This window comes from Thermobia domestica, chromosome 10, assembly GCF_964235325.1.
Source record: "Thermobia domestica chromosome 10, izTheDome1.hap1.1, whole genome shotgun sequence".
Lineage (NCBI taxonomy): Eukaryota > Metazoa > Arthropoda > Insecta > Zygentoma > Lepismatidae > Thermobia > Thermobia domestica.
The window spans coordinates 87,397,338-87,675,598 of NC_137463.1; the positions used below are offsets into that span (position 1 = coordinate 87,397,338).

General features: G+C 35.6%; 3 protein-coding genes across 4 annotated transcripts in view; 2 read left to right on the top strand and 1 right to left on the bottom strand.

Annotated features, from left to right (window-relative positions):
• Positions 1 to 3,597, top strand: part of LOC145661535 (uncharacterized) — a 13,120-nt gene extending 9,523 nt beyond the window's left edge. Inside the window, exon 2 of the mRNA XM_081726857.1 lies at positions 3,566 to 3,597. Within this exon, the coding sequence (XP_081582983.1) occupies positions 3,566 to 3,597 (32 nt within the window). The remainder of the gene's footprint in view (positions 1 to 3,565) is intronic.
• A 103,145-nt stretch (positions 3,598 to 106,742) lies between these two features.
• Positions 106,743 to 239,460, bottom strand: LOC145662528 (NADH-ubiquinone oxidoreductase 49 kDa subunit-like). Of its 2 annotated transcripts, none has more exons than XM_081728190.1 (10): positions 239,375 to 239,460; positions 204,888 to 205,113; positions 157,932 to 158,133; positions 147,389 to 147,576; positions 141,518 to 141,681; positions 127,041 to 127,160; positions 122,640 to 122,769; positions 120,697 to 120,793; positions 115,816 to 115,956; positions 106,743 to 106,942 (listed from the first exon to the last, which is right to left on the bottom strand). In XM_081728190.1, the coding sequence occupies exons 1-10, from the start codon at positions 239,431 to 239,433 to the stop codon at positions 106,905 to 106,907; spliced, it is 1,365 nt and encodes a 454-aa protein (XP_081584316.1). In that variant the 5' UTR covers positions 239,434 to 239,460; the 3' UTR covers positions 106,743 to 106,904. The 2 variants fall into 2 exon arrangements, with proteins under 2 accessions (XP_081584316.1, XP_081584315.1); XM_081728189.1 differs by lacking the exon at positions 239,375 to 239,460 and adding an exon at positions 218,595 to 218,795.
• An 18,842-nt stretch (positions 239,461 to 258,302) lies between these two features.
• LOC145661536 (uncharacterized) lies at positions 258,303 to 259,748 on the top strand. Its single transcript, XM_081726858.1, has one exon. The coding sequence runs from the start codon at positions 258,303 to 258,305 to the stop codon at positions 259,746 to 259,748; it is 1,446 nt and encodes a 481-aa protein (XP_081582984.1).
• The last annotated feature ends 18,513 nt before the right edge of the window (positions 259,749 to 278,261 follow it).

Here is a 278,261-nt window from a genome sequence, read left to right on the forward strand (position 1 = left end):
ATGTGTATATTACGTAAAAAATATATATATAATATCTTGGTGATATATAGAATTCAATGTTAATCCTCTTTAGTGGAGTGATCTTTGTCTGTCGTAATATATCAGAAAGAAGTTAAGTAAATAAATAAATCCAATTATCGGATTTGCATATGTAGTGCTTCGTAGAACTCCCTTGTTTCTAGCGCTGTATAGTAACGTTCTGCAATTGGTCATGCTCCCTCGTATATATTGTTTACAAGTGCATAGTTTAAGTTAGATTAAATTAGCTGCAAACTGACCGTACCCCTGAATTACATTTTAAAAAAGCATTGGAAGATAACATAAATATTACTCAGTGCTACTCTACAATAGTTTCTCATAAGGCCACACACAAGGAACATCCACGAAAGGTGTCGTTCTCCAATACGATAACCCCTTGACCAGAGACCACAAATTGGCGCCAAAAACTGAGGCTTTTATTGACTAATTCCATGGGGAAGCACTGTCATATCTGCTGCATACTCTTGACTTGGCTCAGAGTGATTCCCATATTTAAGTTCTCTTCAACAGCATCTCAAATGATAATGTTTAACTTGGATGACAAGATGAACCAGGTAGCTCTTTAATACCTCAGGGACCAGTCAATGTAATTCGTTGCCGAAACATAAAATCTCCTAGTAAGATCGTAGAAAGCTTTGTTGCCTTCCAGGAGAATACATTGAAATATAGTATAGGCAATTTCAATTTATCTCTCGTAGTTGTAAATTAAATCAGTTTGCATATTTATTATACGTGTATCGTATAAACTAGAAGATTGGGACGTTCAATAAAGAAATGTGCCGTCAATAAGTAATGTTCTTTTCGATAACTTAATGTTTGTTGGCAACACGACATAATTAAATTATATTTCTACTGGGTTATGTTTCCGTGTGTCACTGCGATTATCAATATTTCGTGGATCCTCCTTATGTGCAATCATTCTCAGATTTGATTTCGAATTTAACGTCCCGTTCAGCAGCGAGGCTATAAGAGACGTTGACCTACTGATTAACGTGGAATCCGAACCACATGATCTCCCACCGGGAATCGATATATATTCAATTCATGAAAGTGAATAATAAATTGCTGATCGGTGAAGCAAAATATATGAGGTTTATTACATATTGTCAAACTATTGGGACCAGGCATTGAAACCGGGAAAGTAGGTCTCTAGTATTTCCGGTTTTCATAGACTGATAAAGACGGAGGTGGAACCTATTAGTGACTCGTTGAATTCAGGGACGGAACCTTATATCTTTTCGCTAAGTCCATTTCAAACCACACCTCGTTACCACATACCATTTTTATCTTTGCTAATTGACGATAGACGACCGACCAAATATTATAAATTGGGTTCAGCCCTATCTTGCTTAATCCTACTGAAATGGTGACTAGGGAATTACTCTACTCATGAGGGAAGTTTTGTATTTCATTAGTAACCACCAGCACTGCAAAATTTTGAGATCATATATACATTAAAAAAAAAACTACACTATTTATTGATCTCTATTAGGGATCATACTTGTGAAAATCAACAACCTAATTTCAATATTGGTATTTTCTGCCAGTTGCGCTATCGATATAAAAGACTGTTTTCTAAAATGTAAATAAACTCATTACGTGATGACGTAGTGTCATTTGAAAAAATATAACATTCTATTGGGTTGGCAACACTGTATGTTGAGTCTTTCTGTTTAATACATACAAAAATGTCCCACTTCTTATGGCTGCTTCGTGCAAAGTTTCGCTTTTCTCTCTTTTTCAGTTTGACTTTCATAGCGGATGGTCAAGATAAATTAACCACTCTGTAGACGAGGCAATGATCATCGAGCTAGAAAGATGAAACAAAGGACACTCGCAAGCTTTTGCACAACTGAACATAACCAAAAGCGGGCCTAATTTCTGAACTATCCGTAGTTTTTGAGATCTAGCATGAAACATCAAAATATTTAAATTTTTCCGGGCTACGACCATGCATTTTTCGCGTTTTTACCATGTCCTCACTTTTTTCTCCCTGTAATATCAGTCATGATTTTTTTTTTTTTTTTTTTTTTTTTTTGCAATAGTTTATTCACATACTGAATTATTTTGTGGCCTAAGCAGCAATTTTTAGCACTTTGCCCTCCTGAGATATTACGTCCCAACATGGCATCAAAATCACAAACTTCAACTTTCGGACAACCATAAATCTACACCAGTAGTATCATAGCTTTGGATATTTCCGCAGACTCTTTACATGCAATAGTATTCAGCACAAAACTTATGAACCTTTCAGTTTATGCCATTCTAAAATACAGCCCCGTCAAAAGTGTAATTTTCTGTACTTTTTCTGGTGATTAAATGCATTAGTTTGCAACCCTGCATATTTATTTAGAAGCAAGATTATATGTTCTCCGTGTACCTCAGTCTCTCCTCTAAACATTCGTTTTTGTTTGTAGTTCGTGTGATACTTACGTCCTAAGCAACTGTAGTTTACGTAAACGCTTGCAAATGCAAAAAATAACATTCTACAAAGATGGTCGTCATTCAGCAATATTTATACTGTACATACGTCAACGTGAATAATGTTATTGACCTTCTCATACACAAGGTTCATCACACTCAAAGTTTTTTTTTATTTTTTTTTTATTTTCGGAGGTGTTGAAGCAACCACCTCTGGACCACTTCGTATGGATTGACCCTACTATGTGATAGAGGGCGTTACTGTAGATTGGAAAAGGTTATTGGTGCTTGTAGCAAGTAATGTCAAACTGGACTGGGTCCTAACCGGGCCGAACCGGACTGGGCATATTTCGGGCCGGACACAAATGCTATAGGGCCAAACCGGGCGCATGTATTTCCGGCCCTAGCCGGGCCGGACGTTCTGAAAGACGGATCGGAAACTAAAGATGTCATCCTTTTTTTTTTTTAATGTCCTCCACTAGCCCTGCCTTTGCCGTGTTCGTACGGTCTTACTGTCAGCCTATGTTAATCGTAATGTGTTTCAAAACTGACTCTTTATTCAAGAATGCAAAGTACTGTAATACTACTACTATTACTACTTCTACTATTACTACTACAACTTCTACTATTACTACTACGACCACTGCTAATACTACTACAACTGCTACGACTTCGCGTCATAGTTGACCTTCTAATTTACGAAAAAACAAAAATAAAAATAAAATAATAATAATATATTTTTTAAAAATTAAATGTTCAGTGGAAGATTCGGAAGACCGTGTATAACTTAAATAAAGGATTGCATACAGGTGGGAAACCTGTTAAAAATGGGTTTTATTATTTTAAATAAATTATAAGTTGGTGAAAAACAACCATACAGGGGAGAGACCAATAGTAAAATTATATATATATATATATATATATATATATATATATAATTTTACAAAGGTGAGAAACCATAATATTTTAGAACAATACTTTTATTATTTTATTGAATTACCAACTCATTGATTATGTGTATTATTGTATTGTTATGTGTCTTTTATGTATTTATGTAATGATGTATGTATATTGTTTTAATAATATATTTTTTTTAATTTTTCAGATCAAGAAATAAAAAGAGGAAACAAGGCCTGATTTAATAATAAGGTATCAGGCAAAGAATATAAGCCCCACACCCAGCTTCTGGAGTAGATTAAAAACGAAAAGAGAGATGAGATGAAATACTAGAGAGAGATTAAAAAGAGTTAGGGGCAGATGCATCTGCCAATAAGACCGTATGAACACGGCAAAGGCAGGGGTAGTGGAGGACAAAAAAAAAAAAAAAAAAAAAAAAAAAAAAAAAAAAAAAAACTTCTAAGTACAGAAAAAACGGAGAAATGTTAGTTATTATGGCCGGTATGCGTAGAATGTGAACCGATGCTTGATCTACGATGGACAACGGTGGCTCATTAGGAAAAGCACTCACATCTGGTGCTAGAGGTCGTCGGATCAATCCCTGCTTGTGCTATGTGAGCTTTGTGGTGGACAAACACCGTGTGAGTGGGAGTTTCCGGGGTGGTCCGCTTCCTCCCACTGTTTTCATTCCACCAATTCATCTCATCATCATCCATACGGCCTGAGCCGTAGTTGCCTAAAGAACGAATGATAAAGTCAAGTACTTGACCTACTAAGTAGAATTTGGTACTCTACCATCAGACCACGGAACCCAAAACCGTGAACTGGCGTGCTCATAAGATCAGTGCAATTTGTAGTAATGTTCAATTAGCAAGGCAAATACCAAATGGTGTTACGTGTTCCTGTATTGTTTATAGTATGATACTACAAATATAACAAAATATAATGACCAAATAAATCACCAAGACGCCAGGGTCGATTAGGTGTTCCTGGAACGGTGGCTCAGTGGTTGAGCGTTCACCTCTGGTGGATGGGGTCCCTGGTTCGATCCCAGCTCTCGCCAAATGAACTTTGTGGTAGACAAAACCGTAGGGGGGTTCTCGACGTTCTTCCGTTTCCTCCCACTTTATTCATTTCACCATTTCATTTATTTCTCATCACCGTCTCCTTTAGCCTAGCCGGCATAACTGTGGGACGTAAAACTCACAGATTTCATTTTCATTGTTTTGTTTTCGTATTACTAGTAATAGCAGTAGTGGTATTCGCTGTCGTATTAGTATAGTAATCAGTAGTAGCAGTAGTGGTAATAGTAATAGTAGTAGCAGTGGCAGCAATAGTGGAATTAGCACTAGCATTCGTAATCGTAATAGTAATAGTAGTATTAGCAGTAGTAGTTGTAGTATTAGTATCACATACGGTGTAGCAGTTTTACTTATCTTCTCTGTTGCTCGTAATGCACTAATGAGTGTAGTATAAGACTTTTACGTCCATGAGCTGTATTATTGTATAATAAACATGGCTGGACAGAGCAAGCACAGATAACAAATAGACAGACAGAATAGGGATATAGAAAACAAACCTTGGGTAAGCTTTCACACGATTTTCCCATTCGAGAAGGACAAATAGACATTGCTATATTATGACGACACATTTCTCATTTTCCATTGTATACTGAAGGATTGACTTGACTTATCAACTTCGTTGTTCTCAGGCCGGTTACGCCCGGCCCGTTTGTGCCCAGCCTCTTTAGAGCTCGGGTCGTTTGTGCCCGGCCAGTTTAGGGTCCGGCGTTTGTGCCCGGTCCGGTTAGAGCCCAGCCCGTTCTCTGCCCAGCTCGAAATTCGGGCCGGATCTGGTTGAGCCGGGCACAGAATACAGATCTATCCGGGCCGGGCCTTCTTCTGGCCTGGGTTTGCAGGTCTCTGGTTTGGAACGAGCTCGTAGTGTGTATGACGGAGGAGTAGGAAAATGGGTCGAAGGAGCTCTCTCTCTGACAAGGAGAAGGCAGACTTTGGTAAGTGAACTTCGGGATCATTTTTTGCGAGGTGGTAGTGCACATATAAAGAGTTAATTTTACAAACTGGGTGAGCGCAATGGCCAAAAATAACCGAGGAAAACCATCTTAAAGTTTTCTACTTGATGCATATATCGTAAGACGCGCAAACTTATCAAGTGACAGCGTGGCAGGGTGAGAAGAACCTGAGACTCAAGTGCAAAGGGTCCTGGGTTCAATTCCCATTCGAGTCAAACTTTTATTCTTGTTTATTGCTTCAACCGATAAAGTAGTCATTTGCAACTATAAGTAAAATAATTAATTCACCATATATTTATAATGTATTAAAACTAGTGCTCTCAACGGGTCGGGTCGGACCCGTGACCCGAATTGACTGACCCGACCCGATGACTCGACCCGACAACCCGACCCGAGCTGACCCCACTGACCCGACCCGACAACCCGACCGAGTTGACCCGACCCGTTTGAGAGCACTATGGTCACGACACTGGGTGAACGCCAAAATGCACTTCCATTGGGAATTAAATCCGGACCACGTGTACCGAAGTCTTACACGTTAACCACTAACTAGATCAAGCGGGGATTTGTATATGCATCTTAATGAATATTTGGGGCTTTTGAGGTTTGGTTATTTCTTTTTATAACTGATACCAGTGTCCGACGTGGGGAAATTTATTTTTTTTCTTGCTTTAGTTCTATGTGACGAAATTTTTATTCAAGGTCAGTGTTCTCACCTGCTCGGACGACAGGGGATCTTCTCGGAAGGCAGTAGCAAGAGTCTCTTGGCGGAGACAAAAGGAAATCGTTTAACTACAATGATAAGGGTTGAGGAAAGGGGAGAACACCTGCGATTTTTTCCAACCCTTCAACTTTCATTCCAAAATAGGTTCTTATGATTCCGGGACCCGCGCCACTTTGATTTTTCTTTCTCGATAATTAAAACGTATTTTACAGTATATATAGTTGCAAGTAAGAAGATACATAATATAAATTTTGTAATTTAAAATTTAAAAACACAGTATGATAATTAATTATAAAGTACTAATTTTATTTCATCACTTTCAACTCAACAAATGAAATTCAAACAATTCACACCTGGGTCTTGGTCATCAATACTGCGTCTTATTCTGTCTTGCACAGTCAAGTTTTGGTCCTGCATTTCGTAGTCTTGGTGGTCTTTCATGCTATACAAGAGCCAAGAATGCTCGCCTTATCGGTACAAATGAAGACCAAGTGTGATTTTGATTATGGTCTTTCATACTATACGGAAAGTAAGAAAATATGCTCATCGCTACTTCGTGATCACCAAAACAAGGCCAAGAGCAAGATTACTATGCACTTCGTCTTGCATATCCAATCTTTATCTTATTCCTGTATCGATGTTTTCGGGCTTGGTGAAATAAAATGAAATATTCAGGTTAAGGTCCCCCGATTCTGAACCGAGGCTAAGGGATATGGTGACCATGAGAAATGAATGCAATGGTGGAATGAAGAAAGTGGGAGGAAACAGGAGAACCTCGAGAAAACCCACTATACGGCGTTTCTTCACCACAAAGTCCACTTAGCACAAGCTGGGATCGAACTATGTACACCATGCACCAGAGATGAATTCTCTACCACTGAGCTACCGCGGCCCTGCTTGGGCTTGGTCGTCCATATCCAATCTTTCTTTTGGCCTTGCTTAAACAACTTCAGGTTTTGTTCTAAATCCAGACTCCATATTGGCGTAGATATTAATATTACGGTCGATTGGTAAAATCAATCTTCCACATTTAAAAATTAAAGTACACACAAGTACAAAAATAAGCATTTACCATAAAAAGACTAGCTGCAAGTATTCAAAATAGATTTATGGCTTCTATAAAATCAATTGAAAATTGCTATTTTTAATTAGGCAGCTAGTAAAAAACAGCAGCTTTCGACTCCAGCTAAGTTTAAGCTCAACCTAAATTCAGTTGACTAAAGTGAACTGACCCGACTGACCCGACCCGACAACCCGACCCGAGTGACCCGATTGACCCGACCCGACAACCCGACCCGAGCTGACCCGATTGACCCGACCCGACAACCCGACCAGAGCTGACCCGACTCACCCGACCCAACCCGACCCGTTTGAGAGCACTAATTAAAACAATAAAAATTTTCAATCACTTGTAAAATCTTTCAATATTTAATGTTAACTAGGAACAAAATTTAATCTCTTCCGTAAATATTATTGTTACCGCAGTTGTGTAAAAATGTTCTTGAAGCTTCGTGTCTACATCTGTTGACAGTGTGCGAATTACAAGGGAATGAGGGGGAAATATCCTTTGGTTATAGCAACATCCAGTATTAGCAAAGGGGATTTCCCCCTCAACTTCTTTGCAATTCGCACACTGTCAACAGATGTAGACACGAAGCGTCAAGAATATTTATTACACAACGATTGTCGTAACCATAATATAACTCGTGATATCAGTATATTTACGGATAGTTAACATGGAATATTGAAAGATTTTACAAGTGATTGAAAAAGTTCTATTGTTTTAATACATTATAAACATTTGGTGAATTAATATTTTACTTATAGTTACAAATGGCTACTTTATTGTTTGAAGCAAAAAACAAAAATAAAAGTTTGACTTAAAAGGAAATTGAATCCTGGATCCTTTGCATTTGAGTCTCAGGTTCTTCTCACTCTGCCACGCCGCCAGTTGATAAGTTTGCGCGTCTTATATGCTGCGAGTAGAAAACTTTAAGACGTTTTTTCTCGGTTATTTTTGGCCATTGCGCTCTCCCAGTTTGTAATATCAACTCTTTAAATGTGCACTACCACCTCGCAAAAAATGGCCCCGAAGTTCACTTACCAAAGTCTGCCTTCTCCTTGTGAGTATGAAAAGGGCCACAGTACCGCTTATAAAGCTGAAGGAACGTCTTCCAGAGCTATAGATAGGAAAATTGGGCGCACCGCGTGTGTGGTGAATAATTATTCGAAACTCGGAGCAAAGTATGGTGTAAAGAAGTCCAATAGTCCTTCCCAAGCCATCCCTTTCCCATTTTCATTTTCTAGATTTCCTTACTATGCATTTTAGTTTGCATTATTAATATTAATAATAATATTAATAACAATAATAATGTGTATCATTTGTATTATGCAATGTTGACTTTATCCTTATACGAATATTGTAATGCCTATTGTAAAAAAAAAAAAAAAAAATGAGCAACAGCTCTGTTATAGGCGACAAAAATTAATAAATAAATTATTTATGAAAAAGTATTAAAATGGAAACAATTACCTAAATTTAACCCCCCCTCAAGAAAACATGAAGACATTTTCTCAGAAAAACGTCCGGAGCGTTTTTACAATCCGGAAAAGATGATGTCCAATTAAAAAAAAAAAAAAAAACTGTTAGTAAAACCAAGGATGTTATAAAATAGAGGATCTGCCTTTACAACAAAATCTTGAAGCCATACGTCACAGTTTCGCCACCCCTACTCTGCCCACTCCGCCCAGGCCCGTATCCAGAGGGGGTCTAGGGGGGCCGTCCCCCCTAAATTTTTGCTGGATCCCCCTAAAATTTTCACGGTAGGCTTGCCAATGAACTATAATATGGTAATTAACTATAATATGGTTGGATCGGCCTCCACTAACTTCAGCCGGGCCCCCCTACGTTTTTGGGCTGGCTACCGGACTGATTCCGTCCAATAAGATTGCAATATTTTGAGCCAACAATCATGGCGGAAACGAAAGTAACCAATTAGAAGATGTCGGAAACGAGAGTAGCCAATCAGACGTGCTGTTTTTTTTTTTTTTTTTTTTTTTTGCTTCATTGATTTAATAGGATGAAGATACATATGGACAGATCCTCTATTTTAAAACATCCTTGAGTAAAACAAATTTTTACACCAGTTCGCACATAACCAATATTATAACACTATCGTTCACTTGATTAAGCCTACTTCTATTTATCCTGGTTGTGATGAGGGAATTCTTACTAAGTTTCAGAGAAACCGAACTTCTCAACATTTTCCCATAAAACGAAAACACATTTCTATTTAAAGTGAAAAATTAGTGGTGTCTATGTTTCAACATATTCGTAACATCTAAATGACATAATGCAACTGTCAACATTAACAATGACGTTATGTAAAACAACCCCTTTTATCATTTTTCCAAATGATAAAGATAGTGAAGAATTTTCCGCGTAGGTTAGACCTAGACAGTGTATTTCCTAGTCTTCATTAGTGACAATAGTGAGAACTTTTGAAAGAATAAGTGTGCTTCAGGAGAAGTTCAGGAAGATAAATAATGACCGCTTTGGTAACATGGGATCCATAGATTAATTTGCTGCACGCCATTATACACAATAAGAAAATTATCTCTTGACTTTAAGGTGACCATGATAATTATTTTCCTCCTGCTTCTTATGGATGAAAAAGTCATTGTGTACACACTTTTAATATACTGGAAAGTTAACTACTCAGTAAGAACACATGTGAAGGGTGCTTCTTCCAAGGAAATGCTAAAAATATGATTACAGATGTCGCCTCGTCTTACGTAAATAATGAATGTACTTGAGTATCAGTATAATTGCCTATTAACACGGAATTGTCATTTGTCGAAAGGACAGATTGGTTTCGTAAGGAACATTAGCATAGATTATTAATTTTAGCTAGTAATTGCTTGAAGCAAGTAGTTGGTTTAAACTTCCAACTCATTTGATTTCCATTTTCATGCATTTTAGTTGAATTATGTTTAGGTTAAGATAATAAGAAATAAAGTCATTTAACCCATATATGTCATTATCTTTTTTTGTTTTGTATTTTGATTAATTTTGGAAAATGGATAGTTTTTGACCTATTCTTGGTAAATTTAGTGTCATTTTTTCATGCTGATCTCCCATTGCTTAATTATAATACTGGGTCAAAAAAGGCATATATATGTATAAACTTTAGCAATAACAAAATACGTAAGCGGGTCGATTTCGACCCGGTGGCCTTGAATCGGTTAAAAAATTATGACTTTTTGAACTGATAATTTTAAGGGGTGACTCTCAGTGGCGGATCTAGAAGGTAAAAGTTGGGGTGCAGCCAGAACCTAGAGTATGATAGCATGGACCCCCGAAGAGGAGGGCAGGGTAGGGCCCGCCCCCTGGCTCTTGAAAGTGTATACGTAATATAGCAAACCACGTATATTAAATACCAGAAATACCAGACGTAATATAACAACCATGGAGATGGGCCCTTCTCTAGAAAATTTTCTCCAGGCGCTCCTGCATGACTGGTATATCATGAGTTTACTATAAACTTTCAAAAATATATAAATAATAGCTTACATTATTCTTGAGATTCAAAAAACTAGGCCCCAGGCTAAATCCGCCACTGGTGACTCTGGAAGAAAATCCCTCGTCATCTAGCTCCATTTCTCTATTCATCTCTATTCATGGTCTATATGTGTCACTAGTATTGATATTTTGGCAGTATTATTTTTCGTAGAGTCACTAGACACCCTTTTTAATCCAAACACTTTCTTTTCTTTTCGAGCATAAAGAAACGATCCCGGTCGATTTTGAAAAACAAATGTGGGGTTTAGATGAAGTCAACTACCTCAAAATTTGTATATATATATATATATATATATATATATATATAAAGCTATAGTTTAAGTGTAAGATTTTGAATTAAAATTTGGGAATAATAATACACAACACAAAAAGTTATTCTAGTTTATTATTATTATTGAAATACCAAATGTTGAAATGAAAAGTGAAGAGATATTACATATATTACTTGTAATTGAAAATTATATAATAGATGTTGACCTGAAATACTGCATTCATATTTCTGTAATTATGTGGTAAAAGTTAGTGTTATACATTATATTTTCTTGCTATGCTATTAAGAGATTTGTGGAGTAATATAAATCTATTTCTGAAATTAAAAATGTCTCTTAAAAAATCATTTCATGACTAATGTTTCACCTATGTACCGTATATTGAAAATTCCTTCCGGGGAAAATCTAAAATCACTAGGCCTACTGCTTCCAGGCTGTTTAATCTAGGTCCTAAGTACTTTCCATGCAGTATAACAAACTCATCATCTTGCTGTATCCATCCACTGACTATAATCATCCTTTTCCCTAAAAATATACCCTCTCATAATACTTCCATCACATTCTTCAGAACACAGATAAAATATTTTCAATGATACAATTCGTTTGTTCGTTTCTTTCTTTCTTTTTTTTCTTTCTTCCCTTTCATCTGTTCCAAGACATTCTCATTACTTATACACATGATTCTCTTGACACATGATAATGAGTCGGAGTTAGTGTGTACCTCCTGAAGTTTGATGAGCGCGAGATCCATTGAGAATAGTAAGTCTGAGCTCACACGAGCTTCAGTAAATCCCAGTTGCAAAATGATCATCTCTGGTGTATACCAATGTTTTTTTTTCTTCTTTCACGCGTGTACTTAACAGAGCTGAATACCTGCGCCATCATTGTTTTGAAGCCCACTGACTTACACGGGAATTGATATTCTGTTTTCTGTGAAATGAACTGGAATTTGAATTTTAATGTTGTGATTTTACTGATTTCTTATTCAGATCTATTAATTATGTCTCTCCCTTCCTTCGTGAACATTGAATTCTATTATGAATAAGGTTAATATTTAATAATCAAAGTGAATGCAAATAATACTACATTTACATATTAAAGTAAATTAATTTTTAGGGAATTTGGTTGACTAAAATTCCATTATTCTATATCCGTCAGTCCGAGACACACACACACACACAAATGCCGAGAACTACTCTATTAATCATCACTAAATTTGATCAGAATGTAGGTAAAAAAATGAGGAAAAGAGTTCATTTTGAACCCGATACTTAAACGGAAAGTGGTAGAAATTAACCATTTCCGGTTTTAACATTAATCTATGTAGAGCAAAAACGGTAAGAAATAGAGAGATGTGGTTTTCTGCAATCGATTGAGAGTGCGAAAAATACATTACATCTCCATCTTTAACTCTCTAATGAACCAGAAGGAATTGGAATCTCCTGCAAATTAATGTACATAGAACAGAAACGATAACAGGGAGAGAGAGAAACAGTATTATTGGAATCGATTTAGCGTTCTAAGAATATATATTATCTTCTCTCTTAATCTTCTATTCAAACCGGAAGTGGCACAAATCAATCACTTCTGGTTTTAACATTGACCGTTATAGAGTGAAAACAGTTGACAGTTTTCTGCAATCGACTAATCGTTTCAAGCAGGGATAAAAGTGGATCTAAAAAGTAAGGGGGGTGGTAGGTAGTGCCATGACGTAACGCCGTCCCCTGTCTATCTTTGCTCATTATAATATTTTGGGAACTGGGGGGACGCCTCACATTATTTTCGAGGTCCGGAGACGGCGTACCGCCGCGTTACCCCTCACTTTTACCCGTGGATTCAAGCGTGTACTCGATCTGCACTTTAATCTTCACAGAAGTGGTGTAAATATACTGCCCCTTCCTGTTTTAATAGTAATTGAGAGAAATATCACACCATCAAAAACTACACTCCTTTCACATGGTGTACACGTGACACTTCTACTTGTTAAAAGGAAGAGACGCCTAAGTAGGTCTAGATTTAAGAAGAAATCAGTAAAACCACATCGTTTAAAATTTCAATACATTTAAAAAGAAAACAGAAAATTAACTTCCCATAATCTAAATAAATAAAAATAAAAACCGATGTTAAAAAACGATGTTTTCCACGTCAAAGGCGGGTGCGTTATTCACATAGTCACGAGGCATCTCAGTACACCGATTTTGATTATTTCTAGTATATGAGTGTATTCTGGTATAACTTTGATTTTTATCATATTATTGACCAGAAAATGAAGAGGAGGTGGCAGGTAAAAATTATCGAAAACGACCGGTATTAGTGTCGAATCCATACTTTTTGGGTCGCAGTGATGAATATTGATACTTACGATGACTTAAAAGTCCAAATTATACCATCCAGTTTTCGGGATCGCTTAGATGAATAGTGACACCTCCGATATCACTATTAAGACTAAATTCATCCCCATCAATATAGAGAGTAAGAAGGGGTAGATATATAAAAATAATTGAAAAGGATTGATATTGGTCTCCAAACCGGAGTCACTGAGATGAATAGTGACATTCTCTATACCATTTAAACCCAAACGCATCCCTCATCGCCATGGAGTGAGAGGTGGAGTAGTATAAGGGTGTGATACGTTTAAAATAGCCAGAAGGAACAGATATTAGTGTCCAGTCCATAGTTTTAGGGATTGTTTAGATAATTAGTGACACTTCTGATACCGTGGAAGTCCAAGGTCTGCCTCCATTGGCATGGAGGTGAGGAAGCATGTGGATTGGTAGTGGGAAGGTAATTACATGTTAAAAATAACAAAACTAACCGATATTAGTGCCCAATGTAAAGCTTTCGGGGTTGTTGATATGAAAAGTAACACTTTTAATGCCATTTAAGTCCAAATTCAGTACCCGTCGGCATGGAGATCAGATGAGGTGAAAACTAACATGTCAAAAATCGACGTTATATATTCTTTTCCATAAAACTATTCTCCCAGTGCAAGAAACGTGCATTTCGGTTCGTTAAATAACAAATCAAGATCGCACAGACATTCAACATAGACCTTGACTCACACTGTAAATCAATTCATAGAGAATCTATGGCTTTTTAAAATAAAGTCCGCAAACCTCATAAAAAAATCGTTTTTAATCTGTGAAATTTCCTCTTCTGCTGCCACCTGTTGCAAAAACAAACAAGCAAACAAAAACAGGGTCAACTTTCTCCTTGGATAGCTAATGGCCTGAAGTTCGGTGTTCTACTACAACACAAGATTGTTGAGGTAACAATTATATATTATTATATAACTTTTTAGTAGTAGCATGTGTAAATGGAAGACATTTACCTTTCAAAGAAGTCCAGAGAAAAAGCAGGGCATTTTAGCGGAGGAAAGAAAAAGAACAATATGGAATAAACTCGTGGTCACTTTAGGAACTTGTATCAGCTTTAAAGATTACAAAACGTTAAGCGCTCAAAGAGGTAAAAGAGTTCGCATGAGAGTAAACACATACAGTCGCAAGTGACAATAATATAATGCAATAGATATTTATGTGAACTCATAAGCACAGAAATTCACACCCTATATGTAGAATCATGAGACTTCGTAGTGTGTTATATAAGGGTTTGTTATCAATTTAATTCTGATAAAATTTTAAAATTCTTGAGGGAGTTTCTGCAAAAAAAAAGAAAAAGAAAATATATCAGGAAATAAAAATTCGTACTCAAGATAGAATTCTTAGGAGATATTCCGTGCTCAATAATCTTATCATACTGTATTGAACAAAATTTACCTTTAAGGCCAGAAGACATGCAAAGCATTGTTTATTATTATTATTATTATTATTATTATTATTATTATTATTATTATTATTATTATTATTATTATTATTATTATTATTTTATTATTATTATTATTTTAAATTTAGTTCACAGGTTGACAAACTTTTTGAGTTGCAGAAACCTTTTTTAAGACAAAGAAGTTGGTCAAAGAGAACAAAATAAATGTTTGACATATACAGTAATATTTCATTTAACTTTGGTCTAATCTCTTCGAGAAGCACGATTTGGAATTTGAGGCTATATCCTATACACCGTGTACTGTCATCTTTGCCAGTGTCCAGTATCGAAATCGGGTGGCGTGGTTACCGTACAGCATCAAGTTTTGGCTCTACATAAAAAAAAAACTCGTTTTCTCTATTTTCTCAAAAACTACATGAGAACTTGTCATTTTTGTTCATCTCTATTAGATCTGTAAATTGTTAATTGTCCAATGTCGTTAAAAGCAAATAACTGTGTTGATGGCAAAATATAATATTAGTCGAGGAATTGGGAATGCTGCTACCAATGCGTACTATAATTTTCCGGAAAAAAGTATATAATAATTTGTTATAGAAACCTACAATCAATTACAACTACATTATCAATTAGATTCCCTTTTCAAGCAATGATGACTCCGCTGGATATTGATTTTGGCTCTGTGTCTGATTTGTTAAGTGTGCGTTGACCAAAAACAAAACAAGAGATCGTTTCAAACTTCTGATTTCCTGTTTAATATACAGCTATTCGTCATGATCCTTGTTAATGGTTGTGAAACATACTGAGAGAATACTGATAACATTCAATGACACCTCCATGTATTATGCTTCTTCGAACAATTCAGCTTATGAGTAAATGAACGGATGTAAAAAAAAAAGAAACGAAAGCATAGGCTATAAATGCTTGTTTCCCACTTGCACGAAAATGGCTTTAAAGGCTGTTTGATCCCTATAGTTTGTGGTGAAAGGATTGAAAGCAACTACACATATTCCTTTTTAGTGACAAGGAGAAAAGGCCATGTCAATATCTTATTCCTCTTTGCTACTGATAATTTTTTGGTGCATTAAGTAAAGATTGTATCTCACTATGAATGAGGAAGATTACGTGCAAGTACATTGTCAGCTAGTTGCTACACACATTTTGTTAGCAAAAGCCGTTTTTCTTTGTTTTCAGTAAGTCTCTTGTAATATGTTCCTGTATTTTATCCTGTATATATACAGGGCGCAAAATTTACGGTCGCCATTGGCGACTAGAAAATTAGAACTGGCGACCAGTGTTCAGTAGGAATGGTTTCTGCCTACTCACAGGGCTGCGCAGTTTCAGCGCATGAAAATAATTGTCACTGAGTGAAAGAAAACACAGAATGTGAAGTCTTCACAACGCTGTAATTTGCTTCTCCTTTCCCACCTTCAATCGAAATGGTCTGCCTGACACTGAATCATTTACTAACAATTTCCATCAATGGCCCTTCACATACAAACTTTGATCCGTAAACTGCAATCGACAACTGGTACTTCAGTGCAGAGAGAGAGCGTTACACTGCCTTAAGGTAAGATATTTTTTAACATGTATATGAATTGTCCAATTCAAAATTGATTATTCTGAAACTGTCTGGTTTTGAAATTTTATGCTCTGATGTAATCTGTTTTTGTCAAACCAAAAGATCGAAAGATGTGGTGGTGGGGGGGAGCTCTTAATTTGTACGTGAGAGATACTGGCGACCATCATTTTTGGATTGGCGAGTGATCCTGACTTTGAAATTTTGCGCCCTATCTATCTAACACCAGATCATAATCATCATCTAGAGAATTAGGCCATTTAAAAGCACGTTGTAAATTTTATAACTTGTAATACCTAAACAAGATCTGGTATGTTTGCAAAATCCTTGCTTCCTTGTTTGAGACATAAGTTTGTGCGGGGTGGGGGGAGAATAATTTAAAGCACACAGGTACACAATATATAAGTACGGGCCTGGATATAGATATATAGACACAGATATAAAAGAAATCCTTATTTCTGATTGATGAACACCGAGACCAAATTGCTTAATCTAGAAACTTGAAATTTAGACAGTGCGTAGATATCCTAATGTAATATACCACTAAGAAAGGAATTCTGGAAATTCAACGTTGACTGAATTCAAGAGTTATTTGATGGCTGACCTAGGAAGGAAGAAAAGAGGTGGCGGCAAGAAAAGCGGGTGATGGGTTACTATTATTATAATAAGATGTCCAGATCTCGAAAAATCCTTAAGGATAAGACATTATATTTTATCACGCTTTTTTTTTTTTTAGAGACATGAATTTGGACTTCTCATTTAAAATATTTAAACACCTGTTTCAGTAGGTTTATTATTATTGTTATTATGCTGGGATAAAAGAAAGAAAAAGAATGAGTGATTAAGACCATGAAAGATGCAAGATGTTCGTACGAAACTTCGAGACCAAATAAATTCAAGATAAAAGCTGCAGAAGGAAGAACACAATATATTGTCTACTGTAGATGGTGACACTATTGGTAACTTGTAAATTTGGGATCACATATTTGTGGTTCAAAAATGCAGATATAACCTTGCTGGATGCTTGTTGCACCATGGCCTTTTTGAAGGTAAGTCTAGGTGATGATGAGACAAGTTTTCTTCTAACATGTAAGGAATAGCGATACTCGCATTTCCAACATTGGCGTACGTTATGACTGCGGACGGATGAAAATAAATTATAGGAGAAAACAATAATATTTAGATAATTTGAGTGTGAAGAATTGAATTTATTGAGACGCGTTTATATTTTATTTTTGTTGTACGCCGAGCGGATATCCCAATTTCTTATACAAGCGATGCCCTTGTAAATTGACCTGTACATACTTATTTCGTATTCTTGTAATTTTAGTGAAGTCTTTACAGGATTTAACAATATTGTTAACATAATAGAAGTTGCAACATAAATATTTTTGTCAAGTGTATCATATACTGTACAGCAGAGTTCAAACGATACAAAAAAAAATGTAGCATAAAGCGCTATTATTGAAAAAGAAAATCTTATAACTTTTTTAAAAATAGAAGTTTAACAAAGTGTTTGTTTAAAAGTTTAAATAAAAGTATATAAGATTGTACAGTTATACTGTATCACATATTGTCTGATGAAGCCAAAGAGTTAGTTGGCGAAACTGTAACACGGGTTGAATTTTAATGAAAATATATAGTTTTGCTCAGCAAATAATTAGTTTATATTTAAATAAAAGTTATGGACCATCGCATTAAAGTTTCTCTCTCCAATTCCTCAAACTAAGTCATATTATCCTGCAGTTATTAATGAAATATTTTATTGTGAAAAACCATCAAAACCATAAGACACTTTCGGAAAACTTCACCGAAAGAAAATTCATCCCTGAAAGTAAACTATTTCTTGTAGATTTTTTCCATAAGAAATAACTTATGCTATATGTTAGGGTTATTAATAATATATTTGTTTATAAAATAATAAGAAAATCACAGGATTGGTATTTTACAAAATTATCAATAAAAGAAAAAAACAACTCAAGGATAAACGAACCCTTGTGGATATTCTCATGGAAGTGATTTATACAACACTATAAGAAGAATGATGAAATATTTATTTATGAAATATGACCAAAATCGCCCGAACCTATCTGAGAAAGTAATTCGAAACGAACTCAACTCCAAGAATAGACTACCCCTCGTAGATTTTTAAGGAAAAATGAGTTATGCAATATTGTCAGAGTATTAATGAAATATTTATTTATGAAATAATAAGAATATTGTCTGAGTCGTTTTTGAGAAAATCGTTCGAAAAAAAAACACCCTAAGAATAAACTACCTCTTCTCGAATTTTCCCGGAGAAATGACTTATACCACATGATGGGGTTGTTTTCGGAAAATTGATTTATAAAATATTTTTAAAAATCGTTAGAGCTGTTTTTGAGAAAAATCACAATTATTGATTTTTACCCTTAGGTAAACTACCCTTAGTTTTAGGGCTAGGAAGAAAATTCGAAAACTCTCCTGGGATCATATGAAAACTTTTGGCCTCTACGTGAGTGTAGATTAGAAGAAACGGACAAACAGACTGACAAATGCCGAAAAATTCACTTTTTCGGTTTCTAAGGGCTATGAAACGTATAAATCCACTGAAATATGGAATTCGATATTTTTTTTTTCACGACCACCATACTTTCTTCTCTCCTTTCGTCACTCAAAAGTAAAAAAGAATTGAATACAGCTCATACTAGAATTGTAACTATGCATAACTTAAATAAAGGTAAAATCTGACCGAAGAAAAATAGCAAATACATCTCAGAACAAAATATTATATGAGACAGAAACCAATTAACTCTAGTGTCTATGGCCAATGGAATCTAGATGTGGAGGCACAGTAGCTGAGTGGTAAAGATGCGTGGGGTCCTTGGTAGGACCCCAGCGAAGTAAGTTTGTGGCACACAACATCGTGTTTATGGATTTTCTCGGAGTACTTCTGTTTCCTCCCGCATTCTCGTTCCACCAATTCTTCCACCATCATTCACTTGCCTTAATTATCCGTCTCCTTTAACCTAACAGGCATAATCGTGCGACGTTAGACTGAAAGATTTCAATGCCACATTCACAAGAACTCTCATTGATATCTCTTTAGCGAACTGTATCCAGTTTCTACTTTGTATTCCCATTTCTACGAGATAATATTATCCTCCTTTCTGCGCCTAGGTTTTCATAACTGTCTTTTTCCAATTGCATTTCCAGTTAAAATTTTGGATGTTCCTACCTTCTTTCATTCTGGGAGAAAAACAAACAAACAAACAAACAAAAACACATTAGATATGAGGACAAGATAATGCAGGTATATGAGGTCTGCAGCTAATTAAAAATTAAAAAAAAAACTAAATCAAAGGAAGAATCTTATTGGTTATTAAAAGTGGCTTCCTTTCATTTTTCTGGTAAGTTATTTCTAAACTGTAAATTTAGAAAGTATCTTCACTTTATGTACAATGAAGGAATATCTTGCCAAAATTATAACACAGATCATAAATATAAGTGCGACGGTCCGATTTTATTCCTATTTACCTTAAAATATTTTGTTAGTTATAGATCATCTTACTAGCCGCACCTTAACAAATGTTGTGGAAGAACATTATTGATATTTCTAAGGAAGGAAGATCTTTAAGAAGAATATTGTATTTCGAATCTTTAAGGCAAATAATAAGTATTAAAATGTTTAATACATAAACTACATATCCGTTGAGTCACATAGTGCATTAGCTTATTTTTAGCGTCAACTAAATGGAAACCTTTATACGTACAATTTAACGAAAATTACTATTATTCTCGAAGAATCCATAACTTTAATTAATATCTGAAAGTATGGATTACGATTCTGTATAAGTCTTTTATGATAGATCTAAAGATAACCAAGAAAGGGATTCAAAAGTAAAGTAGAATTTGTTCCAAGCTCAAGTTCCAATGAAATTTTATTGCAGAGTTGGTAGGAGTTTGAAAAAAAATATTGTAATATTTCATCGTTCAAGCACACACTCGAACTCGTGAACAGAGAAAAGTAAATTAGTAACCGAAGAATTTGTTACGTAAAAGGCTTTCATTGTCATCAGTACTTAACACACTACAAACTGCTGGAAAAGGATACTCTTATAGCACACGCAGTGAAGGTGATTATTTTGACATTCAGAAGTATTTCTCGTTAGTCTTCACCGCTTCCCTTAATAATAATAATAATAATAATAATAATAATAATAATAATAATAATAATAATAATAATAATAATAATAATAATAATAATAATAATTTCCCTCTCTCCAAAATAACCTCTGTAACCCTTACGTTATCCAGTGGACATGCCTATTGCATTTTTCGACTTTCCCCCTCCCCCTCCTTTCTTCCATTACACAATCATCAAATTGCTTTGGTCGTCCTTCCCCTTTCTTTATTGCTTTCCCTTCGTTTTGTTTTCATTACGCTTTTCCATCCTTCAAGCAATCTCCTCCGTTCGTTCCAACCTGAAGTTAATTGCTCACTTACATAACATACATCTTTTTCCCGAGTCATCAAGGTTTGCATTTTTCTTTCTTCTGATTTTATTTTAGATACTGGAATAAACGTTAACCACACTTCATTAGCCAATATGCACGACGAGTACTTTATTTCATATCATTCGCATGATCAGGGTTGCCAATTTTGAAGTTTGGATATATTAAAGAAGTAAGAGGTCCAAAATATAAGATATAAATATTTTTTCTCACAAGTAAACCTTACGTTTGGGTGAATCGAGTTGCTGACTGAGACACATATGAGAAAGTAGTACTAAATGTGGTCAGTATTTCAGTGAAGTTATAGCTGCGAAGCTCCAGGGGTTTAGGAGATACAGCTACCAGAACATCACATGGAAGTACAGAATAGTATTCATACACTTGGAGGTAAAAGCCCTTTAAGACCTCTTTTAACGACAAAAGGTGAATAACAAATATATGGGTACATATTAGGACCAGGGGGAAGTCATATAGTAAGGGTATACCTGACGGCGGCCATCTTGAAATCCGCCATTTTGAATTAAGGTTAAGTTTTTATAATAGGAATAGGGTCATGTGATACATGCTTTAAGGCGCAAATTTACTCAGAAGAACAATGGTGACGTTAATTTTGATTTACGCGCATTTGGTAAAAAGTTACAGGGATATTAAATATTGTTGCAGCATATGTATTAGTCCTTTACTCCACTTTGTAAATTTTGTGTTAATGATAATAATTAAATAAAAAGCAGGTGGATAAATATTAGGTCTATGGTAAGAGTTGCCTTGATGGCGGCCATGTTCAAATCCGCCATTTTGAATCAGACAAAAGTTTTAAACAAAACGCATAGCAGTGACACCTTATTAATAGCAAATTTTACCATAAATCCAAGGGTATAACCATTTTTGCTTTATCATTAACGAGCACAAAGGTAAATGGGAATAGTGTAATGGAGGATAGATGACTTCTGGCTAGAAGTTAATCAGAAATACAATGGTGGCGTTACAATGTTAGTTGTTTGATGCTATACTTGCACGCCATTTCGTTGTTTTTCTTGTATGCTGTTCACATCTATTTCTCGCTCGCTCTTGTCCTCACTGTACTATTGCTCACCTTGTCTGTGCCACGCACACACGACAACATCAATATTAATCCACCTGCTTTTTATTTAATAATTATCATTAACACAAAATTTACAAGGTTGGGTAAAGGACTAATACATATGCTGCAACAATATTTAATTTCCTTGTAACTTTTTACCAATTGCGCGTAAATCAAAATTAACGTCACCATTGTTCTTCTGATTAAATTTGCGCCTTAAATCATGTATCATATGACCCTATTCCTATTTTAAAAACTTAACCTTAATTCAAAATGGCGGATTTCAAGATGGCCGCCGTCAGGTATACCCTTACTATATGACTTCCCCCTGGTCCTAATATGTACCCATATATTTGTTATTCACCTTTTGTCGTTAAAAGAGGTCTTAAAGGGCTTTTCCCTCCAAGTGTATGAATACTATTCTGTACTTCCATGTGATGTTCTGGTAGCTGTATCTCCTAAACCCCTGGAGCTTCGCACCTATAACTTCACTGAAATACTGACCACATTTAGTACTACTTTCTCATATGTGTCTCAGTCAGCAACTCGATTCACCAAAACGTAAGGTTTACTTGTCAGAAATGATTACTTTGAAATCTATTAGGACTTCAAGATACATCAGTAACGCAGTGTGGTAAATATTAAATGGGTATAATTAGCACTTCTTAAACTTCTCATTGCACTAAATTTGTATTTAAACTTTATTGTACTTGTTATACTGTATTACATTTTATCATCATTGTATCACTCATGTCCACAATGATTGTTGCATATCTATAACTGTCTTCTTGTAAGAATATAATTTGATAATGATTTTGCAGCGTACTTTTAATACTGATACCATGTGTATAATCGGGAAATGTATATTTGTGGTAAATTTCATAGGAAAAGAATTATAAATATGAAAATTAGAATGAGTAAAACAAAATGTTTCTAAATGGACAAAGAAAGTTTTATTTTCTTCTTATTGTTCTTATTTACTGCTCTTTTGACATGAAATTGGCCACATACATGTCTTTGCTGATTATACACATACTAACATTGTAAGAAATACCGGGTGAATTCGTTATCAAATTATATTCCTACAACAACATATTTATAGACATGCGACAATAGATTTTGACATGAGTTTACATTTACATTTTGTTCCGAGGCCATTACTTCCAGCATTAACCGCGTCGTATACCTGTGCTATCTTGACGTTTTAACCTATTTGATTTATATGGAGACATTTTTTTGGTTTCCTTCTCACAGAGAAAAAAGTCACTGCTATTCAGTTTCATATGAACCTGCCAAAAGTATGGCGATGGCAACTAAACATGTATTTAGCTAAACTTATCAAATACCTGAGCCATACTGTTGGACAATATGCGTCTAGTAACATAGGCAATATAACATCCGGCATACTGCTTACTGTACACTTCACAACAGATATTTAACGAAATATGTTCAATTGTCATAGTCATACGTTTGGCAGGTTCATCTGGAACTGAACAGCTGTGATTTTTTTCTCTGTGCAAATGAGCTGGAATTTTAATATTGTTTGGTTTCATTTTACTGGTTTCGTCATCAGATCTATTTAAATGGTCGTGAAAAATAAATTCTGTGATATATAATTTAAATATTTGATAATCGGATTTCAGGCTGTTAAATTTACATGTAACAAAAAAATAAATAAATAAATAAAAAGCAAGAAGCATTTAACTAGACTTGAGAAAGAAAGCAATAAAATTATATAATAAAAATTCCAGTCCATGTACAAAGAAAAACAGTTTCCTCTATAAACTAATGGGCCAAAATACGACAGTAGCAGAGATAGTCAACACCGTTAAGTACCGATATTACAATAATACATTAAAAAAGCAATATTAAAAATCTATCTACTGTAGGGGATGTGTCTACATACGTAGACCCTATCATCTAATCTATTCGTTGTTTGCATATTTCAGTAACATACTAATTAGTTTTTAGTTTGTATTCATATATTTAAACAACTACTGGATGTAGATAAAACATACTTGTTATATGTTTGTACTGTAATTCACCAACTTCTCTTTGAAATGTTTTGTATTCTTACATTTAAGCGGTATTAAATAAATAAAAATAAAATAAAATGAGAATCTTTATTAGCTGTTTGAGATCTTGATTTCAAGCTAAAATATCAAAATGTTCTACGAGCTATTGCACGAATATGAGCTTTAAACGAGAGATATGTGAATTTTTGCGCGTGACTATTACCTAAACTTGTAATACAACAGTCTCTCATTGACCATGAGATAACATTTTTAACAGAGCGCGCTATTTCATGTTAAACACTAAAATATTTCTCTATCACTGAGTGAGGACAAAAAAAATCTCAAATATTCGGTAACTATTGACGCTGAGAACATGGATAACAGTCTATTCATACTAAACTAACAAACGAAAGAGGAGCATTACTCCTATTTGATTCCCTTCCACAGTTTTCTAGAAAAAAAGAAAAAAGACATTTTGTGTCCTGAACAAATATAAACAGAATTGTATGAGTAATTTATTTATTTATTTTTAAAAGAAAACCTGAAAAAAAAAATCTCTAGAATAAACTACATTTTGTGGATGATTTCAGAAAAAACGACCTGTACTACATTATAAGGTTGTTAATGAAACAGAGTTAATATGAAATATCAACAAAATAGCTTGAACAACTTTTGATAATACCGTCTAAAAAGACTCATCCCAAGAGCAGACCACCCCTTTTAGGTTTTTTCAGAAGAAATAGTTCTAGGAGAATATTATAGGGTTATTAATATTTTTTTTTTAAATGTACATAAACAAAATCGCTTAAGCAGTTTGAGAAAATTATCTGAATAAAACTCATTTCTAATTGTTAACTACCCTTTGACTTTTTCAGAAGGAATGGCTTACACCACATAATAGTGTTTCAAACGAAATATATGTTTATGAAATATGAACAAAATTATCTGACAAGTTTTGAAAAAATCATTCAAAAAAATCTCACCCCAAAGAACAATCTCTTTTGGAATTTTTTCACGGATGATGGCTTATATCATATTATAGAGTAATTAATAGAATATATATTTATGGAATATAAACAAAATCGCCTCAGATGTTTGTGAAAAGCTCACTCGAGGAAACACCTCTAGGAGTAAACTAACTATTGTGAACATTTCAAGAAGAAATGATTTACGTCGTATAGCGCTGTTAAGAAATATTTATTCATAAAATGTAAACAAAATCGCTTGAGTCATTTAGCAATTGTCCAAGAAGAACCTACCCAAAGAGTAAACTACAGGTAATTACCCCTTTTGGATTTTTCCCAGAGAAATGACTTACAACGTATTATAGAATTGTTAGGGCACAATATTTATGAACTATAAACAATATTGTTGGATTCGTTTTCGGGAAAATCGCAAATTTTGATTTTCATCCTCCAGGAAACTACCCTTATTTTGAGGGCAGGAAGAAAATTCGAAAAATACCTCTACAGGATTATATATATATATATATATATATATATATATATATATATATATATATATATATATATATAAAGCTTAACTTTAAGACTCAGTTCCGATACGTTGAGCAGCATACGGACAAATGAACAGACGGATATACTACATTTTTAAAAACCTGTTTTCGGTATGTATGACCCATGAAACATGAAAATCTGTTGAGCTCTCGAATTCGGTTATTTTTACAATCACAGTACTTTCTTCTCTCCTATGGTCGCTCGAAAGTGAGGATACACAGAAATAAAATAAGGTAGGTGCAGGTAAATACGCCATGTTGACAGTGTTGTATTTTTTATGGCCTTTATTTGCATGAAACACACACACACACCAAAAAAAAAATGACATGTGCGTTGCAGAGTAGCCTTTCCCGTGTGTAGAAAAAATGTGGCAATGATGTGACTCACTTCTATTTTGTACCCAAGGTAAAAGAAAAAAAAGTGTTACAAAGTGGCGTATTTACCAACATGTGCACGTAATTACGCCAAGTCTAGTATACTACTGGAAACCTGTAACAAATCTTGCAACTGCTTACGTTGTCTGTATTATACGAACTCAAATATTACTACAAAACAAGGCTGAAGCAGAAAATGAAATGACCAATGTGCAAGATGAAGATAAAAAGATAAAATGTGAACAATAATCTCCAAAGTTGAAATGAAGTTCAAACTGAGAAGTTTTATTCCATGAGAAGATAAACAGTGTCACTCTACAGTGACTTAAAATGACTATATCGGTATTGCATGGAACATGTGGGACAAACGAAAACAATCTTTGTCTTCTGCAGACAGTCCTGCACAAGTCCTGGCGCATTTCGCTGCACCATGCTTGGTATTGGTTTAGTAGCCATGAAATCACAAATACTGAAATTGCATTCACAAAACAAAGTGTTCCTAGACGGACACGAAATAAAGCGTACATTGCTGTAAACAATCGACAATGTTCTGACTTAGCACAGTACTAATAACGGATTCTTACCTCCATTGAAATAATAACGTCCTTCCATGGAACCTTCCCGAAGCAAACAACACTGCATGGCGTGGCGGTCTCAGCGCTGTTTCCCAGAGCATTCGTCAAATCGGACTTGTCCAAGACCGTGGCACATATTGGAGGAGCACTTTAGCGGGTTTCGTCGGATACGTCCCAGCACTGAACACTTGGCGTATTTAGCTGCACTGGCGCATATACCTGCAGTTACCTTAGCATAGGTCTATCACAAATTACCGATGAGCTTCTGAACGGATATCGATATGTCATTGGGGAAATGGAATTGTGAATGTGTGAAAGCTTCGAGACTCTGTGCCAACCGAGTTACGTTGATCACTTGACCGTTATTAGGAATATCTTCCATATATGGTTATCCTACCTCCTTTTGCTAATTGTGTGTGTTACTAGATAATGGTTTTTGAGCTGATTGAGCTTACGAACAGCCTATACCCAATTCCCAACTTGCAATTAACTAAAGTCAAATCCGTCGGAGTGATTACTGGCCACTATTTCACTACGATATGAAGGCATCCATTTAATTCTTCAAACTTATAAGCGTTTAACGAAAAAAAGACCAAAGATTAAATATTTACCAATTGTTAGATCACGTTAAGCCGAAAAAAATCATATTGGTGAGTGTAAATCCTTATGTGTAGTTTTCGAGAAAATAGAGAAGGATAATTTTTGTAAATTGATGCTGCACGATACCACGCCGCCTAACAGAATGAAACTAATACACTGAAATATACTCTCATTAAACGTTTCATTATGAAACTCGCAAGACGACAGCATTAAGCAGGGGCGGCGATTAGGGGGCAAGGGGGGACAGTTGCCCTCACTTTTTGAAGTAACTCCTTAAGTATATAATTTCATTTGGAAATGTAAAGTTTTTGTTATGTATTACTAGTTCATAGAAAAAAATGGTGTCATATAATATTTGCTGTTGCATGAGTACGTATTAGTTGTCTTCGCTTGGAGTTGAGAAAGCTACAGGAATTGCGTTTTCATTGCAATTAATATTGCAAGTGCGTATTTCTTTAAATGTAACATCATATGCTTGTAGTATTTATTGTCTTTCATTTTCTGAGAGTAATAACATACATTTAACTGTATGTATGGAATTAAAAATATAAATTGTTCATTAATCTCCAGTTTCAATATAACTTCTACAGAACAAGCCTCAATATTTATTACTATGATTAATATTATCCTTTCTATTTATTTGTTAGGTAAATTTGTTATTAAATGATCTGATCACACAATTTTCCAGACAGAATTTTAAGATGTTCATGAGCAAGGAATCAAATTTGATCTTACACTTTTGTTGTTTAACAGTACAAAAGGGCTAGTACCTATTTGCGTTGCTCTTGTCAATTTACTTAATAAAATATGAAATACGATATACTGTATTTTAACTGAAAAAAAGATATCCTATTAATTACACAACCTTTCGTCAAACAAAGTGTTAGAAACAACCAGGAAAACTAGCTCTGATATAGAAATATTCATATCATGTCTTGCCGCCCCACTTTTTACGTCTAATCGCCGCCACTGGTATTAAGTATGGTTAATGAGATATAATCTAAATATGGTTTAAGTCTTAAACTTCATTTTTTGTTTAACTGCAATTTTCTCAAAAGTTCAGACATATATATTAATTGATATATCATATTACGCAAAATAACATTACATGTTTGAGGGGAAGCCCATGTGCAGCTTTCGAAAAAGTAGAGAAATGCTCATTTTTCTGACGCTAAAACTAGTTGTTCGTTTTGAAGAGTAATTAAGGGGTTTTGTTCTGCTGAAATATTTTTTTTTTGTTTACTTATGCACTATGTATGTAAACAAAAATATGTTGTTAAGTAACAGATTTATTTATTGTTGTTTCTCTTCTTGTAACCGTGACACACTCTTATTAATAGTGACACATATACTCCTAACAGTGACGCATATCCGTCTCCCTTTGGCTCGGAGTAAACGTGTGACGTTAAACTAAAGAGAAAAGAAAAAGAAAAAAATTAAGCACCCACTACTTATAAATATCTGATGCACGAAGTTCATAATTCAGCCTCAAGATGGTGTAATAGATTGCCGGAAGTAATTTTATCTTGTAGCAAAATGTTGAACTACCTGATATGTCCAATGACTAAGATTATACTCCAATGTTAGGTATATGGAATAGTTTTTCGGCCATTATTTCTCAGTGGTGGGATTGCACCTTGACTTTCTGCACAGGATCTTTCCTTTGGCGACCTCTAACAGCATGCAAAATTTAGTTAGAACGAAATACTTTGGATAGATTATTAATTACCTGTACCTTGGGCGGAAAGTGCTCATACATGTGCACTATACTTAATAGAATGTTAATTTAATATTAACAAAAGAAGAATGTTTTTAATATCTGTAAGAGATATTGACAGTGTTATGTAGTTAGTTGCTATGTAGTTGTTTATGGATACCTAATCATCAGGTCTGTGTGCATGACAGTTTGAATGAAAATATATTAAAAAGTGTATCAACTAATAAACCATTTAGTACCGTTCATCGACTTTATAATTCTTATAGAAAAGGTGAGAATAATAGTATATATAATTATTAAAGATATTTTTACATGCAAACAATTGCTACCACTCGAAATTCATATATCAACGATCGAACCAGGTTGACGACTACCCTTGGTGAGTCGTTATAAAAATTTTGGTTTACCTCACCCGGGACTTTTCATAAATTCATATCCCGAAGCAAAGTAAGGGTGAATTTACTTTTGTAATAAAGTTAATGAATACAAATTTCATCAGACTAAGAAGTGGTAGAATAATTATAAGAAAAATGAACGGTGAGGCAATTGAGAAAGAATCCAATAATAGTGACAACGGTGAACATAGTGTAGCACCAGGAATGACATCAGAAGACCGAATCTTGCTAGCCTTACAGCGACAATTGATTCAGATGTCTACCGAATTAAAGCAGACGATAGAGCAGAAGTCCGAAGAATCCAACAAGCAATGTGAAGAATTGAAGCAGACGATAGAACAGAAGATAGAGCAGAAGTTCGAAGAATCCAACAAGCAATGCGAAGAATTGAAACAGACGATAGAACAGAAGATAGAACAGAAGTTCGAAGAATCCAACAAGCAATACGAAGAATTGAAGCAGACGATAGAACAGAAGATAGAACAGAAGTCTGAAGAATCCAACAAGCAATACGAGGAATTAAGTAGACGAATGGAACAGAAGTCAGATGAAACGAAACAGTCAATTGTCCAGACGATGAATCACATCACCTCGCAGTTCGAGGAAAAGTTAAAAAGAATATCCGAGGATTGCCAGGATAAGCACAACCATCAAATCCAAGAAATCAGTGATGTAAAAAAGGATTTAGAAGTAATAGAATCTTCTGTTCAACAGCAAAAGATTCAGGTCATCAGTAATTCTAACAACATACGTGTAAATACACAATTGATAGCTACTCTACAGGAAGAAATTAGGACGCTACAGGTTAAGGACAACACATACCACAATAATATGGGTAGTGAGCGCTTGGATTTTCCCCACTCACCAGAGATGACTTCGCCTTCACCTGTGTCTGATGAGGAGGATATTATTTTGGAAGAAATTCATCCGAAGAGTACAGATGGGCGGAAAAGGGATGGTGCAACGACACATCACGTCATGGATAGGAATTGTCACCCAATAAGTACACGGAATGATAAAAGGAAGGTAAAGTTAAGTGTTAAGATGAGTGAAATACGGGCTATGAGTAAATTCAGTGGTAAATGTAATGAAAACGCTACTTCTTTCCTGGAAAAATTTCAGGACGAATGCAATATAATGTGTATAGATAGATCACAATATATGAAATTAATCCCTCATGTATTACTCCCACCATGTTCTTTATGGTTTAAAGCCGTACGTGATCACATCAATACTTATGAGGAATTCAAAGCAGCGCTGATTGCGAATTATGAAAATGACTTTTTGCTTGCAAATCGAGATGCCACCATTAGAAATCAACATTTCAATCCTCGTTTGCACAAATCTGTTGTTGAGTTTGTTGTAAATACATACAACGAATTAAAAGTCGTTAATCCATTGCAATCGGAATCTAGAATAATAGCATCGATTCGAAATTTGCTCCCATTTAAGTTACAACAGATCTTGTTTTCTACACAGTGTATGAGTTTCAACCATTTATTAATGCTTGTCCAATGCTATGAAACCCAATACCATGCTTTGAATCAACAAGTAGGAGGGGGTAAAAATAAGAATAATTCAGATCATTTTGTACCTGTTCGGAATCTGAATATCAGAAGTGTGAACGATACGGAACATAACTTAAGCCGAGTAAATTCTAGCAATCAAAACGAACGAAATAGGCAAAGTTATGTAGGGAATCAGCCTAACCTAATTAATCGTGATAATCCTGATGTCAAATCACCCAACAGAAGTAGACATAAAAACAATTGGAATATAGGGCGAAATTACAGGAATACAACAAGCTACATGGATAGACGTAATTGGAGGTCAAGAGATGGCACTTCTTATCAAAATCAGAATCACGATGAAATACATGTACAAAATAGTACGGAACCTAATCATGATTGTGCAGTACAATGTACTTTATCAGAATCATATGCAAGTACAAATTTAAACTGAATCTAGTTAATGAAGTAAGGGTTAGACCCATATCAGCTATAGATTTTCATGAATATTTATTTTATTTTTATTCAATTTAATTTTCTTTAATTCTCATTAACCAATGATAATTTTCAAATGATTTTAATTCTCTCTCGTTAATGTGAAGAATTATAATTCGATTTGTGATTGATTAAAAGCAAAGGTTATTTATATTATATGGATCTGTGTTGAGAATTTGTTGTCAAAGATTATGTTAAGAATAAGGTTCATTCTATTAAGCTATTTATCCGATGACTGTCTTTATGCGCCACCTTACATATTATTCGAACAAGATTCTTCTTTATTATGACATCTTAGTCCTACGATGTATACATTAAAATACACCATCTAACTTATTTGTTATTCAATGCGCCCTGAAAGATCAAACATTATTTTGTAACATCACCGTTTTAATAATGATTGAAACTATTAATCATGGTAATTTGGGTTTCACTCTCGTTAATTATATTAATAAGCGTCGACGTTTTTAATAATAAAGAATAAATATTAATGTAATAAAAGATAAATGATAATGGAATAAAAGATTTATTGTGAATGTATTTATATGAATGAAAATAAATAATATTATATATACGAGGGTTGATCAAAATGTGATGAACATATGTAATGTAAGACCATTATTGTAAACGGACCAGTGGTTCTTGAAGATAAAAGCCAAGCTCGCTTATGACTTTTATATTCAGTCCAATTGTCGGGCGACATTTTATAGAACGAAATACTTTGGATAGATTATTAATTACCTGTACCTTGGGCGGAAAGTGCTCATACATGTGCACTATACTTAATAGAATGTTAATTTAATATTAACAAAAGAAGAATGTTTTTAATATCTGTAAGAGATATTGACAGTGTTATGTAGTTAGTTGCTATGTAGTTGTTTATGGATACCTAATCATCAGGTCTGTGTGCATGACAGTTTGAATGAAAATATATTAAAAAGTGTATCAACTAATAAATCATTTAGTACCGTTCATCGACTTTATAATTCTTATAGAAAAGGTGAGAATAATAGTATATATAATTATTAAAGATATTTTTACATGCAAACAATTGCTACCACTCGAAATTCATATATCAACGATCGAACCAGGTTGACGACTACCCTTGGTGAGTCGTTATATAGTGAAGATCACTCAAAAAAGTCTCGTAGAAGTATTGTAACAAAAAGTCAACAAATAGGACATAAAAAAAGGTTCGTTCGATCAGGTCAAGAATAAACGTACTGTAGTACTTACTAACATATAATAAGTAATAATAACATTATAAGCATATTTATTAATTACAAATATTTCCAGTTCCCTAATAGACTATTTAACGAAAATAAGAGCCGCGCCAAACAATTGAATCTATCTTAGCTACATTTCAGTACAAACTTTGTATGGCATAAATATCCTTTCAATTACTTTTTATTTTGATTTCTTTGCATATTAATATGCAAAATTCTTTACTGTCCCTAAAACTTGTTAGGTGGCTACATTGGTAAACATTAATAAATGAAATAGGCCTTAAATCTCTTTTATTTACAAATAAAGAGCTGTATATTTTCTGTTTTTATTGATGAAACAAAACATAAAGTCTGCATAAAAGGGAGACTTGCGGTTTTCGCTGTTGTCATCTTAATTACGGGATCTCAAGATCATTTCTTTCATTATACTTTAAAGGAAGGAAGAAGAGTATCTTCTAGTATTTAGTTGCTTATACCATATGATAATTCTGTAATTTGTACCTAGTAATGTGTTGCATAACCGATGCATATAGAATAGATCAACACACAATATTAAAATCAAATTTGCAACCCAGACACACGAGCTTACACATTTACAACCTCGAGAGGTTGCAGAGTAAGATAGATTTGTGCATATTCGTATTACATTATGTGTGTTTTCTAAATATAATCTAAACTGGGTTCAGATATGGAAGAAGAGAAAATCAGCTCTAGCAAACTCTCATGTTAGAGTCCGCTAAGTCTGTAATTTCCTTTATCTTCAATTCTTCACGTTTCTTTGAATTCTCTTCATCAAATGAAGATTCATGACAGCGGTTATCCTTTCACAGTGACAAATCAGATTCCATATTTACATCATACACTCTCCTCAAAATTCTCAACATGTAAGAATCAAGATCATGTGATCACCGTGTTTTTCTCAGGCTACTTTCTCCAAATCCGGTGTCTGGAAATGAAGCTATTTCTTAATAGGCGCTACTCGTAAGGAATGAAGAAAAGACGACGTCTGTCCATCTTAAGTATAGCAAATCACATGGTTTCAACAAGTTGTTAAATTCATCTATTTTACCCGCGGAGTTTCCAACGTGCAAGTTGTTGTGGGAAGACTGATTAAATGTGTTCAATAGGCAAGAGATCAAGTGAATGTGGTGGCAAAGATACCAGTAGAATATGACGACTATGCTGCAATTTTCATATTACTTTCGCATGCGGTCACTCATTATCCTGTTAGAAATGAACCCATCCGAACTGCAGGTGTAGTACTGCAACGTGATCCAACATAGTTATATAATGGTACCTACTAAAAATCCCGTTCCGCATGTGAGATGCGGTCGAATACAGAATACAGTGGTACTCCATACAGTAACTCCTAGCACTGCGATACAGAGTGGCGAACAAGTGACGCGATATCGACAGACACAAAGACATATGCTGCAACAGGCAGAAGCGAGCTTTATCACAGAAGTTCTCAGCACAATTCATATTTAAATGATTATCCATAGAAAAATGTGAACGTACGACATAATGAATATGGATATACTGTACGTCCTAGTACATTCAGACATAATGCGTTAAACCTGACGATGCGTGGTCGGTGCATCAGCTCTCAGGTGTCATTATTGCTGACTTTCTGCATTTGAGTTTGGTACTTCTTAATTCACGTAGTTCCCCAATTTCCTCATGATAATGAAAAAATGAAATGAAATGTTTCAGTTTTACGACTCACAATTATGCCTCTTAGGCTAAAGAAGACGGATGATTAAGCAAAAGAATGATGATTGAAGAATTTGTGGAATAAAACTGTTGGAGGAAACGGTAACACTAAGAGAATACTCACGGACACGATGTTGTTCACCACAAACTTACTTGGCTCGGAATAGAACCTGGGACCCTATGCATCAGAGGTTAGCGCTCTACCACTGAGCCACCGTGCCCCCGAAAAAAATGAATTGGAGATTTCAAGGAATTTACACGTTTCATGGCCCATAGATACCGGAAAAGTGATTTTTTTTTACATTTGTCGTCTGTTCGTCCTGATGTACACTTATACCTAGGGCTATACTGTTCAACATATCTCAAGATCACAACCAAATTTTAAACTTTAGGTTTTCATGGGTCCTCCGGAAGGGGGGGGGAGTGAATTATCTTGGTAAAAATAAAAAAATGCTATTTTCTCAAAAACGGCTCTAACAATTTGTTCACATTTCATATATTAATTTCCCGGAAATAACCCTATCATGTGGCATAAGTCATTCCTCTAGGAAAAATCAAGATGGGCTAGTTTATGTTTGAGAGGAAGTTTTTTCGGAGGATTTTCTTAAAAACAACTCAGGCAATTTTGTCCATGCTTCATAAATAAATATTAATTAATAACCTGACAATATAGTATAACTCATTTGTGGTGAAAAACTTATGAGGGGTAGTTTATTCTTGAGGGCGAGTTTTCCCCGGGTGACAATTTTGTTCATACTCAAAAATAAATATTTCATTAAATAAGATGACAATATGGTATTACAAATTTGTCCTGAGAAATGTGCGAGGGTTAGTTTACTTGGGAATTAGTTTTTTTTTTCGGACGATATTCTAAAAAACAATTTTGGAGAATTTGTTCATATTTCATAAATAAATATTTCATTAATAACGTGATACTCTATCATAACTCATTTGTCCAGAAAATTGGGGATGAGTTTTTTTTTTCTTCGATTTTCTCAAACTTCAGTGAGTTACTAGAAAGTTTAGTGTAGTCACCGTACCTTTTATTTAGTAATTAATTTGTCTATTACCTCAGTGCAAGATATTGTCTATTATAATACGTATTTCAAAGGTAAATTGTACAGTATATAGTAAAGCAACCAGTTTATAACAATCAAAATTAATTTGATCTGTAAGAACAGGTCTACGTCTTTCTTGTAAGTTTTTGGTAAAACTATAAGAGAACAAGTGGTTATAATCAGTAATCTTAGATAAATCTGATAGCTTTATTCGCCAGTTTTAATAACAAACGGAAAGTTTATCTTAAGATCGTAAAACTGCCCCAAATCTGCTCATTATGTAAACATATTTTGTCTTGAGGACAAATTTAATAATTTTATAGCCATTTGTTGTTTTCATGTGAAGGAGAATTCTGTAGAACGTTTTATAATAAAATTAATTTTACATTGAAGTTCCGGGCATAGCAATCGGTTTGCGTATTTATTTTACTGTTAAACTTATCTGTGTTGTTATATATTTTAAAAAAATGTTTTATGCATAGTTAGACATGAAGTGTTACGTTTCTTCCTTTACATAACTTTTCGACCTTCAACTTCTGAGCGAAAGTTTACTTGTAAACAGTCAATTAAAAGCATTCTGTTTTTCAACACATTTCTTTATAATTACAAGTCAATTTTTTTTATTACGGTATTCCTTTGATTTTCTTCAACTGTTGTTAAAAACAGGTTACTGCACGTTATTTGTTTATAATGGACTCTAGCAGAAGACAAAAAACGAAGGATGGAAGCCATCGAAATATGATGCTATAGAAGAGTAGTTCCCAATCTGGAAAATACGAAGAGCTAGCAAGGGTTTTACATGTTACTGACAGAAATAAATCTCGTTCGTAATTACAAATATTACGAATGTTGTAACAAAGAGACGTTAAATTAAATACCGTACAAACAAATACTAGTATATCTATTCAGTAAGAACTGTAGTTCCATTAAGAACAAAAGTGGTAAAAATAATACTGTACTACAATGCCATGAAGAAGTTTTACTGGAAATTGATATAAATTGGTTAGCTTATTATTATTATTATTATTATTATTATTATTATTATTATTATTATTATTATTATTATTATTATTATTATTATTATTACTGAAGATTTGGGAATTCAATATTGCATCTGAAATTGTAAAAGTGTAAGACGAACGTGTGGCAAGGAGGAAGGCATGAAGTATGCAGGTTTCATGAAGGGGCTGCAAAGTGAACAAAGTTGAGAACTTCTGGTATAGAAGGATGTAGAAAAGTAGATGGGTATATAAGGTAGCAAATGAAAAGGTATTGAGAATGGTAGGTGGAAGAAAGGAGTATAATAAATAATGTTTCGCAAAGGGAAGGTAGGATGATAGGATACATTTTCAAATGCGAATATTATTGAGTTATCCTTATTGGCGTGGGAAACCCGATTCCGATTTCCGGCGGGGCTCATGTGGTTCGGATCTCTTATTAAACTTAGGCCCACGTCTTATATAGGTTCGTTGCTGAAAAGGACGCTAAACTAAATTTCAAATCAAATTAAATTAAATTCCACATAATGATACATTTGAATGGCCCCTAGGCAACCAAAACCACTTCTATCTGTCTCAGATTTTTCCATAAAGCACGAACATAATTTTATTGAATTTTTTCCTATTCTCTGTCTGAAAAACAATTTTCTTCATTTTAGATATTTCGATGAAAATTTCCTCTCAAATTAACAAAACAATCTAAAGCAGCCCTGGCCACGGCGAGCAGATAGTGGAAACTCTCCTCGTGAGCGCTCACGAGCATTCTACGTGCAAATATCTTTGTTCGTGCTTCGTGAATCTTCGGGTTTCGTCCTTAGAGGAGCGGAAGTGTTGTCAACCTTGGCGGTAATCACTAGCTTACCAAATTAAAAAAAAGTATGTATGGTAACTGATTGCCATTTAGTGTATAGTGTTTTTTACAATGTGGTAACCGTTAACTATAGACAATACAAACTTGTAACAGCAATCAAATGATAAACTATGTACGTTCCTTTTCTTCTTTTTTCTTTTCTTTTGTTAAAGAAGGATGTGGTGGAACCAAACTATCGCTTACATTTATAAAAATTTGCTAGTTTGCCCAATGGAAAACCAGTTTTCAATATATATATATTATCAAGTTCTTAATCCGAGTGTGGGTTTGTTATATTATGTTGTTTCGCTTTTTAGGAAAAGAGATAATCTGTAGATACGAAAAAAAATACTGTAGCACTTGTTTGTAATTATCTAAGTATTATCTCCAGAAAATTAGCTTATGCATGTATGTGTGTACGAATAGGCTTAGCAAGGGGTTGGTTGTGGAGATTAGAAGCCACGATTACACTATCAATAGGAAGAATAGTATTTCTTACTCCACTTTTAAAGTTACTTTGATCGCAAAGAATCAAACAAAATATTAAGAGAGCCAAAGAGATTTTCCATTTTTAAGAGTGACCATTAGTGACTACCATTAGTGTGTGTTTCTTTCTTTTTTTTTTAACAAGGAAATGTTAATAAGGAAATTTTCTTTTTAATAAGGAAAAATATATTGTCCCTCGCTGGTTGCTTGCCGGTGGCTTGTTAAAAGTGAAAAAGAATGTTAAATCATATCAACGACTGAAGCTACACGCTTGTCTTTCTTCGATAGTTACTGACTGATTTTGAAAGTCACAATGTTGTAGGCCTACTGTAACAGCGTAAAATCGGAAAGAAACGTTCCAACTGAATGATACGAACAATTATTCCCAATGTCTTGAACATGAAACGTAGGTTACACGGATAACGCTTAAAGTGAGCTGGACTGCACTGGAATTTCCTTCCGGCAAATTAGTGTTTGGTCGGAACTCAGTTCTTCTATGTAATTCTCTCTTAACAACATTTGAACATTTCTTTTAGATAATAACTAACTAACTAACTAACTAACTCTATGGCCTATGGAACCCGAAGGTTCAATGTCGCGTTTACAAAATATTTCCACTAACTTCTGTCCTTAGCCAACTGGATCCAGTTTCTACTCTGTACTCTTATTTCTGCAAGATCCATCTTAATATTGTCTTCCCATCTACGCCTAGGTCTTCCTAGTGGTCTTCTTCCAATTGGGTTTTCAGTTAAAATTATGAAAGCGTTTCTAATTTATTCCATTCTGGCTACATGGCCTGCCCATCTGAGCCTTCTACACTTAATGACCCTAACAATGTTAGGTGAGCGGTATAAACTATGCAATTCCTCGTTATGAATTTCCTCCAATCCCCATTTTCATCCCTCTTTGGTCCGAATAATACTAATACTACTACTAATATTAATGATAATAATAATACCATTATTATTATTATTATTATTATTATTATTATTATTATTATTATTATTATTATTATTATTATTATTATTATTATTATTATTATTATTATTATTATTTTCAACCTCCCGTCGTTCTGCTATCAATCTAGCAACAAAAGGCGTTTACAACTTAGCAAACGTGAAGCGAATGACAAGTTACAGACCGAGTGCTAATGTAATACAACGTCACGAATTGTGTAAGCAAGCTAAAGAGGTCTGAAACAATTCGTTTCCGATATTTGCAGTCGTTTTCACATCTGTAAGCTGACATGTTTAATATTAGTTTCTTTCTTTCTTGTTCATTTGTTAGTTACTTCAACGCTAACTGTAACCTCTATCATGCGTCTTCCTCGACCAAAAAACGTACCAATTTTATTTCCTGCAGTGTTTTTGCGTCACTGCTTTCGAAATGGGGAGGGGGAGAGCACACATGCACATTTAACGCTTGCGTCTGCTCAATGCTTCAACATCGTGCGAATTTCTGACCAGGCTTGGCCGTAGGTTTTTTGCCATCATGTGTGGTTGGCAACACTTTCGGATGCAGTGGAAGGGGCGAAGCTAGTGCTCACCTGTTTTTTTCTCCGCTCATGCTCGCTCACGCTTCGGCTCCGGGAGCCAATTCGTGGACAGGCCTGATCTAAAGCATCTATGTTCTTTATTATTGTGAACTCTTGTTTACAAATTATAAGGGAAGACATCTATATTTCTATCACTGATTGAGTTGACTCACTCAATAAGCAATACTAAAAAATAAAGTCAGAACTTTCGACTTATAACTCCAAAACCGCAAACCTCCGAATTCGACTCAAACAGTTATTCTTCTCAGACTAACCACAATGTCAATATTCTTGGTTATGTGATTACACTTGGCAAAATGTTCAAAATATAGAGCCTGACTTAACTAGTTGTGATAATCATTAATTTGACTTTCCAGCCTATTTTATATCTTCAATTAATATCTTCATGGGTACTTTCCTGAGTGGCTGTGGTGGGGTAATCATCGTCGTCGTCATTATCATAAGCATTTTGTCCCCAGTTAACCTCTTACTTTTACGTAAAAATTGCCTCTTTCAGTTGTCTTTCTTCTCTTTCACCTTATCACGCCCTAATTCAAATAATGCTGAATCAGTTTTTTCCCCTCTTTTTGGATTAAAAGATCCAATATACTTCAATAAAAATTTTCTTGTAGGTCTTATATCTGGAGAACTACATATAGTGTAGCCAAACCCAAATTGTCACTTAACTCAGTATGATGTGCTTATTCCGTAGAAAATACGAAAACTCGATTTAAGAGCCGTTCAAAAACTCTGTGCCCTCTGATCCAAAAACTAATTATTAGCCAAGATCGCAATCTTTTGATGCATTTTTTGATCATTGCTTAAATTCTTGGCCACGGTCACAATCTTTTGATCAATGTTTTGATCATTGTTAAAATTCTTGTTCTCTCAACTAATTCTACTATACTCATTCTTTCAAACTTTTCATAACACCTGGATTTTATTTCGTTTCAGAAAAAGAATTTGATCCATTCTTCTCCATACCCACTACGGCAAATATTTGAATGTATATTTGAACTTCAGGATTTGTAGCATTGAACACGATAAATGTGTGAATGAGTAATTGAACTGTAGGATTTATAGCATTGCTTCCATTGAAGGATTGACTAACATGACAAATATTTGGAAGAATGGATTTATTGCAGATTTCAGATGAGAAACAACATGGCCTTGAGTTGGCTTCACACGGCGTCCAATTGGCATTGAGCGGTGTTGACAGTTCGCGACAAGCAGTTCTGTCTTCTCGCGCTACTGCGAATCTTGACAATATCAGAGGCGCTACTTAGAAATATTGTACTAGCACATTAACTGCTCACTTTACCAAGTAGAGAAAAGAATTACGAACAAAAATGTGAAAACTACATCTTTCTATGTCAACTGGTTGTCATGATAGACGCTTTGAAAGGTTTCCATATAAAACAATTAGTAAAACGACCGTTGAGTCCCGCGTCTAATTTCCAGGGGATTTTGTTTCGATTTGCAAATAGTACTCACAACTTTTATTACAGGATAATCAGGGGTGTAGCCAGCAGGTTGTTCTAGAAGAACATTACTTTCAGGGGGAGGCAAGCTTTTCACATATTAAAAGCAGAACAAATTACCTCTTTCACAAAATGAAAACATTTTAACTCACCATACATACATACATACCATGCGCATATTATATTTTCACAATACTTCCTTATCAAAAGACGGATCTTGACAGTACTGAAGTTAAAAACCGGAGTGTAAAAGATGAATCAATAAGCTATTCATAAGAAAATAAATGCTGTTTATAGCAATCTGTTTATCTGACTTTGTGTTTATGTAGGTTAAAATACTAAAGGGAAAAAACTCGAAAAAATATTAACTCCCAAGGTCCGTCGACCCTACTGTTCCGCGCTTTTACAGGTCCCTTCATAACTCTCTGTTTTTGCGTAGTCACTTTCTCCAGCTGTAGTGTGACGTCACCGCGGTGAAGCAGGGACAAATATCGTAGGCTAAGCCTATGTTACGCCGTAGCAATTTGCAAAGGAAAACAAATTTTTAAATGCAATAAAAATAAAGACTACATACAAATACAATATGTACTCACTATAGCATTGAGTAGTACTTGAAGAATAGCTTTGCATCCACTTTCTTAAAGAACATTCCTCCTGCGGAGTTCCTGCGTTTTTCTATTCAAACCCCGAATTCTGAAGTATGTCTAGCCGTGTCGAATAGTTTCAAGATCGAATTGTCTTTCTTAGGACATAAAACGGTCGGCCAATCATATTCTTTTTTTTTCTTCGATTTACAGTTTTTTGTGAAATGTTCGAAATATAACTTACTATTTTATTGCTTCCATCCGCCTGGAAGAAGGTGAAACGAGACCACCACGTAGCCTCATATTGCCACCATTGAAATTCGAAAGAATCGCAACTATCTTGAATCCTGAGACTTCAAGTTTCGATATGGTTTCGAAGAGTAATTTTTTACTTTTCATAGTCTTATCGAAATCATAATGCAGTGGCTGTTTCCACACATCTATTAAGCCTCGAATCATTGCCACCTGGACATTTCTGTGTGGTCCTAAAAATAAATAAACCTCTTGGTCATAGCATACGCGCGTATTAACATTCAATTCATCAAATATAAGCACTGAAAATTTTTCCAGACTCTTTAAGCAGCGCCCTTGCTAAGTCAAAATTTTCAAAACTGGGGTAAGAATACCAGGAGAAAACGGTAATTTTTGCATATAACGTCGAAATGTTGACACATTGGGTATGGGGATTCGAACTTGTAACCGCAGATGATTGTATAATTTATCAATGAGGCGCGTTGTTTTAATGCAGGAATGATATCTTAATCGATCCATCTTAGTTTTTTCTTGACATTTATTAGCATATTTACTTGGGCTAGTGTAAAACTTTTTCGTAATATATCATCACCCGGTTATTAACCAGTTTATTGAAACGATCACAATATTATATTTTAGAACTGGCCTTTGAAATTAATTCTTTATTATATTTGCTTTCCAATTCTTTTAACTTCGTTTGTAAACATATTCTTTTGGCTTTGTACATACGGTTAGTCTTCAGTTTTTGTTCTCTTTACGCAAAAAAAGAGCTCTTCTTTTGGTTTATGCCCCTCACTCTCCACAGAACAAACGGAAAATAACATAAACAAAGAGTTATTTTTTGTTTCAGTCACAATAGTTATTTCATCTGGCTTCACCCCAATGTCTGATTTGATTTTTCTTTAAACACCTAACTTCCGTACATTTAATTCTTTCATTATTTACATCAACACGGTTCCGTATGGTAATGGTAAGTTTAGTGAAGGCACATCTTGTTTAAACTTTCTCTTGGGTAGAATATTTAGAAGTTCACATTTTAAATTATGTCCATAAGCTTCGGGAATAAAATGATCGGGATAGACGCTGGCGTTTTCAACTTTAAAGATGTCTTTCCGACAGCATTTCTTTTGCCAAACTTTCCGCAAAAAATCGGAGGGAAATACATGATAAATAACTTTGGAGCCCGTAGTATTTTACTATAATTGCGACAAGTACTTAAGTGTACAATTCGACATGCTTATAGGCTAACACGAGCAGTACAGTAATTAATGTTTTCTTAATACAGGAAAGCAAGAATCACTCACTTTCCTGCACAAATCAAAGAAACAAGCAAGGGTGAATGACAAGGACCTTGGGGGAAAGCTGTTTCTGCTCCCGCCGTGACGTCACAATTTTACTGCATCTTCGGTTTTCAAAGAAGGGTAGTTATGACGCGACCTTAAAAGAGGAAAGGAACAGTAGGGTCGACGGACCTTGATTAACTCCGATATTATTATGCAATAATTATAGTAGTGAGTTCACAGTGCACCCAGTTAGGGAAATGAGAATATAAAGCATATGATTAATTTTAGTTGTTTCAATTAGGTATAGAAACCGTATTGATGATGATTGATTTATTAAAAAACTTTCATATTTTATTATAAAGTCCTTCATTTGCATTAACTTTTAAATAAGTTTATTAAACATATACCAGACGAACCTCATTTTGGAGCTGGAAATAGTTCGGAAAGACAGAGCCCCCTTTTCCCCCGTGGCTACATACCTTTGCAATCTGATTCATATATATACGCCTAACATCGTAAGAATAAAGCATGGGAAGTTTGTAATTTGTTTTAAAATTTACTTCAAGATAGACCCTTTCTTATTCGACAGAAGAAACGCAGTACGTTTTCTGTTTCTTTTTTTCTTTCACGTTCCACTGCCTTATTATGTGCGACTTTTAACACCCTCTTTTCTCCTCTATAAGGGAATCAAAAGCATCAGACGTCTGAATGGTGTCATAAATTATCGTAACCCAAAACAAACTCGAGTATATCGAGTTGCTTAGGAATCAGGTGGATTACTTTCGTGGCACCTACACCAAGCCCAAGTCTTCTACTTGTTATGAAAACGGAGAAGGAAACAAAGGGGCTAGTTGTGTAGGAACTAACTTAAGAGAATTCATCAGTGTCTCGTTGCTTTCTTTCGTGGTAGTTCGTTTATTCTCCAAAATTATAGTTGACAAGTCTTTAAGCAAACCGAGTACAGCAGAGTTTTATTTTCTGTCTTCCTTTTTTCTTTTTCTTTCAAGTGCTACGAAGTCAAGCTCGAAGAATTATTTTTGTGTTTACAGTTTTTGGAACCCATAAAAATAAATTTACAAGACTCAGATTCAGACAAAGACAAAATATTAACTGACATAGATGATAGTGAAAGTAGTGTTGAAGACAAGTGTTTAGCATTTCCACTGGAAAAGTTAACATGTAAGTAATTTAGTTGCTATATATACTTCCAGGATGCACAGTCAAAATTCTTAAGTTTGCTGGAATAGTACATTTACGTTGTGAATAATGTTGCCAACGTATGTGTCATAATTTCAACTGGAGGAAGAGCGAGAAGGGAAACGGGAGTCCGAAATCCGGCAACACCGCGCGGAATATCGTGCTTCATTGGCCACTGCCCGTGATGCTTTACATCTGAGACACACAGTACAGCTTTGCATTCATTGAAGGACTGGCTAACATGATAAATATTTGAATGAATATTTGAACTACAGGATTTGTACCGTTGCTTCCATTGAAGAATTGACTAACACGACAAATGTGTGAATGAATAATTGAATTGTAGGATTTATAGCATTGCTTCCATTGAAGGATTGACTAACATTACAAATATTTGGAAGAATATTTGAATGTCGGCATTTACAGCTTTACATTCATTGAAGGATTGGCTAACATGACAAATATTTGAACGAATATTTGAAGTTCGTGATTTGTCGTATTCATTCTATTGAAAGATTGGCTAACATGACAAATATTTAGATGAATATTTGAATAGCGGCATTTACAGTTTTTCATTCATTATAGGATTGGCTAACATGATATTGAATGAATATTTGAACTGCGGGGTTTGCAAATTTTCTTTAATTGAAGGATTGGATTTTTGCGAGGTTCACTGGTACCTAAAACTTACTTCAACCGCTTTAAATTCTAGAGATGTTTTTAATAATTAGAGTGAAATCAGATTCACCTAATAATTCTTTTTATTTTAAAGCCAAGTTATTTTTCTCTCAAAGCTTAAAAGTAAATACCAAATTTTTGCCATTTTCATTTCAGAATGTGAGACACCTAAAGACTCCAGCTGGTGATGCTTGTTGCTTACTCATTGCTAAAATGAACTCGTTGGATAAGTAGCTGAAGCTGGTTGACCTTGCCTACAACATCTAATTAGTTTGTTAATAATGATACAAAAACCTCGCTGGTCGAGAAACAACTATAACGCTAAATACAATTACTCACATACAAATGCACACACACACACACACACACACGAGTAACTATGAAAGTATCCGTCTATATTAGTTTTTTCTGAGATTTTTTTCAGGCTGCGAAAAAATGAACCTTGGATTTCTCATCACAAGGATATGTGAAAGAACACACGTGAGTTTAAATGCTTGACCTTGACCGAAGGGAGCAGGAAATTCCTTACTTTATATTAGGGATTTAATATATATATGGGTGTGTGTGTGTGTGATATTTTAAAGGAAGGAAAAACAATGAAGTAAGAAATAGTATTATAAACACAAAACTAGGAATTCAAAAGTTTCTTCTGGGTAAGGTGGAAGATATTCCTTTCTGAATACATGAATGAATTTAAAAAATATCGTATGTCATATGAATTATGTTGTCGCTACAAGGCACTAAAATAGAATATAAAGTTATATCTTTAAAACATAAGAAAATATGATATATATACAAACTGAAGGAAGGTTAAAGTTTGGTAATATGAAGTTGACAACACATGTAAGGTAAAGAAGGAAGTGAGGTGAGAAAGTGGTTTTTTCTTCTTCTTCGTGGTTTTACATTTTCCAATTCCTGGTTGTCATAAATTAATCCAAACTGAACAGATCTTTCATTAAAATGGATTACTAACACAACATGAGAAGAATGAGGCAGGATACTTAAGATTAATGAAGAACTTTAGAATAAAATATGGCTTTATTAATATTCTACATGTTGATAATCTCGCACGTAGGGCTGTTCCGATAATCGAGTAATCGATAACAATTCGATAAAATTTCAAACCCGTTTCATCGATAAAGAATTTTAATTTTATCGAATTATCGAACTTTCGAGACTCCCGAAATGTTCGGGACTCTCGAAGTGTTCGAGGCACTCGAAATGTAAGAAACATTAGACAACTTCGAGACACTCGAACTATTCGAGAATCTCGAATTGTTTGAAAGCAGCAAATACAGAAATATATCAATATGATCTCATTTGTCGAGTCGCTTGAATATTTAGAAAAGTTCGGGATTATCGGCGTGTTCGAAAGAAACGATGTATTCGAGGTTATCATAGTTGTATATAGTATGTATTACATATATGCAGAGTGTTCATTTTAAAACTTCCCTCCTTAGCAATGTAGTGAAGGAAAAGTTTTTTCCCCACAGATCTGTACAAAGTTTAAGCAGTCTGTCAGAAGAGAGAAAGAGAGAAAGAGGAAGAGAAAACATGCATCACCCGAATGGAATTGGAATCCAAGACAACATTAGTCTACTAATAGTCACTTTGCCGATTGCGCCAATAACGGGGCAGACAGAAAAATAATTTTACATATGATTTCGACAAATACAACTTTGCAATAACTTATCAGATGAAAAAAAGTTGTTTGACTAGTTTGGCTGCAAGAAGAAATCATTGGAGAGGTGAAGGAACCGAACTGTTCATCACTACTTTTGATAATACCCGAAACTTCGATAATACTCGAAATGTTGATATACCCGAAACTTCGATAATACTCGAAATGTCGATAATACCCGAAACTTCCATAATACTCGAAATTTCGATAATACCCGAAACTTCGATAATACTCGAAATTTCGATAATACCCGAAACTTCGATAATTTCAAATACTCGAACGGTTTCGAGTAACCGATGACAACTCGATAAATTTTCACTCCCGAAGTTCGATAGGTCTTCAGCCTTATCGAACACCCCTACTCGCACGGTCCCGAACACTTATAATATCGAAATATAATTCCCCTATCATTTATTATTATTTAACGTAGTAATGTACAGCAATAGCTTAGTTACTTATTTCAGTAGATATGTATTATTTTTTCTAGTTTTACATACCTATATTACAGGAGTGGTTATTATTTAGCGTTTCGGTATAAATGAATAGTTAACACATCTGTCTTTGTTTGGTGTTCAATTTAAGGTTGTTAATGGTAACGGAACCGATAGGAGTAAATGGATTCTACTGGATTTCAATCTCGGAACCGAAACAGATTTTAAAAAATAATTCAGAGCGATCTGAAAGAGAGTTTCTGTTATAAACGGTTTTTGATTCTGTACCGAAACCAGTTATCTGAGAAATCGGTTCCGGATCTGGAACCGAAATTGATTTTTCGAGGAAAATGTTGATTGAACCTGTTACAGAAATTGATATTAAATGGAAACGAAATCACACAGAAAAGAGAAATAGATTTTGTAACAAAATCACTGTAGGTGGTTTCCCTCGAACTATCATTTCACAGTTGCTTAACAACGTTTATAGCTTGTAACGATCTTGAGCTAATGACACTGTGTGCATGGGTTTTCTCGGGATTCTCCCGTTTCCTCCTATATTTTTCATTCCACCATTTCTTTCATTTCCCATCATCACCGTCTCCTTTAGCCTAGCCGGCATAATCATGGGACATAAAACTGAAAGATTTCATTTTTTCTTGAGCTAATGATGTTGGCAAACGAAGATTAATCATTCTAAAAGTAAAGTCAATATGATTTGGGTTTTCGGTTTTGTAAATAAAGGAAATTCGGTTTTGTGAACATAACCGATACGTCGAAACATTTCGATTCTCTCCCGAAATTACGCCGAATTAAAATGCGTACACTTAGATTCCTGAACAGAAAGCAAAAACAGTGTATTATTGAACAGGGTCGTTGATGAACAGGTTTGTTTCCTTTACGAGTTCAAACGGCGACATTCTCTTTACCCTGGGAAAATAAATACAATCAATAGTGCATTTGGGGAAGTTAGTCAATTGAATCGTTTGGAATTCAGTACCACTCCAAACTTAGAGGCGATGAGACGTGGACCTACAGCTTAACGTGAGATTCGAACAGCGGACTTTGTGGTGGACAAATACCGTGTGCGTGGATTTCCTTGGGATTCTCTCGTTTCCTCCCACTTTCTTCATTCCACCATTTCATACTTTTATCATCATCACCATCTCCTTTAGCCTAGTCGGCTTAACTGTGGGACTTAAAACACAAAAATTTCATTTCATTTTCTATAGCGATCAACGCTAAAATTGGAAATATATTTCTGTCAGAAATTTTCTGACAAATTCTGTTTTACTAGAGATATTAGAGTAACAATGGAATATATATTCTTAGAAGCTTAAATTAATTACAGAAAAACGCTTCTCGCTATCTATTACCGTTTTCACTCTATAACAATCAATTTTAAAACCGGAAGTGGTTAATTTCTACCACTTTCGGTTTGAATAGGGGAAGGCACCAATTTTTAGAACGCTAAATCGCTTCTGTAAAGCTTCTTCTCATTATTGCTTGAAAAAATAAGAAAGACAGTACTTACATCAAGACCAATGTCAATTAGGATTTGAATTTGTGAATCAGCTATCTTTGGTGCAGGTGAGCACTTTACCATCGAATCATTTAAATATGTTCATTTTCTTTAAATGTAATCACATTTAACATACTGTTGATGAAATTGAGGTAATGGAGACTGAATTTGTTAGATTGATAATTCAATTTATAATTGATAATAATGGGCACTATGCATGTATTTGAATGAATCCGTTGAGTTTATTGTTACTGGTCTCTTCTAAATGTGGAAACATCAAAGGAAGTTGTTTTGAAACTAAGTTTCTCAGATTGTCAGTCCTAAAAGTTTCACAGCGAAGAGCAGCTCATTTCCACGCAGAAGCCATATTCAAACAAAACCAGCTCATTGACGTTGAGCCTGTTTTAATTTTCCTTTAAGCTTTTCTTGTATTTTGCAGTTAGAAGATTTTTGGACTATACGATTCGGTTTGGGAATTTCCTCGTGTTTGAGTCAATAACTCATACTTTTTGTGCACATGGTCTTTGGTCGATTTTTGTTAGGGATACGTGCCTCGGGTACAAAATTGGATGAAGTTCGGATCCCACTTTAAACTGTATGTCCCATCTAATATAGCCTCCATGTTGGAAAGGGATCCACTTAAACGCAAATCAATCCAATCCATTCCCGATACAGGCCCGGCGGTGGCATGGTGCTGTAACTCAGCTCTCTTAGAGGTAATATAGTGTGGTGAGAACAGCTTATATTGCAAGGGTTGATCTTTCGTAATGGTTTGTGCACCCGACAACTGCACTAGATTTAAGCCCCGATTTTATTTATTTATTTAGTTTAACACCTCATGGTTACGCCCCTTAGGCTAAAGGAGACAGGCAATGAATGAAAATAAATGATTGCAAAATTAAATATTTGTGCTCTCACACCTGGAATTGAATGCGGTCCTCTATCCACTAGATCAACGGAGAGGTCGGAGCGATGTTGAGGGCAGGTTGTATCCCTCACAGTGTGCAAATTGATGGAGCATACAAGGATTTGCTCATGATAAAAAGGTATCCCATCTGTAGAAGAACATTTTCAACCCAGGCAAATATAACTTTTTCCCCTCAAGAATTTTTTTCTGATAGTCAAGAAGATAGAAACAGTGAATAACTTTTGTCTACTCAAACTAGAAAAACACTTATGTTTGAGTTAACATAGTGTACGAAACATCTCGTTTCTCGGCCCTTTTGTAGTCGTTAGAAGGAAAGAGACACAGAGAGATGGTTGCGTGCGTATATAGGTTAAATTCACCTCCCCTCCCATGAAAAAATATATAGTTAGCACACCGAAGCTTCATAACCTTGGTGTTGCATAAAGACACAAAACACAAAATCTGAAACTCAATACCCGGTTAAATTACTTGAATTCTTTTTAATATTGTATATTTAATTACTCTTCTCAAAATACTATAAACAACTATTAAAATTTTATTACTTCTGTCTACAAAACATCTTATATAGAGAGTACCCAAGAAGTTAACATACAAAATATTTTTATACAGAAATATATTTTATATTGTATTCTATCGTTGTGAAAGTTAGTCAGCTCAGATAGACTTTTCGAAAGCAAAATGTGGAGAAGAAAGACATATAGAGGGAGAAAGAGATAAACAAAGAAGAAAAATAGATGTAATAAAATAAGTCACTAACCATAATTTTAATATTAGATTAAGAAGTTTAATTTAGGGAAAGGAATACGTAGAGGAAATGTGTGTGTGTGTGTGTGTGTGTGTGTGTGTGTGTGTGTGTGTGTATCTAGTATCAAGTTAGTAATATAGTTGGAAAATAACTGTTGAAAATAAATTTATTCCAGGTTAAATTAAATGTAGATACTATTAGCAAGGTGAGAGCTAAAGTAGCAAATGAAGCTGCAATTTCTTACTGCTAATAAATAGTGAAAAAATATTGTTAATGGTTATAGTAGACAAATATAATTACAATACATTATCTGGGTACTCTATAATATTACTAGCATTTAACGAGGAAAAATTGTTCAAAGACGAGACACATACCAATGGATTGATTTAATCGAAGTAAAAATAATATGGATGAGTGTAGATCCACATGCGTAGTTTTCGAGAATACCGAGAATTTTTTTTTTCAATTTTCGTCCCAAACTTTAGAATCAACACCTAGCTGTTATTTCTGAAACTTTTTGCGAGTTAACACATCTGAGAAAAATATTACGTATGTTCTTCATTAAACAGTTCCAGTGTTTTTAATTTTTTTCTGCTCTGTTATTTTGAGAGGAGGAGGAGGAGAGAAACTGTAATCAACAACGAAAAGGAAATTGCTTGTTCACCTTGCTCGAAACGGTTAAGATATAATTGTTTCCTAACTTACCCTGTTACGCATGGTGTGGTCTTGTTTCTAGATCAACAGCTATAATAGCGAAAAGACAAATCAAAACTAACCGTCCTTCAAATTATTTCGACAGCAGAAAATCAACTTCTTCTTTCTAAGCTTCATCTTCTTCTAAGTTGACTTGTCGCACGTGGTGAAGGTATAATACGATATAAGAAGCATATTGAAATCATTGCCACCTTAGTTTAATGAAACATTAAAGCTTCATCGCATCGTATTTGCGATTTAAATAGCAAGTACCGTTTTATATAGCATTGGAGCTGAAAAAGGGCGTTATACTCCACTCAACAATCATTCCAGGCTTAAATCTTTCCTTTCAGCAGCTTTTTTTCCTTTTTCTCGCTAAAATTAATACACATTTTCATGTAGTATTCTTTAAAATTGAATTTCATTCCAGGTCTGTCATACAGCATATAAAAAGAAAAGTTGAGTTGATTTTAGTTTAGCGTCCCTTTCAGCAGCGAGGCTATATGAGACGTGGACCTACTGATTAACGTGGAATCCGAACCACATGAGCTCCCGCCGGGAATTGAACCCGGGTCTCCCAAGCCAAAGGCGCGTACGCTAACCGCTTAGCCACAGAGGAGCTCTATAAAAAGAAAAGCTGGTTATGTTATTTGAATGCTTTGATAGGGTGAATACACACGCAATATAACGTTCAACACCCCGCCCCCTAAAAAAAAAAGAAACACACTAATATTCGTGTGCTGTGTGAAACAAAAATTTGAGTTTTAATTCCAGTGACGTAATTGATCAGAAAATCAGAATGACAGTGAGAAATCAGAATGACTCCAAAATATGTGCCAATGAATTAAGTAGTCAACCAAATTTAACACTTCTATTGCACTAATTAGTATGCATTAAGAACAGTGTAGCGAACAGCTTCATTACATACATTTCAAATTTCCCAGCTATCAAACGACAATCATTGGTTACAATCCTATTTGCCAATGAGAGCTTAGCTAGCAAAGTAAGAAACCATACATGAGCTATTGACTCTTCTCGAATTTTATTAAAAGGTTTTTAAGTAATAATAATATGTTTATTGGTAAATTTAGTGTGTAGAAGTATATGTGAACTCACACCTTTTCCATGTCGTGAATGATTTTATATTTAATAATGTTACAAGCATTTGTCATAACAGGGTTACATCTTGTACTGTAGTTTTAAAGTCTTCTCTACGCCAAAACAAACGTAGATCTAAGTTTCTTAATTGCAGTATTGAGCCGTACACTTTTTTCAATCGAATTGTATCTGAGGAATATTTCTTATTTCGAATCGTAAAGTATCCTTGAAAATTCTCCAGTTTAAAAAAAAAAAATCACGTAAGTATTAGAAAGCATTTTGAAATTGTAATAGTTCCTTGTTATGAATCATGTTAGTGAATGTAGAAATATTGTATCTGATTTTCATACAGTTGCATCCCTGTAAGTAGTTGTGCCGAGAAACGTGGTGCAAAAGTTTGGTACTGTTGAATTTTGCACAATGTGTCAATTAATTTAGCAAATGTTGTGTTTGCATTAATAATAATATCTGCTCCTATATAACAGATAGCGAGCGCTAATATTATCAGCAGTAATGTAACTATAAATTCGGATTCACCCACATTCAGTGGGAGTGGAGTCCCTTCTCCATTGAAAAGACAATATGAGCACTGCCTGATTATTGTAACTTTCAAGAAGGACTCACTGATACTACAATGGCTTGTGAAATTCATCTCATCACTATAGATCGAATTTCGCTGTAATGCTTAAGAAAATCCTACCTATATGAGTTGTTGAGTTCAAACCGGCTTTTGTTCAGCTACAGCAAATCTCGGAAAACTGAGAAAAATTGTAGGATCTGTGTTTTGTAGAACTGGAAATACTTGAGTGTGTTCGTGTGAATCACCTGAACACCCTAAAACATTTTCAATTCTACAAAACCTAAAGATCATACAGTTTTTTCTCAGTTTTCCCAAATTAGCTGTAAATGGATAAACGCCTCAAAAAAAAAAAAAAAAGCTTATTTTGTTTACACAAATAGGATGAATATAAATATTCAATTTAAGAAAATACCAGCTCATTGAACCGGATAATTGTAACTATTCAATGTCGGAATTCAAAAGTGATTTACTAAGGTTGTGGTACAGACGTTTTGGTCATTTGAACATAAACTATGTGGAAAGATTGATACAGAATAATTTCGTTGATGGTGTGAATGTCAAAAATCATAAGATCGAAAACACTTTGTGTGAGCAATGTGTTTTAGGGAAAACATGATACGATAGTCATTCAATAGTAAGGGTATAGATAAACAAAGCCACTACAGATATTATATAGTGGTGTATATGGGTAAATAAACCCTACAATGTGGGACAATAATGATTATTTTGTCACATTTCTTGATGACTTTACTCATTTTGTTGTATACTCAATTAAAACCAAATTTTAGGTATTCGAGAAGTTCAAAAACTATTATCACCATGCAACAAAAGTTTAAGTAGTAACATTTCAAATATGAAGAACTAATATGAAGAACTTTCAAAGGAATTCAAAAAATTTTGCGCTGATATAGGTATTTTTCTTCAACACACAGTGGCGTGTAATTCGGAACTAAATGGGACAATAGAACGCATGAATGAGAACTTTGTAGACAAGGTGTGCACTATCTAATCGAAGCCAATATGAGAAAAGAATTCTGGGAAGAATCAACCTAATAATATATGCAATAAACACAAGTCCAAAAGCGGACAAGATCAAGGGTCCTAGTGCACTTTGGCATAAAACTTAACGTGAAGAATGTTAAGAGTATTTGAAAATCTACAATTACGCTCCAAAAAAACTGCGACACAAATTAGAGCAGAAGAGTAAGAAGATGGTCATGGTAGGATATTGTTAAGGTGAATATAAACTATGGGACGAAGAATATAAGAAAATTCTTGCAGTCAGGAATGCAATATTTAATGAGAATCTCATAAAGAAACATGAGATAATGGCATAAGACATTTAAGGACAAAATAGTGATGAAAATTAAACAATTGACAATACAAAGGTAAAGAGGAAGATAAAAAATTGAAAAATGAAAGAGAAATAAGAAATATCTAGAAACCTGCGTATGTTCCATTATCAAGAATAATGTGTGACAGATTTCGATTATGAGAAAGAAGGTACTTAGCGTATTTTTAATGTTACAGTCAGAAATTCTAACATCTATAGTCCGCGTCATCCAAATTGGCATGTGGCATCAGCCAATAAGCTCGTAATGCCCTGTTACTAAACCTTCAGGGAGGAATCTAATGGACAATTATAAATGATTAGATTCCTCCCTGAAGGTTTAGTAACATGGCACTGCAAGCTTATTAGCTGATGCCACACACCAATTCGGTTGACGCGGACTATAGTGAAGAAGCTATGTTAGATAATGAATGGAAAATAGCAGTGAAGAAAGAATTGTTGGAGTTTGGATTAAATTAGAAACTTTGGGAAGAAGTAAAGCTCCAAAGCGATAAGCGAATAATAGATACAAAGTAGATCTTGAAAGCGACAGATGGTGGAACTATAAAGGCGAGATTAGTGGTTAGAGGCTTTAAAATTAGAAATGACAAATGAAAATCGGATACAGTGTATTCACCAATAGCAAGGTTATCTTACCGCAAAAAATATTCATACTCTGAGTATTATCAAGATTTTGAAATACGACAACTGGTCATGCCAACATTTTTAAACGAAAAATTACAGGGTTTATACATGGTGTCTCAAAAGTCCCCTGACATAGGATAAGTGTTATTATTAGAGTTACAAACAAAATGAGGTGGATAAATTTTGTAAGAGTATGATGAAGGGGGTTAGCCATCGACACGTTAGAGTAAAAGACAGTAGCTTCATTCACTTATGTTGTGGGTCCCTGTAAATGGCAACTTGCATTTTCATTTAACATTGGGCGCATAAAGAGTGTACAGCCAAAACGGCTCACCCGATTTAAAAAATTCCTTCACTTTAAATCGAAAACATCATATTTGGAGATGGTTTCTCCTCTTACATTTTGTTGTAACTCTGATAATAACAGAGTTACCCTATGTCAGGGGACTCTTGAGACACCCTGTATAAAACCACCAGGGGCTTAATTCTCTAAACTACCAGTCCTGTAACACTAGTGTAATGTTTTTCAAAATCAGATGTTTTACATTGATAAACCGATATATCCTAAAATCATGACAGAATAGCAGCATTAGTATTTAGAAATGGCATACTATTGTTCTAATACTTCTGCTTCAGGATGTTTTACGGTTTGTAAAAACATATTACAGCACTAGTAGTTTTGAAAAATAGATTTACGATGGAATGAATTTTGAAAAGTTGGAGATGTTACCTAAGTAACATCGAGAACCTAGAGAAGACGGAAAAATATTCTGCACAGGAAGAGAAATGGAAATTTGAAAAAAATAACTACGGAATACTCCATCGGAATTAGAAATCATTTTTGCTACTTTGAAACAATATCAGAGTCAAATTGAAGAAGTGACAAGAGTCAAATTGAGGATGTCAATGTTGAGAACAAATATCACAAAATTAGAACAGACTCTTACAAGAGACTGCTACTCGACAGGAGACAAAAAACGCAATGAAAGTGTAAGTGGAGCTAGGAGTATTTCATGGAAAGAACCCAATAAGTTGGTATTCGAATGAACAAAATTTTGCATTATTGTCTTCAACTGGATCAGAATACGTAGCAGCTTTATTAGCAGCTCAGGAATTAGAAATCTAAAAGGGGTCAAAGAACATTTGGGACAATGTGGATAAACAAGGTTATCGTTAGATGATCGAGGAGTAATTTGTATGGTAAAAAGTTTTGTGAATTTCAAAAAAACGAAACACATTAATGACAGATTGCGTATCATAAAATATCTAACATGAATGTGTTAAATATTGAATATGTAGAGACATATAATAATTTTACAGACGTCATAACAAAAAGTTTATACACTTGTAAAGCGCCGAATTCCAGGATGACATTACAAGTCTTAAAAGTCGTTATGCAATTGTTTAATGTATTGAATTTGTTTCTTAACTTTCTCTTTAATTATTTGTTATTAAGTTGTTAATTTTGTGTTAATAATTTATTGTAATATATGAGGCGTTCAGAAGCCAAACAGATGAATTCCATTTTTTTTTTCAGTTCTACACATTTTTAACGAGGAAAATGTGTAGAATTTGGAATGAGTGTATACATTCTTATTAGAGGCAAAATATATTAACTCCATGGTTTATCAATTCGCCACTAGAATGTGTAAACGTTCTGATCACTCTCATTTTAATACATTGTATTTAAGTTACTAAAATACTCACTACTGAATAGTCTCGTTTGATAGAAGTAATCGGTTTGGCATCTGAATGGCTCAAATGATAAATCCGTACCAACTTTATGCATTGGCGAAAAGTAAACATTCTCCACCTTAAAATTTTATCGTACAAAAGAAGAAAATTATAATTCTCAACAGAAACTCAACAGGCTGGAGGAGTTCCGCGGTGATTGTGAAAGTGTAAACATCTCCGATAGTGAGCTGCCGAAGAGGAAGTGGTTAAAGTGGAAAATATTCATCGTTCACCATTTACACACCTTACACATAATCATGAAAACATTTACACACATTCACAATTACTCTACACGTACTCATTTCATTTATTTTTCACTTTATCCAACATTTTCACCCCGAACATCTGGGTAACTGGCCCTCTTCTTCCCGCTGGAACTCCTTCTCCATTTTGATTATTTTCACACCTGATTAAGACCTTACAATTTTTAACTTGATTTGACTAATTGTTTTTTCTATCTTTCAAATCACATAACTAACAATTTATATTTAAATACATATTTATTACTATATTTAACAGGTAATGCGACTAGAAAGTCGACCAAAAAATGCAAATGGCGACTTCCGCCATTTGTAAAATTAGATACAATGTCAATACAACTAATTCAATTTAAACACATTTTTAGCATACTTGGCTTAAAGCTGATGCTCCATTAAATAACACCGATAACGGTGAAGAAGACAAGACAAGAAACTCAACAAGAAAAAGAAACAGTATATGTAAAGCAAATGTAATTTTTTAAAAATGTCTATATACGTGTTTTTGCTTATAGTAGAGTAGTTTCAAAGTATTTTGTAGAGGAAACAAATGTATAAATAAATTAATTAATAAATTTCAAAATGGGGGGCCGCGGTGGCTCAGTGGTAGAGCGTTCACCTCTGGTGCTAGAGGTCTCGGGTTCAAACCCTGCTCCCGCCAAGTGAACTTTGTGGTGGACAAACACCGTGTGCGTGGGTTTTCTCGGGGTTCTCCCGTTTCCTCCCACTTTCTTCATTCCACCATTTCATTCATTACTCATTATCACCGTCTCCTTTAGCCTAACCGGCATAACCGTGGGACGTAAAACTCAAAATTTCATTTGATTTTTCAAATTTCAAAATGGGAATGAAAGGACATGGTTTAAATATTAACGGACTATGTCAGAAAGAATGGCCCCATCTCTGCTGTGAAGAGACTAAAAGGTTAAAAAGAAAACAGGGGAAGTAGCTACGGAAAAGAAGAGTAAGTAGAGATTGGCCACAGCAGGGAAAGTGAAAGGCGAAAAACCAAAAGTAAATAAATAAATAAATTTTAAAGACTTTCAGTTTTGGTACAGTGTTGCGGGTTGTGATGGTATGTTCTTTTTGTCATCCTGAATCGACTCCAGAAAACTGCTTGTAGCTATATATTACCATTTTGGTTCTATGGCGATGAATGTTGAAACCATACGTCGTTAATTTTAACCACTTCCGGTTTAATAGAGATTGACACAGGAGATGGAAGCTATTCTTGGGACACTGAATCAATCGAAAAGAACTACATCTACATATCTCTTATTTTCTTTACTCGATAAAGATCAGTACTGAAACCGGAAGTACTAGTAAATTTCAACCACTTTCGGTTTGGGTAGAGTGTTGCGGGTTGTGATGATATGCTCTCCTGATATAAGACGATATGAAGATATGAGACACTGAATTGAAAGAAGCTTGTTACTATCTAATACTACTTTTGTTCTATGATGATAAATGTTGAAAAAGGAGATAGCTAGTTAGAGGGTTAATGAAGAAGATGCAAACTATTCTTGGCACATTGAATCGGTTGCAAGAAACAGCACGATATTTCTTACCGTTCTTGTTCTGTGGAAATCAGTGTTGAAACCTGAAGTAATATTAAATTTGAACCATTTCAAGTTTCGGTAGAGTATTCGGGATAGTGTATATGTTGCTTTGAGACACTGAATCGTTTACAAAAACTACCGTTTTCTTGCTAGTTGTTACCGTTTTCGTTCTATGTCGATCAACGTTGAAACCGGAAATGACGAATTTTTTTTTACACTTCTTTTTACACTAGCATTTATTCAGTGAGCTACGTATTTCAAAGGTCTACTTCTTACATGTCCAAACCATCTTAGTCTACTTTCTTGTAGTTTTTTTTTCCTACTGCTCTCATCTTTATTTTTCCGGATCACTTCATTCTTAATTTTGTCCTTCCGCGACACTTCACATACCCATCGCAACATCTTTTCATCTCCGCAACATTGAACTCTTGTTCTTTTCTCTTCTTCGTCGTCCAACATTCCGGTCCGTTGCGAAATTGTAATTTGTAAACTCAACAAAAATTAAAGCTTTTTAAATATGCATTTATTTCTAGTCAAACACCATTTACTTTCTTAAATAAAATATAACTAAGATTATTATATTTGACATTACGTTCCAAGTGAAAGAATTCAAGAAAGGGTTAGTTTACCCATTCCCCTTTTAAACTCAACCCTTTGAATATACAAAGTAATATTATTATTATGAAGTATTTTACCTTTTTGGCAGGTCCTGGAACTTTTTTTTGTCTGGATCTGGAATTGTTTCTATCGCGTTTCTCGATCTTCAGCTTCCTCTTTTAACTACCAATGTTTTTTTCTCTTTTTCAAATCATTGACCAGTTGTATTAATTAAATTTTAGTATTTAGTAGCGAGATTTAATGTAAGTAATATTACATTTATATATAATGCAAATTCATGTTTAAAAGCAAGAACTAAATTTGAAGAAGAAATCAATAAAATAAAACTTCCAGTTCATTTCGAAGATATCGGAAAAAATAATATCTCATATAAATGAATTCAAGGAAGAAAATCAAAGATATCGTAGACATTCCACAAATATCACCACAATAGATATACCGGTAGTTAGGCAAATACTAATAGAAGATAGCGGAAGAATAAAACTTACAGGCAAGTAATTGTGTAAGTAGACTAAATAATGGGACTGTTCAAGAAGTTTCCATTTGTTATTGGTGAAATGGGAGGCTACGTCTACACAGGGACGACACTAGTGGGGGGATGGGGGGCAAACCCCAGTGGCATCGTCCTCTTCTCGATTGCTCCGTACAGATCAAATATGGAGTGGATCAAAATTTGTGAGTGGACCATGGGTAAGAAAACGTGATTCACTCTGACCCAATCTGCTCAGTGCATAGTAGACAGCATCTTCTGAACACTGGTGAATTTGTCTACGTTTTACTTTCAAGGCCTCCATTTTTTCCTTTTTAATTTATTTCTATACACTTGCCTGAGATGAGTATATTTAAGTGAAACAAGAGCTTCAGGCACTTTTGGACATTGATATTTATAATTGCAATAAGAGTAACATGACTTACTTGTCTTTCGAGAGACAGTTGAATTTTACACTGTTTTCCCTTTACGCTGACCTACTTTACCTTGATTTGAAACTTAACAATTTCATCCTATTTTTCACTGACAAGTGTCTGTAGTTTAACAAGGAAATAGTTACACGTACGATCAGCACCTTATTTATATGATTATGTGCCCCTGTGCTCTAAATAAGTTGCCGCCCCCCGCACAAACTTATGTCTCAAACAAAGGAACAAGCCGTGATTTTGCAAACATACCAGCTCTTGTTGAGTAGCAGTTTAGGTATTACAAGTTACAAAAATCACAACGTAATTTCAAATGGCCTAATTCTCTCAGTGATGATTATGATGTGGTGTTCTGCCCGAAGGTAGGTGTTTGACCCGAACCTACGGTAGTTTGCCATTGCCTTCCATGGGATGATGATGACGTACTAAGGACAGGACCTACAGCTTAACTTGGGAATCGAACCCGGGACCCTTTGATTACAAGGCTACGAGCTTAACCACTCATCCATTGGGGACACATTCTCTCAATAGTGGCATGTAATTTATTCATGTAGATTTAATTTATATTCCGGGGAAAATGCATTCTACTAATTCTTAATCAACAGTTATCTCATTTTTATATTTCAATTTTCACTTGAATTATGATTAAATTTCTTAAATATTTACTCTTACCACTGTAATGGTAAAATATGAAATTTAAAAAAATCTAGGCAGTGCTTTTGACATTGTTTATTTTGAACTTATCACATAAAGATCATAGTGATTTTCATAAAAACACTTTATAAAACTTTATATGTAAAAAAATATATTAGTTTACGTAATGAGTATGGATTCTTTCATATGTTTTTAAGCTACTCGAACGAACAAGAAACTCTTTCCAAAATATTTGCAAATTAACTTTTTCTCCTGTATGCATTTTCTTTTCCCATGTTCTGGGTTACTTGAATAATTAAAAAACTTACTTAATTATTTGCAAAAAATAAATAAATAAATAAATAAAATAAAAGTTTATCCTCTTGTATGCGTTTTCTCATGTTGATAGATGAATCGAATAATAATAATAATAATAATAATAATAATAATAATAATAATAATAATAATAATAATAATAATAATAATAATAATAATAATAATAATAACTCTTCCCAAAATATTTGCAAAGAAACTGTTTTCTTCTGTGTATGCGTTTCTTTTCTCATATGTTTTAGGTTATTTAAATAATAAAAAAAAACTTCCCATAAAAAACTTAAAATAATAAAAATCGACCAATATTAGAGTTGAATTCATAGTTTTTGAGGTCCCTGAAATGAAAAGTGACAGTTTTAATCAAATTCAACTTCAAGGTCATACTCTACTCCCCAGAGAGGATGCGAGATTTTAAAAGTAATCAAAAACGAAAGATATTAATGTTGAATTCATAGTTTTCGAGGTCGCTGAGTTTAACGGTATCAGTTTTCATTATGTTCAAGTTCATCCTCATCCTTTAGGGTGGGAATGAGATAGGATGACATTTTAAAAATAATCAGATAAGCTAGCTAATTAGTAACTAATGTAATTAGAGCGAATTAAACATATTAACATATTTTCTCGCTCTTCCGCGGGACTGCGGGTTGCTAGTTTTAAATATTACCTTATTGTGAATCTTAAAACAAAATTCCAAAATTTTATCGCCCCCTAAATTCTGCCGCCATGTGCTCGAGCACAGAATAGCACTTACCTAAATACGGGCCTGCATACGATAATTAATTTGAAATTCAACGTAATATGGTCCATGACCAACACTTTACCATTTTATGCAGTAAAGGTCAGATCCACCGATATTGGAACAGAGCGGTGTTTGAGCGACTGACAATAGAAATTCAAACTCCGACTAGTAACAATTTCACAGCCTTGTTTTATTACAAGTGTAAACTCTTTAGTCAGTGGAGAGGAGGGAGTAGATAGTTGGTCAGAGTTGATAACGATGGGTTTTGGTGGGTGATGGGTCAGAGTAGGTCATAGTGGGTGGTCAGTCATGGTGGGTTATGGGTCAGAGTGGTTCAGTGGGCGGTGGGTTATGGGTCAAGTTTCATTGATTCACGTCATCTCTGCTAGAGATGTTATAATGGAGGTAAAATGATATAAAAGTATTGCTTTCGATATGCAAAATAATAGCAGTCCAGATAAAACAGGTCTTTTTCTCTCTCTTTGCTCCCCTCTCCAAGAAATTAAAGCTGGAGCTGTCACTGTCTAACGTTTCTTCTTTTAATTCTTCCAGAAATATTCACAGACTCACTTTGTATCACTGTCTCTAATTGTCTATCTAAATTGAATAGTTGATCAAATTGCCAGATGACTAAATATGTCAGGCAAAGTGAAAGGAATGTGTAAGGTGAATTAGCTTACGAGTTGAATTTACAAAATGAAAGTCAATATGCAATTCCTAGGATGCTCTTAGACATTGTAACTCTTATCCATAATTGGAGCACGATGGCTCAGCGGTAGGGCGTTCACCTCTCATGTTAGGCGTCTCTAGTCCGATCCCAGGTCAAGTGAGTTTGTTGTGGATAGCATCATGTCCGTGGGTTTTCTAGGGATTCTCCCGTTTCCACTCCAATTCTCATACCACATTTTCATTCATTGCCATTCATCTTTAATAATTCGTCTCTTTTCGTGCCTACAGGGTATTAGCTAAGAATTTTATTTCTTACACACAATTATTAAGAAATGTCTGTGAAATTTCAGCGGAACGGTGTTAAAAGCTCGCTTCTTAAAAAAAATAGCGATTTTGTTAATAAAAAAAGGAAGAAAGCAAAATTAATGGTACACTCAGTTTTCGTAAATTATTTTATGGTAATTTAAGGTCTAAGAGAGGTAAATTAACAAACTGCAATAACGTTAGTGCTAAAAACAAATTAGATACATGTTTCAGGTCATTTCATGCATTTATTTAAGTACGTATTGTACAGTATATTTTAAGTAGACTTCTTCTTAGCACATCTTTTAAGAAATAAGGAAATCATGTAGAGATGAATACTACGTACTTTTCGCTCACCCGGAAAGAATGTAAGTTTTTTTAAAAAACTGTGAAGAAATTTCACTTAACTTAAAACATGGTAAAAATCAAGTGAAAGCGAAAAAACAGTGTTAATGCATGTTTGTGAGTAACGGCGGTGCATTTGAACTTGTCCGGCAACGATTACATAACGATGCCTCCTAGTCTTATGTATTATTATAATTACTATAATTGCCATTACCTGTTTACTTATTTTTATTTTTTTTATTTTTCTTTCCTTCAAAAAAAGAGAAAAAAAAAGAAAAAACACGGAAAATTTGTAGTAATTACTATTTTTGGTTTCTGCGCTGAATATTTCTTATTCATGATGTGTTGCATTGGCTCGTTTAACAACATAAATTCCTATGTTTTTACACGTTTTCTGTTATTGTCATTTATAATTAACCGATTACTGTTAAAGTTATTAATAAATGAATTTATGAGCACATTCTATTCTGTTCTAAATTCGTTCGAAATTGTTGCCATCAGGGGCGGATCCAGGACCGACTTCTGGGGGGGGGGGCGGTGGGTTGTCATATTGCTACTTTTAAGGGCTCCAAACTTTGGGATGGGTTTTATTTATATATATAAAAATAAGAAAGTTTCCTCTTCTGGGAGAGGCGATCGTCCCAATCGCCCCCTCCCCGGGATCCACCCCTGGTTGCCATAAAGTGTTTTTCAAACTTTTTCATTGGGGAATGATTTCTCGTACTTTTTGTAACCTTTCTTTTTGAATTTTACTGTAAGGCGAAACGATTTCAAAAGTGGAATCAAGAGGATTCCCTAATAGTATTAAACAATTATCCATTTCGATATTAGTATTTTGATAACCAGGAAAAGTAAATTCAGACAACTTTCATCAGAATTACGAGGGTAAGTCAACTGAAAACCATAAAAGTAGAAATAAAAATCCGCATATGGCGCCAGTGAGCTGTAAGTTGACATGCCTGTTTACGATAGTATGCCGGATGTCTCCTAGGTGGCAGCAGCCGGCAGATACACAAACACCGGCGCAACAACAGTTCCAAAATGGCAGCCCCACTAGCCACATGCACCAGCGATGAGCAGCGTTCTGTGATTCGGTTTTTGCGAAGTGAAGGTGTGAAACCGATTGACATTTTTAGGCGAATGAAGGTTCAGTATGGAGATGCGTGTTTGTCACAGCCACAAATCTATGAATGGTGCCGGAAATTTGCAAATGGTGTTACGTCTGTGGCCGATGCTCCACGTCCCGGCCAGGCTCGGCGCGTAGTGACTCCAGAGACCATTGCAGCCGTTGAAGCCATCGTTTTGGAAAACCGCCGTGTGACAACAGATGAAATTGCAGCGGCAGGAAGTTCCACTCCGATGAAGAGGTACGCAACGCGGTGCACGAGTGGTTGCGCCGTCGCCCAAAAGACTTTTTTTCTGCAGGTATTCAGGCTCTTCCGAAGCGCTGGCGGACTTGCATTGAACGAGGAGGGGACTATGTTGAAAAGTGATTTACTTCTGTACCCTGTGTGACCAATAAATAATATTTAAAAAAATAATTATGGTTTTCATTTGACTCCCCCTCGTATTTTTAAAAATCTTAGTTTTCCCAACATTTAATTACGTACTTTAAATGTTAATTTTCAGTGATAAAAACGTGTTTAATGTTGCATATACAGATGATCGGTTGTTTTAAAGATTATATATTTCATTCTGTAAAATATACCATGAAATGACAATCATTAAAAAAAAAATCCATTTGCACATTATACTTTAACAAATATACCGTAAAAGTTTAACATTGAGGATGCACTAAGGTCCTTTTTGACAAAAGTCCGATCAGTTTGGAAGTAGTGTTGCCCACGAAACGTGAAATACATTTTTAAATTGGAGAAATATGACCAATTTCAACGAGAAAAGAAATTCCAAGATACTCGTGAGCAACGTTATTTACACCTGTAAGAGATTAAAAGTTTAGTCAGTATTTTTGCTTTTCATGTATACTCCGAAGATTTATTTTGTTCAAATCAGTTACTATAGATATGCTACATTGACTTGAACCCTAGTCTTCCGTTGCAAGCGTTGCTATCGGCTGAAGGAATTCCACTCGCTTTCTCTCGCTTAGCAACAGCTGAACCATTATTGGCTCAACGCGTGGATGTGTAAGGGGTGAGCGTTAGTTCGCATTTTTGCCACGGCTCAAGACATTTTGGCAGCACAATAGTAGTTCTGTGCTATGAACGACTCTTAGGTTCGATTGACTGTGAACCTGGATAATATGTATTTCTTTAATAACGCCAATTAATCAGTATCTATCCCTATACAGCATTTGATTTTTTTATTTTTTTTTATTTTTTTATTTATTTATTATTATTTTTTTTTTTTAGTAAGTGCAGAATTTACCAGACTATACCCTAACCGGCGAACGATGATTTCTGACAGCTCAGCTCGCGAGGACGACTGAGAAGTGCGCTGTTGCCATGTGCTTCTCATGCAAGGGAAGGATCGTCTGCTTCCTCGTTGAGGGTGAGATGGGTGAGTGAAAGTTTTGGCAATGTGTGGTGGTTACCATGGAGACGCGACAGGTTCCGATCCGTTGGTTGACCTGCTGCTGTCTTCTGCTCGCTCGCCGTGGCCTTGTGCAAAGCTGTCAGAAATCATTGTTTACCGACCAGGGTATAGAGCCTGTCTATCTCATTTATGTCCTCAGAAACTATACTTCGGCCCCACCCCCGCGACCCTCTGACGGAGGAAATCCTCCATTTGCTTACGGAAAAGAAGTGAATGATTTCAGCTGTGTTGCCAATTTGTCATTCAGTCGCTTGATCTTCACGAGTGAAGATCGTAGGCAACTTAGAATGGCTAACAAGATTGAGGACAGCGAAGTCCGTGAAATAATTCATTTTGGCAACGCTTCCGCATCTAACAATTGAAAGATATCGGCCGCAACAACTTCTTCCTCCTCTTTTGAGGGAGGTACGGGAAAGCACACATCGACTGCAGCGTCAAAAGGGGCATAGAACAAATAGAAAGGCTCTACTTCCAAAAGTAAGTAGATAAATTTAAAAAAAAAAAAAAAAAAGCAAGATGACAAATTCTCGGAAAATTAAATAAAATCTTTTAGTTTTACGATGAAGAGAATGAATGAAATGATGGGATGAGGAAAGTCCCTGGAAACGGGAGAACCCCGAGAGAACTCCCACACACGATGTTTGTCTACCACAAAGCCCACTTGAGGCGAGCTCTACAACTGAGCAACTCGTGCATTCTACTCTATAACTCCCGCACTAGAGATGAACGCTCTACAGCTGAGCCACCGCGGCCCTCAAGATATTTTCGAAGTGAGGGGAGAAAAGCTTTCCAAGAATCGAGACGAGACGAGAAGGAATACAGGATTGAAGGAAGAAGAGAGGATTGAGACAAGATGAGACTTATACAAATTAATGAGACGAGACGAGAAAGTTTTGTTTTTCGTTCCCTGTGCAAATACTATTCAGAAGTGACTACGTTTATCGCAGAATAACGTGCATTTTAGACAGGTCATTCTAGTTAAAGTTTCATTGTAGTTTCGCCCTCTGTATCAAACGTTTCAACGTTTTCTTCGTAAACAGGTTTGTTTTAGTTTTGTTGATATTTTGCACATACAGATATGATATATTAATCGTATAGTACAAGGGATGATCGAAAAAAAGATTACAATGCTTAAAATTTTCATGTTATTCACTGTAACTCAACGAAAATTTATTTGTACATTAACAACCTGTCTGTCTTAGTGCAGGTTTGAAGACTTCGGATTCTGAATATAAACACCCGAGAAGCAGACATTAAAAATAATGACTTGTCTGGAGAATTGATTAAGAGTAGAAGTGAAGTCAGCGGTACGTTCCTGTGGGCTAAAAACACTACCCCTGCTGCTATTCATAGCCAGATAATATAGACTTGTATGGGGTGGGCTGAATTTCAAAGCAACATATAGAGAAGTGATGTCGTGCCTTTGAAGAAAGACAGACCAACATTATTAATGACAACCCTGGACACAGAGGTAAACCCAGTATTTCAACCACTGACTTTACTCTTGGAACGACTCATCTCTTCTACAGACCTGACCTAGCTCCAGTGATTTTCACTTTCTCCCTGTTGTAAATTAAAAATGGCTGGCTATACCATTATCTGGCATGTGATATGTCAAAACCGCTGCCTCACGGTCGCTACGAGAATTTGACGCAGATTTTTATGCAAATAATATAGAAAACTTTATTTGCTGTTGTGATAAGCAGTTTCTTAAACAAAAATTGTGATTACATCGAGAATTATCGTTGAGTGCCCTCTATCATCGGGTGTGTTGATCTTTTAGCTTATCTCACACATAAAACATTATAGGCTTTGTGACCTTTTTTCGATCATTCCTCGTATATATTGAAAACAACTATGAAACTTGGAAATAACATTATGCATACGGGGATTCGGGAGAAACTAATGTGGTTCAGGAGCGATGTCAATATAAAGTTTCATGCTTATGCTTCCTCGAGTTCGGCACTCACAGGAAATGGACAATATAGTCAGCACAAGGCCCCCTTTTATTCCTCATGTACCCAACGCTGGCTGAATCCGTAAATTAAAACAAAATACAAATTATTAAGCACCTATGAATTTCGTTTTATTTAAATTCTGTTGTTCATCACAAGAAATGAAAAGGATTGTAGGTTTCATTGTCAACCAGGGGCGGATCCAGGACGGGTTTCTGGCCAGGCGGTGAGTTGTAATACGTTTTTTTTCTCAGAGCTACTTTTAAGAGCTCCAAACTCTGGGATGGGTTTTATTTATATATAAAATAAGAAAGTTTCCACGTCTAGGGGGAGCGATCGCCCCAATCACCCCCCTAAATCCGCTCCTGTATGTCAACCACTGACTTGTTTTTCAAAAGGACAAAACGTATACTTATATTCACAAGTTACTAGACAGACCAAAGCAGGAATCATTCTTTAATATGAAATAGTGTAACATAGGAAAGCAAAATAGAATTCGTGCGAAAATGTTTCATTAGATCATTGTGTTTTGAAACGAAAATGCATTATTGTTCTTTTTATTTTCTTATTATTTTCATATTTTCATACACTTATTTTCATACATACGTTCATCTGTATGTGAGATCCTGATCTCTTATATACAGTTTTTTTCGTTCTTAAGGAAAGTACATTTATTCGGGACACTTATACGGAAAGTACGTATAAATATACTTTTTTTTTTTTTTAGTTATATGATTACTATACGTTAACTCCAAAAAGTGCAGGATTTAAACATGTAACCTACATTTTTACGTACGCCACATAGTTTTTTTCTCAGTGTAGTTATAATATTGGACAGTGTATATAGGTACTGATTGAAGGATATTTATCACAACTAATTCTTTTAGTCGATATTTCTAAGACTAACAATGTACTGAAAATGTAAAATTTTTATTAAAATTTATTTCATTAAAGTGATCACTCTAGTTCCATTGTACTGATAAATTTCCATTAATAAAATGTTTTAATATCTATTTATATAAATCGGATTAATTTATTTTTTTTAAAAAAAACTAATATTTTAAAATTGTGACAAATACATTTTAACGTGCTTATTTGACAATTATCATGATCAAGCAGCGGGACTCAGTTAGTACATCTGTCCGTCCGTTACTCTACAATAACTTGAGTGAAAAGTCTTTTTAATTTCTTTTTTGCAATTGAAAGTTTGAGTGATTATCTCGGCTGAGTTCCTGAAGAGAGTCATGCAAATGAAAAGTAATCTTTACGTCCCACGGTTATGCCGGCTAGGCAAAAGAAAACTGGTAATGAGAAATGAATGAAATGGTGGAATGATGAAAGTAGGAGAAAACGGGATAACGCTAAGAATATCCCCACGCACACACGGTGTTGGTCAAACACAAGGCTCGCTTGGCCCGAACTGGGATCGAACTAAGGATCCCATGCACCAGAGGGAACGCTCTACCACTGAGCCACCACGGTCCTCAGTTTTAAAGAAAATCAATTCGTTAACATCTTCATGGGTGACTTTACGGTGGGTACGATGACTTTAACGTACTATCGTTTAAAACTCACGACATTTCGTAGCTTCTACGCAACGGGTACAGCAGCAAAGAATTGTGGTTGATGATAACTTTCGCGTGACCCTCTTTACTGTTTTACCAGAGTTTATTTTATTCTGATTATATAGTTATTTTTCATTAAAGGTGCTGTATAAATCTGTTGCTTCCAACTTAATGCTCCTTGATGTCACACTTTCCTGCTCCTCTTTCAGCAAACTACACGGAGAGGACAAGGAGCGGTCAGTAAACCTGACGTTCATGAAAGATAGAGGTGAAAGGCTAACAAGAGCACTGATAACATAGTTGATGGTTTTGGAGACATAAATTTAGCAAAAAAAGAAAAAAATGTATTTTTCGATAAAACATTGAAAATCCAGAGAAATTTTCACGCTGACTGATGGACCAATATAAATGTTGAAACTTTTCTGTGTTTTTCAGAAATAAATCAATACAATAGGAATAGTTTGTGTGTGTGTGTTCAAAGTAGCATAAATTACCCATTATTGGCAGGGTGTATTTTTTTTTTTTTTTTTTTAGAAAAAGGTGAAGGAAAATTAAAACAAATAGAAGCAAAACGCAAAGGAACAAACTAAATATGATTGGCACTTCCTTTAACACTCGCCCAGCGAAGATACTAGAAATAACGTATCCGACGAACATAGCGTCATTTTTTACCCATCAGTATTTTAATTGTGTGTGTTTTTTTAAAGAACATAGTATTATTACTAGATTTTCAATTAATTTAAAGCTTCATCTTAGTGATGAGCATATTGGTCTTCATTGGCGGATCTAGAAGGTAAAAATTGAGGAAGGGGTAGCCACAACCCAGACTATGTTAGCTTCAGCACTTTCTTCTTGCTGTCTAATCAGTTCCTGAAATATCTCGTCTGAAGTTTTCAAAAACTTTTTCTCGGACATTATTACCGCACAGAGAATAGACCCGCACAGTTTATTTACATTCTTCGTCTGCATGAGTGAAATTGGACTAAAATCTTTGATATTTACTCTAACAGGCAGTGTTACCAGTTCGTGAAGGGTAATTTCCCGTCCGTAAACATGAAATTTTCCAATATGATTCAATCTTTTCCGCAAATATATAAAATACACAAACACACCCAGATATGTATATATATTACTATGTGTTTCCATTGATACATATTTTGTAGAAAATCACCTCATATCCTACATATTTGGAAGAAAATATCCCGCATTCCCGACACTGATATGAATTTCCCGTTTTGTGGGATTTTTTGCCACCTGGCAGCATTGCTGACATATTGGAGCATGCTAAGGGAATGAGCAAAGAGTAGAAGTGATTATGTAGAGTGAGTAAGGTGGCAACAAATCGGACGGAGTGAGGTAGACAAATATCCTTCACGTAAACAATGAAAACCGGGTCATTCAAGACCCAGACAAAGAATTGTTTATTTGTGGTTGACAAATACCGAATGCTAGGGTAATAGAAGTGTTACTGCATGATACATAGGTTAAAAGAGCATACCTAGGTCGATGATCGGAAAAAAGGAAGAAGAAATAGGAGAAAAGTTAAAATAAAACATTTATGGGTCAAAAATGACCCGATCTCCGTTGGGCGAGTGTGAATATAGCTAAATTGATCTTATCACATAACTTCAATCATAGTCATAAATCTAGGTAAAATTTGATAAGAAAATGGAAAATTTTAAGTTATTTGAGTGAAATTTTCTTAAAAAAACCTACGAACAGTGATTATTCGTGGATCCGCGACTACTGGTGAACTATCAACACTTGCTCTCATCTTGTTGTGTTTCTCTCTGCTTCAATCTGATTGTAAAATGAAACAGCTTCTACTCATACACAAGTTAATCGGAAATGACTGCCAAAAATCTAGGTACCGGTACATATTGATAGCATACAATGTATTTTTGTTTACGTTGTTTACAAAGATGGATATAGGTTAACATCTAAAATTTATATTATTATTATTATTATTATTATTATTATTATTATTATTATTATTATTATTATTATTATTATTATTATTATTATTTATCGTCATTTGGAATTTCTAGGAATATATTACCTGTATTAGAATTGATTACCGTAAATTTAAAGTAAAGAAAGAAGTAAAATAAATCCAGAAACAATTACGTCTTCTTGCAGAAAAGTACTTGCCAATTCTAGCAGAAGGACATATTGTGCGACTATAATAAACTCAATCTTTGGATGTACCAACATTGCATTCTGGTGTTAATGAAATGTGTTTTGAGTTAAAATGTACCTATAACACGTTGACGTCCTTGTGTGAGAGACACTGTTTCTTAAATTACGTGACAAACACTGGCCTTGAATTGAGCTGAGAGTGGAAGTGATCACACACTCACTATTCTTCTTGCTTCTCGTATTCCAGCAATCGCACATGAAACTGAATTGTAGTTGAAGTGCTAATTGACTAAACAAAAGATTTTTTTACACGTTATCTTTGCTTTGCTTCACCTTCCCTCAAGCTGATTCTATGCAAAGATTGTTAATCAAAAGAGTGCCTACTTTTTATAGTTGCTAATGACAGGTGGGCATCTCTTCAATATATGAACTAAGAATAGATAAAGAATAAGTTCCATAATACTAATCTCCTCGCTCTCCTGCAATATATTAGTTCTTTTGTTAATTACACGCAATGACCCAACACATTAGGTGAAACATAAGGAGGGCCAAGAAGGCCTAGCCTCCCCTAAAACATCGCTGCCACTACCCAAAATGTTTTTATTAAATGGCAATTATGTGTTAAGTTTTGTCGCAGTTTACGTAACCGAGCTTGTGTTGCATTTTGCACTTTTAATTCTGATTTTACTTTGATCTCCATTCCGCCTGTTTTGTTTTCTGGATATATCTACTGTTTTGAAACTTGACGGCATAATGGTTACTGAATTACAATAGTAGTATAACTTGCCAAGCGTAGTGCAAGGACAGTTGAAGCAAGATGTTCAGAGTTGATGTTCGACTACAGCAGGCCCATAGCCAGCCCAAACATTTTGGGGGGCCCGGTAGAAGTTAGGGGGGGGCCGACCCAATCATATTATACTTCATCACCATATTATAGTTCATTTGCAAGCCTACCGTGAAATTTTATGGGGGCCAGCCAAAGTTTAGGGGGGGCACGACCCCCCTTGCCCCCCCGTAGATACGGGCCTGGACTACAGGATAGGATAAGAATAAGAAATTTCTGTGGCTAGACATACCTCTTTCAAAAGAAATAGTTACACTTTTCAAGTCGAAACAGTTCTTGCACAATACCTTTCAGAGTCGAGACAGTCTTAATTCTCGTCTCTTAAGCATTGGCGCAAATCCCGGGAGGATGAGGGGGACATGTGCCCCTCAATCTTGGAACTGGGGAGACTGTCCCCCCCAATAATCCGTTTTGAAATGTGTTTTTGGGGAGAAATGTGATGATTTATGTCGGAGTGCCATGTCATCTTCATCTCCTGATATATCATATACAACAGGTTCACCTCAGAAATCAGATTCATCTACCGTAATATGAGTCCTCATCACCCCCCCTCCCCCAAATAAACCTCAAATCTGACCGCCTCCCAATGTTGAAGACAACTTTGATCCCCTGATCCTCCACAGCATTGTTTTTCAACTTCATAAATGTTTTGAACATCGCTTAAATATATATATATATATATATATATATATATATATATATATATATATATATATATATATATATATATATATGGGAACGGAGTGAAGATGGATTTGCGCCGCTGCTCTTAAGCAACACTAAACAGAATGCATCTAAAACGTGTTGTCTTGAATTGTTAATACCATTTGCGAATGAGTTTTTTTGGTGGTCTTTCTCTACGAAATTTTGTACGAAATTTAACGTTCAACATTAAGAGACCAGCTAACATGAAATCGTAGGACGCGAAACGCTTTATCTGAACCACTTCGTATTCTCTGCAACACGGCGGAAGAATTTAGAACTACTGCGACCGTACCAAACAAAACTCACGGATGTGGTCGAATCCGATACAATTTTAATCATCGTTAGATATTTTACACACATGGAATGATTTCATATCGTTCAAATCATTTTGATAAGCGCAGTATAATACTACATAAATTATATTGGTAATTAAATACATATTAATTATTTGCTGAGCAAAACTATATTTTCAGTAAAAATTAAACGTGTGTTACAGTTTCACCAACTAACTCTGGCTTCATCAGACACTATGAGATATAGGATAACTGTTGCTCAGCAGATAATTAGTGTGTATTTAATTATATACCAAGCAAAGCTTCTACTTATGGAATATATTGGTAATATGTATTGTAATAGTATAAGATTATAGGATTCTATATGGTGTTCTCTACTTGTAAGTACCGGCAAGTGCAATTGAGCATTTTTGCTCCCGTTGATGGTACAGGCTGCCTTAACATCGATTTTAATTCATTATTGAAGGCTTCATGATAAAAATAAAGTGTATCGTCTCTAGGCTGATATGGTATCTGGATGATATAAATTTAAATTCTAAAATTTCACAACACACCCTTGTAGCTGCACGATACATTGATGTGTCGCGATGCACCGGTTTAAAAACCCTGCTCTATAGTGCAAAAGCAAAAAAGTGGGCAAAGGTAAAGAATTACCTCGTTATTTGTTACAGTAGCTACTTCAAAAGCAGTTTAATGCATTTTCCTGTATCACTACATAAATAGTAACGTGTTACGTTACTCCCCACGAGATTGGTGTTTGATATGAAAAAGTGAAGCAATATACAAATATGAGAGTTCTGTAAAAACAACCGAAGAACCTTCGAAGAGAAAAGATGCAAGGAAACACTTTCTGTCTTGACATTGAGTTTCTATCTGGTAACACAACATGCTCCTATCTCGTTTCCCTTGGCTGTTGCTTACTTGCACTTAAGCACACAAGGTGTTGAAATGTAAGCACGAGCTATTATATTCCATGCCAATTTAGCGTTGGCGTTGTCATTGGACACTACATCGCAACATGTAAGTCAAAGTGGAATTTCAAGGGTAGAAAAGTATTGTACGTACATATAACCACTTCACAGGTAATTTCGTTGGTTGCATCATTCAATTACTTAGCTTCATTTGTATGAGTATTTGTGAAGTTAACGAATAAGAAATACATACTGTAGAAGCTTAAGAATACGCCAAGAATGGTTGCCAAGTTTCTTTCTACTACACGATAATGATCAAACGCTTTAAAACTGTTAAAAGGAATAATTAAGATTATTCATGAATAACTATTGCTTGTAAAATGATAAGAAGTTTTTATTTAACCCGTGCTCTGACTATAATTTACAGCTGAAAGAATCATCATTACTGGCAGATCACTTCTCGTATACTGACAAGGAACGGACATGAACGTGTCATCCGCACATCCGAATCAAACATAGTCCATTCGATAAACATAACAAAGATATGTTCATGGACAAAAAAAAAAAAAAAAAAAAAAGAGTGTGGCATGGACAATGGAGATGGAGTAAGTCTCTGGGGCTCATTAATCCTGTTTAGAAATGCAAAAAAGCCGACTTTTTTGAATGGATGGTTTTTTGCACAGAAAAGGCCGGCTTTTTTTTTGGGGGGGGGGGGGGAACGAGAATTTTGGAAATTTTGGCTTTTTTCGATTTTCATGATTTTTCTGTTTAAATAGCTCTCTTATAGTACACTCTAAAGTTAGATAAGATCCCCTGACCTAAATGCCATAGTCCACTCTGGAATTCACCATCATGATGGATGGAGCACATGGTTTATGAATTAAAGTAAACATAAAGTACGTAGTATTTGAGGGCAATTTTAGAAGCTATTTAACTTTATTTTAACTTTTGGATTATCGACATTTTTTCTTCTCTAGATCATTTCTTTTTAGTCATCCGTACTTCACTTCTTAGAGCGGTGGCTCAGTGGTAGAGCGTCAAGATTTTCACCTTCGGTGCTTGGGGTCCCTGGTTCGATCCCAGCTCGCGCCGTGTGAACTTTGTGGTAGACAAACACCATGTTCGTGGGTTTTCTCGGGGTTATCCCGTTTCCTTCCACTATATTCATTCCACCATTTCACTAATTTATCATTATCACCGTCTCCTTTAGCCTAACCGGCATAACCGTGGGACGTTAAACTTAAAGATTTCATTTCATTTTTTTTTTCGATTGGATTTCCAGTTAAAACTTTGAAAGCGTTCCTACTTTCTTCCATTCTGGCTACATGACCTATCCACCTGAGCCTCCTAGACTTGATGGCTAACGATGTTTGGTAAACCGTATAAATTATGTAGTTCCTCCTTATGAAGTTTCCGTCATTCCCCATTCCCGTTCCTCTTCGGTCCAAATATTCTTCTCAGAATTTTATTCTCAAATAATTTCAGTCTACGTTCTTCCCTCAGCGTAAGTGACCATGTTTCACAACCATAAAACACAACATGCATGATTATCATTTTATATATTTTAAGCTTTAAATTCCTTGACAGAATTCGCGACGACAAAACTGAATAATAACAAACATTTCTTTATTTCAGTCGACATTTAATTTCTTTGTGGGTATGATTTTGGTCTGATAATAGTCCTACTGATCCAAGATATTTGATAGTATCCACTGTGTCGAAAGTATTAATTGATATTTTAACGCATTCATAATTTGCCGTATTACGATCCTTGTGAACTTCCTTGTATTTAGATTTCTCTGCATTACTCATGTCCCTGCAAGCGTTTAATAAGGCCTCTGTATTTTTTTTGGATTGTTCTCCTATCAGATTTACATCAGCATACACCATAACCTGGTGAATACCATTCAACTCTAGGCCCTGGTTCCTACCTTTGATTTTTCTTATAGCATACTCAGGAACAAAACTGAATAATAACGGTGATAACATATATCCTTGTTTCAGGCCAATCTCGATGTGGAAGCTCGCATTTTTCTACTCGGAATTTACTCTGGGATTCATTTAAACACTTAATAAATCTAGCTTTTTCGGTATTCCAAATTCTGTAAGAATGTTGTACAATGTTTCCCTCCTAACCGAGTTGTAAGCCTTTCTAAAATCAATGAACAGTTAATGTACTGGGTAATATATTCCCATTTGTTTTCGAGTATTTGTCGAATGGTAAATGCCTGGTCGATTTCGACTAAATCCACACTGATAATCTCCAATAATTTCATCTGCGTATGGCGGCAATCTTATTAATAGAACGTTAAGAGAAATGTCTCGATGATTATTACAATTAATTTTGTCGTCTTTCTTGTGAATTGGAACAGTGATTGATTCTTCCATCTTTTTAAATGTATTCCATAGTTTTTTTTTTTTTTTTTTTTTTTTTTTGTAAAAAAAGGTTTCGTAACGATATGTTGAATTTTCTTGTTAAAAATTCAGAAACCTTCAGGACTGGGTAAACCGTGATGGTGGTTATGCATTCTACAGCCTAGGAAACCATACGCTCAGATCAACCGTCTATTACGTATATGATCCATAAATAGAAAAATTCGATACTTTCCCTGCGTTCACCTCCGGTGCTTGGGTTACCTGGTTCGATCCCAGCTTGCGCCGTGTGGACTTTGTGGTGGACAAACACCGTGCTCGTGGGTTTTCTCGGGGTTCTTCCGTTTCCTCCCATTCTTCATTCCACCATTTCACTCATTTCTCATAATCACCGTCTCCTTTAGCCTAACCGGCATAACCGTGGGACGTAAAACTTCATTTCATTTTATTTTCGATACTTTCCCGAATCTGAACAAGCTTAAGGAGCAGTCAGTGCATTACAGAATTTGGAGCTTTACAGATTTTGCAGATCCCAAGCACCTGATAGGTGGTAACAGATTATTACATATGTGATCAATCAGTGAAAAATTTGTTCGAAATATTCATACAATGTATATGAAAGTTAAATCTTAACTGAATAATTTCAAGAATGTACAGAACCACCCGAAACGAAGCTCTTGATGTGCAGATTTTTCTTATGTTTTTCTTTATTTTGCTTCAAAAGGAGGGTGTGTGATATTTTGAAGTAAAAATACTACATACAATTTTGCTAGTTATTTGTGTATTATTTTTAAAGTACTTATTGTATATAAGAGGTTAAAATATTATTACATATATTGGTTAATCCTTTGGAATTCATAATGTAAATATGTTAAGAATTTTAAAAAATCTTTTTGAAATTTATGGTATATTTTCGAGGTTTCATATTATTATCTGCTCAACCACTAATTAAATGATTTTTTTTTGTTGTAGAAAAGCGAAACAAAGTCTGCTTTATCAGTTTAAAGCAAAATTTTCAAAAAAGCCCAAAATTTCCCAAGCAAAAAAAGCGAAGCAGAAAAAACCGAGTTTTTTTTTAAAAAAAAAAACGTTTTTTTCCGAGCCCTTGCATCTCTAATCGAAAGAAATCTCGTTGCTATCCTTAACGACATTAAACGAAGATAAAAAGAAGACAGAAGATAAGAAGAAGAAGCGAGCTCAAATGACTTCGGAAGATCTTTTTCAATACTGTTTTATATTCTTTTACATGAAGGAGGAAGAATGTAGTAACTTCTTGTTTTCTCCTTTGTCAGAAACAATATTTGACTTATTGTGTAGTCTGGTTGCTCCGATTTTTTTTTTTTTTTCATCAAAGTCCCAAATGGTTTTGTCTTCTGTAGACAGACATGCTTCATATTCACTTAATAGAATTCCATATTCAATCTTATTAGCTTTATCAATTTTCAACTTTCAGAAGCTCTTAAAATTATAATAAACAGTGCTAATTGTTCAATGCATTTCAAATGTTTTTGGTTTTACTTAACTTATTTAGGGAAAATGTGTACTTCCCTAAATAAGTTAAGTTTACTTCCCTAAATAACTTCTGTACAAGTTCGTAACTAGTGGTTAAAAATTTAGATTATGCAGAGTATTATGAGGCAATTTGTACATTACAAGAATTATGTTTTACCTGCCGAACATAAAGTATAACTATGGATCTAGCAAATATAAGCACTGTTTTTCAATAAACAAACGAAATACATTGAATATTAATGCATTCGAAGATCTTATGTGTATAGAAACAAAACTTAAAATCTCTGTGGTAGACGTTGTACAAATTACATTATATAACAATATGCTTTTTTTCCCTTTTCCATTAACACTTCAGTGGATATGCTGCAAATGTGTTCACAATATTTTTACTACATTTATTTATCTCTATTTCCTTTGTTTTTCTTCGCTTCGTCCTGAATCGTTTGTTCTTCTTGTTGCTTGTTTTCTTGTATTCTTACGTAGTTGAATAATAACAGATAGTCCCATAAAAAAATCCAAACTTGCAGGAGTTCTTGTTGGAATTCCTTTTCTTTTTTAAAGTAGTTTGCCTTGACCGACGCAAAAGAAATTGTTGTGTTTCTCTTTTTCATAATAACATAATAAAGAAAAAACTTTTATGGACTGCCAACATTTTGTAAACAGTTAAATCACACACATATACAGTGGCGAAGCCTAATCCCACAAGTAGGATACGCCCGATAAACTAATATTCCCATTTAGCTCCACTACAAATATTTTGAAGTGCAGTTCATATTTTCTTCAGTCTGGGATTTGCAGGGGGAATGAGGGGAATTTCCTCCTCGTTTGCTGTTTTCATTTCCTGCATATTTGAAAATGGAGGGAGAGAAAAAGAAAGTACATTCTTACATGTCTTCTTGGATAAGCGTTTGCCAAATATCTTGGATAAGCATTTGTTAGTGACATCTATCACTTTAAAATAAGTTCAATACTGCATTTAATTAACGCATCAACCCTAACAGCACAGGATGTGCTAGGCATGTGCCATTTAGGTGTCCCAGCTACTTTCATATGATATTCATGTGCTAAGTATGTACTTCAGCTACCTACAGTTTTAGATACTTGTTACACCTAATTGATATTTGCAACTATGTACTACAAATATAGCATTTATATACCTGGCTCAGTTTCGCACTCTAACATTCAATTGTTTTCATGTCGTCACTTGGGACATATATTTGCCATGTTCTAGGTACGTCCTCTGGGAACATACTGTTTCAGATACTTTAACAGCACAAGATGTGCTAGGCATTCGCCATTTAGGTGTTCTAAATTCATCTCCCACCTCTGATGCATTTGTTGCTTCTTTTTCTAAGCGATTGTGTACTAGAAGCAACAAACGCATCAAATTTATTAGATGGCAACTGTCGTCGATTATTTGAAAGTGCATATGGAAGAACCATGAAATAAAGTAAATAGACACTCGTCATTTTGTTATAAAACTACATGGCGAGTAGATTTTATCTGATCCCAAACGGTTATCGTCAAATATATGCGGTTAAAGGAGCACTCTGATTAGCCATATCCAAAACACCTGAACAATTTATCCCTCTACAAGCGACATTGTCTTTATCACCTCCATGGTCAAGCCGGATAGAGTACGCGGCTAGTAGTCCAAAGGTTGGTGGTTCGCGCCCACGCCGGGTACTTGTTTTTCTTTTTGCTTTTTTAGTGTTTTTAGACTCGCCTTAATGTAAACACATTACGCATATAGGCGATTTAACATATTTTGGGGGTGTAATTTTGTGGTTCATTGACGTTTACGGCATGGGGAACATACCTAGAACATACTAGGCACGTTCCCCAGGTACATGTCAGGCATGTGCTTAAGGGCGGACATAGACTGTGACTATCACTTGCCATCCATGTGATTTCTCTCTCAGAGGTACATAAGGCACATACTGGACACATACCCATGTACCTGAGGGAACATGATAGGCGTATGTCTGCTATGTGATTGTGCAGTTAGGGAAGTGATAATGACTTCACTTGAAATAATAATGCTCATAAGGAACTTCATTTGAATCAACGCAAGATATTTAATATTGTATTCTATGCAGTGGCATATTTAAGGGAGTGGTTTCTGGGCTTAAGCACTCACCGAAATTTTATCGTGATTTTTATTGTTTTATATACAGTATATTGCATAATTTTCACATTTCCAGCAATAAAGTGAGCAAAGCCCTTCTAAACAAAATCGTAAATACCCCACCGATTTCATGAAATGGAAAACTCTAATAAAATTACATAAAATATTTATACCCTGTACGGAAGCGTTTGGTAAATTTAGATATATTTAATGTATCAGACTTATATTTTTCAAGCTATTATGGACCAAACCCTATGTAGGAAAAAAGCAGCTACTCTGAATAACTCCTGAGAGTATATACCTAAATTAAACAAGTTATCACTAATAGAAATACATAATTCTACACAGAAACTTCTTACTCTGTGTTAAGGAAATCATATTGTAACATATTAACATTGAAAGATGCCTTCAACGCTAAAAACAAACTCCCAGAGGCGAGCCTTCGTACCTTCGCAACAATGCGTGCAATCCCCAGCGATAATATACAATAATACAGTAATTTCGTTCCCTGAGCAGCCCACCCCGTAAACCTGTTTAGGGAGCTGGTGAGGCTCAGACGGAAAGGTCTCCAAGTTTTTCTAACCTACTACTTTTTACCGAAAAAAAACAAATGTTGAAGTATTGGCTTTATTTTATAAGGAACCAAAGATAAAGAAAATATACAGTAGAAAACGGGGTAGGCCCGGAATTAGAGCCTCATAGTACGCTTCGCTAATGCAGATACAGAATATTCCACAATATACATCATAAAAGTTTAAAATAATCTTTCAGTTTAACGGTTCACGATTATGCCCTTTAGGCTAAGGAAGACGATGATTAAAATGAGTGAACGATGATGGAAGAATTGGTGGAACAAGAAAGTGGGAGGAAACGGGATTTCCCCGAGAAAATCCATAAACACGATGTTGTCCACCACAAATTTACTTGACCGGGGACCGAACCAGGGATCCCACACACCAGAGGTCTACCACCGAGCCATTGTTCATAAAATTTCAGTTTTGTACAATATTTACTCTTTGCTGTACACTCTTTATGCGTCCAATGTTAAATTAAAATGCAACATTACCATTTACCTGGACCCACAACATAAGTGAATTAAGTTAATGTTTGAAATGGGGGTTAGCCATCAACACGTTAGCGTAAAAGACAATAACTTTATTCACTTATGTGGTGGGTCCAGGTAAATGGCAGCGTTGCATTTTCATTTAACATTGGGCGCATAAAGAGTGTACAGCCCAAACGGCTCGTCCGATTTTAAAAAATCCTTCACTTTAGATTGAAAACATATTTGGAGACAAGGGCACCGATCCTGGGGGGAGCAAGGGGGTCCGGGTCCCCCAAAGCTCATGAGGGCCCCTTCATTGTATTTGTAAATTTGTAATATTTGACATAATTTGAATGCAATTTGTCTTTAAAATCCTCATATATGCTTTCTGCATCTGAATGGACCCCCCCAAATTGCAGAGGAATCGACGATTTTGTTTGGAGACGGGTTCCCCTCTTCCATTTTGTTGTAACTCTGTTAATAACAGAGTTACCCTATGTCAGGGGACTTTTGAGACACCCTATATATATGTGCAAGGGGCTCGGAAAAAAACATCTTTTTTGAAAAAAACTCGGTTTTTTCTGCTTCGCTTTTTTTGCCTTGGAAATTTTGGGCTTTTTTCAAAATGTTGCTTTAAATTGATAAAGCAGACTTTGTTTCGCTTCTCTACAGCGTAGGTAATAATATAAAATTTAAAATAAACCATGAATTTCGAAAAGATTTTTTAAAAAATTCTTAACATATTTACATTATGAATTCCTAAGGATTAACCAATAGATGTAATAATTTTTAACCTCTTATACACAAAAGTAAGTACTTTTATTTTAAAAAATGGTACACAAATAACTAACAAAATTGTATGTAGTATTTTTTACTTCAAAATATCACACACCCTCTTTTTGAAACAAAATATAATAAAACATTTATATGATAATCTTACAGGCTGCACATCGAGTTTGGTTTCGGGTAGTTCTGCACATTCTTGAAACTTTTAAGTTTTAACTTTCATATACATTGTATGGATATTTCGAACAAATTTTTCATTCATTGATCACACACGTAATAATCTGTTACCACCTATCAGGTGCTTCGGATCTGCAAAATGGGTAAAATTCCGAATTCTATAATACACTGACTGTTTCTTAAGCTTGTTTAGAATCGGGCAAGTACCGAGTTTTCTGTTCATGGATCATATGCGTAATAGACCGTTCGTCTGATCGTGTGGTTTCCTAGGCTTATAACCACCATCACGGTTTACCCAATCCTGAAGATTTCTAAATTTTTAACGACAGGAATTCAACTCTTTTGTTAAAAAAACGAAAAGAACTATGGAATACATTTAAGAAGAGTGGAAAGAATCAATCACTGTTTTAATTCACAAAAAAGGTAACAAAACTTAGTGTAATAATTAGCGAGGTACTTCTCTTAACATTATTTTAACAAGATTGATTCCATATGCAGATGAAATTATTAGAGATTATCAGTGTGGATTTAGGGAAATCGATCAACTATCGACCAGATATGTACTATCCGATAAATACTCGAAAAGAAGTGGAAATATATTACCCAGTACATCAGCTGTTTATTGATTTTAAAAAGTTTACGACTCGGATAGGAGGGAAGTATTGTACAATTCTTACAGAATTCGGAATACCGAAAAAGCTAGTTGCATTAATTAAAATGTGTTTAAATGAATCCCAGAGTAAAGTTCGAGTAGAAAAATTCTTGTCCATGAGCTTCAACGTCGAGAATGGGCTGAAACAAGGAGATGCGTTGTCGCCATTATTATTCAGCATTGTTCCGGAGTACGCTATAAGGAAAATTAAAGATAGCAACAAGGTCCTAGAGCTGAATGGTATTCACCAGGTTATGGCGTATGCTGATGATGTAAATTTAAGGATATGATAGGAGAACAATACAAAGAAATGCATAGGCCTTACTAAACACTTGCAGCGACATTGGTTTAGAAGTAAATGAAGAAAAAACTAAATACATGGAAGTTCATCGGGTTCATAATACGGCAAATTGTGGATGCGTTAAAATATCAAATAATGCTTTCGACAAAGTGGATACTTTCAAATATCTAGGATCAATATTACCAGACCAAAATCATATCCACAAAGAAATTAAATGTCGACTGAAATCAGGAAATTCATGTTATTATCCAGTTCGAAATCTCTTGTCGTCGCGAATTCTGTCGAGGAATTTAAAGCTTAAAATATATAAAACGATAATCATGCCTGTTGTTCTGTATGGTTGTGAAACATGGTCGCTTGCGATGAGGGAAGAACGCTGACTGAAAGTATTTGAAAATAAAATCCTGAGACGAATATTCGGACACAAGAGGAACGGGAATGGGGAAAACTTCATAACGAAGAACTGCATAATTTATACGGTTTACCAAACATCGTTACGGTCATCAAGTCTAGCAGGCTCAGGTGGGCAGGTCATGCAGCCAGAATGGAAGAAGATAGGAACGCTTTCAAAGTTTTAACTGGAAATCCAATCGGAAAACGTCCATTAGGAAAATCTAGGGGCAGATGGGGGGACAATATTAAGATGGATCTCACAGAAATAGGAATACAAAGTAAAAACTGGATCCAGTTGGCTAAGGATAGAAGAGAGTGGAGAGCTTTTGTGAACGCGGCATTGAACCTTCGGATACTATAAGCCATAGAGAGAGAGAGAGAATATATTTAAGTTAAGCACAACTGCACAAGAACCATGAGTGAGTGGTTAGTTTTTGCATTTTTATAAAACTGTATTCAAGGTTGTATCCGGAAGATTATTGCTAAATCATTGCACAACTATAGTATAACAAAAATGTGGAAGTACAATCCAGGGGCGGATCCAGGGGGGGCGATCGGGGCGATCGCCCCCCCCCAGAAGAGGAAACTTTCTTACTTTATATATATAAATAAAATCTATCCCAGAGTTTGGAGCCCTTAAAAGTTGCATTATGACAACCCCCCCCCCCCAGAAGTCGGTCCTGGATCCGCCCCTGGTACAATCTGACAGATACTGACAAACGTACGCTCTGGTGGATATATATTGAAAAACATAAGGTTAACTTATGTGCTAGAAGCTAGAGTAGGCCTACTAATCTCTAAGAAATGAAACACGGATGGCTAAAAAGAAATGACGTAGAGAAGAAAAAAATGTCAACTCAGAAGTTAAAATAAAGTTAAATATCCTCTACAATTGCCCTCAAATACTACGTACTGTATGTTTACTTTAATTCATGAAACATATGCTCCATCCATCCATGATGGTGAATTCCAGAGCAAAATATGGTATTTAGGTCATGAAATCTTATTTAACTTTAGAGTATACTATAAGAAAACTATTCAAATAGAAAAATCATGAAAATGAAAAAAAAGCCAAAATTTCCAAAATTCTCGTTTTTTCCCAAAAAAAAGCCGGCTTTTTATGTGCAAAAAACCATCGATTCAAAAAAGCCGCCTTTTTTATATATATATATATATATATATATATATATATATATATATATATATATATATATATATATATACAGGGTGGGCCATTTTAATTAATCCACGGAAATATCTGAAAAATGATAAAACATAGAAGAAATGTTTGAAGTAAACGTTATATATTGCTAAGGGGGAAAACCATTTCCGCCAAAAGTACCCCTCCCCACCCCCCGGAAATGGGGGTAACGGGGGGTAACTTTGAAATGTCAAATGGGAACATGGGTCGAGTAATACCTCGTTCGAAAGGTCTTGGAAAACTAAGTAACGCTGTACCAAAATTTGTTTCATATGGAGCACCAGTTTCAAAATGGCCGCCATGATATAGTTCGGAAACTTCAGTAGCCGTAGTATGAAAACCATGGGAGGTAAATGAATGGAACAAAATTGAAATACGTAAATATCATAGGGCATATCGAATGGTGTGGTCCCTGTGATCCCAGTGGCCTCCCTGAAGTGGTCTTGGGGCTAACTTCAAGATTTCAAATAGTAACATGAGTCGAGTGGTACCTCGTTCGATAAATCTTGCAAAATCACACATCTTGCAGGAGAAAACGATTGAGGTGAAATGGCAGTGTTCTCAAAAGGCCGCCGAAACATAGTATTAGTGTCAGAGAAAAGGTTTAGTATCCGTAGTATGAAAGCGATTGGAGATAAATCAACAGAAGAAAAACTGGAGTAGGTAACTGACGTAAGGCACATCGAGAGGTGTTGTCGGGGTGACTCCACTGAAAGGTATCCGGTGCCAACTTGAAAATTTCAAATAGCAACTTGAAGCGAGTAACATCATGTTACATAGACAAATGAATATCAAACAGCTTCTGTAAGAATATTTTCGACATGAGACACCGTTTTCAAAATGATCGCCAAGAAATGGTGAATGTGTCTAAGAAAACGTCTAGTGACCCTAGTATGAATACGGGTAGAGATAAATGAAAATAACGAAAATTAAATAGGAAAATCACGGAGGCGTTCCAAGGCTCGAGAATGATACAACAGAGATAAAAATGTTAGAGTAAAATTGCCATAATGTATAGAGAGATATCCAAGTCCTGCAAAATAATCTTTTCCTGTGCTCTGTATGTGAGTGGGGTGGAAAGTAACTCCGTCGCCACAGAAACTTTTATGCAATGCGTGCTGGTTATTCGGAAAGCATTTCGGGGATATACGTACACACTGTTTCGTCCCTCAAGCTCACAATATGACATGAGTGCTAATAGTTAATCAAAATGTAACTGTGGCCAAGGGCGCCCATGTTGTGGTTTCCAAGGAAGGCAAGAGAAAGTGACATTTCAAATATAGTTTCAAATTTTGCTGTAGCTATTCTAAAAATTCTATTGAGTTTTCGATATTCCGAAGCACAATTTCCTCTAGGGGGGCGAGATCCCCCCTTGTCCCCTTATGGGCGCCCTTGACTGTGGCCATCCGCATTAACTGAGTGCACTAATTCTCTATCCCTGAAGTCTGCCTTAAAAACAGCATTGGGTAGGTCAAGCGTACGCCCGAACCGTTGTCCGGTCGGACATTGAAATTTGAAGTTAGCTCACAAGATCCCTTCAGGGAAGCCGCTGGGATCGCAGGGGTCACATTATTCGATATGCCCTATGATATTTACGTATTTCAATTTTGTTCCATTCATTTACCTCCCATGGTTTTCATACTACGGCTACTGGAGTTTCCGAACTATATCATGGCGGCCATTTTGAAACTGGTGCTCCATATGAAACAAATTTTGGTACAGCGTTACTTAGTTTTCCAAGACCTTTCGAACGAGGTATTACTCGACCCATGTTCCCATTTGACATTTCAAAGTTACCCCCCGTTACCCCCATTTCCGGGGGGTGGGGAGGGGTACTTTTGGCGGAAATGGTTTTCCCCCTTAGCAATATATAACGTTTACTTCAAACATTTCTTCTATGTTTTATCATTTTTCAGATATTTCCGTGGATTAATTAAAATGGCCCACCCTGTATATATATAACTCTATGGCCTATGGAACCCGGAGGTTCAATGCCGCGTTCACAAAAGCTCTCCACTGACTTCTATCCTTAGCTAATTGGATCCAGTTTCTACTTTGTATTCCAATCTCTGCGAGATCCATCTTAACATTGTCCTCCCATCTGCGCCTAATGGTCGTTTTCCGATTGGTCTTCCAGTCAAGACTTTGAAAGCGTTTCTACTTTCTTTCATTCTAGCTACATGACCCGCCCACCTAAGCCTCCTAGACTTGATGACCCTAACAATGTTGGGTAGACCATATAAATTATGTAGTTCCTCGTTATGAAGTTTCCGCCATTCCCCATTCCCGTTCCTCTTGGGTCCGAATATTCGTCTCAGGATCTTGTTCTCAAATACTTTCAGTCTATGTTCTTCCCTCAGACTAAGTGACCATGTTTCGCAACCATACAGAACAACAGGCATAATTATCGTTTTGTATATTTTAAGCTTCAAATTCCTCGACAGAATTCGCTACGACAAGAGATTTTGAACCGAATAGTAACACGAAATTCCATGCTTTTAGTCGACATTTAATTTCTTCGTGGATATGATTTTTCTCTGTTAATATTGATCCTAGATATTTGAAAGTATCCACTTTATCAAAAGTATTATTTAATATTTTAACGCATCCATAATTTGCTGTATTCCGGTCCCGACGCACTTCCATATATATAGCTGAAATTTCGTACCATGTTGTGTTAAATATTCAAGGGAAAATTCTTCTAGATAGTCTGCAATACCACTAGATAAACAAGCAATGTTGTCAACGCAACATAAAGTTATGTTTTTTTAAATTGCACTGCGTAAGGTATTACATATTTCTAATTTAGATACTAAATAAAACCACAATACCGCATACATTATTCAGTGTAGCAAAGGACAATACAGTATCACTAACATCAGCATTTTGATCTCTAATAACTCAAATGACATGAACGGTGCCATTGCGCATCAATTGTATCTTAGCGTCAAATACTATGATCATGGTATAATATATTTCGATTGAATGAAGGAATAAAGTTACAAGAAATTGAAAATTTAACTTTTTCTGAAGACTTCAGTTGGAAAACGTGCTGACATGTTACGTCTCATGATGCAGAGCTTCCAAAAACTTAAATGATCATAATGCCATTTACAACACTTATTATTTCAGATCGTTTCAGAGATACCGAACATATGGGTAGTGTTGAATGTTTTGTGTTAAATTTTTATAGTGATTGTTGCTTTCCTTTGCTTCTATAACATTACAAGAATAGTATTTGGTGGTTTAAATTACAAGTAGCAGTTACATTATTTAAGCAGTGTTGTCAATTTAAATAAATTGCTAAATATTATTCTAAATATAGTGGAAATAACGTAGCTAGACTGCAAAACATTTTAAAATGCTTTTAATTTGTTGTATGGTGCAAGAATGTTTTCAAAAGACTACGTTTTTCAGTCTTTGGACTACCGGTACTTATAATGTTCATGTCAAAGTTTTCTTTCCAGCAACACATGCAAATGCAAATTCTAACTGAAATTAAATGTAACTGATAACTTTTCATTAACATAGTTGTTCCTCCTAAGCCTTAGGCCTAGTGTACACTTTAGATTAAATTCGTGCTTAATTAAAAGTTCTAAATACACCCTAATTATATTCCACTTGTTTCAGTTTGATCACCGACCACCTCAAACTCGATCCATACCATATTGCTATGTACAATTATTCAACGGCTTAGAGTTAGTAATACACAATGTGTTGATTTTTGGTTTGGTTTGTTTTAGTTTAAGGTCCTACAGTTATGCTAGGACGGCTACAGGAGCCGTGGAACTACTGATTATAGTGGAATCCGAACCCGGTAATCGAACTCGGAACCACGCGAACCAAAGTCAAGTGTGCTAGCCACTAGACCAAATGGAAGTCCTCACATTGTGTCAATTTAAATCGTTGAGTCAGTGTTGTTAGATCCGAAGATAAAAAAGTAACGTGTCTGTGCTCCAAAAGTAGCGGATTTGACTATTTGTAACCCAAATATATAGAAATGAATTGTTCGGCAACTAGTGACTGGTACTAATGAAATAATTTTTAACATGGGCTGGAAAATGTGCTGGGCAAATTAAACAAATTCGCTACATAATGATGATTTTCCAACTCGATAAACTTGACTATTTGAAAAATATATCTTATTATTCGTATTAAGAAAGTAAATTCTCTTAGTATTGAATTACCATGCTATCGAAGAAACATCCACACTCCTCTTTATTTATATGAACACATACCAAATGTGTCACTGTTGAATCAGACTATCCAAATTTATTATTAATACTACTAGTCTTTAATATTTTCAGGTAAGTTACTTGTAGCGTAAAGACCATTGACATGGTCATCTGAATTTATCAGCATGCAGAATTTTTATAGTTTTCATTGTAAATATACTATTAACAAATAATATATTGTGTTTTTTCTAAGCGCTTAAACAGTATACATTATACTTACAACTAAAGTTATTATTCTTAAACATTGACATTTTAATCTTTTAATATCTCCTTCGTAGGCAATAATTGACACTAATTTGAACTTCATTTGAAGATCTATAAACTTCGCATATACATTTTTATTTTTTACGAAACTTTAAAATATTTGTAAGCATAATGTAGTTAATACTTGTACGTTGTAATTTTATTTTTGTATGTTTTATTTTATTTTTGCAAAATGCAAAATGCGTGTAATATTTTTATTTTTACATGTTCGTTTATTTTACATATTATTCTTATTTTAGAACGTTTTATATATTGTGTAATTATTTCTGTATGTTGTAATTTTATTTCTGCATGTTGTAATTTTACTTTTGTATGTTCTAATGTTATTTTACATAGTATGAGTTTCTTTTTGAATAATGTAAATTTTTTCTAGCATAATGTAAATTTCTTTTTACATATTGTATTTTTAACGTAATATATTTTCAACTTCGTGAGTACGATATAATTATATTTACATGAAACATTTGCAATTCAGACACTTTTATTTTTAAAAAATAGGAACATTTTATTCTCGGGATTTTTAAATCTGAAAATTGCGAACGTTGTTTATTTTACTTAGGTCTATTTCTTTATTTTTGACAGAAGTCCTGGGAATTAACAGGGTTAACGTCAAAGGCATTGCTTTTCATTATTTCAAACATTTCCTTTCTATTTCCAAAGGGCCAACACTGAAGACATGGTTTTTCGCTACTCATTCACTCGGCGTTGCCCGGGATTTAACAGAGGCAATTCGTTCAATAAGTTATTTTCTATCCTACTAGAATATTTTCCTTCTCTTTGCATATGGGTTCTGAATTAAAATTCGCAATGACTGATACTTAAAGTTGATAAATATTTATCTTCAGTACATTTAACGAGTCTATATTTATGTTATAAATGTGAGCACCTTTCCAAATAAAAAAAAAAAAAAAGTTGTATAGTTTTGCTTCGTGGATAGGCAAGTGTAAGAAGGCTGACTAATTCTTTTAAATTAAACTTTAATTCTATTATTCTGAAAATGGTGTATTAAGAAATTAACTTTTAATTTATTTCTTATTTTTAAACATCATTTTGAATCTTTGAAATCTGAATACTTTAACTTTCTGACAAGAATTTAACCTGCTTGGTTGACATTAAATCATACACTTCATTATATGTTCAATTATTATTTTACGTTTTAAAGATATTGCATAGTATCAATACAAAGTTATATAATGATTCTTTACAAAATGTTGTTTTTTTCCCTAAGAGCTGTTTGTAACTCTTATTATGGTTATTATTATTGCTACTAAAATGTATTGACTCCTTTATGTAGTATGCCTCTCTGCAAGGTTCTGGCTTCTTCACACTATAGGAAATCAGAGATATTTATGTAAGAGGAACATTAATTGTCATCAAGAGCGCCAATCCTGAGGGGCCGAGGGGGCCCGGGGCCCCCCCCAAAGTTCATGTAGGCCCCCTCATGGTATTTGTAAATTTACAATATTTGGCATAATTTGAATGCAATTTATCTTAAAATCCTCATATATGCTTTCTGCATCTGAATGGGCTCCCCCAAATTTACAGAGAAATCGGCGCCCTTGATTGTCATGTACAAATGATTATCTGCGTAATGAATCGATAATTACATACTTGTATACGGTATCTCCAACTTGCTTTTCAATCAATTCCCGTACTTTTAACTTCCAGTTTGTCACAACCCTTTTTAAATTACGGAAGGGGAAGACTAACCAGTCTACCCATGCTCTAATGGCTTAGTTATTCTTCCTAGATACATTAAGGTAAGTGGATTAATCCTCACATGGCCCTTCAAATCTACACACACGCTGTCCTTGGGGTCTATTTGACCCCAATTATTTAATTTCTCATAAGGGCATGCAAACATGAAAGATAGACTAAATAATAGTTAATCCAGTGTTTTGAGATGGCTTAGTGATAATAATAATAATAATAATAATAATAATAATAATAATAATAATAATAATAATAATAATAATAATAATAATAATAATAATAATAATAAGGGAAATATAATATTAGATATTGGGGTCATATTGACTTCAAGGTCTGATGTATTACCCTTTTTTTAAAGAACGTTATTTAAAATAATTTACTTTTAATATTTGGATTATATAAACAACTAGACTAGATCGAGGAATACTAAATTAATCAGCAACCGAAAACATCGTACAAAGAAATTATTTAAGAAACAGGTGTCCCTTCGGGTCATATTGACCCCAAAACTATAGGAGGGTTAAAACCTGCCTTTGGACACAACAATCGGACAGATATAGTATACTATGATTTATTTCAATTTCTTCTTTTTTTTTTTTTCAATGATGGTATGTTAGTAGACATCGTATGTATATTTTTTTCAATTTCTTTTTATTTTTTTCCAATAATGGTATGTTAGTGCAAGAGGCATTTTAGACGAATATTATTTCTAACGTGTACTAATTCTATACTGGTATATCATATTAGTAACAAAAGTGAGAGTTTTCTTCAACTTTATACCTCGTTTGTCGTTGTTTAGGGAAGAAAGTTATTTTTCTCTTTCTCTCTCTCGATTTCAGACTGTTTACTTCTTAAGTCATTACTGAAGCAAAGAGTTGTCGAGGGGAAACGGCGTACGAGGTACTTGTATAACATATGACACACTCTCAACAGTAATGTATGTATGTTAAAAAAAAAAAAAAAAGTTCAGTGGGTGGGTGCATTTGATTGTAGAGATTTCCTCAAGGTTGCACATGCTGCACATGACATAGTCAAGGTTTCACTTTGTTCCCCCTTTTCCTTTCTTCAAAATATAACTTGAAATATTTATTCCTAACTCTTACATTGTTTTCATCATCATTAAAAATATAATTGATCATACATATATATTTATGAAATTTTGTGGTGCCACCTCATATGAACCTGAGACTTCGATCACCCATTAATCTGACGCGTATTACTACAATTTAGAATTATTATTATTTGTTAACAAAGACTAAATTTGTCACTTCTTTATCGGATACACATGGTTGTTGGTTGATTCGAGTTTAGTGTCTTGTTTGGCAGTGAGGCTATATTAAGACGTGGGCCTACAGTTTAGCGTAGCATCCAAACCACATGAACTCCTACTGGGAATCGAACCCGGGTCTACTGCGTCATAGACACATGAGTTAACCATATAATCACAAGAGAGTTCGGAAAACACGTAGTGTCGCGTTCGTATACATTTGAAATGTTTTAAAGTAAATCGTTCTAAAAAGAAAATGTATTTCTGTCCTTTCATCATGTGTTATTAACAATAACATATCACTGATCAAATATTAAAAGTGCGAAAGGAATTTGACAAGTTTAAGCAATGAAACAGTTAGCTAAAATAGCTCTAAACCGAGTAGGTTAGTTTCGTTTCGACCATTTTTCGTTATAGGTAATTGTTGTTGTGTAATTACACTACATGCATTTTTTAAAAGAAGAAACAAACATTTTGAACATTGAGCATCTTTAAATATTTTATGAAGAAGGGTTGAAGGCAACAAAAACACACAATGATAGGTCTACAAAAATAATCTGGCTTACGTCATTTTCAACTGTTACCAAGTTTAAGCGCGGTCGTGAAAGATTAGGGTTACCGACGTTCTCTATTACCTAGACGTCCTATGTTCTATTTTTCGGATTCTAAAAATCTGCTACATCATTTGTAGAATAATATAAAACGTTTGGTGAAATCTAAAAGTGTGACAAGTTCTTTTTTTTAATGTCCCACTATTCAAAATCTGTTATTTGGTGACCCAATGAAAGATAACCCGCAAGGTGATATACAATCACAAGTTGTCGCTATATCAGCTATTATTGAAAGTGTGCACGATATAGTATCCAGGATTGCCGGATAAAGATATTGCAGAAGCTCTAGACATTTTAAGTAAACAAATATTAGACCCTACACGTTTTGATCGATAATTGTGCATAAAGAATCTGTCTGTAAGATAAGTACACTACTGAAACGAAACAGCAGTCGAAAGAACGGAAACTTTGTCATTGTTCATTTACAAATAAGACCATTTGTACGTAAAGTCTGACGAAAATACGGATTCAGCTTTTTGGAATGCAAAAGTTATCCTTATCACTGACTATCTTCTACCTAGTAAAACCATCATCACTAAATATATGAAAAAGTTTTAATACAACTATAGGAAAAACCAAACAGATAAAAGGTCGGATTTGTCTAAGAAGAAACTCATCTTACATCACGACAATGCTCGCCCCGAGTGTCGCTGCAATGGCTAAAGTCAATGAGTTGTGATATGATTTGCTGCCGCGTGCCCCATATTTGTCAGATTTAGCTCCTTCAGATTTAGCTCCTTCTTTCCGAAGCAAAAAAAAAAAAAAAAACTAAATGGTCTTCGATTTTTTTAAGACGAAGAGTTTAGAACATCAGTGGAAGAGTATTTTGACAGTCTAGTTTCCAGACTGGAATGGAACTAGTTTCCAGACTAGTTTGGAAATATACGAAACCAACTATGTTTTGTTAAGGAGGACTATGTCAATGAATAAACAAATAAACACAATTTTCAAGAGAAATCAATGCTCTGCTTTTTATTGCCATTCCAAGAATTTTTCAAACAACCTTCGTAAATATTATAACAACAATGATCACTTGCCATTTTTCTCTAAAGATTACTGAGAACTAAACCTAAGAACATTCATGTTGATTAGTTATGTATTTCAGCCTATCTCACCATTTCTGTCTACATTAGAAATATATACAAGCGTGCTTAGGCATCATGTGGCTTTAAAAAATTTATGGCCGGAGGCCTATCGCCCGCCACCACACTCACCCAGTATTCATAGGTTTGTTTAAGAAAATTTCCCTCAACTGACTCAAAATATTCGTTCTCCTTATAAAATTTTCCCTCTTTTGTTGAATGTAAAATCCCTAGAAAGAAGTTATGTGATAAGACTATTTTAGCTATATTAAAGGAAGTACCAACCATATTTGTTTTATTCGTTTGCTTTCTGTTTTTTTTTTTACTTTTCATTATTTATTTTTTAAGAAAAAATACACACAAATACACCCAGCCAACAATGGTGCAAATTATGCTACTTTGAACAGACACATACACATACACACACACACACATGACATTTCCGCATGACACACACAGACTATTGCTATTGTATTGGTTTATTTCTAAAGAACAAAAAAAAAAAAAAAAAACATTTATATTGATCAATCAGTTAATGCGAAAATTTCCCTGGATTTTCACGTTATATTGAAAAATTTCCTTTCCCCCTTTTTAGCAAATTTCCCTAGATTAGGGAAATTTCCCTCAAACTACGAACACTGCACTCACTTTGTGATAAGCTGTTCACTAATGAAACCGTCCTAGCGTATCTTCGACATTTTTGTTTTAGCCAATAAAAGCGAAAGGATTCAATTTCTTATAAGTGTTAATTTCCTAACTCATATAATAGCCAAATACTGCCCGAGCTCATTTTTTTTTTTTAAATTATTTTGAAAACTGTAAATCAAACATTTTTTTCGCCATTTCATTGAAAAACAAGAGGACATAGCAAAAGAATATTTCTCATTCAATACTATAAAATAACTATAAAAAATATCATATATATATATATATATATATATATATATATATATATATATATATATATAAACTACAAATCAGAACTTGAATCAACAGAAGGACGGAAAATGGAGCAATGCTAAAGTCCCATATCTTCACTAGTTACGTGATTTCTGAAAAGTAAGCTGAGTTTCTTGCTTTTTGAAAGCTCATTGAGGCGTTTCATCTCCGTATGCTATAAAATATTGGAATGCACATAGTCTACTTGTAGTCAATTCTACGTCCAATCACCAGTAATATAGTGGGTAGTCTAATGTGAATTGGTATGTGTTTTTGAGAACTAAAGAGGCATCCAAAGGAAAATGTCAGGGCTTCGAGGGTATATTTATTATAACTATGTGAAAAATCAAAAGAGAATTATTTTATTATGAATGAAAGACTATGTTATACTGTTTTCGTCGCAAAACTATCTCACTTCGGTAATAAATTATGATCATTATAAAAGAAATTAGGATCAATTCAGTAATAAATGAATAAGTGCATTTCATTTTTAGAATTTTGTGTAGCCAGGCACGTACGCAGGAATTTTTTTCTGGAATGGTCAAAATTCAATATAAGAAGAATTTATATGAAAATTTGTAAAATCGCCCCTAAAATTAGTAAATTTACAGAAAAGTTGTTATTTCGAGAGATTCGGACCTCCTGCGTACGTATATATAGGGTGTTTCAAAACAACACCGACAACGTTTGGGAGGTGATTATTGACACTAAGATAACACAAAAAGTATAGACCATCCTGGGTGCACAAATGCTTCCTTTCGGAATTATAGGCCGCCGAAAGCATGAAAAAATTAACTTTAAAGGTCCATAGGTCTAAAACTGTAAAACGATATCACTTCGTTTTAGCCCTGATTCGCTTTACGTATCTTTTAAGTTATTACGTTATTATAGTAAACATATCAACTACTAATTTACTGACCATAAACATGAATTGCATCCAAAAATCTTCGATTTATTCCTCTGTAGTATACGTACATAAAATGTCAGCAGCAATCATAGCAAATAATGATCTTGATAATACCAACATGTCCTATCCATCATAAAACAATAATCTTACTCATGACAACGAATCAATAACAACGTTCTTTCTTTTAATTATATCTAAGTTATCTGTTTAATTATTGCGCCTCTGATCAATGTTGATAAAATGGGTACAGATTAATTATAGTATCGCTGTAAATGTCGCCCAGAACGGGAATTCCGTAACAGTATTCACGGAGAAGGAAAGAACCCTGGATATTTTCAGAACACTTACTTTTTGAATAGCCCTCGTACTAATCATTATTACATCAATATAAATATTTTTCTTTTCTCTTCTTTCTCCATATATATATATCAATTCATTTATAACAATATTTTTCTTTTATTACTAATTACATATCATAAACGTCGATTCATTACAAATATCATTTATGGGTCTATCCAAAATTATAGGTAATTGATGACTTACGCAGAGTTACTAGTTAATTGTTCCTCTTTTACATTGAGCGATAACATCCATATACAAACAACATTATTTATAATTAAGATTGTCATCTTATCAAAACAACAACAAGATCAGAAGGCAATAATTACGTTTAAAAGCTTCAATTTAAATTCACTGTCATGGATTTCAAGTTAATACAATCGAATCTCTTTTGAACATGCAAAATAAAATAAAGAAACATAACATTCAGAATTAACACAAAGATAAGATAAGTTAATCACATGATAACATGTCGCACAAACATAAAGTTTAAATGAAGTATTCACAACACAACTCGTAATATCTGAGATAATAAAATTAAGAATTGTTATCCAAATTTAATTTAGTTAACATATCAGGTTTAACTAAAGCTTCAACTAGTTTCAACCATTTGTTTTTCGTATCTAAATTATATTTAACGTTAATATTATTCACAAATAAACTAATAGACGAATTTTGAGTCGAACAATCGTGGGAACCTTCGGCTGGTATGGGATTAACCCCAACCATATCAGCAGGTTTTAGTTTAAATTATGATTAACAAATGGGTCAATTAAAGTACATTGAACACCACAGTCTTGGTTATTTTCACTTGATCCATTTCCCGTTTCATTCACTACTTCGGTCCTATTCCGACAGTTCCTGCCATCTCGAGATCTCCAATTGAATCTGTTTTGAGTCACACTGGTATGCATGACATTGTTACTGTAATTACGTCTTCCACGAAAGTTTCTTCCGTTCGTCCAACTGTTCCTCGGATTACCATAATTCGTTCCATTTCTGCCGCTAGAATTGAATCTTCCATTAGCTCCAGTTCCAGTACGTATAACAGATCTTTCACTAATTCCAATGCCAGTATTATTACGTGACCTCTCATCGCTGCGAAGGTTTTCGATATTTTCACTAGTTATATTCAGGTTTCTGACAGGAATTGGATTGGGTGGATTACGATTACTTCCGCTAGGGTTCGGGAATTGATTCTCGAAGTTCTGAACTAAAATTATCAGATGATTGAAGTTTACGCATTGAGCAGACAACAGTATCTGTTGTAATTTATATGGCAATAAAATGCGTACGGAAGCGATTATTCTGGATTCGGGCTGAAACGGATTGACAAGTTTAAGTTCATTATAGGCATTAATCGTAAAATCTGTAAGAGATTTATCGACCCGAGGTGAATAGTGTCGGGTTCGCACCATCGCATCACGGTTAGCTAACAAGAAATCATTTTCGTAATTAGCCAACAGGGCCCGTTTAAATTCTTCGTAGGATTTGACATGATCGCGAATAGCTTTAAACCACAAGGAGCAAGGGGGAAGTAACAGATGTGGTAACAACTTCATAAATTTAGATTGATCCACACCCATAATTTCACACTCTGCTTCAAACTTCTCTAAGAACGAGCTTGCGGTTTCGTCACACTTACCGCTGAATTTAGTCATGGCCTTAATTTCACTGACCTTAACGTTTATTTTACTATGATTATGATTTTGTTGGCGTTGATAATGGTCTGGAACCCTTTCGCTCTCATGTATCTGCCTTCTTTTGCGATCTGGACTTTGGAATCGCCTACTGTGATCTTCCACAACTAAACCATCATCAACAGAACTCTTAGAAGAAAATATCCCGTCAGTTTCTATTAATGGAGTTCTCGGGCGGTGATGCAATGCTTCCTGTTGATGATGCAATATTTCCTGTTGATTGGGAGTACCCAAAGCCTCCTTATACATAAGATCATTGTAGCCACATTCCCTCTCTTGTAACGATCTGATTCCCTCTTGTAAGTTGGATATCAGTATGCTATGTGAATTAACCTGGGCAGTAATATTCACTATCTGATTTTTTTGTTGGGCTGTCGTCGATTCCACCGCTTCAACGGCTTTCTTTATCGACTCTGTTTCTAGAGCTAGTTGATCCTGTCTATCTTGCCATTTGTTACTAAATTGTTGAAACCTGGTATCAAGTTCTCGCGTCATATCATTTGTAATTTTGACGGTAACTTCATTAGCTAATACTTGCAAATTTTCTTTCAAACTGTATTGCAAGCGATCAAAATTTTCTTGCACACCTTGTACTTTATCTGCAAGAGATTTATGCTGCACTAGTATCTGTTCTAACTTATCATCGTACAATTTTTGTTGTTGATCAAATTTCTGTTCTAGCTTTTCATCTTGTTGATCAAATTTCTGTTCTAGCTTTTCTAGCTTTTCATCTTGTTGATCAAATTTCTGTTCTAGCTTTTTATCTTGTTGATCAAATTTCTGTTCTAGTTTTTCATCAAGTAGTCGACTAAACATATCAATAAGGTTAGAATAGGAATGTTCAGACACAGCTGTTGCATTTCCAGATATGGTTTCGTTTGAAACACTGGGTACTTCTTCAATCTCAGAATCCTGCATATTAACAATTCTTTGTATTCTCTTCCCGCTTCTTAAAATAGTGAAACTCATAAAAAGGTATATGTACTTATGCACATAAACTCAGTTCTTACTATTCTTCGGAACTAAATAGTATGGTCCCGTGTCTTCGGCACCAGATAAAACGATATCACTTCGTTTTAGCCCTGATTCGCTTTACGTATCTTTTAAGTTATTACGTTATTATAGTAAACATATCAACTACTAATTTACTGACCATAAACATGAATTGCATCCAAAAATCTTCGATTTATTCCTCTGTAGTATACGTACATAAAATGTCAGCAGCAATCATAGCAAATAATGATCTTGATAATACCAACATGTCCTATCCATCATAAAACAATAATCTTACTCATGACAACGAATCAATAACAACGTTCTTTCTTTTAATTATATCTAAGTTATCTGTTTAATTATTGCGCCTCTGATCAATGTTGATAAAATGGGTACAGATTAATTATAGTATCGCTGTAACTGTGAGACCTACCGTAGTCGGGTCAAGACTTCACTTAGGAACTAATATGTGCACTATCCAAAAATACAGGTTTCAGAATCCTAAGGTACTCACACAACAAGTTTTATAGAGGCAATTTGACTACAAGCATATAATTTGAAGTACTCACCAACTAACTTTATAAAAATTATTGCGGAAGAACCAAAGGAGTCTGAAACATAAATATTTGCATAGGGCACATATTAATTTCTAAGTGAAGCCTTGACCCGACTAACGAAGGTTCTATACTTTTGGAGCTATAGATGTTCCATTTCTCCATTCGTTCATTTTCTCATGTTTTCGGCAGCCTATAACTCCAAAAGGAAGCATTTGTGCACTCAGATTGGTCTAAATTTTTTTCTTGTCTTGGTGTCAGGAATCACCCAAACGCTTTCAGTGTTGTTTTGAAACACCCTACATATATATTTATACATCCCCAAGCACCGAAGGTGAACGCTCTACCACTGAGCCACCGCGCCCCTAATTCTGAAAAATGTATTTTTGGATAGCACACATATTAGTTCCTTAGTGAAGTCTTGACTCGACTACAGTAGCTTCCATAGTTTTGGAGCTATGGGCCTTTAAAGTTAATTTTTTCATGCTTTTGGCGGCCTATAACTCCGAAAGGAAGCATTTGTAGCCTACACTCAGATTGGTCTATACTTTTTGTCTTATCTTGGCGTCAGGAATCACCTCCCAATATATTCTTAAAACAATTCATCTAAGCCAAACAAAACATAAAACGTTACGATAATATTTTTGTTTTAGATTTTTTTCCAAAAGTTGTTTCTTTCTCTCTCTCTCTCTCTCTTTCTTTTGAGGTCCTTTTGAGTTATCCGGTATTAAGTCATCTTGTCTTGTTTGCCTAGTCGGAAATCGACGTTGAAATATGCAAGTGGGAATCATGATTTTTAACTTATAATGAAAAGCATGTCTTTTTCTACTAGGCTTACAAATACTTTTATACTGCAGGATATTTCATTCCAATCACCGGAATTGATATATACGATATAAAGAAGTTCTAGCGAGTGAAATCACTTCCTCCAAACTAAAAGTATTTTGTAATTGAAAATAATGTATTTTTCATTAAGATCAATGAAAGAAGTTCTGAGTCCCAGTCTTGAATTCTCTCCGCCATAAGACCAAACTCCTTCACGCAGCTTACACGTAACACAGTCATTGTTTTAAAGCTAATTAAATATTTCAATTGACCCCTTACCAAAATATATAAATCAATAAATGACACATCCGTAATATCTTCATTCATAATGCAGTATGATTTTCCCTTACCGACATTTCAAATATCGGTAATTTGATATTCCGTATAAACCGATCCATAAAATAAAATTAAAAATCGACCGCTGTAATTAATGGTAATTCGTTACCGATCATTTAAAGTCAATTACAATGTTATATAATTGATTGATTGATAGGAGTTTATTGGGAACATCAGCACTGAGCGTATAAATGGTTATGTACATAGTATAATAGCTCAAACACTACATTGTTCCTGACTAATCCAGTAAAAGTTCTGAAAAAAGCCATCTGTTTGGCAGGGCTATGTATTACAGAAAGTCCTAGTCTGAGTATTTGAAAGAATAAGGCTAAAATATTACCAAAGTTTATTCCTGTACATTCGAAGATCAGGGTGTTTACACAATTTGGCGACAAAAAAATCCCTGACTTTTCCCTGACTTTCCATGACTAAAGTTCCAGATTTTCCTGACCACTAAATAATTTAAGAATACAGAAAAAAAGAAAGAAACCCCAGCCTTCACCTTCCCCATAGCTGGCTTTGTTCTCTCTCTACTTCTGTTTCTTTCTTTTTACAGTTTTCTTTAATACAAAGGTATGTAAATTTACATACATATGCATTAGGCCGGTATCGATTACATATTACACAAAATGTAAAGTTACAAACGAAAGTGCGCAGTATACAGAGTACTTAAAATATGAGAAAAAATTACACATTATATTAGCAATTACACAGCATTATACCAATTATATAGCAATAAACAGTTCATACATGATTTTACTGATCACAAAGGAAAACATTATGTAATGCATATCTTTGCAGGTGCAGTTGTTAAATGTAACCCATTTAATAACTTGTTTTCCTCCTTTCTAGCATAGTCGTCTTCTCATTCATCTGAATATTCTCTTGTTGACTCCGCAGTTTAATTTTCTTCTCTTCTTCCTCCAGCTCCTTTAGTTGTTGCTGAATCTTCCGCTTCTCTCTCTTCTTCTGCTCTGCAGCATTCATTTCTCTTTTCTTTTCCAAATACACCTGATATTGTCTCCTTGAACTTCTGACTGAATTTATTATACCTCTTGTAATTGTTAAACCTGACGATTCACCCATTCTCATTACAAAATCATATATGATCCGTTGAGAAACCAGAGATTCTTCTTGTAAGTTCTCAACAACGATGTTTTTGTTTATTGAAAAAACACTTTCAACAAATGCGTTTCCGTGAGAGAAGATAAAAAACAGCTTCATAACAGCTAAAGAAGTCCTTCTCATTTCCTAAGACTAAGTAAAAGAATTCATCAAGTCTAATACTATCTCAGTCCTTGGCTATGAAATCATTGAAGTGTTCCTTAAATCCTGCAGTCTGAGTTTTCACTGTAAGCTGGAGATACTATTTCTTCGCGTTCTCAGCCACTTGTCTAGATATACTCTTGGTACCATGCAATTCTTCTAGGACAGCGTCTACTCTTTTGAATCCTTGGTTAGGCTGTTGCAAAATAACTTTAGGATCAAAGCATAATAATCCTCGAGCAAGATGCGATTTCAAAGGGCTTCTTTCTTTCAGCTTCTCTATCGTACTCAGAAGAAATTTCCGAAATTCACTTTTAAATTGCAACTTGTCCTTTTCACAACAGTGGATTTCCTTTAATAACTTCCTGGCACTATACCCAATGTCTACCTGCTGAACTAGAATTAGGTTACTGATATCTGTAAGGTCTAAAGTCAAAAGTTTATAAGGAGTACTTGCCTCAGTGAGCTTTTGTTCCTTCACATATCTCACCATAAGATTTTTCACAATTCCTTCAAGTGATATAAATAGAAAAGGTCAAAAATGGTTCAACCTCTGTAATCACGCTTCTAAGTGAAGCTAATTTTATTTTTGAAAAATGGTCCTTTACCGCTTCTAAGATATACTGATAACTCCTATTACTTGATACACTTACTTCAGTAATGAACTTTTCAATATGATTCCATATTTTCAATGCGTGATCAATACAGGGTCCATTTTCAAGCCAACGGACACAAATGAACTTGAAAGGAAAATCTAAATTATCAGTAACTTCCGTGTATTTTGCCTGGCGTGCCGGACTGTCTTTAAAAAAAAAAAAAAAAAAAAAGGCTTTTAGAACTTGAATAATATCCCAATTTGCTTTCCGATAATCTCTTTGTTTGTCCACAGACACCAATATCTAGAAGTAACGTTTCATCTCGATTGTCAACTGTCAGTCTGTTCTGAAGTTTCCTTAAAAAAACTTAGGTTTACATTGAAGACGTCCATTGAAACCTGCAGCATGTTTTCTAAAGACAGCAAAAGACTTTCAGTGAATGCTTCCAACAGATGATCTTAAGTTGATCGACCTAAGAAAACGCTTTTCCAATAACGAGTAGAAACCTTTTGTTGCTTTACATCCCAGAAACGAATTATCATATCCATCTGAGCACGTTGCACAAACTTGTTTAAAGATTCATCAAAGCACACCACATAGTAAAAGCAATTCTTCAAGTCTTCCTCCAAGCACTTCCAAAAGTAAGGGACTAACCATGGTTCATGATATAAGATGCTTTAGTTTTATTACGAGTAAATGAGAAGTTCTGAGCAATTTTTCTGTCAGATAGCATCCTCCTAAAAGCTGAAGAACTTCCATCATACACACACACACACACACACACATATATATATATATATATATATATATATATATAAAATCAACCTCCACTCCCAATATGATCTCTGCTGATGTGACATCATCATCATTCACGGCGAATGCCTGTACATGTGTCTGCTCCAATACTGGAACAGGTTTGAAATTATACTCTGATACCAAAGTCGCTGAGCTCCCAGTACATGTACTAGTTGATAGTGAAGGGACAGAACACACGTAACTTTCTTGTTTGGTGTAAAATGAAATGCTTAGCTGTGAAGATTTAAGTGCCACATTCTTCTGGTGTTTTGGGTTCTTTGCATGAGATACAACAGCAGTTTTCTCATATTACTTAGTTTAAAATATATAAAGCATACTCTGCAATGGGTCCCCTGGAGCCACATCCAACCATCCGGCAAATTAGGGATAGAGTTTAGAGTTTAACCACTGTTTACTGAATGTACACTGCTTAGCCATACTAGTCTTCGGTTGTTTTTGAAATCTGGAAAACAAAATAACGAATTTTAAAATTAACAGAAGGTAAATAATTATTTCTAGTATTTTTAATTATTCGACGTTATACAACACATGCTGAAAGAACTTTAAAACAAGTACCCTCTCAATCTCACAGCCTGCCTTCTTACTGCTACCTATTCTTAACAATTCAAGTACCGCGATATTCTATACACGATACACTTTTAATAATGTGCTAAATATAAATATTCCAGGACGCAGTTACATGTGTTTTTTCTCAGAAAATTAGTTTCAACAACTATTTCAGAGAATACTATCCCTCTCAATATCATCATTAGGAACATCATATTTTGCATACAGTAATCCAGTAACAGTAAATAAATTAACACTTACTGTTTCATAAATTCAATAATTGGACAATGATTGATTTTTCTCTGACTTTCCCTGATACACTTTTACTTCTCTGACTTTACAGAATGTGGACACCCTGAAGATTAGACCAAAACAAAACAAAAAATACGTTGATTGCCACAAAACATAATGTGGGTCAATAATTAAACCAAGCTTCATTGCCATTGAGTTTTCTTTTTCTTTTTTTATATATTAATGTAACGCTATGTTATACTTGTTACATATATTGTAGTAAGTTGGTTTAAAATTTAAATGTATTGTAGTTATTAGTTCATCTCTATATATGAAAGAAATAGTCCTGACTGGTTGATTAACGCGTAGGCCAATTGGACTTGAAATTTGGACATGGGCTAGAATTTGTGACGTAAGGTACCCCAAAGGAAGGACTTTTTTTTGAAAATTCAACGTGAAACGTCAAATAGAGGTAGCAGTTGTTATATTAAGGTGTCCATATCTCGGAATCCCTTAAGACTATAGACAAGAACTTTAATATTTATTTAGACTTATCATTTAAAAAAAAAACAAGCAAGCGTTTCAGCTTTTCTTGAAATTTGAACTAGGAAGGAAGAAAAGTGGTGAAAAGAGAGGTTTATACTTATCATAATAATATATCCATATTTCTGAGTCCCTAAGATTAGTGATATGAAATTTAATATTTGAACTTTTCATTTAAAACAATTAAAAATGTGTTGCAGCGTTTTTGGATATTTGATCGAGAACGGAAGAAGATGTTGGAGTGGTTCACTAAGATGCTCCTACGAGGCGTTCAAACTTTGTGCAAAACTTTGACTTTAGATCAGTTATGCCAACCCGTGGAAAAAATTTCAAATTGTGGGATTTTATGACAATGATTTCAAGAAATGGAATAAAGGGAATTTTCGTGAAAATTGGTAGGATTTGTGAGATTTTTTCATATATCTTTTTTTTTTTTTTTTTTTTTTTTTTTTTTTTTAACTAAGTGTTAAAGTGATTTAAGCAGTGACTTCTAAATCTCGGAAAACAAGCGCCGACGAATGTTAATTGTACTCAAGTATTTAAGGAAAGAAAAGGAACAGAATTAACGGAAGAAGGTAAATGAGAAACGTTCAACTTTCAGAACGTTCCATACGACATGACTGAAGAATGAAGTTTATCTCGTTTTATTACATTCAGTAGAAGATTATGGCACAAAAGCGTGATGAAATTACAAAATTTACAACACAGGTCTTATTTTCATCGACATTTTCAATTCTCTCTTTCAATTAAGGAAAATACTTGTTCATAAACTCTTCGATAACACTAGTTAACAAAGGTTTTGTTACATAAAAGGAAATACCTGTTCTTAAAGGAACTTTTTGCGCAGAATTCGAATATTCACTCGGTTTTTCTCTATCACGTACGATTTTCCCGTAACAGAGGGATTTTCGGGCAAATCCCTCAAAAATTTCCCTTTTCGTTTATTTTACACCCCAAGATCTTGTCCCCTTGCATATACTAACATAGAAATTATACCTAAGTATACTTTGATTCATATTTAACAAACCCTCCAAGTTTCGTAATAAGCGCTTTATTCTTTCTAGAGAAATAAATATGTTTGTATGTATACTGTGTGTACTGTTTATTGCACCTTATAGTAATGTTTTCAGATCTCTTAAGTTGAGGTAAAACGTTTTGCTTTATTACCACAAACACATATATAAAATATAATACAATATAATTTACAAGTGTGACAATTTACAATAAACGATAATACAAATGTACCAAAAGGTCATGAAAAGACGATCAAAACTATCACAATATATGAAACTTCCATTGGGTTACAAAAACGTACACTACTTCCTTCTTTTGTAAGAAATGTTGCATTCTCTAACAAGACCCCAACAATAGTCCCCCATCATTGAAGGATCCCATCGTCCCTGGTACCTTTTCTCCATTGCCATTATATCTTGGTGGAATTTTTCCCCCTGTTCGTCGCTGAGAGCACCTAGGTTAGCAGGAAAGAAGCTGAGGTGGGAGTGCAAAAAGTGGATTTTTAAAGACATCCTACAACCCAACTCTTTGTATTTCTGTATCATGTCCTGTACGATTTCTGTGTAACTCTCAGCTTTGTTATTGCCCAGAAAGTTGCGCACAACACACTTAAATGCTGTCCAGGCAGCTAGCTCAGCACTGTTTAACTTGCTGTCAAAGCTATCATCAAGCATTAATTTCCTAATTTGGGGACCAATAAACACTCCCGCTGAAATCTTAGCATCACTCAGGATAGGGAACTTATCTCGCTAATACTTGAAACCTTCACCAGATGTGTCCATGGCTTTGACAAAGTTTTTCATAAGTCCTAACTTGATATGAAGTGGCGGTAGTAATATCTTATTAGGATCTACCAAAGGAGCGTATTTGACGTTGCATTCTCCAGGTACGTAATTCACTCTAGGTTCCCATTCCTTCACTTCATAATGTTTGTCATCAGCTCGGCTATCCCATAAACATAAAAAACATTGGTACTTCGTGTAACCGCACTGCAGTCCTAATAAAATACCAACTACCTTGAGATCACAACATATTTGCCAACAATGGTCCTTGTAATTTATAAGATTTAGCAAAGTTGACATGGTGTCATAGGATTCCTTAATCTTCACTGAGTGCGCAAGTGGTATAGAAGGTTTTTTTTATTTCCATTATGTAAAAGGACAGCTTTAAGGCTGACCTTTGACGCGTCGATAAATAACCTCCATTCTTCTGGAACGTAAGGAATTCCTAGCTCCGCCATCAACCCATTTATATCCGTACATACGCACACATTATCTTGCATTGAGAAATAGCTTGAAAATTGAACATGCCTTTTCCTGTACACTGATATGTTCGTTTCTGCATCCAATAAGTTCCACTGCTGGAGCCTTGATCCCAGAAGTTCCGCCTCTTGTTTTGTCAGGTGCAAATCACGGACTAGGTCATTAAGTTCACATTGCTATCAGGTGCAATAAACAGTGCACACAGTATACATACAAATATATTTATTTCTCTAGAAAGAACAAAGCGATTTTTACGAAACTTTTAGGGTTTATTAAATATAAATCAAGGTATACTTAGGTATAATTTCTATGTTACTATATGTAAGGGGATAGGAGCTAGGGGAATAAAATATCTGAAAAAGGGAAATTTTTGAGGGAATTTCCCGAAAATCCCTCTGTTACGGGAAAACTGTACGTGATGGAGAGAAACCGAGTGCATATTCAAATTCAGCGCAAAAAGTTCCTTTAAGATCAGGTGATTTTTCTCATGTAACAAACAAAAAGTTTAAATTTGTTAACTAGTGAAGCGTAGACAATCAGATTTTTTAAAAAATAATTCACTTATTTATTGATGAAAATGACTGATATATACTAACATCACTGTTCATGTTTTCTAAGTTTAGAAAATTTTGTTTGTAGTATAGCGTGGGAAATTCAAGAGGAAAATGGGAATTTCTGCCTCTCGAGATGGGATTTTATAACGTTTCAGGTTGGTATCACTGCTTTAGATGAATTCTATATTAAAAGTGCAGAGGGAAAAAAATATTGCCAGCAGTAACACATGGGAAAATTTGCCAGTTTATAATAGACTACATTTACTTAGAAAACTTTTTTTTCCCTTTAACGCGATTTTTTTCGATAATCGTAAATAGCATTTGTCTCGTCCAATTGCAGTTATTTATTAATACTCTACTGTACAAATGCGTGCAATAAATCCTAATCCAATCCATTTTGTACTGATGAAAAGAAACAACCTTGAAACATTTGTAATCATTTTATTACCTAAAGAAAACTCAGAACATGAAAAATCGATAAGACAAAGCCAAAGTTTAAGTTTTTAATAACTATGTAGTTTTCTAATTTTGCAGTTTTGTATTTAAAGTATTGGTGCTTTTTTAAATGTAATATTGTTAACTCCAATTTATCGATCAACGTCTCCAAATACCACATCAATTGTCCCTGTATGAAATAATGATGACTATTAATCTACAGTAAACTATTGTACTTAATTAATTGTCGTATAATTAATAAAAAGAGTTAAATTTATGAATGTAAAAAATACTAAATTAATGCAACGATATATATATATGTCACCGCATATAATCAATGTAATTAGGAGAGACGTCTAAATTAGGAACTAATAATATAAAGCTTGATCGTAGGATAGGGCAGATGTGATAATTCTAATTGGATTACTGTGCTATAGAACTGAATCGCCCATCTGGATTTTGTTTTTGGGAAGTTGTACTTTCGATTATAATAATTATAAATACGTATATGCAAATGTTTAATAAGACCTAAATGCAGATCTAGGTGCCGCTTTGAATACAGATTTTGGCTATGTTAATGGTTGATTAATGCTTAATACTGTGCTGTATAATATTGTTTCGAAATTTTGGAATGTAGTTGCTTCGCGAAAGCATCAGAGAATTACGGAACGCATGCACTTTAAGAGGACAGAAAATTCTAGATTTTTTTAAAAACAGGAAACATTAATTACTTCACTTGGGAACAGGGCCGGATTAAGGAAGGGACTTAGGGTGGTTATAGCCCCGGGCTTTCACTTTGATCAAAATCTCAATTAGCTATCTAAACCGAATCATGAAGATACAATCATCATTTTAAAATCAAATATGACTAAAAATATAAAACATGTTCCATTAAATTTCCTACTGTACTTTCACAGAAATGCATTAGTTGAAGTCAGCAGGGCCACATATTTTTTTCTAGCCCCGGGCCTCCACATGGGTTAATCCAGTCCTGCTGTGGAGAACACCGATTCATTTACTGGAGAAGGATATTTTCAACACTATTATTTTTCTGTCCCTTAGAGTTCATAAGTGCCGAAATTACTAGCATAATACACATCTTTGAATATTCATAAGCACCTAAACTGTTGCAGATATCACACAGAATACTTTACCATTCAGTTTATATAATGATAGTTCAGTTTTAATTACTTGTATAGATTTCTTTGTCGTTAGCATTACTTTTGATTTCTCTCAGTTGATTTGTTGTTCAACATCAAAAGATTCTTCTTTTAAGAGGAGTTGAACTGTCTTTCTAAACGGAAATGTAATGAATCTACAGAAATATGGAAGATTGTTTGCTGTTTAGTCATATCACTATTTTCGTAGTATCATTATTCATAAAACACAGTCGTAATGGAGCCGTGATCTAGAAGGTCACATATTCTGTCCTCTGTCATATTCCGATGCATATTGTTTCCATCAAATTCTCAGTTTGATCAAGGGGATCAAATAGTTACCACCTTTCTTACGATGTAGGACACTACTAGATGAAAGCATACAATTTTGCAGCAATCGAGTAGCAGTGTGTTTCAAAAATGTCTTGAAGCTTCCTTTTCTATGTGATAAAACTACATTTTTAGATAACATTACCTCTTTAGCTTACCCGGCATAATCATGGGACGTAAAACCTAAAGATTTCATTTTTCATTTATTTATTTATTTATTTATTTTTCGATGAGTAGATATTGGCATCGACATTTTTGTTTCATGCTGTACAAGAAATACGACTCTAAGGTAGAATACTGATTAAGATTGCAATAATTGATACATCTGTCATAAATAGTGACGTCTTTATACTTGATAAAGCACTATAAAGCTTTTTAAACTTTTCTATTTCAAAGTGACCGTCCCTCTAGCTTCTCAGTGTGACCATATCATTATACAATACTATCGTACCCAGCGTAAATCACATCACCATTAATACACTTTCTATTTGTTTCGTTACTTCTGCAGATTGCTGTAGGTGTTAATGATTCTTCTCTCTTTCGGAAATTCAAAGTTTAAGTTTTATTCTTTCATATATTAAAACTTCTCTCTATATATTCTGTACGCAATCTGCTCATAAAATATTAATATACACGACAGGATATTATTTTGATCTGTCTAATTTGATTAATATATTTTTTAACACATGCTTTCTAACGTAAAATAATGATTTTATATATTTAGAAAACCAGTTCAGCTATCCCATTTACAAGCTTTCCTATTGATCAAGGAAAAAATCAGTATAAGGATTAAAATAAGATTGGTACGTTTGATATCTACTTTAACATCATTTTACATGTTTTATTGTAATGATGCATTGCAATGATATATTGCATATATAAATTCCTATATACAAAATATCGTAGCCTTAATATTACAATATACGGCTGTAAAGTTATCTAAAATACTATTTAAAAACAAAATGTGATCGACACTGACTTTACCTTGTATCAAACAGTTCATTTTACTAAGTTAATAGCAAATCAACTAAAATTACATGTAAGCTTTCACTTTAGTCTATTGATACAAAGGATAAAACAAATTTCTATGGTCTTCGGCTTAATTATGGCAATAAACTTCCTTGATATACATATATGCCATAGACACTATAGAAGATAATACACAACTATTAACACTTAAAATGTTTAAGTTTTTCAGGGGTAGAAGAGATTGAGATTAACATGCAGAGACTTTTTTTTTTTTAAAAAAAAAAAGCATTGATTTAAATATTTTTTAACCATGATGGTTTATTTTCCTATCTTTATTCATATTTTCCGTAATGCCAGTTTTACTCTGATGACTTTATTTTACTCAGATGATCTTGTTTTACTTGTTGGATATTGGATATTGGAACATAGCACAAGGTGCTTGCAAATAGGACACAGACCGTTACGCAGTTAAGAGATATAGTATATGCAAATAAAGATTGTGATTGAAAGATTTAGATTATAGATTATGAAGATTATAGATTATGAAGATATAGATTATACAGATAAGAGATTATGAAGATAGAGATTAGGAAGATAGAGATTAGGAAGATAGAGATTAGGAAGATATAGGTTATAGTGATATTGATTAATTTGTTAAAACAAGATTAGTGTAGTTGTTTATTACGATGTATATAGAGAACTGTGTGCAGAAAGGCACAGATTAAGAATAAAGGTTATAGAAGAAGTTGGTAGTGTGTATTTATAATAAAATTTCATGCATTACTCTTATTTTACTCTGGTAGAATCATTTGAATAGTAATAGTTAGAAACAAATCATTAATTTAAAGGTAGGAGTTACTGTAACCTATTTGATGCGCAGCAGATGCTAAACCAAGTACCGTTTCAAGATAGTGGCATATTGCGTTAATTTATGCTTTTACAATTGGCGAAGCAAATTCGACAACATACGCTCCACAATGGCTCATCTTACAAGTTTTGCAGTGTTTGATGTTGAGGAAGGTAGCATAGAAACTTATTTAGAACAGTTCTAGCACATGTGTTTGTCTCCAAAAATGAATGACGATACAAAAATACCTACTCTTCTGACATAGATAAAAAAGTTTATGAAGATTTGAGAAGTCTCACATGGCCAGACATTCTTTCATCGAAGAGTTGTGCGGAACTAAAAAAGATACTGTTCAACCAATACGGAGAAAAAGAGAACACATAGTGAGATATACCTTTCGTAAGATGGTACAGCATGAGGGACAAATAATTAAACAATACGTGATGGATGTCAAAAGATAAGCTACAAATTGAGACTAGAGAAGTAGTTAAAGACAGGTTTTAAGATCAATTCGCGTTCGGTATACGAGAAGAACAACCAAGACGGAAAATACTAAATACAGATGACTTGATCTTCCAGGGTTCAATAGATATAGCGGTAGGCACGGAGCAAACAGATAGTAATTTGAAGAGATTCAGGTTAGATCACAACAAGGAAACCGTATTCCTACAAGTCACATAGTAAAATAAACCACAAACAAAAAGATTTACACAATTTTCCAGCACAGGCTACAAACAAGAGAATTCCAAAGAGGTAGCTAGTTGCACCAATTGCGTGTGCTTCTACCGGAAAAAAGAGTGTCCCACAAAAGGAAAAAATCTGCTTCTTTTGTGATAAGGAAAACCATTTCTCGGCAGTTTTCAGACAAAATAAATGGAATGTTCGTAATCAACTTAACACGGACACAACACAGAAAAACATGGAATGCTTAGAACAAGACCAAACAGTTCAACAAACAGCTCAGATAGAGTACCAAATGAGAGACAGTGAACCTTCATCTCAACAGGATTATCAGGAAGGTTTTACACTGAAAGACATAATTCTGGGTGATTTATGTCAAAATGATTCGAATCAAGACGTAATTCAACTAGATTCACTTTTTCCAAACTGTAATAAACGAACATAATGGAACAAAAGTTGAATTCAGTTACTTCGGGGAAGAACAACCATATGAACCGGTAGAAAATTGCATTGATCAAAACTTGTCAGAGGCCGAATATTTTTCAATTACAGAGAATAACTCTTCATAATCTTTATGGCCCCTTGAAGATTACGATAATTAGATTAAGTTCTTACTTAACAAGTCCAAGAATGAAAAAAAAAGAAGAAGAAGAAGAAGAAGAGAGGTAGAAACCGTGTACACCGAAAGAGACAATAAAAAATAGAGTTTACCTTTTGTTTCTCGTTCGGATTCTTTTATTTCCTATGAGAGCACATATGCATAGACTAATTAACATCAATACCACTCCCACCATCCCTATAATCACTTCTCTCCGCAAAAGAAGAAAGAGTATCGATAACAACATAACTCTGAGCTCCCTCCTCCCATAAAGTAAACAAAAGGGCTTTTTCTTTTCTTTTCTTTTCCTTTTTCTTTTTTTTTAATATTTTGATGTCTCTTCCGGCTTCTACCTCTCTTCCTCCTCTTCTGAGTTTGATCAACAAAAGTTCTTAATAGATGTGATATTTTCTTTCTTTCTTTTTTTTCTTTTTTTTTTTTTTTTTTTTAATTTCCCAGTGAGGCAGCCATGGTACGTATGTAGTTTATCTATATTTGAAATTGCAATTCAATTTAGATAAAGAAATTTAAGTGATTGAAGTTCTCAGCCAGCTTCTAATTGCCGAATGATGTACATCGGAAACAATGGTACATACAGCTCGGAAAGAAGAATGACGTAAGAGTAAAATAAATATCTGTTTGCAGTAAATTAGAGACTCTAAGGACAAGACTTCAGTGGTTTCAGAACTATCAAAACACCTAAGTGAATCTAAGCATTTTATTAAAAAACTAACAATTTACACAAAACTTCTTCACTCAAAGAAAGACAAGGATACGAATCATTCTTCATCGGGACCAAGGAGCTAAAATTAAACCTTGATAAAGGTAACTTAGACAGCAATGGAACTACATCACAAATTACAGAAAACAATGAAATCTTATATCTACTGTACTGTACCAAAATTTCAGCAGCATTCGACTCAACGCACACTGAAATTTGAACAGTATTCGATTAAGCACACTTCACTAAGCATCCATTTGATTCAATGTTAATGGATCCGCTTAAATCAATGTTGTAGTGAGTAGTTTCTATAGAAGTGCATATATCAGAGAGGCTTAGTAATCTTAGAAAATAATAATAATAATAATAATAATAATAATAATAATAATAATAATAATAATAATAATAATAATAATAATAATAATAATAATAATAATAATAATAATAATAATAATAATAATAATAATAAACATTTGCTATCGTATGAAGAGGGAATTTACCCTGCGAAGTCGAATGCTTTTTAGTGTTAATAAAGCCAATAAATCTTCTAAAAGCGTCAATTTATCGTAATCAATTGGGATTTTTGAAATATTTTTTGAAAAATTAACACACTTAAAAGAAGTGCACTTTTGCAGCAACTACATTGACTTGCTAATAATTAAAAAAAAAAAAAAAAAAAAAAAAGCTATTTACATTAGTTGTCTCTTACAATATGAATTATATCATTAACAGACCGACAAGAATAACTCCACATTCTAGGACAGCAACAGACAATGTCCTTACCAATATATCCATAGATAACTTAAAATATGATATAGTTACTAGATTATCAGACCATACTTGCCAGATAATTAGCGCAAATACAAATGCTAATATTTTCCAGAAATATAAGAAACGGGATATAAAAGTCTTCAGTTTTTTCTTTTTAAGCATTTAACAGGACATTAATTGGTGAAAACTGGGACGAGATATTTAATACCAGTAAAAAAAAGTACAGAGGAGAAGTTCGATCACTTTTATAAAACGCTTCAACTTATTTTTGATATATGGGTTCCACTAGACATGAAACGTTACACAAAATTAACGATGCAGTTAATGAAAGAAGTACAAACAAGGAAAACTGATTGTTCTATCGTAAAGGATTACTTAAACACTATAAAATATTAAACAGAACAGCAAACCAAAATCATTATGAAAGTAAAATTACTCAGTCCAAAAATTAAACACGCGCTCTATGGGAGGTAGTGAAAGAGAATACAAGTGTTAAATCCAAAGCCAAAATTGAGAATATAACAATAGATGTAAAAGATCTTCTAACCTATGACCCCGTGAATATCACCGAACATTTTAATGAGTATTATTTAAATGTAGCCGACACTTTAGTGAGGCGGAAAGTCCAGCCTGAAGAAGCACTAGAGATGCTAGAATCGAGAGCTCCTCGAATCAAGAATACCTCTTCCTTACTCTAACTTAAGAAGATGAAGCGTTAAAAGAGCCGAATAACTCAAAGGATTCAAAATCAGTTCGCGATGTTATCCTAGTGAAACTGCTTAAACAAAGTACTAAATATATTCTAGAACTTTTAACTTACTTACGAATATATTTAGCTTATTAACGAATATATGAAAAACGGAATTTTTCAATTAAAACTAAAAATAGCAAGAGTCAGACCAGGATAGGGAGTAGGAAGCCTACTGAAAATTATATGCCTATTTTTCATAACCTGTCCTAAGTAAAATTTTCGAAAGGGTAATAAAAGAAGATTAATGAGTGTTATAGGAAAGCATAGAATATTAGCCCCCCCCCCCCCCAAAAAAAAGAAAATATTGCTTTACATTCCATAAATGCACAATTACTGCTGTTTACATCTAATAAACAACATATTAGAAGCAACTGATAACAAAATGATGACAATAAGAATATTTTATGATTTAACTAAAACATTTGACCTAGTCAACCATAAAGTTTTGCTTAGAAAATTAGAATACTATGGCATACGAAATAATGCTTTAAAATTACTTGAATCTTCTTTAGAATATGGTAGACAAACAGTAGAAATAACTCATATGACAGGAAATGTAGAGAAAACATCACTCAAGATACATAATCTACGGAGTACCGTAAGAATCAATCTTGGAACCTTTTCTGTGTCTCCTTTACATAAGTGATCTTCCAGACTGTATGCAGACGATACTAGCCTGAGTGTTAAAGAGGGAAATATGAATGAACTAAAACAAACATGATAAATATTCAAAACAATATGAAACAGTGGTTTGAAGGAAATGGGTTGATATTAAATGAATGAATCAAAAACACAGCACGCATTCTTTTATTGCGAACAAAGCAAAAAAGGCAAAGAAGTATTATTACGACATAAGCTACTTCAAAATTTCCTGTCTGAAACTAGATTCTTGAGTTTCAAGATAAACGAAAACTTAGATTGGTCGAACCGTATGCTATCAACAACCCAAAAAATAAAAAATAAAAAAATAAAAAGTATATTTAAAAGAAGGATTAAATATAAAATCTATAATACAAGTCTATTACTCTCTAATTCACTCATTATTTAGGTATGGGATAATCTTCCGGTATAACGATAAGAACAACATTGCTATTTTCAGAAAACAAAAAGCTTTGCGTAAAATCACTGATATAAACTGCATATACTCATGTAAACAGTTATTCAAAAATACGGAATCACTGTTCCATCATTATGCATTCCTAAAATAGCAGTATTTATACACGCACAAAAATAAACTGGCACTACGAATATTACCCAGTACAACTGTAACACAAGAAATAAAAATCTATTAAAACCTACTTTTAGCCGGTGCACTTTAGTACATGAAGGCCCATGTAACATGGGAATCAATATTTATAATCATCTTCGTGCAGATTTAAGTATTCATGCAGGTTTAAGAAGTAATCTGGAGGACTACGTGAATAAGCAAACAGTGAGGTTTACGAAATATATAGTATGAACATAAGAACCCTTGACGCACCACACAGATAACAACATTCGCTCTTTTATGTCTCTTTATAGTATTTGAATTTTCGAAAGAATTTACTTACATATACCACACACATGGTGAAACCAATAGTATGATTTGTTTAACCTTACAATCATATCGTTGTCTAGTTCTATATTACAACTTTACAAAAATTGTGATTTTGGAACATACTTCCAGTTAAATAATTATCACCACTTAAAAAGAAATATGATTTTGGAATATCTCTCCAGTCAAATAATTATGAATTACCAGATATAATGCTACACATAGACCGTTAAAATACAAAACATAAAATGTGAAACTATTAAAAAGTCAATTTCCCGTATGAGAGGAATAAAAAAGAAAATTTAAATGAATTATTTTCAAGATCAATGTTTTTACAACAGTATTGTATTACTCAGTAATATATTCATATCATCATTTTCAACATTGTCATGTTATGGCCTGTAATAGTATGCTTTTAACTAAAAACAAGCAGACCGGTATACTATACCAGCAAATAATATCTAACTTCAACCAGTGTCTCATGGATACATTCTCACTATTGAGCATGTTAAGTTATAAAAACACAATTAGAGAAGCTGGTCACTTAGGTATAGAGCAGAAATTCCATATTCCTATGGAGTTCAGTATGTATTTGCTAATTTAAATATACGGACTTATAAAACTCTATACAGCAAATTACATCTTGTTGAAATTGCTATATGCAGATTTAAAGATATATATAAATATTTCTTTTTATTTCTTACCTATTATGGCTACTACATCTGCTAGCATGTGATTCTTCCCTAATTGTCTGATTCCTGCCAAATGAGCAAACCCTACTGGTCTGATTCTACATCTATAAGGCCTGCTGCTTCCATCAGATACTAAATAGACGCCAAATTCTCCTGGTAAAAAAAGAAAAAAAAAACATTGTATTGAAATACAATAAAATAATATATAGGCAACATTATGAATTTAGAAATATTTTTCAATCTTGTCCCTCGAAAAATATTAACAATAACAAGCATATCAAGATGTTTCTTCATATGAAAAAAGCTTTAAAATTCAGTGTTACATGATGACAATGTTTTCTTATGTATTCAAAAGTATTTATTTCTTACAAATTTTTTTACAGAATCAATTTATCAAACATAATTAATTTAAAATGAAAAATATACAAGCACCATTTAATCTCTTCCTTTCTTGAAATTTTATCCCATTAATTATTAAGAGGAAATTAATTAGTCGTGTAGTTTTTCTTTATTTATGTTATAATATATCTATTCGCATGCTTATTTAAAAATTAGATTATTCTTTATACTCTTATTTACTTGCTACTATGGCTGTATATTCATTAAGCAGAGTGGCCCAAAAGTAAGTATACAGTCCTGTACTGATCGGCCATGATATTTTATATCATTTACTTATTATTATCCATACAGGTATTGATTTAGTTTCTTCCTTATTTGTTCCTAATTTATTTTCACTTATACCTTAAGCTCGGAACAAACCAAAGCAAATAAATTTATTATCTTAATAAATTAAAATGTCATACTTGATCGATGCTGGTCAGTATACCTACTATACAGACCGTAGGACAGCGCATATGAAAATCATCTTACATCATCATCTTGTTACTAGAATTTAGTTTTGTAGTGTAGCTCTACTTTCATATAGCCTGCTGCTGAAAACGACGTTAAACTCAAAATCAAATCAAATCAAAACAGGCACTTATTACTTTTGGTTACGTAAACGTATATATACGAGGAAGGATCAAAAAGTAATGCCTCCCTCATTATATTTGTTTTATATTACAGCTACTGACTTATCTATGCATGACGTTATAGAGGTAGCCTTCCTCCACTAATGTAGTCTTTTCTTTTTCAAATTGAGTTATTAGAATCATGGATCTGAAGCTAAAAGAAAGAGTCGTCATCGAATTTGTGTCGAAAGAAGGTTGTCCACCTAAGGAAATCCATATAGGCTTGAAAAATGTTTATGGAGATGCGGTAATGGACATTAGCAATGTACGGCGTTGGGTGAAGAAGTTTAGCAACGAAGAAACAGAAATCGCTGATAAACCAAGAAGCGGCCGGCCGACAACATCGATCACAGATGCAAATCGAGAGCGTGCTGAGGAATTGATTCGAGGAGACAGGCGCATTATAGTTCAGAGTGTTACTGATGCATTGAACATCTCGTATGGCTTTGCCCAAGAAATAATTGCTGACTTGGGATATCACAAAGTGTGTGCTAAGTGGGTACCTAAGCAATTGACTGTTTAAATCGGAGGAGGCGAGTGGACATTTGTCAAGAGCTCCTGGACGCATTTGCAGTTGAAAATCAAGACTTCTTCAAAAATGTGGTCACTGGAGATGAGACGTGGGCGTACCTGTATGACCTTGAGAGCAAAGTGCAATCCAAGGAATGGCGCCACAGTGATTCTCTCCGTCCCAAGAAATTCAAGTCTTCCAGATGAACCCAGAAGATTATGGCAACAGGCTTTTGGGATACACAGCAACCTCCTGAATTTTTTTCAAAAAGGTTTTGACGCCTGGGTTCAAAGATGGCGTAAATGTGTTCAAATTCATGGAGACTATATTGAAGGGTAGGATTCTGTAGAGGACAGTTCAGACTATGCTCTGCAATAGCTTGTCTTGTACTATGTTCATTAATACATTTTTGACACAGGAGGCATTACTTTTTGATCCCCCTCGTATATATATATATATATATAGTGTTAGTACTGCAGCGAATCTGAGCCTATAGATCGCGAACCACTGGTGAATCCTGAGGGGATTTTTGGTGGGTCACGAAATATGTATATCAAACTAAACTGTTAAATTAAGGTTAACAATTTCTGCTGTGTTAAGAATTTCGGATGAAGTTTTGAGTAACCCATGTCGCTCTTTACTGTAGGACTGGTGAAACAAGTAGTAGTTCTTAGATTCAATTGAAAGTGAAATTTGACTCATTTTTAGTATCATGGCTATATATAAAGCCCGTGAGTCATATGTTTTCTGAGGATAAAAATGTTTGATTGTTTTGTGTTTATATTACGAGTATTTTCGTATAAAGAGTATTTTTCTTATACTCCTGGGTTCCGTGAAGTTCAAGTTGAGCACCGATTGGTAAAAGTTGGGAAATGGTGTTAGATATTAGGTTCTTGGAAACTAATGCAAGAATTTGATTCAATCACAAGCTCAAACAGTCATAACTTACCTGAAGCTGAACAGAATTAATTGAAATAAAAGTACCCAATATCAATACGTTTCAGTATACAAGAATCCCAGCCTATAAACATTTGCGATTCTGATGCGAAGAAAATCCTCGAAGGCATTCTGAACACTATCTTTGTTATTGAAAACATGTCCATTCAAAAACAAGTTCAGATGCTGGGAAAGGTAAAAATGAGTGGGGGAGCGTGGTGGATAGAGAGCGTTTTGTACTACAACGCATGCACCTTTGTTTCATCATTTATTCACATTGTTGTCGTGTAACATGATTAGACCATACATGTTGACTTTGCATTTTGTTAATATTCTGAATGTTTTTGGCGCATTTGTTAATATTCTGAATTATCAGGAGTGATGGATTTGCCCGGATTCGGTAAGATATAGTGAATCAGTGCAGCTACGAAGCATCTTACAATCACTATTAACTTCTCTGAGTACAACCTCGGATCTTAAAAGATTTTAGAGGCGGAAGCGCAATTTTAACCACTGGTAAAGCTTATTGGTTGACACCCACAACAGATTCATTTTTCCTTGTATGTGTAAATGTGATCGAGAAATGGATCGATTTCATACCGCAAAAGCAACAGCGCGTAGAGTAGATTTTGCACTAATACTTTTGATTCTCGGTCAACTCGTGAGGCATCCATTTATCCAAGTTTTTCCAAATACAGTGTTGCGATCGAATAAACAACATTGAGTTTCTCTGGAACCTCTTTCGTCGTTTCCGAGGATTTACTTCGGTGACCATCTACCTTCAATTCGAAGTCACCAACAGCAGAGCAATATCCTTCACCCCCTTATCCTTCAAACATGAATCACCATTACATAATTTTTAACTCTGCATTGTATATTTTGGTCTCACAGTTCATTAATGTTTCGAGCTAGTTAGGCGCAAGAGACGTGTTTTAGCATCGTATTTTTTAAACTTGAAAATACATGGAAGTACAGAGATATTTTCTATGCCCTATATACCAGGAAGTGTAGAACTTAAGCTTTCGAATAAAATGTAACACAGTAGTATACAAGCAGTTTGTTTTGTGGCCGCATGCATGTGTCTAAGTGAAAACACCCGAAATTTTACATCATTTTTTCAACAACCCAATACATGGCAATATCCTATCAGCTATGGAAACCATCACAAAATCACATAGTTGGAACATTTCAAGAAAATGGTTACTTTATTTTGAGCTGCGCGAATCATGCTATATTTGGTCACGAGACCGCCACTGGCCATATTTAATATTCTTTGTTTAGCAAGTACAGAAGATATTAAATATTATCTTCATTGAATATATTTTTATATTGGTAATGTACTGTTTGTGCCAGATTTACTTCCGTCGTATTAATATTTAATATTTCTTTCCTAAAAATAAATGTAGATCTTCAGAACTCTTCTGTTCTTGACTAACTAAAGAATTGCAGTGAATTGTATTACGATACGATACGATATAGTTATCTCGTTGTATACTCAAGTTGTTAAATATTTTTGTTAATAATAAGATTCATTACCAATAGAAACTCATTTTCATCCAGTTCCTCATACTGAAAAGAATAGTACCATCTTTAACCATAGGCCCAGTAGTTGGGCTTCATGCTAATTTATGAATGCAGTACATAAATAAATGAAGATTTGTGTTGATTAATATCAGTATGCTATGCCGTACTTTCTGTATGAGTTGCATTGTACAAAGACTAAAGTTTTATATTAAAACGTTTCATAGTTTCTGTTATTTTGTTCATAATTTTATATTCATTAATAGTACTCTGTTGTTTTGTTCTCTTTTCACGTTGGTTCTGTCGGAAAAATTATTGACCGTTTAATTTAATGATGGAGAGAAAAGAACAATTGTAGATATTTAAGAAGAGGAAGAGAAACTGATTGGGGCATTGGCCAAGAAGGAACTATATCATGAGGAACGTCTTAGAGGGTATGGTGGCAGAAAGAGAGGAAGGGGGTGAAGGAGACTACAAGTAATGGACGATATCAAAACAGGAATATCGTACGTGAAGACCAATAGGTTAGCGGAGGACTGTGGAGCATGGAAGCTTCTCAGTTGCAGCATGTGCTCTGCCAATAATGGCAGAATAGTTATGATGATGATGATAATTACTTATTTCCGCGCACCGATGGGTGAGTAGGAATGTAAAGCAACATTTTACTTAAGGTTTATAGTGCTGTTAAGATCATGGGCATAACCTTTTAAATCCTTATATTTAAAGCATTATATATATATATATTAAAGTGAAATACTAAATATTGTATGTAATAAATTGGTAGACCGTACTAATGATGGTAATTGCTTCTAATACTTACGTTCGCAAGTATGCAATTTTTCTTACAATTAATTGTGAGTTAAAATTTATAAATGTTAAAAATAAAGCACCATATAAAAGAAAGAAATCAAATACCTTTCGGGTGCTCGATTGCAGTATAGGTAGCTCCTGGAGGCACTTGATATCCCTGACTGAAGAGTTTAAAATGATGAATAAGAGCTTCCATAGATGTCTGTAAGAATAAAATTATGGGTTTTATATTTGATTTGTGCTGAAAGTACATTATATCAATCCTATATTAGTACGTCAATTCGCAGAACACGTAAATGTTAATAATGTATGGGTTTAGCAAGTATTTTGTCCTGCATATACTATATACTAAAGGTATACGTTTATTTAAAAAAAAAAAAAGGTTGTCCATTCTTATTGAAATGTCTCATTTGTTTAAAATAACAAGTGCATCATACAATGTAAATACACTCAAACATGACAAGAAGATAAGCTAGAATAACTTTACTGACACTTCTAACTTGTCGCAATATAACAATATAACATAGCATTGATCATACGGAAAAAAAAAAAGGAAGAATTCTGCAGAAATGTTAAACTGCGGCTCCCCAGTAATGTCAGATATTGAATGAACCTCTCTGTCTATCAATACCATTCAAGCGGCATTAGTAAGAACTGTATGAAATGCTTCTGAAATCAATTGCGGACTAGAATATTGTATTCGTAATGGCAAAATATAGTAAACTATAGGACAACAAAATCCTGAAAATGTAAGGAAAGGGATGTAACTTAGTCATCACTGGCCAATGAAGTATTTAAGAGAAAGAGCGAGTTCAACCCACCAACAGTATAGAACCACAAGCATCCTGAACAATCCTTTCCAGACCATTAAGATTTACTCCATATGAGATCTACATCAATCCGTAATACAGTATTTAGTATTGTAGCTCCTTAAAAAAAAAAAAAAAAAAAAAAAAAAAAAAAAAAAAAAAAAACTGCATTAGCCTGCTAGATTTGTAAGCGAAATCACCACAGCATTGAATGCCGGGATTGAGAGCGTAGTTCTATAATCCATCTCTCTTGTAGGCGAGTTAAGTGTAGTAGGAAACGTTCTATATGGTGAAGATTGCTCTTGTGTGATGGTCTGTGTTCCGCCAAGCGCGGATTCAAGCCCCGTGCGGTTCTAAGCCAGCTCAGATTAATAGCAGTAGGTTCCGCCTTCATAATCTCAGTGTTACATAAAGGCCCAAAACACAAATCTACACTCCAGGATTGAATGTGAATATGATTTGACCATTTTTGCTTGTCTGTTACCATGGATAATTTTAGTCTATTGAAACTACACCATTAAGTATCTGAGGTCTAATATGTTACTGTCCTGATAAGTGATAAGTAGTTTAAATCAAATTGATTTATTAATATTCTCAATCGTACAGATTAACCTTCTACACTCTATAATTATTAGAAACTTTCGGTAGGGCTGCAATGATGAAATTTGGATTGTTTGTAGCCTCCCGGAACTAACCCACAGAAAAATTGCCAAAAGTAAGTACTTTCAGTTTGGGATTATTGTCAACAAATGGGGTTACTTTTCGATTAAAAAAAAAAAAAAAACTTAGAAGTTTAGGTACTTCAAATTGGAGTAGGAATTCCAAACTTGGCATGCTTGTAGATTTTTTAAATTGACAAACAGAAAAATCATTAGAAATAAAATTTTTCTCTTTATAGCGACTTCTATGAGGTTTTTAAAATTTCAAACTACGTACTTTAAAAAAATTCATAATACCTGTAATATTGATGGTAGAGGAAAAATGAAAAAGCGTTTCTTAATCCTCGTAAGAATTTCTACAACTTCTCTTCTGATCTTTTATTCGATGGATGACAAAACAAAGAATGATGTAAAAATAAAATGTGAGTGAACAAGCATAGAAACAAAGCTTATATGTGAGGTGCGTGGCCGTAAGCCGAACAAACGCCAGAGTCTGTGGACTTCTGGCAAAGACTAGTCTGTTAATGATAGTTACCTGTAGTTACCTGTATTGAAAAAAATGTTTATACGATTATCTTACCTTCATTTCGCAGCGAGTTGGTGGTGTTATTTTAGCGTCATCAGTTTTTACTTCTCCTGGAGGCATATTATTCAGACATTGTTCGATAATGCGTAAGGATTGACGCATTTCTGCTATGCGGCATTTATATCTGGAGACAAATAATTTATTTTAAAAAAAGTATAAACAAGTAAATATTGTATATTTTGTAATTATATATTTATACAGTATTTTTAAATTGAGTTTCTTAAAAGGACATATGCCGTAGTGGACACAAATGCACGAGAAGTGTTTATAAATCAAAAGTGTTTTAACTTTTGAAAGCGGTAGAGCAGTAGAGAAGCGGTAGATCAAGTGTTGATAAGGAACGTGTGGAAGCCGTTCGTGTTGCTTTAACCCGAAGCCCACGGAAATCCTTGAGTTATGAACTTCTTTTCCTGTAGGGTTATGTTAAAGACGGTTTATGCAACACCGGTTCGTGATATTGCAACACTCAAAAACAGGATAAGGGTAGCAATAGACATAGTGACTCCTGAAATGTTAACCCATGGATGGAAATTGAATATCGCATGGATGTCTTGAGGACAACTAATGGAGCACATGTGGAAATTCTCTAAAACAGGTTAAAATGTTTTTGAGTTTTCCTATTACTTGGCACAAGCTGCATGGTTATATTATTCTTAGTTTTCTTGTCATTAATGTTTGTTATCAGGGAGATACTTTATGTCCACCCTGTATGGTATTTCTTTTATATCCCTTTTACAGCAACACGTACGTGAAAACCCCAGCTTTATTTATATTACTAGAATGTTACTACGATGTTGAGGTAAGTCGCATATGTACCCATATAACGATAATAATGTACCCATTTACCATTTATACTAGATCCGTACAGTAAAATACTAGAATTTTAATGATCTGTTAGAACATGTTATTTGATATCGGAATCGAAGAGAATTTGAAACATGAGAGCCCAAGAAACCTAGAAATACATAATCCCTTTGAACTCCGCCATGCTTCAGATATCTTAAACCTTCAACTTACTACATTCGATTACCTTGTTTGGACTCTGTAATTTCACCTCCTTTTCTAAATATAAGGAGATATAAAGTCTTAAGTTTGATATAGGCCTCTCCTTCCCCTAACTGAATAAGGACTATGAGTATATTTTCTTAACTTTGTCAGCTATTACTCGAGTTTTGTTATCCAGACATAAAACTTCTATTTAATATTTCATTTTTTAAAAGAAAAAAATCTTCTTCTTCCTTACACAATAATGTATCCGTAAGACTGCATTTTTCTGGACGTTGGATCGGTCTCCGAGGACCTGTGGAGTGGCCAGCCCGGTCGCCGGACCTCACTGCCTTGGATTATTTTATGGGGACACTTAAAACATCTGGTGTATCAGAAGAAGATTCGGGATGTTGCACACCTACAGGGACGTATTCAGGACGTATTCAGCATCACTCCCGCTGTGTTGTTACGGGTTCAGAAGAATTGGATTAAGAGACTCCAGTTGTGTGTTGCAATGAACGGGCAACATGTAGAGCACATCCTGTAGGTGGGACTTTGGGGCGTCATAACTTTGGAACGGGACATCATAACGCATTTCTGCTTGCGGGACTGCATTCCCCTGCAAAAAACAGTATTAATTGACGTGTCAAATGCCTACCTTCCCATTTTTTTAAAAAAATAACCTGGATCCAAGATGGCCATTCACCACGCATGCATCAATCGGTAGCTCCTTTACCCAAATCCGCCCTTCGCAGTAGCGTAGCCAGGATGTGTGTTTGGGGGGGGGGCGGGCAAGTGCTGTTATAGGTACATATAGACAAATTACAAACAAAAAATATATAAACATAAAAATATATAAAAATTACAAACATCAAAGTACCAAAGTACATTGTCGGACCTCTTTGGGGGGACCCGGCCCCTCTGGGCCCCCCTTCCCTGCGCCACTGGCCCTTCGCTAGTCAGATTTGCTTTAATCATGTTTGTTTCCAAAATAATCCACTGTACTAAGACTTATGGACCACCCTGTGTGTGTATATATATAATGTGAAACGAAGAACACTACGACTGACTGGAAGTGTTTTAAATAAGGCTGTCACTGTATCTTCGGAACCACTCACTAGGGAAGTACTTGAAGTGGACTCGGGGATCTTCATGTTTTATATATCATTGGAAAGGTCACACCGAGTACACCCTACATGTGAAATATCTCGCTTGAATGGGCCCTGTAGGGGGTATGGCGACCATTTGAAGATAAGAACAAGGCACCCTCCGAAACACCAGAAAACGTGAACAAAATAGAAAACTATGATGTAATTGTTTTGAGACTTGGTATATATAGGTTTAAAAGGTAGCTGAATACGAATCTGACATCAAATATTTACAAATCAAAATGGCAGATCCAACATGGCGGACACAAATTACAAAAAAAAAAAAAAAAAAAAGTTATGGTTCTGAAATGGGGTATAGAGATATTCGACGTCGTTATATATGAATTGGATTCCAAAAGTGTAAAATTCAAAATGGAGGACAAAATGCAAAACACTGAAGCGGAACTCTATGGAACTGAAAGCGGGTAGATAGAGGTTTTCGTTCGTCGCTGAGTACGAATTCAATGTTAAAAGCGCAAAAGAAATGTACAAAACGGACATATGTGATTCTTACACATGTAGTAGAAAAATTCCTATTGTATATAACGTGGCAAGTAGGGGGGGTGAGTTTTACAATAAACAGGGAGCGTGTTTGGCTATACACTCATGCCAAAATTGATGCATGGAATGCAAGACAGGTTTTGTAGCACACATGAAAGTTTTATGATACGAACAGATTACAATCATGGACAGTAATGACTCCCCCCCCCCAGATCCCGAAGAGATACGCGGGATCGGCATGTGTTATATCTCGTTGAAAAGCTCTCACCGAGAATACTTTCCATAGTAACATTTAGCTTGAATGATGCCTGTAGGGTTCGTTGCGATTATTTGCAAATACCATCTGAGGAACCGAATAATGACAGTGAAAACTGCGCGTTGGAGTTTAAAACATCGTTATGCTTCCATAACTGTCTTTCCGATTTCATATTATACCGTGTACATTTGTGAACCACATGTATGACAAATGTCCACTCTCATGAGTAGAATGGTTCCGATACCAAGACTAGTCTCGATCTCGTTTCGGTCTCGTCTGTTATTTGAGATCGAGATCGAGACGGAGCCCAATTTCGTCTCGATACACATATGTCCAATCTGTATTTTAGATCAAATTTCCATTTGTACCGCCCGACCATTCTTAGTATTCGCCCCTTCACTGGACTAATGGACGACAAAGCGTGGCCGGTTGAACTTCGATAATATGCAATTCATTTACTCTGACCTTTCTCAACCCTTAACTGTGGTCATTAAACCAAAGCACTGTGCGGGGACACTGTTTATGACAAGGCGGAGCATCCCTGAAGACTTTTCTTTCTACCGTGATAATGCCACCCGATATATAAGCAACACGTGAAGTTGACTTCATTTTGTTTGTTGATCCATTCCCATTTCAAAGACATACTTAACAATGATATTCTCTAGCAAGGTCGCGGAAGGGTTGTTGGGAGGAGAATGAAGAGTGTTATATCTGTATTTTGTGCATATGATGGGATTGTGGAAAGAATGCCTCTGTCTTCAGTGGTATTACCATAGCTTAATATAACATCTATTGAAAAGCTAAATTTCCCTACATTTTATCTTATATTCGTAAAATTCCCCTTTTTCTCTCTTTAAAAAAGCTTTCCTAATTCTCTCTGCGCCGCGGGTAGTTTTCCTCAAACTAGCATCACTTGTGAGTGTGGCATTGGCGCCAATTGATGTACGAGTTCATTTCAATTGTAAACGGGTATTTTACAGCCAACCACGCAAAGACTCGGCTTTATTGTCCTTTTTGATGTATTTCATCTTAATATTTATATGAAGTTATTTGGAAAATTTTTCATGGTAACATTTTCTTTAATAAATATTCACATTTAAAACACCAAATTCATTTTCTAGTTTGGCACCCTCTTCACCTGGCGCCTTCTGCGAACGCGTAGTTCGTAGGATTCAAGATCCGGCCTTGGGTACAGCAGAAATAGTTCATTTGGTAAGCTATCTTCCTTCAATTTACAGCGATAAAATGTAATATTTTTACCAATGCGACTTCCCTCAAGAACCACCACTGGTTTCAGAGGCTATAAATCTGGGACTGACTGGCACAAATACATTATGGTTGATGCAGAGAGGTGGAATGGGTCAGGTGATAAGCAACAATTCATAAATAGTGCTGTAAAAATTTTGTTTCTATTCTCTTAACCAAACTTTAAATCCTTAAAGATAATAAAATATTCAAGTATACCCTTAATTCTATCACCTGTGCTACACTATCTCCACTTACCTATCATAGCAATCACCATTTAATCCAATAGGAACGTCGAAGTCAATTTCATCATACACTTCATAAGGCTGTGCTTTTCTTATGTCCCATTTGATACCACTTCCTCTTAACATTACGCCGCTAGAATATAGTTTTCAAAACTTAATTATATCAAAAATAGTATATAGCCGTTGCTAAGGGCGTCATTTAGGGGGACCAGTAGAGGGCAATTGCCCGCTCCCAAGAGTTTGAGGAATACATATATTTTAATAGATGGTCTATTAATACACTTGTACAAAACGTGAAAGTGTTATGTCGGTGGCGCTCTTGCCCCCTCAAGCGCAGTCTGAAATGACGTTCCTGACCTAACACACAGATATCATCACATTAAATTTTAGAATAATAAAATAAAGCTTCTGAATATGAATGCTATCTGTATGGATGCGCACGAGACAAGATTTGTGGCTGTCTCGTCTCGAAAATGTGCTGTAAAAGTGATGTCTCGACTCGAAAAATGTATATTTTTCTATTGGGAGAGCCGTGTCTCGACTCGAATTTTGTCAGAAAAATCCTGTCTCGTCTCGTGCGCATCCCTAGCTATCTGGAAAACGGACAATGTCGACAATGTCCAATACTCAAAGTCTCATTCTTATTTTCTTTTTACATTCTCTTTCTGTCTACTTCTCAGTCATTTTCTCTCTCTTATACAAATTCATTCATTGATTCGCTCTCTGTCATATGGAAACTTGCTAACGACGATAGATGCACACAAATTTAATATCAAATTTTTAATGTACACATCCCTCTACTGATAATCCATAATGAAATACTTATAAGAAGGTAACATAACCAATATCTCCGGTAACATAACATTAATGAAAACACATATACTACAAGAAAAGGCACATATAAACCTAACTATGCCTGGAAGATAATGGTACTTTTCAACGAACGCTGAATAACTATCTACGGTATCAAAAGAGAAGGAGGGGCATATTATGCTGACGAGATGAAAAAGATTAAAAATACTAGTTCATAATTTTTCATAATATTTATCGTGAAGAATAATGAAAATAAGTATTTTCGTTCAATGTCATGTCGATGATCAACCACTCCTATCTTTTGTCAGTATTTTATTGCTTTCGGAAATAATATGTAGCTAGTGTTAAGAATTTATTAAATTCGTTATACTCAGGATTCATTTGTAAGGAATAAAGTTCGAAAATTTTTCCATTGTAGTTTCGCTTCTCTCATGATATAATTTTGACTTGTTCTAAGATCATGGCTCAAATAATAAATCTTTGTACCTTCTACTCGGTGAACAATTTTTATTAACTCAATAGCCACTGTTTCTGCAATGTCGGTTAACAAGGTATTTTCATGAGTAGTAACACCACTTCGCATTCTTCTCCAATTAGGGGTTCTAGAAACTATTGTTATATCCTACATATGCTCTTTATTTGTAAACAAGAGCATATGTTCTAGATTTGTATACAAGAGCATGTGTTCTATATTTGTATACAAGACCACATGTTTTTTTTTTCTTTTACGACTGCTACTATGAGGAAGCATACGATAGGCATCATCATCATCAGGACACGTCACCGAAGAGGAACACTAACCCCGCCGCTGATCATGAATAGGGTATAAAACACACTAGATGATCTCTATCGGCATCAGCTTTGGTTGGTCAAGTCTCATTTCTTGGCTTGCCTTGAGCTAAAATAACCCAAGCCTCTTCGCGTGTCTGGAGCTCTGAGGTTCCTTGCCCATCTAGCTTGCCTGGAGCTCTGTGGTTTATTTAGCTGTTTAGCTTGCCTGGAGCTCTGCGGGATCATAACCCCTCTCTTTGCTTGCTTGGAGGACTGGGAGATCCTAACCGCAACCTTTAGCTTGCCGAGAGCTCTGTAGGTTTCGGCAACCTCCCCGGCTTCCTGGCTCTGAGACACTTATTTAATCGAACAAAGTATTTAGAGAACATTGTATCGGTGTTCGGACCTCAATTAGAGTGATTTTGTGTTATATTTGTATGTAACAAAATATTTTCAATAAAAGGTTGTGGGAGAAAGTCCAATATCGCGTGTAATAACTGCTCAACATTCTACCTTAACAGGCTAATTTTACATGGTGAAGGTGCCGGGTAGAATTTTACACTATACTGCAGTGAAAAATAAGATTCAAAACAGTGTTAAAATACTTGGCATTTTGTGAGTGAATAGTGATGTTCGAATTTATGTATACTGAAGAAGTACGGGATTTGCATTGAACTGCTTACATGTTCTATTTAAGTTTTATCTTCAATTACCGCTTTGGATCATGATAAATATAGTGCAATACATTTTAAATATACGCAAGTTCTTACATGGAAAATTATCTTTATGTTTATACTTATTGCTATATTTGTTCAAATTCATGTTGCCTTGCTAGAAAATTTGTGAGAAAAAATATGTTGTATTTAAGATATCATAATTGGATAAATACAATTGTGTCTTCCAACTTACTGGGACATTTTCGAAGAAAAATAGGAAAAATGATAAAAACTGACAATGCACTGAGACTTATCGAAATATAAACATTTTCAACTGACTGAGACTTTTCGAAAGAAAGGAGAGCAAGATGATAAACACTTTCAACTCATTGAGACTATTTTGAAAGAAAGGAGGACAAGATGATAAACACTTCCAACTCATTGAGACTTTTTTGAAAGAAAGGAGAGCAAGATGATAAACATTTTCAACCGACTGAGAATTTTTGAAAGGAAGGTGAGCAAGATGATAAACATTTTCAACTGACTGAGACTCCTTTGAAAGAAAGGAGAGCAAGATGATAAACATTTTGAACTCACTGACACGTTTCGAAAGAAAGAGGAGCAAGATGATAAACCTTTCAATTCATTGAGACTTTTTTGAAAGAAAGGAGAGCAAGATGATAAATATTTTCAACTGACTGAGAATTTTCCAAAGGAAGGTGAGCAAGATGATAAACATTTTCAACTGACTGAGACTCTTTTGAAAGGAAGGAGAGCAAAATAATACACATTTTCAATTCACTGAGATGTTTCGAAAGAAAGCAGAGCAAGATGATAAACACTCTCAACTGAGATTTTTTTTTAGACAAAGGAGAGCAAAATGATAAACATTTTCAACTCATTGAGACGTTTCGAAAGAAAAAAGAGCAAGATGATAAACATTTTCAACTGTTTGAGACTTCGAAAGAAAGGAGAGCAAGATGATAAACATTTTCAACTCACTGAGACTTTTTGAAAGAGAGGAGAGCAAAATGATAAAACATTTTCAACTGACTGAGATGTTCCGAAGAAAAGGATAGCAAGATGATAAACACTTTCAACTCATTAAGACTATTTTGAAAGAAAGGAGGACAAGATGATAAACATTTTCAACTCATTGAGACTTGTTGAAAGAAAGGAGAGCAAGATGATAAACATTTTCAACTGACTGCGATTTTTCGAAAGAAAGGGGAGCAAGATGGTAAATACCTTTAACTCATTGAGAATTTTTTGAAAGAAAGGAGAGCAAGATGATAAACACTTTCAATTCATTAAGACTTTTTTTTTTGAAAGAAAGGGGAGCAGGATGATAAACACTTTCAACTGAATGAGACTTTTTGAAAGAAAGGAGAGGAAGAGAGTTTTTAGTTACTTTCTGTTACGCATAATTTAAATGGAGAACATTGATCGTAATCACTCATTACTTTTAACTCACCTTGAACACTTGTAACTCTACAATAAACAATGAAAGCGCTTTGTAAGTTTTCTTCATTATTATCCTTGCATTATCATGTAAACACTTGTCGTAACTGAGAAACTTTTGTGCACTACACTTTCTCACCACGCCAACCTCTGCGTCCTATGGTTAGGCCGACTGGACTAATGGAGGCGGTGATGATGAGAAATGAATGAAATGGTAGAATGAAGAAAGTGAGAGGAAACGGGAGAACCCCGAGGAAATCCAAGCACACGGTGTTTATCCACCATAAAGTTAAGTTGACGCGAGTTATTGATAAGCAAGTTAGATATTAATTACATAAGAGATTATTTAAATCATAACTAATTATTAATGATTTAACGAAATATGAATACAGGCTATTTAATGGAGTGGTTTGTTAAAAAAAGAGAGAGAAATGAATACGTTAATACTGTGAAATTAATATGTACTGTGTGAGCAAAACTGAACATACAAGAGAGCGAGAGAGAGAGATGGTCACTAATTTCGCAAGAAAATTTGGTAGAAATAGATTAGAATAATTTTTCTTAGGCTTGTTGGATGTATTTGAGTGGAAAATTAACATCAAATATCAAAATAGCTGTAATATAATTGTTAATGTTCAGATTATTTGAACTCAAACTTTACTAAAACTAATAATTGTGGACTAATAGCTGTTTAACGTACTTTGGGAGTGCTAAAATTGAGGTATATAAACTATATTTTACTAGTATTGTTGATAATTTTCAATTTTTACTTCACAACTTTATTTTATTATTTTTTAGTTTGAAGCTGAGTGTAATATTCTTGACTGTAACGTTTTGTTAGTACTGGCATTCCACACAAAAGTTTTTCAAGAAATGGGGGATCAACATTGAACTACGTAAATAATGAATAAGTTATTATCTGAGCATAGAATCAACACATTATTAAACAACTATATGCGTTTTAAGTTAGAATATACATATGTATAATATGAAACTCTAATTCTAAATTGCTGGTTATCAATGAAAACCTCCCACATCTCAAACTATCGCAAAGTAACAAGTGTAAAGATAAGGAAATAAAACCATAGAACATGAAAAAAGAACTCATAAAGATTAATATTATTCAATAAACTTAGTTTACATGAGGACACCATTGATAATAGAAACAATGCTTTATTCGATATTCAATATTGTTCTCTGCAAGATGTCTACTGTGACAATAGCACTTACCTCACCGCTTGTGAATCTACAAGTAGCAAACACACGATCTTTTATATAACCATTCTATTGAAAAAAAAGTCCAGAGGAGTAAACGCTGATAAGCATGGTGACCACTAATTGGTCCACTATGTATAATCCGTTGTTTTGAAAATATTTGTTCAAGAAAAATTTGAAGATAACATTTAAATAACAGGACCACCGCTTTTCCTAAATGATTTTCTTCGCTTGTCCAGTCATGTTTACAAAAGAGATTCAATAATTTCTTTTCGAACCATGTAACTACGACTGGACAATCGATAATAATAATAATAATAATAATAATAATAATAATAATAATAATAATAATAATAATAATAATAATAATAATAATAATAATAATAATAATAATAATCGGAATTGCGGTAGTCCTGTCGTTTAAATGCTATCCTCGATTTTTTTTTGAACAAATATTACACATTTTTGAAGAATTTCGACGATAACTTCAGGAAAAAAGTTTTCCAAGAGCATCCAAAAAAATATATGAATGTTGTAGATCCACAACGTACGTGTCCCATAACAAGTGTCAGTCACGTCCTCACAGCCGCCGAAAGATTAGATCATCGTGAAAACATCTCACGGATGTTAGCGGGATGTTCACAACACAGCCGAAAGGTGGACATTTGGACATCGTGAGAAGCGCCCAAGGACGTCGAAACTTTCTGGCAGAACATCTTGAGAATGTCCCTGAGATGCAGTTTTTCCTATTAGGTCCGTGTCCAGAGACTTAATTATGAAAAATGAACAAAAAATTTCGTCTTTCGTTTGGCTGCACCAGACACTTACTTCCAGACTATTTCCTCTTCACTCTCTCTGAAGACGTGTGCTATTAAATCTACAATTCTTGACCATGAAATGTGTCCTAGTTTGCAAGAATATTCATTATCCGTAAGTAAAAGAAATAAATTGCTGCAGCTGTCTATAAATAATATACCGTGTGCGTAAAAAATTTATATACATTTTTAACTGTCATAGAAAATTTGTTTTCCAACCTATAATTAAATTTCTGAGAAAGTAAGGCTATAGTCCAATTTGAAAATAAGTGGACTTTCTAGTCAAACTGAATGTTCCAAATGGTGGTTAGAGTAAATTATTTAGATGTTGAAAATCACAGCCTATCAGCATCGGTTCATTTCTGAGTACGAGTTATGACTACTTCTCTACTTCGAACCAAAGTGCCCAATTTTATTTCTACGCACACCGTTTGAATCTCATCCTAAAGTGTATCCAGCTTACATGATTTATGACGGCATCTCATCTTTTACTGTGCTCCGTAAGAAAAGTCTAGCGCCTTAAGGTCTGGATAGCTTGCAGGAAATTCGACTAGTCCTCTGTGTCCTATCCACTGGCCTGACACATTTAGATCCAGGTTTGCTCGCACGCGGGATGCTCCCTATGATAGTGTGTCGGAGTGTCATCTTGTTGGTAATAAAACCTGTCATTACCGTACATTGCATGAATGGAAGGGAAAACAGAATTAGCAAATATTGTTTGGTACTTGTACCCAGTTACAGTATGTCAAATGGAAAGGCCCAATGAGTCCCGTAGGAGATAAACATCGCCACATATTTACACCAAACAAAGTCACATCCTTCTCAACAGTAGTACGGGGCTTACCTACAGTCCAATACACACATTTATACCCATTGACAGTTCCATTAAGTTCGAATTACTCTTCATCCAAACAAACAATGAATTCCATAATCCTGATTTAAGTGTAACTGGTAACCATATCCTGAAGCCATTCACGAAATTGTTTCCTACGATCTGGATTGTCATCACTTAGCTGTTGCATCAGCCTTGGAATGTACACACGCAACTTACCTTAGTATGCGTAGTACATTACTAGGATTTAAACCAGATTCCTGAAACTCTTGCCTTGGAATATTTTTATGATGAACGCTCAAGCAGTTCCAGCACCGAAACTGAGGATTCAGCTCTTGTAGCCTGCGAGATCACTCTGATCGTCCTTTCTACGCATCACACACTATTCTATAAACCTCGAATTTCTCTCACAGACGTTACATGAAAGTGAACCAGTTCCATACTCACATCTCCACTGGCACTGAATTACAGCAACATTCTCAAATTTCTAGTACCACTTAATAACTTGATTTTGTTCTTCAAAATTCAAACGTTCGCCGACCATGTTAATGTTATATCTTGCCACTAAGTAGGTTGCACAGTTAAATCGACAATTCTGCTGCCATATTTTGAGAAAACATATCATTACTTTTTTTTTCAGAAATTTAACCTTGTAGGTTAGTAAATAAATAACAGTTGACAAATAACTGTTGATAAATAAATAACTGTTATTTATAATAAATAAATAAATAAATAAATAACAGTAAATAAATAATAGGTTGTCTATAACAGTTCAAAGTGTGTATATATTTTTGCACGCACTCGGTATATTTTCTGTTATAACTTATATAAACTTCTTAAAGATGTAAAATTCATGTTGAAATGGGGATTGTTCATTTTGGTGCCAGAGATTCATGTTTATTTCCCGATGAGCGTACATGTAATTTAAATCTCATTATAAACTGTATGTGCACTCTTTTTATAGCTTTAGCGCTAAAAATTGCTAAAGTCCAAACAAATATATAGTCTTATTGAAATATACTTTTCATTTTAATTTTTAACATGGAAGAAATGTTGTAATTGATCACTAAACTTGTATTAAATCAAAATAATAAATAGATTGTTATCAAAATAATAGAAATACCTAGAGTTAAAAAAACGTCAGATGTCTGGGTTCGCAACGATCAGGCGGCAACCGTAGCACAGGGCTGTTGGTGGTCGTGTGTTAGGCCAAACTCTATACTACGTAAGAAGTAGCCGAACGATATTGTTCTGTGAACTGGGCAGACAGGCATAGTGTTAAATGGACGATCTCTCTTATTTCCAAAGACAGTAAATTGTTGGCGCTCGGTTACGTTACGTAAGCGTGGCGAAAGTGCCAAGTGTGTAGGGTATGTCATGAGGGACAGTTTTCAAGGTGACAGCAGTCTCGAAAACTCATGGCAAATCCACATTGGCGAAAAGAAACAGTGACAGACCTGGGGGACCATGTGCATCCTATGGTCCAGACGTTGTTTCTGAGCAATGACACTATACTCCAGGTTGATAATGCGCCCATTTATGCAGTAGGAGCTGTTGCGGCGTGGTTTGAGAAACAATAGATAAAGTTGAACCCTTCCCCTGGCCAGCCCAAACCCCAGACCTCAACATGATCCAACATCCGTGGTCCGTTTCGGAGGCATCGCCTCCATCCTCCTTCATTAAACTGAGCAATGCATTGCACGCGGAATAGTATAATATTCTACTTGCTACATTCACGAGCTCTATGACTCGATCCCATGTCCCACCAGATCTGTTCTAAGAGCGATATATGGTCCATTGCGATATTAATCTGGTAAGTTACACTTTTATCAGGTGCTTATATTATTTAGGTAACCATTTATCTATCTATCTGTATATATATGTCTGATATTAAAAAAAAAAAAAAAAAAAAAAAAAAGACTAATGAAATTAAAACATAATCACATAGACTAAGGTACACTATAAGTTCTTTCGCTATATGCTTCATCAGATAAAAGAGATAAACTAAGGAGATTAAAACAAATAAACAACCGAAAAGTAGCGAAATGCAAAATATAATATCACCAGATATACATATTTTTAGACGTCAAACTAATACTGAAGATATTATTTACTGAATTTACCTATGATTTATCTATTATATAAAAATAAAAGGGATCTTGTTTGTGGTTATACCACGGGAAAACGGCTGAACGGTTTGAAATTAATTTTTAATATGGTTATCAGTTACCTCGCACTAAATGTTTATCATGTTATTTTGATTAAAATGCATATCCTAAGTGGGTAGAGGAGGGTTAAATTTTATGCGTAAAATTGAGTTTCTCATGATTCTTTCAAGTTAGGAAGATAAAACTTGGTATATACACTCCTCATTAAAGTAAGCAGACACATGTTCCAGTAATTTTGAGCATTCTAATTTTAAGGGAAGAAGAGCATATTTTCTTTCTATATATTCTATACATATTCTTCATGTTGAAAGCGATCGCTTGTTGTTTGTCATCGCATCACGGAGGAACGGTTGAAGAGTTTGAAATGAAGTTTGCAATGATGTTAGTACCTACCTTGAACTGAGTTTTATTATGATACTTTGATTGAAGAGCGTATCCTAAGAGGAGTAGAGAGGTTTTAAAATTTCAGCTAATAATACAGTGTCTCACGAGCTCGCCAAGTTAGGGAAATAAAACTCGTATATAAACTATTAATTAAATATAAGTGGACATGTTCTAGCATTTTTAAAAATGTCCGTTTTAAGGAGGGACATTTTCTATAATTCAATTCTTTACATTCAAATCTGTCGCGTGTTGTTTTTGAACACATCATGGAAAAACAGTTTAAAAGTTTGAAATGAATTTTGGATATAGTACTTATCTTAAACTAAGCTTAATCATGCTTACATTTTAATTTGATTAAAGGGCGTATTCTAAAATGAATATAGGTAACTCAAAATTTCAGTCAAAAATACAGTATTCATGAGCCCCTCAAATTAGGAAGATGAAACTGCTTGTATATATACACTTCTCATTAAAAATAAAGGAACACATTTCTTCCCGTTTTAGAAAATTTTTGTTTTAAGGTGAAAAGAAGGGTATTTTCTATAATTTCTTTCTTCACACTGAAATCGATGTTGCCTGAAGTTTTTAATCGCACAACGGGGAAATGTTTGAATAGTTTGAAATTAATTTTTGAACATAGGTAATATCTACCTAACTCTGAGATTTTTTCATGTGATTTTTTAAAGGGCGTATTCTAAAGAGTCTAGAGGGTTTGACATTTATGCCGAAAATAAAATAACTTTTTTTTTATACAAGGTGGTCACAAAGTCTCGTTACCCCGTGATAAATGCTAATGTAAGTTTTCCGTTAGCCTTGATAAATACGAACGTAAGTTTTGCTGTTACCTTTTTATAAATGCTAATGTAAGGTTTTCCATTGTTTCAGATTGTGTGAACGATGGCTGATACTTCCAGTTACAGTATTGAAGGACGTAATACTCCAAGTTGTTGGGTACATGAGAAAAATCACATAGGTAAGACACTAGTAGAAGTGCGTGCAGACTTTAGGACAAGGTTTCAACGAGATCCTCCTCTAAAACAAACACTTTCACAATGGGAACAGATTTTATTCGCAAAGAAAGTGTGAAGGATAAGGAAAGAAGTGGCAGACCATCAACAAGAGCAGAAACATATCGTTTCGTCGCGGCGTCCGTGGAAACATCGCCGCAGAAGTCGACGCGTAACCGATCTGCGGAACTGGGTATACCCGTGTCGACTATGCAAAGGCACATGAAACAAGACTTGGGCCTGCACACCCATATCGACCTACCCCCGTTCAAGAATTATCGGACGCAGACATGGATCGGAGAGTGGAGGTATGTACGGCACTCCTTCAGACGTTCGACACAATACCAAAAACGCGGAAAAGTGATCTTTACCGATGAGTGTGCAATTTACAGAAGTTTTCGCGCACGCAATATGGTCTTTTAGTTTAAGGACAATCCACACTTTTTTATGAAGAGTTGGATCAGAATCCCTCGTATGTGATGATGGGAGGGCGTGGACAGCAGACGAGTGTTTGGGCCGTTCTTTTTCGACAGTATTGTGAATCATCAGCAAGCATGGGCGCCCGAAGGGGAGCAGTGACCCCGGCCCCCTGCCTCATGAAAGTGTATTAATTTTCTTAAGATTTTTCTTAATACAAGTAAAAAATACCAAACATAATATAGCAATTTGGGAGATGAGTCTCCCCTAGAAAATTTTCTTCGGGCACCCATGCCAGCGAGAGCTGGACATGTTGCAGAACTGGTTTGTTCCTCTCTTGGAGGAGCACGGAATCAAAGAGATATATTGGTTTCGGCACGATGGGGCACCTGCCCATTATGCACTTGCCGTATCTTACAGAAGTATTTCCTAGGCGTTGGATTCGTCGTGGTAATCCGGATCTGCCCCCATCACTTGCCTGGGCACCACGAAGTCCACGAAGTCCAGCTGTGATAATGAGCTATGGGGGTTCATAATGGTCATCGTTGCAGAAAACTGTTACGTTACCACTTCCAGAAACTGTGAAACAAGCTTTCACTCAAATTACACCTGCAATGCTTCTCAAAAGTCGCACAGAATCTGGCGGCGTATTATCCTTCGTCATGAGAATGACGGTCGACAAACTGATCCTTTGGAATTTTAATGTTCCCTATCTTAATAAGACTTCTCGAAAGCATTGTTATTCATATCATTCAGTTCTTTCCGTGTAGTTATTTACGTAAGTTTAGTGATTTATACTACTTATTTTCAGGGGTAACGGGATTCTGTGGCCACCCTGTATTTTTACATTTACATTGATATGATTATCCTACGAGGGAGGGGAAGCTTATATATTTTACATAAGCATATTCTCTCCGTGCGAAGAACGTACACTTCCGTTACTTTCTATATTCCGAGTGTAGCCATAGGCCAACTTTCTCATGTGTAAAGATACGAAAAAAAAATGGAAAAAGAAGAAAGTTGTTGAAAATGGGTGGTTTTCAATTTAAAATAGTGATTTTTTTTTCAATCGCAGCAGCCATTTGGGGTTCACACTGGTATGGCATCCTATGTTAAATAAGAAAGCAAGGTTTCCAGTTCAGTAAGGTGTTCGGACGGAACGTAAGGGCACACAAACATGGCATCGGGAACGTGTACTTCATTGTGTGAGAGAACCTAGAACAACTCAAACCCATTCCTCAAAAATGCGGTATTGTTGGGTTGGTGAAGTCCAAGGGAACAGCCTGCTGAACTGGCAATATTGCTTTCTCATTTAATATAGGGCACGTTACCAGTGTGGAACCCAAACGGCTGGTGCGATTGAAAAAGTTGCATTATTTTGTATTTTTACTCCTAATAAAGTCGAACTATGGTCCCAGATTTCTGATACACCCGGTATAAAAAAGTCGTGACTAATTAATCAACGTCCAGGCTGTTTAAGCTAGAAACTTGAAATTTGACACTGCATAGGATTTGTAACGTAGACTACCACTAAGGAAGGATTTTTGAAAATTCGACGGGAAATGAAGTGGCAATTATACATTATATTAAAATATCTGTATCTCCGAATCACTGAAGGGTAGAGACATGAAATTTGGTATTATGGATTTCTTATTTTAATAACTAGACACATGTGTCACAGTTTTTTTTTATATTACCTCTAGGAGATAAGAAAAAGGGTGAGATTACAATTGTTATGACAAGATGATCGTACTTCGAAACCGTTTAAAGATAGAGACATGAAATTGATATTTAGACTTTTCATTTAAAATAATTATAGAAATATTTCGGTGTTTTTCTTATATTTCCCCTACAAAGAAAGAAAATGGGTAGGGGTTGCAATTGTTACAATGTTATATCTCGATTATATCTCGAAATCTCTCAAGGATAGAGACATGAAATTTGCTGTTTAAACTTTTTATTTAAAATAATTAATGACGTGTTTAAGCATTTTTTTTTAAAGATATTTCCCCTACAAAGGAAGAAAAAAGGCGGAAAGGAAAAACGAGTGGCGGTTGCATTTGTTAAAATAAGATGGGCACATCTTGAAGTTTCTGAAGCTTGAAGACATAAAATTTGGTATTACACTCTTGAATGACTGAAATAAGACGTGCAAGGCCGTAGGCCGAGCAAATGTTGGTACCTGGGGGCAAAATCCTCAGCTAGCCAATGACTAATCTACTATATAGAAATGAAAAGGATCTTGTTTGTGATCGCACCACGAGAAAATGGTTGAACCGTTTGAAATGAATTTTTGCATATAGTTATCAGCTACCCCAAACTGGATTTGATTAAAACGTGTGTCGTAATGGGAAGCAGAGAAATCCCATTTTATGCTTAAAATTGAGTTTTTCGTGATTCTTCCAAGTTAGTAAGTTGAAATTTGGTATATAAACTCCTTATTAAAAATAAACGGATATGTGTCCCAGTGTTTTGAGAATTCCCATTTTAAGAGGGGGGAAGAGGTATTTTCTATAATTTTTCTTTACATTAGAAGCAATGTTGTTCGTGATCACATTGCGGAGAAGCGGTTGAGCAGTTTGAAATGAATTTTGTAACGTGATTAATACCTACCTTGAGTTGAGTTTTTATCATGTTACATTGATTTAAAGGGCACATGCTAACGGGGTACAACGAGTTCAAAGTTTATGCGAAAAAATCAGTATTTCATGATCTTGTCTAATTAGGGAGATAAAACTCGCATGCGAATACCTCATTAAAAATAAGTGTACAGGTATTCCAGAGTTCTTATAAATTTTAACCGGGATCCCCGAGGCATTTTTCTATAATATTTTCCCTTCACGATGTTCATCGAATTCAAAGTGATGTTGCCTATTGTTTGTGATAGCATCACAGGGAAACGGTTGAACAGATTGAAATAAAATTTCGAACATAGTTAACACCTACCTTGAGCTGGGGTTTTATCATGTTACTTTGATTAAAGGATACATCCTAAAAGGGATAGAATTTCAAAATTTCTGCAAAAAATAGAGTATCTAGTGGGTTGTTATCATTACACTTTCATTAAACTGCTTATCCTAAAGGAGATCATATATTTAATGTAAACATATTCTTCCCGTGCGAAGAACGAACATTTCAGCTAGACATTAATAAATTTTAACCTAATATTGAAGTGATGGAGAAAGATCTAGTTGACATTCAGCAATTCTATATAGACGTATATGATCTAATAACGATAAGTTTAATTCTAATAAATCGACTGTTTATTTTCCATTTCTGACAAGTAACAGTTTTATAAATCTCAACCAAATGTAGATTGATTGATTGGGATTTAATGGAGACGTCAGCAGCGAGGCTATATGTTCACACAAGAGGAAGTAGCGTATGTGACGTATAAAAGTTCTTCCAAAATAAAAACAATGAACAATAGCATGATTTCTAAGAACAGAGGAAAAGTAATAATATTTTGATCAAAATGGACTAAACATAATAATAATTACGATCTAAGATAAAAATTGAAACAGAAGTTATGAGGAAGCTAAAATAATAAATCGAAAGAAAAAATGATGCCTAAAAATAATAATAATAATTCCAAAAATAAAATAAATAAAGGCTTTAAAAAGCTTCAGAGAATGTTAACAAACAAAAGCGTTAACAAATATTGTAATCTCACGAACAAAAGCGAAAGTATGATCACTATAAACTCCCAAAACTCTACTAAAATTACTAGTCAATTTTCTAATATCTGAAAATTTCGGACATTCTACAAGGATGTGACGAATACTCAATAGGATGATAGATTGTTCACAACACGAACGGTTGGCATCACGCACTAAATAGGACTGAGTGAGATAAAAGTATTCGAGAAACCAAGTTAATATATGAGTTCTTTATGGATACTATACTAGACACAATATTGCAAAATAATCTTTACAAAAGTGAGATTTTTACCTGAAACCGAGATTCAGCGCATCTTCAGCTGATACTTTGCCAATATCAATTGTTCGCATTCGCCAGATTCTATTATTAGTTAGCATGTCTTCTATTTCGTCAATTCTTGCTCCATATTGCCCTATGAATTGGTATATATCATCTAGCAGACCTAATGGCATGTCCTAGAGAAGCACATTATAATCGATATGGACATTATAGGAAAATTTACTAGCATTTTATACATTTATAATCTAAAATCCCAACATTTTATCTAGTATACAACCAATTACTTCACAAGATTTCTTTTCTGTAATATATCCTTAACACAAAATTTTAAATTAGGTTGCTGAACTACATTAATCTTTGTGTAATGAATGAAAAGTATAGTTGGTATATTTTATCTCTTATCTCTAACAATGAAAAAGTGCTGAAACACTTATTATTAATTACCTTTGTGGATAATAAATCTAATTTTGAAGTTGCTTCGAGAGGGCACAGCATTAAAGGTATAGAATCTAATTTCTTAGATATTAAAGATTAACATTTGTTTGAGTAAAATAAGCTTATTTATGTTTACTATCACTCAAACCTCGTTCAACAAATTAAAAGAAAAAATGGCACTTGTTGCAATGGAGAATTTCGGGAAAAAGGAATTACGGAAACAACGGCTGAAAATATACTTTCGAGATTTCCCAGTAGGCAGTCAATCTACAAACCTCTTTCAAAATAAATATCTTCTCTAACTGTGCAAAAAATTAACTAACCAATATTTAGTATATTATTCACAATTTTACATATATTTATTTCAATAAAAGCGGTAATATACAACATTAGTTTCAAACGTACAGAATACTGCTCATCCATTGTCTGTCTTAATCAAGCACTGAAATCTTGTGGATTGTCAAGTCCTATGCTCTTTTTCAACCTTTTATCGCTAAGACTTAAATGAATGACGGATGTAGATATTATTTAATTCCTACCTAGCAAACTTCCCGCTCAATATCTTCTGTACTTAATTTTCGGAACCATTATAGTCCCATCTTATTGAAAATGTATATTAACACTAAACAAACACGAAGTTCAGGTAGAAGGTACTGTATATGCGGATGTAGGATTTGTGAAGACGCCAAATAGCATAATATGATAAAACTAATAACGTTGATTCTTTTCTTCTTCATTATCATTTCTTTTATTTTTGTTTCCTGAAGTACACACGTTATAAATCAATGGTAGCTACGTGTTGCTCAAATTTTCCGAAGCAAGATTTCATTTCGTATTATATTTTAACAACGCATGACTTAAATACCTGATTCTCAATTCCTTAAACTTGAATCATATGTCTGTGTGTTTGTATATGAAATTTGTATATATTTATTTATTTATTATTTGGGTTGCTAAACAAAAGGAATACTCATCGACTGATCAAACAGTCTGAAATAAAATGATTTTTTTCAGTTTAACGTCCCATAATTATGTCCTTTAGGCTAAGAGAGACGGATGATCAAGGAAAGTGAATGATCATGGAAGAATTGGTGGAAAGAAAATATGGGAGGAAACGGGAGTACTGCGAGAAACCCCATGGACAGGATATTGTCCACAACAAACTTGCTTGACTGGGGACCTACACTCACCAGAGGTAAGCACTCTACTACTGACCCAACATACCCCTACGTAACGGTTTAAGATATCAGATTGCTATAAATGGCTTTATGATATTTATGTCTATCAAAAACCTTTTATGTAATTGGACTTATTAAAGAACTTTCTGGAAATAAAGCTCTTTGAAAAAATCAAATTTTCATATCCTCTCTAAATTTATTCCTATTTATTCGAAATATCAATAGGATGACACATTAATATTAGATTTGAAGATTCTTGAATATTAGTCATTCAGTGATTTACCTAAAAAAGTTTTGATGTTCGTGTTTCGCCATTTTACTGTCAGAACCTAGCAAGCTTGAGTCGATAGTGAAACACTGAATAATTAATGTAGTATTATAAATCGAAGCGATTAGACGATGAAAGTATCATGTTACATTTTTCAAAACGTTGAATTCTGGCGGTTCATGTTATATGTTAGTCTTGCTATATAACATATCATTTAGTGAGTCCTTGTCTCAGTGAACATATTCAGAAAAGATGGAAGGTGTATATTAACAGACAAAGTTGTTACTTCAATTCTCTGGAAACGTACAATTTGTTACATACCACCTTCATTCTCTATCCGTTTCAATTCTCCTTTAACATGTAAATTCGAAATATGTAGTAATCTCTGACATACCTACATCTATCTATCTATCTATCTATCTATCTATCTATCTATCTATCTATCTATCTATCTATCTATCTATCTATCTATCTATCTATCTATACATACATACATACATACATACATACATACATACATATATATTTCTATTGGGTTGGTAACACTATTAACTTGGTGACATTACAACGTATCACAAACAATATCCCCTAGTCGATATTTGCATCTTACAAAATTTAATCGTTTTCTATTTATTAGTTTAAAAGTTATAATGGAGTTTCAATATAAGTAATCTACTCTTTGTAATGCGGATAATATGTTTAGAATATCATATATACTGGGGTTCCAAACAATGAGTATTGTCCCCTATAATATGTACTACTAACTGAAAGTTCTGGTTGAAGGTAGTATTAAAGAAAAAAATTGCTATCTCCATATTTCTTACCCATCTTTATCTAAATATTATCTGATAAATGAAACGATGATTAACTATCGAAATTAAAACTTCCGTATTCCTCACATTGTTAAAAGAGAGAAAAAAAGACATATACGAGGGCAAGTCAAGAAAGACTTGGACTGATTTTTTTCCCGGCAGTTCTGTTAACGCTGGAGCTTCATAGTTTGGCATACAAGTAAGGTGGGTCTTGCTGTGCATACATATAAAATGTTGTTAAGGAATCATTGCATGTTTGGGAACCACGACTTTTTATTGCAGGTGATGTTCTGCGCCGCCTCTAAAAGTCGCCTGTAGAAGAAATGAAGTCATTACGAGATGAACAATTTGCAGCTATACGGTTCTGCTATCGCCTGGGGAAAAGTGCAACAGAAACTCTAGGAATGTTGAGAGCAGCCTACAAAGATGACGCTCTGCCACGAAGTACCGTGTTCTGGTGGTTCAAAGAGTTTAAAGAGGGCCGAATGACAATCACGAAAGCTGGTGGACCAGGTGTATCAGCGTCAGCTGTTACTGAGGTGAACATTAACACGGCAGCAGTCATTGTTAGAGAAGATCGCCGCATCAGTATTGACGATCTGGCAGCCGCACTACGCATATCTCATGGCAGTGCCTTCAAAATTTTGCATGACCACCTCCACATGAGCCGAGTGTGTGCGCGATGGATTCCGCGACTCCTGACACCAGAGCAGAAGGCCTTCGAGTGGAGACTTGCAGGGAGCTGTTGCAAAGGTTTGAGGATGGTGGAGACGCCTACCGCACCGTGCGACTTTTTTCTATTCCCTGCCCTAAAATCCAGACTGCGTGGACGCCGCTTCTCCGATAATTCCGAGGTTCTGAAGGCATCGGAGACGGTTTTGAAGGACCTCTCAAAGAATGGCCTGCGACACGTGTTTGAGGACTGGAAGACTCGAATGAAAAAGTGCATTCAAATGGGCGGGGACTACTTTGAAAAGGATCATGTGCCTGTTGCTGAGTAATAATAAATTGCCTAGAAAAAAAAAATCAGTCCAAGTCTTTCTTGACTAGCCCTCGTATGTGGTGTGTCAATGTATAGAAAATGGAGTCGGAATAAATTAGGTCATTTTAATTTGAAGTGTCGCGGATGGAATGTTGCTTAAGGCAACTTTTACAGTACTTAATCTTAGTTATTGGTATGTCTACATAAAAAAAGATATGTTTATATATTCCAAACGCTGTTACATAAATTAACATAAAAAGTTAAAATAAATTAGTGAAAAATCTACATTATGCAATAAGTCACCCGTTTGATTGTCGAGAGTTTTTAATTGATCATGCATGCTGAACTAGTTCTCCAAAATATTAAGTTTGTTGCCTCTATAGATCTACCAGATTGATTGAGCTGATTTAATATGTGAAATATTTGAAATGAGGCAAGATTCCTCATTTTGAGATTCAATCGGAGTAAGAACATCGTTATACTTTTGAAAACGAATTTGATGGCCAAATTATTTTGAACTAAATTATTTTTACTTATTTACTTGTTCAAAAGTAAGGTTCTTTTTTCGATCATATTCGGTGAGTTTCTCCCATTTTTGTCATTTATCTTTGTCGTGATAGTGACAAAGGAACGACCAAAAGGAAAATTAACCAGATAAACGAACATATCATAACATTCAACAAATTTAAACTTAACTAATTCTGGTTTAACTAGGTATTTATTGATAAGTAAGTACAATGGACAAAGTTCAAAACAAGATGTAAAATCTCAAACACGGGGGGCAGGGGATTATTTTTGAATCTTTCCGTATTATCATAAAATATCCAGTATTAAATTTGGATCAAAGGAATCTAAATAAAAATTAGTATTAAATTATATTAAGGTAAATCAAGTTTCAATAAAATAGGGATATAACTTATAATTTCCAAACATAACGTATTCTTATAGTCAGTTAATCATCACAGCCTGGTATTTGTTTGGACAGATTTTCTGGTAACATCGACTTCAGCAGCGGAAGGAAGAATAGCAGTAGTGAATCGTTACAAGTTGAAAACATTTTTTTTTTTTTTCAATAATTATGGGAAAAAAGGAACTCCTATCTGTAATACTAAGTAGCATTAAATCTTCTAAGATCCGACTGACGAAGGAAAGACAGACTCACCGAATTTAATCGCAAATTAGAATTATGATCGTAAGGAATTCGAACGTAAGTACTAACGTCACTAACATCTTTAACAACTATGTGAATACAATGTGCATTATTGACAACGTACTAGCCATTCTTTCTCCAACATTATGAGCTTCTTTCCTAACAGCTGACACGTCATTTACTGCTTCGTAATATATTTCATTTCTTTCACTAGATACGGAAGTGTACAATTCATGAATACTATTTGCACTTCCAAGCTTTCCATTTCTCCCTGGAGTCTTGGCCATGGAGGATAAAAAGACATCTGCCTATAAATTATGTTCCAACCATTGATTTGTAGATCATCGTTCAACTTATTATTCCAAAAGTTGTTTAATATCAATGTTGCTAGAAAAGTTACTGATTCTGTTAGGATTTTTATGATAATATTGTTGAAGATATATATATCGTACAACACGGAATGTTATAAATTTATTCTGGAACAACTTGTCTTGTCTATCATAAGACGTAAATATTACTTCGTTGCGATTATGATAATTCTATAAGTTTTTTTCGATATATAACTGCACGACACGTTGGGATATTTTTAAAATTTATACTCTATCTAGAAAAAAAAAACATTTTAGAAAAGTATTATTTGTACTTCAATAGAAAATAATTTCATATCTTGATGCTGTGATATTTGTCTGAAATTCATTTAGCTTATATTATAAACTGTGAAGCTTAAAATATCTCCTTCATATCACGGTGTGAGCACAGGAGTACTGGCATCTTTATTTCTGGGTGGAGGCATTAAATCTTTATATAACATGATAAACAATGGCTTACATTTGTAATAAATCTCTTCAAAATCATCTTTAGTTGCTCAAGCGATAACAGCTACCATTTTTGTTAATTGTTCTGCCTAAATTTCTTATTATATATCGATTTTGGCATTCATCTAGTTAGAATAAAGTATTACTTTAAGCATTGCCGCCACAGTTCATTCAAAATATGTACATAAACAAAATATGTACTCTCAATCTAACATTTTCTGGCTCTCCCTGTAGAAATCTTACCTGAGCCACTCCGCCAACTCTCATCCAGCCACAATGTAGACGAGCTCCGCATACACGCTCAAATATTTCCATCATTTTCTCCCTTTCCTCAAAAAGCCAAAATAAAGGAGTGATGGCTCCAACATCCAGGACATGAGTAGCAATAGACAAATTATGACTAAAAAGTCTTGTAAGTTCAGCAAATAAGACTAAAATGAATGAAACAAAAGAAGTATGAGAGGTCTGAAAACATTTTGAATAAATACAATAATCAATTTTAAAGAAAAGTTTAGAAAGATTATCATAACCAGAGAAAATTGTTCAATTTAAGACAATAATAATATAGATAGTTATATAATATAGTTATAATAGATATGTTGTATAGATGTGGTATATTCTTTAAAAAATCACCTTGAGTGTCGAATTTTCGGTGACAGCTATTAGCATTGTCAAGGTAAAGACAAGAAAAAGCTTTAATGGGATTAAGATGTATAGGAAAATAACATAAAAGAAATTTTCAAATGAAAACACTCATAAATAAAACTTCGTTGCTGTTTCAATGAATAAGTCTTAAAGTTTTCAGCTTCTGCTTCCTTGGTTAGTAATGACAGCGAGGACATCAATGATGTTATTCCAACTTTCGTCCAACCTGTCCATGTTGGAATTTAGTTTTGAAAACTTCGTTCGACTGAGAAAGGTCCCGTATAACTACCTTTCTATGAGTGATGAAGACTTTTTGATCACTTACACTTTACTGATAACATGCTTTGTATTCTAAGGTGTTTAGAAAAGCCCAATATAGACATATCGTGTGTTGGCATTCCGAATCTCTTATTTCAGCCTAGAGCGTGTATTCCTTTCCGGTTTTTTTTATTTATTTATTTTTATTTTTTAAAAATAAATGATTTAAATGCATATCTATCCATTTTACGGTGTCATCTTGTTTTAATGCAGTCTGTTCCAAAGTTTGTTTCAAATTTATGCAACCAATGTTTCAAAATTATCAATCCTGTAACCATTTTTCTTTCAATTTAATATAACGTTGATTTCGGTTGTTCTGTCGTAATTATTGGAACAAAGAATTGAAGCTCTACTTAAGAAATTCTTCCGAATATTAGCTTTTATTTTATTGAAGTGTATCGAATTTGCACGTATTGGGTTCCTGCTGTATCTTTCTGGTAAATCTTAGTAATAACGTTATCGTAGACTTGGTTGTATCTTATCGTCAGATAAAATTAGGTGAAGAATTACGAGATTTTACTAAGTCTTTGTGGAATGCTAAAATGTACCGAAGTACCGTTATCCCTTTCGGATATGTTAATAGATCAGTTAGTCTATATGCATCTCTGCAAAAGGTTTTAGGTCATGCTTTGTACAGCAAATTAGTGTGTTATATCAATGATGTAAAAATTCTAACTTTATCTTTCAAAGAACAGCTTCAAGTTCTAGACCAATTCTTCACAAAATTGTATGAAGCAAACATGACTATAAATTTATTAGAATTGTCATTTTGTAGCACATCTTTTAATTTTTTGCGATTTATTGTAACACCTGAAGGTATATCTAAGGATCCCTCTTATATGGAAACCATCCGTAACTTATCCTGTCCTAAAACTATAAAGTAATTACAAAGAATATTAGGCCTCCTTGAGTGGTGCTCGAAATTCGTGAGCAAGTTCGCTGAATTAGCTTATTCTTTGTTTGAACTGACAAAAAAAAGAAAAAGATGGATTTGAACTTTATAATGTAAGAATAGTATTCAATCTCTTAAAGACAGTTTAGTGCAAGACGTTTTCCTCAACTATCCCATTCTTGATCAAGATTTTTGTTTAATAGTATACAGTTCAAAAGTAGTGGTAGCAAATATCATTTTCCAAGAAACTGATGATAAACGAAACATTATTGGTTTTTGTAGTAAAACTCAACGATCATATACAGTAACAACTTAATGTGTTAGCAATTGTAACAGCTATTTGTAAATGGGGACATTTACTTTATGGAAAACATGTCAAAGTCTATATCGATTATATTTCTCCTGTGAACCTCCAAGAAATTAAATATTCGAACTCTCGTTTGGCCGAATGGAGTTGGAACTTCGAAGTTTGATTTAAAAATAGTGCATATTTCAGGCATTTACGAAGGTAGGTTGATAAGTTCTCAGCCTCAGAAAGAAAACAAGTACGAGGGCAAGTCAAAAATTATCTACACTGTTGTCATAACTTTTCTTACATTTGCACTTTGTTTTCTGTCCTCGCATATTGTATTGTTATACTGTTGTGGTAATGCTGTGAAAGTGGGATCCTCCCATTTTTTCCTTCTGTTGCAGATATACCATGGCTGCTCTATTAGAAGTTTGCAACAAAGAGGAACAACGAGCAGAGATCCGCTTCCCCCGGTCGGAGTTTGTCAAATGATCAGACATTCATCGCATACTATCATCGCAATATGGGAGAAGTGCACTATCACGTAAAACTGTGTTTTTGTGGCTCGAGAAGTTTAAAAGTGGTCGAACAAGTGTAACGCATGAAGAGGGAGCAGGACGGCCATCAACCTCCACTACAGATGACAACATTCAGCAAGCTCGAGAAATGGTTCTGGCGAATAGGCGAATCACTATCAATGAGGTATCATCTGCTTTGAACATCAGTTATGGCTCTGCCCATCACATCATCCACGACGAGCTCGGTATTCATAAAGTCTGTGCACGGTGGGTACCAAGAAAGCTTACTGCAGAACACAAGCACACTCGTGTTAGGGTCTGTCAACGCTTACTCACTAGCTTCAACAATGAAGGTAATGCATTTTAAACAGAATAGTCACCGGCGATGAAACATGGGTTCATCACTATGAGCCAGAATCAAAGCGCGAGAGTATGCAGTGGAAATACCCTGGATCTCTGACGAAGAAAAAATTCAAGACTGAATTATCCTCAGGAAAGGTTATGTTAACTGTGTTTTGGGACTCACAGGGGCTCATAATGGCAGAGTTCATGGAAAAGGGAAAGACTATCAACAGTGCGAGTTATAATGAAATGTTGGAAAAGAAGCCGGAAATTCACAACAAACGCCGAGGTTTGTTGTCGAAGAAAGTTTTGCTGTTGCATGACAAGCACTGCCATACACGGCTCATCACATTATTGAAATCATCAACAAGCTAAAATTTGAGTTATTGGAACATCCTCCCTACAGCCCAGACCTAGCTCCATCTGACTTACTTGTTTGGGCCACTCAAGGATGCTTTGCGTGGTCGCCGAATTGCCTCAGATTTAGACGTGCAAAATGCGGTGCAAAAGTGGCTTCAGGACCAACCGAAAACATTTTATTTGGAAGGAATACGGAAGCTTTTTGACCGTTGGGCCAAGTGCATTGATAAGGAGGGAGATTACGTAGAAAAATGATGTGCATAGTATAAGCCTAGCTTCATGTAAATAAACCGTAGAATGAAAAGCGTAGATAATTTTTGACTCGCCCTCGTAGATAGGAAGCGAAGCTTGGTGTTTTTATTCAACATATTCCCCTTGTAGTGCAATGCACTTTTCATATCGCTGCTGCAGTGCTTGCAGGCCAGACAAATAGAAGTCGGATGAATGCTCTGCAAACCAGGTCTCTGTTTGAGAAATGACGTCATACGCGCCATTGAAATGTGTTCCTTTTAAAAAACATTTTCAATTTAGAAAAGAGGTAAAAGTCTGATGGAGCCAAATCAAGCGAATAAGGTGGGTGTTCTGTATTTGAAACCGTAGGTCTTCCATTGTTTGCAATGTCAGACGTGCCCTGTGTGAGGGCGCATTGTCCTGGAGGAAGATTACTCTTTTTGACAGCTTTCCACGTCTTTTCTCCTTTAGTTCTGCTTTCTGTTTGTCCAGAAGAGACGTATAGTAAGTTGCATTGCTGGTTTCACTCGAATTCAGATAATCCAGGAATAGAATTCCTTCACAATCCCGGAAGACCGTAGCAAGGACCTTAGCAGAGGAGCGCTGTGTCCTAGCCTTCTTCGGACGTGGAGAACCGCTGTGGCGCCATTACGCTGATTGGTGTTTCGTCGTGGGATCGTAGAAATATAACCAGGTTTCGTTATGCGTTCAAAAGTTTTGGAATGCACTTTGTCGCGACCTTCCTAATATCCAAGTCTTCATGGATAATTTTCCACACCCGTTCATGACTAATGCCCAATGTGTCCTCTATCTGTTTGAGCGGGATTCGGAGATTGTCGAGAATCATTCGGTGAATGGCGTCAATCATCTCGGGAGAGGTCACTAAAATTGGTCTGCCACACCTTCGATCATCGTTCAGACCAAACTGCCCACGTTTGAAGTTCACTGCCCATTTCTTCACAATGACGTACGATGGTGCCTTGTCCGTCAATGTCGTGACAAGGTCGTTGTGGATCTCCTTCGGCAAGAGTCTCTTTAGGAAGAGGTACTTGATGAATGCACGGTGTTCAAATTTACTATTTTCTGGGACGTGAGCTGACATCCTCACTTTGGACCTGAAAAAAACAAATTTAAAATTGGTTTAGTCAAACCAAATTTTGCATAGTAGCTTCACAAATTATAAGCCTCATAAATGTACATAACCTTTATATCTAGCTTTGTTTGAACCTGGATAGGCTGAGAACTTATCAACCTACCGTCGTATAATAAAGCTAGAGATACGTTGTCGAGAATCGTGTTAACGGCAAAAGATGAAGTGCATATTGTTAGTAATTCGCAAGTGTTGCTATCGTCGTTTGGAAATTTAACTGTAGAAGAATTGGTACAGAAATAACGTGAAGATCCTGAATATATTTCGATTATGAAATTTTTAGAAAATCCTGATGACCTATACAGTAAGGTGAAAAACCGAAATATTGAGAAATTTTACAAATTGGATAATGACATATTGTTAAATAAGAATTTTTATTTTCCTGAAATTTGTAGAATTTGTATTCCTCCATTATTAGTATCATCAGTCATTGAACATATGAACATGCACTGTCAGTGTGGGCATTTTGGGGCGGAAAAGATTCTTGAATTTGTTAATGAAAAGTGTTGTTAGAAATCTATGGTAGATATATTAGTAATTTTATTACTGATCGTGTTGAATGTAAAAGAATGAGGGTAGGAACTTCTCCTCCAGCTAAACCTATGGAAACTATTTCTACAAATGGTCTCCGTGCACTTGTTTCAATTAATATTTTAGGATCAAATGTACCATCATTTTGATGATAGCTTATCTATTATGGATGTTTTCATTAGGTACTTTACTTTACATCACATGAGAAATGTTACTACAAAATGTGTTTTGCGTTGTTTAGAATCATTATTTTTTGCATTTGGGTACTGCCAATACAATTCTAGTAATTAATGGCAGTTCTTTTGTTTCCCACAAATTTAAAGAAAAAAATGTCCGAATATGGTATTAAAATACATTATGTTACTACTTACTACGCTTCATCCAGTGTTGTAGAACACGTACATCAGGAAACTAATTGTTTGTTCAAGTTAATTTGTAGCGACGATTACACTACTTCGTAAAATTCATACAACAAATTGTAATATTGTTGAATTACTCAGTTTCTAACTGTTTAGAAGTAAGTCGTGCTAGCTTACATTTAAATGTAAAATCTTCTGATCCAGTATTCGAACATTTTGGAATTGTTGTAAACGAAAATATCAAAGCTTTCAGACAAAGTATTTGAATTGTTAGATCCACTCACATTTAAATCAATTGGTTTACAGTCAGTTGACAGAGTAAGAGCTTGGAAACTCACTAAAGAAACATGAAAAATTTGGTTGAATTTTGCTGTTAAACACTGTAATAACCAATATGATGAAATTTTGAAAGAGTAGTGTAAGAACTCGGAATTAGAAAGTTGCGTTCAAGAAGTCAGTTGTGATACCATTGATGCAGTAACTGTTAATATTTCCAACACTTGTACCTTTAAGATCAACAGTAATAGAATCGCTCGAGTACTCCATGAGAAATGGGATTTAGACCCATATGTTAAATACTTATGGGGAAAAAAATTTGTATGAACGAAATCGTACACTACACTTTAGTCAACACGCTTATTCTATTAGATTAAGCCGTTACAGGATCATGTGATCAGTAACGAGTCTTTAGTCTTGTACTCATGTGGTGAGCTACCGCAGCTCTGTCTAATCATCTAGACAATCTCTTATGAGAGGCAGCCAGGCAATAACATAATGCAGAGATATGTAAAAATAGTATTTTGATGTTTTAAAGTTGACTTAGTTTTTGGACGTTATAGAAACATCAGCGATGGCGGAAAACGGATTTCTGAGGACAACCACCCTCCTTTTTGTTATATAACCTTAATGGGTGCCACCTTTACTTCAAATTCTACATACTAATCTAAACCTTTTGTTGTCATCAATAAGGGGTAGGGAATCGCCATCATTTGGGAATTTTATTTGGAATGGCCGACTTCAAATTTATGTGACAAGCACAAATATGTGTAATAGTGTAGCAAATCACATGCTGTACAGCCCGTTTTCCTTGTATTGCTTAATGCAGCTTCGCGTATAAAGCGTTGTTCAGCGCTTATTAACACTATTATTCCACAACCCCCTATATCATTATTGAATTGCATTTAATATATATTACTAACTTTACGGAAGTTCTACAGAACTTCATATGTATACTAATTGTGCAGGTTTTAGTGTTTTAATTTATTACAGATAGGTTGTTTAGTGATTTTTTTTTTTTTTTGATACGATGCATTTTACATACATTTCATTTTACATACTGTGGATGATTCATCATTAATTGATTTCTTTTGATATTTTATTTTTTATATTTCATATGAGTTAATGTTTTTATTTCATGTTGGATTTTGCGATAAATGATGATTCTTTGAAGTAAGGTGTTGTTTACTTGTTTGTGTTTTTGTTAAGTTGATTGAAAGTTCGTTTGAATGTTCCTCTCTATTTGTGTGAGAACACAGCAAAAAATGTATTTGCTGTAGAATGATATTACGAATGTTTCGTATACCACATCATCATCTTAGTAATAAACATATTGTTTCAATATTATGTCAGAGATCTTAAAATATATTTTGAATAAAATTCGAAATAATACATACATATTCAATTTATGTGTTATTTTGTTTGAATGTTCTAGGAATGAAACATGATTTATTGAAGATATGTGATTTCAATTGTTTTATTGTCAGTTTAATTATTATATTGTGTATTAGTATGTAAAATTAATAATAAAATATACTAAGTAAGCAATATATACAAACGATATAAGTGAAACTTTATGATATTTAAGAACAGTAATAAGTTACGCAGAACGACAAACTTTACAAAGATTTATAGTGTATTGTACTCAAAGTACTGAAAATAGTACAGTGTTATGTAATCATGGCGCTATTTTGAGCATACTTGAAAATTTTATTCTTTGCTTTCTAAGAAAGAAAAATATAATATAGTTCATTTGTATTAGTATATTAATGTATTTATATTAGTGTGACTGTTATTTCACGTAAAAGAAAGTTAAAAATTGTATTATTAAAATATTATAAAATTAATATACAGACAGAACATTAAAATATATTTTCCCAAAAAATATCCTCCATGCACCGAAACATGGTCCTTCACGTATCTTCGATTTCGCGATCTTACGGAACATAAAACAGTATTAACACTTTTGAACTTGTGTATTAACTAGTACGTAAACTAGTGTACTATGGTGGAATTAAATTGGAGTCATATATCTAAATGCCAAGATTCTTAAGGAAAACTCATTTTTCACAGCCCGATCGGGCACCATATATAAGAGGACAAATTACCAAGATCTTTATTCTACATTGCTGAATTTTTTGGGGAGGATATTAACCCAAAAGGAGACCCCGCCTTCGTAGAATTTTGTCTGCTCCAAAGACGAACCCATATTTTATGGTAAAATTCTCCACCAATCTTGTCATCGACTCGGTAGTCACCTACACATAACATAAATGGTTCAATGGATAATTTACGTATAATTACAAAAAAAATGTAGTGTTTGTGGAAGCCTAGTATTGTTAAAAAGTGGATTTGTGATGTTAAACAAAAATATCACTTTAAAAAAGAGACAAAATTAACACCCTTTTAAATAATAATTTTGTAGAACTATATTTTCAGAGATGCAGGGGTATCACTCCGCCTTTGTCCACCAGCATAAGTGGGAAAAATAATCGCCTTTTAATTATGAGCTAGTAAGCGAAAAAAAAAAAAAGCTTTTCAATTAATTAGAAGTGGAAGAAGAGAAGCAATCCACTTTTCGGTGATTTTTTAAAAAAAAGTAAAACTAACAATTATATAAATGGATCGAAAGTGTTGACAGTCATATAAAACAATTGTCTAGTGGTCCGCATGAATTGAACATAGTTACTTGGTACAAAAATCCAACTACACGCATGCGTCACGATGTATTTAGAAAACTTTTCTTGTCGTAGTTTGCGCATTCTGATTTCGAATTAAGAGCTAAGAAATTACAATCCTGTCATAATTATTACTTGAGAAATCAAAATCAAAACCTGTTTCTTGTGTGTGTGTGTGTGTGTGTGTGTGTGTAAAAACAAGAAAAAAAAACTTTCCTTTGTAGATTTTACAAATTGTGTTCCGAGAATAATGTTACACGCCAAATTCGATATTTCAACTAGGGTTGACTTCAAACTGAAGAACTACAGTTCGCTATCACTCTTATTTGAAAAAATTCAGCCGAACGAGAACAAATAATCAAGTTCAAATAAACAAGTTCTATCTTCTTTTTAGGAATAGTCATTATTTAGTCTAGAAACCAAATTAGAACTGATTAGATTCAGTAAACACTCATTGCCTATACAACAGGCTGTACGAAGATACCGTACCGATGACGAAGTTTGTTGAACACTAATCCAAAATTCAGGGTGCTTCGCTAGGAAAGCGAAACGGATGTAGTTATGGAAGTCTCTTTATTTCAGATTATACAACAGTTTGTGAGACGATTATAGCAGAGGAAAAACATTATGCAGTATTATTTAGTACAGTTGGTCACAGCTCTCTTGCAAATAAAGTTCGTTGTTTGCTTTTTTATACATTAAATAAAATAAGAAGCATTAATGAGAAAAAATAATTAGAATGAGATGTATCTTTTCAGTCTTATCTGTTTCAATAAATAACTGACCATGGAGGTTCACCATTGTGCATCAATAATGCACACGCACTGATAACATCAGTAAAAATCAAAGTAAAAGCGTTTTCCACTACTGTTCACTGATTATAGATTATAGGTGATCAGTAATAATCAGTCAATATCTGATCAGTCAGCCGATGTAGGTCGAATACTACATCCTTTCATAATATTTGCAAGTGGCCTATCAGAAAGAATTAAATTTTGAAAACCAAAAATCTAAGCTAAACATATCAAAAATTCAGGTTTATGATATTTACAAAGAATTTCAGTTGAAATTCAAACATACAAATAGTTGCCAATGATAAAATATAATCGACTTTGAACCACTTATCTCGATAGTAAATCCCCTTTTCAGTAAGTATAGGTAAAACAAATAAAAGTGTTCAATGTTACAGTCACTGATGCGAACGATCCCTGGAGCTTAGTTTTTATTCTACCAACTCTTGCGAAGAATGGAAAATAGAATTCTCGCGATACCGCTCTGGATTCACATGAAGAGGACATCCAGCCATACGCTCAATCATCCCAAGAGTTCTACATAAGAAAGGCAGACGAGATGACAGTTCGAGTGATCCCATTTTCATCCATCCCTGTAAAATCCCTAAACACCTCACCAATTGATTACTGTGGATTGCTCATGCTCGATACCTTCTTCATAGCTCGCAGTCTTTAAATGTTGCCAAAGTGGTTTCATTCAATTTCAATTAAAATTAAAATTCTTTGCTTTGTAAGTATCATAAACTTGCAGTTTTTGATGTGTTTAGTTTCAAAATTTAGTTATTTCTGATAAGTCACCTGTATATATTATTTAAATAATCTTGTAGCTTTTAAATATTTCGATTACCACGTATATGTCTGTATAACTTAACATCGTCTGTACACGTTAAACATTTCAGAACATTCAGGATGATGAGTGCGGGTTTGATCCTAAATCATCCGCCCGAATTCCCTTCTCTCTACGATTCTTCCTCTTAATTTACTCAAGCTATGATACAACTACTAAATTGTTATTTATTAATCAAACTCTAAAAGTTAATCTCCCTAACTTGATTCCGAAAATTTAAGAGAGGTACCCAGAACCTACAGGAACACTATCTTTCCAATTAATCTAGGGACCTATCTATATCCACATGAGCTCTCGCCAGAGATTGAACCCGGGTCTCCCTAGTCGAAGATATATTGTGTATATATATATATATATATATATATATATATATATATATATATATATATATATATATATATATATATATATATATATATATATATATAATAGCCATATAGCCGAAAGGGAGTCCTGCTTTACGTAAATATTTGGGAATTTCATATTAGGTCACTGCTTCACTGTTATTGAGTCTATGATAATTGATAACAGAAATAAGAAAGTTAAATTATAAACTTGCCTCTTATATATTTCGCACGACATGGCACATCTATATTCAATAGCTTCTCTACAGCAAGACAAAAACAATGCTCATTGCAAAGTACGGCAACATAATCTAGGCGATCAAAGTATGGAACAGCTTGATTGTATGTTTTGTATTCTATTAACTTCTCTGTACCTCGATGTAGAAGTCCAACATGAGGATCCAATTTCACAACAGTCTGTAAAATAAAGGATTTCAGTGCCATAATATAAACATGTGATATCTAAGCGAATAACAAATTTGATTAAACGTGATAGCAAAAACACCACTTCCACACAGCACTTCAAATAAATAGCCATGAGTTTGGAGATACAAATGTCTCTCATATTATATATATATATATATATACATATATATATATATATATATATATATATATATATATGTGTGTGTGTGTGTGTGTGCATTGTGCAGTTGACAAGCAAACATTCAGATGGGGCATACAAATTATTATTTTTTAAAATTGTATTTATTATGTGAAAATTTTCGTACAAATTTTCGCAACTTGACAGTCATTGATTTGGAAGAAAAATGTATTTAAAACTTTCCCCCATTGTGAAATTTTTGTCATCTGTCAAAATCATAAATTATTACTAAGATGCATATGACTCAACTTCTAATTAAAGTAGAAAGACGATTACTTCATTTGAATTGATATTAAGTGGCATTTCTTTGGTATATGTCTAGTTTGAATACCCCGAAAACCAGGAAATAACAGAGGGGAATTCTAAAAATTTCCCAACAAAAATCTTTGTTTACTTATTTAATTCGCTTATAACTTGGGAACTTTACTTCAGAGACAACCTAAAAATACTTAATCCATAACCCTTTATATTTCAAAGATATTAGTGGATGTTATGTTCATTGATCTAATAGTGCCTTAGAAATGCATTATGTTCTTACTTGTGGTAAAATAAAAAGTAAAAATTTACATTTAGCAAAGTAGAAAGTAATATTCATTTAGATTCAATTAAATTAAAGTTAAATGAAATTTGCTTCGGTGTAAATGTAGTTCGAATACTCGCCGGAATGTTGAAATAACAGGGAAAGTTTGACAGTTTCCCGAAAAAAATTGTTTTATTCGCTGATAACTTGAGTTTATATATAATTCTAAAACTTGTGTCCCCAAACAACTGCATAAATATTGATAAAAAAAATCACATTTAAACTTATCGCCTTTCTCCTACTTTACCCGGGCTATTTGAATGAAAATATACAAGGTGTGCATATCTTTCAACGTTTTCTCTTAGGTACTGTTAGAGTTATCATCACGAAACTTACAAGACATCTTTTGTTGTTTAATGCTCCATTATTATGCATTTAACCTAAGGAAAACGCATGGATGATAATAGTGAAATGACAAAAGTGAGAGGAAACGGAAGAATCCCGAGAAAACGCACGCACGCACGCACGCGTTATTTGTCTATCACAAAACCCACTTGGCGGGAAGTGAGATCGAGTCAGGAGCCCCATGCTCAGAGGTGAGAGTTCTACCATTGAACCACCGCAGTCTAAGACACATTTGAGGTATAATAAGGTAAGCCGTAATGTTTTTACAGAAGGTTGTATCATCTTTATGGTAGTTAATTGCACGTCCCCATCTTAGGTTATAAAATATCTTTTCCACCACCGATCATGTTCAATATGATGGACCTGGTGATGAGGAATTGCACAACATCGAAGCTTCCATTGGAGGAAGATTCTATTCAGTACAGCATGATTCACTCTAGCCCTCTAGTCATTGCATACTTTCCAAAGTCCCTCAAGTGTCGTGGCTCGACTTTTGTAATGTTCCGTTTTAATAATTCAAAAGTAGATAAGGCCATGTGTGATGCATCGGGCGGTTTAATAGGAATGTGCCTAAATGGCATAACCTTCACTTGTTTCCTGTTCCATACGAGCCATTCATGTCACTGTTTGGCCAGTGTGACTGCTGACCTTGTCTTGGTTGCTTTAATGATCTTGTTACCATACGTAGAGATATGTTGGCGGTATGTGGAATCTAAAATATGATGTATATAGTAAGCAGCATATACATTCACATTAGATGTCACTCTGTGTAATGAAATCCCCCTAACCCTTTGGGGAAACTTTCCTTGTACGTGCGAATTCTATGTGCGTATCTTTCCATCGGTAGTAAATCGCGCGCACCTGCTTTGGTCTCGTCATATTGTTCCACACTTCATCTAAGCCTGGAATTAATGGCAAAATGCCATATATTGCAATTTTTATATTTTCAGAAAGAATACTATTTCACCTGCTCTTTATCCACGCATGAATGACAGCATACCAATGATCTTGGTCCTTCTTACGGTATCTGGCCAATCGATCGCAGTATCTGATAATAACTGCAGTGTATTGCCGTTAGAATATAGTAAGTGGATGAAGGATGCTAATCTCTTTCCAATCTTAGAAAAAAGTGGATGTAAACAAACCCACTGACTACCAGTGGGTCGATGACCAGTGATTGGTTGTTGGTCTCACTGCACTAATATCCTATCGCAATATAATCCCTATTAAAATAATAATTTCAAATGAAAATATCCGAATTTACCCTGTATTTTGTGATAATAAACGCAATATATATAATATTTAACAACATATGTAGTTTTATTTCAACCTCACCCGTCCTTGGACATATAGTATTTACTGCGCATGCGTATACGTTTGCGCGCCGATCCCACTCATTTGAAATTGTAGAATGCCGAGTGTTCCATGGCGAAAAATTGTTACAATAATCCACCTTTCTCTCGTGTTATAAAACACAAAAGAGAACAACAGAAACAGAGGCAATCTCGTTTATATAACGATTTAAGAAGATATGTATTTCCAACATAACAGTAGCCAGTCAGTGTCAGTGCGTTAATTATATACCAACCAACAAAGCCTTACACTTTGGAAATTATGGGACGACAATAAGCTAGCAGAAGATCTTGCTGTTCACGTCTCTCGCTACCGAAGCACGTGTGAGCCGCGGAGTAATACATTTCGCTTTGTTTACATCTACTTTGTTCTAAGGCTGGAAAAACTTTAGTGCATCTTCAGTTCTTGGAATTTTGAATGACAAAGATAAACGAAGATGCTTACTTTTAATCCAGGTGTGAGCAGTCATTGTGAATCACTAGCGTGGGTAACACGTAGCTGCTGTTGAAATGCATTTCAGTGTTTCAAGATAGCGAAAGTAGACCTTTCTAGGAAAGAGAACATGAAAAAAATTGTGAGTGAGGTTGGGTATAATGTGTTTTCAACAGATGGTTCTGTACTGTTTTACAAATTACATGAAACTATGGTTTCCACTGGGAAGCGTTATTATTCCGAAACACATATGCGAGGACACGCGAATGAGCTGATGAAAACGTTCAGAATCTTCTTGGAAAATTTACGAATCTCGCTTCGCGTACCAATAGTTTTAGGAATGATCTGTGTCACGACCTAATTAACGCAGACATTCCTTTATGTTAATTAGAAACTGTTTCCTTTATAAACTTTCTCGAGAAATATGTAAAACAAAAGTTCCAAGTGAATCGTCTTTAAGAAAGATTTACGTTGATAATGTGTACAACAGAAATATTGACAATATCAGTAAAAGTGTTGGTAACAAAAATTTACGGATTGACAACACATGCGATATTCTAGACCGTTCCATTGCTAATGTTGTAATTGGAAATTTGGTAGGAGAAGGCACACAAACTTATTTGGTTGCATCAGAATCTTTAGAAAAAGTAAATATCCACCGCAATTTGTACAACTTTTACAAAATTGCGTACTATTCTGTGTCCAAAACGCATGAAACACGATACGCTTATTCTTCTTGTCACAAATGAAGCTGAGTACATGAAAAACGCACCAAAGGCTTTAAGGTTCTATTCGCAAGCAGTGGCGAAGCGTACTATGAGGCTCTAAGGCTTGGCCTACCCTGTTTTCTACTGTATATTTTCTTTATCTTTGGTTCTTTTATAAAATAAAGTCAATACTTCAACATTTGTATTTTTTCGGTAACAAAATAGTAGGTTGGAAGCACTTGGAGACTTTCCCGTCTGAGCTTCACCAGCTCCCTAGACAGGCTTACAGGCTTTGTTGCTAGGGATGCATTCGAGTCGAGTCGAGTCGAGATTTAAGCCTGTCTCGACTCGTCTCGACAAAATGTTGTCTCGACTCGTGTCTCGACTCGAAAATATGTTTCTGTCTCGACTCGTGTCTCGACTCGACAGTCTCTGTCTCGACTCGACTCGAATTCGAGTCGAGACAAAATGTACGAGTTAAAATATACGCACACATCAGCCAGACCATCATGACTACCTACCTAATTGTCAGTATGTCGACTTTTGGCATGGATAAAAACGGCGACAGGTCTTGGCATACACGCAATGATCCTTGATAGGTCGCTGGAGAGAGCTGGCACCACATGTGCTCACTCAGGTTACCTAATTCCCGTAAATTCCGGGAAGGGGGGCGATGTGTTCTGACGTCACGTTCAATCACATCCCACAAGGGACATCACTCAAATGTCCGGCTCCAATTTCAATGAAACCTTTTTTGCTAATAGAAGGCATGTATGCATCATTACTTGTGATGACAAATTTTTGCTATAGTGCATGTTTTCTATTTTTTTAAAATAACTTTTAAGAGTTGTGATGTGGTTATTAGAGATTACTACAGAAGTCCCTTACTACCCTTTGTAAACGGAGCGTTAATGAAGAAAAGTGAAGAAAAACCATGTGGATACATATAAGTCCTGGGGGGAAGTCGTATGGTAGATATGACCTTGATGGCAGCCATCTTGAAATCCGCCATTTTGAATTAAGGTCAAGTTTTCAAAATGGGAATAGGGTAATATGATACATAATTTCGGGCTAGAATTTAATTAGAAAAATAATGGTGAGGTTAGTTTTAAGATACACCCATTTGGGAGAAAGTTACAGGCATATTAATTGTTTTTACTTACTGTGTGCGTAAGTCCCTTCTTACTTTCGTCTCAAGACCTGTAAATCGATCGCAACGGCAGAGCCCGGTTTTGCACTAGTGTTTAGAAATCTTTAAACTCACTTGAGGCAATATTTGTGGATTATTGTATTGTATTTTACCTTTAATTAAATTTGAACCCACTTCATGATCTTGTGTAAAGTATCACTAAAAGAGAATTTCTGTTTTTATGGAGAACGTAAGCATAGCAATTATAAAAGGTGAGTAAGGTGCGTATGTATTTATAAGAAAGTTTATTTTACGAGTCTTTTGTGATTCCGCCAACCTATTCTTTAGTTTTTTTTTTTCAAAATACTCATATCTCATAAATAAAAGAGCTATTATAAAATCTCTTACCACTATTCTTTAATACTTATAAAATTTTATTTATTGTAAAAGCACTGGCGAGATATTTCTTATCGCCCACTAAAATTATGGTGGAGCTCCTTCGTGGCTAACGGTTAGCATACTTGCCTTTGGCGTGGGAAACCTGGGCTTGATTCCCGGTGGGAGTTCATGTGGTTCGGATTCCACGTTAATCAGTAGGTCCACGTCTCACATAGCATCGCTGCTGAACGGGACGTTAAACTCAGAATCAATTCAACTCAAAATTATGATTTTGACTTTATTATGATGTCATTAGTTTAAACGCCCAACTGCCCAGTAATTATAAACATTGACTACATTATAAAATTGTAATTTGTGACGACTAAAATATCAGAAAATAAAGATTATTCTTTGGGTTTTGGAACATTTTGAAAAACGTGAAAAACTGGTACTGCACCGATACAACACACCTTTTGGATTTGTCATTGTGTAAAGTGATACAAACCAGGGGCGGACTAGCAACCATAGGGCCCACCCTGCTAAACTAAAATGAGGGCCCACTGTATAAAAATGTAAAAAATGTACTTGGCATTCTTCATATGTATTACATATAAAAGTCCATCTTCGAACCCATAAATAGTATCCCATATATTCATACAAAAGCAAAACATTAATTACAAAAAATCTGAAGTAGGAACATTTTAATAGTAACTCATACAGTGTGTAATTGGCATTATCATTTTTTATTGTAAACTCACAAAATAAGGGAATTGGTGCTTTCAGTTATTTATATAGTGCTATTGTTTTTTATGTAATGAATTTAAACCATTTACTTAAACAAACGAATGTCATGTTTTAGAAAACCCAAAATATATACATGTGCAATAAGTAAAAACTAATCTCAAGTCAACTTTGAAACACTAAATAATTAAAGCACTGACAGAAATAATGTAAGTTTCTTTCCTCATAAATCAGTTCTAATATCAAATTGGTTGAAATTTTCTACTGAATTGCATACTGTAACCTAACATAATATAATATTAATATTAATGGCAGAAATGTATCCTAATATTAATATCTTCATTAGGCCCCAGTTACACTCACAATTTCAAATATCTACCTAATTCTTTGGATCTAGATACAAGATCGTCAACCACTTTGTCGTAATCAAACGTATATGATCTTTCTATGTATAAAAGAATAAAGTCTTCCAACAAATCTTGTCCAAGCGATGAACGCAACCGATTTTTGATCACTTTCAAATCGAGAAAATTCTTTCACATGATACTTGGGTACACGATAGAGTTAGAACATACTTATACGCTTTATACAACGATGGATATAATGGACCATAAAATTTAATTCGTGAAGCAGGTGCAGTGCACAAACTAGACACACTTTACACTGTCTTGCAGGTTTGCATTTCCATTCATCTTCCTCCTCACTCTGTTTCATTATCTTCCTCTTCTTCATTTTCCTCTTTTTCACTACTATGAGCATATTGCTCGCTGCCATGATCATTTCTTAAAATATCATGCTTTTTACATATTGGTGGATTATAGTCCTTATAATGACGAGCAAATTGGAGCAGATCCTCTTGAATTTGTTCTCTTTCCACTTTGCAATAATGTGGTAGAGTATTGAGAGCTGAATCAGGTAGTTCTTCTAAAGTACTTATCTCATGGAAACGGGTAGGATCCAGCCATGCAATGTCCTTCATGAGACTATCATTGCAGATAAACCGAGGATGTAATTGCTCAATTGCAGTATCGAAAATAACATTGAAAACGTTTATCTGAAACACTTTTGATAGAGAATCTAAAATTCTTGCCTCATCATGGGAAAACTCGTCTGCTTGAAGAGTTGCTACTGGTATTCTCTTTGCAAGGAGAGAAGTTCCAACTGCAACATCGTATCCTGCATCCTTCAATTGTCTTTTCAAGTCCCTTACAAACTCCATAGCTTTAGTTTCAATAGAGCAAAACACGTTCCGTTTTTGCTTTAAGTCTGACTGTAACGTACAAATCATTTTCGTAGCCGTTAGATAATCCAAACCAGATTTTTGCAAATACTGCGAAGTAGGTGTACATAGGTGAAAGAGTTGGCTGAAAACAAAATCCACAAGAATGTTTTCAAATTTACACCAGTTCTGAACCAAACACTTGGCTTTAAATGTGACTTCTGCTTGAAAATCACTCATACTTGCAATAGTGAGTAGACATTGAAGCAGCGTTATGAACCTCTTCCGATCTTGCAAAGGTGTCGAAAAATCATCAAAGATACTCTTTAGAGCTCGATCTTTACTCCACCACCTTGTCAGATTTATTTTTTGTAATCGGCGAAGTAGTTGTCTACCACTTGAGTTTTCTCCATTGTACTTAATCCACACTTGCATTCTTTTATATGAATCGCAGATGAAAGTAACAGTCATCTGAAGTAACCCAAGAAAGTCTTTTGCGACTTTGCAACATTCTGTTGCATTTATCATTACCAAATTTAGAACATGCGCGAGACAATGCACATACTGAACATTCGGATTAGTTTTTTGAGCTGTGCTTGGACACCGTTTTACTGGCCACTCATGTTAGCTGCACCATCAAAAGAACAGCCTACAATATGCGACGTTGACAATTTCAGCTTAGTAAGTTCATCCTCAATCTGTTTGTAAAGACCCAGTCCAGTAGCTTTGTCGACAGGAATTAGTTTCAGAAGTTTCACTCTTACTTCACCATGGAGCACATACCGAACACACAATGCTAACTGTTCAATAACAGTAATGTCCTGGATACAGTCAACTTCAACACTAAATGCACCAGCCTGCTTTATTTCGTTAACTTTATTAGTTTGAATCTGAAGAACAAGATAGGTTACTAATTTCTTGACAAATGTCTTCGACAAAAAAGTTACTAATTAGCCTCTTCCTTGTGAACTTCCTCCACCACACTTGTCTTGGCGCAATCTTCTGTTTTGACTCTTCATAATCGCCTCTGAAACATGGTTCTTTAAAATATCATACTTGCATACCAATAAAATCAATTCTAAGAAATTTCTATGAATAGCTTTTTTGTTGAAATCAGCGGCTGCTGCTTCGCGCTTTCCTCTAAAAGCTAGTCCTTGTCGTTCAAGAAAAACAACTATATCCAATATACGTTTCAAAATGTTTCTCCACAGTTCAACTTGAGCTTTTCTTCTGTCCATGAGACCTTTATCTACAAGTGTATTTATATCTGCACTTCTAGTGGCCATTACCTAAGCTGCGGAAGCATTGATATGTACTTTTGAATTTTCATGAACTGTAAGGTCTTTATAGAAATGTTTCTTAATGATTTTCTCATAGACGGAACCTTTTCAAGTCGATAAACGTGAAGAAGAATAAGGTCTGTTCATGAAAGTTTAACTTTACGTCTTTTTATGCAAAACACAAGTTTGTGGGAGTTACCCTGCCATATTTTTGATGCTGATAGGTTTAATTGAGCACATCTTTTTAAAATTGGTGGAGGGGGCCCACCTGTTTGGGGGGCCCACCCTGCATTTGCAGGGTAGCAGGGTGGGCCAGTCCGCCCCTGATACAAACTAAAGAAGAATTACAACTTTATGAAATTGTATTAGGACTTATTATTTAGAAATAAACACCAAATAAGTGTAATAGTTCATATCCGTATCAAATACCAAGTTTATGATGAATCAACTACACAAAGTAGGATCCAAAAACGCTCATTGCAATTTGTTCCATCCTTCAGTCGAACCAGGAACTGAAACATAAAGAGTGACATATTTTTTTAAAGGATACTTTGTCCAGCTAAGTATTGTGAAGGTTTATGTCAGTAGAAGGAATTGCATTCCATTATACAAGCGCAATTTCACAACTTTATGTACACATTACTAAATATCGAACACCCTTGTCCATATGATTAGCGTACGCGTCTTTGGTGCGGGAGACCTAGGTTCGATTTCCGATGGGAACTCCTGTGGTTCTGAACCCACGTTAATTTGTAAGTTCACGTCTCATATAGCCTTGATGCTGAAAGGGACACTAAACTCTAATCTAATACTAAATACAAATATTTAAAGAAAAATGATGACGCACCAAGATGACGTGAATTTGGCTATCAAATCCATTTTGTGTTTTCAGTTATTTTCTAGTAGTAATTTTTCTAGGCATCCTTTCAAAAGACAGTGATGCAAATTTCGTAACTGCGAATTCCTGTTAGAAGCCATGAAATTATCCGATTAGATGCAAAATTTCCCGTCCACTAAAATAGATACCGTAAATTTACAATATCTAACAATAAATAATTTTGAAAGATATCGCTTTCGAGGGAAAAAATGAAGTGAAATCTTTGAGTTTTACGTCCCACGGTTATGCCGGTTAGGCTAAAGGAGAGGGGTGATGATGAGAAATTAGTGAAATCGTGGAATGAAGAAAGTGGGAGAAACGGAAGAACCCCGAAGAAACCCACGCACACGGTGTTTGTGCACCACAAAGTTCACTTGGTGCGAGCTGGGATCTTACCAGAGTCCCCAAGCACCAGAGGTGAACGATCTACCACTGAGCCATCGCGGCCCCGCTTTAGAGGGGCCATGAAGTATAGTTGAACTCATTCTCGTAGTATGAAAGGCATTATTTATAATTATGCATGATAGGATCACAAACAAAATTTAAAAATATTATGTGCACTTTCTTTTAACAAACATTATATTGTCTTTTATGGTGTGGAAGGGAATGTTATGTTCGAAAAAAAGTCCTTAACACGATTCTTGTTGCTACACACTGCATGTTCCTAGCCACAGAAAAGATGCAGCGATAGGTAGGCTATTTTTCAATTGCTTTACATTAGCTTGATGTTTCAAGTCTTTTGTGTGTTTCTGAAGTTCACTTTTACCACAAAAGAGCTCAATATTAACATGTCTTACATAGCTTTGGTTCGATTCTCAACACGGACTGCAACTACTCGTTAAATTGTGCATCCGAAAGGCACTCTTTGTTAAACCTCGCTTATCACCGCTCATCTTAATAATATATATAACTTCACCGCGAAGCAAATGTTGCATTTCTCTCTTTCATCCTAACACAAAACAAAGCTAACCACAGCTGTGACACGAAGGAGCTATTTCGAAAAGAAACAAGCTGTGCTTCATAGAGATGTGTACCAAATGATAGAAGTATAAAGTATTGTTTTCTTTCCTGTTTATTGATATCAGTTGGTGTTCTTAATGAGTTTACTCATTAGTTTAGAAAGAGTATATATGGAATTTGGACATATGTTGTACGTATTCTCCTGAGAAATTGATGAGACCAGAAAAATTATAAGGACAGATGGAATAGGTTTAAGCGCATCTACGTGACTTTATCAAATATTTATTCTCCATAATGGTACCACGCGGAAAACTTGGTATAGGCCTACTTTTATCTTTTCCTCCCTCTGTTAGCTGTTTTGTATCATATATATCGGATGGTTTTGATATTTCTTCTGATCATTAAAACAACAATGGTACCTGTGTGCGTGCAGAAATGCAAAAGCACAAGGTAACTTCCTATTTGTTTTGGAAACAACAAACCCATTTCACGTGTACGAGAGAAATTAAGCACAGCGAGATCGGGTGTTTACTCACGGTCAGTTCGCAGCAAGAGTCCATGGTAAAAGATTTGGCTATCTCGAAAACACTCCCAAACCTTACAAATACAAAAGACTGCGCTTCAAAGAAAGTTTAGACACAGATGTTTCAATTTTCTTTTAGCATCTTTCTTCAGCAAAAGAGTCGGTTCATTGTATTCGAAAAAGGGAAGGGAGAAAGGGTGAATTTATATTTTATGTGGGGGGTAACGTTGTAAGTAGTATAAACAATACATACCGCTTCCGACTCTGTACTGAAGCACTTCCTTTAGCGGTATATCACTAGATCTATCCTGACCCTCATCCCACCTCAAGTTGTAAAGTAGAAAGGGACAGAAGTATTCAACATGACTGCGCACTTGAGTTTCAGTTCACAATACTAAAACCAGTGAGCAAGTAAACAGTCTTTTGTAGGATCGTGTTTTACTTCTTGAATTTATTTTTGAACATTTCTGTGAATTCAGCAACAGAACGCAGTAGAAATACGGACTAGTTTTTACTCCAACCATTACTTTCGCTCCAACCCAGGGATGCCACATTTATGATTTCGTACTAGATTTAGTTATTTTACTATTGAACTAGTGATCTAGTACGTACTTTGGGTAAATAGGCACATTCTAGTGATTTTTTTGCATTTTTTTTCTGATGCAGACAAATGAGAAGGAAATGGTTCTTAAAATAAAAGGAAGAAGTATATTGCAGTTCAAAACACATGTAGAAACCTTAAATTATTTTTTCTTTTCCCTCTGACTGCATGAAACCCCTGCTGTGTAACGACCTTAGGTAAACAACGGCTATCTTTGGTCCGCTACCTCCTTTTGTTAGCCGACATGAGATGGGTTACTTTTTTTCTGGAAGAAAGTGAAGAAATAATTATCCAGTACATTAACGTTTTGTCAGGCACACAGGCGCAGTCTGTACTTGTTTCCTAACGAATTTTAGCAACATAACATAAATGAAACATATGTACCAGAAAATAGAGGCAGTACAAACGGAAATTTTCATCTGTGACACATTTGATGAGAAATATAGTTAGATGTCACGTGCAAGCACTCTAAACATGTCCTATCCTGTAATTCTATTCGTATGTTTATATAGGTGAGACTGAGAAATCAAGAAACAATAATAACTGGTTTTCTTCCAGGGGAAAAATCTAAATGTGAAGGGGTGTTACACTGGGACTTTAATTGCGTCCTTTGTACAAGATTAACAAGTAATAGCAATTTTTTAATTTATTTTAGTTCTTGGGGAGAGGAAGATAGAAGCGAACCCTCGTAAGGACCTCTGCAAGGAAACATGAATACTATCCGCCACTGTTTATTACATTACACAAAATAGCTTTATATATATATATATATATATATATATATATATATATATATATATATATATATATATATATATTGAGTTTTAGTCAGGGTTTTCATTCTGCAGGAGAGGGGGGGATAGTAATAACTGACGAACATTTTCTATTCTCAGAGTGTTGCAATGATAGCATTTCCTCCATTATAACTTGGCCAAGCTAGTTGCATTATATGTAAGGATTAAGTTAGCCTAAAAAGCTTAAATTTCTATGGCTGTTTTACTCTGTACCCATGTTTCTCATTTTCGGTCTACGGGACTCTGTGTCCGGAAATTTTTGATGGCTTCCAAGTCGGAAAATAAGTGTATCAAAGGCATATATATTATATCTATGGTTATATGAGGTATGGATCTACAGTTTAAAGTGGGATACCGGTAACAACTTCATGAGCTTCCACCGTAAATCGAACCAGAGTCTCCCGCGATCAAGGCGTATGTGTTAACCATACAGCCACAAGGAAATTCACATAAGCACACACACATATATATTGTTGAGTTGATTTTGACTTTACCGTCTCTTTCAGCAGCGAGGATATATGAAATGTAGACCTACTGATTAACGTGGAATCCGAACTACATGAGCTCGCGCCGGGAATTGAACCCGAGTCTTCCACGGCAAAGACGCATACACTAGCCGCGGAGTTCACACACACACACAGAATCAGAGTCCTCACATACCAAGGGTGAGAGCTGTGCCACTGAGTCACAGCGGCCACGGGGCTAGGTCGAGGTCACTTTACGTTCATAGTTTCTTAGTACATAAATGTTACGATTATGAAATAGATTTTCCTTAATGAGCTGCATAAAAACAAAAACTTTCGAAATGCATTAAACAATTAGCTCGATTTGAGAGTGAACTTAAAGTTATATCAGAGTGTAAATACGGATACGCACCAAAGCTCGAAAACTTAATACACTATTTTTCCTATATAGTCAGCATGTATCAAGCAATCGTTCAGCTTTCATTTGAGAGGATGGAAATCGAAGGCCCCTGAACAACTATGTTACTAATGTGCGGAATGTATTTATCTTACAGTGAACTGCTTTGATGCCAAGTGGCCTAACTCCAAAATTGAAATTTTCCAGGAGTGAAAGTTGAAGTTCAATATCTCATGAACAATCCATATTTCTTTTATGTTGGGAACCAAAACCATAACTACTGTATGTACTGTAGTTCATTGTTTTATAACTTAGTGTTTACAAAAATCCTTTAAAAAAATACATATTCATAGAAGTGAATGGTACTTATCTGTACTAGTTCTTGGCATCCAAGCAGTCCATTTATTGTAATACTAGCTTAATATACCCATTCTTCGCATGGGGGCTGTATTTGGAAGTCAACACCTGTGGTAGTATCACCATTCATTAACAGTGACCGAGAAAACTATGGATTTGACACTAGTATCAATCAATATGGGCTATTTATACATGTCTCGGTATTCCTCACCCGCTGACACCCGGCCCGCATACAGTAGTAGCTGAATTTGCAAGTCATCGCTGATGGAAGTGTCACCATTGATCTCAGCGACCGTGAAAACTATGGATTTGACACTAATGTCGATCAATTTGGATTACTTTTACTACATGTCTCGCTAAACGCCCCCCTGAGACCCCCTGGTTCCAATTTTGACAAAAACGCTTCGCCTTAGACTGGGACCTGGACCAAGGTATCAGTGACCAAAATTTGGTAACTCTCGGTCAACTTGACTGGTCCCCAGGTCGGTCCCAGTAAACGTCCCCCCGAGACCCCCCTGGTTCGAAATTTAAAAAAACGTTTCGTCTTGATCTGGGGCCTGGACTAAGGTACCCGTGACCAAATTTTGGGAACTCTCGGTCCACTCGTCTGGTATCCAGGTCGCACAGACAGACAGACAAACACACAAACAAACTCTTTATTTTATTTATATTAGATAAGATATACTATGTAAAATAGTCTCGTATCATAATATGTGATGTACAACAAATGTTACATTATATATTATCCGTAGCTCGTGATATGCTGCAACATATTAAAGCCTCAGAATAGTTGGGCAAGCGAATAATCCAGAAGTTACGTAACCCTATTGCGTTCATGGGAACGAAAACACAATAATTATAACTATGCTAAATTACTATAGACTATCAACTGCTCATTCAGAGAATTTATGAAGTTCACTTTATCGCAATAGTTTTATACAGACTAGATTTAGACTACGGATAATAGTTTTATACAAACTAGATAATCAATTATTATTATTATTATCATTATATTTGCAGTACAACCAAATACAACGACATTAACTATTAGTTCTAATTAACTGAATTGAGCTGAAAATTAAATCTTGATCTTTAAAGATTAACTATTAATTTTATGCGTTCTGTACCTTTCTGAAGGAATAAAAGCTGGAATTGGTTTCAAGGCTGTTTCTGAGTGAATACTTTCTTCAAAATAATATTAAAAATTATAGAAAGATTTTCGAGACATTCGAGTCGAGTCGAGATTTTTAAGAGTCGTCTCGACTCGACTCGTGTCTCGACTCGAAAATTCGAGTCGAGAAATACGTTTGTCTCGACTCGTCTCGAATTTTACAAAGTGTGTATCTACGGATTGCACGTATTGTTGGCTCGCTTCTGGGAGTTTAGTTGTAGAGTTGAAGGCCTCTTTCAATGCTAATATGTTACAATATGATTTTCTTAACACAGAGTAAGAAGTTTCTGTGTACAATTATGTATTTCTATTAGTGATAACTTGTTTAGGTATATACTCTCAGGAGTTATTCAGAGTAGCTGTTTCTTTCTCCCTACATAGGTGTTGGTCCATAATTGCTTGAAAAATATAAGCCTGACACATTAAATAGGCCTATATCTATAAATCTCCAAACGCTACCGTACAGGGTAAAGTAATAATATTTCTGTGTAATTTTAATTGAGTTTTCCATTTCATAGAATCAGCTGGGTATTTACGACTTTGTTTCGGGGGATTTTACTTGTTTCGGGACGGGCTTTGCTAACTTTATTCCTGGAAATGTGAAAATTCTGCAATATATATAAAACAATAAGAAGCTGAGATAAAATTTCCGTGAGTGCTTAAGACCGGAAGCCACCCCCTCAAATATGTCACAGCATAGAATACAATAGTAAATATCATGCTTTGATTCAAATGAAGTTCCTACTGAGCATTAACATTTCTAGTGAAATCGTTATCACGTGATGCATTAATTAAATGCAGTAATTACTTTAAAGTGAGAGGTGCAAGTAACAAACGCTTATCCAAGAAATTTGACAGTTAACTGTAAGAATGTACTTATTTTTTCTCTCCCTCCATTTTCAAATATGCAGGAAATGAAAACAGCAAATGAGGAAGAAATTCTCCTTATCCCCCCTGCAAATCTCGGACAGAAGAAAATATGAACTACATTTCAAAATATTTTGTATTGGAGCTAAATGGGAATATTCCATTAATACATACTGCGTGTTTTCCTCCATGTAAATATTTATTGAATAATAATAATAATAATAATAATAATAATAATAATAATAATAATAATAATAATAATAATAATAATAATAATAATAATAATAGACTACTTTCCGTCTACTTTTGCTTATATAAATATTCATTCTTTCCTGTTAACAAAAAAACTACTATGTAGGCCTATACATGCAGACAAATTTAACTCTAAAGAGTGTTAGAAATATAGCTAAGAAAGTTCTTTAAAATAAATAGTAACGAAAATAGAATTCTGACTATAATTTTAAACATTATTTGATATATTAAATGTTACTTGTGTTATTAGTTTATTGGGCCTACCCTACTTGTAGAATTACGATTTGTCACTGTTCGCAAGTATATATGTCACCTATCTGGCACACGCACTACATAAAACTGCAGAGGACATACAGTACGTTTTTATTTTCCTAATGTTCATTTTCTCGTGTCAAATGTGAAAAAGCTATTTCTGAATGCTCCCTCACAAACCAGTACCTTTCGTGAATCAGCCCATGAACTTCCGCTTCCATCACAGCCAGTCTTAACGAAATAGTGTATATGGATTACAGCTGTTGTGTATTATACTAAGAAATTCGAATTTATTAAAATAATCAATTAATACTTTTAATGAGAATGATGCGTCTTCAATTAAGGTTACTCAAAGTTTGCTTGAGAAGAATTCCTTGAAAAAGAAGTAGCTTTAATTGCAACACATTTTACAAAGTTTCTTTTTTTCTTTTTCTTTTTCTTTTTTTTTTAATTATCTAGTTCTATAAAGACCTTCAATGATACTGTCTGTAATGTAAGTGTTGTAACCAAGGATCTTATAAAATATAGAGGATCTGACCTTACAACAAAATCCTGAAGCCATACGTCACAGTTTCGCCACCCCTATTCTGCCCACTCCGCCCAATAGGATCGCAATGTTTTGGGCCAACAACCATGACGGAAACAAAAGTAGCCAATCAGGCGATGGCAGAAACGAGAGTAGCCAATCAGACGTGCCGATGCTCAGTTGTTTTTTGGCTTCATCGATTTAATAGGATGAAGATACATATGGGCAGAGGCTGAAATAGTGTGACGTCACATCCTTCTCGTTGCCTTGGTGATCGCCATTTTATTTTCTAAACAACAAGTAGCCTAAATACCTAAAGAGCCTATGTGCGAAATGAAAACAGTGATGAAATATTTCGGAACTTCTAACATTAGAGTGAAAGAAATACTTATCTTTCTTTTTAAATATTTCTAATGAATGAAACTGAGAAAAAGGATGGAAAGGGTAATTAGAAAAGAAATATGTTAAATACTGTTACGTGTATGACAAGTATTGAAACTGAAATCAGCGAGTTCACATGTCTTATGAAATTTTCCCTTTGATGTATATTTTGAGAATTTGTATATTTTCAGGTTAAATTAAACCTTAAAGTGTACTCACCCTGTTCATAATCAGATATTAACTTTAAATAATTCCGTAAAATTTCTGATTCAATAATATGAGTATGATATATTTTATTGCAAATTTGAACAGAATTATTGTTTGACACTTGTTTAAAATATATACTGACCCATTCATAATTTGATGTGTAATTATTGTAACTTTTCTAAATGCTTTAAAAAAGTTGATAGAGAATATAAGAAAAGATGTTACCTATATCCACTGATGGTCTGGATTGAATATTTCTAAAGGCTAGCCTTTTCTTTCTTTTGTAATATCTACTTAGAAATAATGTTATGCACTCCCATTATAAACAGTAGACATTAGAAATGTAAATGCCCCAATAGAATTAATATTATTCTAAAAGACTTTTTTCTTTTTAAAAAATCATATATTTTTACAGCTTTCTCTGTGCCGACAGTTTCTCAATCTACACGTTAGGGAGTTTATATTGCGTATAATTGCTTCTTATGGTGAATTACATGATAATTGAGCCTACATTAACTATTCGATTTCTACTTTATTACTTAGAAATGTGGAGCTTTTTGAAATAAGCTCTTTAGCTCCATTAGCTTCACGCGTTTGTATATAAAAAAACATGGCGATCACCATGGTAACGGGAAGGAAATGACGACATCACTATTCCAGTCTAATTATAACATCCTTGGTTGTAACCTCGTGACAAGCGCGCGCACATTCAGAGGAAGTGCAATCGTATTGTAAGTGCTAATCCAGATTTGGAAAAATTGAAGAACATTGGTAGTGTTATGGAAGGTGATGTTGATGTAACTGTTGACAATAACATGAATCCAACCCCAAATTACTCGTATTTCTAGTATGCTCCATTGATATATGCAGATATGGAAAGATCATTTTCACATCTAAAGCGAATTCGGCTAATGTTTAGCAGAAGGGGTCCAGCAATTGTTTCTAAAAAATGTTACAACTTCGGTCATTTCTGTTCACATTAGTTTAGTTTAGTTTAGGTTAGGTTAGTTTAGGTGAGTTTAGATTAGTTTAGGTTAGGTTACATTAGCTTATGTTACATTATGTTATTGTAGGGGTCCAGTATAATTTTCCAAAAAAATGATAGAATTTCGCTTATTTCTACTAATATTAGGTTAGCTTAGGTTAGGTTAGGTTAGTTAAGGTTAGCTTAGGTTAGTTTAGGTTAGATTTGGTTACGTTATGTTAGGTCTAAGAACTTGCATTATTCATTTCTCCCGTAAATTTTGTTTTTGGATCCCTTCTGCTAAACATAACCCGCGAATTCATTCTGACAGGAGACAACGTCTCATTTGAAAAATCCTACGAAGTTATTGATAGTTTCAGAGAACAAAAATATGGAATAACTTTTCTAAGTGAAAATAAACTGCAAGAGTAGTGTAAATCAGTTTTTTTTAGTGTTTCTTGTGCTTTGAATGTTTTCTAAACCGCTAACGGAGCTGTGTGTGAATAAAGTGTGATAGTGTTTTTGCGTTTATTATTTTGTTACATTGAAGAATGATGTATGGATCGTTAGAATTCGTCCTTACGGAATGGGCAATTTGCAGCTTTCAGGAAATTTTCATTTGCAAATACTAACGGCAAAACAAAACATTTTGTTTCTTAGGATTCATGTTAACATCCTAAGATTCATGTTAACATCCAGAGATTCTTAGGATTCATGTTAACACTTAACAGATACATTTTCTGAGGTGTCAGACAACGCCTATAGCTACAGCAGAATCATAACGTTGTTTCAGTACGTTAAAAAAGTGTGAAGACGAGCCAAGACAGACTCAATGCACTAACAATGTTGTCTAGATACAAAGACTATATTAAACACAATAAAGAAATTCAACACAAAAATGATCCAGAAATTCTCCAGCCGAGCAGAGTATAAACACACACACCACATGCAGATAATTAGGTGAGTAGCAGAAAATATTTTATGTGACATTGTTGCCCTATGATAACACTTAATGTGTTAGTATGATAAGTTTTTCTGTCTGCAATTTCGATATTTTAAGCAATTCACTTAATGACCAAATAATATCAATAATAGTTTAGTAGTAGTAGTAACCATAAAATAGGGTAAACCATACAGTGATTGGCACTTTAAGGATTTTTTAAAAATATAGATGTCTGCAACTTTTATCTTTTTAAACATATTCTCTTGATTTTTTCTTTAAACATACATTGATTCATACTGATTACGGAGAACGTGTATTTTTTACATATATCAGAAGCAGAAAATGTTTATAGAGCTTATAGTGATCGCAAGTATAAAACTATAGTGATGGCACTAAAACACAGTATTTGGCACTTATTCCTATAATGATTGAAACTGTTAGTAATCCGCAACTCAAATGTTTTTATTATTATTATTATTATTTATAAAGTGCAACATAGTTTTACATTATGTGCCTAAATATAATACTATCAGGTTTCTCTTTGAACAATAATTACAAGAAATCACTTAAATTTTTTTATAACGTTCTACAATTAATAACATTTAAATTCAGGCAAAATGACCAATGTTCTTTATTAAACTCTAGCTTAATAAATCTTTGAATATGAAAGAAGATGAGAAACAAGAGTCGCACGATTTGCATTACAGAGACTGAATGATATTACTCACTATCATCATAATCTGGTGTATCTATATCTTCGCTGTCATCGTCCAGAACGTAGCAAATAGGGCACACAAAATCATCATCTTGCAGGTCTTCTGGAATATGAATCTTGTGATTTCTAGGAATGTAATATAAATGAAAACTCGTACACAAAGAACGTGTTATCATGCAAGCGTTTAACGGCAGTGCACATTTTCGACATGATTTATTGGTTTCCTTACTGACATCCATTTGGGAACCGAACAAATTTCCCTTTACAGTTTGTTCCTGTTTTGAATTCTGAGGAGAAATGTTTCCGGTTCTGGCACTGCTCTCACCTACTTTTGGTTCCTCTCTGGCTGCACAATTTTTCGATTCATTTCTGGCTGTAACATCTTTATATCTTATTTTTGCTGGCATTTTCTTTCCTTTTTCATGCCTTGCATTTCTCTCTCGTTCTTTTCCGCTTAGCTTTTTCTTCTTCAGTTTGCTTCTTCCGGGTTTCTTTCTCTCTTATCATTTCTTAGTATTTCTCTGAGGTGACAACAAACGGCAGGAGCTCTATATTGCGTTTCCCCTTGCGCTTAGGTGTCTCTTGCAAATGCAGATCAGCAAATGATACATAATTTAAATTGCCAGTTTTTAACTATCTGCTTGAGCCTTTACTCATCTCAGCACTTTCTAAACACGATGCACTGACTTCATTCTCAAATATCTATACGTTTGCACTCCCAGAAAATAATGGTCTAACATTGTTGGAGTTATTTTAATCACGAATATTTACGTTTCCTCTTGTTCGTATATGGTGGCACCTGACGGGTCCTCTACTAGAGAATGTTGAAGAACATTTGCATTAATTCGTTTCCCTAATGAATCTGGGTTACTGCTTTGTGTAGATGTTTTGAAATGTCTCCACAGACAATATAAGGCTGACATTTCCAAACTACGATTCTTTTCCGACTTCTTCTCCACTTTAGTGCTTTCCAGCTATTGCAATACATCTTCTACAATGTCTGAGAACTGCTCAACTGTTGAGAAAATAGTTTCGTTTGTTTCCGCACAAGAATGTTGAATAAAAATTGATGTGGACGAAGATGTGTTCCCAATGCATTTACTACAGTCCATGCTATTTGGGGCAAAGGGAAATAAGTAAAAGAAGGGAAAGCCATTCTTAATAGTTGGTGGGGAAATATGTTTATCCACTACTTCTTTAAGAAGAGAAGCAAAATTCAGCTTATTCACATTTCATCGGGATGGTTATGCTCCAGTTCCGAACCACTTTTTTATTATCCCTTCTTTATTCGTCGAAATGCTGCAACATTTGCTGTTTGAAGTATTAGAGTTGCATTTGGATACAAAGCAATATGTTCTATTTGTAACTCAGCATAGCTGACTCACTGGTACGTTGAGCTCCTTCGTGGCTAAGCTGTTAGCGTACGCGCCTTTGGCGTGGGAGACCCGGGTTCGATTCCCGGCGGGAGCTCATGTGGTTCGGATTCCATGTTAATCAGTAGGTCCATGTCTCATATAGCCTCGCTGCTGAACGGGACGTTAAACTCAAAATCAACTCAACTCAACTCAACTGGTACGTAAAATGCGTCTTATGTCCATCACCAAAATAAATTATTGGAAATTTAACATTTTGTTGTTTGTATATACAACACATTAGCAACGCATTCGTAGAAGACCTTACCTTTCATCCAACCATTGTTACTCTGTCCAACACCCCATCCCTTTGGAACAGATTTTGCCACATCTTTTGGAATACGGACATAAGGGTACACTATCATTGGTGAAATTGTATCACCGTTAGCGTTAAATATAAACATTACTGTTACTGAATCTTTAGCATTAAGTTCATACACATTTTGGCCCTCTTTTTAGCTAGAACACTCCCTGTATCCTTTTCACTTTTTGCATAATTGGAGTAGAAAAGAAGTCATCTTTGCAACTAGGATTTTTTAACGGAATTACAGTGTAGATTTTGGTATACCGTACATCTTTGAGACTGTTTTGATTCCCATACCTTCTGAAACTGCTTGGAGAGTATCTGCAAGACTTTACTTATAATATTTAAGAGTTCGAATTCTTGGCATATTGTAATATTGGCCTAGGTCTCTAACCAACAGAAACTACTCCAGTACAAGATATAAAAATTAATATTACAACGCACCGCCATAAATATAAATTAAATCGATGAGTTCGAAGACCAATCATCTCCACTTTTTGACAAAATTGAGATTCTTGCACGTTCCAGCTCAACTAATGTGGGAACACCACTTAGGCTGAAAACAAGTCATCTCCTCCCACTGGTTGTAGAAAATATTGAGCATTGAAATTTTTATTTAGTTTGAAAACATGCCATATCCTGGAAAGACTTGTTTCGATGGGGATGACAGGTTTTCAAACTCAATGATTCAATTGAAAAACAACAAAAGCGGACAATGATTTGGATCAATAGGCACAGCGCCACTTACAATTTGTTTTATGGCGAACTCTATTTGGAAAGTCATGTAAATAAAAATCACTACCAATTCTTAGCAGCATTTGCCTATAAATAGTTTTAAAGACTAAGCACCAGTTCACTTATATGCGATTCACTTTAAAAACTTTAGACTTAAATATCTCATAATGTGATTCTGGCGCTTGGTCTAGTGCTGTATAACACTATACTAATATGCCATAACCAGTGTTGGGTAAGTTACTTGTAAAAATGTAACGCGTTACAAGTTACTTTACTTTTTCTTAAAATATAACGCGTTACTTGCCCCAAAAAGTAACTGTTACTTTACTTCGGAAGTAACGCGTTACTTTTAGGTCCGAAACTTTGGATATATGAAAAATATCGTATTTTTTCAATATTCCGTACTACTATTAATACCGCTATTATTATTATTATTATTATTATTATTATTATTATTATTATTATTATTATTATTATTATTATTATTATTATTATTATTATTATTATTATTGCACGTTCTGAATCCCTTTATGTATATGCAAGGACAAATTTTTACTTGACAGCTAAAACCTTACATCCACAGTTCTCAGCACGGCTTTCTACCGAGAAGCTCAAGTCTCACAAACTTAAGTACTCTTCTTTCCTGTGCTGTCAAATGTATGAATAACAATACTCAATTAGATGTTATCTACTTTGATCTCTCGAAGGCCTTTGATTCTGTCAGTAACATTCATCTTCTTCATAAACTTTCCAATGGATTTAATGTACAGGCAAATTTCTCTCTTTAATCACCAGCTACTTGAAGGACCGTAAACAGAGAGTTGTTCTTTCAGGGTCGACTTCTAACCCCCAACCTGTGATCTCAGGTGTGCCTCAGGAAGTGTACTTGGGCCTCTGCTATTTGTCCTGTTTATGGACGGTTTCTACATGCACTTATCAGCTCAACCTAGTGGCCTTCTGCTCTTTGCTGACGATTGTAAGTTATACAGAGAAATATTGTGTATTCATGACACAAATGCTCTACAGGAAGACATAAATTACCTTATAGACTGGTGTGAAATGTGGCATTTGAATCTCAACAATAAGAAATGTGACAGTATTAATATTACTTTGAAAAAGTATCCTGTTCCCTCCATATACCATGTCAATGATTTCCCTATTACACATTCTGCTAGTCATAATGATCTTGGTGTCATCTTTGATTCAAAACTCACATTCTCTGACCACATCTCCTCAATATTTAAGAATTCAATGCGCATGTTGGGACTTTTTTTTATCGATTCACTGAATTACGCACTGTTTCGTCATTAGAAACTTTTTATAAAACTTTAATAGCGCCCAAGATCGAATACTGCTCTCACATATGGGCCATGGCAGCACCTACACATCTCTCCAGACTTGATTCTATTCTTAATTTATTTCTCGCTATAGTCCGTTTCCGTGTTCCTGCGCTTCGAAAATTATCTAAGAAACTCTTGCGACATCTGAATATCCAGACTCTGGAAGTACGTAGAATTATCTCTGACCTGAAATATCTTCATAAAATAGTGAATGGAGACTTAAGATCGGAAATATTACTTCAGGAACTATCCTTACGTGTCCCTTCCCGCATCACCCGAAATATCCACCTATTCCATCTTGCCCATCCTAGGTTGCCAGAGGTCTCTTTTTTACAGAATACCAAACTGTTATAATCAAGTAACAACTGATGTGGACATTTTTTCGAGCTTCCCGGTGTTTGATAGAGCAATTAAACGAGTTTTTACGGTATAATATTACTTTTACACTCTTTTTTGACTATATTCTATGTTGTTGTTATTAGCCCTATTGTTGTCTTGTTTTTTTCTTTCTTTTGTTAACTTTCCCTGTGTAAAATGCCAAAGTTATGCTGTATCTGGGAATTTGTTCAATAAATAAATAAATATGAACATTTTCATATAATATAACACTGACTAAAATGCCATACTGCGTTACTCGTAGGGATGGGCACGAGCGAGTTTTCTTTGAAACTCGATTCGGCTAGAAACAGACATCTTTGAGCTCAACCCGAGAACTCGGTTCGAAAAATTTCCTCCAACCCGACTCGAATTCCGGTCGGGTTTCGAGTCGAGTCAAGCCAAATCAGGTGTGTAGTTTCGAGTATTCTCTTCAAGTATCTACATAGATAAGATAATTATTATTAATGATATTACTACTACTACTGCAACTTTATTATTATTATTTATAACAACACTGAGTATAAACATTATAGATAGGCGGTTTATATTTGAATAACAAAAAACTAGGTGATTGCCAACCTCGGTAGTCGAGAAGTCTAGAAGTCAAGGACATTGTTCACGAGCTTCTGAATTTGAGTTGAGGGTCTAGGTTGAGTATTTGGACTCGAGTCAAACATTGTTAAAAGTTATAGAGCACTGGCCAAGTATCTTCAAAACTGCTCGGCCCGGGTTTATAATTGTCAACGACTCGAGCAGCTCGGCTCACTGCTCATTCACTATCGACCCGAACCAAGAAGTGAGCCGAGCCAATAGCTCACCCAACCAAGCCAGCTTGAGTCGATGGTTATCCCAAGCAAGCCGGCTCGAGCCATCGGCTCAGTTGAGCCGAGCCGAGTTGAGCTCGTTATAAAAAAAATCTCTTATGGCCTCGCTATCAAGACGAAACGAGATGCGAGCAGTGTCCCCTCTCGTGAGCAACATTAAAAGTATTCCATATTACTGCTTAGCTTGCATGTCTCATGGTTTTCGCTTTCCACTGTAAACAGGCCATGATTTCAAAACGAGTTAAAACGAGCGAGCCATTTATCAAACTCGACTCGACTCGAAACTCGACTTGAATTCAAGTCGAGTTTTACCTTGATTCGTGCTTATCCTTATGCCTTAGAAAAAATGGTTGCTTATTATTGTTCTGCTAAACTAATTAAATAATAATAACAATGTTGTTACTTAAAATTAAAAATACAGAATATAGAGAAGATTACACTACATCTAAAGTTCATTCAAGGAACGTTCAGTACCTCATGTAAACAAATACACGTGGTGATTGTTTCATTTTATTGGTTAAAGAGCCTTGCCGCATCCATGCGGCAGAAGAAAATAGTCCATTGTTAAGTAAGCTGTTTTTCAATGTTTTTGTTGCTTATAAGGCTCATTACCAGAAATACAATTTACTTACAGTGAAATAACAGAAACAACACTCTATCTAAGAACTAAATTGAATTAATGCAATAAAAGAGAATACGCATGCGTAGAAACTGGGTTTGGCCCACCTTATGCGCGAATCACAGTTTACAATATGGCTGCGTGCGCGAAATATGCAAAACGCCGACAGGGTATAAGCACGTGCTTCTCGAAAGAAGCGGTGACCGATAGCCAATCATCCGATGGCTGGCGGAGTAATACCATTCTACAATGTTTACATCAGGATCAGAAGGTTCGTTGAATGAACTTTAGTAAAATAAGAACATATGAACTGGGAGTGAATCAAAACTTGCCAGTAACTCTAAAATCGATACTTGCTTTTTAAAGCTAGTTGTTCCAAACTCTATAATCAAGCGATTTTGTGATACTCAAAATGATTTGAAAGAACTCTAATATTACATACCATCAACATTACATCAATAAAGTAGGCGTGCTCATTAGAACTCAGTTTATTCATATTAACCCCTTACTGTATATCGTTAATTATGACACCCGAGTTGTTGATAAAATTCTGTCCACCATCATCTTCAGTTTTTAAGAAAAAGTATTCTTCCAAATGTTCGAAAGATAAAATATTTTCGTTCTCCATCTTTATAAAAACAACACCAATCAAAGTAAAATAGACTACCGGTACCATAACACTCGTAGTTCACTCACTGAATGTATTGATTTGTAGCTATCAAAATCTACGACAAAATCTTCCACGTGCCTGCAATCAGTATACGTGATTTTCCTCACTGTCCTCATCTTTCGGAAACAGCAAGTGGCACTATGATCTTATATGTTTCTTTGTGTGTCGGTGACTGACTGTCGGTCACTGATATACGTAGTTAATGCTCCATTGCTCCATTCTGAGAAATTCACTTACAGGAGAGAAACATTTGTTTCCGAAAAAATGTACATATATTGTAGTTACTCATCCGAAATGTAACGCGAAAATAGTAACGCAAACTAGGTACGTTACTTAAAAATTTGTAACGCGTTACCGTTACAGTTACTTTGGAAAAAGTGTAACGCGTTACTAGGAAACGTTACTTAAAAAGTAACGCGTTACTTGCGTTACGTTACTTCCTAAGACTGGCCATAACTTCTGATTCACGCGATCGAAACTAACAGCTCAAGTGATCAACTTTTTTCAATTTGATTATTTTTGAATTACAATGATTGTCACCACAATATATAGTCAGGCACGTAGCCACGATTTCGTAATAGGGGGGGTCCGAGACATGAAGTTCAGTGGTTATCACACCAGAGTTCGATTATTCTAAACTATTTTACTGGTAACATATATTGGTTCGTTTAGTCAGGATTTCGTAATGAAGGGGGGGGGGGAGTTTGAATGAAATATTGTTGTTACCACATCAGGGGCTTGATCAATTTAAACTATTTTACTAGCAACATATATTAGTTAGTTAAGACTTTAAAATTAGGATATGTTAGTAAGTATTTTAGTAACAAACTATGAAGAAATCTCGAATAAAAGAATATTAAAAAAAAGATTTGAAATGAAAATGAAATGAAATTTTTAAGTTTTACGTCCCACGATTATGCCGGTTAGGCTAAAGGAGACGGTGATGATGAGAGATGAGTGAAAAGGTATATGAAGAAAGTGGGAGGAAACGGAAGAACCCCGAGAAAACCACCAACACGGTGTTTGCCCACCACAAAGTCCACACGGCGCGAGCTAGTATCGAACCAGGACCCAAGCACCGGAGGTGAACTCTCTACCACTGAGCCACCGCGCCAAAAAAAAAGAAAGAGAGAGAGAGAGAGAGATTTAAAAAAAGATTTTACAATATCTACGTTCCTTCTGTTCATCCAAATATAACAATTTTCCTTTCATTATGACCTCAACTATTATAAAAACTACATATTCAATAATGTTTTATAAAATATTTTACAATATCTGCGTTTCTTTCTTTGTTGAATTAAATGTTAACAGAACTTGCTTTCTACATAACATGTTTTTTTGTTTTCATTATTCCATCAACTACTGTCTGTTCCAAATGACGAGTTAAAGGATCAGTGGAAAACTGTCTCCGAAATAACGTTTGATACTGCTGAGAAGCGATGATGAAAAATTATTTTTATTTTTAGCTTTTTTTATTTTTAACGCTTCCTATTTCTTGTTTCTTTTTGTTTCATCCTTCCTTAATTTTTTTTATTTCTGGTCTCGAAGGGGGGGGTCCGGACCCCCCGGACCCACCCCTTGGCTACGTGCCTGATATAGTAATTGGCAGGGGTGCCATTAACTAGAAAGAATTAACGTAGGAACATGAGAATTTAGTACATTTGTATTTTCTCCAATGTAAAGCTTTTAAAACTCTTATGTCATAATCATATACACAGGCACGTAGCCAAGGGGGGGGGGGTCCGGACCCTCCCTTTGAGACCAGAAATAAAAAAAATAAGGAAGGATGAAACAAAAAGAAACAAGTAATAGGAAGAATAAGCGTTAAAAATAAAAAAAAGCTAAAAATAAAAATAATTTTTCATCATCACTTGTCTGCAGTATCAAACATGTTATTTGAGAAACAGCTTTCTGCTCCTTTAACTTGTCATTTGGAACAGACAGCAGTTGACGAAATAATAATAATAATAAAAAAATATGTGGAAAGAAAGTTCTAGTAACATCTGATTCAACAGAGAAAGGAACCCAGATATAATAAAAATTTTTACAAGACATTATTGGATATGTACTTTTTATAACAGTTTAGATCAAATGAAAGGAAAATTGTTATATTTGGATGAACAGAAGAAGGAACGTAGATATTGTAAAATCTTTTTTTAAATCTCTCTCTCTCTCTCTCTCTTTTGGCGCGGTGGCTCAGTGGTAGAGCGTTCACCTCCGGTGCTTGGGGTCCCTGGTTCGGTAGCAGTACGCGCCGTGTGGACTTCGTGGTGGACAAACACCGTGCTAGTGGGTTTTCCCGTGATTGTCCCCTTACCTCCTACTTTCTTCATTCCATCCTTTCACTCATCTCTCATCATCACCGTCTCCTTTAGCCTAACCGGCATAGACGTGGGGAGTAAAACTTAAAGATTTCATTTCATTTTCATGTCAAATCTTTTTTTTAAGATTCTTTTATTCGAGATTTCTTCATAGTTTGTTACTAAAATACTTACCAATATGTCCTAATTTTAAAGTCTTAACAAACTAATATATGTTGCTATTAAAATAGTTTAAATTGATCAAGCCCCTGCTGTGATAACAACAATATTTCGTGTCAAACTCTCCCCCCCCCTTCATTACGAAATCCTGACTAAACGAACCATATGTTACCAGTAAAATAGTTTAGAATAATCAAACTCTGATGTGATAACCACAGTATTTCACGTCTCGGACCCCCCCTATTACGAAATCCTGGCTACGTGCCTGATATACAAAATATTAATTTAATAGTTATTGACAGGGGTATGCCAATTACTATCTAGAGGCATATTTCTTCATACAGTGATTGGCACCCCCATTTTTTCAACAATGAAGAGATGGATTACAAGGATGCTTGAAGGGAAAATATATTTTGATGGCTGCTGATCTGCAATGCCAATATACCAAAACGTAAGTAACATTTAGTAAGTCGGAACGATGGTAAATATTCTTTAAACATCCTTAACAAATTCATAAGAAATGAGGCCACATTTAATTTTAGGAAAATATTTCCACCTATTCAAAAAACCACTTCACTCTAATACCAAAATAGCAGGAAAGAAGTTTTACAGAATATAGAAGCAAAGACTAGTGCTGCCATCCGCTAGTGAATACATTAAAAAAACTGATTTGTTTTCTTATTATTTAAATATTAACTAGAAAAGTGCCAATTACTATCTGGGTGCCAATCACTGTATGGTTTACTCTATTTGTCTTGAGGCTTGGCCCACCCTACCTTTTATTCCACGAGATGCCACTGTATATAATTAGTGGCGGCTCGTACTGAAATGTGTGGGGTGGGGTTGAGGGCGGGTATGATGACCGATCGATTCAGGGTGTAGTAAAACTAGTTACGCCACTGATAAATTAAGTTAGAAGCACGCAACAAACAAAAACAAAAAATGCGTATAGGGTACGAACCATGAAGACCTGATTGACAAACCATTGACCCAAACCGCTTGACAATTTCTTGAGCTAATTACTTCATATCTGGGTCAATCCATGCAAACTGATCGAGAAAATATAAAAATTGCATTTCGACCGTTTCAAAAGAAATCTAATATTTTCATGTATGTTTATCCTATATCAGGGTACTTCAAAACCACAATTAATTATTTTTTACAACATCCCACGGCGCCCCAACGGCTGCAGCCATTTTGGATTTTTTTCGATTTTAGGCGTTTACGTTGTTCTGAATCTCTCAGCATGCATTTGTCCTAACATATTGAAAATTGCTGGACGTCTCCAACTCGTGCTGAGCTAAAACTTTGATCTCTTAACATTTTTGAGTAACACCATTTTAAGGAGGTGAAACCAGGGCCTACAGCCGCAACATTTTTGGACATTGAAAGCATGTTCGGGAAGAGGAAGCAACTGATGTAGAGGTCTGAATTTGTGTGTGCATGTAGTCCGGGGACATAAGTTAATACACAAAAATTTACAGACCTGTAGCTGCTCCCAAACGTCTAAAAAAATCGTAAAGTTGGGGAATTATGCAGTAATAAGGTCCTGACTTGACCGCACTCTTGGTTATCCAATTTGGGGCCACCATGGACCATAGTGAATGAATCAGGGATGCTTTGGCCTGGGATTGCGTCCCATATTGAAATTTTGCTTATGCTTATTCAGGCGCCATGCACGCTGGTATGAATGAGTCAGAGGTACCTTGGCCCTGCTATGACGTCATTGAATTGGGAGTTTTGGATCAGAGGTCATGATGATTCTTTCAAATTACTAAAAATATGATTTTGATGATTCATTACGTTATGAAATAGAACAGGTTTAGAGGTATTTTGTTCGAGCTGATATGAATTAGAGGAATGAATTAGAGGTATTTTGTTCGAGCTGATATGTTCGTTTGATGTCACTGAACTGGGATTTTTAGCTTGGAGGTTATGATGGTTTTTCGTTCCCTTTTATGGGTATAAAATTACCAAAACAAGGTTTAATCTCTTTCTTGATGACCTATTACATTATGAATTAGTAGACCCTGTAATAGTATAAATTAGCATTATTATTAATATGAAACTCTAAAACTTTTGAGTTACTTCGTGACTAACCGGTTAGTGTATGCGTCTTTAACGTGAGAGACCAGGGTTCGATTCCCGGAAGGAACTCATGCGGTTCGGATTTCACGTTAATTAGTAGGTTCTATTTTTGCTGCTGAACGGGACGTTAAACTCAAAATCAACTTAACTCGAAAACTTTGGGAGGAATACTTGATTTTTGGTTGTTATCCCTTTGATGAGATGGACTAACACTGGTGCAAATGAAATCTTTAGTTTTACGTCCCACGGTTAGGCTAAAGGAGACGATAACGATGAGAAATGAATAAATTGGTGGGAGAAAATTGGCGTATCCTGAGCATGTTGCCCACCACAAAACTACTTTCGCGGGATTTGAACCAGGGACCCCCATACAGCAAAGGTGAACGCTCTACCACTGAGCCACCGTACCTCTACTGGTATGAATGAATTAGAGGTATTTGGTGCGAGCTAATATGATCGTTTGACGTCACTGAACTGGGATTTTTAGCTTGGAGGTTATGATGGCTTTTTCGTTCCCTTTTATGGGTATAAAATTACTAAAACAAGGTTTGATCTCTTTCTTGACGATCTATTACATTATGAATTAGTAGACCCAGTAATAGTATAAATTAGTATTAGTATTAATATGAAACTCGAAAACTTTGGATTTTCTCCGTGGCTAACCGGTTAGCGTATGTGCCTTTAACGTGGGAGACCCGGGTTCGATTCCCGGAAGGAGCTCATGCGGTTTGGATTTCACGTTAATTAGTAGGTTTTATCCTCGCTGCCGAACGGGACGTTAAACTCAAAATCAACTTAACTCGAAAACTTTGGGAGGAATACTTGATTTTGATTAAGGTATAGTTTTCATTCACGGGACTTATGGGACTCGAACCACGATATTCAATTGTCAAAAAGTGTGTCCAGGAAAGCATACATCTATTGAGACGCATAAAAGAGGGGGAGGGGTGATCCCGGACCTGGTTAACAACACTAATTTATATCGTATTCGTTTGTGGGTTAAATAAAACTGTTGGAAAGATTTAAAAAGTTTCTTCGTGTATTGACTTATAATCATATGTTGAAAAGGAAACGTCAGCTATACCGTGTTACCTATGCTTACGTATTCGTTGTCACAGTATCGTTGGCATTGTTTGTTCGAACAAATACGGTGTTTAATTGTCAAATAGTGTGTAATGTATTACTTTGTAAACATATATATTCATTCTTTGAGAAGGAGAAAAGGGATGAGATGAGGTTATTTTGGACCTAGTTAGTACCTATCGTTTTCATCTGTGACGTCACATTTACTTTTCGCTTAAATCTGATTGGTTCATTGTAATAACTTTTAATCTACTTATGTAACGAGATGACATTGAGGAGTTATTTCTTATGACAAAACAAGAACATATATATGTTATGGTTTACTTTGAAAGAATATATTCATTCCTAGAGAAGGTAAAAGATGGAAGTGATGAGCTGACTTCGAACCTAGTTACTACCTTTCGTTTCCGTTCTTGGATAAATAATAACGACGTTGCATTTACTCTTTGCTTAAATCTGATTAGTTCATTGTAATAACTCTTACAAAACATTGTTATTGGTTTGAACGATTTAAACGTTCAGCGTTTGTGTTTTAGTTTAATTAGTAAGGGCTTATCTGATTGAAAACTGTTTCGACAGTACTTGTTATATGTTGTTTAGGTTCATGATTAAAATGTTCTCAATATTGTGTAATATTTCTAAGCTTGATTGGTTCTTTATTACAGTATATGGATGCGTATAGGCTTTTATAGAGCAAGGGTACATGGACGAACGTGATTGGTACCTACGTTTTGTGGGTTAATTTGGCAGAACAAAAGTCATGGTCCCCAGAACTAATGTTAGTATTTGATCATCTAAAATTGCTAAAGATATAATTGGGGAAGCTTTCTAGCCTCATGTATTCTCTTTATTACGTTATAGCCATGCACGGTCTATATTTAGTCTCCGAAGGTCATGAGTTTGATTCTCGATGGGAGTTTATATGACTTTGATATTAACTTAAATTCTTGTGCTGTTTAGGATTTATGCTCTACATAGACGTTGTCTGAGCTCTTCAAAGTCGAGTTTGCTGTTACTTTATTTACATATAATGAGGATATACGTACCAAATGCACTCCTCTTAAGCTTTTTGATGAGAACCAGATACTTTAAGGTCACCTTCTTGGTCCTGGTGTTAGTTCGTGTAATTTACATCTTAAATAAAATTGACTGTTTAGTTTAAATCATCATTTCAAAAATATTTTAGTATGTGCCAAAATTTTTCAGTGAATGCAAAGAGGGAATCGTTTCACGGTTAACCGCCAAACTTTATCCGGTTTTTAACCATTCGATTAAAAATTATCGGTTTTTAACTAATCGATTAACAAATAAACGGTTTTTAATTATTCGATTAAATTTTGAGTCCACTAATTTCCAGTTATTACAAAAGTTCAAATGAAAATTTGAAACTAAATTTTTTCGAACTCAAATTTTCAAATCAAAAATATTCAAACTGAAATTTTCGAATTAAAAACATCAAACTAAACTTTTCGAACAAAAAAGTTGAAATCAATATTTTCGAATTCAAATTTTCAAACAAAAGAAATCAAACTGAAATTTTCGAATTATAAACATTGAACCAAAACTTTCGAACAAAAATTTGAAATAAAACTTTTCGAATTCAACTTTTTCAAACCAATCAATTTCACACTGAAATATTTTGAACTAGAAATTCTAAACTAAAATTTTCGAATCAAAACATTTCAAACCAATTTTTAGAACTAGAAAGTTGAAACTAAACTTTTCGAATTCAATTTTTTTTCAAACCACACAATCTCTCACTAAAAGTTTTGAACTAGAAATTTTAAATTAAACTCTTCAAAGAATGAAATCAAAATTTTCAAACCAAAACATTTCAGTTTAATTTTTTGAACTAGAAAGTTGAAACTAACATTTTCGAATTCAAATTTTTGAAACCAAACAGTTTCACACTGAAATTTTTGAACTAGAAATTTTAAGCTAAAATTTTTCGAAAAATGAAATCAAAATTTTCGAACCAAAACATTTCAGTCCAAATTTTTGAACTAGAAAGTTGAAACTAAAATTTTCGAATTAAAAGTTTCAACTTGTTTTCGAACTAAAAATTTTTATAACGAAATTTTCAAATCAAATCTTTTGGACCTAAAATTTCAAACCAAAATTGTCGAACTGAAAGTTAAAGTTTCGAACAAAAGAAATATTTCGAAATTTTCAAACAAACTTCTTGAAAATATTTAACCATAGCCGTTTACTGATTTTAAAATTTAAATTGTCGTGAAGAAATATTTGGGACTAAGTTTTTAAGACGATGAACCGTTTGGTAAGCCATAGCCATACCGAGACAATGATATTGCTTGAAATGAAGTTTAATCAAGCTTTATTTCATCAGACAGTCCTAACTTACGATCCGTTTTAGTGAACTATAATCTTTATTTGTTTAAGATCATCCTCGACGTGATGGCCAGCCATAACCGGACATTTTTTTCGTATCATCATGAAAGCACGCAAAGTTTCTTCTGGTCATAGCCGCTGCGCTACGACAAAGCCGAATCCCTACCACAGAACAAACATAAACGCATATTTTCAAGGCCTTGAGTCGAACCTGGGACCATTTTAAGAGAAGGTTACTTACCACAGCGATTCCCATATGATGAGATCAATCGACCCAGCCAAGCTTTTGAAACGGCATTATACTGTAAACCTATTGATTCTCTCTCTCTCTCTCTCCTGTGATAAGGACAAAGTACAACTCAAGATAGGTTGAATGCTTGGATTTCGTAATGAAAACAAATGCGATTTCCTGTGGCAAGGTCGGTTAAGATGATTTCTGCAAGTGTCAGCATCAGCTGTACTTCCTTGAGAACGATAACGTTTCATGGAAAGACTGACGAATGAAGTTTACGCACTGTTGTGAAACAGCGATCCTTAATAGTAGACACTTATCGCGAACGGCACAACACTGGTATCGTATCCGAGGGAAGAAATCAAACTAACATCACAAACACGTTTTCAAGAAATCCTATTGCAGAACACGAAGCAAACTCAGCTTTGAATGATGTCGCAAAACAAAACTGCAAATGCTGCATTCTTTACCTATGACGAAACTGAGTGATTTCAAGTGCAAAATCAAGATTTCTTTGAATTGAAATTCGATCAGTTTACAGTATAATATTGTTACAAGAAATTGGCTGGGTCGATTGTTCTCATCAGATGGGAATCGCTGTGGTAAGTAACCTTCTCTTAAAATGGTCCCAGGTTCGACTCAAGGCCTTGAAAATATGCGTTTATGTTTGTTCTGTGGTAGGGATTCGGCTTTGTCGTAGCGCAGCGGCTATGACCAGAAGAAACTTTGCGTGCTTTCATGATGATACGAAAAAAATGTCCGGTTATGGCTGGCCATCACGTCGACGATGATCTTAAACAAATAAAGATTATAGTTCACTAAAACGGAGCGTAAGTTAGGACTGTCTGCTGAAATAAAGCTTGATTAAACTTCATTTCAAGCAATATCATTGTCTCGGTATGGCTATGGCTTACCAAACGGTTCATCGTCTTAAAAACTTAGTCCCAAATATTTCTTCACGACAATTTAAATTTTAAAATCAGTAAACGGCTATGGTTAAATATTTTCAAGAAGTTTGTTTGAAAATTTCGAAATATTTCTTTTGTTCGAAACTTTAACTTTCAGTTCGACAATTTTGGTTTGAAATTTTAGGTCCAAAAAATTTGATTTGAAAATTTCGTTACAAAAATTTTTAGTTCGAAAACAGGTTGAAACTTTTAATTCGAAAATTTTAGTTTCAACTTTCTAGTTCAAAAAATTGAACTCAAATGTTTTGGTTCGAAAATTTTGATTTCATTTTTTGAAAATTTTAATTTAAAATTTCTAGTTCAAAACTTTTAGTGTGAGATTGTGTGGTTTGAAAAAAAATTGAATTCGTAAAGTTTAGTTTCAACTTTCTAGTTCTAAAAATTGGTTTGAAATGTTTTGATTCGAAAATTTTAGTTTAGAATTTCTAGTTCAAAATATTTCAGTGTGAAATTGATTGGTTTGAAAAAGTTGAATTCGAAAAGCTTTATTTCAAATTTTTGTTCGAAAGTTTTGGTTCGATGTTTATAATTCGAAAATTTCAGTTTGATTTCTTTTGTTTGAAAATTTGAATTCGAAAATATTGATTTCAACTTTTTTGTTCGAAAAGTTTAGTTTGATGTTTTTAATTCGAAAATTTCAGTTTGAATATTTTTGATTTGAAAATTTGAGTTCGAAAAAATTTAGTTTCAAATTTTCACTTGAACTTTTGTAATAACTGGAAATTAGTGGACTCAAAATTTAATCGAATAGTTAAAAACCGTTTATTTGTTAATCGATTAGTTAAAAACCGATAATTTTTAATCGAATAGTTAAAAACCGGATAAAGTTTGGCGGTTAACCGTGAAACGATTCCCTCTTTGCATTCACTGAAAAATTTTGGCACATACTAAAATATTTTTGAAATGATGATTTAAACTAAACAGTCAATTTTATTTAAGATATAAATTACACGAACTAACACCAGGACCAAGAAGGTGACCTTAAAGTATCGTGGTTCTCATCAAAAAGCTTAAGGGGAGTGCATTTAGGTACGCATATCCTCATTATATGTAAATAAAGTAACAGCAAACTCGACTTTGAAGAGCTCAGACAACGTCTATGTAGAGCATAAATCCTAAACAGCACAAGAATTTAAGTTAATATCAAAGTCATATAAACTCCCATCGAGAATCAAACTCATGACCTTCGGAGACTAAATATAGACCGTGCATGGCTATAACGTAATAAAGAGAATACATGAGGCTAGAAAGCTTCCCCAATTATATCTTTAGCAATTTTAGATGATCAAATACTAACATTAGTTCTGGGGACCATGACTTTTGTTCTGCCAAATTAACCCACAAAAAGTAGGTACCAATCACGTTCGTCCATGTACCCTTGCTCTATAAAAGCCTATACGCATCCATATACTGTAATAAAGAACCAATCAAGCTTAGAAATATTACACAATATTGAGAACATTTTAATCATGAACCTAAACAACATATAACAAGTACTGTCGAAACAGTTTTCAATCAGATAAGCCCTTACTAATTAAACTAAAACACAAACGCTGAACGTTTAAATCGTTCAAACCAATAACAATGTTTTGTAAGAGTTATTACAATGAACTAATCAGATTTAAGCAAAGAGTAAATGCAACGTCGTTATTATTTATCCAAGAACGGAAACGAAAGGTAGTAACTAGGTTCGAAGTCAGCTCATCACTTCCATCTTTCACCTTCTCTAGGAATGAATATATTCTTTCAAAGTAAACCATAACATATATATGTTCTTGTTTTGTCATAAGAAATAGCTCCTCAATGTTATCTCGTTACATAAGTAGATTAAAAGTTATTACAATGAACCAATCAGATTTAAGCGAAAAGTAAATGTGACGTCACAGACGAAAACGATAGGTACTAACTAGGTCCAAAATAACCTCATCTCATCCCTTTTCTTCTTCTCAAAGAATGAATATATATGTTTACAAAGTAATACATTACACACTATTTGACAATTAAACACCGTATTTGTTCGAACAAACAATGCCAACGATACTGTGACAACGAATACGTAAGCATAGGTAACACGGTATAGCTGACGTTTCCTTTTCAACATATGATTATAAGTCAATACACGAAGAAACTTTTTAAATCTTTCCAACAGTTTTATTTAACCCACAAACGAATACGATATAAATTAGTGTTGTTAACCAGGTCCGGGATCACCCCTCCCCCTCTTTTATGCGTCTCAATAGATGTATGCTTTCCTGGACACACTTTTTGACAATTGAATATCGTGGTTCGAGTCCCATAAGTCCCGTGAATGAAAACTATACCTTAATCAAAATCAAGTATTCCTCCCAAAGTTTTCGAGTTAAGTTGATTTTGAGTTTAACGTCCCGTTCGGCAGCGAGGATAAAACCTACTAATTAACGTGAAATCCAAACCGCATGAGCTCCTTCCGGGAATCGAACCCGGGTCTCCCACGTTAAAGGCACATACGCTAACCGGTTAGCCACGGAGAAAATCCAAAGTTTTCGAGTTTCATATTAATACTACAGCAGATTTCAGATGAGAAGTGGCATGGCCTTGAGTTGGCTTTACGCGGCGTCCAATTGGCTTTGAGCGGTGTTGACAATTCGCGACAAGCAGTTCTGCACGCTGACTTCTCGCGCTACTGCGAATCTTGACAATAGCAGAGGCGCTTATTAGAAATATTGTATTAGCACATTAACTGCTCACTTTACGAAGTAGAGAAAAGAATTATGAACACATACGTGAAAACTACATCTTTTTATGACAACTGGTTGTCATGATACACGCTTTGAAAGGTTTCCATATAAAACAATTAGTAAAACGAGCGTTGAGTCCCGTCTAATTTCCAGTGGATTTTTCTTCGATTTGGAAATGGAACTCAACTTTTATTAAAGGATGATCAGGGGTGTAACCAACAGGTTGTTCTAGGGGAACATTACTTTCAGGGGGAGGAAAGCTTTTCACACATTAAAAACAGAACAAATGACCTATTTCAGAATATGAAAGCATTTTAACTCACCATGTATACTATACACATATTATGTTTTCCCGATGCTACCTTAACAAAAGACGGATCTTGACAGTACTGAAGTTGAAAAGCGGATTGTAAGAGATAAATCAATAAGCTATTCATAAGAAAACAAATGCTGTTTCTAGCAGTCTGTTTATCCGACTTTATGTTTATGTAGGTTAAAATACTAAAGGAAAAAAACTCGAAAAAATATCAACTCAGATATTATTATACAATAATATAGTAGTGAGAGATCCTGGGGGGACTGAGGGAGCCAGGGCCCCTCATTTTATTTGTAAATTGCAATATTAGGCATAATTTGAATGCAATTTGTCTTAAAATCATCATATATGCTTTCTGCATCTGAATGCACCCCCCCCCCAATTTACAGAGAAATCAGCGTCCTTGTAATTAGATACAGAAACTGTATTGATGATGTTTTCTTTTTTCTTTTTTAAAAATCGTATTTTATTATAAACGTTCCTAATTTGCATTAACTATTAAATAAGTTTACTAAACATATACTAGATGAACCTCATTTCGGGGCTGGAAATAGTTTGGAAAGTCAAGGCCCTCTTTTCCCCCGTTTCTACACCCTTGAGAATAGTAAGCGATCGAATTAAATAACAAGCTCTGCAATTTGATTCATATATATATATATATTCGATTCCCGGCGGGAGCTCATGTAGAAGAACAGAAGGTATGGGACATTCATAATATTGTTTTGAAATTGCCTTCATGCAAGATTCTTCCTTATTCGACAGAAGAAACGCAGTATGATTTTTTTTTCTTCGTTTCAATACCTTACGTATGTGTGGCCAATTACGTACTCCTTCTTTACTCCTCTAGCAGGGATGCAAAAGCACCAGGCGTCTGAGTGGTGTCATAAATTATTGTAACCCAAAACAAACTCGACCATATCGTGTTGCTTACGAATCAGATGGATTGTTGTTGTGAGACCTCCATCAAGTATAAGAGTATGTTATTATAGGAACAGACATGGAAGCAAAGGAGCTGATTGTGTGTGTAGGAACGCAACTTCTAGCATAAACAGAATTCATCAGTGTCTGGGTTGCTTTCTTTCGTGGTAGTTTATTTGTTCTCCAAAATTATAGTTGACAATGTCTTTAAGGAAACCCAGTACAAGTGCGGAATTTTCTTTCTTTTCTCTCTTTTTTTTTTAAGTGCTACAAAGTGAAGCTCGAAGAATTATTTTTTATGTTTACAATTTTTGGAACTCATAATAAAAAATTTACAAGAGTCAGATTCAGACAATGGCGAAATATTAATTGACATAGACGATAGTGAAAGTAGTGTTGAAGACGAACGTTTAGCAGTTCCTGTGGAATAAGTTAATAGATAGGTTATTCAGTTGCTATATATACTTCTAGGATACACAGCCAAAATCTTTGAGTTTGCTGGAATAGTATATTTACATTGTGAATAATGTTGCCAATGTATGTGTAATAATCTCAACTAGAGGAAGAGCGAGAAGGGAAAGGGGAGTCCGAAATCCGGCAACACCGCGCGGAATATCGCACAGCATTGGCTACTGCCCGTGATGCTTTACATCTGAAAAACACAATAATACTAATTTATACTATTACTGGGTCTACTAATTCATAATGTAATAGATCGTCAAGAAAGAGATCAAACCTTGTTTTAGTAATTTTATACCCATAAAAGGGAACGAAAAAGCCATCATAACCTCCAAGCTAAAAATCCCAGTTCAGTGACGTCAAATGAACATATTAGCTCGCACCAAATACCTCCAATTCATTCATACCAGTAGAGGTGCGGTGGCTCAGTGGTAGAGCGTTCACCTCTGCTGTATGGGGGTCCCTGGTTCAAATCCCGCGAAAGTAGTTTTGTGGTGGGCAACATTATGCTCAGGATACGCCAATTTTCTCCCACCAATTTATTCATTTCTCATCGTTATCGTCTTCTTTAGCCTAACCGTGGGACGTAAAACTAAAGATTTCATTTGCACCAGTGTTAGTCCTCTCATCAAAGAGATAACAACCAAAAATCAAGTATTCCTCCCAAAGTTTTCGAATTAAGTTTAACGTCCCGTTCAGCAGCAAAAATAGAACCTACTAATTAACGTGAAATCCGAACCGCATGAGCTCCTTCCGGGAATCGAACCCTGGTCTTCCACGTTAAAGACGCATACGCTAACCGGTTAGTCACGAAGGAACTCAAAAGTTTTCGAGTTTCATATTAATAATAATGCTAATTTATACTATTACAGGGTCTACTAATTCATAATGTAATAGGTCATCAAGAAAGAGATTAAACCTTGTTTTGGTAATTTTATACCCATAAAAGGGAACGAAAAACCATCATAAGCTCCAAGCTAAAAATCCCAGTTCAGTGACATCAAACGAACATATCAGCTCGAACAAAATACCTCTAATTCATTCATACCAGTAGAGGTGCGGTGGCTCAGTGGTAGGGCGTTCACCTTTGCTGTATGTGGTCCCTGGTTCAAATCCCGCGAAAATAGTTTTGTGGTGGGCAACATTATGCTCAGGATACTCCAATTTTCTCCCACACTTTCATTCATTTCTCATCGTCACCGTCTCCTTTAGTCTAAACGGCATAACCGTGAGACGTAAAACTAAAGATTTCATTTGCTCCAGTGTTAGTCCATCTCATCAAAGGGATAACAATCTCGAAATTTTATGCCATAAAAGGGAACGAAAAATAAAAAAAGCATTCGTAAACCTGTACTATTTCAGAACATAATGAATCATCAAAATCATATTTTTAGTAATTTGAAAGAATCATCTTGACCTCTGATCCAAAACTCCCAATTCAATGACGTCATAGCAGGGCCAAGGTCCCTGTGACTCATTCATACCAGCGTGCATGGCCCCTGAATAAGCATAAGCAAAATTTCAATATGGGACGCAATCCCAGGCCAAAGCATCCCTGATTCATTCACTATAGTCCATGGTGGCCCCAAATTGGATAACCAAGAGTGCGGTCAAGTTAGGCTCTTACTACTTATGCCAATTTAGCATATTTCACTGTCAAATATCTCCAATGGGCCTGGATAAAAAAAATGAAATTTTGGGAATAGTTAGTCTTTGAGTATACCATAATACACAACAAAGTGCGTTTTGTGCTTTTGAGCAGAAGGGGCCAAAGTTCTGAGTAATGACGTCATACTTTAGGAGGTGTTTTGTTCATAAAATCTTTTTTGGACATTGAAAACATGTTTGGGAAGAGGTAACAACTTACGTAGAGGTCTGAATTTATGAGTACATGTAGTCCGGGGTCATAAGTTAATACACAAAAATTTACAGACCTGTAGCTGCTCCAAAAGTCCTGAAAAAAATCGTAAAGGGTGCATTTTGACTTTCCTCGCCTTCTGCTGATAGCGGAATTCTTCACTAGTGCTGCTGTGGGTCTGATAAGACAGTGTTACAGCTAGAGGAAAGAAACGAGCTTGAGACCCTTGACTGGACTAACCATTCATCTTACTTTATTTTTCTTCACAACAATAAATTTCCAGTAGATTTTATGAATAAAACACATCCTAAAGTATAACGTTATTACTTAGTACTTTGACCCCTTCTGCTCAAAAGCACAAAACGTGCTTTGTTCTGTGCCAGGGGCGGCCCGGTGCGCCTCCATCAATGAAGTGCCCCCAATATGCAACATATAATGGGAAAAAATCGGACTGAATGGACCAAGGTTTAAATCGTGAAAATCGATGCGGCTTCGTGGAAAGAAAGCAAAGCAACTAGAAACAGATACTGATGCCTGCAAAATGATCACACACCTATTTAGTGCCTCCAAACCTGAAAGACTATCAACTACTGACTGCCGACAAGCTGAACACAATTGAAGTTAGTGATCCTACCTCATCTGCTACGAATGCTACTGTCAGAGTGAAAATTGAACTAGAAAATTTTAGTTTCATTATTGCTGAAATTAGTGCCCCCACCATATCAACTACGAATGTCACTGTCAGAGTGGAAAATGAACAAGAAGGTTACACTTGCATGAGTCTTAAAATTAGTGCGCTTCCGACAACAAATACTTTTGTTGCTGTTAAAGAAGAAAATGAACAGAAAAGCTCGAGTTCTAGTGATGCCCAGTCGGAAGTCAGTGAAAACATTGAAAAGCGTAATGCAACAGAGAACAGAGCAATGAACTATTTCATACGTCCACATGAGAATGATATCCTCTAGGTTTTAAGTTCCATCCCCATCAACCAAGTTAAAGCATACCCTTTAATCCTGAGTTTGCCTATAAACGAGCAGGTGGCACCAACAGGGCTTCACTGTCATATTGTCCAGCTCAGAATGCTTTTTTGCAGCGTGTGCACAGCTTATTCTCCAAATCGAATAAACATGTATGTTAAAGGTTTTGTACGTGACAAACGTAACATTAAACACGTTTATCAGCGAGTAAGAGAACACGAGTGTTCCTAAATACATCAGATCAGTATGGAAGCTTACATATCCAACAAAATAGATCATAATGTTAAGAAACTACTTCCTCGTGAACAGGTAAAACAATGGCAATATCAGGTTGAGAATAACAGACAGGTAATGCAAGTTGTCAAAGTGCTGAAACTCATTGGTAAAAGAGGGCTCACTTACAGAGGAAAAGGAAATGTAGCAGCCTATAGACTGGAAGACACAGCTACAGATCATGGAAACTTTTTGGATATTATTCTTTTGTTAAGCAAATTTGACCTTCCGCTTAAGATAATTTAGATGTCATTGAGAAGAGTCATATACGAGGAAGTAAGCAAATAGAGATCGCATAACTTTTGTAAAACACTGTGAATTATGTTTTGAATGCTATCAGCACACTTATCAGGGAAGATATTTCGAAAGAAGTCTCTGAAGCTGGAATGTTTTCTGTTCTATTAGACACTACTCAAGATATAGTAGTTTCAGGCCAGTGCTCTGTTGTTTTACGATATGTTGTTAAAATTGTTGTTAAACAAAGTTGTTATTGTAAAGTGCATATCTACCACAGACCATTGTCTTTGCGGTTTACTGCTGAAAATTCTACAGACGTTGAATCTTGATATTAAGAAATGTATTGGAAATTCAACCGATGGCGCAAGTAACATGCAAGAACAATATTCGGATTTTTTCAATTCACCTATGATCAGTTATACGTGTGGTTCACTTGATTTTGAGTTTAAAGTCCCATTCAGCAGCAAGGCTACTGATTAACAGGGAATCCGAACCACATGAGCTCCCGCCGGGAGTCGAACTCGGATCTCCCATGTCAAAGGCGCATACGCTAACTGCTTAGCAACGAAGGAACACAGTTATACTTGCCGCGACCTTATCCTGATAGCCGAGATACCCAGCTTCAATTCAGGCGACTCCGCGCACATTACATAGTTCCTCCCGTTACACAAGTAAAACATTACTTAGGAGATCAATTCAAAGAGCTAATTGAGTTCAAGTATATAAAAATGTCAACACAGAAACAATATTTAAAATAAATGATACTACATTTATTAGTAAAGGGTTATGAAAATGACGTCACGACTCAGAATCGGAAAGAGAGAAGGAAAGAAAGGAGTGAAAAGCCGGCAGCTAAGATGCGAGTCTCCTGCAAGTGTTGCAAGATTATAAACTTGAAAAATATTATAACAAAAGCAGAGGATCAGTAAAATTACTTAATTGGTCAATGTTAGAAACCGTCCACAATGGATAGGAAATGGCTTAATATTTTTATATGATAGAGTAACTACCCCGTAAGAAACTTCATTGCCTACTTATAAATGAAACAAAAGAAATAACGGAACTCACATGTAACTTCTGCAATTTTTGTGCAGAGAGTAACACTGCTCTGCCAAATATCGTCTTCGCGCGTGCGTTAGAGTGGGTACGTGGGTGTACTGAAACTGAAACCATGAAGAGTGTTAAGCGCGAAGTTGAAAATATGAATGAATCCGAATTATCATCTTCTCAGTATTATCGCAAACACGAGGAAGGGAAACCTCTTTAAAGTCAAGCAAAGTAAATTGTCAACAATTTGTACGCTCGACTAAGAGAAAAATATGCAGACAAAACTATTGAAGAAATTGTTAATATGATTGTTGCCGGTTCGCTGTGGTTTACTCAGTGCCAATGTAAAAAATCGTATTTTTAATTTAGTGTGTGGGAGGGTGGCTGCTCGTATGTTTCTGTTTATGATTGACTTTTCCAGGTAGATATATGAGAATAACTTCATTTCTTATCCTTTCTTACCTTAATCAATTGAAATGAATAAGCAAAATAGTTTTCATGCTCTCGGGTTTTAATTGTGAGGATTGCAAATACATGACGTGCGAATTTCCAATACATTTATTACTATTGTCGTGTCTTCATGAATTATTAAAACAAATAGACCAAGAAACATATTTTTCGTAAGCGGCAGGAAAAGGACGAGAAATCATCGCTCCGCGCATATCAGCTGAAACTCAGAACATCGCCAGTTGAAACCCTGGCGATTGAGAGCCAAACCAAAACACACGCACACACATACAAAGGCTTCCCTGTGAAAAGGTTCGCGCGCCGACATGTATTAATGCGCTTGTGATGCGGCTCTCAAGTTAACATTGCGTTTAGTATACACGTGTGGTGTTACGCTCATATGCTCAAAAGTGTCGTATGTAATCTGACAAAAAAAAAAAAAAATTGCATTGATTATGTGTCATTGTTTGTTCTGCTGAATGACTATGCGATATTTATGCGTGAGTCTTACGCGTATCTGCGAATGGACATTCGGAAGATAAAATGTCAACAAAGGTGTCCTATAGTTAATGGGGAAACAAGATGGTGGACCAACAAGACTCCGTATTGCAAAAGAAAAAAAAAGTTCGGTCATTTTTCGGACCCAGAAAGTGCTTTATACATGGAGTTTATAATAATGAAAAAAATTGCTTCTACAGAAAATATCAAATCAGAAGCTAGGCGTAAAGAGAAAGAATATATAAAATATCTTCTCAAGTTCAAAACAATGCGGACAGCACAAATGTTCCTGAGAATATTTCAAGTGACGACCCCTCTGTCACACCATCTCCAAATACAGGGTACTGGTGTAGTTTTATCGGATGGTGCAGACTACTCTGTCCCAACTGAAAGAGTAGAGACATGATTTTGAATCCGTTAATAATGCAGCATTAGGCTTTGCAGAATAGGTCAAGAACAAATTTGAAGACTTAGAACGTGATGTCTTGGTTTCTATTGACCTTTTGACAATCCACCTTCTGAGGTGGACAATGATTTTTTCCTATGAGTGTGAAGATGAAGCTGCTTCTATCCAATGACCAGGTACTGCATGGAAGCATTCAACACAATATTGGATACTGCAATTTTGAGTACTTCTTCAAGATTCAAGAAGCAATATACTTTATGGGCTGTTTGGGTCCTAGACACTTCAACCAAGTAACAGAACTTCCAGACACGGCTTTCGATAAACTTACATATCGTCAACAATTTGACAAAATCTCACTTTTTCAAACATCAAGAAAGAAATGTAATTCCATGGACATGACAGGAGAAAAGAGTTAAAAAAGCTATAATTTATCATATATTCCATGTAAATATTATATAGAATAGGTGACGCGTAATTACATATTCATCTTCTAAAAAACTTCAGTAATGAAGTTTCCATGGATTCTGTAAATGTCTTCTCTTGGACTTTTCAAGGAGATGGATATCCTTGAAAGTCAGTCTTAATGACGAGTACAACCGAGAAGAAATTATTCTGCTAATGGAGCAAGTGATTCAGAATTAGAAGAAAATACATTTCATCACAAGGAAAGCGAATGCACCAAGTGTTGTAAACTTGTCCAATGTGCTGCTTTTTAATTTTGCACAGTTGTAATTTGTGCAGTAATACTTATCCAGGTTTGCTACTAGCGTACAAATTTTTATTGACCTTGCCCGTAACTCAAGTGACATGTGGAAGAATTTTTTTCAAAACTGAAATACATTAAAAATAGTCTAATGAGTACCATGTCTCAGGAACATTTGAAAACATTTATGTTGATGTCCATTGAAAAAGTTTTATTAAAAAATATTTCGAATGAAAAAGTGATAGATACAGTAGCATCAAAAACTAGTACACTAAAACATCTGCTAATTTTGTAAAATAATATACGTACTGCTTGAACTTCATATAATATTTTGAACAATTCAGAATATAAAAGAATATAGGGTTCAACTTGTTCAGAATGGATTGACTCATCTGCTTTTGAGTTTCGTATAAAATGCTATTCTGCCTTACACTATGTTTTGTTTAAAATCAGATACGAACTGTGTTTGGAGCGAGTAATTAAAAGTTATAGCTCGTGCAACGCATACATGTATTTTTCTCGCAAGTGAAAATTTATCTTACTCATAATAAATTCGGTTAAATGGTTTGAATCCGTGAAATGTTTGTCGTTGAAATGGTCGTAAATTTTTTCATAGTTATGAGATAGGATATGCAAACCTGCTGAATGTGGGGATTAACTTCGTTAAAATAGGATATCATTTATGTCATTGTCGACTAATTCAACAGTTTGTATTCAACTTTTTAATCTATATTAATGTTATAATGACATTGGTAAATAACAAATTCCATAATTCATTATACTTTGTATTTCAAAAATTAATTTTCATATTTACCTCTCCATCTAAATACAACACAAGTCGTAGCACACCATGTGCAGCTGGATGCTGAGGTCCAAAATTGATAACCATATTCTTTATTTTCTTTTCAACAGGCGGTATTTTGTTATTCCACGGAGGCAGCTTCCATTTTGATGTTACTTCGTCTGGGTACATCACGGGACCACTGAACTGCTGGATAAACTCAGGATCAGGATACCATCTTGTAGCTCCTCTCTGTTCCCTTTCAAGAAGAATGGAGAAATCATTGATTGTACTTTGAATTCTTGTCAGTGAGGAAAAATTTGTAAAAGGCATATTCCTTGTAAAGTAGTGTGTGGATAGGGGAAATCATGATGAGAAAATTTACTATCACAACAATTATTATTATTATTATTATTATTATTATTATTATTATTATTATTATTATTATTATTATTATTATTATTAGTAGTAGTAGTAGTAGTAGTAGTAGTATGGCTTTATGAAAAATTGGTCAACTACAACTAACTTAACATGTTTTATAGCTGATACTCTTCCTATCTTTAAAAGTAATGGTCAAATCGATGAAATTCATTTCTACTTCTCTAAAGCCTTTGATAATTTACCACATGACATCTTAATTTACAAATTGAAACATTATGATCTCTCCATTGTATTTATTACTTGGTTAGTATCATACTTGTCCCAAAGAAAGTTTGTGGTTAGGTATAAAGGTAATCTTTCTGACGTATATAACATATACTCCGGTGTTCCGCAAGAATCAAATCTCGGACCACTTCTATTCCTTATGTTTATTAATGATATAACTAATGGATTGTAAATGTTTGATGTATGCAGATAACCTCAAAATCTACAAACTATTGTAAATTTGGATGATTGTTTGCTGCTCCAAAGTGATATTAATAAAATATTACTTTGGTCTCAAAACAATGTACTACGTTAAATTGTAACAAAACCTTTTCAATGAATATTACGAATAAAAAAATCCAACTTTTTTCATTTATAACATAAATTATACTCCAATTAGAATTGTAGATACTTTTAAAGATTTAGGTATTGTTTTTGACAGCAAATTGCTTTTCAAACAACATCTTGAGAATATTACTTCCAAAACGAGAAGGAATCTTGGAATTCTTCAATGGATGTCCAAAATTTTTAAGTCTGTTAAAACATGCCTTATTCTTTATTATTCCAATGTTAGAAGTCATCTTGAATATTGTTCAATCATATAGAATAGAAATATAGATGATATATCTACTACTCTGGAGACAATTCAAAATCTTTTTCTTGCTTGGTTAAGCTGGAAGTTTAAGTGTTATGAAGGTATGTCTTTGGATGAAGTTAGGATGTCCTTAGGTATGTTAAGATTGTTTGAAAGAAGGATTATTTTGGATCTTAAAATGCTACATTCAATTCATCACGGTAATTTGAATTTGTTATCAATAATAACTCTGTATACAACCAGTAATCATATAAGAAATTCGAAAATATTTAAACCCATTCAGTTTCTCAATTATGTTCCTTTGTATAAAATTCTATCAGTAGCCAATGATTTTACCAGTGTTATTGACATATTTGATCATAATTTTAGTAATATACAAAGACAGTTATATTATACGAGGGTAACTACGAAAGGATTGAGATATGCATTATTGTGGCACAGTATTTGAGTTCCAACAATTGCGTTCGGTAGTGGTATCCAGAGCGAAGAAGCGAAGCAAGTTTCAACTCGCCTCGCTTATTGGCGTGGCCGTATCGCCTTCACTGGTTTGTTGATGTGAGCAGTATTCGGCTGTCTAGAATGGGGCTCGAAAGGGAACATTTTCCGGCAATGATCCTTTACGATTTCAAAAGTGGTTTGAACAAGACACAAAGCATTGACCGTTTGCAGGGGACATTTGGGGATCTTGCTCCTTCCCGTGCTACAATTTTTCGGTGGTTTGGTGAATTCAGAAGAGGTCGGACATCGCTTAAAGATGAAGAGAGAGCTGGACGTCCGCAACAGCTGTGTCAGATGAAAACATTGCCGCTGTGGAACAAATGATTCGAGAAAATCCTCGAACAACTTTCAAGGACATTGAATCTACAGTGAACATTGTATCGCCAGCAGTAACAAAAATTCTTCATGATCATTTTACGCTCAGGAAGGTTTCATCTGGTTGGGTGCCTCACACTTTGACTGAACAGTAGAAGCGCATGCATGTGGACTGGTGTGAAGAAATGCTTGCAAGATTTGATGGAGGCGTTGAGTTGATTTTGAGTTGATTTTAGTTTAGCGTCCCTTTCAGCAGCGAGGCTATATGAGACGTGGACCTACTGATTAACGTGGAATCCGAACCACATGAGCTCCCGCCGGGAATCGAACCCGGGTCTCCCACGCCAAAGGCGCGTACGCTAACCGCTTAGCCACGGAGGAGCTCTATTTGATTTGATGGAGGCAATTCTTGATGCGTTTCTGACATTGTTACTGGTGATGAGACTTAGATCTATCAATTTGACTCTGAAAATAAACGCCAGTCTACAGTTTGGATCTTTCCAGACGAAAATCCACCCACGAAAGTGAAGCGACCACGAAGTGTGGGAAGAAGATGGTCGCAACTTTCTTCTCCAAATCTGGCCATGTTGCAACTGTTCCACTTAAAGAACAAAGGAATGTTACTGCTCAGTGGTACACCACTGTTTGCCTAACAAAAGTGTTCCAGAAGCTTCGGGAACGGCGTCCAAGAACTGGATTGCGTGGGATCCTGCTTCATCATGACAACGCGTCCGCTCACACGGTCAACATCACAATTCAGTTTTTAGAATCTACGGAGGTCAAACTTATGGCTCATCCACCGTATATCCCTGACCTTGCCCCGTGTGATTTTTTCTGTTCCCCAGAATCAAAGATCGCATGCGTGGGAAGAGATTTTGCAGCCCTGAAGAGGCTGTAGTGGCTTACGAGAATGAACTTTCAACACTTGAAGAAAAAGACTGGCTTCCAAAAGTGGTTTTCGAGGATGCAAAAGTGTGTACAGTGTAATGGTGAATACTTTGAGAAAATGTAACTGTTCAATTGATTTTAAGTATGTAAGCTATTTCACATCTCAAAACTTTCGTAGTGACCCTCGTATAACAACATGTTTATGTATGATTTTTTCCCTTTTCTGTGCACGTATTATTTCTATTTTATAATGTATTATGTTTATTTTTGTTATTTGCATGTTATTTATATGGAAATTGTAAGTGAGCAGTTCTGCTGTAATTTCCAGTATGCAATAAAAATTATTATTATTATTATTATTATTATTATTATTATTATTATTATTATTATTATTATTATTATTATTATTATTATTATTATAGAAAAGTACCTAAACATGAAGTATGGCTGATAATATGGAATATCATTGTATCTAGTTTGGGAAGTCAGTATTGGGAGCCTAATAATGGTGATGAAGAACAAGTGAAGACAGATCCAAGACTGCATTGCTGTGCAACCCGCTCGGGAGAGTAATACTCCCGGAAGTACGTTTTTTCACGCGCCATCCTAGCCAGCTGTTTTAAATTGGTCACAAAATTTATATAATCGAGGTCAAGGTGGAACAAAACAAGCCCTGCGGGGCTTCTAACCGGTTCCTACTACTACTTATCTGCACAAAAGTAAGTAAATTACTTTTTTAAGTATTATTTTCATCTCATTTTTATTAAAAAAAAGTGTTATGAAAATTTGAAAACAAAAATAAAAACTTTCCTAGGGCCAGGTTTGAACCCACGCCAAAAGTAATTTACGTTAACTGCACGTATCGCTAGCACGTTTTTTTTAACTTCCAGACTTTTTTCTATTTTAATCACTTCTCAGGACTACTAGACACGACAGGGACACGAACACAGAAACATCGAGGACAGTTAAAATTCCACCCTTGCTCTTCAGAAGGACTCGAACCCCCAATGGGCTTCACCTCACGATCATCAGGCTAACGCCTGAGACCACTCGGCTACACCCACCGGCTCACGTTCAGCCAGGAGAGCCGACGTCAGCAAGCGTTTGATTTCTCCTATATAAATGCTACGTGGGAAGAAATGTCTGACGTTCAATAATATTGATGTGGTAACCCTAGGCTAATAGGAATTTATGCTTATCGATTACTATTCAAAATACACCTTGCAGTGGTAAGTATGTTGTTCGGAATACTCCTCCGAATTTGCACTTCCAGTTACAGGCTTCCGTGTGACCATTATCATTGGTAACAAACAAACTGGTTCCCCTAATTTTTCATTAATTGTCTATTGAATATTGAAACTTCATTGAATCTGAAGCAAACACACAAAAAAGTTTCGTGGAATCTTCCTCAAAGAAAGACTCCGTGTCTCACAGCTGAGCATTGTGTTTTGGAACATTTTTCCTCCTTCAGGAAAAGCATCTGGAAAGCAGAAAGTAATTCCACATGCAACAGTGATTCTTGCATCTCGTTCAATAAATCTTTATTCATGTGTGTGTCAGCAAAGTTGTGAAATTTGTGAAATTCTAAATTTTAATACCAATGATCGCACATCGAAAGAGAAATGTGTTTTGGATGTATAATAATTTATGTGAGTGATAGTTGTTGCTGTAATCGTGGCAATAAATGTAGATAATGGAATAAGACTATCACGCAGCTACAGTATTATTTTTAACGTATGAGCTGGCAACACTACTTGCACTAGAAATGAAATTGTTGAGTTTTACGTCCCACAGTTATGCCGGTTAGGCTAAAGGAGACGGTGATAATGAGAAATGAGTGAAATGGTGGAATGAAGAAAGTGGGAGGAAACGGGAGAACCCCGAGAAAACCCACGCACACGGTGTTTGTCCACCACAATGTTCACTTGGCGGGGGCTGGGATCGAACCCGAGACGGAGGTGAACGCTCTACCACTGAGCCACCGCGGCCCCCCTACTACTTGCACTAGAGTAGGAGGGAGAACCTGCCTGTTGACCAGTCACAAGAAAAATTCTCTACAATACAAATTTAGTCTTTCGCCTATTTAAATGGTAGAAAAATGTATAAAATACTGAGCTAGTTACAATAGTCCTTTTTCGCTTTCTCTGATCAGTACAAATTTATTCCTTTATTTATTTAAATAGTACAAAATGGTATAAAAATAGAACACCCAAATTTATTCTTTCTTTTATTGGAGCAGTAAAAAGGTACATAAATTCTGAGCTAGTTAATATGGTTCTTTTTTGCTTTTTCTCGTTGGTACAAAAGGAAATAGGACACCCGAATTTATCCCTTCGTTTGTTTAAATAGTAGAAAAGGCATAAAATTCTAAGCCAGTTAGAAATGGTCCTTCTTCCCTTTTTTCTCGTTGGCACAAAAGTAAATAAGCCACTCAAATTTATTCTTTCGTTTGTTTGAGCTAGTTAAAATAGCCCTTTTTCGCCTTTTCTGGTTAGTACAAATTTATTGTTTTGTTTAATTAAATAGCACAAAGTGGTATAAAGTACTCAGCAAGAAAATGGATCTTCTTCGCTTTTTTCTGATTGGTATAAAAAGTAGAACACCTTAATTTATTCTTTCGTTTATTGTAGTAGTACAAAAGCTACAGAAATTCTAAGCTAGTTAAAATGGACTTTCTTTGCTTTTTTCTGCTTGGTACAAAACTGAATAGGTCACACAAATTTATCCGTCGCTCTGTTTACAAGTTATTAAGGGCTAAATATTTAACCTTTGATCTCGATGGTCAGTACTTTTGGGACATGCAGTAGTTGATGACCTGTTACTAAATGTGGAAACAGCACCTCAATACGTTGCTTCGTTTACAAGTTATTAGCGCTTAAATATTTGACCTTTGACCTCGATGGTCAGTACTTTCGCGACATGTAGTAGTTGATGAATGCTTGTGTAATTTCTACTATGTTACATATTGGTTGATAAAAGGGAACGAATACACATATTCTGTGCTGTATTAAATAGGGGTGTGCAATATATGTTCGTAGTCTTATGTAATCTGTGCTATGTTAAATAGTGGTTAAAAATAGGCCACACTCTTTTATCAGCTATGCTATGTTAAAAATGTTTGTAGCCTTTCTTGTGTAATATTTGCTGTGTTACATAGAGGTTGAAAAATACGTTCATTCTCTTAAGTAATTTCTGCTATGTTAAAATAGGGGTTCAAAAAAAGTGATCATAAAAGAGAACGAGTACACCCCTTAAAATGTGTCATAAAAACAGTTTACTATATCTGGTCAAATCTCTGCTTTGTTAAATAGGGATGGAAAATGTGCTCATAGTCTAATGCTATGTAGCATTTCTTGTGTAATATCTACTATGTTAGGCTATATAAGGGTTGCAGTATGCCATAGATGTGTCTTTGCTATGTTACATAGGAGTGCTGCTAAAATGTGCGTTTGTAGTCTTGTGTAATTTCAGCTATGTTATATAGGGGTTGAAAAATAAGCTATACTCTTTTATTAGCTCTGCTATTTAAAATAGGGGTTGAGAAAAGTAGTCATAAAAGGGAACGAATACACCCCAAAAAGTGCTCATAAAAGGGAACGAATACACCCCAAAAAAGTGGTCATAAAAAATAACGAGTTTTCGGGGGTGGTGGTAGATTTTCCATGGTTGGATGGTACGTGGGTCATGGCGTATCGTACGACAATGGACTTTCGAGTACTTCTTATCAGGCGGGACCTGAATTTTTCCAATATGGCCCAGATCGATCATTTTTACACTACTATTTTTATATTTAAAAATGAAATCAAATCTTTCAGTTCAACGTCCCATGATTATGCCGTTAGATTATGGGAGACAGATGGCAAATTAATGATAATGAAAGAATTGGTTTAACGAGATTGTTGGAGTAAACGAGACTATTCCGGGAAAACCCACGGACAAGATGTTGACCACCTCAATCTTACTTGGCCGGGGAGCGAACCAGGAACCTCACGCACTAGAAGTAAGCCCCTATCACAGAGCTACCGTGCCCAATATATTTATACAGATACATATCCCCTTTCCCCCTTACAAAGGAAATTTTCAGAAATGCAGGGATGTGGGTTCGTTTATTTCCATTGAGGAGTTCGTGTAGGACGTTTTATCTTCCTAACTTGACGGACTCGTGAAAATGTTTCACATTAATCATAGGAAGTGCTACTAGAACTAATTCATAACTCTTTTAAAATTGAGCTCTTTCGTGGCTAAGCGAACGCGCAATTGGCATAGGAGACCCGGGTTCGATTACCGGCGGGAGCTCATGTGGTTCGGATTCCAAGTTAATAAGTAGATCCCGTCTCATATAGTCTCGCTGCTGAAAGGGACGATAAACTCAAAATCAACTCAACTCTTTAAAAATTAAAATTCTTTCAGTAGTTATCATCATGGGCCTCATTTCGTAAAATTTGCGTTAACGAAACTCATATTTTACGTTTCAGTTTGCGTTAATCGATATTACAATTACTTAATGTAATGTTTGTATTGCGTTGTGATTCGCAAATTTTGCAAAGAACGATATGGAATGCCACCCATTTCCTCTTGCAAAAGAATGGAGTTGGCCAACCTGATAATATCTCATTGGGTCAGGTGACGTTTAAATAGGCCATCCAAAATCATAATTGTTGAAAAATTATAATTTGTTGAATTATCCGCTCATGTTTCTGCAAAATATTTGCCATGTAAGCGACAAGACAATAGTCTAGTTTGCAGAAATGAAGTTGAATGGGGAGCGAGGGTAAGTATGCGTGTAAAAAAAGTGCGAAATTCAAGCACAAACTTATGCTAAGCGGTCACTACAAACTAGTTGCTCCCGTCAAGATGACTTTGTGGTGGACAAACATCGTGTGCGTGAGTTTTCGCGGGGTTCTACCGTTTCCTTAAATTTTCTTCATTCTTGAACAGACATAATTTTCTATCACTATCATTCATTTCATTATCGCCGTATTTTGACCTCGGTGCATAAAAATGGAACTTAAAACTGAAAATATGTACACTCATGTCCAAAATGATTGTCGCATATCTATAACTGTCTTCGTGTTACAATATTATTTGATAATGGTTTTGCAGCGTACTTTTAATACTGATACTATGTGTATAATCGGGAAATGTATATTTGTGGTAAATTTCATAGGAAAAGAATTATATACGAAGCCTGTCTAAAAAGTATCCGACCTTAATTTTTTCCACGCAAAGTAGTGATTCTCAGGCGGCGCCACCGTGCACGGTGGAAGGAGGAACCTTAATGCGCATGCTTGAATTTTTTCACCGCGTTCGCGTGTGCCAGTCGTGAGCTGGTGGTCGCGAAGTGAGGTGCTGTTGGTAGTGTTCGTCGGATTTAGTGTTTCTCGCAAGATGACTGAACGAATTGAGCAAAGATACTGCATCAAATTCTGTCAAAGGCTGGGTGATTCTCAAAGCCAAACAATTCGTAAGATTCAGCAGGTGTTTGGAGAAGATGCGATGGGTGTAACACAAATTAAACAATGGTTCAACCGATTCAAAGATGGCCGCACATCAGTCGAGAGTGAGCAGCGTAGCGGCAGGCCACAAACTGCTCGGAATGCAGCTGTTGTTGAGCGGGTGCGAAATTTGGTGATGGCAGATCGCTGTTTGACAGTGCGGGAGATTGCAGAAGATGTTGGAGTGAGTAAAGATTCTGCACATGCAATTTTGCGTGACGATTTGAACATGAAACGAGTGGCTGCTAAATTTGTACCCAAGTTGTTGTCTCAGGAACAAAAAGACATCCGTTTTGACGTTGCACAGGACCTTCTGGACACCACCAACACTGATCCTGGGTATCTGAATTCCGTGATAACTGGAGATGAGTCATGGGTGTACGGGTACGACCCAGAAACAAAACAACAATCGTCTCAATGGAAGCATCCCGATTCTCCAAGGCCGAAGAAAGCGCGGCAGGTGCGAAGCAAAATCAAGGTGTTGCTGACTGTTTTCTTCGATGCCCGTGGAATTGTGTATCACGAGTACGCACCGGAAGGACAGTGACAAAGGAGTACTATCAAGATGTTCTCAGGCGACTCCGTGACGCAGTCCGGCGCAAAAGACCAGACATGTGGACAGCGAAGAACTGGCACGTCCATCATGACAACGCCCCAGCACATTCATCCCAATTGATCCACACGTTCTCAGCCAAACATGGAATAACAACCGTTCGCCAACCTCCCTACTCTCCAGACCTGGCTCCTTGTGACTTCTGGTTGTTTCCAAAATTGAAGACGCCTCTGAAGGGATCCCGTTTTGAGAGTAGAGAAGACATAATGTGGAACACGACGACGGAGCTGAACAACATTCCAAAAGAAGACTTCCAGCGGTGTTTCCAGCAGTGGAAGGATCGGTGGGCTAAGTGTGTGGAAGCACAAGGGGCCTACTTTGAAGGGGATTAGGGTCCCAAATCTGTCAGGTATTCGCAACTATTTTTCTGGCCAAAGGTCGGATACTTTTTAGACAGCCCTCGTATACGAAAATTAGAATGAATAAAACAAAATGTTGCTAAATGGACAAAAAAAGTTTTATTTTCCTTTTATTTTTCTTATTTACTGCTCTATTGACATGAAATTTGTCACATACATGTCTTTGCCGATTATACACATACTAACATTATAAGAAATATCGGGCGAATTCGTTATCAAATTATATTCCTACTACAACATATTTATAGACATGCGACAATAATTTTGGACATGAGTGTACAAACTAGTTTTGCATTTATTTCTGTTCAGGGTACGGCTAAGCTAAGCTGGATGGTGTGTGTGGGGGGGGAAGGGTTCCGAAAGAGTAGACACGTTAATGACAGTGGTTATACGCGCAACAGAAGATTAGTGGGGGGAAAAAACACATTCAACGTTTTCAGTTGGTTGATTTATGGTTAATTCAGTTGAACAGACATCATTTTCGACTTTTGACTACCGTATATAAACAGAACTTCGACTGAATCGCCTGATCATCGAATGTGACGAATATTCTGTCAATGAAATTGATAGAAGTTCTATTTTCTGGGGGTCGCTTTGATCTGATCGGCAAGCGAAGCTGATTCAATTGCCTAGTGAAAAGACTCATAGACAAAGAACACATATAGATTGTGAAGTCGGTGAAAAACTTCTAATATCACGTAAGCAGTACATAGTGGTACGTTTTACTTCATGGGTACTGTACTGGGTACTGTGGGTCCGGACCCCCAACCCAAATTTCGACTTTTGTGTAAATTTAGCCTAATTTTTGGGGCAATTTTACAATACAAAATACACTCATACAGAGTTTTGACCCCTCCCAAAATAAATTCCTGCATATGCTACTGCTGAGTATTATCACTAATTGTCATTACAGTTACTTTACAAGTACAAGTACGGTTACTTTAACGAAACAGTGTTCATGTATATCTACCTAGGTATATAGATTTATCTTAAACTGATATTCTAGTTGATTGGAATACTCGGAATAATTCCGTAAATTTTCAAATGTGTCAAACACTTAATCAGATAAGATAAAATTCAAGTATGGCTTTAGTTTATTAATAAACTGCAATGCCTTTCATTACCGCGTTATGTAATTTTTGTCATGTTGGTATATTCAATTGTATCGTACATTTGTCACCAAAAATCATTCCCTAGATAATTTTTATTTTAAAAAATTCGGATGTAAACCGCTTTAAGCATCGTTCTCTAAAGCCCGAAGAAAACTATATCTCATTTAAATTACAAGTATTCGAAGACTTGTTTTCGTTTTAAAGTTTGAGAGAAATTAAATCATGTTCATGTTTACTCATTTTCGTTGAATATAGTACAAAGGTGTTCATTCTATGATATTCAAATTATGTACGTAGTATTATTTACTCATAAGTGAGTAATTGATGTTTTTACGCTGTTTATGTTGTCACTGGCGAGTTCTACAGGGTCGCCACAAAGTCCCGTTACCCATGAAAATAAGAAATATAAACCATTAAAAGTACGTAACTAATTACACGGAAAAACTGAATGACATGAATAACAATGCTTTCGAGAAGTTTTATTGGGATAGGAAACATTAACTGTCCAAAGGATCAGTCTACGACCGTCATTCTCATGACAGAAGATAAAAGCTGACAGGTTCTGTGCTACATTTTGCCGAGCATTGCAGGCGTAACTTGAGTGAAAGCTTGTTTCACAGCTTCTGTCATTTCGGCAGTGGTATTGTAACGGTTTTGTGCAATGATGTCCTTTATGAACCCCCATAGTGCATTATCACAGTTGGCGAGGTCTGGACTTTGTGGTGGCCAGAGAAGGGTGCGGACAGATCTGGATTACGACGACCAATCCAACGTCCAGGAAAGAATACCATAAGATATTCGCATACGGTGAGGGCAGAATGGGCAGGTGCCAGGGGCGTCATTTAAGGGGGGCAGGAGGGGGCAATCGCCTCCCCCAAGAGTTTGAAGAATACATATACTTTAATCGATTGTCTCCTAATATAATAGTATAAAACGTGAAAGTCTTACGTTGGTGGTGCTCTTGCCCCCCTCAAGCGAAGTCTGAAATGTCGCCCCTGGCAGGTGCTCTATCATGATGAAACCAAAATGTATCTTTGATTCCGTGATTACATTAGCATTTATCAAGGGTTAACGGGAATTTGTGGCCATCCTGTATATTATTTATGTATAAGCATAAATACAATTATATGTTAAATGATAAAGAAAACCATAATTTAGAGTAATATTCAAAAGCTAAGGCGGCTGGAATTATGCTTTAAACTTTGTAGAATTTCATTGTGTGTTGATAATTATCTAGACTGAAAATAAATTGTAATTCTATTGAAAGACTAAAAGTATTCATCTTTCTAACGTTAAAACTACATAGAAGGGGTAAATTTAGCTGTAGATCTTTCCACATAAGTGTTTTGACACGATTTTTTTTTTCGAAACTCCTTGCTTTTTGGTTTTACGTCCTCATTAACTTATCCCCTTTAGTTGTTTGAATGAAAGTAAATTATTGTGATTTTTTTTCTCTCTATCGAGACAATGTGGACGAAAGGCATACGTTCTAGCTAAAACACCAGTGGGAAGAGCATAACAAACAATTTGCTCTCACTGAAAACTTCTACATTTCGTTTCAGAAAATGTTATATATATATTTTCTATATATATATATATATATATATATATATATATATATATATATATATATATATATATATATATATATATATATATATATATATATATATTCTATATATATATTGTACTATCGGTGCTAGTATAGTTTATGGATTTGTAGATTTTTAAACATTACAAAAGAAATATCACAAATAGCCAAAATTGTCGACCCAAAGTTGTTTTGTGGTTGAGTTGATTTTTCGTGCATAAAGCAACCTTGGGACGCAAGCAATTTATGGTAGCTAAAACTGTTCATTTCAACCAACGAATTTCCACTTTTAATTTAACTACAATTTATGGTTGCTAATTTCTTTGAATTCAACCAACCAATATTCACCGTATGACCAACGTTTATTTTTGGTGACTCATAACGTGAAAACTGATTGTCACTTTGGTTGCTTTTCCCGTGAAAGTTAATTGGTTGAGAACTACTGTGGCAAAGCGGACATCATCAACGTATTAGCAACCGTTGAAAAATGGTGATTCTACCATAATGCTGGAGAACATTGAATTGGTTACTACGGAAATACAATGTTATTTTAAAAGAACATTGTGTAAATAACCAAACGTACAATTATATGAAGAAAGTGGAATGTTTTATGCACACATTAATATATAGGGAAACCTCGGGAAATGAAGTGAAGTGAAGGCAGTGTGTTAACTCATGATGCGTAACAGATAGGACTTTGTAAAAGTTCTTAAACATAATGACGAGGGAAGAATGGTGAATGTAAAACTGTCAAGGAAGATAAGCATTTTGGTTATATGCGAATCTAGATTTTTAAAATTTACAGAGGAAATATGGGATTAAATTCTGTTAAATCCCTCCACGATTATGACAGTAAACCGAATCCATATTATAGTATATACTATCCATATTATAGTAAACCGAACAGAACCTAATCCAATCATATTTAACCTAACTTGTTTTATATGCTGGAGGCGGTTAATGGAATTTATGCTGAAATATGTAATGTTATTTATTTCATTATTTTCGTGTACTCGTATGCACACTGCCGCTAACGTGCCTGATCTCTACCCTTCCACACGGAGATAACAGTTTCACCCCGCCCTTAACGAGTAAGATGCAATCCTAGCTTTTAGTGGTCATCTAGCACTGGTTGGTTTTTGTTAGTATAAACTTCACAATATCGATAAGAAGGTTCGTTTTAAAGGGATATAGTAGAGTAGCGTCCGGTTACCTAAGTGTTAGAGAAGTATAAACCCAATTTGTTAAAATTATTCGAGAGTAATATCTCGTGTCTCCGTAAAAATACCTACTGGAGAGGACATTATAAAGTTAACACTTATGTTATTTCAACTGCCGTTTAATTACATACCGAAGAAATCGTGTATTTATACCTGAAACTTTTGAACTCTTCTGAAGTGAATCTGTACCTAAGAATGCAATTCTTTGAATAAGTCACTCTTTAAAGATACTAGGAGTACATTTCTTGAAGAAAGAAGGAAATATAACGTTAATTTATGGATCCACAAACGGTATTCCTCAAGTACGGCCTTATTATTTTAAAACTCAGGAAAATGAGTTAGTGCGCAAAATTAAGCTATGAATCAGGTATACAATAGAATCTTGAATTATTATCTGTATAATACATACTTCTTAAAGCACGAGAGAACTATATCCTGCAGTAGAAATTCGCTTTTGATAAGTTGTATAGGTGTAAGCAAACGAAAAAATCCTTTGCTTAAAACTTGGGTCATTTTCTCACTATTCAGTCACCATTCAGAAACTCATAGTATTTACTTATAAATAATAAAATGACAATGAGAACGAAAAAAGTATACCGGAAATTAGGAATTTCACATCGGTTAGTTTCGGGAGAAGCCATGGTGTAAATCATTAAAGCAGCGAATAAGATGGGTTCCAGAATCCAGCTTTCCTTTCAAAATGGTTATGCATTTTTGCTTGGAGACGGTCTGACAAATGTTGAGTATTATCCTGAAAAACGTATTTTATGTTTCTTCCAACTGTAGCACAATTTATAGCCGGCAACTTTTATAGCCAGTGGTGAATACTGGACAAGTGCCGTCAATCGAGTACTGGACCTATATATATACAGTGGAAGACAGTTGTGGTGATCATGAAAGCCAGAGATGATGCCTATGGTGCATACGGGAGACGTAAGGGTAACACTAGAGCCGTTTCCGCACTGGGAATCCACCTCGGGTTGACTCGAGTTACCGTGCTTACGTCAGTACGAAATCACTAGTGCTAAGTCGTGCTAAATCAGACCTATGCGTGCTTACTCGTACCGTTTTCGGTTCTAATATGTATGTATGCTAACCCATGCTGGAATTATCACAGTTGGCGAACATAAGCTCACCGGAAATAATACAATAATGTTATAACAATTATGTTCGTAATAACCTAATAATAATAATCAGTGACATTCCTATAGATGATTTGAACCCTCAAAAAAAACTATCGTGGTGGGGAATGTCACACAAAACAAAGGCATTAATGTTTTTTTACTGTAAAGTTATAGTGAGTACACACTCCAGAATACATTATTTTGTATTATACACAATTCACAATACATTATTTATCTCAAATATAAATTAAAATACTCAGTTGCAGTGCTTCCAGTCGAAATGATGCGATACCGAATTCAAATGTGAACTATGTACTACGGGATCCAAAAAATTCCGAATACGAATTACATCAACACATCTAAGAAAACTATCATAAAATTTTATGCTCGAAAATTCTTATTTGGGTTAAGTTTAGAGTTACCCCTCCGCTTTTTATAAAAATCAGGAAAATTTACAGGAGAAATGAGGTAAGAAATGATAATTTGAAGTTTTTATTTGATGTTTAGTAATGTAAGTTCGGCAGGAGAGTTATGTTTAATGCGAGAAAAGATATGTGGAAGTTAGTACTATTTGTCGGATGCGGAAGCATTCGCGGAAGGTTTCAGCAGCATGGTAGTTGTAAAATGTGGCGAATATGGCGAACAGGTGTAACGGATGCGCAAAAATAATTAAGAAAACCTTTTAAATGTTTGTGAAACACACGGAGTACTGAAGTTAAGTGAAATATAACAATTTTTAATACTTTAAGCACTGTTTTTTGTATGTTATAAAGTCCAAGGGCAACTTCAGACTGGAGGGGCAACTCTAAACTTAAGCCTCTTATTTTAAGCTCTCGAGAGAGTGAAAATATTTTCAGTTCTCATTTAACTAGATATAATTAATTTCTGTGCAGGTAAAACAGGTCGTCAAATTAAATTCTTACCTTTTCTTGCTTTAAATGATTCTTTTCATGACATTCTACCAGGGCCTAAAATTGAGTGGAGTACTCCACACTTTGTGGAACTGTAGGAAAGGAGTGTGGAACTGTAATTCTTAAAGTGTGGAGTGGTATTAATGTGAGTACCTTACTTTTCTCGGATTATACATTTCAAAGCATTTAGTGTGTCAAACTAAGTCTTACTGATTCAATACATTCATTATGCAATGGGGGGTTACTCAATTCCATATAACTGCCAGTATATGACATTAAGCCAGAGTTAATACGTATAGGTGTCTCCTAGATGGCAGGGAAAACCATTGCCAATTTTGAGGTGAAGGAACTTTTTAACTATATTAGTTTTCAAACGTTTTCGGTTGCATTCATATAGTTTTAAAATATGCAACTAACTGCACGTTTATCTGTTGTTTCAATAGGACATTACACTTTTCCGATATAATGAAATGTGTTGTTTTGTAGATAAAAATTACACAATCCTTTGAACCCGTTATAGAAATATGTACTACCAGAGATAACATACATCAATAACCGCCAAAAATTTAGCCGAAGCACAGCGTTACGAAAATCAGTAGAAAGAGTAATGTTTCCCAGAGTGACTTCGATAGTTACTGATAATGAAAACATGAATACAGGAGAACACAAAGGAATGTGGAAATTGTTAACTGATGAAAGAATTGCTTCAGGTGAAACGTTGCCTCTGTTGAAAATTTGGTATGCTGCCCATTGCATTAATTTAGCATGGAAAGTCACCAAGAATGTCCAAGAAGTTTCATCTCTCATATAAGCAGCATCTGGACTGTGTGTTTTCTATCACTCTTCAGGGCAGCGAACGAAAGGTTTAACGATGGTAGCTTCAGAAAATAACTTAGAAGTTTTGCACTACCCAGAATATTTTGACGTTAGGTGGACAAAATTTTCATTCAATATGCTCACTACTCTCCTAAAAAAATTGCTATCCAAGCTGCCTTTACTTGTAAACGGAAAGCCATGTATGTAATGAAGCCAATGGTCATCTGCGTAAATGGATAGAAGTAGATCGCCTCCATCTTCTGTGTCTTGTGACAGACGCTCTATATGTTTTCAAGAACTGCCAGCAGAAGTTTGAGAGTGATGAAATGTTTCTTTTGGACATAATAACAAATAAAAATAGAACTGTAGCACAATTGGAGATTATGAAAGAGAAACCTCTGTTAGGCGGATGGGAAAAAAACGTTTTTAAACGAACGTGTGCAAGAGAACGTCAACGGAGAAATACAGTACTCATTACATGGTTTTCAACTTCATCGTAACACACGTTGCAATAAATCCCATAACAAATATGTCAGTGAGAAAAGAGATTTTACTGTAGTAGGCTACGAAGCTTGGATTCCGAGCCTTTGCGTGTTTTGCAAGAGGATGTAACTGATGATGCCTTAAGAGAATGCCACAAAGTTATTTGTCTTGATACAGATCTTTTGCAGTTCGCAATGCAATATAGAGAGGCATCATCGTGTAGTATGTTGAAAGGTCTGGACGCTAAAAACCTTCTCATGAAAATCTGTGGAAATCAGACATTTCATGCTCTGTCAACAAGTCTAGCCCGATTTGTTGCTTTGAAACCATCTTCTTCCGATGTCGAAAGACTTATAAGTGACTACAACATATTGAAAACAGATAACAGACTGTCTTTAGCTCCCACTACTGTGAAAAATTAGCTTCACGTTAATATAAATATGGGTCCGTTGCAAGATTTTAGCCCAACCCCTGCTGGCCAGAAAGTAAAGGCGTTTTGAAGTTGGTAGAAAGTCAAAGGAACAGCCCTGGTATAACGGTGTATTTGCCTCGGCAGAAAACAGACTGAGACAGCGTGATGATCACGGAAAAATGACAGTGAAATTCTTAGGTAAGAAAAAGTGACTTTTTTCTTCCAATGTGACTATTTTTCTTACCGGTTTGTTTCCTGTATTTTATGGTTTAATACAATACAATTAAATATGTATCCTAATGTGCCTTTAATTTTGTTTGCTCTGGATGCCAAAATTTTCCTAAATAATAATAATAATAATAATAATAATAATAATAATAATAATAATAATAATAATAATAATAATAATAATAATAATAATAATAATAATAATTTTGGGGGGTCGCAGGTAAACATGATGTACTGGACAAAACACTGATTATATGTCTAAACAAATGCTGACTAAACTAGTTTTTCTATAATATATAAAATTTTTACCAGTGTGGAGCTGTGATTTCGTTGAATTTTAGGCCCTGTCAGTGTTACCACAGTCCTAGCCCTTGAGTGGGCTGAAAAATAGTACCAAATTGAAACAAAAAGGGCTGAATTCACTTCTTTATACCAATTGTAATACATGGCTCTAAAAGAGTAAAGTTCTAGAACACTCTTCCCCTCTTCCAAGAGTCTAAAGAAAGAAAGTGTTCCTTTTAAAAATTACTTCAATAAAAACATCCAAATAGGAGGATCCCGAACAACCATGGAAGTATATGAAGCTTTTCTCATACGTAGGAAGTATAACGTAAGCCGCAAATTAAAAGAGATAACAGTTATCATCTTCAGTATGAATTGTAAGGAAATCAAATGCGCCTCTATTTCAAAGTGACCAATAAACCTAAAGAGTATTATGGCTATATATGAAAAAATACATAAAACGATGAACAAATCAATCATCTTCGAGTTCGCGTGTAAACAGTACATTATAATAAAATATTAAAATACAAATTATCAGGATGCGCTCATCTAGCATCACTTATTTCCCGGTATAGTTCGAATTACGAATTTCGCACACAAAGTTCATGGCGTTATGCGATGCAACATCACAGAAAAAATGTTGAACATCATATTTTTAAAAGAGTCCAACACACAGTATGAGTAACGTGAGATGTAGGAAAAGTCTTACTGACACTTTTGAAAATGTGTATTTATATTTATTAAATAGTACTGAATTGGACAGAATTGTACCAACTTTTTCACAAAAGGGGCTGAAAATGCCAGCGTGGTACCAACGGGCCGATGAATGACAAAAAGGGCTGAATTTGGTACAATTGTACCAAGTGTGGCAACAGTGGGCCCTGCATTCTACGCTGATACTATTCTGTTGTATGTCCAAATATTTGCGTACAGATTGTTAATAGGCCTGGAAATTAACGTGTGGTAAAAAAATAATATTCATACTATAAGCCTGTACTTTTCTTTCTTGAATCGATTCCAAAATACATTTTACACTTTTATTTTCGTCCGATATGGAAAAATAATTCCGTACAGATTGATAATATTCGTGCAAAATAATGTCATAAAAACAATTATTCATGTGAAACACATATCAACGTGTACTAGGTAGCTACTAAAATCAATGATTGTACATATTCTGCATCAGGGCAAGGCAAAGCTCTTGGATTCGCGCATAGGAAGTATGTTGGAACTGACGGTGATATACGTAAAAACACATATGCAAAAAAGGTACCAATATGTACCCCTATGCTCAAAAAATACGCGTATACTGTAACTCATGATTTTTCGCATTTATTCCATTTTCCTTACGTTTATGAGTAAAATTCCGTTATTAGTATGTGGAGATAATATCCCCATGAGCAATTGTCCGCCGCACATCGTCGGGCCGATCGCTACTATGGCGATATACAAGCGGATTTCGAGCGGGAACGAGGCGGGACATCGATTCGGTTGAGTAACTGTAACCACTGGCGAATCGATGACGGTTTAGTCGGAGTACCCGTGAACGCGGTACTGCGACGGATGTAGCCTTCGGAATGTACACGGGTCGTGGCGGTTGTCCCTACTTACGGTCGTGCGGTAGTAACGGATCGGCTTTGCATTACCCACAATTCCTCACTCTTCGCGTGGTGAATGTCATTTGTTTTGGTTTTAATATGAACAGAAGAGAACTCGGTAACGTCTGCCGACCTAGGATATAAGAACAACAGGTGGCAGCACTGTACTCATGTAACTATTCTCAGACAGTTCGTTGGCTTACAAAACTATTTTCGTGACCGGTTATAGCAGAACATGTTACGTTGTTAGTTACTTGGCAAAATGTCAAATATACTGCCTAAAGCTTTGTTCATTGCAAACAATCAACTTCAAAATTAAAATTCTCACTGACAATTACGTGATACTTCAGATATGTTAGAAAGGTATTGCCTTCTACAGTAGGCCATCCTTGCCTCCTCAATATCTGCCGCTGATTAGACGTTCTCGTCAGTTTTATAGGGATTTCGTTGCTACTGGCAACCTAGACTCCTTGCATCATCACCGACAACTACAACATACCGTTCATAACTACCTTAGAGCTTACAAACTACGATGCTGGATAAAAACTTGCAACCATCTTGGTTCTCTTTCTCATCCAACGCAGTATTGGAAACGTTTCCGGCAACTCACTGGTCAAACTACACGAACAACTTACCCTCTGATAGACAACAATACGCCTCTTCATACCGATACTGATAAGGCAAATGCTTTTGCACACTATCTTCAAGGCATATTTACACCACTCACACCTGATTTGCCTCCTCGTCGTCATCCCGTCGACAAACTAAACCTTGAATCTCCGCATTTACAACCAAATATTCAACACACTCTTCCTGAGAACAATCCTCTTACTGAGCCAGTTCAAATTTCTGACATCACTTCTGTCGTTTCTCATAGGCGCAACACTGCTCCAGGCATGGACTCTATCACATATAGGCACGTTCAAGAAAGTCCCTACACTGTTTTATATTTGCTCTCTCTCATCTATACATTTATTCTTCGCACCGGCTATATCCCAGCTGACTGGAAGACGTCCAAAACCCTTATGTTTCTCAAACCAGGCAAACCGGCCCACAATGTCAGCTCTTACCGGCCTATTCAGCTAACATCAACTTTCTGTAAAATTTTGGAGCGTATCCTTGTCAAGCGTCTTCATTGCTATCTGGCACTTCACAACAGTCTTCCTCTCGCACAAGCTGGTTTCAGACCCTCCTTCAGCATCAACGACCAATTATTACGCCTTACAAATTCCATCTACAATCATTTTAATACAGGACATCCATCTTGCTTGGTTCTGTTTGACTTAGAAAAGGCATTTGACAAGGTTTGGCATCCTGCTCTTCTATATAAACTCAAACAGCTCAGATTACCTCTTCCATATCTTCGCTTCATTTTCAATTTTCTCACCTGTCGCCTGGCTTACGTCTACATAAATTGCAGCTCCTCATTTCCAATTTTTCTACATTCTGGGGTTCCACAAGGATCGGCTTTGTCACCATTATTGTACATTCTATATGTTGCCGACTTTCCTGCTGTTCCAGCCACAGTACAGCTATTTCAATATGCAGACGACACTGCTTTATTCGCCACTGGTAACACTATCCACCAACTCAATTTGGCTTTACAAGAAGCAATCAATACTTTTGTCGATTGGTGCTCTCACTGGCGCTTGAAAATAAATCCGACGAAAACTCAAGCTATTGTATTCCAATCTCCAACATGTCGTTCCCGTATACACCGTAACCCCAGGCTCTTAAATCTCACTGTTCAAGATGTACCACTCAAGCCTTCTCGTACTGCTAAATATCTTGGCCTTACTTTCGATCACCGCCTTAACTGGTCGGCACATCTGCAAGATATTTCAAAAAAGGCGTATGGTCGTCTAAATCTGTTGAAAAGTCTTGCTGGAACAACCTGGGGACTCTCTGCGACTACTATCCTCAATACCTATAAAGTTTTTCTGCGCCCTATACTTGTCTACGGTCTAACAGCCTGGTTATCTGCACCACCATCATATTATGAGAAACTACGCGTTCTTGAACGACATGCCTTGCGTATAGCTTTTCGCATTAAGCTGCCCAGTCCAACCCGGGACCTCTATGCTCGACTCACATTTCCGCATATCTTATACCATCTGGAAACACTTCGCACCAAATATATTACCCGCCGTCTGCAATCGAATCATCCACTTCTCCAGCAAACATTTGAAGAACACGCCCGTAAGCTCTCCCCTTCTGCTACTCTCATTCCTCCGCTTTCATTACTGCTTACTCTGTACCGTTACACCATTCCTCCTGACCATCCTGACAGCCAATATTACGCACCATACTCTTCAGATGCTCATCTCCCTCATATCTGGCCATCATATGCACCGTAACACCTACTGTTTTAACAGGGCACCCCTGTCTTCATTAATGCCTAGCGTCGCCCCTAGGCGAGAAGATAACACACATTCGTCTTACTAACCGAACCTCTGTGTTGTGATGTGATCTGCACTTCATTTCATCTTTCATCCAAACTTGATGCTTCTCCTCTATCTGTACCTATTGCACCTTAACAATGATTATGGTTAAAGGCCATAATGACCTATTAATTGATTGTCATTAAAGTATTTCCTTTAACCACCCATATCCCATCTGTATGTTGTTCTGACTGCCATAATATTTCTGAATCTCTTCCCCTACAGAGGGCATAACCCTCTTCGGGCAGTAGCTAGCTTTTGCTAGCGGACAAAAAAAAATTCTACAGCCGATTAGTGACCGCCAATATCACCCTGCATTGACTAATGTTCCAGAGTATCTCATTACTACGCTGTACTTCCACTCCCTTTACGTTACCGTAGCTACCATATATGTACACCCTGGACACCCCATCCCAGCTCATTCTTTCTCTACATCTCCAATCACTTTAAATACTATATCATCATGGCCGACATCAATATTCATAGCCGCCCGGATAATCAGAAACAAAGCTTCCTTGACTTCATTACTACTCATACCACCGGTCATATTTTTGATATACCTAAAGCAACCAGACCCATCACAAATACCACACCTGACGTAGTTATTTCTTCTAGCAATCTCTTCCAGCGCTGCACTCTCGAAGTGCTCGATTCTATAGGTAGTGATCACCTTCCCATAAAACTTCATATCGACCAACCACAGGCTCCTACTCTTCGTTTGCTACCTGAACCTCGTCGCGTTCCACGATTTGATCAAGCAAAGTGGGATGATTATCGCACCACTATTACTGAAGACTTGGTAACCATCGAGCCTCCTACTATCGAAGATGATCTCTACGCACGGGTCTCTGAAGTCACTCACTCCATTCATCACGCTTCTGACCTTCATATACCCACAACTGAAATCTCCAGGTACCAACCACGTCTACCGCCAAACTACCTACCTCACGTACATCGTTCTCGCGAATTCTTTCGTGAATATCAGCGCACTGGTAACCTAGAAGCTCTTCGTCATCATCACCAACTCCAGCGCACTGTGCGTAACTACGTCAAGGCACATAAGCTTCGCAACTGGATAAAGACGTGTAACAACTTAGCCGAAACTTCACACCCCACTAAGTATTGGAAGCGATTTCATATGTTAACTGGGAAGCTTACTCGCACACCATATCCGCTGTTAGTTAATAACCAACCATTACACACAGATGAGGAGAAAGCAAACGCCTTTGCAGACCACCTGCAGACTACCTTCACCCCGTTTTCACCTGATTTTGTTCAAAGACATCCTACTGATCGCCTGAATTTATCATCTCCATATCTACAACCTAGTGCAGCACACATTCTTCCAGACGACAATCCTCTCACAGTTCCGATTTCTACATCTGATATCGCCACCGTCGTAAATCGCAAGCGCAACACAGCTCCTGGCATCGACCGAATAACTTATCGTCATATCAAAGAGGCTCCTTATTGTCTCCTTCTGCTTCTTTCATATATCTACTCTTTTATTCTCCGGACCGGCTACATACCTTGTGACTGGAAGACTTCTTCCACTCTTATGTTTCTTAAGCCCAACAAACCTCCAGATTCTGTTGCTTCTTACCGTCTGATACAATTAACTTCCGTATTTAGCAAAATTCTTGAGCGCATCATTGTCATCAGACTGCATCACCATCTTTCTCAACATAATCTCTTGCCTGTACAGCAAGCTGGTTTCAGGCCTAATTTCAGTATCAATGATCAATTGCTCAGACTTCTCAATCTCATCACGAATCATTATAACACTGCTCGGCCTTCATGTCTCATTCTTTTTGACCTAGAGAAGGCTTTTGATAAAGTGTGGCATTTAGCTCTCATGTTAAAACTTCACCGTTTTAGGCTACCACTGTCCTACCTTCGCTTCATCTTCCATTTTCTTTCTAACCGCCTGTCTTATGTTACTATCAATAACTCCTCATCTCATCCGATTTTTATACATTCTGGTGTACCTCAAGGCTCCGCTCTCTCGCCTCTTCTTTACCTTCTGTTTGTAGCCGATATGCCAACCCTTCCTCCCACTGTTCATAGTTTTCAGTATGCAGATGACACTGCCTTTCTTTGCACAGCCAGAACTATTCAACAAATGAATTCTGCTCTCCGCCTAGCAATAGACTCTTTTCTCCACTGGTGCACTTAGTGGCGTCTTCATATAAACTCGACTAAGACTCAAGCTATAGTCTTTATACCACCTCGAAAACGTTCTCGAGTTCAGAAAAACCCCAATCTACTCAATCTCGAGGTTCACGGCACACGAATATCACCTACAAAACAGGTCATCTATCTTGGTATCATCATCGATCATCATTTAACTTGGCGGCCACATCTTCAAGCGATCATTCGCAAGGCGTATGCTCGGCTTAATTTACTAAAACGTCTAGTTGGTACCACCTGGGGATTGCAACCCACGACAATCCTTAATACATATAAGGTCTTCTTACGCCCAGTTCTAACATATGGCCATCCCGCTTGGACTGCTGCACTACCTTTTTTCTATCAGAAATTACAAGTTCTTGAACGACATGCATTTCGTTTGGCTTATAGAATCAAGCTTCCCAGTCCGACACAGGAGCTTTATGACCGTATCACTTTTCCCACCATCCTCTGTCATCTTGAACAGTTACGAGTAAAGTTCATTACTAACCGGTTTCAACAACGTCATCCATTACTTCTGGAAACTATGGACGCCGACCGCCACTATGATTTAGGATATAAATTTTCTACTTGCCCTCTATCCCTACTCTTCTCTTTATATCTCAAAACCATTCCACCAGACCATCCAGATCATTTTGTCGCTTCAGCTTATTCATCTGATCACCTTCCACTTCATTTATCACCTACATATGCTGCACTGTAACCTATTGTGCTAACAGGGCTCCACTTGTCTACATCACTGTCCAGAGCAGCCCCTGGACAAGAAGATAATCTGCTTTCGTCTAACTAACATTTCCTTGTGTTGTCCTGTGATATGCACTTCACTGTCATATTTCCTCCTGTCCTCATGATTATGAACAAAGTTCATAATGTCCGTTGCACTTGAATAAAAATGTAATAAAAGTCATAAACTGTCATTAAATACAATAAAGTAAATGATTTTTCCAGATTACCTTACTTCCCATAGACCACCTCCAATATCCTTCCTTCCCCAGTCTCTGCACTTCTCACCCCGGATAGAGGGCGTAACCCTCGCAAGGGAGCTAGCCTTCGGCTAGCAAACAAAAAATACTACAGCCGACCATATCTGCTGGATCTCTGCCCCTGATGTATTATATAATAAACTCGCCATCTCCGAAAGACATGCTCTCCGACTCGCTTATCGTATCAAACTACCAGCACAGACTGCCGACCTCTATCACCGAATCAACTTTCCAACCATACTTCCGCACTTAGAAACACTTCATACTAACTATATTACAAAAGTCATGCGGAAGGGAATCCGATTTTCCTAGATACCTTACAACAAGACATAATACATGATACGCCCCCACGTCACCAAGCCACTCCTCTACAACACCTTCTCACTCTATACCATAACACTTTAGACGACGATGACCCTCAAAAGGCCGACTTTGCCATTTACCATCCACCTCATCTTAGTCCATGCATCTATCCATCTCTGCACTAGTGTTCCATCAATGTTGCTAACAGAGGGCTTCATCTGTCTTCATCAGCCCTGTGACGCCCCAGTTCAGAAGATAACCATTCACTCGTCCATACTAACCTTACCCTTGTGTTTTGTGACGTCCACTTGCACTTCATCTCATCTCTCATAACATACCAATAGCCCGTCCTCCAGTTACCGCAATAGTGAATAATCAATGAAACCTACCTACTCCAAATTGGTGTCGCCAAGGATATATTAAATAAATAAATAAATAAATAAATAAAAATGAATGCTGCCCACAACTAAGAATGAATTGAAATAATATAAAATAAAACAATGCTCCAAACCCTCAATGCCCACTATAAATAAAGAAAATTCCCTATACCTATAATCCTCGTCCCGAAGAAAGAGCGTAACCCTTTGACCGGCTTAACCCCATAAAAAAAATCTACAGCCGATACTTAGCTGGTTTCCAGCTTTCTCACTAGAGGCATTTCTGTAGTGTCAAGTCTAGGCTGAGAATATTACACATTTGTGGACGCAAGCGTGGCAGTTCTGTTTTTGGGCGAGACAGTGAGAGAGATCAAGGGTTTCACCCGAGTGGAGGCTGCACTACCGTACACTTTAGTGTACTAATTTTTGGAAGCATTTGCTTCATCATTCATCACATCATCTGTATTGCAACCGACATCTGCTATACTCTCATATACAGCGTTCTAGAAATCATCTTGTCCGGCTACTATGGCCAGTGGACAACATCCTGGTCTTCCAGCTGCAGTTCCTACAGCTTCTATTGTCTCTACGAAGATAGAGAAGCGCAAGAGTTACAAGGACGCTTTCGTAACTTCAGATCACGATCAAGGATTAGTGGGAAATCCTATTGACGGCGACCCAGCATCTAATCCTAAATCTCCACCTCATAAAAAGCATCATGATGACAATATCAGCATCGCCAGTTCAGACGAAAGCTCTCGCCTTATGATTGTTGATAACATTCAAAAATTTCCTCAGAAACCACAGATAGAAATTCATAACTTTCTACTCCAGGATTATGATCCGGAACAGCAAACTCCTACTCCAGCAACTTCTCAAATATAGACCACGGTCTGAAATCACACAGATCATACAAACTCAAAACGGATATATCATTAAATCGCCATTACGTAACTTCGCAACAACAGTTAGAGACAAACATAGCTTTGAGATTTTTGGAAAAACAGCAAAACTCACAAAACTGAACGACAACCGTAAGAAACAAATGACACCACCCACATGAACTCCTATTCTATCTGTAGTCATCCGCGGTGTTGATCCGTCTTATAGTGACGAAGAAATCGAAGAGGAACTACACCACGAGGGATACACCTTCAAAAAATGCATTCGCATTAGAAAAAATCAAGAAGCTACTTATATGGTCAGGGTACTGACAAAGTAGCAGGAAACTATTGACGACCTGCTTGAACACGGAGCATTCATATACAAGCAAAGACATAGAGTGGAACCATCCAAAACATCGCCTCCTCTTCCCATACGCTGCGATCGATGCCAGGAATACACTCATTCTACACCAAAATGCGTAAATCCGTTTAAATGTGGCTACTGCGGTGGCCGTCATCCTACCCGCTCTTGTTCAAATATGCAACGGCCACCTGATTGTTCAACCTGTCATAAATGTCATCCAGCCTATAGCTATAAATGCAAAGCCAAACCTACTCCAGAAGAAGCCAAACCTGAACTAATAGTTCCACTTAGAATGCATGACGCACAGAATCAAACTTCCGAACCCAGCACATCTGATTAACCAATTACTATTAAACAGCTTCTTGCTTTTATTACAAAACAAGACATCCATCTACAAAACATCCATCCGTTTGCACGTCCCTTAGTTCTACATCACGTTCAGTATTCTGCTCAATCAGTCTTCCATCTTCAGTTCCAAGCGACTTACAATGGTCCAACTGCCTACTTTCAAACATTCCCATCTTCACAAACCTTCTAAATATCATCACAGTATGGACATTATGGGTATTGTTTTTCTGTTTGTTAACATACGCTCACTCTACACCCACAAAATACTATTTGAACAACTATTACTCGAAGACAAAGTCAATGCTTTTCTCCTTAACGAAACCCATCTGACTCCTAAAAAAATGCAAATTAACAGGGTATACGATCATTCGCAATGACAATACTTTACCAGCACGTCGGGCAAATGGCGGGGTAGCTGTTGGGTTTTCACCTCACATCCCATATCGTATCCACACTCCAGCAATTCAAAACCTCCCAGAAAATCTAGTAATCACTCTTTACTACAAATCCGATTATATTACAGTGGCCACTGTCTATGTCCGCCCAGGGCATCCAATCCCTCTGTCATTGTTTCAATACATATCGAATACTTTTCAGCGTTATATCATTCTAGCTGATATAAATTTCCATAGTCGTTCCAATAGAGACCAAACTCATTTTTTGAATTTCATTCTCACCAATACGACGGGCACTTTTCATCACCTTCCTAAACCAACCAGACCTGAATCAAACCGATATCGCTATCACATCTGCCTCTGTAACGCCACGCTCCACTATAGATGTCCTCGATCGTTTCGGGAGTGACCATGTGCCCATAAAACTCAGTATCAAATGCCGTACCCCCCGACATCTCGACGCACCCCCACCTCGCATGATTCCTCGATATGACAAAGCGGACTGGGAGAAATATCGAACATACCTTACTGAACACCTCGAAGGCCTAAATCATCCTACAACAGAGCCAGAGTTATTTCAATCATTAGAGACTATCACCAATCATATCAATCAAGCATCTGCACAATATATACCACAATCTCAATATGCACCACACAAACCTAAACTTCCACCACACTATCTTGCCATGGTAAAACGATCACGGCAGTTCTTCCGTGAATATACTCACACAGGAAATCGAGAGGCACTTAGACATCACCGAGCACTCCAGCCCACTGTTCACAATTATGTTAAAGACTTTAAATTAAGACAATGGATCAAAACTTGCAATTCTCTCTCCGAAACCTCTCATCCTACTCGATATTGGAAACAGCTAAACGCTCTCTCTGGCAAATATACCAAAACTTCATACCCGATCATCATCAATGACTCGCCTTTAGACTCTGATCTGGACAAAACAAACGCCTAAGCCACTTATCTCCAAGATATCTTTACACCGCTCACTCCCGAACATTAAGTTGGCAATCACCCAGTGGATCACTTCGACTTTCCTTCACCTCATCTTCAACCAAACAGTACTCATCCGCTTAATACATCGCGTCCTCTTACAAAGCCCATCACTCCAGAAGATATCAGCACAGCTATTGCACGAAAACGAAACACCGCACCTGGCAGTGATAACATCTCATATCGACATATCAAGGAAAGTCCATACACAGTATTATACATTCTTTCTCTCATCTTTATATTCATCCTCCGCATTGGCTATATACCATTACAGTGGAAAACTTCAAAGGTACTGATGTTTCTCAAACCCAACAAACCCACCGACTGTGTCTCCTCCTGTGACCTATACAATTGACTCCAGTCTTCAGCAAAATCTTAGAAAAGATTCTAGTACACCGTCTTCACACACATCTTTCCAGATATAATTTATTATCATCACATCAAGCAGGTTTTCGTCCAAATTTCAGTATTAATGATCAGTTTTTCCGCCTTTCTTAATTACATCACAAATCACTATAATACTTCCTGGCCATCTTGTTTAACACTCTTTGATCTTGAAAAAGCTTTTGACAAGGTTTGGCACCATGACCTTGTATATAAACTTCTCAACTTTCGTCTTCCTCTTACTTACATCAGATTCATATATAATTTCCTGTTCTGTCGCCTAGCACATGTTACCATTAATCATACCTTCTCTCATCCAATATTTCTTCATTCTGGTGTACCGCAAGGATCGTCTCTTTCTCCACTATTATATCTTCCCTATGTAGCTGACTTTCCAACTCTGCCCGATAATGTACATGTTTTTCAATACACAGATGACACCGCCTTCTTAGCGCTGGGCAAAACCATGCATCAACTAAATACTTCTATGCAATCCGCCATAGATTCATTTGTCCAATGGTGTAAAGTGTGGCGCCTAAAGATCAACGCTCTCAAGACACAAATTATAGTAAGCGCACAAAAGTACAGAGAAATCCCAAGCTCCTTCATCTCACAGTCAGCGATACACGTCTTCCACTCAGCAAAACAGTAACATATTTAGGACTTGTTTTAGACACACATCTCACCTGGAAGGCTCATTTGCAGCACATCACCACCAAAGCTTACAATCGTCTTAATTTACTTAAACGTCTTACAGGCACTACTTGGGGTCTCAGTCCAACAACTGTACTCAATACCTATAAAGTATTTCTACGTCCGGTCATCACATATGCTCATCTAGCCTGGATTGCCGCACCCCTCTTATTTTACAATAAACTGAAGATATTGAAACGTCATGCACTCCGCATTGCTTACAGAATCAAACTACCCGGTCCGACATACGAACTTTATCAACGCATGACCTTTCCACATATTCCACATATCCACAAAGGTGAAGTGCTACATTGCAGTGTTTGTGTGTTTAGCAACAAAGGCTATCCATCTCGAAGTTGTGAGTGATCTTACTAGTCAGGCATTTTTAGCTGCTTTGAGAAGATTCATATCTCGTCGAGGTAAATGCAAGCATATCTATAGCGACAATGGAACTACGTTCATTGGTGCCAACAAGGAACTTCAAGAAGTCGCAAAGTTGTTGCATACAGCTGACCATCAAGGAAGAATTAAGAATTTTGCAACTACTGAAGGAATCCAATGGCATTTTATTCCGCCATATTCCCCCAACTTCGGTGGTCTTTGGGACGCTGCAGTGAAGTCCTTTAAATACCACTTAAGGAGAGTCATGGGAATGTCATATCTCACGTTTGAAGAATTAACAACATTAATCACACAAATAGAAGCTTGCTTAAATTCGAGACCTCTTGTAGCATTATCCAATGATCCTAATGATCCAGTAGCATTATCTCCTGGTCATTTTCTTATTGGTCAACCATTGACAGCACTACCAGAACGTGACTTACATCAGGAGAAGATTAGTTCAATTCAAAGATGGCAAAGGATCCTACAACAATTTCAACAGTTTTGGAGAAGATGTTATATGGAATATTTGTCACAATTACAAGGAAGAAATAAGTGGAAGAGAAGCTGTGCCAACATACAGCCAGGTCAATTGGTGGTTCTCAAAGAAGATAAGCTACCTCCTCTATCGTGGAAATTGGAAGTCATTACTGAAGTGCATTCTGGACCTGACGGTTTGGTTCGAGTGGCTACTGTTAAAACTTCCAATGGTTTATATAAACGCTCAATTAGAGGACTTTGTGTTTTACCAAATAATGATGAATCGTAATGTCATTCATGTTAAAGTATATTTATTTCCTGTTCTAGTCTATTTTATTCGTTGTTATGTGAAGTTTGTTTTCTTTTTTTTTAAAAAAAAGGTCACTAGCCCTTTTTTGGCGGGCGGCATGTTAAGTATTATATTATGTAGTAATATTTTTTTAAAAACTGGAAACACTGTTTCTACGAAATTTAGGTTTCATTTGTTATTCAAGATGTAAAGTGTCAAAGAGAGACGGTGACTGCAAGATGGCGAACGTGAAATCAAACTATTATTTAACGTAGCGAATATATGTTGCCATATTTACTATTTAGTGTAGTTAATTATCTCAATATACAATATTAAGTGATCTGAAGTTCACCTACATACCCAGAAACTGAAGTGGAAGTGGGGAGGGTGTAAAAGTGAATTTGTGAAACCCAAAACTGTGAGGATTCCTAATAGTGACTGCATAAGCCTAACAGGAATCCTGAATTTTGCAATCGGGTGAGATCTCAGCAATACTTTTACGTTCTTATGTGCATGTTGATTTGGTATTTATGGTGGCAATAGTTTAATTTCCTTTTAGTGTTTAGGGTTAAGAGTTTAAGTGACATTGATTGTGTATTTTATGTGTATAATCTGTAATTCTTGTAAGTAATTATTAAGATGGCGGATAACCAATTTAATGATACTATGAACTTAGAACCAACAAACTCCAAAGACAAAGAAATATCCGACAATTCATCAGAAATGGAAATTACTGATAATGTAAATAACCAAACCATTTCAAAGCTAAAAAAAGTAAGTTTAGACAAGAAAGAATATAATGAGATGGATCATTTAAAGTCTTATGGTGATTTTGTAAATACAAACACTTCATTAGAAAATCGTTACACGGAAGAACATGTAGCACCGTATTATGTTTTCATAAAATCGAATCAAGAGGATCTGGGAACGAAACATGTAATGGCAATTAGCCGTAAACTCTATTTAGCTTCAGTAGAAGGTATTACTACTTTCAAAAAAATCGGAAAAAATTTATTAAAAGTCTCTTTTAATTCTGCGAAAGCAGCAAATGCTTTTCTAACTCACCCAATATTAAAATCACAAAATTGGATGGCATATATACCAAATTTTGCAATTTATACAACGGGGGTAGTAAAAGAGGTTGATCCGGAAGTACCGGTAGAGGAACTGCTACAAGAAATAGTTTCTGATGTTCCAATAATCTCAATTAAACGCATATACAGGTCACATGAAGGTAAGAAAATCCCAACTTCTACAATAATAATAACTTTCAATTCGCAACAACTACCACTCCACATTAAAGTTTTCTTCTTAAGATTGCAAGTGGAAACGTATATACCGGCTATAAGACAATGTCATTTATGCCTACGATACGGTCACACTTCCCGTACTTGTAAAGCTAAAAATTCCATTTGCAAAACTTGTGCTCAATCTCATGCAGCATCACAATGCTCTAATGTAATAAAATGTTTTCACTGTGGTCTACCGCACGAAGCGGATAATGTTGAGTGTCCGGAAAGGGCTCGTCAAAAACAAATCATGTCAATAATGGCTACACAACATATTTCATTCAATGAAGCAAATATGCAAGTTGGTAAATTAAATTCAGATTCAAGGAAATGGAATGCAAGTAACATAACTATCAAAGCATCGGAAAATGTCATCATCCACTCTCAGAACAGAGCTTCAGCTCAAACAATACAAAATAAAGATACAAATGCTGTAAACATCCCAAACTACAGAAAAAAACCTAAACTGACTGAACAAGAAACTCCTCCCTGGAAAAGGAGGAAAAGTACGGAAGAAACTAGTGGTAAATTTACTGTTAATAATGGGAAATACTTTGAACGCAAGGGTTACGATTTTTCATCAGCTAGTACGAGCGGACAATTGGAATCAGTGGCAACTGCTTATAGAAACAGACATACAATGATGGATCAAAATCCTCAACAATTGTGTGAATTGAAATGTATTACTAACGATAATAATCCACGTTGCCAAGAAAAATTCCCTTTGTACGTAACTCAAAATCAATGCAATTCTACGTCCTTTGAGCAATGTTTGAATACAGCAGTGGTTCCAATTCAAAAATCAAGTAAATATAATTCTCAAAAATCTACGGAAAATTCGGAAAAGAAAACCGATATAGATCCGGTAAACTCAAAAACATTATTTGCAATTAAACAGTTACTAGGTAACATACTAATGTCCTTAAATTGTAATGTAACAACTGAACATATGGAACAATTATCGCAGCAATTTTATCTGCTATTCAATTCAATACTTTCAAACTAATTCCCGTGCCGGTAAAAAAAAAAAAAAAAAAAAAAGTTTATTTTTTTTTTAAATTTAATTATGGAGCATAAACAAAGTTTGAAAATTCTACAGTGGAACTGTCAGAGTATTTACAATAAAAAATATGCAATTCTACATTTAATAAAATATTTTTCTCCGGACATCTTACTTTTACAGGAAACTTGGGCAAAACCAAAATTTTCTTTGAAATTATATAATTACAATATCATTGAACACTTAAGGGATGATGGATATGGTGGTTTAGCTACATGTATCAAGAAAAATATTCCTTTTCGTACTTTCAATATAGCTTTAAGTAATATATATAGTGATATACAAATAACTGGTTTTGAGATAAATAATACTAAATTTGTTAATATTTATATACCGCCTGATATTACTCCGCAACCACAATTCTGGAAAGAACTGTTAATAAATAACAAGATTGATTATTTGATGGGAGATTGTAACACCCAATCCTCAGTATGGGGAGCATCCAAAGGGAATACTGCTGGTAAAATACTTAACCAAACCTTAACTGAATATCCTTATCTTTGTCTAAATGATGGTACTGCAACTCGTATTACTATGGAAGGTAATAGTGTTCCTGACATAACTATCTGTAGAATTCAATATTACATTTTAACACACTGGTCTGTCTATTTTGATCCATTAGGAAGTGACCATCGCCCTATTCTGACGATCACTCACCCCTTTCTAGAAAAAGCATCTTCTAATCAGAATTCAAATAACAATGATTTCACATCCAAAATAAATAAAATTAGTAAAGAAATTAATTGGAATAAGTATCAACATTTTATTTCAGAAAACTTAAATAAATCTAATAATTACAATTACTCGATATCTAAGTTAAACCAAATATTAACGCAAGCTGTAGCGAGATCAAAAAATGAAGAATTGATACAGAGTCACAAACTGAAAAATTCCTTTAAGTCTATACCACAAGCCAAACCTAGTTGGTGGAACCGTGAAGCACAACAAGCAATTAATAAAAGAAAAGCGGCTTTTTTGCAATTTATTAGTACAAAAACTCCTCAAGACTTTAGACTTTATCTCAATAGTAAGGCAGTAACAAAAATCATCTTAAATAAAATTAAAAGAAAGCACTGGAAAGAATTTTGTGACAATCTATCATTTCAAACGCCTAGAATGAAAATTTGGAAATTTTTACATTCTCAACTCATTAAAAACTCTATAAAATCTGTAACAAGTACTTGGAATTCAACAAAAAACGATTGGATACATCAATTTCATGCTATGTTAACTCCTGATTTTGTTAATTCAAATAATTTAATAATAGCTAACTTACAAAATAAGCAAGAACTTAATAATGATGAGCTTTTTAAATTAGTAGAATTGGAAGTGGTGTTTAAAACTACCAAGAAGAACACCTCTCCAGGTATAGATGGATTTCAATACGTCCATTACATAAACCTACCGTTAGAAGCAAAAAGAATATTCCTAAATTCTTTAAATTCAGTTTGGAAAACAGGTAACATACCTGAAATATGGAAAAAATCGATCATCGTGCCAATTCTTAAACCTAATAAACCAAGTCATATTGCTACAAACTATAGACCAATAGCTCTACTCTCTTGCAGCCTTAAAATTTTCGAACAACTAATGTTAAATCGTTTACAATGGTACATAGAGTATAATCACTTGATACCAGACAATATCACAGGATTTCGTAAAAGTAGCTCAACTTTTGACTCTATCGGCCCTCTGATTATTGATATATGGAGAGCTTTCCAACAAAAGAAATATCTTATTTTGATTAGCGTGGATTTTCAAAAAGCTTATGACTCTATAAATCTAAATTTATTAATTTCCAAATTATATAAACTACATATTCCGCAACAGTTCATATTACTTATTTACAATTTATTATATGATAGACATGTACATATTAAGTTGAACAATTCTTATTCAAAATCTAGACGTACCTCTACTGGTCTGTTACAAGGTAGTAAACTAAGCCCAACTCTTTTTAATCTCTTCATGTTAGATCTTATTAATGTGTTGAATAAAACTACAAATACCTTCTTGTATGCTGATGACCTGGTTACATACGAAATAGTGGAAAATCTAAAAATTGGAGTGGAAAAAATACAACACAATATGCAAAATATACACCAATGGAGTTTTAAAAATGGATTGGATATAAATTGGGAAAAATCATCTTTTACAATTTTCACAAAGAAACGTATAAAAATTTTACCACAAATAAGAATTAATGGCAAACAACTAAAATTTATCAAACATTGGAAATATTTAGGACTTAATCTTGATACTACCTTATCCTGGAAGTCGCATCTTCAATATTTAACCAAAGAAGCAACTAAATATCATAATATATTGAAAAGTTTGAGTGCCAAAAAATGGGGTATACAACCTCATGTGTTGAATATGATTAATCAACAAACATTAACAGCTAGAATTTTATATGGTTCCATGTTTTATAACTCTAATTATACAATGTTTTACACAAAAATTCAACAAATTCATTATGATGTGATTAAGACAATATTATCTCAACCAGCTTTTTGTCCAAGGAATGCTATCTTAGAAGCTACAATGAATATACCGATAGAAATAAAAATATTCCAACAGACGGCAAATTTTTTACTTTCTCGGATGGCAAAAACTTCTTCAATTATAATTAAAAAACTAGGAAACATGGAAATTATAAATCAAAGTAAAAAACTTCCTTATCAAAAATCATTGCCATGGATCTATACTGTTTTTAAGAACATAAAAGAATTGCAAAATAGTATAGCAAAAGCTCCAAGTATACCAGCATACTTATTCAGCTACAATATAAACTTAATAAAAATTCCAGCTGTAATTCCACAATATATACAATATCATAAATTTGAAAATTTACATAATATATATAAAAATATTTGGCAATTTTATATAGATTCTCTACCTAAAGAATATATACTTATATTTACTGATGCATCAAAACAAAAAAATAATCAAGTCGGCGCAGCCTTATTGATTCCGCAACTATGTATACAGAAACTATACAAACTACCTTGTAACATGTCTGTATTTGAAGGCGAAGCCTTCGCCATAAGACAAGCATTTTTACTTATCAAAAAACTCAATCTTAAACATGCATGTATATGTACGGATGCTTTGAGTGTTATTACTGCACTGAATAATACAAGATGGAATATTCAAACTTCTTGGAATATTTTATTAATTAAAAAATTATTTCAATCATTACAATCCAATGAATTCAATACTATCTTAATGTACACCAAAGCTCATGTAAACATAGAATTTAATGAATCAGTAGACCAATTAAGTAAAGCTGCAGCTAATTCAGGCATCAAAACTAACATACAAATTCCTTACTATAATTTCAAAAATATTATCAAAAACAAAATAGAAACATTAACTACCCAATGGAAAAAGAAAAATAGAGAAGGTCCTGGCAAGTACTACTGGAGATTAGCGGATAATTTGGAATTTAACAATTGGAAAGTATTAAGTATGTGGTCCAGATCGAAAATTGTGCTATTTTACCGAATAATATTCAACACAGCTTTAACTCCAAAAAAACTGTTCTGTATAAGGAAAAAAGATACAAATATTTGCTGGTGCGGAAAAGAAATTGGCAATCTAAATCATTTAATATTCTACTGTGAACTATTACAGAACAAAAGAAAAGAGTTTATAATACATGTATTGAATAGCTTCTACACGTTCCCAATCACAGTTGAAATGATAATCACCTCAAGAAATTGGATACTTATTAAAAGACTCTTACAGTTTATACAGGACAATAACTTAAATCTATAAATATAAATAAATAAATAAAATGAAATGACGTATAAGGTGTTACATAGATATATCTAAATCACTTCAAATACTTGGAAAGTCTGGGAAATAACTATTGCCACTATAATCAATTTGTAACAGCATGATCATGAGAAATTGAAGAACTAACTTGAACGTTTTAACAAAAAAAAAAAAAAAAAAAACCGTTTAAACTCCCAGTTTTTTCCTCTAACATTCAAATGTGATACAATTCCATTAATTCAATCTTATTATGGACATTTATAGGGAACAGGCCATTTGAATCTATGTTTGGGCCAAACTACACGGCATTTTACAGATGCCGAATGGAATGGAATGGAATGGAGACGGTGCAAAGGCACGAGGCACGAACATTTCTTCCAGAATCTTAAGTTAAGTTTGTTATTTAAGTGCAATGAACACAGTGTAGTTATTATATGTACCTTGTGGTTTATTTTAAGTGTTAGTTAAAAACCAGCGATTAGTAAGGTACAATAAAAACTAAAAACAAGTATTGGAAGTTTCCATTGTTAGAAGACAGACCAGTTAAGTAAATCGCGAACATTTAAGAACATAAGCATAAACAGATGGGTTTTCTTCAGGATCAATGTAAGGAGCTTTGCTTCTAACTTTCATACCTTCCATCCGTTGCCTGTTTATATTCAGTAATTTGGCCTTGTACTTTTTAACGTCTGTGATATGTTTTGGATCGTGTGTCGCAGCAGCATGCGCTTCACTCAAACATTTATAGTAAAAATAATAAAGTTTTCGTTTATCTCTGCCTTTCTCCGAGGAAAACCAACGACAGTAACTCGCAACATGAGGTTTAAGGTACTGAAACCACCACTCAGTTATTGTTCGAAAATATTTTTGTTGAAGCACCCAATATTTCCATTTATTTTGAAATACCTCACAAAAAAGTTTATCATCGAGAAGAGATGTATTAAAATGCCAATACCCTCTACCTCTTTCAATCTTTAGACCTGGAGCTCGAAGAAAAACAATATAGGCTTGATGATCAGAAAATACAGTAGGAGCTATTTTCACAGAAATGAGATTTCTAACTAAGGTTTGTGACAAATATATGCGATCTATTCTTGATGCACAATTGTTACGGATATATGTAAAACCGTATATTAGGATTTTTATATATCCAACTGTCTTGAAGGTGTAAGATTCATTCAAAGAAGAAGGACTATACCCTGTACCAATTCATTCAAAGAAGGACTATAATTAAATCCTGGACTTTGATCTTCAGCCCTCAAGACACAATTAAAGTCTCCAGAAATGAGAAAATATTCATGATTTGGAGCTAAGCTCTCAGCTACATCAATAGCAAAAAACATGTTATGTGCATTCCTAGCTTGCGAACCAGACGGTGAATATAAATTTGTAATTTGTATGTTACCAGTGCTTCCATTGATTATCCTTCCTGTAGGGTGGAATAGAGTAGGTGAGAAATTTACATTATTTTTCACAGCTACTGCCGTACCAGTACCATTAAAATTGAAATTATTATAAACAGTATAACATTTCCCTAAATCCAAATATTGTAAACGGACTTCTTGTATTAGTTTCACGAAGGCCGACAGCAGCAAGCGTTTGATTTCTGCTATTTTAATGCAACGTGGCAAGAAGTGGATAACGCCAACCAATCAGAACTGTGTTTCTCGTTTCTACTTCCGGGAGCATTATTCTCCCGAGTTAGTCCTTCACGCTCAAGTTATCATCGTTTTCTTCTTCATTGTGGCCAGTGAATTGTGAATTAACGCAGACTCTTTCAACCTTTAACTCGCATATTCATACAGGTGGCTTAACCTGATCACATTTTAAAATGAACTGCCAACATTAACCAGTTGGTCAACCCAGTTCGTACTTGGAGCACCTCAACTCCAGGAGTTTTCTGTGTGTCGATACAGTCAACATGTTCGTTTAATTCGGTGTAGAATTAAGCAAAGGGGTACAAGCCAAGTAGCCACCTAAGGACTTGCGCAGCGGCTGGCCCCCATTTAGTGAAGTCCCGGGTCCGCTGACCCAGTTCGAACCAGTAGACGGTTTCCCGTAATTTTTGATTTTTATATCGTGCTCACAGACATTCACTACATGGGTACGTCACCTTGGATTTTTGTTGAATTGTCAGCGTAGCCCCAAGGAATCCACGTCATAGGATTACTTTCAGTGTTACCCCACAGTGCTAACCCCCATGTGTATTAGTTAGTGGTGTAAGAAAAATATTTGTGGTGAACCCCCAAATATAATATTTCATTCATTCATTTATATATACGTGATACAATTTTAAAAGGTTACAACATCGTAAAATGTGAAGTGTAATTTTATATTTGTGGAAATAGTTGAGTGTCTACATACATATCAGTGCTTAGTGTTGTGATTGTTTTTCCTCTCTATATTTGTATATAGTGCATTTAATAAATAAGCGTAGCAACGGCGCCAACTTTCCAAAATTTATGTGGGTGCATACCAATGGCGGAACGTGTTATATGTTTTCAGAGGAGTCTCGATATTTTTTGATCGATTTCCGTTTAGTTAAAATCTTTTATAAACACTGTCATAAAAGGCTATGGTGTGATAAAGTAAAATGCCCTGTCATAGCTCGCTCAATAACGCAGCTAACTTAAGCGCAAAAGAAATTGATTCAAACCAGGGTCTAAGTTTTAAGTTACTGTAATGAATATTCTCAACATAATTTATCGTAAAATTAAATATACACTTTAAACAATTTACATGATGCACAAAGATTGCAAGAGGTAATCATATCAACACGTTACTAAAAGAAAATACTTCATTCATACAAATTAAAATGAAAAATTCCTCATAAAAGCAAATACTGTTAATGGTATTGCAGAAAAAAACGTGCAAGGATTTTATTGTGAACATAAAATACTAAGTGACTAACTTAAGTGTGTTGCTTGGTTGCCTTTGCACGAACATATTGGAAACAAACAATTAGGATTTAGAAATTTTAACTTCCATTTCAATGTTTTAATTGCTTATTATTTTTTGATATTGCCAAGTGAGAAATATTTATTTTATTTTGTTTCTGTCAAACTAAAAATCTTCTAAGTGCTGCGCACTCACAAGATTATTTGTGTGGGTGCTGGAGCCCCGGAGCACCCACGTAGTGGTCGCGCATGAAGCATAGTATTACTTTATTTAATGTGTTTTCGTTGCATGTATGAATAGTGTTTTTGTGTGTCGTGGTCTGAGCAATCATCTGGGTGTCCATGAGGATTTCGAAACGACACATCCAAACCTCTCGGTACTTTATGCTCATTTCATTATTGAGACCTGAGAGCGATCCGAGAAAAGTTCTGTAATCCATTTTGGAAATGTTCTTTAATGTATTAATCAGGTAATTTCAGATCTCCTGAGAGTACTAGTCGGTGGGACAGCAGGGGTAGATCCAGAAAGCGCCTACATAATCCAGCCCAGTATTTTTCAGAATGTCGAACAACGTAAAATCCTTTCTGAAACAAGTAGTGTACATAGGAATTTGTGCATTTCCATATCTTGCAAATAAATGTGGATGGTCTTTGCATAAAAGTCATGTCCTGCGGCAGCAAGGAATGGAAACATCTCTCTCAGGGATCTAATGTACCGGTGCAGATCCCAGTCATCCCATTCTTTCAGCTGTTTATGAACTGTTTCAGAATATTAACCATTTGCATGTACTGTATCCACAGTTTAGACGTTCTACTTAATGAAGTATTTGTTTCCTTCCACGTTTCCACCTTCTTCCTTACTTGCAGAAAATCGACATTGACCTCAATTGTAGGAACATCAACCTTATCCTGTGTTTGGCCTACTGTCACATGTTTTTCTCCAGTGATAGTTTCTCTTGCTGTTGACTCAGATGTATCTTTCGCTGCCGGTGGACTTGCTGTTCCTTCTTCATTGGAGCTTAACAGCTGCTTGTACAACAGTTGCAGATTCTTGAGAATCCCATTGTAGTCAATGTTGGCGGTGATTTCATCGTTGATGATGCTACAAACCGAAGTTGAATTGCTCATCTGTGAAATGCTTGCAACTTCTTGCCATATATGCAATAATGGAAGTACTTCTGATGCTTGTAGTATTGTAAGTGCAGCATCTACAAGGATATGACTCCGTCTAGCGCATCCAAGTGTCTTACCACTGAGCATGTGTATTACCGAATACCTGCATATATCACATTCAACGTTTCCTGCAACCCCTGTAGAGTCTATGAGGTGACGTATACAACCATATGAACTCATCTCTGTGTGCAGACTTCCTACCAACAAAACAATGTCTTTCAGCTTGCTACTTTTCAGTTCGTTGGCTACAATTGTTTTTGCTTTCCACTACAACGGCTGGTCAAGGCAAATAGACCTCCCAATACAAGAGCACGTTTCGTGCGAAATCGGTGACTGTCACTGATTTAGGTAAACTTCTGCAATGTGGATAAGGGCTACTTGATCTACCCGTAAAATGCAACTCAGTCTTATTAGCTAGCAGGGCCGTCGCGTGAGTTGTAGGCGCCCGGCAAAAGATTTCCCAGGCGAGCCCAGAGTGTGTTATGAAAAACAACCAGAGTTTATTTTGCACTCCTAATTTTAAATATGAAATGTAAGATCATAATGTAAGATAATAAAAGTTGGCATTATGTCATTTTTTAAATTGAATGACATTTGTAGTTAAAACATAAAAATTAATGAAAACATTGTTTTGAATTATTGAAATCGAGTGTTATTCTTGTTTATTTTGAACTTGATATACATCAACATCTGTAGTATTAGAGTAGAGCATACAAATAACGATACAACCAATGTGTAAGTGATAACAAACTTTGTAATTTTCTGACTTTCGCTAAAATCCAACAAAATAAACTTTTCTTTCCTTGTGATTAACACATAAATTTTTCAGTAAATTTATCATCGGGAACACCGGGAAAGCCGGTCTGGAAATACCCCTCCGACTACACGTGGTCTGGCAGTACCCCTTGAAACTTTTTCTAAAAATTAAGCCTTAAAATTGCATTGTAATGCCTGTTTTAAAACTGTTTTCAGTTTAAACCAATAAAGGATAATCTAAATTTGGATTTTATTAAGATTTATTTTTCCATTTTAGTGGGGAGAGACCCTCGAGTCTCCTCCATGGCTACGTCTCTAATAGTTAATAAACACAGTTGTTGTGTGAAGTTAGTACATAATTCAAGGACTGAAAAAATATTTATTCTGTTATTGCTTGCAAAGCACGTGCGACGTTGTCTTTGTGATGCTAACCGGTTATTATCAAGTGGTGTCAAAATAAGCAGATAATTGTAGTATATTAGTTATTGTGGTATTACTTAAGAGCATTTCTTGCACAGAATATGAATAAAGTAATGTTATTGAATTCTACTGAAGTTTCTTCAGTTTGTACCAAACTGTCAGAAGTAAGTAGTAGCAGATCTTGGTCAGTTTTCCAAGATAAGAACTCTTCTCACATAGGGTTGGAGAGAGTTCTGGTTGAATAATCCTAGACGATGTTTTACATTACCGGTAATTTTACTTAGCCGTGGCCTGATCATTATTAAAATATCTGATTAAACATTATTATTTTAAAAAGAATTCATTTACCTCCATAATCTGAATTCCTTGAATTTTGTTGATTTGTCGTCCCGGCGCCCCTTGGTAACGGCGCCCGGGACAATTGCCCCGGTCGACCCGCCCACGCGACGGCCCTGTTCGCTAGTGTTGTATTCCAGCGAATGTTTGATTTGGTTTTTAGTAAAGATAACATTCTCACATGGGATGATGTTCAGTGATATACTTTACTAATATTATTATTATTTTTAATTTATAAGAATAATTCAGATAATTCTTATTAATTCAAGAAGAAATTTCATGTATTTAAAGAAAAAATATGTGGCTCGAGATTGCGTACTTCAATGATATAAAACACAACACTCTCACTATATAAAATGGTCTAGCTCACTTAGTTTCTAAGACAATGAAACCATTCCCATATCATTGGTAAGAACAGATTCTATTCTACAACTTTTATTACGGATGAGTTTTTGGTATCTATAACAGTTTCATAGTTATATACAAATTTCTATAGGTAAGAAACCGAATGTAACGAAATTTTGGGGAGAACAGCCGCCATATTTCAATATGGCGACATCATTGCAGGACTTTATCAGCTTTTCTCACTTATAATCTATTACCATCAATATGACCCAAAAACAAAGTTTCTATCTTAATTCTGTGAAGAGATATACCTACTGTTTTAAAGTTCAGTTTCGGTGGTTCAGAAGTAGGTGGTTCAGTTTCAATATGTAATATGGCGGCTCAAAATGGCGGGAAAATACACGTTGCATTTTGCTAAACTTTTGATATGTTGTTTAGGTTGTTCTTCTCTACCATAAAATCGAAACAGAGTTTCTGTTACAATTTGTTCCGGGCAAGGTACATTTTTTACATTACTTTGACTAGCCTAAATAGGTTTTGCCATTCAGATTTAAGCAAAGCGCCTGCCATGTTCGTCAATCCCCATACGTAGCTTCTCTACTGGTTGCCCAACACCGTAGTGTCGGCCTGCAACAATGTTAAGCTTATGGGCTCGAAACGGCCCCTAAAATGTTGAATAGAACAGTAACGACACGGTTTTTGAACATTTGAATGAGATCTGGACAATTTACACAAAATTTGGAATCGACCAGTGAAAACGGCACGTCTCTATCACTTGTGGTTTTCGAGATCTCATTGTCGAAGGGATTGGAGATAAATATATAAAACTAGCATTTTAATATATAGACTATCTGAACCTGCATTCTCTACGCAGCGCATCATTCACATACGAGCATGAATCTTCTTATCATTCCTCACAACATCTGTATATGTCCCTTTACAGACACAAATGAAAGATGTCTTGATAAAAATCGGTAACGGGTATCATAAAGGAGAGATTTTTTCCGATTATTTTTTTCAATATCTCGCACCGCTTGCAAGATTTGGGCCTATTTCTAATTTATGTAGGGAGCTTCTAATTTATGTAGGGTCACTGTTTTCTTTCTTCTTGCATGTAATAAGCAAATACGTTTCATATACCATTAATTACAATATCAGTGATATATTGTGTTCATTGGGCAAGACACTCTAAACAATAAAGATTTATCTCAGCCTGGAGAAATGGTTATCATTCCTTTCTCATTTATCATTTGTCCATGAAACTAACGTCTGAGAGGTATGCAACCCCTATACACAACTATGTTGTGTTGAAATATATAACTCACAGGATATGATGTTTTACTTTTTTTTTTACAATTTCAACACTTCTGGTGTACTCCCTAAAAGTGTAGTAAAGAAATAACGGCCATATTTTTTTTAAAATATTCAATTAGAACTGGACAATCTACAGAAAATTTGGAATCGACAGTGAAAACGGCATGTTTCTAGCACTTTTGGTTTTCGAGATCTAATTGTCGAAAGGATTGGAGACAAACATATAAACTTTTCTTTGGAGACAAATATATAAACCTAGCATTTTAATATATAGAAAAGCTTAACCTGCGCTCTCTATGCAGCGCATCATTCACGTGTGTGTATAAATCTACTTGTCATTCCTCAGATCTGCACATGTCCCTTTACAGATAAAAGTGAAAGACGTCTTGATAAATATCAACAAGGAGTACCAAAAAAGGGATATATTTCGATATTTTTTTCAATGTCTCGCAACGTTTGCAAGATTTGAGCCTATTTCCTGTTGGAGTTTCTAAATCATGTATGACCAGTGTTTTCTTCTCGCACGCAGTATGTAATAAGCAAATACATTACAGACACAATTAATTATAATGTCAGTGATATATGATGTTTATAGGGCAAAACACTCCAAACAATTAAGATTCATCTTAGACTGGAGAAATGGTTATCATTCCTTTCTCATTTATCATTTGTCCATGAAACTAACGTCTGAGAGGTATGCAACCCCTATACACAACTATGTTGTGTTGAAATATATAACTCACAGGATAGGATGTTTTACTTTTGTCTAAATTTCAACACTTCAGGTGTACCCTAAAAATGTAATAAAGAAATAACGGCCATGTTTTTTTTAAAATATTCAATTAGAAGTGGACAATCTACACAAAATTTGGAATCGACCAGTGTAAACGGCACGTCTCTATCACTTGTGGTTTTTCAGATCTGATTGTCGAAAGGATTGGAGACAAACATATAAACTTTTCTTTAGAGACAAACATATATACCTAGCATTTTAATATGTAGACTAGCTGAATCTGCGCTCTCTACACAGCGCATCATTCACATATGATCATGAATCTTCTTGTCATTCCTCATAACATCTGTACATGTCCCTTTACAGACATAAATGAAAGACGTTTTGATAAAAATCGGCAAGGGATACCATAAAGGGGAGATTTTTTTCAATATCACGCACCGTTTGCAAAATTGAGCCTACTTCCGGTTGGAGTTTCTAAGTCATGTATGATCAGTGTTTTCTTCCTTCTTGCATGCAGTATGTAATAAGCAAATATGTACATTACATACACAATTAATTATAATGTCAGTGATATATGGTGTTCATTAGGCAAAACACTCAAAACAATAGATTCTTCTTAGACTGGGGAAATGGTTATCCTTCGTTTTTCATTATCATTTGGCCATGAAACAAATGCCTGAAAGATATATAACTCCTGTATACAACTATGTTGTGTTAGAACGTATAACACATAGGAAATGATGCTTTACTTTAAAAAAAAATCAACCTTTTCAGTGTACCCCTAAAAATGTAATATAGAAATAACGGCCACGTTTTTTAAATATTTAATTAGAGCTGAACAATCTACACAAAATTTGGAATCGACCAGCAAAATCCGCACGTTTCTTTCACTTGTGGTTTTCGAGATCTCGTTGTCGAAAGAATGGAAACAAACATATTTTTTTCTTAGGAGACAAATATATAAACCTAGCATGTTAATATATAGACTAGCTGAACCTGTGCTCTTTCCACAGCACATCATTCACATATGAGCATGAATCTCCTTGTTATTCCTCACATCTGTACATATCCCTTTGCAGACACAAGTGAAAGAAGTCATAGTAAAAATCGGCAAGAGATACCATAAAGGGGAGATTTTTTTCGATTACTTTTTCAATATCTCGTACCGTTTGCAAGATTTGAGTCTACTTCCAGTTGGAGTTTTTAATTCATGTATGATCTGTGTTTTCTTTCTTCTTGCATGTAGTATGTTATAAGCAAATACATAAACTAAGTAACTCTATGGCCTATGGAACCCGGAGGTTCAATGCCACGTTCACAAAAGCTCTTCACTGACTTCTATCTTTACGCAATTGGATCCAGTTGCTACTTTGTATTCCTATTTCTGCGAGATCCATATTAATATTGTCCTCCCATCAGCGCCTACGTCTTCCTAATGGTCGTTTTCCGGCTGGTCTTCCAGTTAAGATTTTGAAAGCGTTTGTTCTTTCTTCCATCCTGACTACATGACCTGCCCACCTGAACCTCCTATATTTGATGACCCTAACAATCCGTATAAACCGTATAAATTATGTAGTTCCTCGTTATGAAGATTCCGCCATTCCCTATTCCCGTTTCTCTTGGGTCCGAATATTCGTGTCAGGATTTTGTAGTGATGAGCGCAAGAGTCTTGGTCTTGCAGTTTTTGCAAGAGTCTTGCATGCAAGACCAAGACCAAGACCAAGGGGTGCAAGACCAAGACCAAGACCATACCTGCAAGACCAAGACCAAGATCAAGACTCTTGCGCAAGAGTCTTGCACAAGTACGGTACTACTTATTTGTTTATAGAATGTAAAAAGGAAGGGGAAAAACCATTACATCTTTCACGTGAACTTCTTGGCTCCAGTAAAAATACCGCCGGAGTGAATGTGTTCCCAGTAGTATATGCAATCCATGTGAGTCGATCTGCTCCTGATAACATATAGCTACAGTATGTCGTTTTTTGAACCGGTTGTTCATGAGACGACCGACAGCATAATTCTATGAATTGTTACAAGCTATAATAACTTCAGTGTCTGATTTACTTTGGTCATCATTTGATCATTCACGACGGCCCATGATTGGATTTTGGGAAATCATACGAAGAACAGTTGTGTCCATAAGAAGTGGATAAGCAAAAATAAACTAGAGCATGTTATGGACACGGTAGCTCAGTGGCAGAGCGTTCATCTCTGGTACATGGGGCCCTGGTTCGATCGCAGCTTGCGCTATGTGAGCTTCTTTGGTGAACAAACACCCTGTGCGTGGGTTTTCCGGTTTCCTCGTACTTTCTTCATTCCACCATTTCTCATCATCACTGTTTCCCTTAGCTTCAGTGTAATAATCGTGGGACGTTAAAGTAGATATTTCATTTCATTTCAAAGCATATTAGTGGTGTTCTTCTTCCAAAACTAAAGAGAAATGTAGTATTGAACATCGGCAATTCCGTACACCATAGGTGCCGACTACATGGGTATGGCCTTGGCTCTGAGGTTCAAGCATCCGTTGGAAATTTTTAATGTGTACTTATAAAATTAATATTGAAATAACATTTTCATGACATTGACAAAAACTTAGCATGTGACCGCAAGTTTGATTTCATAGGTGGATGCTTATACGTTGAATAATTGTTTATCACTATAACTTATAGCCCCCTTAGGTATACGGCATATCTAGGATTCAACGATATAACATTATACAACAATAAATAATCTATATTCACAACTGAGAGTGATTTCGTACCTATTTCAAATAACTTGAAGTTTGATGCCGTTATTAGTATTTCTAATGTAGATCAAAAGTATTTATATAAAAATTGAGTTTACACAAAAGTCATAGACAGTTGAGTCGTTTTCGGTTTTCACTCAAATTATGCTAAAATATTGGGGCCGCGGTGGCTCAGTGGTAGAGCGTTCAGCTCTGGTATTTTGGGGTCCCGCGTTCGATCCCAGCCCCCACCAACTGAACTTTGTGGTGGACAAATACCGTGTGCGTGGGTTTCCTCGGGGTTCTCCCGTTTCCTCCCACTTTCTTCTTTCCACCATTGCCATTCATTTTTCATCATCGCCGTCTCCTTTAGCCTAGCCGGCATAATCGGAGGACGTAAAACTCACAAATTTAATTTCATTTCATATTCTAAAATATTAAGAGGTTTAATTATTATTATTTTAATTTTTTCTCTCTTTTTTGGTCAATATTGCTAAACATATCATCGTCGTCATAATAATGGGTATTCTGTCATTATTGGCAGGTCACTTGCTGCAGCTGAGAAGCTTCGATGACTGTAGTCCTCAGCTAGCCTCTTCGTCTTAACGTAGCAATTTTCTGTCTTAATATCTTTCTTCAACTACAATCTCCTTCGCCCCTTCCCTCTAGCACGTCCCTCATAATACAGTTCCTCCTCAGCCAATGTCCTTCTCTTAATTACATCTAAAATTCTTCTTTTCTCCCCTACTGCTACTATTTCTAAAACCTTCGCATTCGTTTTCCGTTCAACCCAGCAGATTCTCTCCTTTTTTCTCCATGCCCACATTTCGAAAGTCTAATTGTTTCATCGTTTTTGCGTAATGTCCTTGTTTCTGCCCCATACAGTACATATTAGAATCAGTAAAACAAAATTTCAATATTTAATTGGGAGTTTGTTCAATACAAATCGTGGTTGGAAAGAAAAAAATCTGACGCCTTTAGAGTGTAAAAATAATTTTGCAATTTCTGGTATTTCAGTAATCTATGCCGTCTTGGTTTTCTTTCATGCGTCTCACTGTCAGGGGTAGCTTCCCCAGTTTGGGAACCAGTGGAGTATTGGATCTGTTAAAACATATAAAAATATTACGAAATGTTGTGATTTATCTTATAAGTAGTGAAGCGTGATCACTCATAAAAAAAAAGAAAAGTAAAGGTCATCGCCTATGTTGTACAGTATCATCACACTTACACGAAGGTAAAATATATTACATTTAGAAACATACATTGTATTTCCCTCACTATTGACGCAATGTAGGATTTATTATCCCTTATATCCAGAGTAAAATTTACTTATGAAAATCATAGATTTCTTAAAAGCAAAACTTGCAAGACTCTTGCAAGCAAGACCAAGACTGGGTGTGCAAGACCAAGACCAAGACCAAGACTAGGTGTGCAAGACCAAGACCAAGACCAAGACCGAGGGTTCCAGTGCAAGACCAAGACCAAGACCAAGACCACCCGGGTCTTGGTCTTGATCTTGCATTTGCTCATCACTAGGATTTTGTTTTCAAATACTTTCAATCTATGTTCTTCGTTCCAAGTAGGAGACCATATTTCGCAACTATGCAGAACAACAGGCATGATTATCGTTTTATACATTTTAAAATAAGCTAATACATTACACATACAATCAATTATAATGTCAGTCATATATGGTGTTCATTGGGCAAAACACTCCAAACAATAAAGATTCAACTTAGACTGGAGAAATGGTTATCCTTCGTTTTTCATTATAATTTGGCCATGAAACAAAACACCTGAGAGATATGCAGCCCCTATATTCAATTATATAGTGTTGGAATGTATAATAGATAGGATATGATGCTTTATTATTATTTTTTTTTAAGTTTCAACACTTCCAGTGTATCCGTAAAAATGTAATAAATAAATAATGGCCATGTTTTTTTTTTTTTTTTTTTTTTTGAGTTATACTGCTAGTAGATGATCCAAGAAAGCTTGAACAAGACTCTTGTTCAAGACCATTCAAGATTATTTGATGAAAAAGACGTCAGCACTGACGTCATTTTTCTCTTGAATTCAATAGTTTCGTTCAAGAAATTTCGTTTCGGTCCTGTTCTAAACAATCCAATTCAAGAGCATTCAATAGCCAATCAGCGCTCGAGTTTGAATGCAGGAAAATACAAAACAAGTATGATGGCGTCGTGAGACAGAGTTGCAGCTGAATAAATATCTTTTCGTTACTCTTTTCCACAATTATCTGATATTCCAAACAAAGTTAATATTTGTGCCGGAAGATATTGTTAGTATTTTTTCTTGATAATATTCACGATTTATATAGTTATAATGCTTACATGCCCATAAGTTTTGTTAAATTTTGAGGCAATGAGAAGTATGAGTATTAATTTGAGAAATTAATATACAAGAATACCGGGCGTAGATTAAGAAAGAAGAGTCCATTAAATAAAAAAATATATAACTGACTTTTCTTGATTTAATAAGACTTTTGTACTGTTATTAATTTCTGATAATATCAAATAATTGCGTACAGATTGATAATATGCTCGCAAACTGAAGTATCCTGTAAATGATTACATGTTATCCTACTGTAATCTAATTATTTTATCACGAAATCCTCACGTAGTATTTGAGAAGTTATTTCTGAAGGTTGAGGTTGCTTTCACGCGTGCAGATTAATTTTACTAGTGCTTTCCCGTAAGGTACAAATTTGCATCCTAACATATGCTACATATATATGCTATGCAAAAATAATAATAAATAAATAAAATTGAGATGCTATTTGACAGTGTCTGGGCAGGAGCATTGAAGGGAGTCCACGGGAGAGTAGTCCGTACGGAGCAGGCGCGTCATCGACGGAGGTTATAGTACAAGAATAAGAATCATGTATAAATTAGAATAGTGCAACAAACCCTTGACATCGTATTCACTCATTTGAACTGAACTATAGCCCCTGTAATGATTTGATACTGGTAACATTAAACTTCTAAACATAAAATACTGTTTTCCTACATTATACAGGCATGTTTCGACAGTGGGAATTATTACGGTATCTCAGATAATTCTCCTCCATACACACTCACACATTTTAATAGTAAAATTACTATTCGTTTGACGGGTTATTCTTAACCAGTACCAAAACAGGGATAGATTTGTGAAGAAAGTCTGATGCAGATATGGGCGGTAAGTCCTGTAGCTGAAAAATATTATCATTGCTTCGTTTGGTTTTCTGTGATTTCAGCCTTTTCTTTAAACAGTCTTCGATGCCAAATCATAAATAACATCAAAAGGCAGTCATTGCCTCGTGATACACACAATTTTAGGAAACATTTCCATTTTTCTTTTTGAGTGTGGTTCTGTCATCAGCACGCCATTTGAAGAATCAGATTTTATTTAGAAAAAAAAAAGCTTAGTATAGGGAACGATTTTATACCAAAGCAGCACTTTACTTTTTTAACGTCACCTAACCTAACTCGCATTTAATGTAAAAGGGACAAACTACTTAGTGAAAATTCGATGGGATTGCTGCAAAATCAATTGACTTCTTTTCTAAATTATTTAATATAATCTATTAAATTACAGAAAGTTATGAAAAATATGCTAATATTATAGCTATTCATGCGCAGGTCTGAACTATATCAGTACGCAGCTTCGCTTTCATTTGTTTTCATAGTTACAGTCTCTTGTTTTGGACTGCCATCTATTAACAAGAATATAAAACAGATTCAATATCTCTATGATCGTGTAAAATTGTTTCAAGTCCGTTCGAGACTCTTGTTCAAGTGTCTCGAACAATACTCCTTTGAACGTGTAAATTTGAGGTATTGAATGGTCTTGTTCAAGCTTTCTTGGATCGTCTACAAATAGCATTAGAACTGGACAATCAACGCAAAATTTGCAATCGATCAGTGAAAACGTCATCTTTCTAGAGCCTGTAGTTTCCGAGATCTCACTGTCGAAAGGATTTGTCACAAACATATAAACGTCCACAAAAGTATAGTTGAAAAAACTCCAGAGATGGCAGCACAATTCATTGGCATTTATTTCCGAGAAGACTTATTAAGATGCAAAGGCTTTGAACAATAATTTAAAAGGATAAACTTTGTGAAAAAGATCTCTTTAAGTAATTTGTTTAAAGTACACCTTTTTGAACATATTTGTCTTTGTTATAAACGTGAAATCACAAATAATCGTAAATCAAAGGTTTGAAAGCTAAAGTTATAAGTTGGAGCTCAGTAGCTTTTAAGCGAACTCGACTCAGAATTGAGGATCGATTATCGATTCAAGGTCTGGGAACGATCAGTAACGCTCTGCGAGCTTTTTCTACCATTTTTGTTCATTTTGGGAGGATTGTTCTATTATAGACAATCGACATCCCCTTGCAGTCCGTATTGTTGACTCAAGTGGGAGCCCGTGGCCATCATCACCTATTCATCTCCTCACCTTTTTGTGGAGGGCCAGTGCTTGCACTGACCGACATCTCCGCGAGGACGTATTGCTGCCTCAAGTGAGAGCCACAGTGGGCTTCCTCTCCACATCTACTTCTTACGATCGCCTCGAAACACTCAGTTTGCTCAACTTAATACACGGGCAACACTCCTTGAGTGCCCCGTTTTGCTAGTATAACTGTCTTCTCTCGTTTCCATCATGCATAAACTACCAGGAGTATGTCGACCACCTTCTTCAAAACCAGAACCTAAAGAAAAACCTCATTTCACCGACCTCTCCCGCAAAACACGAACTTTATCAGGATCATCTGACAAATCAACAAGTTCCGAAAAACGAGCACGCTCAAGATCTCCAGTTTACACTTATCAGGTGCCAAACCAATCTTCTACTACAGACCAACTAACTGACATGGACTTGGAACATGTTCCTACTGGACCATCCGGATCTGCTTCTACCAAACCTACCATCCATAATTTCCTGCTCACGAAATATGATACTAAATTTAGAACACCAAAACTTGTCTATTTTCAACTTCAAAAATATATGCCGAGAGCAGATATTGCTGACATCATCTTCACCCGGAATGGGATTATTCTCAAATCTCCGGACGTCATCTTCTCTACAAAACTTCGAAATAAGGCATCTTTCGAAATTTTTGGCCCACAGGCCACTATGCAACGCCTTTCACCTTCCTCCAGAAAACAACCGCCTATTCCTCGGCGACCTCCACAACTCTCAGTCGTCATCCGAGGTGTACCTCCAGACTACACTGACGCAGAAATCGAAGACGAACTACGCTATGCTGGACATGAAATCACCAAATGTATTCGAATCATCGGCCAAAATGGACCTACCTATATGGTACGAGTGCTCACCAATTCTAAAGATACCATCGATGACCTCCTTCTTTACGGTGCTTCCATCTATTGTAAAAAATATCGCGTAGAACCTTCTAAAACTCCAGCTCCTCTATCCGTACGCTGTGCACGTTGCCAAGCATACAATCAACATACCACTGCTCAATGTACCAAAACTCCTATCTGTGGATACTGCACTGGCAATCACAATACCAAATCCTGCCCCAATCTACAAGCCGCTCCTAAATGCAATACCTGCTCCGAAACTCATGCTATCTATTCTTACAAATGTAAGGCTAAACCGCAACCTCTACCAGATAAACCCAATCTAACTGTCTCTGTCCGTACAAACGACGAATCAACTCCTACCAATAACTCCATCAGAGACCCAATCACCATAGAGGACATGATACGATTTACTACCATCGTTCTTCAAAATGTTCATCCTTTTCTTAGAGACTATATTCTACTACAAATCACAAACACTGCCAAGTCTCTTTTTAAAGTCCAGCTTCAAGCCACCTACTCAGGACCTCACGTACACTTCACTTTCCACCCAATTGAACCTCAACATGACTTGGACTCTTAGATTTATGGTTTTCACCTTCTTGTTCTTAAATATTCGATCCGTCTTAAAACACAAACTCGTTTTCGAACAACTCCTACGTGAAGAACAAGTATGTGCCTTTGCGCTCAATGAAACATTTCTTACACCCAGTTTACCATTCAAAATTCCTGGATATCAGTTATTTCGTTATGACTGTGCCAGAAATGTCCTCAGAGCGCAAGGCGGAACAGCAATAGGCTGCTACCGACAGCTTCCTGTCCGCACTCATACTTTACCCCACAATCTCCTCCAGCCTCTACCAGAACACAATCTTAATACAATCTACTTTAAATCCCTAACCATAACAGTAGCTACTATCTATGTTCGTCCAGGCCATCCAATTCCCTATGACTTCTTTCATTACATCAACAATCACTTCCGCCATTATATCATTATGTCAGATATCAACTTCCATAGCCGGTCGAATCGAGAACGTACACACTTCATAACCTATGTCCAAAATCACCTGACAGCTGAAATCAAAGACCTTCCTTCTGCCTCAAGACCAATCAGCGATACAACCCCTGATGTCATCATAACCTCTACTACGCTCAATATCGCAAACATTCGTGTTCTCCCGCCTTTTGGCAGTGATCACGCTCCAATTTTGATCGATATCACCTCACCTATACAACCCACACGACAGCCTGAACCTATCAAATACTATGACTATCAGCATGCTGACTGGAACGCTTACCAATCAGATATTACCAGAGTACTGCATTCCGTACCTGCTCCTACTTCTGAACAGGATCTTTACCATCTTACCGACAAAATTCAAGAGACAATCTTACAAGCAGCTCAAGATCATATACCTGTTAAGATGCGTTTCCCTCATAAACCGCCTGTACCACCTCAATATCGTCAAATCATTACTGCATCACGACAAGCCTTTAGGGACTATCAACGAACTCGAAATCCTGACGCACTTCGCCTCCATCGCCAATGGAACAGAATGGTCTCTAATTATCTCTCTGCCTATAAGCGCCGACAGTGGACGCGAGCCTGTAATTCTCTTTCCATTAAATCCAATCCTACTCAATATTGGCAAAAATTCAAATTACTTACTGGAAAATTCCAACGACCTACTTACCCTATCATGCTCAATACCCATCCTCTTCACACCGATCTCGAGAAGGCAAATGCTTTCGCAACTTATTTTCAGCAAATATTCACTCCACCACCTCAACTGGTTAATAGACCAATTTATCGTCGCATAGCACGATTTTGTGACCCACAAAACCGATTTCTCCAACCTGATTGTACACATATGTTGGAACCTGATAATAACCTAACCTCTGAAATTCTTCCTGCAGATATCCAAGCTATCATCCATCGAAAACGCTCAACAGCTCCGGGCTTTGACTCTATCACGTATAAGCTAATCAAGGCGGCTCCCCCAGTACTTCTACAGCTCCTAGCATCTATCTAAACCTTCATATTACGCACAGGCTACTATCCACCTGATTGGAAAGTCTCCAAGGTCCTTCTCTTCATTAAGCCCGACAAACCAATTCATGATGTTTCCTCATATGGGCCTATCCAACTGACTTCTTGCCTTAGTAAAATTTTTGAAAAAATTCTTGTTACACGTCTTCATGTTCATCTCACAGATCGTAATATCATTCCTACTCACCAAGCAGGCTTTCGCCCTGGCATTAGTCTGAATGACCAATTACTTCGCCTCAGTAACACCATCACCAATCATTATAATTCTTCTCACCCATCTTGTCTTCTACTGTTCGACCTAGAAAAAGCGTTTGATAGAGTATGACATCAAGGGTTGCTATATAAACTTCACAAATTTCACTTACCCACTAGCTATGTCCGCCTTATACATTCCTTCCTTGCCAATAGACTCGCATATATCCTCATAAATTCTACCATATCTCATCCTATATTCCTACACACTGGAGTACCTCAAGGCTCTGTTCTCTCCCCGTTACTGTATATACTGTACGTAACAGACATGCCACCCCTACCGGCGAATATTCACTTATTTCAATATGCGGACGATACCGCTTTTTTGACTCTTGGAAAATCTATTCAACATATTAATCGCACTCTACAACCAGCCATAGATGCTTTTATCAACTGGTGTGACATATGGAAACTCTCCGTCAATGCCTCCAAAACCCAAACCCTCATTATTCAAAAACGTCCTTCCAAAATCCGTCGAAATCCTAACTTGCTACGTCTTTCAGTTCAAGGCACTCCCCTATTACCAACTTCCAATGTTAAATATCTCGGAGTGATCTTCGATAGTAAATTGACTTGGAAACCCCATTTGCAGAAGATCCAAACTCAAGCCACTAAACGCTTAGCTTTACTGAAAAGCTTAGTAGGTACCTCATGGGGCCTCCATACCCAAACTGTTCTTACAACATACAAATCGTTTCTCCGACCGGCACTCACTCATGGCCATACTGCATGGATATCTGCCCCACCACAACTGTATCAGCGACTAGAAATCATTGAACGCCACGCTTTTCGACTAGCTTTTCGCATTCGCCTTCCGTCCCCTACCGCACTACTCTACGAAAGAATTACCTTTCCTACCATTCTTCAACATCTCGAACAAACCCGCTCCAAGTACATCACCAAAGGCATTCAATCAGGTAATCCCCTTATTCTTGACGCCATTCATATTGACATCCTGCTAGACACACCTTCTCAATATCTTGATACCCCTCTTCAACATCTTCTAACCATGTACTCCAATACCCTTGATGACAACGATCCTACTAAACAAGATTTTGCCATCTACCACCCTGACCATTTATCACGGCACATCTATCCATCTTTGCACTAGTACTCATCATTGTGGTTCCAGAGGCTCATCTGTGCTCATTAGTTCTGAGTTGCCACAGAACAGAAGCTAACCCTGCATTTGTCTCTACTAACCATCTTCCCTGTGTTTTGTCTTGTCTAATTGCACTGCATTCATCTATCATCTCATTATCCCGTGGATGAACTCCTAGCTACAATTTCTCACCGCTTATAGATACCTAAATGATGCCCTCCATATTTGAAGAGTACGATATATGAAATGGATGTCCTGAATAAATAAAGAAATAAAGAATATGTAAACCCAACTACATGAATCAATGCTAACCCCAAAATAAAATGCACTGAAAATGAATGAATGAATAAATAAATAAATAAATAAATAAATAAATAAATAAAAATAAAACACTTAGCCCTCACCTTCTCTCACCTATCCCTTAACTTTCCCTTCATCCCCTTCCCGAAGAAAGGGTGTACCCCTTGACCGGTTTAACCTTGTAAAAAAAAAAAAAAGCTTTTAAGCATACTTCGCTGGTTTCCAGCTTTCTCATTTGAGGCATTGTTTACAGTGTCAAGTCCTGACTGAGGATATTACGAGCTTGTAGACGCAAGCCCGGCAGTTCTCAGTGTGGGCGAGAGGGTGAGAGAGATAGAGGGTTTCACTCGAGTGGAGACTGCACTATCGTACACGTTAGTGTGCATATTTTTGGAAGTTTAGCTTCATCATCCATTTCATCATCTTTTCATCTTTCGTTCAGCATACTGATTTTCAATCATTGGTTTTCCATCCACCATCTTCATTGGCCACTATGGCCAGCGGACAACACCAGTCTCTTCCTGCGACAGCTCCTACACCATCAGGCCTCCCTGCGGCTGCTCATAAAGTAGAGAAACGAAAGAGCTATAAGGATGCGTTTGAAACACCAGCAGTTGTGACACCACGACCAGATGAGAATACCAGGATTACGGACAACGGCAACATAGCATCTACATCTACATCTCCACCTCACAAGAAGCACCATGACGATAACATTAGTATTGCTAGTTCCGACGATAGCTCCCGACTCATGATAGTAGACGGCATCCAGCAACTCTCTCACAAACCTCAACCAGACGTACATAACTTTCTTCTACAAAACTTTGATCCAAAACTCCGCAACACCAAACTGTTACTTCAACAAATTCTTAAATACCGACCACGCACAGAAATTTTACAAATTGTTCAAACACAAAACGGCTACATCATAAAGTCACCTCTACCTCATTTTGCTACAACAATACGAGACAAGCACAGTTTCGAAATCTTTGGCAAGACAGCAAAACTTACAAAACTCCACGACCAACGTACCAAACTACCGCCGCCACCCAGACGATCTCCTACACTATCTGTGGTCATTCGCGGAGTGGATCCATCATACAGCGATGACGAAATTGAAGAGGAATTACGTCAAGAAGGGTACGTGTTCAAGAAATGTCTTCGCATCCGTAACAACCAAGGAGCTACTTACATGGTGCGGGTCTTGACCGAATCACAAGACACTATTGATGATCTATTGGAACACGGGGCATACATCTACAAGAAACGACACAGAGTCGAACCATCGAAAACTCCAGCCCCTCTACCAATACGTTGCGACCGCTGCCAGGAGTATACACACCCAACATCAAAATGTACTAATACTTTCAAATGTGGTTACTGTGGTGGTCCCCACCACACCCGAACCTGTCCAAACATGCAACAACCACCTGACTGCCCCACCTGTCACGAACGTCATCCTGCTTATAGTTACAAATGCAAATCGAAACCTGTTCCTCAAGAAGCACAGCCTGAATTAGTTGTTCCTCTCCGCATGCATGATGCACAAAATCAAACTTCTGACACTCATACTACCTCAGATCAACCTATAACAATCAAACAACTCCTAGCTTTCATCACGCTCACGCTTCAAAACATACATCCGTTCGCACGTCCTCTAGTTTTGCAACACGTTCAATTCGCTGCACAATCAGTTTTTCACCTTCAATTTCATGCAACTTACAATGGACCTACGGCCTACTTTCATACTTTTCCATCTCAGCAAAGCCTTTAAATTCCATCCTGTCATGAGCATTATGGGTTTAGTCTTTCTCTTTCTAAATATTCGTTCACTCTTCACTCATAAACTACTTTTCGAACAACTCCTTCTCGAAGAAAAAGCAAATGCTTTCCTACTGAACGAAACTCATCTTACTCCGAAATTGCAATGCAAAATTCCAGGCTACACATTAATCCGCAAAGACAGCATTCTACCAGCACGACGTGCAAATGGTGGCGTTGCTATCGGCTTCTCACCCCATATCCCATATCGCATACATACATGTCCAGCACAGAATCTACCAGAACATCTCATAATCACCCTTTACTACAAATCAGATTACATCACCATAGCAACAATCTATGTACGACCAGGCCACCCAATCCCTCTGGGCTTCTTTCAATATATTTCAAACTCGTTTCAGCGCTATATCATCTTAGCTGACATCAATATTCATAGTCGTTCTATCAGAGACAAAACGAATTTTGTGAACTTCATCACCACTGCTACAACAGGTACATATCACCAACTACCAAAACCGACACGCCCAGAATCAAATACGACCCCTGACGTAGCTATTACTTCAGCTACCTTAACACAGCGCACAACACTTGAAGTCTTAGACCCATTAGGAAGTGATCATGTACCGATCAAGCTATTCATTCAATGTCGCACTCCTCGACCTCTTGATGCAACTCCACCTCATATGATCTTAAGATATGATAAAGCAGACTGGGAGAAATATCGTTTATATCTTTCAACACATCTAGAAGGACTTGATCCACCTACTACCGAAGACGAACTATATCATCTATTGGATACTATTACACGCCATATCAATCACGCTTCAGCACAATATATACCACAATCACAATATACGCCATATAAGCCTAAACTTCCGCCGCAATATCTTGCCATGGTGCAGCGATCGCGACACTTTTTTCGGGACTACATTCATACAGGAAGTCGAGAGGCTCTTCGCCATCACAGAGCTCTACAACGTACAGTCCAAAACTATGTCAAAGCCTATAAATTACGTCAGTGGGTAAAAACCTGCAACACTCTTGCAGAGACATCCCACCCGTCACGTTACTGGAAACGCCTCAACGCTCTTTCTGGCAAATCAAATAGAACGTCATATCCACTCATTCTTAACGACAAACCTCTTCACTCTGATCTCGATAAAGCAAATGCCTTTGCCACATATCTTCAGGATATCTTCACACCACTTACTCCTGACCGTCCTGTTCATAATCATCCGGTGGATCAATTTGATTTTTCATCTGCTCATCTTCAGCCGAACAGTAACCACCAGCTGAATATTCATAAAACACTAACAGCGGCCATCGCTCCTGATGATATTACTTCAGCCATTCGAAGAAAACGTAATACAGCCCCAGGTATAGACGCAATCTCTTATCGCCATATAAAGGAATGTTCATATGCAGTTCTCTACCTTCTCTCACTAATCTATACTTTCATCTTACGTTCTGGATTCATACCATCACAATGGAAGACGTCTAAAATTCTGATGTTTCTCAAACCTAATAAACCAGCCGACAGTATTTCTTCATATCGACCTATTCAATTAACGCCTGTGTTCAGTAAAATTCTCGAAAAAATCTTAGTTCAACGACTGCATATTCATCTTACTCATTATAATCTTTTACCACGGTCGCAAGCTGGATTTCGCCCAAATTTTAGTATCAACGACCAATTACTCCGTCTTCTCAATCACATCACCAACCAATATAATACATCACGACCATCTTGCCTTACCTTATTTGATTTGGAGAAAGCATTTGATAAAGTATGGCACGCAGGACTTATGTACAAACTTTTGAGCTTCCGGCTTCCTCTTGCTTATATTCGATTCATCTATAACTTTCTGCATTGTCGCTTGGCATACGTATCTATTAACGACACATTCTCTCATCCTATATTCCTTTACTCTGGTGTACCCCAAGGATCTTCACTCTCCCCTCTGCTTTATCTTCTTTATGTGGCTGACTTACCACCATTACCTCCGAACGTTCATGTTTTTCAATATGCAGACGATACAGCGTTCCTAGCACTTGGTAAAACTGTTCACCAACTTAATATTCCAATGCAGTCCGCTATAGATTCGTTTATTAACTGGTGTGAAAAGTGGCGCCTCAAGATAAACGCTCTAAAGACCCAGACTATAGTTTTCTTGCCGCCCAAAAAACGCACAAAGGTCCACCGAAACCCCAACCTACTTCATCTCACAGTCGAAGATACACGTATTCAACTCAGTAAATCTGTCAAATACCTCGGCCTCACCTTAGACACACATCTCACTTGGAAACCACATTTACAGGACGTGATTACAAAAGCTTCAAACCGGCTCAATTTATTAAAACGTCTCACGGGCACTACCTGGGGTCTCAGTTCTACAACTGTGTTAAATACTTACAAGGTCTTTTTGCGTCCAGTTCTGACGTATGCTAATCTAGCTTGGATCGCTGCACCACCATCCTTCTATAACAAATTAAAGATCTTAGAACGCCATGCACTCCGCATTGCTTATAGGATAAAATTGCCAAGTCCAACATGCGAATTGTACGAAAGAATCCCTTTTCCACATATTCTCTTCCATCTCGAATCTCTCCGTCTCAAATATATCGATAAACACCTGCATGAACGCCACCCGCTTCTCATAGACACCATGAACGCCCACATAGACTTTCCTATTTCAACTCCCATTGTACATACGCCGTTATCTCTTCTTTTCACGATTTACCATTACACTCTACCTCCAAACCACAGGTACCTCCACTTAGCAGAAGAATTGAAGACCGACGACCCACAGCCTCTCATCTGTCCATCATACGCACTGTAATACCTCTGTTACTAATCTGGGCTTTCCCTTGTCTTTCATCAATGCTTGGAGCAGCCCCCAAGCGAGAAGATTAACCAGCATCAGTCAACTAACATAACCCAGTGTTGTGTTTGTGATTCGCACTTCACCACATCATGCCATCTCATCTTCACCTCATGATTGTGATCTAAAGATCACAATGTTCAACCTACCAATGCTAAAAATCAATAAATAAAATAAAATAAAATAAAATAAAATAAAATAAAATAAAATAAAATTCTCTGTATAACACCTTCCTTCATTCCTATACCCCTTTTCTAACCCAGTAAGACAAACATCCCATAGACCAACCACCACAACTTCTATTTCTTCCCATTGTAATGTTACCCACTTCCCCATAGAGGGCGTAACCCTCGAGCGGGTAGCTAGCTCTGGCTAGCAAAAAAAAATTCATTAATGCCCCGTCAAAAAAAAAGCTTTTAAGCATTCCTCCGTCCGATCCTTACTTTTGGGCATACCGCTTGGTGCAATGCTTCTGTTTCTTTCTATGAAAAACTCAGCATACTGGAACGACATGCTATTCGACTGGCGTATTGAATTAAACTTCCACACCCAACGTGGCTCACATACGAATATATAGACTTTCGAAATATCACCGAGCATCTCGCACAACTTCGCCTGAGATACATCAGCTCTCGCATCCAAACAGGCCATCCACTTTTCTTGTACATCCTTCACACCGACGCTCTTACTGACGCAGCCTATCGATACAAGCATTCACCTTTAAATATTTTTGTATCTCTATATGTTAAAGACGAGCACCTTCCTGCGGCTGAAAGGGAAATATATGATATATACGTCATTGATCATCATATACCGCATCTCTTTCCATCTAAGCACTAGATCCTCACCATTAACAAGGGCTTCCCCATATGTTCATTAGTCCCGAGTCGCCCCGGGACAGAAGATTTAACCCTGCATCTGTCTCACTAATCAAATTCTGTTTGTGATGTGTTAGCACTTCACCTCATTCATCATCATCATCATCATTGTTCTTTATTTTATGTATTTGAATGCCTATTAGCACCTTAGCACCTCAATCATACATCTGCACTCAACTTCAATATAAATTGTGATTTATTATGATTACTATTCCTTATGTTCATACTTTCTGCACTTAGCCCATCTTTATTTATCTTATCATCAATAGAAATCCCTCAAGAATCTATGCCAAAGAGAGGGCGTTGGGATTATATGGCTTTTAATTGCTATTGTAGCATTTTAATAGATAGATAATAACAATAATTGAAGGTGAGAGGATCTCTGATACAGTATGTCACGAATCCATCAAATTAGGAAGCTGAATTTCGGTTATATAAACTTGTCTTTAAAAATAAATAGGTATGTGTCCCAGCGTTTTTGAGAATCCCTATTTTAAGGGAGAAGGGATCATTTTCTATAATTTTGTTCTTCACATTGAAAGCGAAGTTACTTGTAGTTTGTGATCACATCAAGGGGTGACGGTTGAGCAGTTCTAAATGAATTTTGGAACATAGTACTTAAGGGGTTTAACGTTTCAGTCAAATATATAGTAAGTACATCATGAGCCCGTCAAGCTAGGAAGATGGAACTCCCTATATATATATATATATATATATATATATATATATATATATATATATATATATATATATATATATATATATATATATGCTCATTTTAAAAAAAGGAAACGCCTCTCCTCGTTTTTGAAAATTTTAGTTTTTAAGGCTGAAGGAGGATATTTTCAACATTTTTTCTTCTCGTTAAAATCGATGTTGCTTGAAGTTTGTGAACGCTTCACGGAATAACATATTTTTATTGTTACACTTTCATTGATACGTGAAGTGATTTATTTGTGGATTTTGTAGAAGGGGGTAATATTTATGCAAGATTGTGTTCCGTATAACAGAACAACTTTAGTGGGGTTGGGACTACGTTATTTTTAAACCTACCTACTTTGAAATTATGGTACTGGTTTGATAGGAGACACACAAGTTCATCATTTTTTAAAATATTTTTAAAAACAATTTTATGATAAAGACGGATAGGTATGTTAGATAAGATTTGGTTAGGTAGATTAGATTGCATGCGTTAGTTACCTTACTACAAGGTGACCAGACGTCCCGTTTTAGCCGGGACTGTCCCCTTTTTTCAATCATTGTCCCGTTTTTTTATTCTCAAACGGGACTCCTAAATGTCCCGTTTTTAAGCAAAAATGACCCAAGTGTCCCGTAATTATTATTCAAAATATAAATGGTCAATACAAACTCTACACTCTTCCGTACCAACACTCATCGGAAAAGTTCATTTAAGTGGAACTCAAATAAAGCATATCCTGACAACTGCTGGGTAGAAGTATTTTCTCATTTCTGTTCTTATAACGTACCGTACTCAAATCTTCTAAAACTTGTGAAGTTTCTTCTCTGTTTACACGGAACTAATGCTCCAACTGAACGTGCATTCTCGCACATGAATGCTTTGTAGACAAGTGATAAAAACCCAACTGTTTACAGATACTTTGGAAGCTGTGCTGATCAGTAAGATTAATTTTGATCAGTCTTGTACCAATTTCTACAAATTGTTAAGTGTAAACAAACAAAGAACTTTTAAAAAAGATCCATTCATCCCAAAAATGCCAGTGAAAATTACGCTATAGATGATGTAGTGAAAGTAGATGATATAGTAGAGAATAACAGATATTCAATAATGAGGTAAGTAGTTTATTAGTAGTTAAAAGTATTGTTGGGTAGTACTTAAGTTAGAAACGCTGTGTTATCACTCTTACTTGTGTATTTTGTAAAATTGAAAACACTGCTGAGTCCCAAAATGCAATCTGAAAATCAGATATTTACCCCACCCCCCACCCCGTCGCTGATTCGTATGCGTCCCGTTTTTGCAAGTAAGAATTCTGGTCACCTTGCCTTACTACTTTCTGTCCTACTGCTGAGGACAAGTGTAGAGCATCCAGTGAAAGCCCTATAGTTGCATTGCAATCTGCATACGTTGTCATAACAAGTGTCACACTCCTACGTAAAAGGGTTTTGCTATGACAAGTAATTCTTTAGGCTGTTCTAATTTGGTCCTTTAAGACCAAATTCCCCGCCCGAGCAATAAATACAACATAAAGTAAGAGTTTACTTTGGGCAGAACAGTGATAGGTACACATATGCTTGAGCCTAATTTTATTAAATAGAAGGGGAAAGAACGTGCCTGAAGTTGGCCACCCCACCTCTCCCAAATTACACCAAACATTGCACATCGTTAGTGCATCGTTAGTGCACTTAAACGAACTAAGCACTAACGTTAGTGCTACCATATTTTGGGATTTATTCAAGATTTTTGGTGGGGGGGGGCCAACTTCAGAAATATCAAATTCTATACAAATAGAGGTAGAAACATGGAGTTAACGGCAATCGTTAGTGCATCGTTAGTGCACTTAAACACACCAAGCACTAACGTTAGTGCTACCATATTTTGGGATTTATTCAAGATTTTTGGTGGGGGGCCAACTTCAGAAATATCAAATTCTATTCAAATAGAGGTAGAAACATAGAGCTAACGACAATCGTTAGTGTATCGTTAGTGCACCTAAACGCAGTAAGCACTAACGTTAGTACTACCATATTTTGGGATTTATTCAAAATTTTTGGTGGGGGGGCCAACTTCAGAAATATCAAATTCTATACAAATAGAGGTAGAAACATAAAGTTAACGGCAATCGTTAGTGCATCGTTAGTGCACTTAAACACACTAAGCACTAACGTTAGTACTACCATATTTTGGGATTTATTCAAGATTTTTGGTGGGGGGGCCAACTTCAGAAATATCAAATTCTATACAAATAGAGGTAGAAACATGGAGTTAACGGCAATCGTTAGTGCATCGTTAGTGCACTTAAACACACCAAGCACTAACGTTAGTGCTACCATATTTTGGGATTTATTCAAGATTTTTGGTGGGGGGGCCAACTTCAGAAATATCAAATTCTATACAAATAGAGGTAGAAACACGAGGTTAGTGGCAATCGTTAGTGCATCGTTAGTGCACTTAAACACACCAAGCACTAACGTTAGTGCTACCATATTTTGGGATTTATTCAAGATTTTTGGTTAGATGCCAACGTTAGAAATATCAAATTCCATACAAATTGATGTAGAAACATGCGTTTAACAGCAATCGTTAGTGCTTCGTTAGTGCATTTAAACGCACTAAGCACTAACGTTACTGCTACCATATTTTGGGATTTATTCTAGATTTTCGGTAAGGTGGGCAACTTCAGAAATATCAAATTCTATACAAATTGACGTAAAAACATGCAGTTAACGACAATCGTGATTGCATCGTTAGTGCACTTAAATGCACTAAGTACTAACGTTAGCATTACCATGTTTTGGGATTTATTCAAGATTTTTGTTGGGGGGCCATCTTCAGAAATATCAAAGTCCATAGAAACCTTTAGTGCTTTCTAGAAGCACTAACGATCCACTAATGAATGGCATTAATTTTTTGTTAGTGCATGAAGTTGGGGTAAATTCCCGTGCCCTCCAAAAATATTGTACTTGTAGCACCTACACTAATGAAGTACTAACGTTAGTGGTTGGTGCACTAAAAACCACTAACAATTGCACTAGAAGATATCATTACTGCTTTTGAATTTGGCGGAAATTTGATGTAATTAAAAATTACCAATAAATTTCTTATGGGAGTTTCGTGACATGTAATTGTCCATAACTACCCTAATATTGAAGTACTAACGAAACTGTTAGTATTTTCTAGAAGCACTAACGATTGCACTAGAAGAGAGCATTAGGGCTCTTGAATTTGACGGAAATTTGATGCAATGTAAAATTTCCTATAAATTTATTATGTGAGTTTCGTAACAGTAATTAGCCATAACTAAAGTAATAGTGAAGTACTAACTGAACTGTTAGTGTTTTCTAGAAGCCTAACAATGCACTAACGAATGGTACTAAGTTTTTAATTAGTGCTTGAAGTGGGGGCGCTAAGTTCACTCTCGCCTCAAAATGTATTTTAATTGTAGCAACTATACTAATGAAGCACTAACCTTAGGTGTAGATGCACTAAGAAGCACTAACAATGCACTAACGATTGCTCTAGAAGAGATCATTAGTGATTTTGAATTTGGGCGAAATTCGATTCAATAAAAAAAATTGCCATAAATTTCTTGTGAGTCTCGTGATATGTAATTGGCCATAACTACACTAATAGTGAGGCACTAATGAAATTGTTAGTGCTTTATAGAAGCACTAACGAATGGCACTATTTTTTCCGTTAGTGCTTAAAATGTGGGTGCGAAATTCACTCTGACTTCCCCAAAGGTTTATTTACTTGTAACACCTACACTAATGAAGCACTAACGGTAGGTGTTTGTGCTCTAAGAAGCACTTACGATGCACTAACACTTGCACTAACAGAGGTAATTAGTGCTTTTGAATGCGATGGGAATTTGATGTAATGAATAATTCCCCATGTGTTTCTTATGGGAGTTTTGTGACTTATAATTGGCTGTATCCACACTAATGGTGAAACACTAACGAAACTACTTGTATCTTCTAAAGATACTAACAATGCACTAACGAATAAAACTAATGTATTCGTTAGTTCTTGTAGTGGGGGCTAAGTTCACGCTAATTTCGAAAGTTTTCTTTACTTGTAACATTAGTGCTTCCTAGTGCACCAACACCTAAGTTTAGTGCTTCATTAGTGTAGGTGCTACAAGTAAAAAACCTTTGTGGACTTGGTTCCCACTTCAAGCACTAACGAAGAATAGGTCCATTCCTTAATGTATCGTTAGCGCTTCTGCAAAACACCCATAGTTCCGTTAATGCTTAACTATTGATGTAGATACGACCAATTATATGCCACAAAGTCTCATAAGAAATTAATGGGGAATTTTTCATTGCGTCAAATTTCCGCCAAAATCAAAAGCACTAATGACCTCTTCTACTGAAATCGTTAGTGCTTTATAGTGCACTAACACCTAACGTTAGTTCTTCATTAATGTAGGTCCTACAAGTAAAAGAACCTTTGGAAGCCTTCATGAACTTGGCGCCCCCACTTCAACCAATAACGAAAAAATTAGTGCCTTTCTTTAGTGCATCGTTCGTGCTTCTAGAAAATCCTTTTAGTTTTGTTAGTGCTTCACTATTAGTGTAGTTATGGCCAGTTACATCTCAGGAAACTCACATAAGAAATCTAAGGGACTTTTTCACTATGTCAAATTTCTGCCAAATTAAATAGCACTAATGATTACTTCTAGTACAATCCTTAGTGCATCCTTAGTGCTTCTTCGTGCACCAACCTCTAATGTTAGTGCTTAATTAGTGTAGGTACTACAAGTAAAATATCTTTGCTGGTCACCATGAATTTACGCCCACTTCAAGCACTACCAAAGTAATTAGTGCATTCGTTAGTGCTTCCTAAAAATACTGACACTTTTCATGGAATTTGATATTTCTGAAGTTGGCTCCCACCAAAAATTTTGAAAAAATCACAAAATGTGGTAGCACTAACGTTCGTGCGTAGTACATTTAAGTGCACTAATCACGTTTTAACGATTGCCGTTAACTCTATGTTTCTACCTTTATTTGTATACAATTTGATATTTCTGAAGATGCTCCCGCCCCACCAAAAAAGTTTAATAAATCCCAAAATATGGTAGCACTAACGTTAGTACTTAGTGCTTTTAAGTGCACTAACGATGCAATAACGATTGCCGTTAACTCTATGTTCCTATCTCTATTTGTATAGAATTTGATATTACTGAACTTGCCCACCCCACCGAAAATCTAGAATAAATTCCAAAATATGGTAGCACTATCGATAGTGCTTAGTACGTCTAAGTGCACATAAAGATGCACTAACGGTTGCCATTAACCGCATGTTTCTACCTGTATTTGTTTAGAATTTGATATTTCTGAAGTTGGCAACCCCAACAAAAACTTTGAATAAATCCCAAAATATGGTAGCACTAACGTTAGTGCTTAGTGCGTTTAAGTGCACTAACGATTGCCGATAACTCTATGGTTCTACCTCTATTAGTATAGAATTTGATATTTCTGAAGTTGGCCCCCCACCAACAATCTTGAATAAATCCCAAAATATGGTAGCACTAACGTTAGTGCTTAGTGCGTTTAGGTGCACTAACGATGCACTAACGATTGCCGTTAACTCTATGTTTCTACCTCTATTTGTATAGAATTTGATATTTCTGAAGTTGCCCCCCCCCACCAAAAATCTTCAATAAATCCCAAAATATGGTAGCACTAACGTTAGTGCTTACTGCGTTTAGCTGCACTGACGATTCACTAACGATTGCCGTTAACTTTATGTTTCTACCTCTATTTGTATAGAATTTGATATTTCTGAAGTTGGCCCCCCACCAAAAATCTTGAATAAATCCCAAAATATGGTAGCGCTAACGTTAGTGCTAAGTAGGTTTAAGTGCACTAACGATGCACTAACGATTGCCGTTAACTCTGTATTTCTACCTCTATTTGTATAGAATTTGATATTTCTGAAGTTGGCCCCCCACCAAAAATCTTGAATAAATCCCAAAATATGGTAGCACTAACGTTAGTGCTAAGTTCGTTTAAGTGCACTAACGATGCACTAACGATTGCCGTTAACTCCATGTTTCTACCTCTATTTGTATAGAATTTGATATTTCTAAAGTTGGCCCCCCCACCGAAAATCATGAATAAATCCCAAAATATGGTAGCACTAACGTTAGTGCTTAGTGTGTTTAAGTGCACTAACGATGCACTAACGATGCGCTAAGTTTTGTGAAAATATGTCTGCATAAAGATGGTTGGGGGGGCTAACTTCATATGAAGTTGGCCCCCCCACTAAAAATCTTCAATATCTCGTAAACGCTGATAGCACTAACGTTAGTTCTAAATGCACTAACGTGCACTAACGATGCACTAACGATGTGCAACGTTTGGTGTAGTTTGGGAGAGGTGGGGGCCAACTTCAGGCACGTGGGGAAAGACCCTACTAAATGTCATTCCTCATTATCATAAATAAGTTTTAGTACCATTTTGCTCCTTGTACTTAATAAAATTAGATTCAGGGGTGTGTACACCTAAGAATGTACTGCTAAAAGTAAACTTTTGGCCAACAAAACATACTGACATTAAAATGAATCCAGAATTGAACAAAGACAGGGTTAAGCTGAAGCATGATTTACAGCATGTTATCTAACACTGTCTTTAGAAATTAACAATACTTTCACACCGTATCTCACTTTAGCAATACGTAGAATAGTGTAGCAATACGAGGTTGTTTTACATCAGATACCGTCTTTTTCACAGTTGGTTTGTTGATAGTAACATGATATCATGACGTACATTTTTTATCCAGCTGATGGCATACTTTTCTGCATTGAACGAGGTAATATCTGGTCCATTAACGTTTATGAATATAATAAATTCGAGGGTTTTTACAGATAAATTGTTTCTAGTATCAGTATGTTGGAAGTTTAAGCTGGAAAAGCCTCTCTCACACTCTGCAGAAGAAACTGGAAGAACAATGATTTCCATGTTAAGATTTTGTAGATTTGGGCTAATTTTATGTTTCATCTTATGCTCTCGAAATTCCTGCAGAATTTTGGCTGAATCATCAGAGGAAAATTTTAATTCTTTTTATTTTTATTTTTATTTTTATTTTTATTTTTATTTTTATTTTTATTTTTACTTTTTATTTTTGAAATTTGCATTATTTCTTTGTCGCCGTTTAACTTTCTTGCAGACCATTCTTCTCGCCAATTGGATTGTAGCAAAACCTCGGCCCCACTGAACGTTTCGAGCGTATGTTATCTGCTAGACCCTTGCAATCTTATTTTCTGGTGCTTCTCAAGAGAATTGTCTAAGGGTTTTGCCAGTGAGATTCCACAAATCTGACCAGTTTCTTCAAACTGACGTAATTGTTCCATGGACATGCCCCTTTTTCTATCAACGCTTCCAGAACATTAACAGTTTTTCAATTTTGCTTATTACCTGTACAAGGGATGCAGACCTTTCTTGTACAAGGCTAAGGATATGTAGAGGTTCCAGAGCATCTCGGGTCATGGACATTTCATAAACAAAGTTCCATTTAATAAGTTTTAAGTACAGATCTGAAAATATTGCACGCTGCAGTAGTAGGCTCCCGCGTTGGCGCGAATGACTCATCCTCACTCTCTTTTATGACCGGGGTTAAAGTTCAATGACCTTGGCCCAGGGTCAATGACCTAGGGGTACATACGACCATCCCCTCTAGATTTTGGCAGGGGTACCATGGCCCACCCCCTAAATTTTGGCAGGGGTACATAGGACCACCCCCTTAAATTTTGGAAATTGCCAAATCTAAAAATTTGGTATGGTAGCGTAGGACCATAGTATGTACCTCGATCAGTATTAGGGGTCTATGTCGTTCCCTTTCATGGGTAAAAAATTGCCAAAAATTCAAATTTCGGAGGTTTTTGACCTAATTTATCCCCTTGGATGAGGTGTTATTACCCTATATAGTTATATGGGCGTATACAGGGGTCCATTACCTTTCATAAGACATGGGTATATTAATGCACCCATTGAAAATTTTGGGAGGGGTACCTTGGCCCACCCCTTAAATTTTGGAAATTGCCCAATTTATACATTTGGTATTATAGTATAGGACCCTAATATGTATTATGATAAATTTGGATGGTCCACCTCGTTCCCTTTTAGGGGTACAAAATTGCCAAAATATAAACGTAAGCAATACGTAGTACCACGTGTTTGGTTTTGACCTAATTTATCCCCTTGGATGAGGTCCTATTACCTTATATGTTTATATGAGCGTATACAGGAGTCCATTACCTTTCATAAGACATGGGTATATTGGTGCGCCCCTTTAAAAATTTGGGAGGGGTACTTTGACCCACCCCTTCAATTTTAGAAATTGCCCAATTTAAACATTTGGTATAATAGTATAGAACCCTAGTATGTATCACTATAAATTTGGGTGGTCCACCTCGTTCCATTTCATGGGTACACAATTGCCAAATTTTAGTACAACAACGTGTTTGGTCTTTTGACCTAATTTATCACATTTGATGAGGTGTTATTATCCTATATCGTTATATGGGCGTATACAGGGGTTCATTACCTTTCATAAGACATGGGTATATTAATGCACCCCTTGAAAAATTTGGGAGGGGTACCTTGGACCACCCTTTAATTTTGGAAATTGCCCAATTTAAACATTTGGTATAATAGTATAGGACCCTAATATATATTACTATAACCTCGTTCCCTTTTAGGGGTACAAAATTGCCAAAATATAAACGTAAGCAATACGTTGTACCACGTGTTTCGTTTTTTACCTAATTTATTCCATTGGATGAGGTCCTATTACCTTATATGTTATATGGTCACGTATGGGGATTCATTTCCTATCATAAGACATAGGTACATTTGTGCACCAGGGAGGGGTACTTTGACCCACCCCTTTAATTTTGGAAATTGTCCCTTTTATATGTTTGGTATTATAGTATAGGACCCTAATATAAATTACTATAAATTTTGGTGGTTCACCTCGTTTCCTTTCATGGGTACGAAATTGCCAAATTGTAGTACAACCACGTGTTTGGTTTTGGCTCAATTTATCCCCTTGGATGAAGTCCTATTACCTTATATGGTTATATGGTCATGTATATATTGGTCCATTTCCTATTATAAGACATGGGTACATTGATGCACCCCGGGAGGGGATTCGGTATCATAGTACATGCCTCAACATGTATCATGATAAATTTGGGTGGTCCATCTTGTTCCCTTTCATGGGTAAAAATTGCTAAAATATAAACATAAGCAATATGTTGTACCATGTGTTTGGTTTTTGGCCCAATTTCTCCCCTTTGATGAGGTTCTATTACCTTATATGGTTATATGGTCATGTATATGGGTTCATTTCCTATCATAAGACATGGGTACATTGACGCACCCTTTAAAAATTTGGGAGGGAGTAGTAGTGGTAGGCGTTCGCCCGAATGACTCATCCTCATTCTCTTTTATGACCAGGATATTTGAACTTCGTTCCCTTTTACGGCTAAGATGAGTGCTTTGGTACCTCGATTCTGATTGGCTGAGAGAGGTCACGTGACATTAGGCCCCGCCCACGCGGGAAACTCAAATTTCCAGGTCACGTGGTATGACGTCATGAGTCACCCCGACCTCACCCGGGATTTTTGAAATTTGTTCCCTTTTACGGGTATGATGTGTGTTTTGATTGGTTGATAGCTGTCACGTGATCTTAGACCCTGCGATATTTGAAATTCGTTCCCTTTTACGGGTAAGATGAGTGTTTATGATTGGCTGACAGAGGTCACGTGATCTTAGGCTCAGGGATTTTTTAAAATTCGTTCCCTTTTATGGGTAAGATGAGTGGTTTGGTACCTTGAATTTGATTGGTTGATAGAGGTCACGTGATCTTAAGCCCCCTGTGACTTTTGAAATTCGTTCCCTTTTTACGAGTAAGATGAGTGCTTTGGTACCTCGATTCTGATTGGTTGATAGAGGTCACATGATCTTAGACCCGCCACACGGTGAACAGAATACGTGGGAAAACCCCATCACTCATTTGTTTCCATGTTACGGGTAAGATGATTGCTTTGGTACCACGATGTTGATTGATTGATAGAAATCGCATAATCTTACACACCCACCCCAATGCTAGACATTCAGAGTGCTATGACGACGACCCACCCTAGACCTGGATTTTAGAATTTAGTTCCCTTTTTATGGTTATGCGTAAAGTTCCCATGAAGGGTTCAACCTCCTCCTTAAATAACCCTTTTTGGTATCATGATATTGTACTGAAGTTTACCTTAAATATTATCATTCTCTTTGACAGATAAGATGATTACCAGCTTTTTTTACCTTGATGGAGATCCTGTCCTTGAATTAGTAGCCTATGTCTCTGGAAGTAACAATGGTGAAAGAGGGGTGTCGCTTGTAGATTTCTTATAACACATTGTTGTGAGTTTAAGCGATTTTTTAAACGCTCAGTAAGCGCTTCATTAATGGAAACAGTGTTGCCAGATTTTTTTTTACCTAAACTGCTCCGATTCTTTTCGAAACGGTTCCGCAGAGTGTAAGAAATTTTAAACTAAAAATTTTTTCGAACTAAAAAAAAATTTCAAAACTAAAAAATTTTC

Bases quoted from the DNA above. Each gene is read 5' to 3' on its own strand.
- LOC145662528 (XM_081728189.1), bottom strand. From the start codon at position 218,698: ATGACCCAAGTTTTAAGCAAAGGATTTTTTCGTTTGCTTACACCTATA. The intron at 127,161-141,517 runs GTAAAAATCTCA...ACTATATTCTAG, and splicing joins GCGCTGAATCTCGGTTTCAG to CGGCGTAATGTTAAGAGGAA. The intron at 106,943-115,815 runs GTAAGAAATAAA...TATTTCATACAG, and splicing joins AGATGTAGTAGCCATAATAG to GGACAATTGATGTGGTATTT.
- LOC145661536 (XM_081726858.1), top strand. From the start codon at position 258,303: ATGGTTTTCACCTTCTTGTTCTTAAATATTCGATCCGTCTTAAAACAC.